Source organism: Thamnophis elegans, chromosome 11, assembly GCF_009769535.1.
Source record: "Thamnophis elegans isolate rThaEle1 chromosome 11, rThaEle1.pri, whole genome shotgun sequence".
Classification (NCBI taxonomy): domain Eukaryota; kingdom Metazoa; phylum Chordata; class Lepidosauria; order Squamata; family Colubridae; genus Thamnophis; species Thamnophis elegans.
Window position 1 is genome coordinate 8,403,829 of NC_045551.1, and position 224,923 is coordinate 8,628,751.

Sequence of the window (224,923 nt, forward strand, 5' to 3'; positions counted from 1 at the left end):
TGGTTCAAAATTTGGAACCTCTTCTGTAGGTGTGGCCTGCTTTCCGGGTCCACTGGTGGAACCTCTTCTAACGGTTCAGTAGATTGACGAACCGGTTCTACCGAATAGGTGCGAACTGGTAGGAACCCACCTCTGTGCTGAAACTAAAAAATAAAGATTAAGGATCCCAGGGAGGAGTATAAAGAGTGAACTAAAAGGGTAGGGCAAAGCTTATCGCAAGGAATGCCAGGGGTAACAGAATCGAAGGAGAAGTGTAGCTATTTCAATCCATTTCAATCAGTGTGACCAAAAATACAGTTGAAATCAGAAAGTGCTGTGTAAGGAAACTAAAGTGCTAGTTTAGAAACTAAAACTAACAAAACTTGTTGGTCCAAGGTCTCGAGGGTTACCAAAAGACAGAAGAACAACCACAGATGTCAGGTGGTCGGCCTTGAGTGCTCACATATTTAAAATATGAGTCATTGTAATTTAAAGTTTCATGCAGAAATCCTGAGGAAAGGGTCCCTGCCTTCTTATTGTCAGGAAACAAGGCGGAGGGGAGAGATGGCAATCCTCTCAAGGTTTGGAAAGAAAAAATGGAAGCAGGAACGCTGGGGAAAAAGCGTAGTAGAAGGGAAGTCTGCTAAATTGTCTGTGGACAACTTACCAGCCAGGTGAAAAAGGATAAGAAAAATGGGGCGGGGAGGGAAGGAAAGTAGGAAAGCCACAGGAAATATATGAAACTGACAGTAAGACGAGGCCCAGAAAATTAAGGGACTCAGACTTCGGGATTGGGAGAAGCGGCTTTACCTGGCCAGCAAGCGGGGCAGGTGAAGACCAGGATGCAAGGAGAACTTGGGTCATTGTGGCCGCAGGCAAGCAGGTGGTGGGACGGGGTTCACCGACAAATGCATGCTCGATAAAAGCACACACGACGAAACAGCGGTGAGAAAACTGCGAGGTCAAAATCGCGAGGGAATGAGCGCAGAAGCGCGCCGACAACAGCACGCCGACAAAAGCGCACCTTCAACAAACAAGTAATAGCAACCTAATAACCCTTTCCCTAACCCGAAACCTAACCCGAAACCTAACCCGAAACCTAAGCCTGAACCTAACCCTAACCCTAAACCTGAACCTAACCCTAAACCTGAACCTAACCCTGAACCTAACCCTGAACCTAACCCTGAACCTAACCTTGAACCTAACCCTGAACCTAACCCTGAACCTAACCCTGAACCTAACCCTAACCCTAACCCTGAACCTAACCCTAAACCTAACCCTGAATCTAACCCTAACCCTAACCCTAACCCTAATCCTAAACCTAACCCGAACCTAACCCGAACCTAACCCTGAACTTAACCCCGAACCTAACCCTGAACCTAACCCTGAAGCTAACCCCGGACCTAACCCTGAACCTAACCCTGAACCTAACCCTAAACCTAACCTGAACCTAACCCTAAACCTAACCCTGAACCTAACCCTGAACCTAACCCTGAACCTAACCCTGAACCTAACCCTGAACCTAACCCTAAACCTAACCCTGAACCTAACCCTGACCCTTACCTTAACTTAAATCATGCTTTTGTGGGCGCGGTTTTGTCGGTGCGTTGTTGTGGGCATGTTTATGATGTCGCAGTTTCTCACCGCGGTTTTGTCGGCACGCTTTTGTCGTGCGCGCATTTGTTGGGTCACGGTGGGACGGAGAGGGTGGGGCTGGTGGGCTTGCTGCTTCCTGCACCTGAAAAATAATAAGACCTCCCCGAAAATAAGGCCAACCCCTTATTTGGAGGGTCAAAAGAAAATAAGACTCTGTCTTATTTTTGGGGAAACATGGTACAAGAACAGGAAATGTTAAAAGCCAAAACCCCAAGTTCAGCTACAGTTCACACATATAAGTCAAGAGTACAAGCTAGCCACAAGAAGTGGATTTTGTCTCTTATCCTGCTCTCAGTCTGTGCTGATCTTCAGAACAGGGTGAGAGGCAGGAATATCCTCCTCCCATTTTCAAGCCGTTTGCAAAAACGCCCCATTTCGAGCCTTCAATTTGAATATGCAGGTGAGAAGCGACCTCCTGTAGGCATGGAAATCCATACACTTGGGACATCGGAGGAAGCCCTGTGAGGAGCTGCTGCCGAAGTGCAGGAGATCCCCCACCCACACCTGCAGATTGTCCTTTCAAAGAGGAGTTTCACCAGGACGAAGAGGTGGCTGAAGGCGGCGTTTGTGTCTCCTTCATCCTGGTGAAACTCCTCTTTGAAAGGACGATCTGCCGGTGTGGCGGGAGATTTCCTGCACATCAGCAGAGGTGTCTCCTCGCAGGGTTTCTTCCAATGTCCCAAGTGTATTAATTTCCATGCCTTCCTTTCCTGTTCCGTGGACGGAATTGCGAGCGGTGACTGTCACCAGGGCCGGATTTAGATGAAAAGAGGCCCTAGGCTATTTCACTTATGAGGCCCTTTCACCTCCCATTTTTAAGTTTGTAAATTACATGAGAGACAATAAAATACATCATTACTGTGATATATATCAATATATATCAATATATATAGCTGGCCTCCCGACGGAGGGTGGCTCTGCTCTGCGGCAAAGACAGCGAGGCCAGCCGCCTCCCCTGCTGCGCTCAGCTGCCCGGCTCGGCCCCCTCGCCTCACCTGCCTGGCTGCTGGTGGGTTCTGCGTCGACGGGGCGGCTACTGGGAGCGGCCGCGCCTCTCACCCGACCGCCGGTGCCGGGAACGTGGGCGGGCTCCCCAACTGCCGCGGCGCTGGAACAATCTTAACCAATACATTTTTATGTTTGTTTATTAGTCATATGCGTAGAATTTCTCCTTATTTTCGGTTCAGTGTTTTAGTGTTCACTGTTTTTAGAAGAGTGTAATTTTAATTTTGCTAACAATTTGAATGTAGGCCCCTCTTGATCTTGAGGCCCTAGGCTGAAGCCTAGTTAGCCTATAGGAAAATCCGGCCCTGATTGTCACCATTATGTAAGGAGGGCATGAGGCATTTGGGTTGTGTTACTTGGCCTCTGGCGTCTTTTGCAGCCACAATTGGCTGCAAAAGCGACCGGTGTTTGCTGGAGGCAGAGACCTGAGTGGCACCCGTGAATCAGCTGTTTTGTGAATGGAGCGGCTCAGCTGATCCGATGAAGGGACCGAGAAGCCCTAAGGGGGAAGGGAAGGGCTGCCCCTGTTCTGGCTAAACCCACCTCTTCACTAGGGCTTATTTTGGGGGAGGGCTTATATTTTTGCCCGCCACAAAAATCTGGCATGGCCTTAGTTTCAGGACATGTTGTATTTTCAGGGGAACACGGGACATGTCTCAAAAGCAAGTCTTTATTCCTTCTTTCTGTCACGTCTTACTTTTTTATTCTGATTCACTTTATGTCCTGCCTCAAAACGGCTTTGCAACAATTCCAGCACCTTTAAATTTTTACAATCTTAGAAGTAAAGACATTGCCAAAAATCATCTACAGCGTGGAAAGGAATCGTCTCACTGCCATTTAGGGAGGATGGTGATTCGTCTTCTGATACCAAGTTTATTCCTCAAAAACCGGCCTAAGAATTTCCAATAAGGAGCATTAACTGACTGAGGCTCAGAAAATTTACACAGGGGTATAGTTTTTAGCTTGCATTTACTGGTAGAAAGGGAACATTCAGTTCCTGCTTCCTTTCTTCATCATGCAATTCTTCCACCTTTTCTTATTGATTTTAGTTATTTATTGAAAGCATTTATATGGCCACCTGTTCTGACCCACCTCGTCCTACACCAAAGCACGCCAAGGATTTATTAACACAGACTAGCTTTGGCAGCAATCCGGCCTGCCAAGCTAGCCACGAGAGTTCTCCAGCTCTAGTGAATACGTTGACTCCTGCAACGGGCGTGTGCACAATCACTCCTTTTATAGTCTTGAGAGGAGCCTAATTACCACCAGCTGAGTGCAATTATTTCCTGTAACTGCATAACTGTTCCTTATGCCTATTAGCTCTCCGTTGCCGGGCATCCAGGACCAACTCTCCCCACTGCTCCAATGCATGACATCAGGATCACACTCCCTTGTCTCCTCCCCATTGGTCCAAGGCTCAGGGGCCTCCTGGCAGCCAACCAGCCTCTCTGTGCCCTGCTCGGAGTCGGAACTCTGTCCATGGTCCTCCACATCCTCCAGAGCTGACTCATAGGGCCCCTCGGTGTCTGGTGGCAGCTCCAACGGCTCCTGCTGGGCCACAACAGTGAAGTATAATTAAATAACCTCTCGGTAAGCCATTCTTTTGCAGCACATCCCATTCTGAGATCCCCTTTAACTGATGGTACAAGAATAAGTTGTTCAGACCAGATTATGCCCATCAACACAATGCATTTTTGAGGAGAGGGGACTTGTTTACACTAGCTGCCAGTTTCACATGGCTCTTCTGGTAAACCCAATGCAAAATGAGAATGCTTTGCTTTCCAGATTCAGGTCTGGAATTGTGAATAGTCAGTTCACATTAGGGATAAAGTTAGAACTACCTGGAAGGAATTGGTTGGGTTTGCATGATACTCTTACTTATGATGACCTTAACCACTGTTTTCTTAATTTATCTAATTTCCTGGGTTCACACAACATACTAGAATATAATCTAACACACAAGATATACACACAGGCGCCCTTTATCCTTGCGAGGGCAGGCAGTGAACAGCAGCTCATTAAAGTGGATGTGTGGCATTTATATAGAGACACATTGCTTTTAAGGAGAAATATTTTTTTTAAAATTGATACCTAAAGTGTCATCTGGATCAATGGCTCTTTCTTTTTCTTTCTTTCTTTCTTCTTTCTTTCTTCTTTCTTTCTTTCTTTCTTTCTTTCTTTCTTTCTTCTTTCTTTCTCTCTCTTTCCTTCCTTCCTTCCTTCCTTCCTTCCTTCCTTCCTTTTGTTGAAAGAAATGTCCTTCTGGGTTCAGCTCCAAGTGGGGGAAAAGACACTGGAGACATGGAGGCTGCTTGGAAAGATGGTTTATTGTTGGACAGGATCACATGGCTTGAGCCCTGAACAGAAAAGCTGATCACATGCTTCAATGTTGGTGGGGAAAAGAGAAGGAAGGACTGAGATGCTGAGTCCTGGTTTTATGCCCTCTCTGGCCTTTGATCTTGAGCTTGTATTCTGATTGGTTGTCAGACTCCCATGGGGCCATGCAGGGGCAACTCTCTAGGCTGCGTTTTGCATCCAGGTTGGTTGAGTTCTCAGATGCCATGTGGTGTGGTTGGGTAAAGTGCCAATGTTATCATGCTTTAATCCCATCTCCCTGGAGCTGAAATGGAGAAGTCTTTATTATGTAAAGGGACTAGCTTGGCCTTCTAACGGCCCATTGACAAAGTGGGGATGGGCAGGAAGCTACAGGCAGCTATTCTGTCTTTTAAAACATGTTTCCTCCTTTTCACATCCAGAGAAATATTCTGCCTTTTCAATATTTCCTAGGATATTTCATTTTTCTGGGAGAGGGCTGGGTGATAACTTCCTACACTCATTCACTTTCTTTTTTCTTTCTTTCTTCTTTCTTTCTTTCTTTCTTCTTTTTTCTTTCTTTCTTTCTTTCTTCTTTCTGCGGGTGTATGAAAAAGAAATCCAATGAAGCAACAGCGGTGGAAGTTTGAGTTCCAAATTCAAATCCAGGATGCACAGAAACGTTGCAATTGCCAAGGCCTATGCAAGTGAGCAAAATGGCTCCTTCCTTAGCAAGTTTCCCATGTGCGCAACTCAAACAAAGCGGTTCTTAGAACTCAAGTCCAGCTGGCCTCAGCCCTGGAAATGGACACCTGATCAGAGATTCAAAATTCACGCAACATAAACCAGCCTTGCTCGCTGCTGGATTATGAAGCCAAAGAAGCATCCAAGAGAAGGATTTGGCTTTCCTACTTTGAAGGAAAGCTCAGACTGGAAATGACAGCTGGATTCCCTCCCAGGTGGAAGAAGGGGGGAGGAGGGGAATGTAGGAGAAGGTGGTTTTGCTCTTGAAATCACTGTCACAACGCTTCTTAAGTCTTCAAGGGAGGAGACCCAAAATGAAAAAAAAAAACGAACTGATATGTGAGTTAACTCCTTCCTTTTCTTCTTTAGTGTAGCCCAGAGGTGGGTTCCTACCAGTTCGCACCTATTCGGTAGAACCGGTTCGTCAAATCTACCGAACCGGTTAGAAGAGGTTCCACCAGTGGACCCGGAAAGCAGGCCACACCTACAGAAGAGGTTCCAGAATTTTTGAAACCCACCACTGGTCCTTGGATATGATTATTCTACACTATCATGCTCCTATTTATAAAACTCAGTGCCTCTGTGAAAGGTAAGGATGGCTACTGCGTTTGTGGTGCAATCAGAACATTGCGTGTGTTGAAGTGTTTTAACGCAAACCAAAGATGCCTTTTAAAAAACAAGTTGACATCATATTCTTATGCATGCCAGTGCTGTGTGAGAGGTAATTTAAGGTGGTTCTGACAAGTGTGTCGGCATCTTCATATCCGGTCATGGGCGGCAAGCCACTATCCGGTCACATGGGCGGCAAGCCACTCTACAAAGGAGGCCACACCCACAGAGTAGGTTCGAACAATTGTTGAAACCCATCACTGGTATAGCCATTTGCAAGATTTAGGCTTTGTGAGGAGGGGAGCAGAGTGAGGACCCCAGCTGAGTCCCATCCATATTGTGTTGTGTTATATTTTTTCTTCGTCTTTGTGTATGCAAGGTATGTAGGTAAAATCTGTCTAAATAGTCAGTGCCTAGTCTATTACCAAGTTTTCAATATGTTTTACTTGGAGGAGCCGAGGTGGTGCAGTGGTTAGGGTGCAGTACTGCAGGCCACTTTAGCTGACTGTGATCTGCAGTTCAGCGGTTCAAATCTCACCGGCTCAAGGTCGACTCAGCCTTCCATCCTTCGGAGGTGGGTGAAATGAGGACCCGGACTGTGGGGGCAAGTTGCTGCTCAATTTGCTAAAAATCTGTAAACCGCTTAGAGAGGGCTGAAAGCCCTATGAAGCGGTATATAAGTCTAATAAATATATAGCCCGCTTACCCACCTGGTCATTAGGACAGAGAACCGGTTGGTAAATTATTTGAATCCTGATTACAACACAATGGTGATTCAGCCTGAAGACCAGAAAAATAAACTTCCTTTTTTTATTAATGCAGTCCTGCAGCCACTGTGGTAAATTATGCACAATTAAAAGGTTTAAAAAAAAAAAAAAACCCAAGATTACCAACATAGGTGGTACTTTCTTGGTCTAATGTATCAGGAATGTGGAATCATTGTTAAAGCATTGTGTGGGAGAACAGAAATGATAGCTGTTTCTTCAGAGCTGAATTTGTGCACCAGGCCATCAAGTCCTTCCCTTGTAACAGCATGAAATTCAGTGCCTACAATTTTCGGCCCCGCTGAGCTTCATGTTTCTGCAGGTGCTTCCATTCCAGGGGTGGGTTTCAACCGGTTCGCGGCAGTCCCCGCGAACCGGTTGGTCGGCGAACCCGGAAGTAAGTAACTTCCGGGAACGGCGAAGGGCCCAACCGCCGCCCGCGCTCCTTACCGGTCTTTGAAGGCTTCTGCGCTTCCACGCAGGCGCACATACAGCGCCTGCGCGATTCTCCGCGAGCAGATGGATGGCACATACAGCGCCTGAGTGAGTCTCCGCGAGCAGCTGGAGCATCGCGCAGGTGCTAAGACGCATGCGTGAACTGCGCGCATGCACGAGGACGCCGCCGGCCCCATTCCAACCGAACCGGTTGGAACGGGATTAGCAACCCCCCCTGTTCCATTCCCTTGTGTAGCTCCTGTTTCTTTTAGGGGGCTGGCCTAATTAAAAAGGCTGCCAACCCAGAGTCACTGTATCAATGAGATGGGCAGCATTAATGAATAAATAAATAAGATGTTGGAAGTTTGGGAAGTGATAGTTTAGCTTTTCAGATCAAGTTTTGTGATTCCACTACACATTCCAAATTCCCCCAGGTTTGTAAAACTTCTGCAAAGGAGAAAGAGGCCACAGAACTCCTGGTGGAATACACTCAATTTGTGGAATTTCCCCCTCCTCTCCAGAGCAGTCTTTATCGGCCAGTGCTATCCAGATGTGCCTGAGAAAATTTATGAGCTATAACTCAACACATCTGGACATATCAGGTTGAGGAAACTGCCCGGCTCATGTCCTTTGCCTCACTGTTATGTATTTATCTGCTGCTTCTTGCTAGTGGTGATGTGGAACAGAGATTTGGCAAAATACATGCCATTATAATGGCCAGGCTTGAGTAAATTGCTTTGCTTTGCGTGTTATGGAAAGAGTAGAGGAAATTAAATGCGCACTTACCAATTTTAATGGCAACCATGTTTTTAAATAACACATCATTCCATCCTTATAAATGTTTTTTTTCCCTTTAATGATTTGCAGAGAATGAGTAGCAGTTGAATATTTCTCCTCATTTCTCTTGCAGCTAATACAACTTTCTACACTACAGCATGGTTCCCCCAGGGATGATGGGACAGCCACTTCCCTGCTAACCTGGTTTAGCACAATGCTGGCCAAGTGCCTCCAAATTGATGCATCTCAATGTTATTCAAGGAGGTTGAGGTTGGTTTTGCCCTCTTTATGTTCATGCAGAGATTCTAGACTAATTTCGTGTTTGACTCTTCCCTCACTCAGACAGTCTCTCACAATACAACAACAGTGGTGACGAAGAATCTCCCATACTAAAAGAGTATATTTTGAGAAGCAGAACTTTTGTTGCTGTTATTGTTACAAGATCTTGTTTGAGAGAAGGCATGCAAAAAGGACTTAGGGAAGCGAAGAAGAACTACAGAAAGATCTAAAGAATAAAACTAAAAAGGAAAAAATAGAGGTGATAACATAAGATCAATTTAATAACTCAAAAGGAATTAGCACAGAAAATTAAAGCAGTGACAGAATTACTTTGAACAAGCCAACAAGCCAGGCGATGGCTGGCCTATAGACTGAAGAACGAAAGAGAAAAAAGGACGATATATCAATTAAAGGATGATGAGGGAAGAATCCATTACAAAGCGGGAAAAAAGAAGCATATCATTCATAAATACTTCACAAAACTATACGCACAAGATAGTATGGAGGAAACAAAATAAAACAATATTTAAATATAGAAAAGATAACACCAATCTCAAAAGAACAAAGGGCCAATAACGTTAGCCGAAGTGGAAGGTTCCACCACAAAACCGCGGTCAACTAAAGCGCGCTCGACGAAACCGCATACCTGACGTCATCACAGCGCGACGAAAAAAGCACGCTGTGAGCGGTAAAGCTAAAATTAACGCGTAAACCTAAACCTAACCCCCTGAAACCTAACCCTAAACCTAACCCTAAACCCAACCCTTAACCTAACCCTAAACCTAACCCTAACCCTTAACCTAACGCTAAACCTAATGCTAACCCTTAACCTACCCTAACCCTAACCCTAACCTTAACCTAACCCTAAACTAAACCTAACCCTTAACCTAACCCTAACCCTTACCTTAACGTGAATCGGCTTGCTTTAAAAGCGCTTTTTAAAGCACCCTTTTTTCTCCGCGGTCGTATTTGTTGCGCTGCTGATGACGTCAGGTACGCGCTTTAACGGGCGCGCTTTAGTGGACCGCGGTTTTGTCGTGCCACGGAAGTGGAATTAGTCCTGAAAAATCAGAAAAATAATAAAACCCCAGGACCAGATGGAATACTGGTGGAACTATACAAATATAACAAAATGATATTGGAAGAGCTAGGAGTGGAAATGTTTAATGAGGTTTTAGGAAAAGCCAAGATACCTAAATCGTGGACTGAAGCAATAATATCCCTAATCCCAAAAGAAGAAACCAATCCACAAGAAATTCAAAATTGCAGACCAATTTCATTATTAAACTCCGATGATAAAATATTTGCAGCAATTACGGCAGAGAGTTCCATGGCTGGTTCTTTATGCATCTTTTTTCTCAAGTAGATTGTTTTCTGATAAGCATTTTTGGAGAAGTAAATTGATCCATAGGCCATTTAAGCTGCTTCTCTGCTGTTATGCAATGCTCATAACAGCTTGACTCTACCTTCGTTTAAGAAAATCTGGATTAAAACATTTCAGCCACAATGTGCAAAGCATTTGGTTCAGACTGCAAGATATCCTGCCTTCCCATTGGACATTTCCATTTCCAGAGCCGAGGTGGCACAGTGGTTAGGGTGCAGTACTGCAGGCCACTTCAGCTGACTGTTATCCGAAGTTCGGTGGTTCAAATCTCACTGGCTCAAGGTTGACTCAGCCTTCCATCCTTCCGAGGTGGGTAGAATGAGGACCCGGATTGTTGTTGTGGGCAATATGCTGACTCTGTAAACCGCTTAGAGAGGGCTGAGAGCCGAGGTGGCGCAGTGGTTAGGGTGCAGTACTGCAGGCCACTTCAGCTGACTGTTATCTGAAGTTCGGCGGTTCAAATCTCACCGGCTCAAGGTTGACTTAGCCTTCCATCCTTCTAAGGTGGGTAAAATGAGGATCCGGATTGTTGTTGGGGACAATATGCTGACTCTGTAAACCGCTTAGAGAGGGCTGAAAGCCCCATGAAGTGGTATATAAGTCTAATTGCTATTGCTATTTCCTGCTGCAGTGCCCTTCCTTTGCACACATACATGCACACATTTACTCTCTTACACAAACACAGGCATTATAAACAGTTTTTTTAGCCTTTGACATAATATTATCCCGCTCTTACGGCTATCCACTTCTTTCTCTTTACCTTATTTCAACAACTTTAGAGGCTTGGTTTGAAACTCTTAGCTTCAGGAATGGTGAATCAGCTCAGCATATTTCCTATTTTACACTAAAAATTTAATGTACTAATTAATAATGTATCAGATGCAGGAGGAAGTATGCCAGGAGGAAGAATAAGAATTCTATATATGGGAAACCTGGAATAAGAATCCCATAAGTATATGGAAAACTCCCCGGCCCCCATTTTCTGAAATATGTTTTCAGTATAAACAAAAAGAAAGGCACCACGGGACATCTTGATATGATGGTCTGACCATCAGAAAGGATTCAAGGAACCGGGCAACTCCTTAAAATCAGACGCAATCCCACTTCTCCCAACTTTCAAGGACAAGCAGCTATCTTACTAACCTACTGACTAAAAATAGATTTTAATGAATGGGTAGCAGGGATGTGCAAAAGATAGAATTCTATTCTCAACTTGGGAGTGCACAGATCCTTATTTTCCAGGAATAACACTTCTGAAACATACTACTTCCAAAGGATTTACTTCTTATGATCAACCATCCCAAGAGTCACAGAATCAATGCATTTGGAAGAAAACCAAAAACACACACAATTATGAGGTAGAAAACAGTTGTACATTAATGGTTTCTTCGCACAGTATTTGCCTGGTGCATGAAAGGCTTTTTGTAATTCCTGAATAGGGTATCTCTATATTTTATTTTCTCTGTGCAATTATCTCTTGCTTTATCTTATGTCTATCCTGGTTTATTTTTTCTTCGGTTCTCATGCCATCATCCCTCCCACAACTCCACTGTTAACTCCATTACTCCAAAACTGGGAGAAATGATATTTCACATAGTATTGCCTCTAAAATGAAGTTCAAAACCAAACTCTTAATCAGCTGAATAAAACATTTAAATATATAACATTCACAGTCCTATAAATCCATGTCTTAAATTTTCTTACAATGTGAGGTATACGTAGCCATAATCTGAAGTCAAGATTTGAGATAGTTAGGAACTATAAGCAAAATTGATGTGGTTATGTATAATGCACTTTCTGATGGTTTAGAGAAGCTGAATCAGACAGGCTAAGCACCAGGCACATGCACTGGGCCAGTGGTGGGTTTCAAAAATTGTTGGAACATACTCTGTGGGTGTGGCCTCCTTTGTGGGAGTGGCTTGCCACCCATGTGACCTGATGGGGAGTGGCTTGCTGCCGTGTGACCGGATGGGAGTGGCTTGCCGCCCATGTGACCGGATATGAAATTATAAATTAGTACTTAGGTCGGTCCAAGTAGCTATTCAGAAGTTAGTGGTTAGAAGCAATCGTAAAGCAAGATATGGAATTAAAACCAGAAATTTTGTTGGCTATTTGAAAGGGAGTAATATAATATATTTAATTTTACACATGTTAGCAGCTGCTGGAATTGTGTTTTCACAACAGTGGAAAAACAGAGATATGTAAATGAATAAATATTACAACGTGCAGGAATAAATAAATTGACAATTAAAATCAAGAAGGCTTTGAAGGCTTTTTCACGTGAGATTGGTTTTAGCAATTGCCAACTAACGGAAACAGAAATTAGAAATCCAAAAGTATGAAAGAAAACACCAATTATGTAAGGAAAGGTCCCTAAAATGTATAAGGAAATATTACTGGATCCTTATTAATGCGTAGATAACTGTGGGACATTACACCCACCAGTGGTGGGTTTCATAAAATTTTGGAACCTCTTCTGTAGGTGTGGCCTGCTTTCCGGGTCCACTGGTGGAACCTCTTCTAACCGGTTCGGTAGATTTGACGAACCGGTTCTACCGAATAGGGGTGAACTGGTAGGAACCCACCTCTGCACTGGACCATTGTCAGCAAATGCTGACCAGAAGGGAAAGGTCAGTACTTGGTAACAGCAAAAAGGGTTCTGCTAAATCACATAATCACAGCAATAAAATGAAGCCAGCCTGTTACTAATTTCCTATTTACATAAATCATTGCTGGAATATAAAGGAGGCCAGACAGAGTAATGCACTCAGGGAGCAAAGATGAAAAGAGACATGGAAGCGGAAAGGACCAGCAAGACAGTTCTTGTATTGTTTCACTCTAATTAGGATCTACCTCTAGGAATTAGCCTTGAATGCTCATTATGCACAGGCAAATAGGTTTACCGTTGAACTGTCAAATCCCTCTTGTTTATCTGTCAGCCTGATTCACCACCGATCTGTCAGTGAGCAAACGAAGAGGGTAGAGTTCGTTGGCAGTGTAGTGGAAGCGTATGGGTGCCAACTGACCTGCAGCTGTGCAATCCTCTCAGGGATATGGAGGTAGCCCTTAAGTTCTTAAGAAAAGATGAGCAGATCAAGGGTGGGGGGTTCAGTGTTATGCTGAAAGCCCCACCAGCTCCTGCTGTAACTTTCATGTAACTTCCACACAGTGGTGGGTTTCAAATTTTTTCGAACTACTCTGTGGGTGTGGCCTTTGTGGGGTGGCTTGCTGGCCATGTGACCTGGTGGGAGTGGTTGCCGTCCATGTGTCTCTCTCTCTCTCTCTCTCCTTCCTTTTATCTCTGTCCCTTTTTCGTATTTCCTTTCATCTCTCTCTCACTCTTTCTTTCTTCTTTCTTCTTTTCTTTCTCTTTCTCTCTCTCTGTGAGTGTGTGTGTGTGTGTCTGTCAGTGGGGGTTTCAAAAATTTTTGGAACCTCTTCTGTAGGTGTGGCCTGCTTTCGGGTCCACTGGGGAACCTCTTCTAACCGGTTCAGTAGATTTGACGAACCGGTTCTACGAACTGGTGCGAACCGGTTCTACCGAACTGGTGCGAACCGGTTCTACCGAACTGGTGCGAACCGGTTCTACCGAACTGGTGCGAACCGATAGGAACCCACCTCTGCTTCCACACATCTTAAAGTGCTGAGATTGAGAAACATGGCCATAGGCAAACACATCTCAAAAGGTCTCCCCTCTTCTCTGGACCACAAACATCTCTCCCTTCTAATTTACTCAAACCTCACTTCCTGTAGTAGCTGCTTCATTCTGCCTAGTGGCAGGAAGGGCCCTGCATGACACCCCTAAGAACACAGAGGGAGGCAAAAAAAGGGAGAAAAGAGTATGTATTTTTGGCCTCTTTACCAAGCAATACTGCTAGTAGTACGGCTATGGACTCTTTCTCAAGTAGAAACAGAGTACATTCACTTGTATTTTGTATTGTCTCATGGAATGGAAGAAGAGCATATTAAAGTAGCTTTCTGGGTGTACCCTGAGGGAGAGAAGGCAAGCTGAGGTTTATCACATCTGGGCTGCAAAAACCCAGTTGACCACTAGGTAGAAGCAAGTGGTAAAGAGGTACACAAGCAGTGTGAAAGTTTCTAGCGACCGGTGAAAGCTTCTAACTGCCGTTCACTAGAATTAGGGTTGCAACTGGAGGAGTGGTCAAATGCATCTGGAGAACTGTTCGCTTCCTCAGAATGTCCTTTCGCCCTTGCTGATATATTTTTTTTAATTGAAAAATTTTGAAAAAAAAAGGCTTTTATAAATATTTACCTCCCCCCCCGACCCTCCCCAACCTTCCCGCCCCACCCGACTTCCCAGAACAAATACAGGGCATAAATCTTTAACAAAGATGTTCTAAAATAAACTTTTAAAAAAGTTAGTATCATCTTTCATTTGAGCTTTAACTCTCTTTTGTTAGGCTAACTCTAAACAGATTATATCATTCCTTGCTTCTTCAGTCATAAAACTATCTGGAATTTCTTAGTCTCATATTTAATTTGAATATAGTCAATCCATCTTCTCCACTCCAGTTTATATCTCTCATTTGAGTGGTCCTTGAGATATGCTGATATTTTAGCCATCTCTGCTAGGTTTGTGACTTTTAACGTCCATTCTTGAATAGTAGGCAATTCTTCCTTCTTCCAGTATTGCGCCACCAACAGCCTTGCTGCCGTTATTAAATGCAAAATCAAGTTAGTCTCTATAACAGTACCCTTGTTGATATTTTATATGCATATTTATAGAAAGCAAACACAACAAATGAAAGCTTTTTTCTACCATCTCAACTAAGAATAGGTGATACTTCCCCTAAAGCAGTGTTTCTCAACCTTGGCAACTTGAAGATGTCTGGACTTCAACTCCCAGAATATCCCAGCCAGCTGGCTGGGGAATTCTGGGAGTTGAAGTCCGGACGTCTTCAAGTTGCCAAGGTTGAAAAACACTGCCCTAAAGCCTTATCCTGATTGAGCAGATGTGAGGTGCACAACATTGTCAAGGAGTGAGCTGGAGATTTTAGAATGGACCTGTATACCGATGGCGCTGTTTGAACACAGTCCATTTGGCTGAAGGGGCTGCAGTGCCTGGAAGAAAACTGGATCTGCCAGCCTAAGCCGAAGTGGCTTCATGTCTTTAGGTAAGTCAGTTAAGATTCAGCACAGGACACTGGAATGTGCTTGTGGAATATAAATCAAGCAGCAGGGAAAGCTTGGAAACATGACAAATCTTTGGCTGGAGAATCTCCTAATTTTAAAGACCCAGGGAAGAAAAGGCCAGGTTTTGACATGGGGGTGGTGCGGGAAGGAAACTAAGCAGGCTTTGAAAGGAAAAAGGCAGATGGAATTTAATGTTCTTGGAAGCTAGCCCTGGATCAGGGACTCTCCAGTGTGGGCATTGGTCCCCTGCCTTGAAAGAGTATTGAGAAAAATACTGGAATCAGTTGAGCACGTTGTTCAACCATTTCGTGGAGCAGAAATTCAACACAAAACAAACCAAACCATACAGTATTTTTTCTTGGCTTGGACCAAGAGGATCAAGGGTGATTTCATGCTTGAGTGTAGCCTCAGTGGATATAATGTTGGGCCCAACAAGCAGGGCCGGATTTAGATGAAAAGAGGCCCTAGGCTATTCCACTCATGAGGCCCTTTCACCTCCCATTTTTAAGTTTGTAAATTACATGAGAGACAATAAAATACATCATTACTGTGATATATCAATATATATAGCTGGCCTCCCGACGGAGGGCGGCTCTGCTCTGCGGCAAAGGCAGCGAGGCCACCCGCCTCCCCTGCTGCGCTCAGCTGCCCAGCTCGGCCCACTTGCCCTCACCTGCCTGGCCGATGGGGGCTCCGCGTCGACAGGGCGGCTACTGGGAGCGGCCGCGCCTCTCGCCTGACCGCCGGTGCCGGGAACGTGGGCGGGCTCCCCAACTCCCGCGGCGCTGGAACGATCTTAACCAATACATTTTATGTTTGTTTATTAGTCTATAGCGTAGAATTTCTCCTTATTTTCGGTTCAGTGTTTTAGTGTTCACTGTTTTTAGAATAGTGTAATTTTAATTTTGCTAACAATTTGAAGGTAGGCCCCTCTTGATCTTGAGGCCCTAGGCTGAAGCCTAGTTAGCCTATAGGAAAATCCGGCACTGCCAACAAGGGGACGGGGGCTTGGAAATGGTTCCAGCTTTGGTGAGGTTTCGGACTCCTTGGTCTTATGGGAACCATATACAAAAGACCACAAAGGTTACTAACTTGCTACAAGGAGAGTAGCATTTGTGCATCTGTGTTTACTTTATGAAAAGAGAGGACTTCTCCTCTATGGCCAGGAGGGAAATGAAAGCAGTTTTGGCTGCTAGTAGAACTGTTAACTAACACCTTCATACTGGAACAGGCTGGTACATTAACATTAATACTCCATAGCAGTGGTGGGTTTCAAAAATTTTTGGAACCTCTTCTGTAGGTGTGGCCTGCTTTCCGGGTCCACTGGTGGAACCTCTTCTAACCGGTTCGGTAGATTTGACGAACGGTTCTACCGAATAGGTGCGAATGGTAGGAACCACCTCTGCTCCATAGCCTACAGACCTAAAAGATTGTCTCCATCACTCACACAAGAATGGACAACATGTGGCAGCAAAAGAAAATTGATGCTAGAAATGCTTTATACTGGAGGTGGGCAGACTTTTTGTGGCTAAAGTGAGGAGAAACATGTTATATGGGAAACTTTATGTGGGGAAAAAAATCTGTTAAGGTTATTTAGGCTTATCGTATAATTTCTATACACTAACCTCTTAAAAATGTCAGAGGCACATAGGATTTGGGGACTGAACATTTGTCACTCTTGAAGATTCTCAGTCATCCAGGTCACAGTTGTCCCAAAGGTGCTTTTTCAAGAGGCAACTGGACTTTCTGGTTTTTCTCTGAAGACATTTCGCTTCTCATCCAAGAACCTGTCACTCTTGTTGCATTAAAAAGCACCATTATGTCAAACTCACGATGACACATCATGTGATGCAGAGGTGGGTTCCTACCAGTTCCCACCTATTCGGTATTCGGTCAAATCTACCGAACCGGTTAGAAGAGGTTCCACCAGTGGACCCGGAAAGCAGGCCACACTTACAGAAGAGGTTCCAAAATGTTTTGAAACCCACCACTGGTCCTTGGATAGGATTATTCTACACTATCATGCTCATATTTATAAAACTCAGTGCCTCTGTGAAAGGTAAGGGTGACGACTGCGTTTGTGGTGCAATCAGAACATTGCGTGTGTTGAAGTTGTTTTAACGCAAACCAAAGAGGCCTTTTAAAAAACAAGTTTACATATATTCTTATGCATGCCAGTGCTGTGTGTGGGGTAATTTAAGGTGGTTCTGACAAGTGTCGTCGGCATCTTCATATCCGGTCACATGGGCGGCAAGCCACCCCCATCCGGTCACATGGGTGGCAAACCACTCCCACAAAGGAGGCCACACCCTAGAGTAGGTTCGAACAATTTTTGAAACCCACCACTGATGTGATGTATCACTTCCACCCCCCTTCACTAAACCAGGGATGAACCTGGCCAGCGCATGACACATCCGGGCCATGGGCTGCAAGTTTGACACCCCTAGTCTAGATCAACTAATGGACAACTGTAGATAAATTCCGATAACCATATAAGACTTGAACTCCTTGAGGTAAAACTATAACTGGGGGGGGGGATTCCACATCACGTTGATCTTTATGGTCTGACTGGACTTGATCCCACCTAGCTTAATGCACTTAATGAGTAACATTTGAAAAACTGCATTGCTTTCTCTTCTCACAAATAGATCTCTCTGATGCGTTCATATATCAAGTGTCCTTTTAAATTAAATCTGGAGGATTAAAGTTGACAAGTGACATTATTATTGTTAAAGCAAAGTTATTTTCATAAAAAAATAAGGCGTGACAGCTGAAGAGCTTCAGACATTTTAAAAATCAGCTGGCGCTATTGATTTCTTCTAAGCCAGAAGAGAATCTGGGGATTAGTTCAAGAGATCTCATGCTTCTGAATAAGCCTCACACTAAATTCAACCCAAAGAGTCTCCAGAATTAGTTCCAGCCTGATTTTAAATTGCTGAGCTCCAGGACTTTAATGACTAGCTATTGGCAAACAGTAGAGTTTATTGAAGGTGAGTTTGTAAAATAACAATTAAATCTAGGGGGCACATTTTTTGTCTTTTAATCCTTTAATGAAATGAGGAAGCTGACCTTCCACATTTATCAGCCGAAAGACTCAAATTCAGGAAGCCCCCATTGGCACTTGCACAGCACTTGATCTGGGTACTTGAGAGACGCCTGCTGCCAATTACCTCCCACAGACCCATTAGATCTCACAGGGTTGGCCTCCTCCGGGTGCCATCTACCAGCCAATGCCACCTGGCTATTACCGGGGAAGGGCCTTCTCTGTGGCAGCTCCTCTGGAATGAACTCCCTGCAGGGATTCGGACCCTCACCTCTCTCCAGGCCTTCCGAAAAGCCGTCAAAATCTGGCTTTGCCGGCAGGCCTGGGGGTGATGAGTTCCCTCCCCTCTCGACATGTATAGTTGTGCGACTGTTGTTTACTTTTATTATTTGTATTTTGTTTTTTATGTCCCCCTTTTCCCCTTGAATTGTTTGCCGCCCTGAGTCCTCCCGGAGAAGGGCGGCATACAAATAATAAATTCTATTCTATTCTATTCTAACATCTGCCCAAGAACTTTAACAATGATTTTCCTATAGGTAACTAAATGGATTGCTCCAAAGAAAAAAGGCTGTCACACTGTCACACCAGCAATGGACATCCTGAAGAGAATTTGCACTTTCAGACGGCATCTGCCAGGAATCTCTTATAAATGGGGAATAACAACTTCCCCTAAGTGTGACTATGATCAGCTGTAACCTAAGGGCATACACCTGTCCAATATCTTATTTTTTTTCTTCATATAAATCATGCTGTGCTTCAGTGGTTAGATGGTATTTGAACACAGATCTTTTTAGCGTTTATATTTTACTGTGTGTTTATTAATCTATAGGGATGCAGTGGGCTCAGTGGCTAAGACTTTGAGCTTGGCGATCAGAAAGGTTGGCAGTTCAGCGGTTCCAAATCCCTAGAGCCACGTAACGGAGTGATCTCCCGTTACTTTTCCCAGCTTCTGCCAACCTAGCAGTTCGAAAGCAGTGTAACAATGCGAGTAGAAAAATAGGGACCACCTTTGGTGGGAAGGGAGCAGCGTTCTGTGCGCCTTCAGCCTTGAGTCATGCCGGCCACATGACCATGGAGACGTCTTCGGACAGCACTGGCTCTTCGGCTTTGAAACGGAGGTGAGCACCGCCCCCTAGAGTCAGGAATGACTAGCACATACATGGGAGGGAAAGCTTTACCTTTACTATTAATTTAGATGAAATATTAATATATATAGCTGGTCCATGTAAGATATAGCATACGCTAAATAAATAAATAGCGGAAAAGGGAAAACCTGACAAATAAGCAGAGATTTCAAATCCAGGGTGCTCTTAAGCACCACGTGAGTTCTGTTTTGTGGCACAGCCATCACATGACTTACACTAGAATATGATCAATGAAACATATTGTATATAAAAATTAAAAATAATGTTTGCTTAGAAGTCTGTTGTGGCCCAGCAGGAGCCGTTGGAGCTGCCACCAGACTTCGACAGTGAAGGGCCCTATGAGTCGGCCCTGGAGGATATGGAGGACCCTGGACAGGGCACAGAGAGACTGGTTGGCCACCAGGTGGCGCCTGAGCCTTGGACCAGTGGGAGGAGACAAGGGAGAGTAATCCAGAAACCAGCAGTGAGTTGTTCCCGGATGCACGTCATCGAAGAGCTACTCTGCATCAAGAACAATTACACAATTACAGGAGGTAATTGCAGCGCAACTGGTGTCATTAGGCTCCTCTCCAGACTATAAAAAAGACTGCTTGTGACACGCCCCTTTTGCAGAAGTCAACGCATTGACTAAAGAGAACATAACTAACTTGGCAGGACTGGATTGCTGCCAAGGTTTGTCTGAATTGCTGCCAAGGTTCGTCAGGACTTGCTGCCAAGGTCCTTATCTGTTTGCTTACTTGGCTTTCAGCCACCGAGATTCTGGTCTTGTTATTAAAGGACATTCCATTTAAGCTTGTCTCTGCATTCATTACTGGATGGAGGAGGGGATCAGAACATGTATGTATGTATGTATGTATGTATGTATGTATTTCATTCTTGGTTAAAGTATTGGACTGTTCCAAAAGCTGTTGTAAAATGTTGGACTGGAAAGATAAGAGAGTTGATGGGTATAATATAGGAAACAAAGCCAATTTTAATACCATCTTCAACTTTCCTAATAGTTATTCTTTGACAATTAGTTGAATGCAGATACTATAATCTAATGGACATTCACATACGCTTATATCCTGCATTTATTATTTTTGTAAATAACAGAAGTATCAAACTTTCCTAATGCTTCCTCCTCCTTTTCTTATTGTCCCCACAATAACTACACTGTGAGGTGAGTTGGCTAAGAGAGAGTGACTGGCCCAAAGTCTCCCAGCTGGCTTATGCGCTTAAGGAGGGCCTAGAACTCATGGTATTCCGGTTTCTAGCCTAGGGCTTTAACCACTAGATCCAACTGGCTCTGATACTGATGCTAAACTGGAGGCCAGGAAATTGTCGGGTTATGACTATCCTTCTGCATCTTTGGCAGATGAAAAAATAACAGCACAAGCAGCTTGATTTAAGCGAAGCATTGTTTAGGAAATGTTTACTGACTACCATGGCAGCAAATTTGCTTTAATAGGTACCAGACTTCCATGGCTCATCCAGTAATTAATGCATTTCTTCTTCCCAAAGTGTTAATGTTAATCCCCAACCCGGGAGCTAAAACTTCAGTTATGAATATTAATCTTTCTCAGGCTGCGTGGCATCCAAAAGGTACATTGACTGAGCCAAGCATCAGTGCTTTGATTTAAGCCCCTACTTTTAATGGCATGTCATTGATTGGCAGTGTAATTAGATGACTAAGTCTTTGGAAACGGCACCGTGTTTTGTTTTAATCAGTAGCTCATGTGTGCTCCTGGCCAAACTACTGTTCCTTTTGCCTTTGCTCTGTCATATGTAATATGTGGATAATGCAATAAACAAACATTGCTAGCCAGTCTTGTCAGGACGCATTCATTCTGCTGCCTGACAAATACATCTTTCCCCCCTGAAATATTTCAGGGCATGCTACCCTGCCTAGATGGAAAGCCAAATGACTTAATCTACTGTTCTGACCCCCCTCGTCCCACACCGACACTCTCCGAGCCAAAGATAAGTTACGGCATTTAATTAACAGACATACAGGTCCTTGGCAACAAACCTGCACAGACAAGCTTGGGCAGCAATCCAGCACAGATAAGGCGTGGCAGCAATCCAGCCTGCCAAGCTCACAATCATGTTCTCCAACATTCGTTCCTGCGTTGACTTCTGCAAGAGGGGTGTGTGCACAAGCAGTCCTTTTATAGTCTGGAGAGGAGCCTAATGACCACCAGCTGAGTGCAATTACCTCCTGTAACTGCGCAACTGTTCCTGATGCCTATTCGCTCTTCGGTGCGGGCATCCAGGAACAACTCACTGCTGGCGTCCGGATGACTCTACCTTGTCTCCTCCCCACTGGTCCAAGGCTCAGGTGCCTCCTGGTGGCCAACCAGCCTCTCTGCACCCTCCTCGGAGTCGGAACCCTGCCCAAGGTCTTCCACATCCTCCAGAGCCAACTCATAGGGCCCCTCGCTGTCGGGAGTCTGGTGGCAGCTCCAATGGCTCCTGCTGGGCCACAACATTATCTACTAACAGCTCTTCCTTCCTTGTGTCAGTTATCAGCCCTTTAAACACTTTTATTTTCTATGAAATAGACTGCAGAAGGACTACTGTGAAATGGAATGATGGTGATCTGTGAGATGTTTTTAATCAGTACTTTTCTAACAAGATGTTTACACTGCTTTTCATCAAGAGCCATTGAATAGCTCCCCCCTCCCCGCCTTTTCAAAACTTGAAAAAGGCACACTGCTCAATTTCAGGAAAGTTCTGTAGGTAAGTAGGATTTTCAAAGAAGTCACAATAAGTTATTTATACTGGTTGTCAAGCAACTGGACTTTCTGTTTTTTTTTGGGGGGGGGAAGATGTTTCGCTTCTCATCAAAGAAAAACAAGAAAGTTTTGGACTATATATAAAGGTTCTTAATAACAATAACAATAAAAAAGAATAAAATTAGACACAGCTAAGTTTTAACTAATAGGAGGAAAATGTTATGATATAGGACATTGTTAAATAAAGGATAATGATAATAAATTATATACATGGAGGATTAGAAAATTTTGGTATTAAATATAATGGATGTTTAGCTAGAACAGGATATGAGGATTTAACGTTAATGGAGGATTTCATAAATGAGTAAATGAAATGCCAGTATGTGGTTATGTATTAAATCTTGGTATATTTTATGATTAAGGACGTTTAAATAATCATAGTCAAATAAAAGTGGAGGTATGATGATGGTAATATAATAAATATCCGAGTTAAGATATTAGAATTAATATGAATTATATTTGATGACGGTGGAAGAGATGCACGAAAGCCTTTTGTAACCAACTGATACACTTTCTACAGTATGTAAAGAAGGAGGATTCGTATGTTTGTTTTGAAAATAAAAAATTATAAAAAAAGAAACCCCAAGGAAGTCCAGTTGCCTCTTGAAAAACCATTGATATTGACATACCTATAGTAAATACAGAAATACTTCTAACAATATTTCTTTATTGAAATTTGGCATGAAATTATAATAAATATTAGATGCGAATACAAATATGACATATATGATTCATCCTTGAAACTTCCATTTGGATGGATGGACGGAGGGAGGGGGGGAGAGTGTGTTTTCAAAGCCTGTGGACAAAATTAGGGAATGGCAGTGCTTAAGCAAATTATCCTTAATATAAAATTGTAATCAGAATTGCACAAGCATGAGAGAAAATTCTCACTTATGACAATAGCAACGTGACCCGTCAAAACTGCGCTTGACTAAGCCGCGCCCGATTAAACCGCGTCGCTGACATCATCAACAGGACGACAACAGCCAGCGTGGAGAAAGAAGGGCGCTTTAAATAGCGCTTTGAAAGCAAGCCGATTCAACTTAAGGTAAGGGTTAGGTTTAGGTTTAGGGGTTAATTTTAGGTTTAGCATTTACAGCGTGCTTCTGTCTCCGCGCTGTTGTTGCCCTGTTGATGACGTCAGCTACGCGGTTTCGTCAAGCGCGGTTTAGTCAAGCGCGGTTTTGTGGTGGAACCCAATAGCAATGCAGATTTCAGTGCAACGTTGTTCAGCTTAACAAATAATAAATTTTGGTGAGCAATTATATAATTATGGTTCAATATTATACTATCAGCACAGCTGAATGGAAAATTTTGTAAAATTCTGCATGTAGAAAAATAGTAATACTAAAAACGACCTTATAATCTCTTGTAAAGAACTATTAAATATATCTTCTGCCCTCATTTCCGGGATGAGAATTTTATATTCAATTTTTCTTGGAGATAAGGATGTCAAGATAACTCACCGTTGCAAAGTTTGTTTTCTGCAGCTTGTAAAACTTGCACATGGTTGATAGCAAACAGTGAAAGCATGAATGTCTGTGGGTTTTGTTTATTTATTATTTATTAGACTTATATACCGCTTCATAGGGCTTTCAGCCCTCTCTAAGCGGTTTACAAATTTTTTTTTAGGAAATTGAGTCAGCAACTTGCCCCCACAGTCTGGGTCCTCATTTCACCCACCTCAGAAGGATGGAAGGCTGAGTCGACCTTGAGCCGGTGAGATTTGAACCGCTGAACTGCAGATCACAGTCAGCTAAAGTGGCCTGCAGTACTGCACCCTAACCACTGCGCCACCTTGGCTCTGTGCTTATGTGTATCTGTGCTTAGACTATTCTGTAGGTTTTATTTAGTAAGTCTAATTTTGTTCATTTTACTGACCTGCACTGAAAAAATTGTTTTGTATAGTAAATAAAAACCAGCCACTAGTAGTGAGATTCTTTGAGAGGAGACCAACAGGCCATTTCAAAAGTGCTTAGAACAGAAGCGGCAGCAGTGAAGATGAAAAATGAAATTGCTGTTTCAAGCTTAGGAAACCACAGAGCGTTCCCCCTCTCCCTGCTAATCATCGGAGCAAGCATGTTAAATGTCTTTGAGTATTTCTTATTTTCCCTAGTAGTGTGGCAGTGGTCTGGGGATTTCTTGAGTGAGTAAAAGAAAGGTGAGAGGTTTGGGACATGCTAAGAGCTTTGGAAGAAAATAAAGAAGCTACAGCACATAAATTCAGAATCTACCAGTTTAAAAATCTTCTTCCTGGGTGATTCATAAATGTGGCAAGATATTGTGATCAATCTGTTCAATATACGCTGCAAAGTGTTTACGAAACACTATCTTACAAAAGGCAGAAAAGGAGAGATTTTCCCTTTGAGGGGAGAAGTTTGGTTCTGCAATGCTGGCCGAAAATAGGGTTTTAAAGGTTATAATCCAAAGCCAGATTTGCAAAAGAGGACAAAAATGTTCCACCCAACAATTGTTTAGTGGAGGAAAAAGCAGACTGGAAAAATAATCATAAGAAAATTGAAAAGTATTCTACGAGAGAATGAATATGCTGTCATTGTAGTGATTGAAATGAATGATTATTTATTTACTGTGTGAATAGAGGACAGGGATACCAGAAATAACACAATCTCTACTATGTAGAATACATAAACCATGTGCATTTGCAAAATCTGGCCAAACATTTTGTTTGATTTATTCATGTGTATTGTGAATATTCCTGAGTTACACTAGTATTTACCATTTCTATTATCTTACATGCAGGTAGCCCTTGACTTACAACAATTTGTTTCGTGATTGTTCAAGCTTATAATGGAACCAGGGGTGGGTTCCTGCCAGTTCTAACCTCTTCTATAGAAGAGGTTCCACAAATCTACAGTGCCGTTTAGAACCGGTTCCAGTTCCCTCCACCCCCCCCATCCGCACATCATCAAGATGAAGAGCGAGAGGAGGAATTCTGGGAGTTGAAGTCCACAAGTCTTAAAACTGTCAACTTTGAACACCACTGGGTTTTTTTTTTCTAAAGGGTTAGGGGTGCAAGGGTCTTGTAACTTGACAGCTTTAAGACTTGCACACTTCAATGCCAGAGTTCCTGAGCCAATATTTTGGTTGCTAAGCAAGAACGTTGTTAAATGAGTTTCACCACATTTTACAAGTTGGTCACGCCCACCCAGTCACATGGCTGGCAAGCCACTCCCACCCAGGCACATGGCCAGCAAGCCACTCCCACAAAGCAGGCCACACCTACAGAAGAGGTTCTAAAATTTTTTGAAACCCACCACTGAATAGAACTGGAAAAAAATGACTTATGACCTTTTTCATACTTACGTTGTAGCATTCCCACACACATAGTCATGTGATCAACATTCGGATGCTTGATAACTGTTTCATAATTAGGACAGTTGCAGTGTCCCAGGGTCATGTGATCACCTTTTGCAACCTTCTGACAAGCAGTCAGTGAGGAAGCCAGATTCACTTAACAAACATGTTATTAACTTAACTGCAGCGATTTATTTAACAATTGTGCCAAGACAGGTCACTAAATGGGGCAAAACTCACTTAATAACTGTCTTGCTTAGCAACAGAAATTTGGGGCTCAATTGGGGTTGTAAATCAAGGACTACCTGTATATGAAGCTCTTCCAATTGCTTTAAGAGCCGAGGTGGTGCAGTGGTTAGGGTGCAGTACTGCAGGCCACTTCAGCTGACTGTTATCTGCAGTTCAGCGGTTCTAATCTCACCGGCTCAAGGTTGACTCAGCCTTCCATCCTTCCGAGGTGGGTGAAATGAGGACCCAGATAGTGGGGGCGATATGCTGACTCTGTAAACAGCTTAGAGAGGGCTGAAAGCCCTATGAAGCGGTATATAAGTCTAACTGCTATTGCTATATTGCTATTATAGATATTTTTTTCTCCTTTTCCTCCTTGTCCTTCAGCTTTAACTTATATGTAGGCAGCATGTTTTTCCCCATTTATTTCCCTTCCTTCAATGGGCCAGCATCATGTATTGGCTTTGATCTTAATGTTCAATATCTTATAGATAGGAATAACTGCATAAATATTTTATTTTAAATTGGTGCTAATTCACAGGTGAAAAGTTCACTATGTAAAATGTTCCCCCAGAATCTGAACAGAATGGTAATTTTTCCATGTCTTCCACATACTCTATACTCTCATAATTTATAGCAAATATGGTCCTTCAAATTCCACCTCTGTAATTACACCCGAGGTAGTAATGCACCTCAGAGCATTATCACAGTTGATATTCTTATTCTGCACCAACAATGCAAACAATCAGGGATGGAATCCACTTACCTTCCCTACCGGCTCGCAAATGTGACCACGCATGATCCCTGCATGTGCTCTGTGCAAAAAAAATTGACCTAAATGGGATGCCGTATAGTTGCAGAGCCACCCACGATTTCCGCTACTGGTTCAGGCGATCCGGTCTCAACTGATAGAATACCACCTCTGCAAACAATGTGTAAAATGTGAACACACCAGCGGCTCAGAAACCAGAGACTTTACTTAATAAACCATCTACCTTGCAAATTAAAAACATGAAACTCTGATAGGATTCCATCAACCCTTTAGTAATAAGAGTTGTGTTAAGTCAACTGGGGAGTGGATTTCTGCAAGGCACTCTACATAGTCTGCCTTTGAAGACCATCTGGAAGCTGTAGTTGTTGTAGAATGTGGCAGTGCAGGTAGTTATGGGTGCACCTTGATACTTCCATGTTAACCTTACTCAGGGACCAGTTGAGTTGAGTTGAGTTGAGTTTATTGGTCTTGTATGCCGCCCACTCCCGAAGGACTCCGGGCGGCTTACAATAAACAAGAGAAGGGGATAAATAAACAAAACAACACTTTAAAATACTCAACATTCACAGTTACCGTGGTGCTGGATATTTCACAAGCCCCCCGGCCTGCTGGAGCAGCCAGGACTTGGTAGCTTTGCGGAAGGCCAGGAGGGTAGTAAGGGTCCGGATCTCAACGGGGAGGTCGTTCCAAAGGACCGGAGCTGCAACAGAGAAGGCTCTCCCCCGGGGAGTCGCCAGCCAACATTGGCTGGCAGATGGAATCCGGAGGAGACCTAACCTGTGAGATCTAATCGGTCTATGGGAGATAATCGGCAGGAGGCGGTCTCTCAGGTACCCAGGTCCGATGCCATGTAGGGCTTTATAGGTGACGACCAGCACCTTGAAGCGGGTCCGGAGACTAATGGGTAGCCAGTGCAGCTCGTGGAGGATAGGTGTGACGTGGGTGTACCTGGGTGCACCCACAATCGCTCGTGCGGCTGCGTTCTGGACTAACTGAAGTCTTCGAACACTCTTCAAGGGCAGCCCCATGTAGAGCGCATTACAGACCAGATGGAATTCAAGATGCTGGTCATTATCTAGAAATCCTTCCCTGGCACAGGGCCAAGTTATTTACAAACTGCCTCTCCCTGGCTGTTTCTACATGTCCCACTAGGTCCAACAAAAGATGCATGCTGTGAGTCCTTTCAATTGAAAATGTCAGTTTATGGGATTTTGGAAGTGTGCCTGCCCTCTGGACCACTGGCTCTGACCCTGCTGGCCTTCTGTAAAGGACTAAATACCCGGGTTGGGGGTTTAGAAGGCCTATTAATTGGTGTCTATTTATTGTCTTGCTGAGCTTATCCTTGGGCTCACTGTTATTTTTAAATTTTTGCTCATGTTTTTATTGTTTTAGTGTGCTATTATCTGCCCAGACTCACATTTTTGAGGTTAACTATCACATAAATTGTTTAAATATATTATTAAACAGCTAGTAGTGGAGGGGCCCTTGGTGTTTTCTGAATTTGGTTGTTTTCTTAAAGATGTTTCATTACCCAAAACTAAGTAACGTCATCAGTGCTGATATTATCAGTTTGGGTAATGAAAACGATCAAACTCAATGAGCATCAAGAATTCCTCCTTTCAACCCTGTGCTACAAACATTCTCCCTTATTGGCAGCTAGTAGATCTTCAACAACCTATTTCACAAATTCCAACAAACTCTTTGAAACACCATTGAAACCTGTACAGTTGTTACTCTGTTATAACTCATAGAAACATACACGTTTTGTCAAGATGTCGTATATATGAAAGAAAATGTTACTTGGCAATGGTATAAACCGATAATTGGATCCAGGGCACGAACACATACATCCTCTCCCCCTCCATTTAGAATAGTACAATGGTAATTTCTTGGGGCTGTTCTCGATGACTATTTGGAACTAAAAGAATACGTCTTTTGTTCTGTAGGAAGAGTTCTTAGGGGATAACCATATTATATTAAGATTCTATGTAGAGTACTTTTAAATACAATCTTTTTTTAAAAAAAAATCCTTTTGTTGGTGGACTCCTTTCTGTTGCAGAGTCCTTTCAAGCTGGGTACACAGAGTATAAACATGCTGAATAAATACAGTCTGCGATTAATACAGTGGGTTGCTATGATCACTGAAACCCCTTCTCGGAAGAATGCTTTGTTAAAAAGACTCTTGTAGCTTCTCTGAACTCTATCCTTTTGGAAACACTACTCTGCCATTGTTCAAATATCCCAAAATCTTAAAATGTTGCTTCCAGGTTTTCAGATTTTATGCTTGCAATACTTTCAGTAGGATTTTATAGACTTTTTCAACCACACTACTATACATGCCAAATTTTAAAGTGCACTGTTATAAATCAGAATACTCTCTTTTTTCAACAATTGGCAATATTATATTTTCATATTACTTTCCACTGCGCTGGGAACCACCACATGAAATTGATCAGATATGTCATGCCATTTGAGGAAACATAGCTCCATCTTTAAGATCTGCTGCAACACTGTATGATTATGCAAAAGACAATGCACAGAAGCCAAATTTTAAGTAATTTATTTCAGTAGGAAAAAAATCCATTTTAAGTTCATACATTAAGCTATCTTGAAACAGCTTATGCAAACACACAGTTCAAACATACACACGTGGTAAAGTATTTTTAAAAACTCAGAAAAAAGGACAAGGAACAGCTAAACTGCACATCACTCGTAGAGGTCATAGTGCATTTTACCTCCATCAAAATAGTGCTTGAGGTCAAATGGAGGAAAATATACTAAAATGGCTTGTGTAGCAGTGTGTAGCATAATGTAGACTTTGCATGTTTTTACATATGTGAAGTTCTTAAGGTATGTGAATAACTATAAATTATGTTATTGTTAAGGGATACAAAAAGACAAGATTTCACTAAAATCCCCCTTTTCCACATATCTTCTAATACGTTTATGGTAAAGTAAGCCCATTAATTAGTAATAAAAATAAATATTTTTTTCAGGGAAAGAAGGTGCCGATTTGTCCACTGCAAAGAAGGGGCTTTGCACACATTTTATTTTAGATTTTCAATGACACCCGAACGCAAGAAACATGTTGATATGTCTGCAGCTTTGTTTCAGAAAGTTGTGAAAAACCTTAGACTGTAATATACTTTCACACTCTTCACTCTAGTCTCTGCATGGTCCAGTATCTTTGCAAAAGACTTAACTCTTGCTATTTAAGTTGCATTCAATTATAAATCCTGTTGTTCAGTTCTCCTCTTATCATATATGTGGAAAAATTAACTTAGAGAGCTAATAGTTATGGCCTTCAGAATTTAAGTTTTCTTATTCTTGCTGAAGTTTTATTTCTCAAAATTCAGATATTGTACAGTTTAGAAAGAAATATACGTATTAACTCCTCATGTGTAACTGGTTCTTAAAAAACTGGTTTCTATCTTGCAGTTTCAAAATGGATTTATACAAAATTAATTTAAATGATTCAGTGAAACTTGCACTTCTAGGGCAAGATCTTGCATTGGTGATGATGGTGAAAGAGGAGGGTCTGAAGGAATACTTGAGGCATCTATTGCCTAGTCCTGGTGTGAACTGGCTCACAAAAATTCCTTGTATAAAACCAATGAACTGAAACGTATTCAAATTAAGAGGTTTTTTTTTTACTGGGTCTACTAAACATAAAGCTTGACTTTCAAAACAGAAATAAGCTGAGAAAAAGTAAGCTTTTCTACTGGCTGAACAATTCCAGTTATTCAATTGGAGTTTCTGCAAAGCCCAATTTACATGAGTAGTGGAATGCATAGAAATAATACTTGGTGGATTGCCACCTTGGTCTTTCAAACTGGTAAGTAAGGCACTGGCAAAAATCTTATACAGATATAAAATGCTCATCTCATGATGAGCAGGAAATGTTACACTCCTCTGAATGAATATTCTGTTTCTGTCTTATTTCTAAATGTAAATTTTAAGGTTGAATACAGGCCATTTTAAATGGGAAAAGAGAGTGACTCAAAACTCCCCAAATCTAGGCAGATAGACTTTTCAGAGAAAGTAAAAAAATGATTCAAATTTTAGTGTCTTCAAGTTTTCATAAAATATAAGATTCCAAATTAGAACATTAAGATTTAAGAATGCTAACAACTGAAAAAAGCAATACGCACAAAAATATGAGGAAGAAAGATGCAACTTGAGCCACTTGATGCTTGCATTACAAGGACATCTAATTTGCAACATATTTGGTTGATCTGACACAAAGGTACAGCAATATGCCACAAAAGAAATCCAAAAATCTCACTTAACATTATTTGAAAATAGTATGTCTAAAACAATATCTAGAGTCAATGTTCTATGATTCAAATACAATCTAGATAAATAGCTGAAACAAAGCTTTTCATTTCATCTAATGTGTTCTGAAAAGCAGCTTCATCCATGTCTTCAATGTATATAGAAAAGTGTGTGTGGATCATTTGTGCATGAAGCAGTGCAAGTTACAATTTCATTACAAGGAAAATCTTCTCGGCTGAGATTTGACAAAGTAGTCCGACAGTATTATTCAACCAGCTTCATGTGGGCTAAATGAAATCTGGGAAACGGCTATCAACTTTTCAGAATAACGAGTACTGAGATACTCGGAACCCATGACCCCTGCATTTTATAAAAATGAGAGGAAATTAGAAAGTTGATTAACTGAGGCTCAGTTGGGCATATGTAATATGGATTCTTCATTTACAGTATGCAAGATGAAGAAGCACTCTCTCTGTGTGTGCATACGTGCATGTATGAAATGAAGACATATAAGGCATTCTACATTTGTACCAACCAGATTAGTGTTTCTTGTAACAGATCTTACCTTTTAGAATTAAACATTTCTTGCAACTTGATTTGTTTTTAGATGAAATATTAAAATATATTTTAGTGAAATGTGTCCTTTTATACCAAAAATCCAGTGTTTTTTGTTATAGTAAAAATGGAACTCGTTCTATTTTCTATTAATTATTATAAAAACAATCCCTGATAGTATTAGCATCTATGTATTTAGCTCAATTATTTAGAAGAAACTTGTACTATCAAGCAAAATGCTTCATTCATATTCAAACAGCATTTAGATTTTCTGATGCATATTTTAAATTATTATTAAAGGATATTATTAATAGTATTAACTGTAAAATTTTACATTACTGAGATTTAACTGATGAATGAAGCAAATTGTTAGAAATTAAATAGATCTTTTTACAAGTGCAACCTTTAAAACTACTATGAAATCTGGAATGGTTCAAGGTTTGAAATATTTTTTCAAATAGATTAAATCAGAACAAATAAATACAAAAACTGCAAAATGTTTATGAGAAAGCCAAAAGCTGTAAAAGTATAATATCCCTATTTGCTATTTATAGGTAAGTAAAGTTTATTTGTAAGTAAATTGCTAAGTAAAGTTTTTAAACAGAAGTTGAAATTTTTACTACTTTTGCTGTTTTGGGTAATCTATTGGGCAAAAACAAGTTTCCAACCTGGTTTTGAACTGATCCATGTGATCCCTTTTGTGTGTGCTCCTTCTCCAGACCATCCATTTTCTTTTGAGAAACATTTTGATGTAATGAAATAATTGTGAAAATGTTACATAAGCTTCAAAAATGATGCATCTCAGAAAATATGGATGATGTCCTATGATCTGAATCAAATATTGTAAATGTTCAAAAGTATTCACTGAACATGCCAAAACTAACTATATCAGACATCATGAGAAAAACTGGCACGAGTCGACCTTTTATCTTTCAAAACTTTGTGCCTAATTAAGCTGTAGTCTGCAGTTGCATCTTTCTACATCATAAGGGAGGTGATCAATTCGATAAATCTATCCACACATTTCTTTTTCTTCCGCACTTTTTTATAACAAAACAAATTCCACAGGATTCCACTCCCCAACATTAAAAAAATGGGATGCTTTTTTTAAACTCTGAAAAGTGGAAATTAAATTGTGCAAACTCTATATAGTAATACTGCTGGCTAGAAAGATGTTCTCATGAAACATCCTATCTCATTTATTGGCAGATGTGTAAACTAAGCAAGTAAGAACATGCAGGTCTCCTTTTATAACAAATACCACCAGAAGGTCAGAACTGAGTATTAATTCCCAAAAAATCCAAAATTTAAGTATATTGTGAACTTTATGGCAGGAACAACAGAAACACATTTTAAAAGTGGAAAATTTTAATGTCCCCATTTTTTTTTCATTGTACTTTGCATGAAAATATTATGTCAGCCTTATTATTTCCTTCTGTGGACAGCTATATATATATTCATATTCTTAACTGGACTATAGCACTGACTGAGTTGATTTCAACTGACCTTGTTTCCTTGTGATCAAATTTATTACCATGTGAAGGCTATGAAATTGTCTAGTTCAAAGTATCCTGGTATCATAGTTACACAGACAAATTTTCAGAGCGTGAGTTTCTTTACAAATTATCTCACGTGTGGACAGGCTGTTTTTTAAAGGAAATATGTGAAACGGCAACCTATCTTTTCTTACACTAAACCTACTTGTAATTAATCCCACCAGTGGCTTATCTTTTTACTTGCAGATTTTTCTGATTATGTAAGAGCTGATTTTTGCAAATTATACACAAATAAATGTATGCTTCAGAGATATGGTTTCCAGCTCTGACATAAAAGAAATAGAAAAACCTCTAATCCCAATCATGTGCTTCGACAAAAAGGAAAATATAAGGTTTTCATCTGTAAAACAATATTTAGTAGGCAGTAATAAAGATTTTCAGGGGTAAATGTGCTTGTGAAAAAGCATACAATGTGTAAGTAAAAAATATATGTAAAGAAGAAATGAGGGTGTTTTGTCTGAAAATATGTTGAGATTAAATTCTCAGTTCTGATCTTCTGATGTTTCCCAGAGCTTCCTTGAAACTGACAACCAAGATCTTTCTCTCTCTCTCAAAAAAAAAGAATGAATATATTGGCTGTTGTATCACTTGCAGAAAGGAAAAACCTCATGTAGTATCAAATTCTGCAAAGTCAGTGCTTTATAAAAAGAAGATAAATTTGCATATATTACAGTTGTTACATTCTAAGCTAAACTAATTATACCCTGTCCCCAATTAGCTGAGCACAAGAGCTAATACAGAGGGACACAGATATAAGCTGCATATTTTTTCAAGAAAACACAGGCTATGCCCTTGCACAAACACCCCTTGAAACACCCTTAAGTTTCAGATGTACTCCTTTTTACAACGAGAAAAGCTGCAAAAAGCAGGGCTTTAAAAGTAAAATGTAACAAAGTAAACACAAACACAAACTAGCTACAACCTACTTAACCTAAGCACAGCACCGTCAGAGGTTTTACACACGTATACGTACACACACACACACACAAACACACACGCACACAAATTTGGTGTTTCATGTTGGATAACCTTTCATTCTTTAAGGCAGTGGTTTCCACAAGTCAGTTCAGAGAATATTGAGTAGCAGCAAGCCTTATGGTAGTTCATGTCACATTCCATTCCCTGAAATCTTTAGTGCTTTCATTCAGAACTTTCGTTTACTTCCTAGTCGGAAGTATAGCTGGCATGCCTTCAGCAGGACTTCTCAAACCGTGAAATAGCAATTCAAAAGTGGATGGATCAAATTCTGCAGTAGCTGGTCACTCAAAAGTCATTAAATTGGCAGGAACCTATTAACAGAAGAAATAATTTTGTAAAGAAAATTAGAGATATAACTTAGGTTCAAGTTTAGAAATCAAGTCCTAGTTTCCTGTTACGCAATCAAATAGACAAGGTTGAGATTTATAAGCTGCTTCCAAATGCGCTAAACTTATAGAAATACACTTTTTTTTTTCAAGAATAGCTTGAGAATTAGGCAAGATCAATAACTAACCTTTGGTTTTTGCTTAGTTTCAAACTGCTCTTTTAAAAACAAATTATAGTTCTCCTAATTAAAACCAAAATCAGATGCTTCCAAAGGCTCCTTAGCCAGGCTATGGAAGAAATCAAGCCACAGAATTCAATCCTGGACTTGATATTCAGGAACATTTTTTTTTTATTTTGATTTGGAAGATCATTAAGCTGGAGGGAATAGTTCAGGTGTACGTTTGGGAGACTAAGGAGTCAAACTGAAAATAGATGGAATTTTCTTTCAAAAATAAAATGTACATATATGTATAAGATAGAGAATAATTGGCAAAGTATGATGCAAAAAGGGAATTTTGTGAATTAAGGAGATCACAAGTTGAATGGTGAGAAATGATGTGGTTGCAAAAAAGGAAATGTAATTTTTAGGCTGCATCAATATAGTAAGGTGATTTCCAAATAGTAGAATATTATAGTTCTACTCTATTCCATTTTAATCAGACCATTATACTCAATGTTTAGTTATGGACTCTCTCTTTAAATAAGGAAAGCTTTCAGAGAAAGGCAGCAAGGATCACTAACTAGAAACTATGTTGAGGAGAGGCTTGATAGTTTTACTATTAAGAGAACAATAGGAGGATATGATAAAGTCAGATATTTTAGGATATTTCACATAGAATAAAGCCATAGCCTGTTATCCATCATCCCATTATTCAGGTCACAAGACAGCTAATTTAAATTAGAGGAAGGTAGACTCTAGTTGAACATTAGGAAAATATTCGTGATTATAACGACAATTCAAAAGTGGAAACAGTTATCCATGGAGATAATGGATTACTCTTTACTGGATGTATTTAGGCAAAAGCTGGATATTTCTAATGGAAAATTATTTTGTTTGGAGGCCTACAATTATGCTTCTTTTAATTAAGACAGAGAAAGTGGCAATCAGATCAATATGATTTCAGAAACTGCTCCAGCTGCATCATCCTATCCATCCTGCATATAACCATTATTACCAAATACTCTGTGGAAGAGATCTCCAAAAAGAGAGTCCAAAGCTTGCTCCATTTGGACTATTCTATTCCCCACAGAGCCATTTGTCATAATGGAAATTATTCTTATTTATTTATTAGGTATCGGAATCTTCTTAGGCTTTAGGTGGCTTACAACAATTAAAAATTAAAACACTGATAATGAAATAATAAATAATATATTCGCCTCACACAAACATTCACCTCATCAGATACAATGAACATACAAAATAAATGTAAATGGAGATAACCTATTAAAAGGCTGATTTTAATCAACTTTTGGAAGTCATCAACAAAATAGTCAACTGGACTAAAAAGCACCTTTGGGACAACCATGATCTGGACCAGGAGTATCAAACTGGTAGCCTGGATGTATCATGCGCAAGCCACACCTACTCCGGCTCCACAAAGGCAAAAAGTCACGATGCATCACATGATGTCACGTGATGCGATTGAGTTTGACACCTGTGATCTGAATGATTGAGAATCTCCATAGACAACAAAATAGTCAGTTTTGTTTCCAGGGGAAGGCTGTCATGTCTAAAAAAAAATATGGACTCATTTTGTGGGGAGGAAGAGGAAAGATTTATCTACTCTCACTTAAGAGAGGTCCATTTCAGATTGAAGATGGTCCTGAAGGTACCTACGTGCAAGTTTGTAAGTTAAAGCACACAATTTGAATTGCACTTGGAAACTTATTGTAGCCAACCCAAGGCTTGCAATGTAGATGTAATTTGCTGTAGCACTGAGTGCCAACAATTGCAGTTTCTGGGTCCTCTTTAAAGGCAGCCCAAATAGAACATTTGTAAAGCTCCAAATGAATGTTCATAAGAGCATGTTATTTTAGCTAGATTCGACTGCTTCAGCACATAACCAAAAGTGGGCCCACAGCCTCCATCTATAAATCTAGCAGTAGCCAAGAGGAACTCAAAGTCGAGTGCATCTCCTTCTAGAGGCAACTCTAGAGCAAAAAGAGAAATGCAATGAACAAACTTTGTCTTGTCAACTATAATCTATTTCCATCCAATCCCAAACATGTCCCAGGAGTTAGATGAAGACATTAGTGGGATTCCTTGATGAGCCCAGGGTGGCAATATAAATATCAGTATCATCAGCATACAGATGTTACTGCACCACAAACTAATGAATGATCTCTTCCAGGAGTTTCATATAGATGTTGAAAGGGAGAGCCCAATGAACTTTGCTATATCGCATGAGAGCAATCACTGGATTGACCTTTTTTCCTCCCCAATCATTGATTAGAACTATCAGTGCAGGAAAGATAAGAATTTGAAACAATGCTTCCAATCCCACCCCCACCCCGCCTACAAGTAGTCTAGAATACTATAGGTTGATGGTATCAAAGCCTGCTAAGAGACTAAAGGACCAAGAGGTGAGAGGTCATTCACCTAGTTCCCAACAAAGGTAATAAATTAGAATGACTAATGGTATCTTGATCCCATGCCTGGGTTTAAACTGAAACTGAAAGAGTCCCTAGAAGCCACTTCTAAGGCATTTAGCAGCTGAATTCCCACCATTCAACAGTCTTCCTTCAACAGTAAGGATGGGGACAGGACGGTAGCTGTCAAACAGCTGAATCCAAACAGGGATTCTTAAGGAAGCAGTGTGCAACCGCTTCCTAATCCAAAAGAACCCTCCACCCAACCCCACTGAGTTGGGACAGACCAATACAAAAATACACAAGCTTTTTGTATCTTGTGAGGAACCACTTTATATTCAGGCCTTAATGGTCACTAAAGCATCACTTCATAATTCTTGTTCTCTCACCTGTTGTCTGTTGCTCTGGCAGGCAGCACTTAGATGCTTGAACCACAGCATTGCATTCATTCTATTACCAGCTTGAAACTTGTATGAATTCCCTGAATGACAAAATGAGGAATTTTCCATTAAAAACGAAAACCATCTTGTACTTAAACATTAAAAAAAAAAGCCTAGTGGGTGGAATTAAATCATATGCTTCCACTGACGGAATTTATTGATTATTTTCACTTGAATACTGTCAAAATCCCCTAACTTTCTGGAGCAAATCTTGTAGCCATTTCTTTGACCTATCATACAAATATATAGATTTAGCAATGAACACTACAAGTATTTTTAATATATGATAAAATATCTACTCATACAGCCAATCAAGAATTTTCTCTGAGAGAAAAGTACAGAATTTTAAACAAAGGTCCAATGTTTCTTTCATGGAATGAGCCTAGAAGACTTATTTTATTTGTACAATTTTATTTGCAATATAAAGTCATCTCCATCACAAATTATTCACTTATAAGGTAACTTCTCACTTATCTTCCTGGCATATAAAGTTTCTGAGGTGCTATAATAATATTCCAGGCCAGAAGCTCCAGCATTTTTCCATTTTTACCATTTAGGTCACATGACTTATTAAACGAAAAACTAACCTCACATTGCTTGCATTCTGAATTCCTTTCACCACTCTTTTCTATGGGGGACTTAAGATAAATTTTAGTTTTCAAAGGAGGCAATTTGATTAAAACATTGAAATGACTTTCCAGCAAGAGATGAATAAATATCTATTAATGGTTAATGTAATTCTTTTTAGTCCTGTCTTATTCATTAATTAGGGCCTCATTCACAGCTCACTACTACAATTAAACCCTGAAGGGTTTTGTTTTACCCTAATATAACTACAGGAATCCTCGATTTCCAATAAAAAACGGGGCTGAAATTTCCACTGCAATTCATGACAGTTGTAATGGAACGATTTTATGACGATTTTTATGATAGACATTAAGCAAATGAATCACATGGGCATATTTTGCTGAAAAATGGCAACAAAGGACACAAATAATGATCATGTATTTGCACGGTGTTGCAACCGGTTGTACACGTGAGCAGAATGTGAGCTGGATGCCAAGGGTCTGAATTGCAATCATGTGACAGTGGGGGTCAGTTATAAGTGCAAATACATAAGTCATTTTTTTCATAAGCTGTGATAACTTTGAACTATCTAAAAATGAAAATTGAAGACTATAATTGATTTAACAACTAATTTCAGGGAGGCGGTATATTTTGAATGTAACATGACTGTTAAATTTAATTTTCTTTTAACAGTTAATAACAACCACTCATGTCCAATAACAGGGAAGAGGTATACTTTAAATGCCAAATGATTGTTCAAGCTACAAATGAAAAGTCCAGACAATATTCACTGTTCCTCTTCAAAATGGAATTTAGTATTATTAATAAAATGGGTTAATATTGAATTTCAATTTGGAGAAGAGCATTGAATACTTTCTGGACTGATTGGCTGAACGGACTTTGACCATTTGGGGGCAAAATCTGCTAATGTCCAATTTGGACGAAGGAGGAATACTGCAGTGTTTGTTATTTCTAAAGACGATTAAATCTAGAATTTACTACTAGTAACTAATGTTACTGACCTTTTTCAGAATCTGTGAGTAGGAAAAGATCCGGATGATCGGGATCATCAGCCATCATAACCATCCAACCCACTACTGACACACTCTTACTTGGTGTAGATTTGAACTAAGAGTAGGAGTGAGGGGAACATCAATGAAAGGGAAATAAGAACAAAAAGGCTACAGCAATATTTGCATTAAAAATAATGGCTGCAACAAAAAGAACAGAATTGACCTGCTGGCTTTTGTAATGCAAGACACAGATTAAGTAAAATCCCAGAGTTAATGTGGGACTGGACCTTGATCCACAAACAGGGGTGTCACAGAAGCAAGTTTTATGTAAACTATGGAAAACCTTTTTCTCTTTGAATTTCCTTGTGTGGACTGGAAGTTGCTATTTTTCCATGCACAGAAAAACTGAACTGAATTTATAAAACTCCTTCTAGATTCTAGATACGGACCTTTCTGCAACAATTACAGCAGGAGTTTGGAATTAGTTTTAAAAATTGCTACAACTTGCTTGCAGCAAAGCTAAAGGTTAAAACAGAAGAAGCAAATGAACAACATATTTTGAAAATATGAAGTTTATAGAATGGTGGTAGCTCAGTGCTGCAGAAAAGGCAACATTCACACGGAAAGGCTGGAAAAAACCCTTCTGCCCCAAACTATCCCTTTCAGCTAAAAGCAGGAATACAGTACACACATGTTTTCTCTCTGTAGCCTTCAAAGACTTTGCAGCGTAGTAGAAAAGCTGTGTTCCAGATAAAGCCACCCAGTATTTGGTCCAAGAAGCTACCTATATGATTAGAAAATCACAAGATCAATCAATTCAAAATGTATCTTCCATTGTATCTTAATTTTGTATGTATTTAACTCCTATTCATTTTACACATTAACTAAGCACAATGAGACTTTTAGGATATTGTTAGTTGTAATCCACATTATATACTGTCATATAACATTTTGTGCTGTGGTGATGCGGAAGGTTCCCCAACAAATGTAAATCTAACATCCAAGACCCCCAAATTAAAAGATATTTCCTGGACATGAACTACTGTCAGTCTCAGGTATTTTTTAACACCATCCACAGGAAGTACATTGGAGGGGTAGCCACACAGATTATTTGAGTAAATCACGAGATATTTTGCCAGAGTTTGTATTTTATATGCTGTATATCCTGTTTTCCTATCAATTGACTTCTAAATACTTTACAACCTACTGAGGTGTACCTAATTCAAATAGTTGAGCAATCATTGGTGATCTAAACAAAATGAATAATTTAAAATATTTTTGAAACAGGAAAAGCCAATTTTGAATTTTTTTTAAATGATTTATTTAATAACTTACTGTTGGTTTCTTCCCTTCTTTCAACAAAGTTTTTCTTCTAAGAACCCCTTGAATAGTAACAGCTCCTGGATACAAATGAACAGCTAAATCTTCAGATTCTGCAGAACTAAAAAAAAAAGCAAGTGTAAAGTATGGGAAGGTACTGTATTTCAACAGAAATTCTTGAAGCATCACTAATATTATCTGTGGTTTCTGAAACAAAATACTGTACTAACACATTACTTGTTGAATTTAATTATGGAAAGATATCAACCTTTGGAAAGATTATATATTTTACTTGCACAGCACTAATTAACATGCTAAGAAAGACTTTCACTTTAACAATTAATTTATGACTAACTATAACTTTCACTATTATATATGACGACAAAGAGCTACAAATAATTTTAATTGGCAAAAAAACTGGAATTGGCTCCACTTTAAAAATTCCTTTCCTTTAATTTTTAAATGATTCTTTCCAGACTTTTCCAGATCTGCTAAAAATATTGGTGCGTAGTAGTCACTTGAGTTAATGAAAACAAAGTATAAAAAGAAAACAAAGAAAAACAGCAAGAGCTTAATACATGCACAATGCCATACCAAGATATTTGAAAGCAATAACAGAAGCAGCAGGAAAGCAGGGGAGCTGGCCCAGAGCTGTTAAATAAAGCTGTTGTAACATAGGTTGTGTTCTAACAAGTGAGTAGCTGACCAACGTTTAATGACAGGAAATATTTGACTGCACAAGTGTTTGTGTAACTGCATACCAAGCAACTTATGTGCCATAGCCATCACTCTCTAGAGACAGACTAAGAAAGTAAAAAAATTCTGAAACATCTTGGAGAATTTCTTCCATACATCTTTTAACTATTTAGCCCAGGGGTAGTCAACCTTTTTATACCTACCGCCCACTTTTGTATCTCTGTTAGTAGTAAAATTTTCTAACCGCCCACCGGTTCCATATTAATGGTGATTTATAAAGTAGGGAAGTAACTTTACTTTATAAAATTTATAAAGCAGAGTTATAGCAAAACCCTACCGCCCCCCATTAAAGCTGGAACGCCCACTACTGGGAGGTAGGGACCAGGTTGACTACCACTGGTTTAGCCTATAAACTAAGAAAGATGACAAACTGAGCTTTCTCGACTTTCAAAAGTTAACAAATGCTTGTCCACATTACATCAGATTGTAACAGTTATTTGAAGCTAAATTATGGATAGGTGCTGAAGAATGTAAAAAGGCCTTGATGTGAATGTAAGTGCTTCTCATAAAATGGTATTCAAAGAAACTTTAAGGCAAGGAATCTCTATTCTTGCATATCATTGCTAAGAAACCAAAATGAAGGAACCCCCTTTTTATTTTATGATATTATAAGACAGCTCTTTTTTTGTTGCTGAAAGGCAGTTTGGCACAGAGACTCATCTTCAGTGAGACTCATCTTCAGTTTTTGTCTTCTAATACAAACTGCCAAATATATTTTGGAGAGGTATGAGAATAAGCAAGGATGGGGAATGAGAACTGATATTGGGGCACCTGGCCATACCTGTTAGTCCACTTCTTTCTGCCTCTCTGGAAATAATGGGCATCCGATTTATAATTTATATGGCTCAGGATAAAAAGAAAAAGCAACTTCTTAACTCTCACTCAATCTTCAAAGTTCCAATATTACTCTTGCCACCCAATTACTTTCAGTACCATCCAGTATCATAAATGATGCTTTAAAGGTTTTTATTTTTTTTAAAGTAGAGAGTCAAGTGAAACATTTTGGGATTTTTTAAAAAATAACATTACAAAATTAGATATGCAGATTAAAATGAGCAGCCATAGACTGTGAAGATGAGATTAAATTTTAAGATAGAAATCCTGTTTCGATAGAGAATGTTCATTGATGTGGTACGTCAAGAGAGTATCAAGATAGTTAGAAAGAACAGGAGTGTCAGATTAGATCCACTTCACAAATCAGTCACCAACACCAGAGGAAAGTGTCTGGCCCTTGAACACAAGGGACTAGTACCTGCTGCCCTTCATGTGGCTCCAATAGCCATTTCGTGCTAGTCTTGTCACCGGACCAAGAGAATGGTATAATCTGTTCCTGTTGGATTCCATTATAAATGGTATGGGTTACATTTTTCAAATTCATAGTCATCATTTGTTAGAACACTATAATAAGCTTTCCTTTCTGCTACATTGCTACGTCTTGTTCATGTATTTCATGTTTTCAAAATATCTCTTTATTTGAGCAGCACATGTTCTTGGTGTGAACATATGTAACGATAGAATATTCTTCCTGGCATCCTAATGAACGATTAGACAATCAACACCAGCAGTTAAAACAAGACGCTGCTAAAATCCAAGTGATCAGGGCAATGCAATCACCTTAGAATATGAGAACATTCCCTCTTATAGTGGTTTAGCAGTGCATCTTGGCTTTTTCTTCTGAACAAATGTAGGGATTATATGGTTCATACAGGGATGTGTGAATCGCTGATGTGGCATGAGTGCAGAAGGGCTGGATGTGAGAATGGATGCGTGGGGGACTTATTCCAGTGATTTCAACATTCTCTGCTGACTTCCCCATTAACTTTCTGGGGAAGTCAGCAGGGAAGGCTGCAAATGGTAATTATATATGACAGTGGGGTGTTTGGCTATTGTAAGTGCAAATGAGTTGCCATGCACCCAGATTGTGATGATGTGACCACAGGAGTGCTGGGACACCCAGAACTCTGAGGATCGATTGTAACTCCATTCATTCAGAACCGTCATAACTTGGATTTGTCACTGACCAAATGATTGTAAGTCAACAACTACCTCTATTTATGTGCTTTTCTGGTGAGACTGGTGTATCAGGGCAACCTGGTGTACCCAAATATGGGACGGAGCATATTCTTCCTGGCATCCTAATGAATGATTAGACGGCTTTCGCCTTTCAGTCCCAATCCAGGAACCTTCGCAGGCACAGTCTATTTTGTGTTAAATTTAAATTTACCTTTATTTCTTTGTCGGTAAATTTATACCTCTATTTATATTGATGGAACTATTGTTCTATTCATATTACTGAGCAAAATGCATTAAGTTAGTGGCCTGAAAACACATAATATAAGACAGGGAAGAAAAAGAATATGCAGTTCATCCTGCAGAAAGAAAACTTTTAGTGTTATAAAATCAACTATGATTTTACTAGCTTGTTATGTCTACTAGTACTTCACTTGTACTGAACTGGGAACTGCATAAGCACCTCAGAACATTAGTGGTGCTTTATCAAATGATCAATGCATTTCACCTGAAAGCTGCTGCAATGATATACTGCACAAAATAAAAGTAATTTTACAAAAACAGTAGTAAATTTAGAGCATGTTTTTATATAAGTCAAACATATATGTTCACTAAGACAGAAATAGCAATAGCAATAGCAGTAGACTTATATACCGCTTCATAGGCCTTTCAGGCCTCTCTAAGCGGTTTACAGAGAGTCAGCATATTGCCCCCAACAATCTGGGTCCTCATTTTACCCACCTCGGAAGGATGGAAGGCTGAGTCAACCCTGAGCCGGTGAGATTTGAACCGCTGACCTGCTGATCTAGCAGTAGCCTGCAGTGCTGCATTTAACCACTGCGCCACCTTGGCTCTTGAAAAAAAAAAATGGTCTACTGTTCTAAATTGGTCAGCCTTGCTGTTCTAGGAGTAACTCAGGACAACTGTCAATTGGGTTTTACTCCAAGCCTATACTGTAAATAGGAGCTTTAGCTTTGGGAAGCTTATTTCAACATTCTTCAAACTAATTGTAAGTCAATGATGAACCACTTATATAAGGTGCATATGTTCCAGTGGTGGGTTTCAAAATTTTTAGAACCTATTCTGTAGGTGTGGCCTGTTTTGTGGGAGTGGCTTGGTGGTCATGTGACTGGGTGGGTGTGGCTTGGTGGGCGTGTGTCCGGGTGGATGTGGCTAACTTGGAAAATGTGGTGAAACTCACTTAACAATGCTCTTGCTTAGCAACTAAAATTTTGGGCTCAATTGTGGTCATAGGTTCTCTTTCTTTTTCTTTCTTTCTTTCTTTCTTTCTTTCTTTCTTTCTTTCTTTCTTTCTTTCTTTCTTTCCTCTCTTTCCTTCCTTTCTTCCTTTTGTCTCTCTCCCTCTTTCTTTCTTTCTTTCTTTCTTTCTTCTCTCTTTCCCATTTCCTGTTTCTTTATTTTTTCTTTCTCTTTCTATCTTTGTCTCTCTCTTTTTTCTCTCCCTCTCCCTCCCTCCATTCCTTCCTTCCTTCCTTCCTTCCTTCCTTCCTTCCTTCCTTCCTTCCTTCCTTCCGTGTATCTCTTCCTTTCCTGTGTGTATCTCTCCCCCTTCCTTCCTTCCTTCCTTCCTTCCTTCCTTCCTTCCTTTCTTTGGAACAGGTTCCAAAAGGTACGCTAAATTTCACGAACCGATTCTGGCGTACCAGTGCAAACCAGGAGAAACCCACCCCTGATATGTTCCCTCTGAGCAAATGTTTGAGCAAAATAGGATTCTGGGACCACTGCTAAAATATTAGTGATAATACACTCTCCAGAAAACTTGCATGATTGAACTATTTTAGCAATTACTTTTTCTTACATTTATAATCCATGTGTAGGAAAAGCAGAGCCTTGATTAAAAAGCACTATACCAGGAATATTTAGCACGCTTTCCTATGTAGAAATGTAAAACTGTCATATGTTAAATACACATTTGAACAAATATAAAATATATTGACTTCTCTTACCTTTCAAATGCTGGCCAAGAAGTTTCTTCACTAAGCTCTGAACCATCACTGCTACCTAAAATTGGAATAAGTGAATCATTTTAAAAACACTGTAATTCTATGATTTGCCAGGTCTGAAAATGTTTCAAAAAAACCTTGTATAAATTACCCATAATAAAACTGACTCAATTGGAATGACATTAGTTTAAAAAGAAAACACCTTATTTCTGGGAGTTTTGTTTATGAGATTATTTTAACTATAGATACTAGTTTTTATGTTCAATTTCTCTTTCCCTGCTTAATTGTTAGAACTTGCTTAAATTTGAATAGTTTAATTGCAGAATATAATTTAATTGCATTATATTAAATGAATACATATATAGCACTTGTTCTTCGTTTAATACATTTGTGCCTCTTCTTTCATTATGTTTCTGTGTCTGTATGCATAAAAGAAATGAAGTAGAACAATAACAATTTAGCACCATCTTCTGGAATTAGCCAACCAAACACAGGAAAAACCTCTAAAAAAAACAGTGCCACCATCTCCCTTTTCTGAGAGGATGGCCCAGAAGGATAGCATGAAATTCCTCGCAGTGGAATGAGTGAGATGATATTGGTGAACATCCTGTTCTGAAAGGGAGCAGGTTGTCTTAAAAAATGCTGCTGGGTTACATTCAGCATGTAGATAAGGGAGACAAAAGACTTCAACTTTGCCACCTGAATCACCTGAATGTGTGAATTAACTTAGGTTTGTACTAGGATTCAGTCACTCAATATTGTTCTTTCTCCAGCTGCGTCTTTTCTACTGGTTCATCACCCTAAGTTCTTCAGTGTTTTAAAAAGCAGCACCAAATCTACATGTAAGGGCAGACAGCTATGATGCAATCTATCTATGGCATTGAATGTCCTATTAAACAAATGTGTAACCAGTGACTTAGATGAACTGTTTACCAGATCCCTGTGAAATTTCCCAGGAGCCTCTGAATACCCATAGGTAGATGCTGGGGTAAACCAAGTTAATGAGTCCTTCCCAGTGCAGGAAGAAAAAGCTATACGTAACTGTTGTGGCCCGGCAGGAGCCGTTGGAGCTGCCGCCAGACTCCGACAGTGAGCGGTCTTATGAGTCGGCCCTGGAAGAGGTGGAGGACCCTGGACAGAGTTCCGACTCCGAGCAGGGCGAGGAGAGACTGGTTGGCCACCAGGTAGCGCCTGAGCCTTGGATCAGTGTGGAGGAGACAAGAGTGAGTGATCCAGAAAACACCTGTGAGTTGTTCCGGGATGCACGCCGTTGAAGGGATATTCGGCGTCAAGAACAACGGTGTAATTACAAGAGGTGATTACGCTCAGCTGATGCTCATTAAGATCCTCTCCTGATTATAAAAGAGACTGCTTGTGCCACGCCTTTCTGCAGAAGTCAACGTTAAGGACTAGCAAGAAACAAACTTGGCAGGCTGGATTGCTGCCAAGTTTTGTAAGACTTGCTGCCAGAGTGCTTATCTCTTTGTTTATGTGGCTTGCAGCCAACGAGAGTCTGGACTGATTAAAAGAAACCTTCTCATTTACGTTGGTTTCGGCTTTCGTTCCTGGATGGAGGAGGGGGGTCAGAACAGATAACTCTGTAGCAATCAGAAAGTGATCAGTCCTTGACATAAGATGAGTTCAACATCTTCACCCTTTCATATCACATTGAATTTGTGTTGAAACAAAAACTAGATCTAATGTGTGTCCTTTCATGTCCTTGAAAATGTTGCTTTGTTCACGTTTGTAACAAAGATCTCTACAAGTATCTGAAAGACCCTGGCCAAATGAAAATTAGCAGCCTAGCTAAGCCATGCTAAGTCAATTTGTAAGTAAGTAAGTCAATGGACTGATATTTATGCCAAGTTATGATCAATGGACCTGTCAGTTGATGGCCATATTTTAGTTAACTTTCACTGCAAAGGATGCTGGGAATTCCTTTCCCACTTGCTTTTTCTAATCATTTTTATTCCCTTTCCATGCTCTTTATGTGGGTGTGGAAAATGTAGACCTAACCCAGAGGCTGTTTTTGCATGAGACTTTTACAGAACTTTATACTAGATATTAAAAAGGTAGTACATCTTGAGTAATTTTACAACATGGGAGGTTTGAATCCCAAAATCATCAGGTCACTAACTCAGTTTGTAATGTGCACATCTGTGGATAAGGCCTATGCATGACCCTTAAATAATATGGAGGAGAGGTTGCATATAAATATAATGAAAAAAAATACAAGTTTGAATTTCAAGACACTTTTTTTTACTGATTGAAATAAAATCTCACCTATTGAAATTCCGCTAGAAAGGGTGGAGCTCTCTGCCTGTCCCCGTAATGGAGCATGCGGTTCCATGACACTATCATCTAAAAGATGCCTTGGTCCTGCATTTGGGAATGTTGCACTTTTAAATTCTGCTGTGTTCATTTTATGAATGAAACTAGAAAAATAGTGAAATACATAATAAGATTGATCACATGTTTAAAGCATTAAATATAACATAGCACCAAAAGTGTATTTAATAATAGATCAGACCTCAATAACCAAATCCAAAAGAAAAGACAAAATAAATAAAGGCAAAAAGAGTTTAAAATGTTAAATGTTAACAAGAATATGTAATTTTATATAGATATGAAAAATAGGCATAGACGAGTTACATTTAATATTTTTGTACTAAAATTCTGCAATGCCTACTGATTTTGTCTTTCTATGTATATGTACATTATACTTTTATAAAGAATGGGCAAATATTTATGAACATGGACAATTAAAGAATGGATTCCAACATTACACTTAGAAGTGGACATGGAAGAATGAAAATGTTATTAGGAAATTATATATGATACCAATGTTTAAGTATTGATTTTTCTTTACCACAAACAGTCTAAATAGAGATTGCCAACCACATTCACAATCATAAAATGATTTGCAAGCAAGAAGCTTTGTACTTTGCAATTTAATTCCTAAATTTTTGGAACAAATGATTAAATATGAAGATTAACTGTATTCCCCCCCCCCTTTTTTTTTCTTTTGCACAAGGCAAGAGGATGATCAGTAGTAAGGTGGAGGGATTTAGTGACTGCTGCACCATTGGAAGACCTGAAGGACCAAATTAGAGACAGATCATTTTGGAGAAAATCTATCCCTGTGTTTGCTAACTGACATTGACTTGATGGGCCATAATTAATCAATGTATGAACAATTGGGTTCAGGATATAAATCAATCGGAAACTATGGCTCGTCAGTTCAATGATTATAACTATGGTTTAACAAAACATTATGAACAGATATGAGCATTTTGTTGCCTTATACCTAATTAGTTTTGTTTCCTAAAAACAGAAAGGAGCTGTTTAGACCATTGAGTTAACTTGCTAATCAAAATTTCGTATTCAAAATTCTAACGATATACAGAAGTATAAAGCAAAGGAAATTAAAACAAAACAGAAAAATATTCTAACCAAATAAGTAATATTACTTTATGATGGTAGTAATTATGTATAGCTCAAGTTGGCATATTGCATTGTTAGACTTTTCTCTGTTCTTGTCGGTTTCTCTGTTGGGGTTCCAACAATGCCATGATTGCATTGCCTGTCTGCAAATCTGAGTTTGGCTTGTTTAATAAATTATTTAATAATCCTGAATTATCATGATGTACAAATTCAGCCACTACTTTATCTATAAGATAAAGAAGTATATACATATACTATGTATATGTATATGTATATATGTGTGTCTGTGTGTGTGTCTGTGTGTGTGTCTGTGTGTGTCTGTGTGTGTGTCTGTGTGTGTGTCTGTGTGTTGTATTTGTGCTGATAAATAAATAAAGGGAGACTAGTATAGATCTATTTCAAGCTATTTAGCTCTCATCAGCTAGCCATACCCTTACTGGGATTCGAACCTGGGCTGAATAATTGGGGCATACCAGGGGTTGTGACACTATCTCTCTCTCTCTCTCTCTCTCTCTCTCTGCATACATACATACATACATACATACATACATGTTGTATTTGTGCTGATAAATAAATAAAGGGAGACTAGTAAAAATCTAATAGATCTATATCTATATCTATCTATCTATCTATCTATCTATCTATCTATCTATCTATCTATCTATCTATCTATCTAATCTTTACTTATATTTATCTTGTATTTACCTATTAAAGAAGGTATCCATATAGTAAGCTATATACAACCTAGTACATGCAATGCATGAAAAGTCAATTGTTTAAAGAAGATACTTAGTTCATATACATGGATTTTTAAACAACAATAATTCAGAGTATCATGGATTTAAATAACAGAAGAAACTGAATCTCAAATAAAATGCTAACTTGTATCCCAAACTGTGACATTTTCTATGCCCATGAGGCATCAGGTTTCTAGGCGATGGAGGAGTTGGTGGTAGCAATGCTCCTTCCCCAGTAGCATTCTTTCGCACTGTTTGGGGAGAAACACCCACTTCAGGGCCTGGAAAAAAATAAATAAAAAGAGTAGAGCAAAGAACAAGTTCATTATTATAATTCTTCAAAATCTTCAAAATAGTTTTGGAAGTGCATATACAGATTTTACCTATTTCCCTCTCTTTTTAGTTTATTTAAAAGTTTGCTTAAATTAGGTTTTCTATTTAACAGATTTTATGGTTATTAAAAGTCCAGAAAATAGGAATACTGGGGAGTAGAATCAGAACATTTTATTGTTGAATACTTACCAACTAAATCTTCACGAGATGCAGTGGCACGTGGGGTACTGGTCCCAGGTTCTATTTTTAATGAAAGTCTGTGTTAAGGGAAAAAAAAACATTTTGCTAATAGCAAATCCAGACTTCTACAACTTACTTTCATTTTCTAGGATTTCCTACTAGGAATCCATCAATAAATCATTTGAACCAGATTGGTTGGGGCTAAGGTGTTGACTAGAAACAAGGAGAGTGACTTCTAGACCTCCCTTAATCATGAAAGCTTCTGGATGACCTTCGGCAGTCTCTCTATCTCAGCCCCATACATATCTTAGGGTTGTTATTGTGGGGAAAGTAGAGGGTAGGAGTGTTAGGTATGTTATCCACCTTGAGTTACACACATACATACAAGAAAAGGTAAGATAAAAATATAATAATTAGCTTCTCAGACTGGCACCAAATCATGAGTTTGGTGGAGTATAAAAGAGTAACCAATATAATTTGATAGATTTAAATTTTAAAAACTCATTTTTTAAAAATAGGTAAAATACAAAATGCCTATTTTTCATTTTAAAAAAATACACGTGAAGTGCCATTTAAAAACACTGTGATTTCCTGGAAACTTTCTCCCACACTGAATAATAATTTAAAGAAAAGAACAAAACAATTGGACGTATAACTGCCACATGACAATTAGTCTTAGTTTTTAAAAAATCCAGTATGGATTTATATGATGTATACCAAATACCGTAGTTAATAACAGAATAATTGCGAGGGAAGATGATTAAGAATAGGGGTATATAACAAACAATTCATAATAGTTTAAGATTGTCTTCGATCCTGAACAACTATTGATTCTTATTCATCTGTTATATTTATATCCCACTTTCTTGTAGGAACTCAAAGGACTTAAATGGAAATCTCCTCAAAAATCCTATATTGCAGATTGGGTGGAGAGAATTACTGCTCACCCAGTGAATTTCAATTGATGAGTTTCCTCCTTCCTAGTTCAATGACTAAACTACTACAGGGGTTTATGTTTGTTATTTTTTTCATTGATTCACTTTTAATTTTAATTTTCAATTCATTTAATATCTACAGCCAAGTGTTACGTTCTAGGAAAGAAAAAGAAAGGAAAAAAAGAAAGAGAAAGAAAGTATTCATGAAAAGTGAAAGCCTATAAATAGAAATGCACTAAAACTTTGAAACGTTTATAAAACAAGACAAGTACTTTTTTGTTCTTTATGAAAAATTGCTCTAAAACCAAAAATTTAATAATGAATACATTCCAATTGACCAGTTTTTATGCTTACTTATAATTATCATCTTCCACAAACTTCTGAAGTTCCTCTATATACTGAACAGAATTCAGGTACTTTTGAACATGAGGCAACACAGGAATATCTAAATAGTAATTAATATACATGAAGAGCAGTTATTTTATTGGCAACCACTAAGATCTATGTATTTTTATATGGCATGATTTCATATCAATGTTAACTATTATTATTATTACCATGTTTTTCGGATTATAAGACACACTTCGCCTCCCCCCCCCCCCAAGAGGGTGAACATTTGGGTGCTTCTTATACACCGAATGTAGCCCCGCCCACCCACTGGCACCCAACCTTTGGCTTCTGCCTCCCAGCAATTTGCCTTCTTGTTTTATCTCCCCAAAAGCTAGGTGCGTCTTATACTTCGGAGCGTCTTATACTACGAAAAATACAGTATATTACCCTCCCTCCCCCCCAAATCAGGCATTTAGATGATAAATTAATAAAAAGGAAGTTTCTTACTGAGAGACTACTTTATTTGAAATAGGCTTGGTCAAAATTAAGGGGGTGGCTTCCAAGATCTTTTTGAATAATAGGAAACTTACTGTATCAAAGACTGTTAATTATTTTTTTTTAAAGTGAATGCTATGTTGAGAAAAGTTCTCTCTTTGAAAGAATTTAGTAAACAAATATTATCATTTACATTTGTTGAAAGAGATATATTTTAAGATATAGTCTTCATATCTTGAATGTTTTTAAAATATCTCACCACCACCTTTAATCAAAAGTGAAATTTGAGCAAGCCTCAATTAATATTCAAGCAATTTCATTCACTGCTTGCACATAATGCTGTAATATAAATACACGGTGTAACTTACCATATTCACAAGATTGCTGTAAGTCTGAAATTATTCTAAGAATATTATTCATTAAATTTGATCTCTGCTCATTTTCCAGAATACTTCCTGTTGATGGATATGCTGAGTCAATATATGTCAAGTCTGAGAGATAAATACCTGAAGATGAATTAAATATTTTTATTATATAGATCATTGAAATAGTTACAGGTATATCTTTCTTACTGTCTGCCTCATTTAGCGACTGTTACACTTGTGAAGGAAACCCCCAGCTTTGTGATCAATCCTCTCTTTTATGATCATTGCAGTATTTTGCAATCACGTGATTACCATTTGGGAGTTTAGCAAATGGCATAGAGTTATGACTGTTGCAGTGTCCCAAGGTCATGCCATTTGTGTGTTTTGCAACTGGCTTGTGTCAAAGCAGAGATAATTGAGAATATGGAATGTTTTACTTAACAGCTGTGATGATTTGCTTAACAACTGAAACAGAAGTGAGGCTGTAAGTCTTTGCAGTCACATGATTTTTTATTTAGCAATCATGGCACTTAGTAATGGTATTGCTGATCCCAACTGGGGTTCTAAGAGAAAACTACCTGTAGTTCAAATCAAATAACATCACAGCCTTCAGATCCTGCTTCAGATAGTGTTTGGACTTTGTGGTGAGAACCGGTAGCGGAAATTTTGAGTAGTTCGGAGAACTAGTAAATATCACCTCTGACTGGCACCGCCTCCATCTATTCTCTGCCTCCCGAGTCCCAGTTGATTGGGAGGAAATGGGGATTTTGCAGTAACCTTCCCCTGGGTTGGGGAGGGAATGGAGATTTTACAATATCCTTTCCCTGCCATGCCCCTCAAGCCACGCCCACAGAAACAGTAGTAAATTTTTTGAATCCCACCACTGATGTCATGAACCTGAAACATTCAACTCTGGCTGTCCATATAAAAGTTTTATATTTCAATCTGTATCTAAACTATATTTGCAATTCAACAAGGTATTTCATTAATGCACCAATTCTATTTTAAAATTCAACTGCTATATATCTAAATAATTATCATTTGTTCTTTGTATTCAATTATATAAACTTTGTATTTGTAATAATAGCATGCAAGATTGAAATAGTAATTGGTTCTCTTAAAAATATTTTTAGCAAAGGTTTAACTAGCTGTGTTCCCACATTGTTGATAAGATATGCTACCAGATCAATCCCAGGTGTTGTCTGAGACAAAAAAGCTAACTGGCAGAGCATTAAATTGTTTGAAGTTGTGAGTAAGAAATCATTAGTTATTATTTATTCTCTCTGTCCCTTAAGAAAAGTATAAAAATAAGACAAAAGACCCAGTCACCAAGCATCAAGTTGACCTAAAGTCATAAGAATAAAAAGTGGCATGAAATGGGCAACTTTAGTGGGTCTATTTACTGTCATTCCTGGAGATTCTGGTCAGTCTAGGAGAAATGGGTTGGTGCTGTTCTTTCTCTGTAACTCTCTTAGTATTTATTCAATAATTTTTTTAAAAAATTTCAGCCTGGTTTGAGCTAACTAAATCCTAAAGAATCTATTGGCTTCTAGATGGCCACTGAGTGACAACAGAATATATAATCAGGAAAATACTGGCTAGTATTTGTGTTTGCCTGATTGTTGATAACTGGTGTTATTGAACTGGGATGGGAATAATAAAATAAAATGCCCAATTTCTCATTCTACTATTAAAAGCGTCTGGGTTTCTGACTAAATAAATATTTAAGAAACAGTTAGAAATCCATTAATACATTATTCACCTACATAAAAAAATGATTTGATTATTTTTTTCTTGAACCAATCACAAAGTCTTTTCTCCTCTTCCCATTTATTATGTAACTTAAGAGTTAATAGCTTTAAAGTCTTATTCTGTCAATGTTTTTTTAAACATGATTACTATAACAACTGCTTCTCATTAAATAAAGTTAAAAAAGAATCCAATAGGACATTCTGGTTTACATTCTTCAGAATAATAATTGAACACACATATATCCGCAAATCTCCTGTTCCTTTCCTTCGTGGAAACAGAAAATTGGATATATCAGTCTGAAAGAATCTCTCTTCTAAAGTAAGCTCACTATGGTAACAGTTAAAGGCAACTTTGAGCAACGAAGTAACAATGCTTTGCAATTATAGTACAGCGCCTAAACTCTATAGTTTCCCCATCTGCAACAGCTTTCCATTCAACTAGCAAACAGTATCTCCTTGTTCATATTGTGATTTCAACTCTTTTTCCTCTCCCAATTCCAATTCTACTCCAAAGGGCTTGGATAGGAAGTCCTTTGGTTTCCCCTCTCTCTTTCTTCCCTCCTCCCTTTCTCCAATTACCTCATACATGGGCTGGCAGTTTCTACGTCTAGGCATGCATTTGTTTAAGAAACACACCCAAGTGTAGTGTGCTCGGCTGTATATGGAAGCAAGTTCAGCTGTTGCTGGTTAGTGCAGCTCAGTTCAGAATGCAAACGAAAGGAAAAGGCACAGCAGCTCGAAGACCATCTTTTCTGTTGCAGAAGGAAATTATTTAGATAGGTAGGTCTTTTGTTAAGCTAAAAGTGAGGGATATGTATTTGGATGTAAATATAAGAAAACAAAATAACACAGAACTGTTCTAGACAACTGTACTGGCACCAGGACAGGGAAAAGCCACTGACGTTTTACTCTTTCAGAAAAGAGTCATCAGAAGGTTAGTATCTATACATTTTCTTTGCTGTCAATATCATGCATTTCCCCCCATACTGGATAAGGATGAGTTCGCTGTCACTATAGACACATAGTTTAGAATTTATTGTACTGCATTGATTTTTATGATAGTCCATTACAGAAAGTCATCAAAATACTATTAGTTGCATGCTGAGGGAAGGTGTGGGTTTAGGATCTTCTCTTACACATTCACTCCCCACTGTTACAAGCTTCCATGGTAAAACTATTTTTAATGTTTTTGTATTAGTTTAATGTTTTAAATTTTTTCTTAATAAAAAAACTAGCAAGTAACTCACTCTCAGACTATTTCAGGCATATCAATTATTAGCAGGAAAATCTGTAATTTAAATCTTCATTTAATTTTGTTCTATTCGTGTACTAATATTGAGCCCCAAATTTTTGATCAAAATCATTCCATTTGTACTTGGAATAAACATGTATCCACTGTGCATAATAGATTTAGATAAATGTAAGATTCAGTTATCTCTTTGCTGCTATAGGAACTCAAAAATGGCTAAATTAACTTCCAAAAGAAAGTTAACCCAATATAATGTACTAATTATCTTGGCTCAAAGTTAGAGCCCATGATTACTGGATACAATAATTTCTGTTGTATCCAATAAAGAACAATACAAATACTGGAGTTTTCTTTGGCACAAAAGCATTACATTCTATGTTCCACTGAGATATATTGCTTATACATGTTTAGTTCTAAAAGCATTTTTTGCTCTTTTAGAAAGAACCATGTGATATTACTATATGCACTGAAGAGTTATTCTCAAGTTCTAATTAAAATCGTTTGTTAAGCAAAAAGCAACAAAGTTCAGGATCTTATTAGAATACCTAGCTGTGGAATCTAAGTTGTTGGAATCTGTGGCATTCTTCTGCAACCTGGTGCGCTCTGGATTTTTTAAACTTTTGTCAGACCCAGCCAAGATAGAAAACGACCAAATTAGAAGGTGGCAAAATATCCAGAGGACATCATTTGAAGCAGCTGGTGTAAAATCACTGATATTCATGTATTGTAGTTACCAGTATAGGTAAAAACCAAGGCAATAGTATTTCATTTTAGCAAAGAATGTATCAAAATAATTTCAGAGCTTTAAGCAGAGCTTTAATTTTATCAGTTTTTATTGATTAAAGTTAATACTGCCCTTTTCAAACTATTTGTATTTAGTTGTAATAGATGTTTACCTACTCATTATGCTTCAGAAACTGTTTCTATTAATCTGATAAGACAATGTAAGTATTGTGCACTTCAAAATGGAAAATAGAAGACTTATGTTTGCATGTGTGAACTTACTGCTGAATAGCTGCCATTAAGTAGGAAATAATTCCAGATTGTAGATTGTAGAACTCAATGGTAAAAATTATAATTTAAGTATTCTGGATTTTCCCTGGATTTTCTGAAAAGTATGATTCTGCAAATCAAGATGTCCATAGAGTTAGGATCAAAGTATTCTAGAATGTTGATCCAATAAATGCTATTTTGCCGGAATTTGCTTAAAAACCTGCAAATATAGTGTACCTGTAAAAGATAATTGAACGCCACAACAAATTCTTCATGCTGCAAGAATGGTATTCAGTTAAAATTGTAGTATTCAAGAGAAAGTATTTGAAGTAGTAAGCTATCTTTAGCTTTATTGTAAGTCAAGTACACACTATTTCCTTTTCTGAGTGATTTTCAGAAAGTGTGTAAGACATTAATATCACTGAATACTATTATCAGTTCATAGAAATTCTATAGTTACAGTACAAATTTTATTTATTCAGTTCCGTATTCTATGTGATTGTTTTCAAGACAATCAAGAGATGCATCATTTTTATATAAAAAATAATGAGAAATGTACATATGAAATCAAATTGAGTGTTGTTCATCCTTTTGTTTAACATCTTATCCACACCTAAGGTTCTTGTATTTCCAAAGAAAATCAAATAATACATAGCTTTTTGTGCTAAAGTTAAAATATGTTAATATGTCTTTCATATTTTTTTCATTACCTCGCCAACCTATTTTTCTTAGGATCAACTTAAACAGAACAATTGTACTATATAAATACATTTTGAACAAGTGCCATTTTGCCAACTATTTTAATCAGATTGGCGTTGCATGTTACTAACTCAATATTAGCAATGAATGGCATTTTTTAAAAAAATGGGAAAGTAAAACCAATCCAATAAAGTAATTAAAGATACAAAATATTTATGGTATTCTAATCAAAGAGGTGTTCAAAATAGCAAAGCATCTGTTTATGTTACTAAATTACGAAAGTAATACATGTACGTATAAGCAATTGCTTGTTTTGTTTTTACATTGTGTTTTAATTAAGAGGGTCTCAGGACATAAAGGATGGAAACTTGAGAAACTATTACACATAAATTTCCTCACAAACAAAAAGAATATCAAAATATCTACAAGAAGTAGATTACAAACATTTTAAAAAAAAATTCTGGAAATTTTTATTCACAAATTGAGAAAATTTGCAATTTTTCTCAAGATGGAGTGTTTAAGAAAGACTTTGCTTATGGGCAAAATCACTTTATGTTTAAGGCCATATGAAAAAGAGAACACAATACCTTTCTTGGGAAAAACTTGTCCCAGATACGGATACTATGCCCAACAAAAACAGCAATGGTCTGATAGCTTCTACTTGCAGAGAGATACGGATTGAAGCCAGGGGTGAAATTCAACAGGTTCTGACGGATTCTGGAGAACTGGTAGTGGAAATTTTCAGTATTTCAGAGAACCGGCAAATACCACCCCTGGCTGGTCCCAGAGTGGGAATGGAGATTTTGCAGTATCCTTCCCCTGCTACGCCCACCGAGTAGAACAGAACTGGTAGTAAAAAAAATTGAATTTCACCACTGGTTGAAGCCAATGCTGATTTATGCTAATTAAAAAGAATCAAAAGATCACACAAACATACATTATTCTGGGTACCAATGAGAGCACAACTTAAATCTGTGGCATCTATGGTAGCTGAATCTCAGAAATTTAATTCAATCTTCAAAATATTTCTTATCTAAAAACAAAACTATAAGCATACATTATTTTGTATAACTTGTCTGGAAGCTGGAAATCAGTTTAAAATGTTTCATGCTCAGATGGGTTCGATTTTTAATTTCTCAGATAAAAATACTCAAACTAAGCTTGGAAATTTTTAAAAAAGCGCATTCTTAAATCATTTTTTGTTTATTGATTGCTGATTACTAATCTTCATTCACATCTATAGAGTAACTACATTCATTTCAAAGATTTCACCTTGCCATCACTTTAAAAAATAAGGAAGACACAATGGACTCCAGTAAGATATAGAAACAAATAGATAACCAATAATGTGGAACATTACGTTAAGGTTCGCTTGCAAAGTTAGAAATGTGTATCACTCCTTTCCATATCGAATTATTTTAATCATACAAAACCTGAAGGCTAAACAGACTATACAGTTTAAATTACTGCTTTTAATAGCTGACCTTTTTAATGTACAGAACAACATGTTTGCATATTATGCACATGAATTCAATATTTGGAAAAGCAGACTATTCAATATGAACATTTCCTCTGCATATGCAGAAAAATGTAATTTTATTGCTTTTAGTACATTGTTCCATGAAAAACTAAACTGTCACTCACAAATAATATTCAGCTGTAATAATATGTTTCCTCTTTATCCATTTATTCCCCTCTCCCAACAATGCAGCCCAGATGTTTAAACCAGGCTGTTCTAAGCAGAATTAATAATTACAATAAGGAGGAGATAAAGCAGATATCCCTGGGAAGAAAGTTCAAAAATCATTTTATTGGCAACAAGAAAGTTTTTAAAAAAAATTAGGGTCATATGAAATGAGGTTTCACATGAACCTGAAACAATTATTTCTGAAACAAATAGATTTTTTAAAAATAAAAGCCAACGAACAATAGCCATAGGATTTGAATTAGTCAATGCAGTTGTTTCAGTTGCATAATCTCGTATCTGGTTCCAGGAAGCTGCACTATTATTTGATATGAATAAAATTTCTATTTTCACATGAAGTGCATTACAATACCATAATTCATATGTAATGAAACTATAGCACAAATCATTCTGCCAAAGTCTGCTAGAAAAAGAAATACACAAAGCTTAGGTGAGCAGAGTCTTAATGGATACTAAAGACTAAAGTACAATCATTGATATTAGTGGGCTATTATCCTGGTTCACAATAATGGAAGGAGAAAGCAGCAGCCTAAGACAATCACAGAGAATTATCAAATTTAAATGAACTTAAATGCTCCAGGGTAGGTGAGTTATATTCCAAGGTATTAACTTCACCCCCTGCAAAAGTAATTGCAGAACTGCTAACTGCAAAACAGATAGTCCTCGACTTATGACTGGTAGTTAAATGACCACAGCCACGACAGCCACAGAATAGGCATAAAACAACACACTGTCCTCCCCCTAGAGTGGTGCATTTTGGGTACTTGGCAATCCGTATTTATGACTGATTACCAATTACCCTGTGATTATATGATTGCCATTTGCAAGCCTCTCTGGTTTGCAAGCCTTTCTGGTTTTCCCAGAAAGTCAATGGGGAAGCTAACAGAGAAAGTTGCAAATAGGGGTAGAAGATTTGAAGTGCATTCTCACAACATGCTGAGGGATTTCCCCTTCCATCTGTAAAAATCTGGAGCTCAAAAATACTAGCAAAATCAGCATTCTGAAAGGCCCTTACGTTTAGTATTTCCGAAGTGGAGAAGAAAATGCTAACAAATACCATAACTCTCACAATGGTTTGGAAGACCCTTCTCCATACAATTTGAATAATGTGCCTTCTGAACCATAACGAGAATGGGGCCCATATGCAGAATAGATCAAGTTGACTGTAAGGTAAGTAGATCTAAGTATATTGGGGTTGGGAAAAGGTCTATGTGCTGCTGAGCCTAGCTACCTGACACCTCCTAAGCCATGGCAACTTAATGTGCCAGTGGGCTATGGACCTCCTAGGACAAGGGTGTCAAACTCAAGGCCTTCGGGACGGATCCAGACTGCAGTGAGGTCGGATCCGTTCTGCGTGGCCATCCTGGAAACTGTAAGGGGCTGGCCCGTGTCACTTTGGCCTGGCCCATGCCATCCTGGTGTGCATGAACACAGGAGGAGGCGGCCGCACAGGCCCAGTTCTCTGCTGCCATGTGCAGGGCAACAAAACTATTCTGTGGGACTATGGTAAAATATAGTTTAGACCTTCCAACTTCGCAATGATTTTTTCCCCATAAGAAGTTGGAAGATCTGAAATATTTTTTTTACTGTAGTCCAACAGACTACTTTTGAACGGAGCTGGAAAGCAGCTTAGTGAAGGGATGTAGCTACCCTGGGGAGGGGGGGGGTTTGACGGTTTGGCATGGGTGGCCTGAAGGGCCCTTAGGTAAGCCGGTGTGGGGTGGGTGGGCAGCTCTGCACCCCCTGCCTAGCTTTATCCTCCGCCACCATCCCGCCTCGCTTTGTTCTTCGCCACTTCTTCTCCTTGTTTGCTGCCACAACACAGCAGGAGGCTGAGCAATGAACTGGTGTGGCGGCCACAAAGCGAGCTGGTGGGGGGTGGATGATAAAGCAAGGCAGAGGGTGCTGAGCTGTCCCCCATGCCCTGCATCTGCTTACCTGCATGCCCTGCAGCCAGGCCATGAACATCAATACCTCATCTTGCGGCAGCTCTAGGAGCCCCGTCCAGGATCCCATGTGCATCGCTCAGCCCTTTGCTGTTTCAGCGGTGAACAATGAGAAGTGGCAACGAATGAAAAAAGGCGGGGATGGTGGAGAACGAAGCAGTGCAGGCCACCATGGAGAGCATGACTGGTGCTGCCATGAGGTGGGTGAGATGGTTCCACCACAAAACCGCGGTAGAATAAAGCGCGCTTGACGAAAGCGCGTACGTGACGTCATCACAGCGCGACGAAAACATCGCGCTGTGAGCGGTAAATTTAAAATTAAAGCGAAAACCTTACCCTAACCCCCCCAAACCTAACCCTAAACCTAACCCTTAACCTAACGCTAACCCTTAACCTAACCCTAAACCTAACCCTAACGCTTAACATAGCCCTAAACCTAACCCTAACCCTTAACCTAACCCTAACCCTAACCCTTACCTTTATGTGAATCGGCTTGCTTTAATTTTATTTTAATTTTAATTTAATTTATTTTTAATTTTTTTCATCGCGCTGCTGATGTCACATACGTGCTTTAATTGGGCGCGCTTTAGTGGACCGCGGTTTTGACGGGTCACGGGTGAGATAACAATCTGAACCATCCTCTGCCTTTGTGTGAAAGAGAGACCGCTACTTTTGGCGCCACTCAGTTTCCCATCCCATCCCCACTAGGCTGGTCTGGTGGGGGGAGATTGCCTTCAGCTTTCTCCGCCGCACTGCAAACAGGGATTGACCATTTCCCAAGCCGCACCACTAAAGGCAAGCCCCCTCCGTCAGACCAGACCAGCTTGGGGTAGGAAACCAAGTTGCACCAAAAGCAGCTGAAGCACACCGGTTGTAGCTGCCCCGCACCCCACCCACTGGAGACCCCTGGATTCCCTCTCCAACCCCACCCGGCCCCCACAGGCACCACCCACATGAGCAACGTTAAGCTGGCCATGCCCCAGGCCACCCCCAATCGGCCATGCCCACCCCACCCATGCCCTCTCCCCAAAGGACAAACACAATGCTGATCTGGCCCACAATGAAATAGTGTTTGACACCCCTAATCTATGTGATTGAGTTGCAGTATGACTCCAGTGAACTGAATATAGATACCTGCCTTTTACACATTTTCTTTGCTGTGGTTAGCATTACTGATAATATCAGTCCAAGAAAATATATTATGATTGTGCATGTTCTGTTTCCTTCTCCAATACTGTTAAAGCTTGGGACGCCTAAAGGTATGCATGTATTGGGTAAATATGCATAATGCAGCTGCTCTATAAGACCTGATTCTGTCTTGGACTAAAATAACAAGGGCAACAATAAATACTAATATGCAACTCTCTTGTCTTTTCTCATATAAGAGTAATAGGCAGGGCCGGATTTTCCTATAGGCTAACTAGGCTTCAGCCTAGGGCCTCAAGATCAAGAGGGGCCTACATTCAAATTGTTAGCAAAATTATTCTAAAAACAGTGAACACTAAAACACTGAACCGAAAATAAGGAGAAATTCTACGCATATGACTAATAAACAAACATAAAAATGTATTGGTTAAGATCTTTCCAGCGCCGCGGCAGTTGGGGAGCCCGCCCACGTTCCCGGCAGCAGCGGTTGGGCGAGAGGCGTGGCCGCTCCCAGTAGCTGCCCCGTCGATGCGGAGCCCACCAGCGGCCAGGCAGGTGAGGGCGAGGGGGCCGAGCCGGGCAGCTGAGCACAGCAGGGGAGGCGGCTGGCCTCGCTGCCTTTGCCGCAGAGCAGAGCTGCCCTCCGTCGGGAGGCCAGCTATATATATTGATATATATATTGATATATATCACAGTAATGATGTATTTTATTGTCTCTCATGTAATTTACAAACTTAAAAATGGGAGGTGAAAGGGTCTCATAAGTGGAATAGCCTAGGGCCTCTTTTCATCTAAATCCGGCCCTGGTAATAGGTAAGATCTCTGGCGCTGAAAAAAGACCAACACTATCTATAGCAAAAAGGAAGGATGAAATGGCATAAGAGAAAGGATTTAATTATGGCAAATTTGTTTTTTTTCTTGCTAAAATACTAGTTTTATGCATCAGTATAGGATAATGCTAGGAGTAGGGTGATGAGTATACTCTTACACCGAATAGACAGTTAAAATACAACTGAATACTAGGAAGAATTTTACTTATGCTGACAGAGATGGAACATTTCATTTAATGTTGTTTGAAGGCTATTTCAAAGAACAGCACTTTCACTGGAAAGCAAATCTCCAGTATATCTTAGAAGGGAGCTAAATTATATCTTGGGTTCAAATGCAAACAAGCGATTTTCGTTTGGCATTACTTTTTGTATAGAGAAAAAAAAACTTTCAAGAACATAGTCTATTTGCAGTGAAATGTTACTATTTGAAATGTTCATCTGAAGAAGGCAAAATAATGCTTAATACTATTTGAAACTATTTTTACAGTTAAAAAAACACACAACTGTTGCCAGATAAAAATACATTAAGGAACTTGAACAATTTATACACCACATGACAGAATCTAATCTAATTGCAATATCTGAGGTTTAATAATTTTAACAATGATATAAATACTGTATAACACAATTTTTAGAAGACATTTTGGCATTCATTTTTTGAAATGCACTGCCCTTTAAATACATAATGTAAAATATAAAAGATTAATTCTTTGAATTCAAATAACTATCTAGATGAAAATAATTTTAAAAAACTTACTATACAAATACCTGTCCATCTCCATATTCCTAAGATCTTCAAATATGAAGCCTGTAGTACAATAACCATTTATTTGGTAATATCCTATTATGCACAGCAATAGTAAAGTTCCTGTACCAAATTCAGCAGGTTAGCGAAATATTTTCCCACTGACGTCCCTATTGTGTTTGTTCATGTCACTCAAGAGTTTTCATACTATAATATAGAATCACCTCATACTAATGACAGACAAATAGGAGAATGAATGGAGGAAGGAGCTTATTTATAACCTGAAAATATTCAGGGTCTTTAATATGGAAACTAAACTTATTGTTTACAAGGTTACAGTTTGTCATTCAAGATGAGTATTGCAAAATGTAAGATGATAAATCAAGAGAGTTGTTACTATGGTCAATTCAACCTATCCAACTGTTGTGACTTTGATTTCTAATACTAAGATATAAAATGTTTCTGCTTTCTGTACTCTTGTTAATAATTATTACAGAATATATAATGAATAGGAGAGAATAGAAGCCTGACGGACTGACAAACCCTTAATCTTTCTATCATTTTTGATATGGATTATTTTTATACTGATGAAGTCTTGGCAAGACTTAAAATTGCCCCATTATATCAGCCCATTCTATCTGGACAGGTAGGGAAGGCATGTCCTGGACCTTGTCAGTTAAAGAATTATGATTCTGATTGGCAAGGTCCTGGATTCAGCATTTCCTTTTTGCTATTGCCCCTGACCTTGGGAACATTCTCCTCTGAGAGGAGAGACAGGCTCCCACTGCCCAGGCCTTTCGGAAATATCTAAAGACCAGATTCTGCTGTCTTGCATGGGGCTCACAAAGGGCCATGCAGCTGTGGGGCTAATTAATACTCTGAAGGTCTTCTCTTTGCCATTCAATTAATTTTTAATGCTGAATTTTAATTATCCTTATTTAATTTTTACACACAGTATTTTGTTTTTAGTATTTTATTTCTATACCACTCAGAGTCCCTCTGCAAGGCAGATGGGCAGTGTCCAAATGTGATAAATAAAATATATTTTTCTCCATTTAGTTCACTTGAAAATGAGGACAGTCCCATGGATTTGGAGTTTCTTAATAATGGTATTATCAGATGGATATTATACAGTAGAGAGTACACTTAAAAAATCCTTTCCTAAACGAAATCCACGTTCTACAGAAGAAGGTGAGGGAGGGAAAAAGTGTGGCTACACATTTATTGTTCCGGAACAAAAAATAACTGGACCAATTTGTGTCAACACTAAAGGCCCAAGTCCAGGAAACAAAAAAGATGAAATTACTAGGATGGATATTGAGAATTTGAAAGAAGTATTATTCAAGCAAAAGCGAGAGATTGATCTCTTGCAATTAGTGGTGGATGTGGATGGAAATATAGTAAATGAAGTAAAATTGTTGAGAAAAGAGAGTCGTAACATGAATTCACGTGTTACTCAGCTGTATATGCAGCTCTTGCATGAGATAATTCGCAAACGAGACAATTCACTGGAACTTTCCCAGCTGGAAAACAAAATCCTCAATGTTACGACTGAAATGTTGAAGATGACATCAAGGTACAGAGAGCTTGAAATAAAATACGCAGCGCTAACTGATCTTGTAAATAATCAATCGGTCATCATCACACTTTTGGAAGAACAATGTCTGAGAATATTCTCACGTCAGGATGCACATGGTTCACCGCCACTAGTTCCAGTGGTGCCTCATCACATTCCTAATAATCCACATTATAACCCTACGCTGCTTGGAAGTAATGAAATTCAGAGAGATCCAGGTTATCCTAGAGAGAGAGATGTAAGGCCTCCCCCTGATCCAGCTACTTCTCCTACAAAAAGTCCTTTCAAGATTCCACCATTAACTTTAATAAATGAAGGTAAGCCTTTTCTTTTTAATTTGAACATTTCTAACAGATAAATGTTTCAAACCTTTGTGATTTTTAGCTACTATATCAAAAATTTTAAAAGCACCATCTACATTGAAACTATATAAGTAGCATTCTGAGCAATGAATCTAACATATTTATAATGTTAAGGGAGACTAAGGAAAGCTCTCATCTCCTTAATTTCCTTAATCTTGTCTAGCAATTTCAAGCAGTTACTTTGTTGTTGCTCTTAGGTAATATTATTAATAAAGCTGTAAAGCTCTGACAATTAATAGATTGTAGCAAGTTTATATATATTTTACTGTCATCTAATGGTTCTCTGGATTTTTATTAGAACAGCCCTATCCCAGTCTAGTATTTAAGCATTTCCACAAAAATAGAAGGGCTGTGTTTGATATAGTAATGTGTGCAGGGAATGCCCTCTTGTGGCTACAAGTTTTTATAACAATTAAATCTTCATTTTGGTATCAGACTGACATAAAGTAATAATATAGAAACTGTGAAAACAATTACAACATAAAACATATATCTAATACTTGTAAGGACAATAACTATAAAGCTAAAAGATGTAGTAGTAAAAGCTATTAGACTTGTACAAATCAAACTCTTAGCCTTCTAGAAAGTCAAAGTAGATTTTACTTCATAAGTTAGAATGGGTTTTGAGAAATAGGTAAATACAGAAGTATATACTGTATCTGAAATTAAAAATGGGCAGAATCCCTCTTATCTGTTTGAAACAGATGCAAAATCCTAACACAAAGCAGTTATTTTGAGCTAGCCAAGGTAATAAATAATGATTTAATCTTGGATATATTTTCTTATCATTTAAAATAATCAATGCAATAAGAATGAGTACAGATATAATTACATTAATTTACTAAGTGTGAAATACTGCATATAAATTGATTGTTAATTTTTAAAACAGATTTAAGATTATATTTAATTAACATAATTAGTTATTTCACTTCTAAATTCTCCTGAATGAATATATATATATATATATATATATATAGTAATAGCAATCATGTCAATATTAGTAATCAAGAAGTTTGAAAATGTTAATTATATAAGTTGTCAAGGAACAGTATGAAGAAAAGAAACAATGTCAGTTACTAAAGAAAACATAATGGTATTTAATGTCTCTTTTATACATATCAGTATACTAGTGAAAAACAATGGATATTTTTAAAGTGCTAAATTATTTTCCAAAGGCCCATTCAAAGACTGTCATCAAGCCAAACAAACCGGCTATTCCAGCAGTGGGATTTATATGATCAAGACTGAAAATAGTCATGGACCAGTGCAGTTATGGTGTGAGAACAGCCTTGATCCTGGGGGCTGGACAGTTATTCAAAAAAGAACAGATGGTTCTGTCAACTTCTTCACAAACTGGGACAATTATAAGGTAATCATAAAAAAAAATATCATAGGCTCACTCTTGAACTTAAAAATAAAGGGGAATCAGAATATTTTGAAGTCTGGAACAGATTTTATGATTGGTATAAGACAAGGTGACAAGACTGGAACAAACTGTATATATTGTGATTGGGCAGAAGGATAGACAATGTACTAAGTAGGTTAATAGTTAATGGTCGAGACTAGTTGTATATAATGTGAATGTATGGTCACTTTGACTTCGCGGTACTGCATTGTTTTAAATGTAAAAATAATAAAAATATATTTTTAAAAAAGTAGTCTGGAACTACAGTAAAAAAAAAATCAGTTCAGACCTTCCAACCTCACAAGATTTTTTTTTTTTTGGTGAGAAGTTGGAAGACAGCGGCAGGGTTTGGGGGATGGTCAATCCCCGTTCATGCCACAGTGGAGACGGTTGGCAGGCAATCCTCTCCACCAGACCAGACCAGCCTGGCGGGGGTGGGGTTGGAAATTGAGCAGCACCGAAAGCAGCTGAAGGCACACCAGTTGTAGCTGCCCTGCCCCATCTCACCTCACCTCATCCCACGGAATGGGCCTCCACCACACTCACCAGAGATCCCTGGATTTCCTCCCCGGCCCCCACAAGCACCACCAACATGAGTGACATCAAACTGGCCATTTCCCAGGCCACACCCACCCCAGCCACACTCCTCCCCCCTGGTCCCCAGAGGACAACCACAATGCTAATCCAGCCCTCAATGAAATCGAGTTCGACACCCCTGGTCTACATCTAATTGTTTAAATGACATTGTGAAAACGTTGCAAGCATCTTAATGAGGCGTTGCCTCTTCTCCCTAGAATGAAAAAAATATTCTTCTAAGAAGGACTTTGTAGTTTGCTATCAAAAGGTAATGTAAAAAATGTTGATAGCATATACACATTAGCCATGGGAGGACAAAGGGTAAGTTGTGAAGATACTACAAAAGATAATCAATTTATTTGGAACATAGTGTGCTAAGAAATGCTTCTAAGAAATGGATTGGCTGCAAGAAAAAGAAAGAGCAAAGTAAAAATACTGGCTGGATCATCTTTCATATTCAAATTTATCTTCATTAATTAATAATTTATCACTATTTCCCATTCATAAATCAAACACAGTGAATTATCTTCATGCATGACTTCCCAATGCTTAATTACAAAAATCATATATACTATTTACTATAATTTTCCACCCATTTACCGGATTTTAATCTATTTTTATTAAAAATAATTATAATCAAATCAGTTTTTCACGACTGATATAATACAAATATTTTTACTAGTACTAATTCTAACAATATTAACAATACTAAGAATTCTCCCTCAACCAGTATATAGGACAGGCTATAGTTTCTCATTATCAGTGGTTACTGAGTGGATCCATAACACTTAATTAGCTTGAGGTATCTGTTAGTAAATTGGGAGCAAACTGCTTCAATGTCAGAATCCAGTGGCAAACAAAATTCTAGAAACCACACTTAAGTCTCGCACTTGCATCATGCTTCATGCCCTCTCTATCTTCATGCCCTCTCTATCAAAGAGATGGAGAGAAGATGATAATCAATGTGTCTATCTGTGAACTTTCCACAAATCAGTATTTATGGTCAAAGGTGAATTAATTATTGGATTTATCCAATACTTTTAGAGCATCAAAGATATAATCATCATGTATTGATTATATATTAAAACCTTCTATATGACAAAAGGAAAGCAATTTAATCAACTTTCTGCTTTGTTTACAGAAAGGGTTTGGCAATGTTGCTGGGGAATACTGGCTAGGACTGGAAAATATTTACTTGCTCTCCAATCAGGATAATTACAGACTTCTGATTGAATTAGAAGATTGGAGTAATAAGAAAGTCTATGCAGAATACAGCAGTTTTCGATTGGAGCCAGAGAGTGAATATTATCGACTACGTTTAGGCACATATCAAGGGAATGCTGGTGATTCCATGATATGGCACAATGGAAAACAATTTACAACACTGGACAGAGACAGAGATATGCACACAGGTAAGAATTAGTACTATTTAGATCTACATGCTTCTTATTTTTGCTAAGCTGAGGAAATAATTTGATGAAACACTGGGAAGATAGAAGACTTTGCAAAATAGTACTCTAACATAAAAATATCTTCAATTAGAATGATCCATATGTTCAAGTAACTTGCATCTTACTTTTGGCAATGACAAAACCATATGCTTAGAGTTAGGATTTACACTGAAGAAGGTAAATACTGAGTGGAAAAGCTTTTTTCTCATGGGAAAGTATCTGTTCTGACTATGTGAAAAAGGCAAAAGATTCATATGATCTGTAAATATGATCCATTTTTTTTGGATCTCAAAAAAAAATTCTACTTAATGTTTCTACTTCTACTTAATGTTATTTCTTTCAGAAAGAGATTCAAAAATATATTCCAAGTCTCCCAGTTCCATGTTTTGTGCTACTAATTGTACAATGCACATTAAGTTTGGAATTTCTTATAACATTTTTATTTATTTTTATTACATCTGTCCTTTATTTTTTAGATCTCATTTTATTTACTATCTTTCTGTTTTATATGTATGCGTAAGCAACAATTCTGCCATTGGTTATTTTATTGCATCTAGCTGTAGTAAACTGATTGACTTGTGAAAGTATATCACACTCAACACAATATATAAAACTATACAGAAAATCAGCTTTGTGGTAATCTGATTTTCCCGAAGATTTGGTCTAATTCTTTGAACTTATAAAGAACTGCACATGCTTATACAGAAATGTGCCTTGTAATATTGAGTTTAATTCAATTATCAAAAGTAACTTTGGAACTGTTAATAGCCAAAGAATATATTATATGGTTTTAATTTTACCTACATGCTGAAGATATTTTATGGATCATTTATTAGTTGATCATAAAACTTGCTTTACTTTTAAAGAATTATGAAAAAAATAATTCTATTATTTTCTATCTTTATCTAATAACTGTCCTCTATAAGTAGGCAAAATAACTTATAGAGGCCGATAGAACAAATATACATGTATTTGTTAGGACCATTCCTTTCTTTTCTCAAAATATAATTACCAGATATAATAAATTCCTCCCTATTTGAAAATGACAATAAGCTTCTATAAAATAAATGGAACATAGGAACCATTATCCCCTAGTACCTATACAATGCATTGGAGAATTCTATTTCAGCACATTCACTAGCTCTTAAGTTCTATTCCAATTCTTGTTTGTGATACCTCACTAAGCTATTTTACTTAATTGACACAACTGATTTTTTTCTCTTGCTACTTTTTTTCATTTTAATGGCTCATTCTCCTTTCCTCTATGCTAAATACTATGAGAATGATGGAGACAAATATTTGAAGAGGGAATTACTTGAAGGTTGTAATTGTTTTCCTCATTAAGATAGAAATTACTTCATCTGAACCAATGGGTATTCATTATAAGAAGGATTTTATAAGTACAGTTGGATGATTCAGTAACACCATCCTTCTCTAAAATAGTAACAATAGTGTCCATGGCCAAACACTAGAGATAAATCTGTTAACAAGCTGACTTTTGTAAATTACAAAGAATATGTTTTGTGATGTATCTTAATGTTTTGCTTCTCCCTGCAGGAAATTGTGCCCACTTTCATAAAGGAGGTTGGTGGTACAATGCTTGTGCCCATTCTAATCTCAATGGAGTATGGTATAGAGGAGGACACTACAGAAGCAAACATCAGGATGGGATTTTTTGGGCCGAATACAGAGGAGGTTCATATTCACTGAAAGCAGTTCAGATGATGATTAGACCCATTGATTAAGGCTATCAAAATGTTTTTTTTAAAAAAATAATCCTTGAGTTTGGTGCAGATGTCATTTTTCTTTGGAGAACTCTACCAAGTATATTTTTCAATCCTCACTATATTATATATGTTACCGTAATTATATACGTTTTAATTACAGAGCAAAACTGAAGGCTGCACTTAAAATAATTCTGTATTCATATAAGATATGAATACGAAATGCAGCTATTACCAGTTTACCAGATCTTGAAAAACTTTTGCAAGATCAGGAGGAGAAATTAATAGATGTAAAATGACTACATTTTAAAGCTCAAGTATGAAACATTTTTCTTATGTGTTAAATAGCCAAATCAATTCATTCTCATAAGATTAAAACTATTTCAGTTTTTATTTCAGAAACCTGAATGTTAGGGGAAAAATCCCTGCTTTAGAGATCCTTATAGGCAATGAGACAAAAGAATTGGAGTGAAACTCTAGTTTTGTAAGTGTATGTTGCATCGAATAAAGTACTATCATTTCATTATGGCAATTGTTACTAGATAGTCCTCGAGTTACAATGGCAATTGGTTCACTAGGCGATGTGATAATGAAATATAATGTCATATGATGGCAGTTCACGCTGCCATCATTAAGTGAGGATCATAGGTCCTTACGTGACCAGCTCCTTGTAACTCCCTGCTGGCTTACAACAACCAAAGTCAGTGAGAAGTGCTATTAGCCACAATTCAGAGTCAGAGTCTGACTCTGAATCTGATAATATTGCTCCATCTGGCCTGTGCTTCAGAACTGCCAGACTCAGGAATCTTAAGCCAAGATTCAATTATGGCTGTTCAGTCACAGGTATCTCCTGTTCCTAAGTCCCAGATCTAGGCTCATACAGAAGTGAGCAAAGCAACCATCCTCTATGAGGCTTCTAATGAAACAAAGGGCAAACCATGAGTAATTGCAGTTAGCCGGTTGCAGAGAGGTTTGATTAGTTGCTGAGCTTGCAGATTCTTGTTGGAAACCACCATTTGACTATCCAGCTCTTGAATCATGTTTCTGCTTCTTCCTTGTGACTCCTGGCCTTTCGACTGGCTGATTGCCCAATTTGGCATCCTGGATCTTTTGGAACATCTCTGGATGTTCTATGCTGATATTTCTTTGACTATATTTGGCTCCCTTCAGACAAGCATTATTTACTGGGCATTTGAATTTCATTCTTGTCTGCTACTATCTGCCTAAACTGCAGTAAATATTCCTGCTTCTACAGTAGTTGGTTTTTGTCTGTGTGTCAGCAACCTTAAAAAAGAACAGAAAGCTGACTAGAGATTGCAAGTTCCAGGCAGCTTGCAAGCAGACAGGCAGGTAAGTGGCTGCTGCTGGATGGAAGGAGATGTGTGCATAGTGCATAGTGGTAAGGGAGGCATAGTGAAAGTATGGTGGGGCTTGGGATGGCTGCTACTGGAAGAGGTTGCATGAATGGTAAGGGAGCCACAACAAGGGTGGGGAAGGCCTTGGGGTGGCTACTGCTACTTGGGAGAAGGGTGCACAAGTGGCAGGGACACACCATGAGAGTCCCAGGGTGGGTGTGTCAGAGTGTGCAGGTCGCTGGTGAGGTGCAAGTACAGAGAGGCAAGTTGTGACCTTTTCTGCCAACTTCTCTATGTTGCTTGATGTTGCTTATGGGAAACAGGCAGGGAAGGTCACATATAAAGATCATGTGACCTCAGGGTGCTGCAACTTAACCTTGTTAAGAGCCAACTGGATCCCTTAAATCATGGTCCCATGATCAGGAGGGTGCTGGGATGGCCAGACATTCAAGGACTAGTTGTAGCTATCAAGTGCTATCATAGCTTTGAATAATCGCTAAACAAATGGTCATCATTAATTGTGGACTACCTGTATTTTACAGCACAATTTTCTTAAGACATGGGACTCCTACTTCCTCCAGATAAGAAACTCTACATTATTTTGAAAGTCAAATCCAAAATTGGTAGCATTGCTACAACACTGTACATTAGACCAAAGTTATTAATCCTATATTACAAATTGGAATTAAGATTTAATAAACAAAGTTGTGTACTCATTAAAGAATGAACTGTTTCAGGAGTTACAAACTATTTAATTTATGTTTTTAATAAAGTTCAATGTACTAGACATGTTCTATGAAATTGATTTCAGTAGTATTTAACGACTGAATAATGTGTTAAAATATGTTATAGTTAGAATTAAGGTATAATCAAGTGGTTGTAAATTGAGACACCATGTGAATGGATTACCAACTGTTTTTATGATAGTTGTAAAGAATATATCATCTATTAGTATAAAAATATTCAAAATATTCCAGTACTACGTTCCACGCGATGGGGGAATACCTCCAAAATATATTTCCAATCACTTAAAAGCTATTTAATTCATAAAATTACATAGCCAAATACAGTTTTTGTAAAACAAAAATGGACTCAACCTTCTTAAATATTAAATACCATCTGTAATGGTAAAATGTATTACATTAGATGTGTTTTATATTCATTTTAGTGTATAGGTACCATATTTTTTGTAGTATAAGATGCACTGGAGTATAAGACACAGCAAGGTTTTGAAGAGGCAAATTAAAAAAAAAAGTTTTTGCACTGTGCAAACCTCTTCAAAACGGCCCATTTTTTGCAAAAATGGGCCCACCTCCCCCCAAAAAGGGCATGAATAGCCCTTAGGAGGCTTGTAGAGTGTCCCTGCCCCCCCCCAAATGAGCAAAAAAAGCCCATTTTTCACGACAGCGGGTCCATTTTTGGTCAAAAAAAGGTCATTAGGAAGCTTATCGCTCCTGGGGGCTCGGGGGGGGGGGAAACTGAGCAAAAAATGGTCTGGTTTTTTGCTCATTTCTGCCCTCCCCAGCCCCTAGGAGCTCTGTAAAAGCCTCCTACAAGCTATGCATGGCCATTTTGGTGAAGGGGCGGGGTTTCAGGAGGCAAAAAATGCTGCATTCAGTGTATATGACTCACCCACATTTTCAGCCTCTTTTTTGAGGTGCGTCTTACACTCTGAAAAATGCGGTAATTCTTTTACAATCACAACTGGAACCAGAATTTTAATCATAAGTTATTGTGGTTGTAAATTAAGACACAATGTGACCGGACTCAATTTTATGACTGTTTTTATAGTATGGTGGGGTTAGAGACCCCACATACCCACTTAATAGTCTGTTTCTGTTGCTCCCCTCTGGAAGGAGATTTCCAAGTATTTATAGCAGGACTACCAGATTCTGTAACAGCTTTGCTCCTTATGCCATCTGCCTTGTGAATTCGCAGGATTCTTTTTTTCGCCATGTCTATGTATACATTCAAACTAGACTGTGGCATTTCTCTGTGTCATATATATGGGTGTGTGAGTATATGCCTAATGGTTATATTTTGAGAGCTGAACGCAATGAAATTTCATTTTAATGTATTCTAATTAGTGTACATTTAAAGTGGCAATAAAGATTCTATTCCATTCCTCTCCACTCTATTCCTAATCTGGGTCCCATCCATGAAGGAAAATTATCTTACCTGGCAGGACCCAAGAGGAAAGTCTTTTCAGCCCTGGCACCCACCCTTTGGAACATCATTTTCCTTGAGGGCAGGCTGGCCTCAATCTGCTGGTCTTCCTAAAGAGCCTGAAAACATGCTTTTGTCTTCTGGCCTGGGAATTCAGTAATGTGAATATGGAGCCTGCAAAGTCATCCTGATTGTATAATGGTATACTACTTAGGAAACATTCAGATAAGACAGAACAAAAAGCTAAGAAGAGACCCTCTCCAAGTTCTCAGGTCATAAAAGTAACAGTGGGAGATTTTTATGTTTAGAGCAGCTATATAAATAAATACCCTCACTCACTAATACTCTATGATCGCTTTTCTTCCTTCTGTCCTCTATCTTTTCTAGTTCATGGCCAACAAATTCTATTTTTTTCTAGCAATTCCCATTGAAGTTGCTTTGGAAATCATGTCAAAATGTTACTTGTTTAGGGATTTTGTGTGGATACCTTTCATTGTATGGTCATCTCTCTGGCAGTCTGCAGACTACATGGCTTACCAAGTTTCATTTAAATCTTAAAGAAAGGCGTAAATGAGGGTGTTAGTAGCAATCTTACTATTAGTGCTAAGGGCATATCTTTCATTTGAGAATTACTGGAAAATGTCTCCTTAGTAAAAAATTCAGAAGAATTCATCCAATTTTTATATACACAATTTGATAATGTATTTCTGAATGCCATTTAAACTTATCTCTAATCTTTTTTTGCTGTCCTTTTTTGGTATCTATTGAAAAGTTTTCCAGATCTATCCCTAGATGAACTATCCCTAGATTGAATAAAGCAATGTATCTACTTGAATGAAGCAACTGAGGCCAATATGTGATTGAATGGTCTTTACACAATACTATAATAAATCTATAGATTAATTACTATGTTATATTCAACTACCTAAAATACACAATAGTAATATAGTAATACTTTTGTATCTTTATTTTCATGTTTGACAAATCCATTTACTTGTTCATCAATAGCGTAAATATATGCTCAGCACTGTAGAAAAACATTGCTATTGGAGGCAAGAACTGCCTCCAATAGCAATATTTTGAATTTGAAACACTGTGTACATCCCAAATACGTTTTGCATTTTCCATATTTACTGAAAATTTTCTCAAGATGTGCCAATGTATTCCTTGACTTGTAGTGCCCTGCTAAAGTCCAATTGTAGCAAAACACACCTTTCAAGGGCAAAGATCAATAGATTTCATGGCTATTGGCTATTACTCCAATTAATTTGTGGCTATCCTTGTAGCTAGGAAGGAAGAACTATTCAAAAATGTAACTCCATATGCCCAGACTTTTGCAGAGGACAAAAACGGTATTTTTGTACAGTTGTTGGATAGGAACTGTGAAAACAAGGACTGGATATTTTTATTTATTTTGAGAGTGACTGTTGCTTAGCGCTCTCTCTCTCTCTCTCTCATATGGAAGCAACATGAAATTTCTAAAATGAAGTAATAAACTGGGCTCTTTTAAAATAATCAATGACTCTTAAGATAATAGCAGGAATGATGATGACAACAAGAGGGAAGAGGTGAATTGACCTCTTTTTTTTTCTTTTTCAAGTGCTGAAATTCAATAAAAATTCAAATATTACTCCTGAATACTTAGCATGCCCATTGTAATGTCCAATTCTTCAAAATAAAAAGTATTTTGCACATAATTTATATTTTAAAACAGATGATATATACAAATTTGATAGTTATGAAATCTAGACGTTGTTTGCAATCACAACTCAAAGCACTATGTTTGAGAACACAGATTCTGTAAATAACCAAGAAAACCTCAGCTGGCAAGGCTGCCTTAGCCCTCAAGCAGATAGTAGAGTGTGATCATCATCAGCCTTTGTAGGCTGGTCAAGGGTCAAATGTCTGACTAAAGCAGCTTTGCAACACAAGCTTTATTATGTTACCTTATATTGGAAAGAGAATGATTTAAATTTAAACTTAAGTCACAAGATACTCTCTTCAAACAGAAACAGCTATTAAGTTCACAGACTGCAGCCAATATCAGTATTTTAACAATTAACTAAAAAAATTAAAGTATTTATCTTACCGAAATAAGGAATACAAGGAGTCATCTTCAAGCTACTAATATAGTCTCGAAGTCTTTTATAATTGTCTTCTTTGCTCATTATGTATTCCAGCTTGTCAAAAGAAGCTTTGTCTTTTCGGCTCAGTAACTTTTGGGAAAATAAAGAACAGAAAACTATTACTGTAAAAGCTATCCTTTTATATTTACGTATTTAATAGTTATTTTATATGACAAAATGAGATGCTGAAAAGCCTACAATTGACCAACAAGAAAACATTTAAAACAGACATTGAAGCTATTAAAAAAACAAAACATCAAGGCCAAATTACCCTTCATATTAAATCCCTAGTATTTTGATGGTGATTTTTAAAATAAGTTTAAAAAGTAGCAATAGATATAAAAATTTGTCCATGTTTCTTTTCTGCCATTCTCTCTGAACAAAGTAGTCAAAATACAGCGCATACTTCAAAGTCAAAAATCATAAACTGCCATTAGATAATGCATCAAAGTTCAGGGAGGAAAAATTACTGCCCTAGATACTGAATATATCAGAACCTAATGAAGACTCCTAACTGAAGAAAAGGTAGAAGGAAGCCATGTGAATTATCTAATAAACAATTATCTAACAATTATCTCTTCTTTTTATAGTTCTCTGCGCTGCTTTTCATATATTTCAGAAAATCTTCTAATCTTCCTATTTTCAGAAGGATAGCCTTGTTTTTCTCCGGATAGAAATAGCAATAGTACTTAGACTTATATACTGCTTCATAATTCTTTACAGCACTCCCTAAGTGGATTTACGGAGTCTGTATATTGCCCCCAACAATTTGGGTCCTCATTTTATCAACCTCGGCTGAATCAACCTTCAGGACTGAACTGCTGGAAGTCAGCAGAATTAGTCTGCAGTACTGCAGACTAACAACTGCACCACCATTGTTATTGGTATCATCTAAGTGCTAGAGGCCTTTGAAAGAATGGAATATTTATTTGAGGCTGAAATCATGCCTCAGATAAGCAGCAGAACCATTCACTAAGCACCACTACCTTCAAGCTTTAGCTCCTGACCATGTCAGGAAACAAGTACCACTTGTAATTTTCCTGTAGGATTTTTGGGGAAGAAATGGCTGCTTCAAGATGACTTTGTGAAGAATGGAACCAACAACCTTAGTTGTATGAAAAACCAGCAAGCAGACTGGCTCTTAGATAGCTTATCTCTGGACAAGGAAAGGACTTAAGATCACCTATAAGTGCTCCAGAGAGTTGCTCCTCTCAAGCAAACTGCAAGCCAGCAGTTTCTGGCAAGTTTAGAGCTCAGGGAGACAAGAGAATAGCACTCTTCCTCTAACCACAGTTGGTGCCTTTCAAAGAATCTTGAATTTACATACTTCTTTTTCTAATCACTTTTGCAAACTGCTTGGTAACTCTGTTCAGACACTAGAAACCAAACCAGGTTTTCCAATACCTGATGAGTTTCTTCAGTCCTCAGCAAAAAAACTTTAAATACAAGCTTAAGGACTTTAAAATTTATTATTATGTTTAATATACGGTGATTAAAATTTTGACTTTAGAAAGTTACAAATGTATTTAGATTAGAAGGTTTATTTATATGCCGCCCTTTTCCCTGGGGGGACTCAGGGCGGCTCACAATCCAAAGGAAGGGGGGAAAACAGACTTTTACATATAAGACAATACATGATTAAAACACAACATTCATACCATTCGGGAGGGTTACAATATTTAGCCCCAGGCCTGACGGGATAGCCAGATTCTAAGGGCTGTGCGGAAGGTCTGGAGGGTGGTGAGGGTACGAATCTCCACGGGGGAGATCGTTCCATTGGGTCGGAGCTACCACCGAGAAGGCTCTCCTCCGCGTGGTTGCCAGTCGGCATTGGCCAGCGGATGGAACTCGGAGGAGGCCTAATCGATGAGATCTAATAGGTCGTGTGGAGGTGATCGGCAGTAGGCGGTCTCTCAAGTACCCAGATCCACTACCATGGAGGGCTTTATGGGTGACAAGTAGCACCTTGAAGCGTATCCGGAGATCGACAGGTAGCCAGTGCAGCTCGCGGAGGATAGGTGTTACGTGGGTGAAGCGAGGTGCACCCACAATCGCTCGCGCGGCTGCATTCTGGACTAGCTGAAGTCGCCGAATACTCCTCAAGGGCAGCCCCATGTAGAGCACATTGCAGTACTCCAGCCTAGAGGTCACAAGGGCACGAGTGACTGTTGTGAGAGCCTCCCGGTTCAGGGTCCAGATTAATTTGAAATAAATTATAAAGAATTTTTCCCATGGAAAAATATTTTTGTTTTGAATCCTAAAAAAATGTGTATGGTAACTTAAGAATTGGACACTACATATAACAAAATATTTCAATTGAAGGAAAACACTGAAACTGGATTTGGGATATAGCAAAATATTCTAATATACTGAAGGTTATTTTTGAACACTAAACCTAGTTAACTTTAAAAGTGTTTGCCTCTATAGAATGACTATCTAGATGTTATGGAAGAGGAATAAGTTTTACCTGACAAAATGGAGACTGATTTGAAATTGTAATTAAAAATAACAGGCTACAAGAATAATATGAAAAAAAGATGCTACAGTGGATATAAAAAAGAAACTGGTTAATGTTGCAATAATTAAAAGGGTTAAACAAATAGCAAATCAAGAAAGTGTCCTGGATAATTTTCTTATATTGAATAAACAAAAAAGGCTTGTTAAAGCTTTGAAGAATTTTATAAGAACAGACAATGTTTCTTTATACTGAAGATGCCTGTAGAATTCATTGGCTAGGCCTGCTCCTTTTATAATTAATGTTTTGTTATTTATTAATAAAAAAGCAATTATTTAATGCAATTTACTCACCGCCCATGTTTTAGTCAACCTGAAGATGGGGGCACTTTGCAATCCAGAAATCACAGCCATAAGAGCATGTAAATTATTTAGTTCATAAAGTTTCTGAAGACAAGAATAGAAATGGAAGCTCAATATCAGGTAATTATTTACTAGTATTAAATCATAAACCTCTGAACAATTTTCTAAGAATGCAGCGCAATAAATAATGGATACAACCAAATGATAACCGATAATTCAGCCAAAATAAAACAGCCAAAGAATTATAAAACTGAACTGAATTATAAAGCTTCACAACTATTCCATTCTATACAACCTAGATTAGGTTGAATCCAAGCAGAAACTTTCAAATGCTTTCTCTTTTTGCCTGACCTTAGGTTCTATAAATAATATTCTTTTGAGGATTGAGAGAATCTGCTGATATATTTTTCTGATAGAGGGGAGAAAGAAGTACAAAAGAAACATTGAGTGGAACAGAAAGCAACTCTATTTATTCAACAATCACTTCCTCTCCCCTCATCCTTTTGCCGCAACCCATTCTATCACAAGGATTCCCAAAACATTTGAGGGTCTTAGGTCTGGAGAAGTCCAGATTCTGTTTATGCCCCTCTAGCTATCTAAATGTGATTTTTGTATGTAACCTGGCTTGCCCTGGGGTAAAACGAACAGCTACCATTTCTTTAACTAGGTTAAATGATCAGCAGCACACTTTTATACTTCTTAAGTATAAAATTGAGGTTAGTAGAACAGAGAAACTGGGGGGGGGGATTAACACAGAAATATAGTATAGAGCAGAAGCATGTGCCTGTCATAGTCCATCTGTTGACTTATCTATGGTTCAGAGTTTAACATCTCCACCAAATTGTGTCTATTGATAAAATATACATATTACTACAATTAAAATTACATATTTCTATTAGAACTCTGATAAAAATATCTAAATCTGAAACTATTGTAAATAGAAAATAATTTTAAAATTCCAGCAAATGAAAGTATAAAACCAAGTAAAATAAAATAATTTTGGTGACTGATATGAGCAAATGTTATATTGTTCATGACTTTATCAATAATGTGCTACAACTATGTGCTCAAGAGAAACAGGCAACCAGTAAATCAAAACTTTTAATACATTTAATTTGTGATTGATTCAACGTACCATATTTTTTGGAGTATAAGGCGCACCCTTTTCCCTCAAAAAAGAGGGTGAAAATCTGGGTGCATCTGAATACAGCATTTTTTTTTGCTTCCTGAAACTCCGCCCCTTTCACCCAAATGGCTGTGCATAGCCTTTAGGAGGCTTTCAGAGTGCTCCTGGGGGATGGGGAGGGCAGAAATGAGCGAAAAACGGGCTGTTTTTTTTTTAAAAAAAGGGCCCGTTTTTGTGAAAAACAGGCCATTTTTGGGAGGTCTGCAGGGTGCAAAAACTTTTTTTTTTAATTGCCTCTTCAAAATCTTGGTGCGTCTTATACTCCGAAAAATATGGTACACGTTGCCAGGTTCAGAAGAACAGTTTCACTAGCAATATCATAATCTACTTCTGCAACTTTCAAACATTAATGAAGAATCATTTCCATATGTTGTAATTTCTATAACTGATCAACAATAATAAGTTTCTCATATCATAAGTAAATGGAACCAAAATTGTAATAGGTTTTTGAAATGGAGTTTTAAAGTTAAAACTGTTTTCAAAAACATTTTCTTACCTTAGCAGTTTTGATATAGTGGCTTAGGACTTCAGCTCTTATTTTCAATGTCTGTGCATGAAGAATCTCTCTAACTACCCAAAAGCTTACCTGAAAACAAAAGGTCTACTTTAAAATATACACAAAAAGGAAGTGTAAATACTGAAATAATCAATCAAAATTTTTCACATTATAAAATCACTTAGTCACTTTAAAAGATGCAAATTACTCCATTAGAGTGAATACTTCACTTGTTTGAATTCAATTAGCATAGATTCATTGCATTTATTCAGATAAATGGAGATGTTTATTCTTATTTTTGCTCATTGAGGGCTGGGGCAGAGGTGGGAGAGGAGAGTATAGAGACATCCCTGCCTTTAACAGAAATTAAGATTTTAACAACAAAAAAGATCATACGATTTTTTTAATTATGCCATTTAATTATGGTGTATACAGTTAGTCTCAAAACTTACATGGTTGAATCTTCTTGTAAAAGCAACGGCGTTTGGTGCTGAACTATATTTTTCCTTTTTATTCCAACCACAACTTGACAGTTCCTAGATGAACAATGAAAGATAATTTAACATCAGCGTTCAGACTGCAAAACAAAACAAGATTTTTCCTTTTATTAATAAAAATTCTATTTATATTTCTCCTTATACACATCCTGGTAAGGCTGATGTGCTTGGTATAATTATTAATTCTGAGTATGGTTTTATAAAAGTACTATGAATTCTAACATAATTTGGACAATGCATGTCTTGAGCAATGTGTGAATCTCTGAATCTTTAGAAGCATTTCATTTGCAATTTCAGTTGAATAGTATTCTAAACTGAGATAAGTATATAAACGAAAGCGTGAAATCTGAATTATCTTGTATATCCTTTTAAATGTTTTGTCTAATTGTATACATTTCCATTCAAGTTACAAAACCAGAAATAAGTACTATTCTCTAATATATTCAGGCAAACTATGTTAGTAAATATGCAATATTATTAGCTTGATTCCTTTATAACAAGCCACAAATTGCTGCATTCTGTATGAACCTTGTCTTCTCATTCTCATGACTTTCTGACTTTTTTAAAAAGGGAGTTTTCAGTAACATACTAATTGTGTAAAGATAGCCCCATTCAGACATTATGTAAACTGGAGTATTTACCTGTAGGGGACTCCATTGCAGAATCATCCCTTATCAATGTCATTGAAATGATGTTGGCTTTCCTGCAGCATTCATGAATTTAGCACAGATTATTGCACAGAACGGTCTGTACTCTAGCTCAGGTGAAACATAATGAAACTGCTCTCCTTTGTGCTGAACACATGAATAACTTCAAAGGACTTCAAACATCACTGGAGCAACACTGAGTCGGGAGTTATCCAGTGTGCTCACCTGATCAGTGCTCCAGATTCATAATGCCTGAATGATTTAGAGTTTGTCTGCAATCCAGAACTGGAAACACTCTTCAAATTAGGAAGGACAAGTTAAAATAAGGAGAGAATGGAGGGGAAATCTTGAAGAACTGCAAGAAGAGAGTAAGATCACTGAAAGAAGACAGAAGCTTGTTGAAGAACTGTTTATCTGCCAATACTTAAATACTGAAGTACATTACAGGTAGTCTTCAACTTATAACCATTCGTTTAGTGATTGTTGGAAGTAATGGAACTGGAAAAAAAATGACCTTTGACCATTTTTCACACTTATGACTACTGCAACATCCCCACTGTCATGTGATCAAAATTCAGATGCTTGACAACTGACATTTATGACGGTTGCAGTATCCCAAGGTCCTGTGTTCACCTGTTGCACCTTTCTGACAAGTAAAGTCAAGCTCACTTAACAACTATGTTGCTAATCATTTCAATGATTCACTGAACAACTGTGGTAACAAGGGTTGTAAAATGAGATAAAACTCACCTTAACAATTGTCTTGGTTAGCAATGGAAATTTTGGGCTCAATTGCGATCACAAGTTGAAGATTACCTGTATTCTTTTAAGCAACCTATATTTTTATTATCTCCTGAAGGGCAGAGCATGTAAAAAGACTTATCTTATGTGAGAAAGTTATCAGATCAGATGTATCCATGAAAAGTTTGAATGTCAAATTGAATTGTGCTGGTATAGCATCTAAAAGTTACAATTCCATTACACAAAATAATCTGTTTTTATTGTGGTAAAAGGCAATTGTGTGCAGTACTAGATTTGAGAATCGAAGACTGGATCCCAAAATCAGCAAGAATTCAAAATATGGTAACATGTTTATGTTTTAGCAAAAACTTTTTTTTTAATATTTGTCATGTCAAGAAATTTTGATATCCGATTTTATAATAACTTTAAGTATCTGCAAATCTGAAAGATACTGTTCTTTCTGCTCTCAAATAATTGATAGTGAGTTTCTATAGGCGAGATTTTATATTAGATGTACAGCAAGGATAAATTCATTTTTTTAACATACTAATCTCAAGATGAATAGCTGTATAAATCAATTGAATAAACAAGCAACATTCTAAAGAAATAATTTTAATTATTTGCATTGTTTACCAGTAGCTTTCAATGGGGAACTACATTATTTGCTTATAGTCTGAATTAATTTTGGAAAATGGCTCAATTCAATACCTTGAACTTCTTAAAAATCAGGAGAATTGCAGAAAGCAAGCTACCAAGTTATGTTCATGCATATCAGATAATGGCATTACCAAATGATATTATTTAAAAACCCCAATACAAATATTTTGGAACAATAATCTTCACTTCAGGAGATCTTTGAATGAAGAAAAGAAGCAGGGAAAGTAAGAATCAATTTGTGTTCTCTCTTCAACTGACCAATAGGAAAAAAGACATTCAATGGGGTTCATAGACAAGCTGGTCCTACTGCAAGAACAAACGCCTTCACCGCCATCATTCCCAATTCACTTTTCTAGAATATACTATATCAATTCGTCTGGAGTTTCTAAAAATGGTAAGCAATTGATATAAATGGACAGCATTTTTCCAAACCACCATTGCTTGGTTGGTTTAAAAATACTAATGTTAATTGTGATTGTGAAAAGACAGCATGCCAGCTATTTTATAATCACTTTTTCCAGGAGCTAAAACCACAATTGCATATTGCTATAATGGTTTAAGTGGAGGACACGGCAAAATGTCATATTGGGTATCAGGAATAGGAAGCTGAAAACTGTCTCACTCTATGTTAGAGAGAAAATCTTGGAGCAGTGAAAAATTACCTAATCCTCCAACGCCACAGAAAAAGAAAAGAAACTACTTGGAGCTCCCCCCAATCCCGTTTTCACCTGGGTTGCGACAAGAAACATGTCAGAAACAAGAACAGCTCAGATCAACTCTGGGTGTCTTGAAAAGTGATCAGCATCATTAAGGTGGTATATATTTTCTTGCCATATGCAGAAAACAAAATAAGTGATTGCTATGAAGAAGGTCCTTTGAAGTTGTAAGTCACCTTGTAATTTAAATAGCTATGGATAAAATGCCACATTGGTAAACAATTTCTCATCTTTTGTTTTTATATTAAGACACTCAGTGTTTCTCACCTTACATTAAAAAAAGAAACTTCTTCTCAATGTTAACTTTTCTAGTTTGACTTATTTCTCCCAAATATATAAAGATAAACATGCTAGACTGCAAACTTTGTTGCAGATAAATCCTAAAAGAATTGTGTTCTTTAGTTTACATCACATCATTTTATATGAAACGATTCTGAAGAAGATTGGATTAATATTTTTGGGATAAATTATGAGATTTGCTTTTTACATAATATCGACTTTCAGTCTAAAATCACTCCCTAAGATCAACTCTTAGGAAAACTGGCATAAAAGTCTTATCAGTGATCTTGCCTTTTTTTTTAACATCACTAGAGAAATGGGATTAATAAAACATAGGAAAGGATGTGATTTTAGTGATAGATGTTTCTGCATGAATCAAGGAATGGGTGTTATCAAGGTATGTTGGTTTGGTTTATTGGTTGGTTGGTTTTATTGGTTTTATTCAACTTGTATGCCGCCCTATTCCCGAGGGACTCAGGGCGGCTAACAAAACCGGAAGGGAAGGGAAACAATACAAAAGGAACAGAAAACAAAGACAAACAACAATACGTATGTAACGGTATGATGAGTGGTATTGATTTAAATTAAGTCTAGATTCTCCTTTTCTTTCTGTTGTATAATTTCTTTTTCTAACTATATCTTATTCTTTTGGAGTTCTGCGTGCTTTTTATGCTGCAAGAGAACATCATTATGTATATGCATCAGTGGTGGGTTTCAAAAAATTTTCGAACCTACTCTGTGGGTGTGGCCTCCTTTGTGGGAGTGGCTTGCTGGCCGTGTGTTCTCTCTCTCTCTCTCTCTCTCCTTCCTTTTGTCTCTCTGTCCCTTTTTCCTTTTTTTCTTTCATCTCTCTCACTTTTTCTTTCTTTCTTTTTTCTTTCATTCTTTCTTCCTTTCTTTCTCTTTCTCTCTCTGTGTGAGTCTGTCTGTCTGTCTGTGTCTGTGTGTGTGTTTGTGTGTGTGTGTCAGTGGTGGGTTTGAAAAAAATTTGGAACCTCTTCTGTAGGTGTGGCCTGCTTTCCGGGTCCACTGGTGGAACCTCTTCTAACCAGTTTGGTAGATTTGACGAACGGGTTCTACCGAACTGGTGCAAACTGGTAGGAACCCACCTCTGATATGCATGTATTTATATTGTAAAGAATAGCAAATGTTGTTTACTTGAAAAATTATTTACTCTTACCCACAATTATGTGTCAACTTTTTTATATTGCCTGACCTCCAGCAACTTTGGGCAGTTCACAAAACAAAAAAATAATACTATGAGAAACTGCCCATCTTGTACCAAACTCTGGGAGGCTCACAACCAAAAAAGAAAACATCTGTGTCCAATAAACAATCAAACAAAAAATCAAAAGACCCGACACCATAGTTAAACTAAGGACTTGGCATGCTAGATGTCACTAAAGGAATGAGGAATGGCATTACAGCTGAAATTGGTAGTAGTAGAACAGCTTTTTAAATATTAAGACCCTTGGGAATAACACGTTTGATGGCATTCTCTGGCTAAGTTTCCTTCTATACTTCAAGTATGACTTTGAGGATTTTGCAGCTTTGGGAATAAATGGCAAAAGGGCGATTAGGCTGGATATAGATGTTATTTCTTATAACCTTTAGTGGACTTTTGCTAATCAGAAGTGAATGATGACGTTTGAAGAATTTGTCTATAGTTAAGCGATGGGATATGGGATAAACAATTGTTGTATTTTAAGAGAAAGTGATCAGTTATTTAAACTTATATTTATTGAGTCCAAGGAGATTATTACGTTTTTATACATGTAGTCCTCAACTTACAATAGTTTAATTTAGTGACTGCTTGAAGTTACAACACTGAAAAAAGTGATTTATGACCATTTTTCAGATTTATGACTGTTGCAGCATCCTCATGGTCATGTGTTTACATTTGGATGCTTGACAACTGACTTACATTTATGGCTGTTGCAGGGTCCATGGGTCATATGATCACTATTTGCAACATTCTGAAAAGCAAAGTCAATGGGGAAACCAGATTCACTTAACAACCGGGTTACTAATTTAACAACTGCACTGATTCACTTAACAAGTGGGGCAAGAAAAGTCATAAAATGTGGCAAAACTCACCAAACCTCTCACTTAGCAACATAAATATTGGGCTCAATTGTGATTGTAAGTTGAGGAATATCTCTATTTCTTTTTTCTTTTTATATCCTTATTTTCATTCTTTATTCTTTTTTTAATTATTGCTATAATCAGTGCGTATTTAAAATTAATTTCTGGAGTATGTCATACTAGTATTTTCTATACTATATTACCTCCAACCTAATGGAATCTATAAGAATATTTAAACAGCAAACATACATTTAATTATTACATTATATGTTTTACTTATCTAGCCATTCAGATGTCAATCATTAAAGCTATTAAAGCAAAAGGAAAGTACATTCTATAGGAATCTACTGTATATTAAAAGTAAATGAAATATGGAAATTATCATAATAAAACGAACTTGTTTTCTATCAAATTATTTTAAGTTTTCTATGAAAAACTCACCTCTGGTTGAATAGCTTTAAATACAGGAATATCCATGAGTGTAATCTGGCCCTTAAATCAAAGTTATAAGAAAATTAAAATTATGTTCCTTATTTTACAACTCAGTTCATTTGATTATTTAATGCCAGAACAATTCCTAGCAAAATGATGTTTCTTTACCTATATCAGTGATAACAATTATTCTAGGGCAGTGATGGCGAACCTTTTTCACCTCGTGTGTTTGCGTACACGTGTGTGCCCACCCCCATAACAAAGCCCCCCGCCCCATGCCCCCATGCATGTGCACGTGACGGCTTTCTAGGAGCCTGGGGAGGGTGAAAACAGCCTCCCCCCCGGAGGCTGGAAACGGCCCATTTTCTGACTTCCGGTTTGTGTGTCTGAAACTTCATGAGGAATTAGTTTTGCCGAATAAACACTCTGGGAATGGAATTGTGATGGGTTTCACCCCAAGTAAATGAATCTGATCATGAATAGTTCCTTTTGGTACATATTCTTTTATTTGTAGGTAACTACCATAAGAGGTCAAGCTAAGCTCCAGTTTATGACACTTATCTTGTGTTCTGAATGCTTTAGACATTGCTCAGTAATAAATATGTTCATAAATAAATGGAAGCAATTATGAATGTATTCATTATTTTGAAGCATAGCTGATTTCAGCCACAAAATTAAATTCTCACATGCATAAGAGAGAATTCTTAGTCATTTTCCTGCAATATTTTAAATTTTAAGAGCCCTTAAAAATAAGGATTCTCTGTGGTAAAAGACTAAAAAAGGAAGCTTGACTTGTAGTTCAAAAAACAAACTCTAAAGGCCACACATTCTTTATTTTTCTTTTCACCAAGGTAAAAATATAACATTATTTAAATAAAATGCTACAAATAATGCACAAGACCAATTAAAATGGTAGAGATTGAGAATTAGGAATTTATTTTTACCCAATTCTCAACACAGCAAAATCTGTACAAGAATTGCTAGCACTCAGGCTAATGTAAAAGGATTTCCATTCTTTCCATTCCATTCAGAATGCTCTTTGAATCTCAAAAATACTTTTGGAGAAGAATGGTGAACATTCTGCTTATGTAAGTCTGGATACAAGTAATTTTCTTTTAAAAAGAGGGGGGGGTATATAGTAATGCTGATATCCTTAAAGTAGTTAATAACAATAGTTTTAGTTTTGATTTGAAAGTCTGTATTAATTTTAATTCTAGCTAATAGTCAATTGTGAGAGAGGACAGCACTGATAAAGAGATAAAATGTTCTTCCCATACATATAAAGTATTTCTAACAGTGTCTCTTAATGGAGTGTATAGGAGACCTCTGTAAGACTCTTCATTCCTCTGAAGTATCTGAAACCCTCTTTTAACTCTCTTGAAAAAAACTATACGTTACAATTTGCTAAAAGTAGGGCAAAAGGATTATTAGATTAGGAACTTTAGTTAATTACTTACTGCATATTCCTCAGGTGTAACTTTCAGAACATCAAAAACTACTGCATCAAAACTTTTCTTCAATTCAGTAGAACCTTTGTCACTCAATGATTCTGAGCTGCTACTCTTCTGTCAAGAAGAAATAAGTTATTTCAGTACAAAAATGTTTTTAAAGGAGTTCCTAAGTGGTTTTTAATAAAGATACTTGCATATTATTGTATCTATTCAGTGGCAAATAAAACATCGTCTAGCAATTTGTTAACTTTTGTCCCCGAAAGAAATATTAAGAACCAGTACATGAATAGACTAAAGTGCTAGGCAGAGACCTAGATTCAAGTTCACATTAAGCTAGATAAGCTAACTTTTGATCAGTCACTAGTTTTTAAACCATTCTATTTCACACCATTTTTGATATGAACGTAACACTGGAAAAATAAATGATACCCAATTAAATCTTTGATCTCAGGCCAGCCATCCGAGACTGTCACAGTTTGGTCCAAAGTGCATGGAAGCTGTGTAAATTTGGATGGGGAGGAACAGCTCTTGCTTAAAGAGCATGCAGAAATCAGCTGTGGTCATGAAGGACTCCAAACAATTCAATCTGGTGCACCAACTGTGCACTAAATCCAGGGATCCTTCTGATAGTCACTTGTTGTGGCCCAGTAGGAGCCGTTGGTGCTGCCACCAGACTCCGACAGCGAGGGGCCCTATAAGTCTGCTCTGGAGGATGTGGAGGATCCTGGACAGGGTTCCGACTCCGAGCAGCGCGCATAGAGGCTGGTTGGCCACCAGGAGGCGCCTGAGCCTTGGACCAGTGGAGAGGAGACAAGGCAGTGTGATCCTGACGTCATGCATTGGAGCAGTGGGGAGGAGACAAGGGAGTTGGTCCTGGATGCCCGGCAACTGAGGGCTACACAGTTGCGCAGTTACAGGAGATAAATGAACTCAGCTGGTGGTAATTAGGCTCCTCTCAAGACTATAAAAGGAATGGCTTTGCACACGCTCGTCACAGGAATCAATGTGTTTACTAGAGCTGGAGAACTCTCATGGCTAGCTTGGCAGGCTGGATTGCTGCCAAGGTTAGTCTGTGCTGGATTGCTGCCAACGTCTAGTCTGTGCTGGATTGCTGCCAAGGTCTAGTCTGTGTGTTAATAAATCCTTGAAGTATCTTTGTCTCGGTGTGCTTTGGTGTAGGACAAGGGGGGTCAGAACAGTCACTCATGCCCCTGTTACATTATGGCTTGACTCTGTGATGTATTATGTAAGGGAGAAATCCTTGAAGACCACCTGGAAGCTTTAACTAGTCCAGAATGTGGCAATATTAGTGATAGGCATGCCTTGGTATGCTTGTATAACAGCTCTGTTTCATGAGCTGCATTGGTTGCAAGTTTCTTTCAAGTTGTGATTCAAGACGTTGGTCATCACCTATAAACTCCTACATGGCATAGAACTTAGTTACAGGTAATCCCCAAGAAACGATATACCATTTAAGTAGGCATTCAAAGTTACGCACCCCAAAACTACATACGTCCTGTTTCGAAGTTATGACAGCTGCAGTCCCCCTGCAGTCATTCATGACAAGCCACTTGCTGCAACACATCACCTCACTTCCCCCATCCCACCCAGAAGGGACTCATGGTGCTCAGGGCTGCTTCCCATGCCCTCCTGGAAGCAGCTGCCATTTTCAGAACCTTGAGGATTCGAACTGGCAGCTTCTTTTAGAGTTTCCTGCACCAATCAGCTGACCATTGGGAAGCTGAAAAGCTCTCCTGCCTCTTGTTAGTCTTTGGGAAGCCAGTCTCTGAATAAAAAAGGGGCAGCTTTAGCATGAGCTTCCCCAAAGATTTCTCTTACTTAAACACCTCCCTCCTCAGAAAGCCACATTTTTTTTCAATAAACAAAACAAAACAAGCTGGGAGGGACAGATTTTTTGATCTTCCCTTCCCATTTAGGTGCTAAAAATAAAGTCTCTGCCTCTGTTTCCCAATCTATAAACCCTTTAAAAAAATTGACCTCAACTCCAACTGAAGAGGAACAAAGCAAGCAAGAAAAGAATTTTTTTCTGAAGCTTTTTCTCTTGAACTGAAATCATCTCCAAAAGTAAGCTAACTAATACAACAAAATAGAGAATACTGGGTTTTTGCAAACTTTAGCTTTCTGTCTAACTGCCTCTAGAGCAGAGGTTGATTTTTAATGGGGGCAATTTGAACCTTGTTTAAACCAAATTAATGGCCTTTTAGGCTTTCTCCCCGTGAGTAGAGTTCACTTTTTGAGTAAAGTAAGAATTATATGTAGGGGGGATCAGGATTTTAGAGACGCTTAGGTGGGCCATGGCCAAAAAAAGGTTGGGAACCACTGCTCTAGAGGCAATCTACAGTCTAGGCTTTAAGTCCTCTCAGGATCTCCCCATCCCTGAGCTCCACTTAATGATCTGTGCATTCATTTAACAAATCCACTGGAGAGAGCAGGGATGGCTGGTTGTTACGGTACTTGAGGCAGTTCATTTAATGCTGTCCCAACTTCCAACCTGAATGGGCAGACTCCATTATGCTTGTAACTTGAGAACTACCTATACTTGAGGAACTGCCCCTCTCCCATATCAGCTCAGCTGATTTGATCTTGTAGAATTTATATGTTCTGGGTTTGTTTATTTATTTATTAAATATTTATTTATTAAATATATTTATATGCCGCCCAATCCCTAAGGACTCCTTCGAATTATCTATTGGGACTCTGGAAGTGCATCATCTCTATAGAAGCACCTGTATTATTCTAGAATAAGGTTTCCCCCCAAAGTTTGGATGGCCCTACTCTGCTGTGAAGACCTCGCTCTCCGCCCAGGCCACAGGCAAAGGAGAGTGAGACTTCTTGCTTTATTCTATCTGGTTTGTTATTTTTGCCATTTTTTTAAACCTTTTATTGGAATTATAACTTGTGTGAGCTTCCCAGAGTAATTAAGAGTTGGGCAGCATATAAATTTAATAGATTATTAAATTAAAGAAATGCTATAGATGCCATCTTGAAGGTAAGAACTGAATTCCACCGAATGTACAGAAATATAAAATGCATCACTAAAAACCAAGTCAGTGGAATTAAACAAGTGAAAACCATTTGAAATCTCTAATTCTTGTGTCAAGCTAATCAAAATATATTATACAAGTCTTATTAAACAGCAGTCCCAACCTTTCCAGCTTTGCGGACCGGCAGGGTGGGGGTGGGGTTAAGAGGATGGTTCTGCACAAGTGGTGGGTAAGTACGTGTGTGCAGTTCTATCCATTTGCGGTAGTGGCAGGCATGCACACTTGCCACTTGTGCAAATGGAGCTGCGTGCATGCTTGCCTGCATGTTCGCCTAGGGCATGGCCTGGTAGTAAGCTGTGGCCTGAGGGCTGGAGATTTCTGTTATAAAAGAGCTATGTTCTTCTCTCCATTCTTTCCCTTCACATAAATGGCAAATTCAACTTGCATAAATAATCAATCAATAACAATACTCCTTTTCGGTAAAATCCATTAACATGCAGATTTATTATTGATACAATCACTGTCTCTTGATTGTTGAGATTGTTTTCCTATTAGTGACTATTGTGCAGAGGTGAGTTCCTACCAGTTCGCACCTATTCGGTAGAACCGGTTCATCAAATCTACCGAACCGGTTAGAAGAAATTCCACTAGTGGACCCGGAAAGCAGACCACACCTACAGAAGAGGTTCCAAAAATTTTTGAAACCCACCACTGGTCCTTGGATATGATTATTCTACATTATCATGCTCATGTTTATAAAACCCAGTGCCTCTGTGAAAGGTAAGGATGACTACTGCATTTGTGGTGCAATCAGAACATTGCCTGTGTTGAAGTTGTTTTAACGCAAACCAAAGATGCCTTTTAAAAAAACAGGTGTACATCATATTCTTATGCATGCCAGTGCTGTGTGTGAGGTAATTTAAGGTGGTTCTGACAAGTGTCGTCGGCATCTTCATATCCGGTCACATGGGTGGCAAGCCACTCCCACAAAGGAGGCCACACCCACAGAGTAGGTTCGAACAATTTTTGAAACCCACCACTGCTATTGTGTTACATTTTTACTACTTTTAATTATCAATGGGCAAATTATTCACCTAAATTGTCAAATACTATCTGACAACTCCTAATAGGTAACTCTGAATATTTCAAATTAAAATAATGCTTGAAATGGGATCAAACTATATTTTCAATTATGTAATTTTCATTTTGTTATGTACACCCACCCAAATCTAATCAGTGAAATAACAAGAGGTACAGTCAAAAGACATAACTCCCTTAGTTGCAAAGAACAGTACTATATAATCATCTTAAGAACAAAACAAAGATGTCCATATAGGTAATCCTTGGTTAACAACTGGCTACCTAGCAACTATTTCAAGTTACAACGGATCTGTCAAAGCACACTTATGATCTGGTTCCGGAGTCCTGGTTACTGTGCTTCTCCTATGGTCACATGAATGCATTTTTGGCGCTTGGCAAAACCAGTTCACATTTATGGCTGTTTGCAGCGCCCCATGTCATTTGTCCATGATTTTTGGCATTTTTTGCCACTTTATGGTGTTTATTAAAAACACCCATTGGATAAAATTGATTTAACAACTGCAGATTTCACTTAATGACCACTGCAAAAAAAGGTATAAAACTGGGCATAGTTACATGGCTTAACTGTTGAACCACTGTCACGACCATAATTTTAGGTTCAATTGCGGTCATATTCAAAGACTACCTGGATTGTTTTTTGCTTACATATTTTATACTGTAAATATGCCTTATAGTTTTACAGCACAGAGGAATTATCTGCATATCATAATATTTAAACTTACCCTTCCTTCTGTACTGTATTATATATGATTATTATGGACTGATTCTGTTATTATTTGACTGCATAAGACATTCTTTATTTCTTCCTTACCTCTGAAGCAGTAGCTACAATATTAATATTACTGGTCTGTCCGTTCATTAGGGCCATACTGTTTGCACCATTGACCTTCTGCCCTACATTTGCAGAAATGGCTTTATTCGTTCACGTTCACGCAAGTTATCATTCCTTAAAAAAGAAAAGTAATGTTAAGGATATGCCTCGTAATACAGCTCAACATACTTTTGCTAATAGCCAAATTACCAAAAAAAAAATCTAATTTAATGCAAAATACAGTGGAATAAAAAATTTACATTGTGCAAAATCACCATTATATCAACTATAATTCAGTTAAATCTTGGGAACTTTAATCAGAACAGCAGCAAATTCAAACTAACAGTACATTACTTTCGTGACCCGACAAAAGGGCGAATGACAAAACTGCGCCCGACTAAACCGCGTCGCTAAAACCGCGACGTCATCAACGCGCCGACAACAGCGCGTCGACAACAGCATGTTGACAGAAGGGCAATTTACAACAGCGTGTCGGCAGAAGGGCGATTTAAGTTAAGGTAAGGGTTAGGTTTTGGGTTAGGTTTAGTGTTAGGTTTAGCGTTACATTTAGGGTTAGGTTTAGGGTTAGGTTTAGTTTTACAGCACACTTCTGTCGCCGCGTTGTTGTCGGCGCGATTCAGCGCTCATTCATCGGAGCGCTTTAGAACATGCGGTTTTGTCACCGCGGTTTGGTCGAGCGCGGTTTTGTCATTCGCCCTTTTGTCGGTGAACCCATTACTTTAATGACCATCTGAGTCCAGTAAACAGGAAAAATATTAAGATATCTAGTTGGTGCTATCATTACAAATGCTAATATATTTTATTTATCTACATTTGATGTTTATACTGTTTAAAGAGACTTATATATCTACAGCATTGGTGCTTCTGAGAATGTAATCAATTTATTTTAAAATAGTTCTTCAGCACTACGTTATTCAAACACATTCTTTGTCTTGTCTTGAACATTTTCTCCATCTTTTCTACAGTGGAATTTCTAACAGCAAGTGGCTATCAAAAAGGATAAATACGGAAAATGCCTCTCTGTATTACAAAGTTTATTAGCATTTTTCATTATATTGGACACAGTAGATTTGATCAGGTTAAAATTCACTTTAGAGCTGAGGATTTTTCACAGTTTTGGAGCAATGCCTAAGTAGAGTATGTCCAACTGTTTCTAGTGTTAGACAGATCTAGTTTCTTTCCATTTTGGATAAGATATTGAAGGATATCTAGACTCTACAGGAGCGTAGTAGGCATTGAAGATATGGAAGTAAATAGAAGACAGGACATGATACTAGAAGTGTACAATATGAGAGTAAATGCAGTGGTCCTTATAAGTCCGTAAACTGATTTTTCAATATTTCTACATGCATTTAGTCATCTACTTACAACTATAATGGAACCTATCAATCATAGTCATAAGTCGTGACAGTCGAAAGTTGGGTCACCCATGTAACCTGATTTTTTGCAGTGGTCATTAAATGAATGTCATGGTTATTAAGTGAATCAATGGTCCACAGTGTAGGTTTTGCTGAAAAACAGAATTAATGTTGCTTTTTGAAAAAAAAAAAACACTGTTATAAAACACTACCATGTAACTGTGGGACGCTCCTAACTGTTATAAACGCAGGCCGGGGGAGGGAGCTGACACAACTATGCCTTAAGTACCCCTAGAGAGGTTTGTGGTAACTTTGAACAGTCGTTAAGCAACCAGCCATAAGTCAGGGACTACCTGTAAATGTGACTGAAAAATGTGATTTGTTCTTTACACAAGACTTAAAATTAGATAGAGAGAGCCCATTCAAACAAATCAATAAAAACTTATTCATTTATTTATTGACAAAAATGAACCAAACAACATACTTAAAACAATATAATATAATGAGAAACTTACAATTTAAAATAACTTAATATAAACAGAAATTTAAAATTCAATAAATGTTGGTGCAGAAATAACTTTGTGCCAAAGCAACGGCCTAAGCAATGAAGCACATTAAAAAAAGTTTGAAAGGTGCAGGGTGGACATTTGCCATTTTTTCCCCCTAGAGCAGTTTTTCCGTTATATAGTAGCTGCAAGGGAAGACAACTACGGGTAATCAGAATTGCTAGCTTCCAGATGTATGAAGTTTAAAGACTATTAAGGATATAAAGGAATGAAAGTTAAGGATCTGTTTTGCCCTCTCTTGATTTTACAGTATTGTACAGGTAGTCCTCGACTTACAACCATTTGTTCAGTGACTGTTCAGAGATACAGCAGCAGTAAAACAGGGACATGACCAATTCTCACACTTTTAATCATTGCAGCATCTCCATGGTCACATGATCAAAATCTGGGTGCTTGGCAAACAGCATATAGTTACAGCATCCGGGTGTCATGTGATCAACATTTGCAGCCTTCCCAGCTGGTTTCTGACAAGCAAAGTTAATGGGGGGGGGGAACAAATTTGCTTAACCACAATATTCACTTAACAACTGCAGTGATTCACTTAACAATCCTGGCATGATTCATTTAACAACTGCTTTGTTTAGCAATGAATATGTTGGGCTCAATTGTGGTTGTAAGTCGAGGACTATGTGTATTGTTATCAACTTTCAAAAATGTTTTTACATACACACACACACACACACTGCACACTAATCACTATTCTGAAGGAAAAATAATTCCAAAATATTCAACATAAATATACTATTAAACTAAAAGCAAATAGCATTTAAGACTGGGAAAGTCTGACTACATGCAAAGTTCAAAACAAAATTATCTCCCATTAATGATGTCTAATGAATCTTGAACTCTTGACAGTTCAGGGAGCTTAATTTAGCAGACTTTTCTTAAGTTTAAAAAAAAAATCTGTAATGTTTGATACAAGGGAGGAAGCTATGTTTCCAACACCTCCAAAAGTGTTGAAAGTTACAAGGTATGTGTTTGGTGAAAGAATGACGCTAGTGAGGATAAGATAAAAATTTATTTTTGCTTTCTGAGACATAGTTCTAAGGCATAAAATAGTTTTGCAATTGTTTATTGAAAAAAGATAAAAGAAATTGGCAGGAACATTGATAACTTGCTAACAATATAGCCTGAGCATTATGGGTTGCCCACTCTTACATCTTGAAATGTTGCGAACAAACATGAAGCTAATTTTAATAAGGGAAAGAATATGGAGCATATCTAAATAATATGTAAATCCTATATCCAAGCTCTCCGGTTCAAGAATAAAAGAATTTAATCAATCAGCACTAATAAAAGATTAAATTAATATACAAAATGTTAGTTATACAGATAATCCTTGGTTAACTACAGTAACTGGGACTGGTTTTTCTCATTACTGAGTTATGCTTGCAATGTGTATAAAGCATGCAGTTGTAAATCAGCCCAAGAAGGGGGCACAAAAGGCCCCAGCTGGTACACTACAGGCATGTAGGGCCAGGTGGTGGGGGCAGCTAGCATCAGCTGGTAATGGGCAGCCAAATGGTGAAATATTGGGGAAAGATAGGCAGAGGATGGGATTCAACAAGAGGAACTTCTTTATTTTATCATGGCTTGGGACTGGGAGGTACCAAGCTAGGATTTACTTGAACTGGGATGGGTCCTTACCTAATGGCCAGTAGGTTTTGGTTAGTGACAGCAATGGGGACTGCCGAGATTATCGGCACTAAGCGATGGGGAATAAGAATCTGTTAATGTCGCCTTAAAATAAAATAGAATTAGTTCATCTAGTAGTGTTTCCTATCTGGTTCATCTGGGAGGGCTGATGTCAGTATTGCAAGTCTGAAAGTACAAACTTCCCGCAGCTACTTTTAGCAATAGCAATAGCAGTTAGACTTATATACCGCTTCATAGAGCTTTCAGCCCTCTCTAGGCGGTTTACAGAGTTAGCATATCGCCCCCACAGTCTGGGTCCTCATTTCACCCACCTCGGAAGGATGGAAGACTGAGTCAACCTTGAGCCGGTGAGATTAGAACCGCTGAACTGCAGATAACAGTCAGCTGAAGTGGCCTGCAGTACTGCACCCTAACCACTGCGCCACCTCGGCTCTTTTAATTATTTGATCCACTAAGTCAGGTTACCTTCTTAGTTTCTTTCTCTGGGGGCTCCTACCTCTTGTTTGTTTGTTTCATGGGGAGCCTTTCTTCCCCTTGTTTCTCAACATCATCACACATTCCGTTACATCTGGTGTGTGAACAGTGGTCCTGAGCGGGATTTAAGAGAAGCTCTGGCAGCACTGGTGCAGAAGAAGACCTTGGGTGGGACACAAATGGAGGGTCTGGGTGGGGTGTGAGAGAAATGTGATGGCAGCAGGCAGGGCTAGGTGGTAAAGGCAGCTGGCGGCATCAGATTTGGCCAAAAGAGGTGGGCCCAAATGTTGTTCATGTGACCATGGGGGCATTGCATTCAGTGCAGTGGTGGGATTCAAATAATTTAACAACCGGTTCTCTGCCCTAATGACCATCTGGGTAGGTGGGGCTCGGTGGTCATATGACTGGGTGGGTGTGGCCAACTCAAGGTCACTCAGGGCGATGGACGCTTTGCTTTAGCTGTTACAATGTAATAAGGGTTAACCGGAGAGGAAGTTTCTGTAAGCAGGTCAATAAAGATTAGGCTAGAAACAACACTAGAATGTTTCCTTCCTGCCTTCCTTACAGGATTAGCCCTGCAAAGTGGAAAAAAACAAAAGGAGATTTCTTCCAACAACCGATTCTCTGAACTACTTAGAAAGTTACCAACCGGTTCTCCCGAATAGGTGCGAACTGGCTGAATCCCACCACTGATTCAGTCTCATCATAACTTTGAATGGTCAATGAACATATGAAAATTAAATGAGAATGACTCAAAAGGTTTTATTCTTTACAATCAGCATAAAGCACATTCTTGTGATTTACATATCAACGTATTAATTCAACATGTTTTTTGTAAATAATTACAGAAAAAAAGGCTGCTTTGCATCTAACTGGTGATTCACAGAAGCCATCTATTTCCAAGTTATGAATTTATGCTGAAGCAAGATTATTTCAAAATTGTACTAAAGGACCACTCTTAAATGTAAAACTCACTAATATAACTCAAGGTTCATAATTCAAAAATAAGATAACACTGTGTATCGAAAATGAAATTAAGTGTTCTATGACCTTTGGAATGTATTTGATTATTATGGCCTTGAAAACCAAACTTAAATTAATTAATCCCTTTAAAATGAGGTCAACACAACAACAAAAAGGATAACCTAGATAAGATTTAATGGCATTCGTGGGCAATTGGACTTAGCTCTTCTGGCTGTGTAGGGAATAATCCCTTCTTTAACTCCACCCTCTGGTTCTGCTTGCCTCTGTCCTACAAATTGGGACTGGAATCTTGGTCACCGATGAAGCAATTGTTAAGAACAAATCCCCACATGACTTCTTCACTCAACAACTGCAATCCTAACACTCTTGATTGTAGTCATTAAGTGACCTCACACATTGTTAACTGAAGAGACCCCACAGGAGGATATTTCAGGGAAGGTCGGGGAGACTCTGGCAGGCTCCACTCAGGAGCTGAAAATCCTCCACGCCAAAATACCAGCAGGAATTTTGGCACGGAGGAGCAGTTCAGACTCTGAGCAGAGAGACATTTGCATGTGGCATGTTCTGGGCCTCTCCTAATCCCCTGAGGCATCCTGCACTTCTACTTGAAAGAGCTACTTGTTAAAGTGGAATTCCTCTGACGAGATGCAGAAACAGAGTTCAAATCTTCAAGATTTCAGCTGTTTTTGCACCCTGACAAAGAAGTTCACCTACCCTCCATGTGCAAAAAGACTCTTTCAGTGGAATGCAGAAACAGTGCTCAAATCTTCAGTATTCGAGCCAGTGGTGAAATTCAAAAATTTTCCCTACCAGTTCTGTGGATGTGGCTTTGGGGTGGGTGGGTGGGTCCTGTGACTGAGTGGATATGGCCAACTCAGTGTCACTCATGGCTATGCTCAATCACATGATCTCTCACCACCAAACCCACAGAACCCAGTAGGAAAAAATGAATTTCTATTCTATCTATTTTCTGCCCAGGCCTGGCCTAATCTGTCAAAGGCCTCCCGCTCTCCCTTCGCCATGCAACATATCTTTATCTTCCTCCTGCAGTTGACTGCCAGGGAAGGCCAGCCAGGGCTGAGCCATTGCCGCTGGGCTCCCCGCCAGCCCACTTCTCGCCCCCCCCCCCCCCGGTCACGAATGCCTGCAGCCATAGCCTCTTTTTTTGGTGCACCTGGAGGCACTTCTTGTGTTGAAAGGTACGCTAACTGCAGGCTTCTTGCAGCGAAAATTACCGGAGTTGCTCCACTTCTTGAACACACTGCTGCTGCCGCCCTGTTCCATGCACCAGCCACACATGCGCACACTGTTAGCTGCTGCACCGCTCCGCTTGGACTTGCCTGGGCAACGGCCGGAAGGAGTGGGCAGTGAGCAGCCCGAAGGGGCAAGCGAGCGACCGGGTGGGTGTGGGTGGGGCCAAACTGGGATGATATTTACCGGTTCAAATTGTCCCTACCGGTTCACCAGAACCGGCCAGAACTGGTTGAATTTCACCCCAGATTTGAGCCCCATTTCAGTACCCACTAAAGGAATTCAGATCCCCTTAGCAGGTAGCTCTTTCAATCAGCTACCAGATATGAGAGGGACTCCTTAAACCTTCACTGCTGGCTTCCCCATTGACTTTCTCGGAAAGCCAGCAGCAAATAGCAATCACATGGTTGCAGGGCATTTGGTCATAAGCCCGAACAGGTTGCCAGACAAATAGATCGCAATCACGTGACAGCAGGAGTGATAGTACAACATGTTATAACAACCAAACAAATGATTGTTGAGTCAAGTCCTGCAGGTAGTTCTCGATTTACAACAGTTCATTCAGTGACTGTTCAAAGTTACATCGGCACTGAAAAATGTGACTTATGGCCATTTTTCAGTTACAACCTTTGCAGCATTCCCATGATCATATGAACAAAATTCAGATGATTGGCCACTGGTTCATATTTATGACTGTTGCTGTGTCCTAATGTCATGTGGCCAACTGCCTAAGAGAAGACAAAAGGAAGATAATGCAGCAAGATGGGTGGCAAACCAATTTAATGAATAAATAATAAAATAATGGGAATAAATACAGTGAAAGACTCTGCTGCTCTTATGGACATGGTTACTCCAGGGTCTACAAACTTTCCTTCTTTCTAGTTACTTCAAGAGTGCATTAAGGATAGGATATAAAGGAACAAAAGCATGCAGTAAGAAAAAAAATAGAAAAAGCATGCAGAGCAGAGTTTCGGGAATTCTTTGCAATTATTTTCTTGCAGTGGTCATAGGAAATGACTTTTCTTTCTGTGTAGCAAGGTAACATTTTGGACCAGCGTGTTTTCTGTTCTCCCCTCATTTTACAGACTGCATTCTCTAGATCACAAGATAGATCAGATACAAGACAGACAGAGTATTCCAATATTGTTTCAAACGGTTGTGTCCTGCAAATGACCCCTCCCAACTTCTTCACTTATATACTCTCTTGGGAGGGGCCAAGCCACAACCACCTGGACTTAATTATCGTCTCTGAGTCTGCCTTCTGAGCTGCTGTTTCCATTTCTTCTTCTTAGTCTTGCATCAGGAACAAATTGCCTTGAATCCTCCCCACTGCTCCATGCCTCAGGCGCTTCTTGGTGGCCAACCAGCCGCTCTGGTCCCTGCTCTGAGTCTGAACCCTGCCCAGGGTCCTCCACATCTTCCCTGGCAGATTCATTTGGTTCCTCGCTATCCAAGTCCATCAGCAGCTCAATCGGATCCTGCTGGGCCACAACACATACCTAATAACTCTTTCCTCCTCCTAGTTTTCCCAGAACAACTCTGTAAGATGAGTTGGACTGAGAGAGGGTAACTGGCCCCAAATCATCCATCTGGCTTTCATTGCTAAGGCAGGATTAGAACTCACGAGTTCCTGCTTTCTAGCCTGGTGCCTTAATCACTAGATCAAACTTTGCCCTCCATTAAGATTATTTGGGACCACAAACATTGAAATTTATCCAACAAAATGGGTGAAATGTGTCCCAATAGAAAATAGTGGAATTCTTACCCATTGGTCAAATTCTTAACTTGATCTTCTTTTGGCTAAACTCAAGCCATAAAATCATATTGGATACAATTCTTGGGCATATACAGTGCTCTGATAAATTTACTTTGCATCACTTCCATTGACCTACAGGTAGGGACCTAACCAGGAATCATAAAGTAGCTGAGATGGAGATTTCTCTGTGAATACTTTGAAAATTGCAGGGATATATTCTCCATCTTTAACATGAAAAGAAAAAAACATTTGAGCTGTTACCAAAGAATCACTTCCTGAGAGTGGTGGGGTTCAAATTTTTTTAGAACCTATTCTGTAGGTATGGCCTGTTTTGTGGGAGTGGCTCAGCGGTCATGTGACCAGGTGGGCATGGCCAACTTGGAAAATGTGGTGAAACTCACTTAACGCTTTTGCTTAGCAACCAAAATGTTGGACTCAATTGAAGTCATAAGTTCTTTCTTTCTTTCTTTCTTTCTTTCTTTCTTTCTTTCTTTCTTTCTTTCTTTCCTTCCTTCCTTCCTTCCTCTCCTTCCTTCCTTCATCTCTCTCTCCATTTATCTCTTTCTTTCATTTCTCTCTCCCACTTTCTTTTTGTTTTTTCTTCCTTCCTTCCTTTCTTTCTCTTTCAATCTCTCTCTCTCTGTGTCTGTCTGTCTGTCTCTCTCTCTCTGTGTGGCTCTTTGTCTCTATCTCCCTCCGTCCCTCCCTCTGTGTCTCTCTCTGTCATTCTCTGTGTGTGTCTGTGTGTGTGTCTCTCTCTATATATGTATCTCCTCCCTCCCTCTGTGTGTGTGTCTATCTGTTTCTCACTCTGTGTGTGTGTGTGCTGCAAGAGGGAGTGAAGACCTTTTCCAGCCGGCGCAAAGGACTTCCCCGGACTTGCTTTGATGAGCTCGGGGTGATGGGCCCGCACCTCCACCACCAGCAATCCAGAAAAGGTCTTCACTCCCTCCCTCTTGCAGCACGCCGCAATGCGAAAAATGCCGAGATCGGCACGCTTGGGGCTGCTGCTGCGGTGTCCAGGGAGGCTAAACCAAGCCATCCGCCACTCCCAGCTGCTTTCGCGGTTTCCCAGAGTGCCAAGAACCTTCACGCTCTTCTCCACTCTCTCCTCGGCTCCTCGCATCTGCAATAGACCCAGAAGCGGCGGGGGCTTTCAGGTTGGAAACCCAAGCCCCATTAGCCCCAAAAGCCGCTACGCCAGCAAAGAGCTTACTTACCTCCTCGGCAGGCAGCAATAGAGAGCCAAGGGCTCTCTATAGGGCTCTTAGAGGCATAGAATAGAATAGAATAGAATAGAATTTTATTATTTGTATGCCGCCCTTCTCCGGGAGGACTCAGGGCGGCGAACAATTCAAGGGGGAAAAAGGGGAACATAAAAAACAAAATACAAATAATAAAAGTAAACAACAGTCGCACAACCATACATGTCGAGTGCAGATAGTGCAGATGGGCAAGGGGAGCGAGCAGATGAGCGGCGACTGGATGGGCGGGGCCCGGGGGTGAGCAAGCGAGAGGGCATTCCACCAGTGGAACCTGTTCTAAACAGCACGCTAGACTTGTGGAACCTCTTCTAGCGAACCGGTTAGAACCAGCAGGAACCCACCCCTGCTTCCTGACCGCATTACATCTAGATGATCAAAATGGATAGGCCCATATTAAAACCATGTTCGTTAGATCATTAAACTTTAGATAAACCCATTAAGCAAAGAATCTGTTCTTGTCTCATTCATTTTTGGGGTATAACAGCGGAATGTAATTAATTCATAACACATAATTCAGGGACTAAATATAGAAGGTTCACAAAACATCAATGTTTTGATACTGCACATCAAGTTGTTCCCCTTCATTCTACTTTACTTTAAATATCCTGCTTTGTACTTTAGTTTTATAATGTTTATAATGTTTTAACATAACAATCTATTTTTTATTCTAAGTTGTGAGAAAAATATGACTACATTCAATTAGTGAAAGGAGAATGACTTGGCTCAAAAAATGCATCTCAAATACATTTTGAAAAAGGTTGAGCTAAATAACCTTGCTGTATTGGAGGCATCAAACTTTGGAGAAAAAAAGCATGTGCTTAAGTATTCCTAAAAGGAAGATGTAAAAGTTTGCTTTTAGCATTAATATAAACTTTGACAGGGAAAAAATGTACTGCAAATATTAAGCCTGATCAATATGGCAATGATACTTTAAATTATGTGTAGAAGGCCTGGACCCCTAAAGGCTTCAAAAAGTACATTGTCCATTGTTAATTCTGCTTTTCATATTTACAATCTAATACATAAAGAAGAAAATCTATTAAGCCCTTTTCAGTTAAGATTCTTCTTTATGTTATTTTTATCTCACCAGAAACGTTGATCAGTCCTTTGAACTTAATTACTTAAATGCAAAAACAAGATTGCTTTCCAAAGGCTTTTTGGTATTTTTTAAAGGATTTCACTTAGAGCTTCTATGCATAGGATATTGGGCAAGTTGTACAAGTTCAGTTGAGTTCTTATTTTATGCTATAATTTTATCTCACTTATTTTGCAATTACAAATTTTTATTCAAATGTTTTGTGCTCATGCTTTGAAATGTCATTTATTTATTAATTTTGAAGATATCAACTGTGCTTTCAAGAGTAGGAAACAAGTTTCAGTATTAAATAAAAACACTAAATCTAGTGTGAAGTAATGTAGAGCTAATTTTGAGAATGCAGAATAATGAGTGGGACTTTGTGAAAAGAATCCTGAGAAGAGTGTGAGAATAAACTAATATAACCCTGTGGATTGACAATATGGAAAACCATTGTATTCTGAGGATTATAGGGCCATATTTTGCTTTCTCCTTCATATTAAGAAAATTCTAGAAGTTTAGACCTCATTCTCAGCTAACCTGTTTGCTTTTCTCTCTTGCTTGCTGAATAAAGAGAAAGGGGGAGGAGGAATGTTCACAGCTGCAAAGCTTTCCTTATCTGGAAAGTTCTCAGGATTTTGTTCCCATCCCAGATTAGTCAAGGTCAGATCTTGCAGCCTTGTCATCACAGAAGGAGAGCCTTCTGGAGTCTTTTTAATATAAACCCTGAAATTGTCTTCCAACTTCTGCACAGGCTTGAATGTTCATTGCTGTGTACCCAGGGCCTAAAAGTGGACTCCAAGCAGCTGAAGAGAGATCATCCTGCCTGAAGTGTTAGGTTTTTATATTTCTGATAATATCTACCTGCTAAAGTTATTAATAAAGTTTAAAATCTCCTTACTTTTGTTCATTATCTCTGGATCCTCAAAGAACCAATTGTGTGGCCACTGCCTAACACTTGGCAAAACACCCTACTTTGATTTTGGTTAGATTCTGTTACCTCTGCTGTACCTCTGTCATCATCTTGCTTACCTCAAATGGCTAACATCTTCTAGTAAATACTATATACCCTTTATATACTCATTCTTCAGATAAATAGTATCCAACATTAAACAACATTTAATGGTCATATTCAATGGGAACCGTCTATTTCATAATGTAACCTCTCTCACGCTTACATGGTGATTTGCAACCAGGAAATTCAAGTAACAAATTTAAGCGTATGCACCCAGAGCTTAAAAAGTATTGTTAGACAACAATTACTATTAAAAGACATTAATGGAAAGGAGATCATATCAGCAATAATATGCACTGCTGTACAGGTGGCCCTTAGCTAACAACTTATGCAGGGACTGTTCTAACTAATGACAACATTGAATGAGTAATACTTGTGACCATTGTGCAAAGGTTCCAGCTATTGCAGCACACTTGCAGTCACATAATTGTGATCTGGCACTCGGGCAACTGATCGTTACAGTATCCTGCAATCACTGATTGAGATTTGTGACCTTCCCTGCAGTTTTCCCAAAAAAACAAAGTCAATGGGGAAATTGGCAGGAAGTCAGAAGTCCCAGTAATGTAAGGTCCTCACTTAATGACCAATGGTAATTTGCTTAACAATGGCAAGCTGCTATTGGAACTGCTGTGGTTAAGCAGCATGGTCCCATATCATCACATTTTACACTTGTATTGCTTAGCCACAGAAATTCTGATCCGTATTACCATGTTATGCGAGGGCAAAAACAATTTAGATATGCTCAATATATAAATCTATTTCATGGAAGTTTTTTTTAACCAAAAAAAAAAAACCTAGATTTGGGCTGTTTTCTATTTGAAGCTTATAATGTCTAATACTGGAATTGAGATAAAATAGGAAACCCCTGTTTCACTTCATATACATATACATCACTCATTCTGGCTATAGATTAGCAAGGTTAAACAATACATTGCAATTTATTAATTTATTTCCTTCCTTCCCCCTTCCTTCCTTCCTTCCTTCCTTCCCTCCCTCTTTCCTTTCTTTCTTCTTTGTCGCCATTTCTTACTAAAGACTTGCCTTTTTTAATAAATGATATTATCTCCATGAAATCTGAGGAAACAAACCTCTCTGAGAAGATGAAGGTCTAATAAAACTAAGGTTACACAGGAATAGAGATTTGGAAATTATACTGGACTGGGCCAATGTGATAACTAAGATAGAACTAGAGGAAAAGAAAGCTATCTAAGAAGAAAAAACCTAGAGCATTAAAGAATTCTTTTAGATTTCAAGCAAGCCTAAGTACTAAGATCTATTGCATCTTACTTTCAACTAGCAATGAATGTAGTCACTTATCAAAATTCATGATTTGCTTGTTATACTAAGGATTGAAAGTTATAAACTTTGATAAAAATGTTATGTTTCAAAATAGATCACAATTTTTGCAATGAATATCACGTGCATCATGTTAATACTGAAGGCTTAATACAATGTTCTTTCCAAGTCTATGAAATTATGGCAGCATAAAGCACATTATTTTGTCATCTGCTCTTATCATAAGCGTTTTATGAAATTGGTAAGCTGAGGAAGCAATGGAGAAATCAAAAGAAGCACAAAACAAAGTAAACTTGTTTATTACATAAGTTGTCATAACATTGCCACAGAATAGGAAAAATCAATAAAATCTGAATGCTTAGTAATCCTGACAGGCTGTCTCAGGAGATATATATTAACTAAGAACTAGTTCGGGATGGTGAAAATAATAGGTTTGTTGAATCAAAACCAGGACCTATTAAACATTTCAGAAATACAAATGATTATCATAACAAATTTGATATATCAAAATGATTATCTAATTTTGAATTTCATTATCTTTATCTCTAACCAGTATTAAAAGTGGATAATAAAGAATATTTTTTCCATTTTACAGTAACCTAAAGCAGCAAATCAATTATTCTAGTCTGCCTTGATATATGACTAAAAGCCAGCTAGATAGCTATCCTACTCTTTAAGTTTGTTTATTTTATCACACTTACATACTGGCTAACCAAACTCTAGTGTCTAGACAGTGTATAACAATACAAATATATTCATATTGTGAGAAGTTCCTTGTTAAAATATTAATACTACTGGTATATGAAAAACAGGGCTCAAATTAAAATGATTAAGCAATGAAGAACAACCTTGGACTTACATAATAATTATACTGCTCAAAAAATTTGATGGAAAAGCTATGCTTTTACTTTTTCTGAATATTATTAATAAATGGGCCATCATATGTCAATGAGAAGCTTGTTCCTGATAACCTGACCTATGATGATCTTATTCTAGGCTCCCATCGCCACTGACTTAAGGTGAAAGCAGCAAAATTGTAACCTAAGCTATTTAAACAGGATGGCCAGATTCCATTTCCTGAGCTCAAATCCTGTAAGACTTTATATCAATCTCAATTCTTTGAACTGTACTCAGAAGCATACAGACAACTATTGCTATGGCCATAAGGTAAATTCATATATTTTTAAATAAAACTGGTTAGGTACAAACAGACTCTATTTTTTTATTAGATTAATTTAGTTCTTCTTCTTACATAATTAAATATACTTTATTTTAAATAAGATTACAAAACAAAACAAAACAATCACTTCCGAAGTTACCTAGGACCTTAAAGATCAAAGACTACAAATAAGAAAATGCTACACAAATGCTAATATAAAGCTAGTGAGAAAAATTTGCTATTCGGTCATGGTTTGTACACAGCATTACATCTAAAAAGATTCTGAGCAATTTACAGTATAATCAATAAGATCAATGAAAGTGATACAGAACACTAAAAACCGTTTTTTTCTCTATGAGAAAAAGATGCCTATAAATGCCTATAGAAAAAATGTTACAAAAACGAGAAAAAAAAATACTGCACAAATGTATTTAAAGTAAAATATAACTTCTATGAATGTAGCCAAAGAATGCAAGAAATAATTAAACTTCAAAGAGGCAGAAGAAATGTGATTTTGATGAAAAGTAAAAAAAAAAAAAGGTAATGAGTTACTAAGTAAGGAGCCTACAATAGAATGGAACAGATGTGATGAAAAGATCTGGAATGAAAATGAATCGATGGAATGCTGGAAGAAATTTCAGAGCTTTCTATTTTATCAATTGTTAACATGTTTAATACTAGTTTCAAAGAAAAAAAAAATGAAAAGACCTAAATGCTGTGAAAATGTTTGTTAAATTATCAAAGACCAAAGAACAGCAAAACTGCAATTTAAACCAGGAAAAATTAACACATTAGGAAAATATAACTGACAAACAATAAACACCAGTAACATTATACATAGTAAAAATGTTAAAAATGGAACAGTGACAAACATAGATAGTAAAACTGGAGATATGCTAATACAGTGTTTCTCAACCTTGGCCACTTGAAGATGTCTGGATTTCAACTCCCAGAATTCCCCAGCCAGCATTCGCTGGCTGGGGAATTCTGGGAATTGAAGTCCAGACATCTTCAAGTAGTCAAGGTTGAGAAACACTGTGCTAATATGTGAACATGATTTGCTCAGGGAGCAGCTGAGTGATTGTTTAATATGTGCTTGAAGACTGCATGCAATTCTTTTTGAAATCTGAAAAATATTACTTTTCTCCTACACTAAGGGAAAGTTAGGAAAAGTGAAAGTAAAAAAAAAAAAACTATAGGGAAATTAAAATGTGCCTGAAAAATATTTGGCAGAAATTTGAAAGAGAATAGAAAATAATGAGCAGAAATTGAGAAGACAATTAGTATGTTATATCCAAGATAGGTTGCTCTCCAAATACTTTAGAATTTTTATAATCCCTTCCTTATTGCTGACTCGTTTGGGTTGAATTTACAAAAAAATACAATTACAATGTCTAGAAAAGTCAGGTGTTGATTATCCACTAAGTACAACTGTTCAATGAAGGAATACAAATTAAAGAAAAAAAACTGAATTCTAGTGAAGAGGAGCTCACCATTATTTTGCATTAATATAAATGTGAAATTCTTGGTGCTCTCCAAGTTTGGTTGTTTGCTGGTAGATGTTTTCATTATCCACTGGTGACATCATCAATGTAAGCAAAGAATCAAGCTTAGAGAGTATAAAGGACTTTATAGGGCAATCATGGAATGGAATGCATATAAAATGGCATTTGTATATAAATTGCTTCTTTAAGGCTGGAGAATTCTTTCCCTTTGGTGATAAAATGCTGATATTTTATTGAAAGAGTATTTTGTGGACAAATAGCATTACATCCATTCAGGGCAACTGATATCAAGTATCAATAAAGGAGACTATTTGTATCTCAGGGCTGAACTAGGGATCCTTGGTGTTCTGACCTCTAACATCAAATATGTCATAACTTTCCTTCCCAAATCCTATTGCACAGTGGTGGGTTTCAATTAATAGTTTCAACTACTGGATCGTTCATGCGTGTGCTCGTGCGCCACTTTTGCGCATGCACAGAAGTGTCTGAGCAGTGGGTGGAGCCTCCTGCCGCCGCCACTACTGGTTTGCCCAATCTGGGGTGAACCAGCAGAAATCCACCTCTGCTATTGCAGGAGATGACCAGGCTGAATCTGAGGGAGGGGGTCAAACGCTTCGTAAGTAACAAGTCCCTGCGCTCCTGCAAGAAATCTAAGCCTACCTACCTTGAATGCTTTTTTAAATCTTCTGCTCATTTCCCTTGACCATTAGTTGGTCAGATTTTTATAGAGAGTTTAAGCTTGCAATAAATCTTTGTACTCGTTTGAACTGCCTGAATTTCCTGATTTCCCTGGCATTTGACACCTACCTGATTTATTCTGCAGAAATTAACAGAATCACTTTGCCCCCTTTAAGGAAAATTCTGGCAAATTACAACAGATTAATTTTTTTTCAAGTTCCTTCCTGCACGCTAAAATAAAACAAGATCAGGGGAAGGTTTAAATTTTTCTATTGTTTTGTTTCTCATCTTATTTTTCTAAATAATTCAGACAACAAACATACCTAACACTCTTTGCTTCTATTTTCCCCACAACAACCCTCTATACAAATTACTATATACAGTGCCCTGGAATTATACCCGTATTTTTCAGAGTATAAGACGCACTGGAGTATAAAACACACCAAGGTTTTGAAGATGCAAATTAAAAAAAAGTAGGTAGGTAGATAGAGGGATAGAGAGGGAGATAGAGAAATACAGTAGGTAGGTAGGGAGAGGGAGAGAATGTGTAGGTAGGTAGATAGAGGGAGAGAGGGAGAGAAATAGAAAGAGATAGAGAAATACAGTAGATAGGTAGGAAGAGAGAATGTGCGTAGGTAGGTAGGTAGATAGAGGGAGGGAGAGAGAGAGATAGTAGGTAGGTAGGGAGAGTGTGTGTGTAGGTAGAGGGATAGAGAGAGAGAGAGAGAAATACAGTATGTAGGTAAGGAGAGAGAGAGAGTAGGTGGGTAGGTAGATGTTTCTAGGTGTATTTATCCATGTGCTGGAGTAGGTAACCGCTGACAATCTACAGCACCTAAGACTTTGTTTCTGCTTCAGGAGGCAAATAATGCTGTATTCGATGTATAAGACGCACCCAGATTTTCAGCCTCTTTTCTGAGGCAAAAAGGTGCGTCTTATCCACCAAAAAATATGGTAGTAAAAAGCAACTCAAAAATTACACTAAAGGAATCTAGGCAGACTAAACATTCTCTTGTTTCATATAACTCTTTGGGATCATCAAGATTGTTAAAAAAGATAAACCACAATTCCTAGTAATATTATGGCCTATGCACCGCCTTCTTCCACAATGTTTTTTGACTTCCCAATCTTGCCACAACATTCTCTGGAAGTCTACCTCTTGCATCTGCTAAGGTATCAATGAATTACAACTGACTATAAAACCTCAGCAACTACCGACATTTACAATACACTATGTCTTCGGAGTGGGAGAACATTTGGCTCTCATTTAAAAGGCAAAAGAAGCACTGAGAAATACTGGCAGTTTCCATGACCTTGGACTTTGGTTAAATTTAAAAAAAAAAAAAACAAAACACAAAACTAACCATGATTTGATCTAAACATTTTAGTAACATTAACCACTAGATAGAACAATAAATACTTTACAATACTGGTATGAATAAACACAATAGTTACTTTATAATTGGGTTCTCATAGCATACTAGGCCAAAATAAGCCTCTAGCTATACCCAGACTGTTATACCACTGTGTTTCCCCAAAAGCCTTCCTCTAAATATATACCTCTCCTCTGCCTGCTGCTTTACTCTTTCTTTGGTTTTCAGAGTATTTTCCTTCAGGAATCCTAATTTCCTCTCCCATCTGCAGTTCTTATTTTTTTCATTGCCTACCTAGTACTTTGATGTTTCTTGCGGAATTTTCCACTCTTGTATCTTTGCGTATTTCTTCCCTTTTCCTGACTTTTCATATTTTTCATTCTCTGAATTTTCAGTCGGTTCTTACTTTTTCACTATATCCAAAATGAGATTTTCTCTCCTTCCTATCCATTCTGGATTTCTTCTCACTATAGATTCAAATTGCTTTACCTCTCCCCATTTTCTTGTTTTAAACCATTCCACATATTTTCTCCTATTACAAGAGTTATCCTTGTCCCCCTTTTCCCCATCTTTTTTCTCTTGTCTCTTTTCTCAGCATTGAGGAGCTCTTGCTTCCTCAACGTATAATCTCAATCTCAGGTCACCATCTACTGGAGGCCAAACAAACTACAGTATTTCATTTTTTTCCACTTTGCAAAACGGTTGAAGATGGAGAGAGGTGTAAGAGGATGTGTGGAAAACAAAACAATTATATACAGCACATTAAAAAATGATAAATGTCTCTTCTCACTTTGGAAGTGCAACTCTCAATACGCCATGAAGCATTTAATGTGCTATTTAAACCAAGACAAACTGCAAACTCTTGAAGTAGGACAAACAGGGGGTTAGTTTGTTCTGTTTATTGCATTAAGGCAACAAGGGTGGCTAGTTTATGGAACAACAAGTTGTGTATATTTATGAAATTAGAATATCTCAATAAGATTAAATACACAATAGTCTGTGGGACAAAAACAAACCTCTGATTGGAAGATTGGAAGTAAAATTAAAGCTTCCCTTCTTCTCTGGACATAATAGATGAGCATTTAATGTGCTATTTGAACCAAGACAAACTGCATACTCTTGAAGTAGGACAAACAGGGGGTTAGTTTGTTCTGTTTATTGCATTAAGGCAACAAGGGTGGCTAGTTTATGGAACAACAAGTTGTGTATATTTATGAAATTAGAATATCTCAATAATATCCCAATTAAGATTAAATACACAATAGTCTGTGGGACAAAAACAAACCTCTGATTGGAAGATTGGAAGTAAAATTAAAGCTTCCCTTCTTCTCTGGACATAATAGATGAGGTTTCTAGCCCTAATAGAAATTTTGGCTCATAATATGATGAAACTAGAGGAAGGTGGAAAATCAAAACATCGGCAGGACCGCCTGAAATACCTGGTGATGTAAGACCCAGACTAATTAAAAGGTTGCAAGTTATCTCAAGCTTACAAAACCAAGATCCTAGGTTAACCCATCAAGGTGTATTACTATGTAAAGGGATTCTAAACACGTGAATTAATATCATTTACATTTTACCCGTAAATAGCAGACTTAATCCACTTCTGTGGCAACCTCTAACGGGGGTAGTTCTAGCAATAAAGAGGGAGGGAGAAAAAAAAGCCGGTGAAGTTATGTGGACAGGCTGTATCCGAGAAAAATCACGGAGCAGAAATTGTGCTTTAAAACAGTGTTTTTCAACCTTTTTGTGCAAAGGCACACTTTTTTCATGAAAAAAAAATCATGAGGCACACCACCATTAGAAAATGTTAAAAAAATTTAACTCTGTGCCTATATTGACTGTATATAAAGTGTTTTTCCCACGGCACACCTTACACTATGTCACGGCACACTAGTGTGCCGCGGCACAGTGGTTGAAAAACACTGATGTAAAGGATTCTAAACACGTGAATTAATATCATTTACATTTTACACGTAAATAGCAGACTTAATCCACTTCTGTGGCAACCTCTAATGGGGGCAGTTCTAGCAATAAAGAGGGAGGGGGAAAAAAAAAAAGCCGGTGAAGTTATGTGGACAGGCTGTGTCCGAGAAAAAGCCGAAATTGTGCTTTAAAACACAACACACGTCCCAAACAGTCACACAGGTGCAAGAGACAGAAGAAATAGGTGTAAATTGTGCTTTAAACCACACAAGTCCCAAACAGTCACACAGGTGCAAGAGGCAGAAGAAATAGGTGTGTCACGCAGAAGAGAGCAGGAATTAGGAATGCAATGTAATATCGCTGGTAACCTTAAGTGAAAAATATATCAGAGAAGCGTCTGGGCTTTTTGTTTTTTTAAACACACTATCAGCATAAAGAAAGGCTTGTTGCATGCATGCCTGGAGGGGTGGTAAAAGAGAGGCTTTCCGTTGCGGTCTGGACCCGAGGTCTCTCATCTTCTACACCAGTGTTTCTCAACCTTGGCCACTTGAAGACGTCCGGACTTCAACTCCCAGAATTCCCCAGCCAGCGAATGCTGGCTGGGGAATTCTGGGAGTTAAAGTCCGGACATCTTCAAGTGGCCAAGGTTGAGAAACACTGTTCTATACAACTCAACGGAGTTCACCTCAAGCTTGAAAACTCAACGGCCCCCTAAAAGCGTCTCTGAAGATTATCCCCCCCCCACCTCCCGCCCAACGGTATGAAAGCTGGTCTGCAAGGCGTCAAACTGGGCTGCCGGGGGAGGCCGAGAGAGGCGCCCTCTTTCCTACCGACCCCCCGCCTAAGCCCGGCAAGGCGAGCCGAAAGACGCCGGCTGGAGAAGTGTAAAGTCCGGGCCAGGCGGAGAAGAAAGAGGAGCACCTCAGCGGCGCCTCAGCCTCCCTCGGGCAGCGCCGAGGGCCTTGCGGAGCCTCTCGCCCAGCCGGCAAAAGCGGACTCTCGACCACCCGAGCCCCCCCCACCTCTTTGCCCGCGGCTCCTTCGCTCACCTGCCGAGGAAGGAAAGGGCGAGCGGGCGCCGGAGAAGAAGGCAGCAACGGGCTGGGCCAATCGCCGTCCGGCTCCCGGCTTTCCTCCTCCGCCGCCGCCGCTTCGGCTGCTCTCATTCAGCACCGGGAGCCGCTTTAGCGGAGGGAGGAGAAGGAATCTCTCCCTCCACACACGCTCGCCGCTCAGGACGGCAGGGGAGGGGAGGCGAGAAGGGCGCATGCGCCCACCATTCCCCTCTCCTGGAATTCGGCTTGCTGGGAAAAAACGAAAGAGCGCAGGCGCCGGCCGATCGGGCGCCAATGTGAGTCTAGGTAGGCCTAATATCTGAGGAGAAAGCGAAGGGGAGCCTTTGACCGCATTGCGGGGGGGGGGGGGAGGGCTCGGTTGGCCGTCTTTGAGACCTCCGCGTTATTTTACTTAATCCCCCCCCCCGATGATCTGAACGGGGGTAACGGTAACGGGGGTAAAGTCAGGTGGTTCTGCTAAGAGTCGGTCCCGTTCGAAGGGAAAAATCCCCCCCCCACTTCCCATTGGCAGGGGGGAATAGCCGCGTGGAAGCGGCCGTTGTTTCCCCCGGCAACGCTCTCTGACTGGCTTGCCTAGCGTTATCTTCACATGACAGAGAACGGCTTTTTTTTTATTGTCTCTCTCTCTCTCCCTCACTCCTCCCAAGTACCATTTTGTCTCTCTTCGAGGGATTCCCTTGGAATCGGCTCCCCCATCGCTTCTTGCCATTTGGTCTCTTCGGGTGGCGCGGTGCGGGGGGGGGGGGAGGCGAGAGGAGGTGGCAAACGGACGCGCGCGTGCTGGGTGAAAAGCCTCCCAAAGGGGCCGCGGCCAATGTAAAAAAAGCCTCTTCACAGAAGGGGCATATTTCCCAGATAACGGGGAGGCACACTTTTAAGCTAAAAAAGCACTCGCTTCGCGGACCTTCGCCCAGGGGTGGGGTTCCTACCAGTTCTAACCTCTTCTATAGCAGTGTCTCTCAACCTTGGCAACTTGAAGTCCTGTGGACTTCAACTTCCAGAATTCCCCAGCCAGCTATGCTGGCTGGGGGATTCTGGGAGTTGAAGTCCACAGGACTTCAAGTTGCCAAGGTTGAGAAACACTGTTATAGAAGAGGTTCCACAAATCTACAGTTCCAGTTCCCCTCCCTTCTGCACATCATCAAGATGAAGAGGGAGAGGAGGAATTCTGGGAGTTGAAGTCCACAAGTCTTAAAGCTGTCAAGTTTGAACACCCCTGGTGTTTTTTTTCCTAAAGGGTTAGGAGTGCAAGGGTCTTGTAACTTGGCAGCTTTTAAATCTTGCACACTTCAGTGCCAGAGTTCCTGAGCCAACATGACTGGAGGAGGAATTCTGGGAGTTGAAGTCCACAAGTCTTAAAGCTGTCAAGTTTGAACACCCCTGGGTTTTTTTTTCCGAAAGGGTTAGGGGTGCAAGGGTCTTGTAACTTGACAGCTTTAAGACTTGCACACTTCAATGTCAGAGTTCCTGAGCCAACATGACTGGAGGAGGAATTCTGGGAGTTGAAGTCCACAAGTCTTAAAGCTATCAAGTTTGAACACCCCTGGTGTTTTTTTCCCCTAAAGGGTTAGGGGTGCAAGGGTCTTGTAACTTGACAGCTTTAAGACTTGCACACTTCAGTGTCAGAGTTCCTGAGCCAACATGACTGGAGGAGGAATTCTGGGAGTTGAAGTCCACAAGTCTTAAAGCTATCAAGTTTGAACACCCCTGGTGTTTTTTTCCCCTAAAGGGTTAGGGGTGCAAGGGTCTTGTAACTTGACAGCTTTAAGACTTGCACACTTCAATGTCAGAGTTCCTGAGCCAACATGACTGAAGGAGGAATTCTGGGAGTTGAAGTCCACAAGTCTTAAAGCTGTCAAGTTTGAACACCCCTGGGTTTTTTTTTCTAAAGGGTTAGGGGTGCAAGGGTCTTGTAACTTGACAGCTTTAAGACTTGCATGCTTCAAATGCCAGAGTTTCTGAGCCAACATTTTGGTTGCTAAGCAAGAGCGTGGTTAAGTGAGTTTCACCACATTTTACAAGTTGGGCCTGCCCTCCCAGTCACATGGCCAGCAAGCCACTCCCACCCAGTCACATGGCCGGCAAGCCACTCCCACAAAGCAGGCCACACCTACAGAAGAGGTTCTAAAAATTTTTGAAACCCACCACTGCCTTCGCCGTATGTCAAATGTACTTTAAATGGAGAGGAAGGTTAAAAAAAACGTCCCATTGCATTGAATGTCGGGAGTATTTTGCGCTGTATTTTATTCAAGTACACGGAGTTTCTGAACGCTGAAAGCCAGGGGCTGAAGTGCTTGACTTGCTTACCCAGTACCACAACGCTACAAAGTCCCGCGTAGTGTGGCCTTCCTTCACCTGGCCCTGGAGAACCTGGGAACCCCCCCTCTCCCAAATCCACACTGTGCCTTGGAAGCTAAACTGGGTGACTTTTGAGACTATATTCTTTCTCAGCCTTAAGTACCTTGCAGGTCAGTTGTTAGGGGATGAGAAATCAATAAAATGCATTCCTAAATGAAAGTTGGGATATAAACCTCTCAAACTACATTGCTGTCTAAAATACTTGATTTACCGTGTCAATTTTTTTTCTAGAAATATGGGACATGCAAATTGTTGCTATCTTGCAGAAGAAAATAGCTGAGTTGCCAGATATGTTGTAAAAAATATATTAGACTTAACTTTTAAATAATGGCTGTAGTTAAAGGGCAAATAGTACTGCATATAATAATTTATTATGTAATTATAAAGTTATAAGTCCTTGCCAATTGCACTGGATCACCATTCAAATAGAGTAATTATTCTGCCTACTCCCTAAATTCTAGAGGTTTATCTAAGTTCCTGATACAAATACATCTGTCCTCTTGTTTAAATCCTTACCATATGTTTTCCTATACACTTTAATCCTTGATAGTAATTAATCAGCTACTGTGGAAAACACCTGTTCTTTTTCATTTCCTTTTAACTATGGTTGGTGGTTAAAAGTCCTGCTTTAGTAAGTTCAAAAAATTAATCAATACATCTTATATAACCTAAGTCATTCTGCAATAACCATATAAAGATTAATTTTAGATGGCTTAAGCCTTATGCAAATGACAGAATTAGAAGTATATTGGATAGCTGAAGGACATAATTAGAACCAGAGAGTATGTTTATCCTCAGCTTTTGTCTATTTTGTGTCTTTTCTACATATTCTATGTTGTTCTTTAATCTGTTTTCTTCCAACTTTCTTTTGTTTTTAATCTCTCCTCCCAGAAGCTGAATTAATTCAACTTTAGCATAAAATTCAGATATAATGTATAGCTATGTTTGATACCGCTTGACTTCGACTTAGCTTTCAGGGTTTGCAAAATACTGAATGTAAACTCACATAAAGAACATGAAATATAGTTGCTTGGTTTGCAATTCTCATGTCATTTATATTGGATTTGATCACAATTAAATTTGTAAAATGCAATGAATAGCAGAAAACACCAGTAGGAAAATACATTTTAGATTTTATATGTCTTTAAGAGAATGGATACAGTGTTTATCTTTTTTCAGAGAATGGAAAATCTTCCTTGGTATAAAGTTATAAATGACTGAATTATTTTAAGCAATAAGTTCTTACAAACAATGTGATTGATAAGGCTAACCTTACTAATTGAGTTAATTTACATGCATATTAAAATAAATGTTTCATTCACTGATCACATAAACAACCAATCTTTACCTTTAAACAACATCCCTATGATTCGGCAGTTAAACTGATACCTAAAAACCTTGAATTCCCAGAGCTAGTGTGAACAGCTCCCAGATGCTTATTGTTAATCCTCTGTAGCTACTTAGCTTCCACTCTTGCAGTTAATACTTATCACCTGATTACTCTTGGAATGACTAAAGATTCCAGACATCTCACAGCTTGTAGCTGAGTTTGCAGTGGGGCTTATTTAAAAACAAAAACAGGAATTAGGATCTAAAATTGAAACCTTAAAAATTCTCCTACAATTTCCCTCTCTGAGCATAAAATAATTGTATTATTATTGAAAGTTAATATTAAAAGTTCTATAGTGATTTTAAATAGTTTTAATTCTTGTATTGCCTAATATGGTTCCTTCCTCATACTATTAATTGTTAGCTATTAATTGTTTTAGGAATTTGTTGCAGTGTAAAAAAAATATTGTGCTAGTTTTTAATTGTATTGGATCTTGGACTATAAATTTTTGATTTGAAGGTTATATAAAACCAAAAAAACTTTGGTTGAAAGGGATAAACAAAAATTACGACTTATTTTCCCCAAGGACCTACTGTAATCTTTTTTTATGTTAACCATGAAAAACTTTAAAACACAGCTTTTGTGGTGTTAGAGGTTACATGAAAAAACATATTTTAAAAAACGTGGCCATTTTGTTCAGTTTTGCCATCTTTATAAGCATTGAAACAACATGCTGCAATTAAGATATACATTTGGGGCTATGGTTAATAAATATTTTCTCTTTGCTTGTGAAATAGTCTTTTGGTAGGTAAATCGTTTTCATCATGCAGAATTTTAAATCTAAGGTGTTGGTTAAAAAGAAATCCCAACTTTGTCATGTAAAATGATGTAAAATCTTTTCAATTTCTGCAATTCCCAGGATGGGGATTAAGAGTCTTAAAAAAATATAGAAACCCAATGTTCTGATTGTGGGAAGTTATTATCCAGCCCTCTCCCAGAAAAAATGAAATATCCTAGGAAATATTGAAAAGGCAGAATGTTTCTCTGAATGTGAAAAGAAGCATGTTTTAAAAGACAGAATAGTTGCCTGTAGCTTCCTGCCTACCCCCACTTTGTCAATAGGCCCATTAAGACTAACCAGGCTAGCCCACTTTACATAATAAAGACTTCACCAGCAGTTACAGAAAGGCATGATAATATACTCAACTGACCACAAGGCATCTGAGAACTCATCACAGTCTAGAGAGTAGCCCCCTGCATGGCACCATGGGAGTCTGACAACCAATCAGAATACATTTCTTTCACAGGAACAGGAAACAGAGAGGTGGGACTAAACAGGGTATAAAAAGCCTAGCAAGCCCCTTCCTCAGCCCTTCTCTTCTTCTCCACCTACATTGAAACATGTGATCACCTTTTCTGTACAGGGCTCAAGCCATGTGGCCCTGTCCAACAATAAACCATCTTTCCAAGCAGCCTCCATATTTCCAGTGTCGTCTTCCCCACTTGGAGCTGAACCCAGAAGGACATTTCTTTCAACATGAAAACCTTCATGTTGACATTTCTAAAACAGAAAACCTTCCAGAAAGAGTTTTCCAAGTCCTACAGGTGGAAAGTCCCCAGATTCAACCTGCAATTACATCTTAGTCTATAGAAAGGTACAGAGGCTTCCCTTTTTATATGGAAGACTAACTGCCCAGGACTTATCCAATACGTTCTAGATCCATATCCAATAGAAGAGAATATATGGAGCCCAGAGTTGAGCTGTGGATTCCTTGATGCTATCTGAGCTTGGTTGTTAGCTTGCAGATTCTTTGTTACCAGACTAGGTAAGATCTTCAGTGCTAGGCAAAAAGATCTTAGCAAAGATCTTGGCATTGGGAAGGATATCAGTAACGAAGAAGGAGAAACTTGATATAGCTGAATCATTAAATTGAAACCAAAATGGATAACACCAATCACATTAAATGTAAATGGGCCCAATCTGCCTAATGAAAGATTTTAACAACTCCAAATACATAAATCTGATGCTTTCTTACAACAAATATATGTAAAACAATACTACGTTGATTTGTTAAATGGGGGGGTGGGTGGATCGGGAATATATGGCATCAGGAAAAGCAAAGAAAAATAGAATAGTGGTTATTACCTGGAAAGTAATGAAACAATTAAACAATAAAGAAGAATTTTATTACTGATACTAAGAAATAAAGGTAAAGTTAGCATCCTGTTATTTTCCAAATAAAGATGATGATAAAGCCAGTTTGAGAATTCAAAGAAATTGGGAAAACTTGGTGCATTAAATCTGAAAAGAACAGAAAAGAGAACAAGAGAAGGATGATAAGATTGATAAATGAAATAAATTGTTATACAGAAGATGGAAATAATAGAAAAATAGATTTTCCCCAAAAATTCTAAGCATAAAATGAACAAGAAAAAATTGAAAGCATGCATTAAAGAGTTATAGAATTCACTAGAAAACACTATTACAATTCAAGCAATTAAAGAAGTGATAAAGAGACTTAAAGCAGAAAGGTGCCAGATGCAGATGGACTTACAGCTAAATGTTAGAAGAAATTTAGAAAATGCATATATAACTTTATGCTTTAAAAAAAGGGAATGAAATGAAGAAATCTCAATCATATAGATTGCTTCTTTGTTGAAATTTGATTATATTTGCTGTAGCTGTACATGTAATAAAATACATTCCCAAATTATACCTAGAGAGCAGATATATTCAAAAAAATAAAAATGCTGGATAATAGCATCTCATACATTTAACATTAGCAATAGCAATAGCATTTAGACTTCTACACCACTTTGCAGTCCTTTAACTTGGTCCTTAACACCAATAAGACCAAGGAGCTTACAGTGGACTACAGAAGCAATAGCTCAGACATCCAGCCCTTGCTTGTCAATGGAGACCGAGTGGAGCAAGTGGCCAGATTTAAGTTTCTGGATGTTATCATAAGTGAGGACCCGACCTGGAGCACTCACATTGCAGCATTGGTCAAAAGGGCCCAGCAGAGATACTTCTTAGGAAACAACAATTGAATGAAAAACTGCTGGTGACCTTCTATCGCTGCACCATAGAGCAGTGTTTCTCAACCTTGGCAACTTTAAGTCCTGTGGACTTCAACTCCCAGAATCCCCCAGCCAACTGGCTGGGGGATTCTGGGAGTTGAAGTCCACGGGACTTAAAGTCGCCAAGGTTGAGAAACACTGCCATAGAGAGTATTTTAACTTACTGCATCTGTGTATGGTTTGCCAATTGCACAGGGGCAGAAAGGACAGCACTCCAGAGGGTCAACATCATTGCCCAGAGGATCATTGGTTTCCCCCCTCCCCTCTTTGGAAGAGCTTTAGAGCTCCCACTGTCTTAAGAAAGTTCAAAACATTCTTAAAGATCCATCTCATCCTGGGCACCCTTTTTTTTGAACTATTACCATCTGGCAGACGGTACAGGATAATAAAAACAAGGACAAATAGGCTGAAAAACAGTTTCTATTCCAGGGCAGTAGCCATATTGAATTCTATGATATAGTGCAATATCGGGTTTTCAATTTCAATTATATAGAAAATAAAGGATGTATGTTTGTGTTTTTATTTTTATAGTTATAATGTACACCAGTGGTAGTCAACCTGTGGTACCACCCACTAGTGGGAGTTCCAGCTTTCATGGTGAGCGGTAGGGGTTTGCTGTAACTCTGCTTTATAAATTTTAGAAAGTAAAGTTACTTCCCTACTTTATAAGTCACCATTACTGTGGGGCCGGTGGGCGGTTAGAAAATTTTACTACTAACAGAGATACAAAAGTGGGCGGTAGGTATAAAAAGGTTGACTGCCCCTGATGTACACGGAAGATGGCATTTAATTTCGTTATACCATGTGCACTGACAATAAACTAAACTAAACTTTACAGCCCTCCCTAAGCAGTTTACAGAGTCAGTATATTGCCCCCAACAATCTGTGTCCTCATATTACTGACTTCAGGAGGATGGCAGGCTGAGTCAACCCTGAGCCTAGTGAGATTTGAACTGCCAAGTTGCAGGCAGCCGGCAGTCAGCAGAAGTAACCTGCAGTATTGCATTCTAACCACTGCGCCACTGTGGCTCTATTAGAATTTATGAATGAGAAGATAAATAGGACATTTTCAAAAGCTGCCTACAATTCAGAACCGAATATAAGAACTTATAAATGCAACTTGCATATGACACATTAGCTCAAAGCCAACAATGCAGATTTAAAACTAGTATACTAATCGGCAAAGTGAGAACTCCAGAGTTATGGTAACACAAATGAGGAAAACCTATAGCAATAAAGCCTGGGGAATATTTTCTGAGAAAGATCTTATTCAGTCTTAATCCATGGGGCAAATGACTCATAAAACAGGTGCATCTAAGTTATTTACAGCTTTAAAAATCAATGCCAATGCTTAAACTTCCTGTATTAACTTTTGAATAATTGAACTCCACTCTTGGAGTTGCAATTGTAATCCTTAGAGCATCTTTTAATTATGCTTGGAAATGGACCAGAAACCAACATAGCTTTTTAAAGAAACAAATATAATTGCAATTTCAGCTAAACTCACTGTTTCTCATTCTTGGGAACTTTGAGAAGTATGAATTAGGAATTGAAGTTCACACATCTTAAAATTGCTGGGGTAACAAAGACTGTGCTAACTGAAATTCCACGTGGTGTTCAGAAAAGCCATTAGAATAATTTCCCCAGCTGCTCTCAAAGTATTGTTATCCTGTCCCTGGATTTTCTGTTCTGGAGGGAAGAGAGCTGGTATACCACTAATAACTGGTTTCATGCCATAGGAACCACCTAAAAAAGTTCAAGGATATTTGTGGAATTTCAAGGAAATGTGCAAATCTCAAAGTTCATACAGGCTATGAAAGTGAACTTTTATGGAGAATGCATCCATGCCCAGAGTAAGTAAACTCTTTAAGCCAATACCAACTTTTTTGGAGTGAATTTTTTTTTTACTTCTTCCACTGCCATTCCATGGCATTATCTGGGTTGAGCTTCATGTACAGTCCTTGGGAAAGTTTTGCATGCAAACTAGGTAGTTCTACCCTCATCCTTACAACAGGTAGTCCTCAACCTACGACCAAAATTGAGTTCAAAATTTCTGTGCCGAGGTGGCGCAGTGGTTAAATGCAGCACTGCAGGCTACTTCAGCTGACTGCAGTTCAGCAGTTCGTCTGTTCAAATCTCACTGGCTCAAGGTTGACTCAGCCTTCCATCCTTCCGAGGTGGGTAAAATGAGGACCCGGATTGTTGTTGGGGGCAATATGCTGACTCTGTAAACCGCTTAGAGAGGGCTGAAAGCCCTATGAAGCGGTATATAAGTCTAACTATTGCTATTGCTATTGCTGTTCACTAAATGTTTAGGTGAAACATTTGTTAAGCGAATTTTGCCCAATTTATGATCTTTCTCGCCACAGTTGTTACTGTGTTAAGTTAGTAATACAGTTGTTGTGAATCTGCCTTCCCCATTGACTTTGCTCTTCAGAAGGTCACAAAATAGGACTCCCGGACACTACAACTGTCATAAATATGAGTCAGTTGGCAAGCATCTGAATTTTGATCACATGACCAGGGAGATGCTGGAGGTCATAAGTGTAAAAAATGGTCATAAGTCACTTTTTTCCAGTGCTGTTGTAACTTTGAACAGTCACTAAATGAAGTGTTGTAAACTGAGGACTACAAAGCACTGCTGTGTAATGTGTGGTCCATGGAATATTTCAAGAAAAACAAGTTTTCTTCTCTTAACCATTCTACTGCTTGGGATTTATTTTGCTGCTCTCACAATTGTACTATCTTGAAGTCATTACTGGCTTCATTGTTACAGAAGACATGTTCAGGCCTGACTGTTATTCATTCAGATAAAAAAAAATCTAAAATGACCAGAGTTGAAAAGTTGAATGTCTTTCTATTTGATTTATCAGTCCCACAGCAGTAAAACTGCAGGCAAATCTTATCTGATTAAAAATGCTGTGTTTTTTTGTTATTCAAGGATTAGAAATATTGCTTCAATATGGTCTAGGCCAGCATTCCCCAACCTTTTCTGCTGGTGGACTCCGGGAGGGATAGTTCTGTGCGAGCAGTGGGTGCAACTCTATTTGCACAAATGTAGCTTCCTGCATACTCACCCGCTGCTAGCACAAGTGTCAGCATTCCAAATAATATCCAAAATTAAATCAGACTCCAAAGCAAAGTATTGTTCAAAGTTCCAATTTATTAAGAGAGTCATGTTGGCACACCTGTGAAAACCCGAATCTGAAAGCTTCAAAGTTCAAGATCTTGCCCCCACATCCACAAGTCCATCACATGGTCCAATCTTCCACTGCCATGCTGGCAGCTTCCACCCATCCAGTTCCGGTCAGGTGCAGAGGTGGAAAGACAAAGGACGACCTTGGCTTCTAGAAAGGAATTTTATTTTGACAACATCACATTCTACTCTTTACTATTTCCCCCTCCCATTTCCCCACTAATAAAACAGCATAGTAAAATAAGAGAGACAAATAGTTAAGGATCTTGGCAGCAACTCAGACAAATAAACACAGATAAGGCTTGGCAGCAATCCAGCCTGTCAAGCTCACAGTAATGTCCTCCGACATTCAATCCTGCGTTGACTTCTGCAAAGAGGGGCGTGTGCACCAGTAGCTTTTTATAGTCTGGAGAGGAGCCTAATGACGACCAGCTGAGTGCAATCACCTCTTGTAATTGCATAATTGTTCCTGACACCTAGTAGATCTTTCATGGCGTGCATCCAGGAACAACTCACTACTGGCCTCCAGCTCACTCTCCCTTGTCTCCTCCCCAGTAGTCCAAGGCTCAGGTGCCTCCTGGTGGCCAACCAGCCTCTCTGCGCCCTGCTCGGAGTCGGAACCCTGTCCAGGGTCCTCCACATCCTCCAGAGCTGACTTATAGGCCCCCTCACTGTCGGAGTCTGGTGGCAGCTCCAACGGCTCCTGCTGGGCCACAACACATTTGTATGTAATCCTTTTTGCGCCTGCCTTGTACACTTGAAAAGTGTAATGTCTGAATTCAGCCTCATTTCCCTCTCGGTTTCCTCCTCCTCAGCATGGAACAAAGCTGTTATCTGTCAGGCTCATCTTATAAAACACAACCCTCTTAGCTTTGTTCTTTAAGAGCTGCAACTCTTGCCCTTTTGAGTAAGACAACATCTCGAAAAAAGCATTGAAGGAGCAGCAGGCTGGGATTGCTTTGCTGAATAAATCTCCAGTGATGTCACTGGCATTATCCCCAAATGCTCATAATTCTGAGAATCATGCTCCATTTTCTCCCCACTCCACACTAGTGCAATGGAGTGCTATTTACTTACAGTGCTATTTACTTACAGGTACCTGATACCTGAAGCAGAGCCGAGGTGGCGCAGTGGTTAAATGCAGCACTGCAGGCTACTACAGCTGACTGCAGTTCTGCAGTTCGGCTGTTCAAATCTCACCGGCTCAGGGTTGACTCAGCCTTCCATCCTTCCAAGGTGGGTAAAGTGAGGACCCGGATTGTTGTTGGGGGCAATATGCTGACTCTGTAAACCGCTTAGAGAGGGCTGAAAGCCCTATGAAGCGGTATATAAGTCTAATTGCTATAATTGCTATAGTTTTCCTGCCCCATAATTTGTCTGAATGCTGGGGAGATGAGCATCCCTACACCAAAAACACTCAGCTATAAAAAGTTCTCTGGATTCACTAAAAAGCAATGAATAAATAACACAATTTGAAAAAAAAAAAAGAAGAGGGAAAAAAAATCAGGTTTACCACACTGCGTAGTATTGTAGGTAGTAGGAAATGCTCTAGGTCCCTCTAGTGGAAGGAGAAGAAAAAATTGAGTTTCAGCTTTGCAGAATGATGCCTGAGGAGGAAAAAAAAAGCTTTCCTTCTAAAGGACAAATGAATTTAAGTGAAGCTTATTGTAAATGTCAAGGCACTAAGACAAGCCACGCATTCATAGGCAACCTGTGGGCCCATCCGTGAGAATCTCTTGAGTTCTAGGAATCCTGAGCTAATATTTTCAAGCAGCAGGCTTTGAAGGGTACTGCTTGTTCTTCTCTAAAATGTCAACCGTGAATTATCATGATTTTGCAGTGCTTCCACCCATGAACTATAATAGCATCCTAGCTTTCATCTCTCAAAACAGCTCTTCCTGGGAGCAGAGAAAGCTGATTGAATACAGAGTGATGAGTATGGGAGCAACTCTCGGGACCTCGAAGGTGCCCACATAGACATGAAACAATTCAGTACTGTAAAATGCATTTATTCATGCTATCTCTGGTGTGCCAGGCATTCACTTCTTTTCCGAGTACTCAATCGCTTTAAAATTACTTTCCCTGTATCTTTTTAGTACATTGATGACAGATTAACAAGAGTGCTTAGAATTCTCTTTCCTATTCCCACCCAAAGTAATCATCATATTGCTTATGTCCCAGAAAAAAGTGTGAGTTGTTATTAACACATATAACCTGCCTTTCTTCTGTGAGTCAAGATTGTGCATTGGGAGCGGATGGAGTCGGGGAGGGGACCTTCCACCATATTATCTTTACAATAACTCTGAAAATTAGATTGGGCTGAAAGAGAGTCATTGGACCTAAACCAGGCATTTCTAGCTCTATTATTACCCCAGAACTATTCCTATAATGCAGTGTTTCTCAACCTTGGCAACTTGAAGATGTCTGGACTTCAACTCCCAGAATTCCCCAGCCAGCGAACGCTGGCTGGGGAATTCTGGGAGTTGAAGTCCAGACATCTTCAAGTTGCCAAGGTTGAGAAACACTGCTATAATGTCTCACAATTATCTTGATCTGAGCTCTGAGGGAACAGCAAGAAGAGACTCCTTTGATCGAACTCCGAGATCTACTCTTGACCAGAGATCCTCTGCCTTCATTCTTGCCTCCCTCTGTTTTCTTACAATAGAGGGGTAGAAGATCCAAACCAGTTTGTCTTACTGGGAAGAGCAGCCTCAGAATTTGGAGGTTGGAAATGACAGAATTTTAGACTTTATTTATTTATTTATTAGACTTATATACTGCTTCATAGGGCTTTCAGCCCTCTCTAAGCGGTTTACAATTTTTTTTTTTAGCAAATTGAGTCAGCAACTTGCCCCCACAGTCCGGGTCCTCATTTCACCCACCTCAGAAGGATGGAAGGCTGAGTCGACCTTGAGCCGGTGAGATTTGAACCGCTGAACTGCAGATAAACTTACTCACATAAGTTCATTATTCAATATACATAGTAGGGCATTGTTGTCAGTTTCTTGTTGTTCATCATTTGGTGCTAATGATGCCAGCCCTTGTCTCCCAGGGGAAAGGAAAATATGTGTTGAAAGCTGTCATGTAGCAATAGCAATAGCAGTTAGACTTATATACCGCTTCATAGGGCTTTCAGCCCTCTCTAAGCGGTTTACAGAGTCAGCATATCGCCCCCACAGTCTGGGTCCTCATTTCACCCACCTCGGAAGGATGGAAGGCTGAGTCAACCTTGAGCCGGTGAGATTAGAACCGCTGAACTGCAGATAACAGTCAGCTGAAGTGGCTGCAGTACAGCACTCTAACCACTGCGCCACCTCGGTGGGAGTCTGAAATTATTTGCAAAACACCTTCTCTTCTTTCCATATAATGTTCCAGGATCTTGCTTCAGATTCATTGTTGTTTGATATAATGAACAAACTTCAATATTAGTCAGTATTTACTTACCGTATTTTTTGGACTATAAGACACATCGGAATAAAAGACACACTCAAGATTTTGAAGAGGTAAATTTAAAAAAAAAGTTTTTGCACTCTGCAAGCCTCCCAAACCCTCTGCATGTCTCGTTTTTTTGTGAAAAATCGGGCATGCAGAGAGTTTGAGAGCCCTGAGAAGTGCTCCTGGGGGGCAAAAATGATGAAAAAACAGCCTGTTTTTCACGAAAACGGGTCATTTTTTAAAAAAAAAGCGGGGGCATGCATAGGCTTTGGGAGGTTTGTAGAGTGCTCCTGGGGGCTGGGGGGCAGAAACAAGAAGCAAACAATCCGTTTTTCACTCATTTCTACCCTCCCCAGTCCCCAGGACCTCCCAAAGCCTATGCACGTCCATTTTTGCAAAGGGGGTGGGGGTTCGGGAGGCCAAAAATGCTGTGTTCAGTGTATAAGATGCACCCAGATTTTCACCCTCTTTTTTTGGGGGGGGGAAAGGTGCATCTTATACTCCAAAAATACGGTATCTAAACAAAGAAACAGAATGACCAGGGACAGGCAAAAAAGCAGTGGGAGTGGGAGCAACTTCCAACTTCCTGCTGGCTTCCCCATTGACTTTGCTTGTGGAAAACATATCGTGAGTTGAGGGATTGGATCCAGACGTAATCCACTATTCTACACATTGAGAAAATCCCCTGTGTTTTGTTCCTAGTAAATGATACAAAATCCCATCCTTAGCTACAATACATTTTTCTTGATGGGAAAGAAACAGCTGCCAACCTAATTTTAGTCTAGATCTAAAACAAGGGGAAGGAACAGCAAGAGCAAAAAAATATCAGGAGAGGAATGGAAAATGCAGTCACTGGTGACAGTTGTCCGAACAGTTGTTGAGCATGACTCCGTAAGTCAAATGAGAACTTATCATGGAGTGCTGTCTCCTTGTTTCCTCTCGCCTCCTTATGGCTCATGCAGATAAAAGACTATTGTGATGCTGTGTAGGGAACTGCTGACTATTTCTCTAAGTCTAGCCAAATATGACAGAGCAGAGTTTTGTAGGAAATATAATTTGTGAATTGGAATGGCCAGAGTTTTGAGTTTCACTTTATGTTGGCTAATGCTGGGAAAGTAAGGAATGGGAAATATGGCTTTTTTGGGAAGGACTGAAGTCCCTGCATTTTGGTTTAGACATGCCCTCCTGGTGAAATTTGATATTTAATGCAATGGATTTATATCTTCTCCAATCATATCAGTTTCACAGTATTTAAGCACAACCATATTTTGTTCAGCTAGATCCTGTAAACAATGGTAATCAAGACCAATGTGCTTGGTTTTGACATTTATCTTTTGGTTCACTGACAAATGCGCGCATGACAAAAGCACGCCGACAAAACCGTAGCAAGAAAACAGCGAGGTCAAAATCGCGCCCACAACAGCGCGCTGACAAAAGCGTGACATCAACAAACAACGTGAAAACAAGGTAATAACCCCAACCCTAACCCTAACCCTAATTGCGCTTTTGTCGGCGCACTGTTCTGGGCGCGCTGTTTGACCTCGCTGTTTTCTCGCCGCGGTTTTGTTGGCGCGCTTTTGTTGTGCGCGCATTTCTCGGGTCATGTTATCTTTTCACTGTTTGTTGTATAATTCTTGATTGTCCTCATGTAAAATGGTTGACTGTGATTCTGGTGCTCCAAGGTCTTCTTGACTCAACTAAATGGCTTCTTGGCTTGCATGATATGTATTCTGTTTCTGTAGAAAGCAATCCCAATGAGCTTTGCTTTTGGCTAGAACAGGAAACTGGGATGTTTCCTAACTGGAACAAGTAGCCACTTGTAGATCATCAGCCCAATCCATGTATCTTGTGAATATTTTAAGCTCATGTCTATTGTTTGAGGTATTGCATGTCTCTTAACTGCATTCCAGTCTCTTTGACAAGGTTTACTTATATACATATAGGCAGCACCTATATCTGGATATGAAGGGAACTAGCAGCGTACTCCCTCCCCCACAGCCCTGCCATGCTTGCCTGCCTTCCACAACTCTTGGGCTAGCTTGGCAGGCTGGATTGCTGCCAACGTATTGTCTGTGCTGGCTTGCTGCCAAGGTCTGGTCTGTGCTGGCTTGCTGCCAAGGTCCTGTCTGTGTGTCAATAAATCCTTGCAGTATCTTTGTCTCAGTGTGCTTTGGTGTAGGACGAGGGGCGTGAGAACAGATATCTTATTTGAAATTATCAGAAATGAGTGAACGTGGCACATAATAGAGCCCGGGCTCTGTGTGAGTGTGTGGGGGGGATTTAAACCAATCTTGCTGATGTTCCTCCCAATAACTATTTGAGGTAACAGAAAAGCTGGTGCACATATGTTTATTTGGCAGGATGAAGAGGTGACTACACAAAGCAAGAGACTATTCTTTGAAAAAAAGAGGCACCTCTAATCCAGTGTTTTTCAACCACTGTGCCGCGGCACTCTAGTGTGCCGTGACATAGTGTAAGGTGTGCCGTGGGAAAAACACTTTATATATAGTCAATATAGGCACAGAATTAATTTTTTTTAACATTTTCTAATGGTGGTGTGCCTCGTGATTTTTTTCATGAAAAAAGTGTGCCTTTGCACAAAAAAGGTTGAAAAACACTGCTCTAATCTATTAACAGTAGCAAACAACCTGTAGTTGTGAGAAATAGAGATATTGATAGAAAAACACAAGTGTCACACCCTTGAATGTTGCAAGTAGGCTATGCCAGCTGAAGATACACCAAACCTGTGCATTTTGCTTGAAATTGATTGTACAACTACCTACTTGGCAGAATCTATCTCCTGTAATGTGGGAAAATAAGAATTTTGTCCCTTTTGTTTTCACTGTTCATCTCTGCTAATGAATATCAAATATAAATTCATATGCACTATGTTCCTAATTTTCACTATTTTAACATTTCTTTTAATTGAATGATCATTTCATCTATCATAACATCAATGAATGCAATGCAAATTTTGTCACATATGGGCTCATAGGCTGCCTCATCTGAGAATGTGTATTTTTTTCTCTCTGAGAAACCTTCACATGAGGAGAGTCCACAAATGTCTTGGGAATGCTTTCAGCAGCTTGAAAATTAAAAAAAATCCCGATCTCTACACTCAACTCACATCTTCTTCCAAGATTCCGTTTTTCAGTTATTCCAGTGCAATATCCAATTTCCTATCTATCTTCCTTCCTCCCTGACAGCATGTCACACTAGACAGTTGTGCTAAGAAACCACATGGATGGGTGAAGCTCAACCACAAGAGAGTGAGCCCTGTTACAACTTCATTGTTAAGGTTGGGAATAATTCAACAGTTCTGTATTAGTGCAGAGAAAGACAAAGTCAAAACTGTTTTAAAGTTAAACTTTATTTTGTAATTCTTTATAGGAATATCATTAAAAGACCTCAAATGTATCTCTATCTGTACATATACAAGAACCTGTTCAAAAATATTCACAGAACAAAAATAAATCTTCTTTAGAACAAACCCAGACAATGAAATGCAGGAGTAGATCCCGGGGACCTGAGGAATCCAGCACTATGAGCAGAAAAATACAGGACTGTGGCTTGGAGGATGGGTGGGGTGTGGAGTCATAAAATAAAGATCCAGATAGAAATAAATTATTGAAAACTAACACTGAAAACAAATGTCTGGTAAGATAATTTTCATTAAGGCCCTGAAGAAAGTGTATTGTTGTACTTACAAAATTCATAAAAGCTCTCACCAGCATACCCCTCTCGCCCCCATCACTATCCTCTTAGGGGGATAGTCTAATCAAAGGCCGTAGATATTATTTTACCAACACCAAACTAAATTTGAGAAGGAGGTGTTACAGTCGCAACCCAGTTTATTACAAAGCTGCCTACAAGCTTGCATTTGTGAAATGGCACCATTGGATGACTAAGAGACAGCCAAGTGGAACTCATCTCCCTAACCCAACTTTTTCTCATTTCAACGGCAGGTTGATACCTAGACCGAACCATCAGTTGTTCCAGAATGATACTACTTCTTTCAGAGGACTATGAAAATTCAGCCATCCTGGGACTTGGGTGTCTCTTTCAGCCTGCTACCACCATGCACTTAAACAGACCAACTTGGGCTTCCTTGAAAAAATATAGCTGATTTCCCACAGAAAGAGCTGAATGTTGATCTCGGGCTGTTCTCAGAGACATCCCAGTTTAAGAAATGTATCTGAGGCTATTTAGGAATGTGATATTGAAATTATTTTATTGCCAGCATGTCTTTTCCATCTTTTTTTTTTTAAAGCATGAATATAGAACTATAAGAGGAGCAATTAAGGATTTCATTAAACCTTTAGCAAATTGCTTTATCTGGGGGGAAAAAGGTTCTAGTGTGACCAAAAACATTATGGAAAGGCTGACAGACTCAAATTCTAGCATGTAGTATCATGATGCCATGTAGTTTTGACTCAGCTTTATGCACATCTGGAGTAGAAAATGATGGCCTTCATCTTAGCTGAAATACAAATCTCTTAAAGGAGCCATCCACACCAATTCCTCTTTCAAGTTGAATTTTAATGTTTTTAAAAACACTTTAAAATTAAAAATTGGTAACTCTAAAGGAGTTTGTTTCCTCACTGCATAATTTTTAATCCATCGCAAGCATTTTCTTTTACTTAAGAAAATGATTTGATTTTTTGTGAGTGGAAAAATAGCAATAGCAATAGCAGTTAGACTTATATACCGCTTCATAGGGCTTTCAGCCCTCTCTAAGCGGTTTACAGAGTCAGCATATTGCCCCCAACAACAATCCGGGTCCTCATTTTACCCACCTCGGAAGGATGGAAGGCTGAGTCAACCCTGAGCCGGTGAGATTTGAACAGCCGAACTGCAGAACTGCAGTCAGCTGAAGTAGCCTGCAGTGCTGCATTTAACCACTGCGCCACCTCGGCTCCTACTCTGATAAATGTGTTGATTTTTATAATGGTAATAAGAGACACAAAATGCATTGTGGCCAAAGGAGTTGCTTGGAGAAAGTAGGGATTGGTACAGAGTTAAGGAAGTACCAATTACTTCTCTGTTCAAAACTGGCAATTCACTCCTCTTATTTAGACTGTAAACAATTGTAATGGTAATGCTGCCTAGGGAATGCTGAGATAAGAGAGGGCACAGCCCGCAGCTGCATAATGGGTAGAAAGATATAGAAGGAACTATCTCTAGCTTCTAAAGGAGATGGCTGGAGATTTGTACTTTCAGACCTGCAGTGTAGCTTTACGATAAGGTAGAATTAACTCATTTGGCTGTGTTTCCTATCTGGTTTACCTGGGAAAGGCTGACAGCTATTCCCATTTTTTTAAAAAAACAATCACAATTCCAGAATCTAAAGGAATCTATGTCAGGCTCTGGTTATAAGAAGGCAAAATTGTAAGGGGAAAAAAACTATAAACAGTTTAAGAAAAAATGGCAAAGAAATGTTTCTTAAAATGCAAGCTTTCTGCAAAAACAGAAGCAAGAATAAAGAAAACTTTGATGAATATATTTCTGGAAAACTGACAGGTATTCATGGATGTTTTTTAAAAAAAAAATAAAACAAATCTGAGGAAATTATATAATAATAAATACTGTTTTCTTCTTGGTCAGGAGCCGGCAAACCATGGTTGAGGGCAAGCATCCTGGGCAAGGACAGCCTATCAGTAGCCTCCACAGAGACAGAGGAGGGGATGAGATCAGAAAAGGTTTTGCCCACTAGTGTATTTGACAAGAGAAGGTTTGTTATCATTTCAATTCATATTAAAATATATTTACAAGAATGAATAAAGGACAATAAATAAAAAAATGTCTTTAAATAAGGAATGCCTTGTAGTGGTAAAGGAGAATGCCTCTTAAAGTCCAAATATGGCAGGATAAAGTGGTTCTGGTGCTAAGATAAGGTGGACCCTTGCTAAATAGGATTTCAGAATTTTACTGGAAAATTTGGGGATTGTCTTTTTTCAACCTTCGGCTAGGTAGCTGAAACAGTTAAGGGAGAAGTTGAAAAACACAAAGACAGAAAAAAGCAAGGGGAAATAAGTTCCAGCCCAGAGACAATCGTACACAGAGGTGCAGTTTGCTTGGAGCTTAACGGAGGAGTAAGCAAATACAGTCAGTGATGGGCAGGGCATGAGCAAAAGCTGACACTTAGTACAAAATAACTCTCAAACTCTTGGTGAGCTTGCTTCAGAGGTGGGTTCCTACTGGTTCGCATTGGTTCGGTAGAACCGGTTCGTCAAATCTACCCAACCGGTTAGTAGAGGTTCCACCAGTGGACCCGGAAAGCAGGCCACACCTACAGGTTCCCAAAAATTTTGAAACCCAGCACTGGCTTGCTTGCAATAACTTTCTAGCAGGGAGAGCTCAAATGAGTTGATAGAAGATTAGTTAGATCATGTTCCAAAAGTCTAGCCATTGTGGATGGGTTGGCCAGAAGTTGAATTCAAAGAATTAGTGTTTTGGGATGTCGGGATTATGAGTTTAACCGCATGGCATTTAAGGGGATTTGTTGGTTTCTTCTAACAACAGAAATCAGGCTAACAAAGTTGGAGCCTATGCTGGTAAAGCGTGATATGACTCCCCTGGATGCTTCCCCATAAACCTCTCCAGATGTCAGTTTGGAGGAGGATGAACCAATTCCAGGCACATCTGGAGGGGAGTTGACCAATGGCTCCAAGCAGCCATCTGAGAGGGATTTGATGTAAGCACAGCTGCAGCAGGACAGCCCTGAGGTGGGGAAAACTCGTAGCTTCAGCCAATCAGTGATGAGGAAGAGGAACTGCCTTCTACACCTGATCCAAGAACGGTTCACCGACAAAAGCGCGCCGACAAAACCGCGGGGAGAAATCGCACCGACGAATGAGTGCAGAAGCGTGCTGACAACAGTGCGCCGACAGAAGCGCGCTCTAAACCTAACCCCAACCCTTACCTTAACCGTAATCACGCTTCTGTCAGCGCGCCTTTGTGGGTGCGCTGTCGACGTCGCGGTTTTATCGCTGCGGTTTTGTTGGGCGCGCATTTGTCGGGTCACGCCCAGAGAGAATGTCCCTCTCTGGACTGTCATTTGTTTCAACTCACTAACAGAAGGAACAGGATTTCCTTTCATTTATATGACTCTCCTGGAATCATCCCTCAAGATCCTCCCAATACAGCAACGGTCTGCAAGTAGTTTTGGAATTTATTTTTTAAACGGACGATAAGGCATGCCTTTCATTTATTAATTTATGAGATTATTAGCTAAAAGACACTCTCTTTAGTCACAGCCTGTTACTCCTTTTTGAAGCTCTGTGTCATTTTAAATACTTCTTTATTGTTAAAGGACAAGGGGGAGGGTTGCCGCTGGCCACAAGCTAAAAGAAGGATAAAGTGTATGAAGTATATTATAATTTTGATGGAAAAGTGTAAGGATATAAAGTTGTGGTTTTATTACACTACTTTTGAAATAATCTGTGGCTCTGGATTGTTTTTTTGTGGGTTCTTGAAAGTCCCCGATTTTTATGAACTCTGGCTAGAAAAAGCAAAAAGCAAATAAAAAATAAACTTTTTGAGCACTAGAGGGAGCTTCGAATCTTTCATAAGTCTTTACAGAGAATAACATACTTTGCAAATCAAATCAGTATTAAATATTAAAGTATTAAAGAGGTGCAATTAGGTGTTGAAAATTATCAACCCAATCACTTCTGGTGAAAAAATGGCCAACTGAATACATGTCTTTTTCTTTCCTTTTCCCTCTTTATGCCATATATTTTTTCTTTGCCCTCTCCTGTCTTCCTAGTTTTTCCTTACTTTTTTGAATTTTTCTTCGTATTTTATATTTTGATAAACCAATAAAAAAAGTTTCAAAAGAAGGTATGGTAAATTTTCTACAAGCTGTTTACAATAACAGTTTGTTAACAGAGGGTTTTGGAATTTTAATCTTGTCTCGTTTTCATTGTTAATGATAATATTTATTATTTTTATATATTATCCTTATCACTTTTGTTTTTCCTGTTAACTATTTTGTTACTTTGTTCAGTTTGGCGATTAAATGAGAACACTGAAGTCTAATCCCTTGAATGCCGTGCTACTGGGGAAGGTCCAATATACATTTTCCTGCTTAACACTCTCTGGATCACCACAAAATATTCTGTATCTCGAGGCTGTCCTCCCCTGACCACAAGTAAAGTGTTTGCCTTCTGTCTTTATCAAGAGGAAAAGTGAAATACTAGCCATTGAGAGGGAAACAATTGGCTTTAAGGGTAGTTTATGGTCCATTGTGCAAGAAAAGAGTAAGGTAGTTGCAGATAAGGAGAGCGACAGCTGAACAGTGGTGTCAAACCTGACTCTACTACATAGTTGCGTGCACTTGCTTTCACTCGCAGTGTGACATACAGTGATAGGAGGGTGGTGGTGAATTCCTAAGGGGGGGTGGGTTTCTACAGAATGCAAGAGTTCCTTCTGTTGCCAGCAAGACGTTATCCATCAAGGACAAGTTATGAAGATTATGTGAGCAGCAAAGACAGTCTTTCCCAAAACAAAAGAACTGAACTCAATTGGTAAACTATGAACTGTGGGTGGCCCGGAGAGGAAATTGTGGTTTTAACTACAGGGGTTTTTGTAGGAAAATCCCAGAACTGACTTTGTTTCTGCTATACCTAGATGGAGTTTTTTTTTTAATAAAGCTACTCTCTTGGTAATTATAAAGAGCTGAAAGTTTCTTTTGTTAAATGTGCCAAATGGGACGGTCCGGTGGGATCACAGTAGTGAGCCGAGGTGGCGCAGTGGTTAGGGTGCAGTACTGCAGGCCACTTCAGCTGACTGTTATTTGCAGTTCAGCGGTTCTAATCTTACTGGCTCAAGGTTGACTCAGTCTTCCATCCTTCCGAGGTGGGTGAAATGAGGACCCAGACTGTGGGGGTGTGTGTGATATGCTGACTCTGTAAACCGCATAGAGAGGGCTGAAGGCCCTATGAAGCGGTATATAAGTCTAACTGCTAGTAGTGCCCACCTGGATCCCACCGGAAGACCAACGTTGTGGACAACAAGCAAAGAATCGGAGAAGAAGAAGAAGAAGAAGCTGGAGGAGTCTCTGGCTCATGAAGCCCCCGCAACCTTGCGGACCAGGGCAGGGGCGCAGCTGAAGTCTCTTTAAATGGCCCAATGGGACGGCTGACAAGTGGCTTGGTGAAAAGGGTTCACCGACAAATGCGTGCTTGACAAAAACGCCGCAAGAAAACAACGAAGACAAAATCTTCGCTGCCTTCGCCCACAGAAGCGCGCCGATAAATGCGCGCTGACGAAAGCGCGCCATCAACAAACAACATAATACAAGGTAATAACCCTAACCCTTACCCTTACCCCAACCTTAACCCTAATCGTGCTTTCGTCGGCGCGCATTGATTGGCGCGCTTCTGTGGGCGCGATTTTGTCTTTGCTGTTTTGTTGCGGCGTTTTTGTCGGCGCGCTTTTGACGAGCGCGCATTTGACGGGTCATGGGTGAACGGGGCTGTATGCCACACAGGGATTAACATTTTAAATTTCCTTCTGTTAAGTGAGCTTTATTTTTGTTCTGTTAGGACATAATTTCTGTACAGTTACTTTTTCTGTGTTAAAGCAATATCTAAATACCTGTGAACTGTTCAGGACAGGCTTACAGTCCTTTTTAAAATCATCACAAAGACTCTTTACAGTGAGAAAGGAAGTAGAACTTCCGATTTTGCTCTGAGGAAGATGAAAAAGGAGTAAATTGCCTCTCCATGTAAGAAGGTTGCCTACCAATAGGCACCCAGGTTAATATGGGACTGGAAAGCCAAATCACCAAGAGGAAAGTGTGGGCTGGGAGAAGGAATGGACAGGGTTCATTCTCCACTGCAAGATGTCAACAGGTGCCGACATAATTACAAATGCAGGAGACAAAGAAAACGGCCCTCGATAAGAAATGTGTACACCAGTGGTGGGATTCAGCCGGTTCGCACCTATTCGGGAGAACCGGTTGGTAACTTTCTAAGCAGTTCAGCGAACCGATTGTTGGAAGAAATCTCATTTTGTTTTTTCCCCACTTTACAGGGCTAATCCTGTAAGGAAGGCAGGAAGGAAACATTCTGGTGTTGTTTCTAGCCTAATCTTTATTCCCCTGCTTACAGAAACTGCCTCTCCGGTTAACCCTTATTGCATTGTAACACCTAAGGCAAAGCGCCCATCGACCTGAGTGACCGTGAGTTGGCCATGCCCACCCAGTCACATGACCACCGAGCCCCACCTACCCAGATGGTCATTAGGGCAGAGAACCGGTTGTTAAATTATTTGAATCCCACCACTAGTGTACACTGTCATTTCTGACAGCTAGGAAATGCCAGGGAGATAATGGATGCGTTGCGTGATGCAGTTGTCTTGCCCCACAGGAGTGAAATGTTTTTGGTAAAGACTCTTGAATAATATTTCTTTTCTCACCTGCTCCGGTCTCATTGCTGGAATGGAAGGCAGGGGGAGGTAGTGCATTTCAGATAAAACTCCTTGTTCTTGGTCTATGTAAACAGCTGACTAATAACATCTAAATCTAAAAACAATCTAAATGGTCAAAAAAACTGTTTATAGAAGGAATTAGGAAAAACCAACCAACTAACAAAAAAACCCTAAATAGCAGCGATCAGGTCAGCAACATGCCTATCATCCCCCCAAATAACATATTTTTAAAAAAAATGTTCAGAATTTGTTTATCTTTTAAAACTTTTCATTAGATTTTTACGCATTTCTTGTTTTTTTTCAAACCTTTGATTTAAAAAACAAATCAATATCTGTTTTTCAATTCACTTTTTAAAAACTTTTTTGATCCCTGACTTACATTAAACAGTCTTTTCTGTGTGCTTACCGAGTCAGGAAACTATTGATGCCTGCTCTGCCCTGTGTTACCATGACATGTTGCTGCCGTGGCCGAGAGTTAGTGCAAAGAGGCAGGTTGAAAAACTAGCAAACTGAAATGTGGAAATGTAAATTAACCAGCTGCGATGTTGCAAGGAAGCCCAGGTAGGTTGTTAGCGCATGTCATTTATATGGCTGTGGCAAGCAGTCCAGTTTTCCCTGAAATTTTCTGCTTTTTAAAAGCAGGGATTTTTGAAGATTTCGAAGAACACCAGGCTAGGAGTGAGCAAGGGGAATGAAAGATGTCAATTCGTTTGGTGGGACGATGTGTAGTTAGCAGCTGCTGTTCCTAAATTCTCCATTCTCTGTGATGGGAAGGATTAACTAGGCTTGGAGTGGGCAAGGGAAATGGAAGATGGCAATTCGTTTGGTGGGGCAACTTGAAATTAGCAGCTGCTGTTCCTAAATTCCCCATTCTCTGTGATGGAAAGCCTAGGGGGATTAGTAGGAGAGACGCTGCTCCGGGCCTGCATGCCGTAGTGTTCCTTCACTTGAGTTAGGGCACTCATCAATCTTGTATTGGCTGAATCCAGAGAGAGGATCCTTTTCTCCTGCAGGAACAACAGAAAACAACACCAAACGAGATCACATTTGTCTATGTTCACCACAACCGACAGGACTTCACTGGATTTGAAGCAGTGAAGGTAAAATCAAATTACTTCTTCTTCTAAGAGTTTTTCCTAGCCCACCAGCCAAATGCAACACGCTTGCCTCTTTCAGGTGGGAGTTGCCAATTTATACATGTACACATGGATCACACAGAAATACTGTGACAGAACCCGGAAGACCACAGAACAGAGGTGGTTTCCTACCAGTTTGCACCAGTTCGGTAGAACCGGTATCCGAAGGAGGCCCACCCTGTGGGATCTTATCGGCCATTTGGAGGTGTGTGGCAGTAGGTGGTCTCGCAGATAGGCTGGTCCTAAGCCATGAAGGGCTTTAAAGGTAATAACCAACACCTTGAATTGCGTCCGGAGACCAACTGGCAGTCAATGCAGCTCGCGGAGGACAGGTGTAATATGGGTGTATCTCGGTACACCCAATATCGCTCGCGCGGCTGCATTCTCGACTAGCTGTAGTCTCTGAACGCTTTTCATATAACCTATACTATTTTAGATAGGTGACTGTCTAATCTCTTCTCAAAAACATCCAGTGATGGAGCGCTCATGATTTTTGGAGGCAATCTGTTCCACTGGTTAACTGTCCTCATTGTTAGGAAGTTTTTCCCCTTAATTCCATGTTGCTTCTCTCTGATTAATTTCCAACCATAGTTTCTTATCCTGCCCTCTGGTGCTTTGGAGAATAATTTGACCCCCTATTCTTTGTGGCAGCCCCTCAAATACGGGGAATTTTGTCTGGGGTTTTTGTTTTTCACTCATGTTGAAATAGTCTTATCACAAAGCCTTCCGCCAGATTCTACCCTGCTCTGAATGAATGGAACAGCTTGAAGATAACCCACGTGGGCCTAGTTCTCAGCAACCATATGGAACATCATTCATAAATAACTAAGGAACAGAAATTATGCTTCTATCAATTCAGTGAGCTGGGGAAATTTGCTTTCAATTTAGCCACTGTCTTTATTCAATCTCCAGCAGTCCCTATTGTAAATCCTGTGGCATTATTCCCCACTTAAAACCAGCTTTTTAAACAAAATCTAAAGATTTGTTTTTCTTCTCTTGATAAAATTGGGCTGAAAGGGGAAAAAAAAATCCTGCTCCTGAATAACTCACCAGGAGAACATTTATATTCATCAATGAACACTAAGCAAATACTTATAAATATGAATTATAACCAAAGTAATATGAGTACATTTTAGTGGATGGAATGCCATGGAGTGAGATAGTTTGGTATAAAAGTTAAGGCACCAGGCTAGAAACTGGGCATCTGTGAGTTCTAGTCCTACTTTAGGCACAAAGCTGGGTGACTTGGGACAATCCCTCTCTCATCCCTACAAAGCAATCAATGGCAAACAACTTCTGAAATCTTGCCAAGAAAACTGCAGGAAGCTGTTCAGAGAGTCATCAGGAATCAACATTGACTCGAAGGAACAGTAATAACAACAACAAATCTATGGAAATTTTACAAAAGTAGCTTAGAGCATTTTCTAGCTCTTTCATCTTGGTATATTTAGGAAAATGTGACTGACCCTAATATCGATCAGTGTTACAAATAGGAGATGATTCCATAGGCAAAGGGTATTTTCCACGTGCAGGTCTCATAAGAGTAGCATAAAGGAAACATCAAATTTATTTTGTGTTTTAAGTCCTATTTTGTCCTGTTTTGTTTTATTTTACGACGGGCAATTAAAAACTGCAATTCAAAGCATTATGCGTTGGTCAGCGTGACCCGTCAAAACCGCGCTCGACTAAACCGCGCCCGACTAAACCGCGTCGCTGACGTCATCAACAGGGCGACAACAGCCAGCGCGGAGAAAGAAGGGCGCTTTAAATAGCGCTTTGAAAGCAAGCCGATTCAACTTAAGGTAAGGGTTAGGTTTAGGGTTAGGTTAAGGGTTAGGTTAAGGGTTAGAATTAAATTTAGGGTTAGGTTAAGGGTTAGGTTTAGGGTTAGGTTAAGGGTTAGGTTTAGGGTTAGAATTAGGTTTAGGGTTAGGTTAAGGGTTAGGTTTAGGGTTAGGTTAAGGGGGGTTAGGTTTAGGTTTAGGGGTTAATTTTAGGTTTAGGGTTTACAGCGTGCTTCTGTCTCTGCGCTGTTGTCGCCCTGTTGATGACGTCAGCGGCGTGGTTTAGTCGGGCGCGGTTTTGTTGGTGAACCGTTGGTCAGAATTCTGGAACCGTGGCTTTCAACACATGAAACTTTCAGTATCTGGGTGATAAGACACTTTGATCCATCATGTACTGGGCTAAGAGAAAAGCCATCTTGAACCACAAAGATGCTTCCTCTGAAAACATGACTCAGAGCCTTAATTTCCGAATAGAGAACAACAAAAAGATAAGGAATGGAAAAAGGGGTAATAACAATACAAATATGAAAAAAACATGGTTCCTTACCTGTGCCTCGATTATTTTCTGCTTAGCATCGATGGTGGCTTGCATTTCTGCGTGGTCTTTCTTTAGCTCCTCTTCCACAGCCATTAATCTACAAGAAAGGAAAGAAAGAATTTGGAGACTAATCTTTCTAGATATCTGGAGCGTCACAAAAGAAAGCAAGACAAAACATTGGCTTAGTAAAGATGCTAAAGATGAAAAGATTCCATCTGCTGTTTTATTCCTTGAGCAAGCATTTCAGTGAATAAGCTCCAAATTGTTTGAGTGGGTGCTACAAGGAAATTGGGACGCCTACACCAGCCCAAATATCATCGTCTACACGAATTGGCATTTCAATTTCCAGAATTCCCAGTTTATATGTCTAAAATAAGGGTAGTCAACCTTTTTATACCTACCGCCCACTTTTGTTAGTAGTAAAATTTTCTAACCGCCCACCGGTTCCACAGTAATGGTGATTTATAGAGTAGGGAAGTCAATTAAATTTTAAAAAAGAAAGGGCTTCATGTTGTGGCCCAGCAGGAGCCGTTGGAGCTGCCACCAGACTCCGACAGCGAGGGGCCCTATGAGTCGGCCCAGGAGGACCCTGGACGGGGTTCCGACTCTGAGCAGGGCGCAGAGAGACTGGTTGGCCACCAGGTGGTGCCTGAGCCTTGGATCAGTGGGGAGGAGACAAGGGAGAGTGATCCAGAAACCAACAGTGAGTTGTTCTGGGATGCACGCCGTCGAAGAGCTACTCGGCGTCAAGAACAACTACGTAATTACAGAAGGCAATTACGCTCAGCTGATGGTCATTAGGCTCCTCTCCAGACTATAAAAAAGACTGCTGGTGCCACACCCTTCTTGCAGAAGTCAATGCTTGGACTAAAGAGAAACTAACTTGGCAGGCTGGATTGCTGCCAGAGTTTGTCTGAATTGCTGCCAAGATTTGTCGGCCTCGCTGCCAAGGTCCTTATCTGTTTGTTTACTTGGCTTTCAGCCACCGAGATTCTGGTCTTGTTATTAAAGGACATTCTCATTTAAGCTTGTCTCGGCTTTCGTTACTGGACGGAGGACGGCGTCAGAACACTTCAGTATCGGACAAAACCCGTACCGCCCACCATGAAAGCTGGAACGCCCACTAGTGGGTGGTAGGGACCAGGTTGACTACCACTGGTCTAAAATAACTTGGCCTAAATCGTATTGCAGTGAAATGGAATATAAATGACCCAGACTTTGAACTCAGGCTGCCTATTCATGTGATGCATTCTAACAATCGTGGCACGACATAACCACGAACATCAAAAGCGCGCCGACAAAACCGCGATGTCAAAAGCGTGCCGACAACAGTGCGCCGACAACAGCGCGCCGACAGAAGCGCGATTTAAGTTAAGGTAAGGTTTAGGGTTAGGTTTAGGGTTAGGTTTAGGGTTATTTTTAGGGTTATGTTACAGCGCGCTTCTGTCGGCACGCTGTTGTCGGCACGCTTCAGTGCTCATTCGTCTCCGCGGTTTTGACGGCGCGGTTTTGTCACCGCGGTTTAGTCACACACGCTTTTGTCATACGCGCATTTGTGGTGGAACCTCTAACAATATCAAATAACAGTATGAATTTGGACTTAAGAGCAACCTGCTATTGGAAATAGAGAGGATTTCCTTTCTATCTTCAGCCCCTCCCTCCCTAACCTGCTGATGATGCTCTTCATCTGGCTGTCCTTCTCCTCCTGCTGCTTTCGCAGACGCTCCTTGCTGTCTTCCATCAGTGATCTATGCTCTAAAATGAGTTTCTGCATTTGTTGTTCCTGCACGAGGAGACGCTGCTCGTACTCCTCCAACCGGCGACTTGATGCCTTCAGGCGATCCTTGAGCTTGACAATCTCTTGCTGATACTGAAGAACGGGAGGAAGGGAGATAATGTTTTTTCATTATTGATTCATTCATGAGCCAGTTTCCAGGGCTCAAGGCAGCACAACAGAACTAATATAAAGCCATTCCTAGAACCTTTGAATTTCTTCCATTTCTCTCTAAATAAGAAAACGTCAACAAAAACAAAACAATTGAAGCCAGCACCGCGAAAAAGAGACAATTGAAAGCCCTAAATAAATTATTTAAAAATAATTTCATTTCAGAAACACGTAACTTTTTTTCATATATGGAACTGGCATTTCAAACAGGTCCTACACTGATATAGGTATATTACCAGCTTCCCCCTAAGCATGTTGGACTCAAGTTGTAAGGAGCCGAGGTGGTGCAGTGGTTAAATGCAGCATTGCAGGCTACTTCAGCTGACTGCAGTTCTGCAGTTCGGCTGTTCAAATCTTACCGGCTCAAAGGTTGACTCAGCCTTCCATCCTTCCCAGGTGGGTGATATGAGGACCCGGATTGTGGGGGCAATATGCCGACTCTGTAAACCGCTTAGAGAGGGCTGAAAGCCCCATGAAGCGGTATATAAGTCTAACTGCTATTGCTATTGTGAAGGACTTTATTAACATGTGAAAACACTGAAATGAATTTAGAAACATACAGGCAAACATGGCCGGTATGAAGAAATGAGTTCAGACAGATTGACTCATTGTCACTAAACTATGCAGCCCCTTATTTTTTAGCTGGAGCTTCTGAGTTGACTTCCAAGAACAATACAGGAGGAAATCTTGAAGGATGTGACAGCATGGATTAGTTTTTTTTAGTAGCCTGAGTAACCAAGAGCGGGTCCAGCAAGAAAAGCAAGAGAAGCAGCCACATACTGCTTTTACAAGAGCTCGAATTAAAAAATAAACTCTTTTACAAACTTTTTAAAAAGGAAACCGAATTCCAAAGAATAGGAAAATTAGTTCAATGGTTTTGAAAGTAGCCGTCTTAAAGATTCCTGATTTACCTGGACGCAACTTCTAGACCCCCAATTATCTGACCTAGCTTCCAAGCCCTGACAAAAAGAGAATAGCAACATCCAGATGTTTGATAACCGAAAAAGAGAGCTGTGCAACTTTATACCGATGACCTCTGCATGTTATCTTTTTTCAGTGACTTCTGATAGATGTGGCTAGAACCTAGAACCTCGATAACTGTTACCTTTTCTGTGTGATTGGCTTCATCTGGGTTCTGCTCTGCCTCTTCCTCCACTTGCTCATACTGTCCATTGTTTAGGACCCAAGCAGCAGTCCTTTCCACAGGTGACATAGTGGCAGAATCTACAGGCGACTGGATCTGCAGGTAGAATGATATGGATTCTCAAATGCATTTAAATTCCAGAATTGGTTTTTTTATTATCTTTATGTTTGTTCCAGGTATTGTCAATTTTCAAAATGACTCTGACAGAGGCATTTTTTGTTTTGTTTCTCAGCTGCCACACAGATGTGCGGGAGGATAGGAATGCTATTCTATGGGGTGCTAGACATAACACAGGAAGAGGCTGGTAGAGTTCCAAGGTCATCTCAACAAGTGCTGGGCAAGAAAGAGGGGAGTGCTGAAGAGACTGCCATTTAGCCAGTTGGACTATGTGATTTGGGACACTTGGGGGGGGGGGAGAGAACTCTTTACTCTTTTAATTATACTGAACCACGGGAAATATTTAGAGTTGACTTCACACTTGAATGTGCCAATATGATGCACCCAATATAGAATCTTTGAGAAGAGTTCCGGTTTCAGAGTTCTGACTTGGTTGGGATCATTACTCGGAACCATGACATCAAGTCAACTCTACTAAACCAACCCTCTGTGTCCTGAGCACCAGCCGCCTGCCCGGGAAGATGGGTAAGACTCAGGGAAGATGGTGGAAAGGGTGAAGGACAGATGCCAGCTGGAGCCATTGGTGGAGACTATGACCCCTGCGATCCAACCATCCCTCATCTGTTGGAGCCCATGTTTACTTGCAGTAGCCCGACTTGTTAGTCTGCCTTCTCAGCTGGCTGAAGTGGAAAGACTGGAGGGGTGGCCATGGCAAACCCCTGGGGGTCTTCGACTGTACCAATGGGCTTACCCCCCGAGCCCTGGTTGCTACTCTGGCTATTGGGCGCCTCTACCTCTGCTGGTGGACCGCTCTCCAATTGGAGTCAGACAAGATGGCCTTCTTCAACAACACAGACAAGCTGGCCTCCTTCCTGAACTAGGTACTGGCTCACTTAGATTGCTATGTCTTAGCCTACCTAACCGGGAGGGTGATGGTGAATGCTGTAGCTGCTAACCTTGACGTGTACGCTGTGGAGTGGGTGGAAAGCCTCTATGATGAGTTATCACCTGCACTCTATGACAGTGACAATGAGGTAGAAATCCGCCCCTTCACTATTCCCATTAGAATTGTAGTGCCCAAGTTGGCGTGACCCGACAAATGCGTGCATGACAAAAGCGTGCCGACAAAAGTGCGCCGACAAAACCGCGATGTCGAAATCGCGCCTACAACAGCACGCCGACAAAAGGTTAAGGTAAGGGTTAGGTTAAGGGTTAAGGTTATTACGTTGTTTTCGCGTCGTTTGTTGAAGGCGCGCTGTTGTCGGTGCGCTGTTGTGGGCGCGATTTCGATGTCATGGTTTTCTCGCCGCGGTTTTGTCAGTGCGCTTTTGTCATGCGCGCATTTGTCGGTGAACCCCATGTTGGAAGTTCAGGGGAGGTTCAATGCCCTAATGGACTCAGGGTGCACTTGGTGTTTAATGAGCCTGCCGACTGTGTTGAAACTGGGAATCTAAGCAAAGTGGCTGTTCAGGGCCTCGAGATTCGAGCAGATCAATGGCTCGCTAATGGGGGGGGGACCCCATTTACCCACCTGACCAAATCAGTGCAGCTAGAAATGGGCCAGCACTGGGAAATGAATCAGTTTGTAATAGTCCCACAAATGACTGAAGCGGTGATCCTGGGACTGGCCTAGTTGGACAAGTGGGGCCCAAAGATATGGTGGGAAGGGGGAAACAGGAAGATACGCTAGGGAGAGGCCTTCTTTCTCCTCCATATGACCAGGACATGCCATCCCTGCAGCAAAATGCAGGTGATAGCCTGAGTACTCAAATGCAACATCAGAACAACCACCCAGATCATCTCCAGAGAGTACCAGGATCTGGTGGAGGTATTCAGGGAGAAGGAGTGTGATGAACTGCCTCCACACTGTCCTACAGACTGCACAATCAAAATCATACCAGGGGCAAAATTACCTAAGCCCGAAATATACTCCATGACCCCTAGGAAGTTGAGGGAGTATATCGACAAGAACCTTGCCAGAGGCTTCATCCAACCAGCAAAATCCTGCATGGACTTTAGAGGGATTAATAAAGTATGTGTGGAAAACGCGTAACCCTCCCTCTGATGAAAAACATTCCGGCACACCTGGCTAAGGGAAAGATATTCACCAAACTAGACTCGAGAAAGGCATGTTATTGTGTCAGTATGAAAGAGGGGAATGAGTGGGAAACGGTATTCAACTGCCCGCTCGGAAGCTTCCAGTTCAAAGTGATGCCGCTTCGGCTACAGGGAGCCCCTGCAATGTTTATGCAGTTGATTAATGAAGTGCTACACAAGCACCTATATAAGCGGGTTCTAGTTACAGCCTGATCTTCACTGAGACAATGGAAGAACACATCAAGCTAGTCTGCCAGGTCCTTAAGAGACTACTGGCAGTGAACCTATATGCTAAATTGTCCAAGTGCAAGTTCCACCAGACCCACCTGGACTACCTGGTTCACTGAGTATCAAGTGAGGGGATAGAAATGGACCCCACACAAGTGAAAGCCATCTTGAGGTGGCAACTCCCTTGTACCCGCAAGCAGCTACAGAGCTTTCTGGGGTTCACGAATTTCTATCGGCAGTTCATCCCTTCATTCGCAAAAGTAGCCCTGCTGATCACAGACCTATTGAAGACAGGAAGTAGAATGGCTAAGCCCCAACAAGCCAGCCCTTCCAGTGGACTATGGAATGCCAGGACGTCCCCCACATTGTCAATAACAGTTCCACCACAAAACCGCGTTCGACTAAAGCGCGCTCGACAAAACTGCGTAGCTGACATCATCGCAGCGCGACGAAAAAAGCACGCTGCGAACGCTAAAGCTAAAATTAACCCCTAAACCTAAACCTAACCCCCCTAAACCTAATCCTAACCCTAACCCTAACCCTTAACCTAACCCTAACCCTAAACCTAACCCTTAACCTAATGCTAAACCTAACGCTAACCCTTAACCTAACCCTAACGCTTAACCTAACCCTAAACCTAACCCTAAACCTAACCCTTACCTTAACGTGAATTGGCTTGCTTTCAAAGCGCTATTTAAAGCGCCCTTTTTTCTCCACGGTCGCTGTTGTCGCCCTGCTGATGACGTCAGCGACGCGGTTTAATCGGGCGCGCTTTAGTGGAGCGCGGTTTTGTCGTGCCACGTTCAATAACGCATACAGAGTTCAGTCTTCCAAGTGCATGCACCTCATCCAGCAGGTAAGGTGAGCACCCCACCACGGAAGGCGGGGGGAGGACAAGGGAGCCAGTAGAAATGACGAAATGGACTGTTTCAATGGGGAAGAGTAGATATCCAGCTTTGCTTCTACTTGGAAACCAGTTCTGGGCTTTGTGCTCGAGGCAGGAAAAAAAAAAGAACTCCTAACGTTGGGTTTCCCTGATTAATATACGGTCTGTCCTCAACTTACAAGTGTTCATTTAGTGTTGCAACGGCATGGACAAAAGTGGCTTATGACCGTTTTTCACACTTACGACCGTTGCAGCATACCCATAGTCATGGGATCAAAATCCAGACACTTGGCAACTAACTCACATTTATGACGGTCACATTGTCCCAGGGTCATGTGATCCCATTTGGCGACCTTCTGAGGAGCAAACTCAACAGGGAAGCCCGATTCACTTAACAACCAGGTTACAACTGCAGCGATTCACTTAACAACAGTGAGCCCAAAATTTATGTTGCTAAGTGAGACGAACACTAAAGAGGTTGTTCGTAAAAGAGTCAGTCCTAAAGCACCCTGACCCGGAGGAGCCTTTCATTATCCAAGCCAATGCCAGTGATGTGGGCATAGGGGCCATCCTTCTTAAGAAGAATGAGGAGGGCGAGACTTACAGCTGTGTGCCTACATGGTAACTCACTGTTACTGAGAGGTGGTGGGCCGTAAGGGAAAAGAAGACCTTTGCCATTTGATGGGCGCTGCTGATCTGGCAACATTTCCTAGAGGGCAGCAAAGTGGCTTTTGAAGTATGGACTAATCACAAAAATCTGGAGCCCCCTCGCAAGCTCTCACTCAAACAGGTCTGATGGGGACAGTACTTCAACCGGTTCAACTTCACCTTAAAGCATATCTCAGAGGGAAGAAACTTCCTGGGGACGCTCTTTCATGAATGCTCCAGTACAAGAGCAGCAAGGGGGAAGTGGCCAATGCAATAAGGTTCCACCACAAAACCGCGTTCGACTAAAGCGCGCTCGATGAAACTGCGTAGCTGACGTCATCACAGGGCGACAACAGTGCGGAAACAGAAGCACGCTGTAAACGCTAAACCTAAAATTAACCCCTAAACCTAAACCTAACCCCCCTAAACCTAATCCTAAACCTAACCCTAAACCTAACCTAACCCTAAACCTAACCCTTAACATAACTCTAAACCTAATCCTAACCCTTAACCTAACCCTAAACCTAACCCTAAACCTTAACCTAACCCTAAACCTAACCCTAAACCTAACCCTTACCTTAACTTGAATCGGCTTGCTTTCAAAGCGCTATTTAAAGCGCCCTTCTTTCTCCCCGCTCGCTGTTGTCGCCCTGTTGATGACGTCAGCGACGCGGTTTAATCGGGCGTGCTTTAGTCGAGCGCGGTTTTGTCGTGCCACGATGCAATAATCCCCCTCTCTCAGTAAGCAGCCCAGGTGATCATGAGGCGACGAGCCAGAAAACAGTAAGCCAAGCCTAGTAATAAGTTGACCCAGAAGCTCAAAGCTGAGCTACATTCTGACCCCTGGTTCAAAGACCACCAGCAACTCCCAACCACCAGGAACAGGTTAGCATGGAAGGGGACCAAACTGTACGTCCCAAGTACTATACAAGTCCAAGTTCTGCAGAGAAGCCAGGATGCCAAACAAACTGGACACTTTGGGTTTTTGAAAACTCTACACCTGGCCAGGAGGCAGTTTTAGTGGCCAAAGATGAAAAAGGACATAGAGGGTTATGTTAAAATCTGTGTGACTTGCACAATGATGAAGAAGAGAACAGGTTGCTGCAACAAGTAGCTAAGCCAATCCGACCCTGGGAGGAAATCGTGATGGACTTCATAGTGGAACTCCCTGAGAGTGGCGGAAATATGATTATTTGGACAGTAATTGATCTATTTTCAAAACAGGCTCACTTTATAGTCTGTCCCAGATGACCCTCAGCTCCAGAGATGGGTTCCTACCAGTTCGCACCTATTCGGTAGAACCGGTTGGTCAAATCTACCGAACCGCTTAGAAGGGGTTCCACCAGTGGACCCAGAAAGCAGGCCACACCTACAGAAGAGGTTTTTTTTTGAAACCCACCACTGCTCAGCTCCCACAAGCTTGTGAAGCTGCTTTTGAAGCACATCTACCACATGTAAGGGGAATAATCTCAGATCAGGGGGTTCAATTTATGGTGAAAATTTGGAAGGAAATTCGTACAGTTGATTGGTTCTATCCAAGGTCTTAGCTTGGATTTTCATCTGAGCACCAATGATACAGCAGAACGAGCTAACACAATGGTGAAACAATACTTGAGATGTTTAGAAAACCGAAAGTGTCGCGGTGAGACCAGTTGGAAAATAGCGAGCTCTGCCAAGCATCACAAAAATCCAGCCGGACAAACTGCTGTCGGGAGGTCTTCAGAGCAGAACTGTCCTAGAGGGACGGGGAAGAAGAAGAGACGTCTCAGACGACCAAGAGGAACCAGCAGTTCCTCGGTAGATTGGAGAAAAGCTCTTAAAACTGGTAGCGGGGTGGCGGCCATTACTAAATGACCACTACAAAGCTGGGGCATCCAGACTATTTGTGCTGGAGCGATGTTGGAACGGATTGTTGAAACCGGGCGAATGATTGGCCAATTCACAGGTAAAAAGAAAATCTGATTTAGATCTTTAAAAAGGTCTCGGATGGGAATTAGCGGCTAACTGGCTTTCGGGGAATTTTTTTGAAGAAAAAGGAGGCAGTGGAAGTTGAAACACCAAAGCCTCGGAGGATTTTGTCTTCTGCAGTTTGGAAGTGAAGAAATTAATTAACAGAAAGAAAGAACCCAGGGAGGGGGGGGAGTCCCTTTTCTCCTTATTTTATTTTATTTTTTGTGGATTTAAAGTGCTTTTGACAGCTATTGACAGTCAGTTGTTGGATTAATTTGCAGTTTGGAAAGAGCCATGTGCCGGCGAGTAGAAAGTATTACACCAGCTAGTGAAAGAAAGAAAATAAAAGTGCAGCTGTGAAGTGTGACCTTGGCTACAGGAAAATATACTTTGAAACCATGAGCATTGCTATGGAATATCTGTTTTTGTAACATTGCTTGGCTGCAATTGTTTATAGCTGTGGAAGGGGAAAAAAACCTTCAACCTGGACTGGACTAATGCTAAAATTGAGCAATAGAATTTGGAATACCCTAAATTTGTAATTAAATGTGGTATAATCCAAAAAATTTAAAAATGTATTAAAATAGTTAAATTTGCATTATGGAGATTTGGATGTATGAGGAATTATTTGGGATGCTGAAAAGTGCGCGTGAAATGTTAATTGGTAAAAAAAAAGATAGAAAATCTAAGACCGCACATAGAGCAAGAAATAGCAGAAGAGGGAGAGGGGACAAATGAGAAATAGGAAGATAATATGGAAGAAAGAAGAATTGAAAATAAAATGCAGATAGATGATTTCACTGGGATTTACAGCCACAAAGAAAAAGCAGACAAAGGGGAAAATCCCCCCCCAAAAAGAAACCACAAAACAGTAAGGAAGGGAAAAATTACTAAAATAATAAAATTAAATACTCTGAAGAAAAGATACAAACACCATAAAAATACGATCACAAGTGTAGACTCAGTCCAACTGGTTACTGGACAGAGCAATCCAGTCTAGCTGCTGTCTCCACGATCATAGGAGAAAGGAGAAGAAGAAAAAATGATTAAAAGTGGAATTCTTGAGAGCCCAAGAGAAAATGGTTAAAAAAGGGAAAAAGAGTTACAATAGTAGTAAAATTGTTATTGTTATGTAACTAATTAAGAAATGAAGAAATTATAGCATATTGTCAATTGTGGTTAAAAATTGAAATTTGAAATTTTTTTGAAAAATTAGAAAGAAATGTTAAAATTGAATTATATGTATGTATGTATGTATGTATGTATGTATGTATGTATGTATGTATGTTTTTTTTTTATTACATTAACAGTAAAAATATTGGGTTTCTGTCTGGATGGTCTCTTGTGACGAGCCGAAGGACAGAGAATGGAAGTAGTGATCTTCCTCCCATATTTGGGCATACCGGGGGTTGTAAAAATTTTATATATATATATATATGTATGTATATATATATATATATATATATATATATATATATATATATATAGATAGATAGATAGATAGATAGATAGATAGATAGATAGATAGATAGATAATAGTAAAATAGACCAATGGAGAAAATATGAAATGATAATTTGGTGTAACTTTGAAGGGGCAAATGAAGATATTGTTTATGTATTAAGTGAAAATGAGTATAAAGATGAAAAATAATGGAAGAGAATAATTTGGCTGAAAGTCAAAACAGAACTATGATGTAAAATGGATTATGTAAATGAGAGGATTTAAAAGAAAAGACCCGGACAATACTTTGTTTAGACAATATGTGTAAGTTTGTAGTAAAAATAAAATAAAAACCTTGAAATAAAAAAAAGAAAAAAGAAAAAAATGCTTGAGCTATAACATTAACTACCAGCAAACCAACTGGGCAGAGTTCCTGCTGTTTGCTGGAAGTTGCATATAATAATGCGTAGTAACATGGGACTTACTTCCTTTAAGGTAGTGAATGGAGTGGAATTTGTCCCAATGCCTGAGTACCCTCAGGAACCCCCACCCCCTCAGTCAGTCTGACAGAGTGGGTCGATTAGTTGCAAAATGCTTGGAGAAATGTAAAGCAGCAGAGGTTCAAAAGGAGCAAGCAGATAAGAGGTGGTCCCCTCAGAGACAGTTTCACACCGGGGAAAACGTTTACCTCTCCACCAAATACTTAAAATTAAAACTGCCTTGCAACAAAAACTATGCCTGAAGTTTCTGGGCCCATTCCCAATAGTAAAAGTCATCAACCTGGTCAGGGTGGAGCTAAAACTTCTCTGCCTCCTGGGGAAAGAGCATCCTGTCTTCCACAGCAGCTTAATTGAAGCTAGTAATAGGTTTGGAGCTAAGACCAGTAGCTCAGGTAGGTCCTGGTCCCATAGTAGTCGAAGGGGAAACTCATTATGAAGTAAAACGAATCCTAGACTCAATGCTATAGAAGGAGAAGCTACAGCATCCAGTTCAATGGAAGGGCTACCCCCTGATAGAGCCTACTCATTACCCCAAGGATGTAAAGGCAGAGAGGCTGGTTAGGGAATTTCATGACAAGAATCCTCTTGAGGGAAGAGAATTAATGATATCTTTCAGGTGCTTTTACTCTGTAGGGTGGAGGGGGGACGACTGTCAACTTTCAAAACGACTCTGGCTGACGCAATTTTTTCTTGTTTCTAAGTTGCCACACAGATGCGGGGAGGATCAGAGGTTTGAAATGCTATTCTACGATGTGCTAGACCAGTGGTGGGATTCAAATAATTTATCAACCGGTTCTCTGCCCTAATGGTTTCTTCCAACAACCAGTTCGCCGAACTGCTCAGAAAGTTAACCACTGATTCTCCCGAAGTAGTGCAAACGGATTGAACCCCACCTCTGTGCTAGACATAACACAGGAAGAGGCTGTAGAGCCAAGGTCATCTCGCGCTCTACATGGGGCTGCCCCTGAAGAGTGTTCGAAGACTACAATTGGTCCAGAATGCAGCCGCGCGAGCGATACTGGGTGTACCGAGATACACCCATGTTACACCCATCCTCCGCGAGCTACACTGGCTCCCCATCGGTCTCCGAACGCACTTCAAGGTGCTGGTTATCACCTTTAAAGCCCTACATGGCTTAGGACCCGGATATCTACAAGACCGTCTTCTGCCACATACCTCCCAGCGTCCGATAAGATCACACAGGATGGGCCTTCTCCGGGTGCCGTCGACTAGACAATGTTGTCTGGCGGCTCCTCGGGGGAGGGCCTTCTCTGTAACTGCCCCGGCCCTATGGAACGATCTACCCCCAGAGATCCGGACCCTCCCCACTCTCTCGGCCTTCCGAAAGTCTACTAAGACCTGGCTGTTCCGGCAGGCCTGGGGCTGTTGACCTCATGAACGAGGTCCAGCCCCACTAAGGTTTAGTGCATGATGTGTCTTTTTAATTTGCTTTCTCTCTATTTTAAATTTTTTAGTATTATTTTTAGAATTGTTTTATGTAAGCCGCCCGGAGTCCTTCGGGATTGGGCGGCATATAAATTTATTAAACTTTAAATTTAACTTTAACAAGTGCTGAGCAAGAAAGGAGGGAAGTGCTGAAGAGACTGCCATTTACCCAGTGGATTTGTGACACTTGGGGGAGGGAATCATTTACTCTTTTAATTTTACTGAACCATGGGAAATATTTAGAGTTGGCTTCACATTGGAACGTGCCAATATGATGTACTCAATAAGGAGAATCTTTGAGAAGAGTTTCAATCTCAGAGTTCTGACTTGGTTGGCATCATTATTTGGAACCATGACAGGTTGCTTGCAACTATTTTGATAAATTACAACTCGGAGCATTGGCACTCTTAAGTTTTAGTACAAGCTTAGAATTTTGTGGCTGCGGAAGATTTTGGCAGGTCCTGCTCCATACACCGTATTTTTCGGAGTATAAGACACACCTTTTTTCCTCAAAAAAGAGGCTGAAAATCGGGGTGCATTTTATACAGCATTTTTTGCCTCCCGAAGCCCTGCTCCGTTCACCAAAATGGCCGTGCATACCCTTATGGAGGCTTTCAGAGAGCTCCTGGGGACTGGGGAGGGCAGAAATGAGTTAAAAACGGGCCGCTTTTTGCCCCCCCCCCCAGACCCCAGTAGCACTCTATAAGCCTCCATAAGGCTATGCATGGAATTTTTTTTGACAAAAAATGGACCCATTTTCGCAAAAAAACCCACTGTTGTTTGCTCGTTTTTGTCCCCCCCCCGGAGTACTCTGCAAGCGCCCCCAAGGCTATTCACACCTTAAAAAAAAACACAGGCCCATTTTTGTGAAAAACGGGTCGTTTTTGGGAGGTTTGCAGAGTGCAAACACCTTTTTTTCCTTTTAGAAAGCTCTTTAACTGATTGATGAGAATTACATTAACTGATTGATGATCAGGTGCTGTGCCAGCATAAACAAAGTCTTAGGTGCTGCAGATTGTCAGCGATTTCCTTCTCCAGCACATGGATAAATGCACCTGGAAACATCTACCCACCTACCTACTCTCTCTCTCTCTCCCTACCTACCTACTCTCTCTCTCTCCCCCTCCCTACATACATACATACATATCCCTCTATCTACCTACTCTCTCTCCCTACCTACCTATCTACTATATTTCTCTCTATCTCTCTACCTACCTACCAACCTACCTACTCCCTCTCTCCCTATCTACTGTATTTCTCTCTCTATTTCTCTCTCTCTATCCCTCTACCTAGCAACCTACCTACTCTCTCTCTCCCTACCTATCTACTGTATTTCTCTCTCTCTCTTTATTTCTCTCTCTATTTCTCTTTCTCTCCCTTTATCTACCTACCTACCCACTCTCTCTCTCTCTCCCTACCTACCTACTGTATTTCTCTCTCTTTCTCTCCCTCTCTCCCTCTCTCAATCTACCTACCTACTTTTTTAAAAAAATTGCCTCTTCAAAACCTTGGTGCATCTTATACTCTGGTGCATCTTATACTCCGAAAAATACAGTATTCACTCTGTCTTGAACCAATTTCACTAGCTTGGATGTAGCTGCCTCTAAACATATTCTTCTGTTGCTGAAATGCACATCTATATCAATTTATAGCAACTTCAGCATCTTTGAAGAAGAAAGTTTTAGAATATCCAAACATGAAAAGAGAGAAAGTTGTGTAAATATTATTTCCATATCTGGTCATACTTAAGATGCTCACGAGCACACAAAGGAATAAGGAATTGTAGCTTCACTATAGTTGGAATGTTGCTTTAATTTTGACAGTGATAGCCAAGCTATTTTTGGCTGACCAAGTAGGTCTCTCTGTGCTTTAGGCAAATACTGGTTCTCTGCAATAGGACCATCATATAGAGGAAGCAAGGAAAGAGAGTTATATTTGGCCGAGATGTACATAGAAGAACACAGCTCCTAGACAGCATCACCACTGATGGTATGCTATTAACTGGAATCCTACATAAGTGAATATAACCAGCGACTGTATTCTTATCTCCTGCTGAAAGAACAGAAAATATGCATTATCAGCTTCCTTGCTATCCAGGGAAGAGAACAGCTGATACTGCAGTCTATATGGATCACTTAGGAAGGCCATTTCTTAGGAATATGAGACTGCAGAGGGAACCATTTGCTACACTTTTGCAAATTTGGCTATTTCTGTTCACAATATAGGGTTAGACAATCTTGTTCTGTCTAGATATTGGACTACAGCTCTCATGAATACATTACTATATTCCATGCATAGAAATATATATATATATATATATATATATATATATATGTATGTATGTATGTATGTATGTATGTATGTATGTATGTATGTATGTATGTATGGGATAGACATTTGCCTAAGATGCAATACAGCACAGGTTCGAATCCCAGTAAGGGTATGGCTAGCTGATGAGAGCTAAATAGCTTGAAATAGATCTATACTAGTCTCCCTTTATTTATTTATCAGCACAAATAAAACACACAAACACACACACACACACACACACACATATATATGGATGGATCAATACATTTTGTAGATGCCTGTGAAGCATCAAAAATATTCAGACACAGCTATAGTCAGTTTGAAGGGCATCCTATTTTGTCCCAGAACCACAGAATTGATTTGGGATTCAGCCAAAACTGAAATGTCCTTTTTTTCTTTCCCAAGGTGACTTTCAAAAACAAATTCTAAGGATTCAGTCTGCACTGGGGGAAAATAGACCAATTGATGTCCATTGTCTATTGTTTACGTATCATTACTTTATTAATTTACTCTTCAATCCCTAGGATAGTTTTGCATATTTATTATTATTATGGTTGGACTCAGAGTCAGCCAGATATTTAGACTGGAATCTGACATTTTTATCCACCTATTGAGTTCTTCCCAAAGAGCTGGGATAGGCAGATGTTGTTCGATAATGCTACAAGTATCATTGCAGGATGTAACTGTTCCAATTAAAGTTGCCATTTGCATTGACTGATAGTGAGCGTGTTCAAATGTTTTGCAATTGTTTTGGTTGCACTATTATTATTGATACAATCTTTGATTTCTTTTGCCATAGTTATTCTATTGGATAGTCTTTGTATTTTGACATTTTCTACAGTTCTTTTTCTGCTATTCTGCTGTCTCCCGGTTCTGCAATGTTCGTCATCCAGATACTTTTGTCTTATCAACAATTGTTACATCCGGCGTGTTATGGGACATATAGTTTTATTGTTATTTTTGAGGTTAGAAATAGGAACACATGCAGTACGGATACTGAACATATGCTACTTTCACACACTTCTACAAAAGCACTGTGATCACTGAAATGAGTAAATTGACATTTGAAATTAGAGAACAAGAAGACGAGCAATTTTATAAGATATGGGACTTGTTTTATCAGTGGCTGGGGGAAAAAACTTGGAAATGAAAAATGTTTTACTTATGTTTTAACTGAAGGAGTTAAATGACAACACAATTATGCTGTGAAATAGATTAACAACGATACAATGAAAAACTGATACATCGATGAATTGAATACTTTAGAATTTTTTGTTTTAAAATGGATAAGGATAACAATGATTTTATGTATACTTGATAGAGGATTGGTGATATAATGTATAATCCTAAGAATATATTACAAGGATATCTTGTTGTTGATAAATAATTTTAATAAGGGAATAACTAAAAATTGGTATATATATGTAGTGACTATTTAGAATATTTTGTTGAAAAATGAAGGAATAAGATTCCTGTTTGAATGTATGATGTACAGGGACAATAATGAACATAAGCATACCCGATAGTTGATTGGTGGAATTATGTATAATTGAAAATAGTGACATACAAATATAAATGGTTGGTAATTTTTTTTTCATATTGAGATTTGTGATTATATAAAGGTATACTGTTATCCAATAGACAATTAAGAATGTAGGGGAATTAGGTTTACTGGAAAAAAACCAATAATACTAATTGTAATTGAACATATACTGTACAATGAAAGTGAGATATTTAGTTATACTAGATGAAAAATCTGTGATGGTAAATGTTATTCGAGAACATGGATGCAACAACACTTGAAACGACATGCTGTATGTGATGATGGGGTTTTTCTGTGTGTTTTTTGTTTTTCTTTTGTTGTGTGTGTGTGTTGTTTGTTTAATAAAAATAAAAATTTATATTAAAAAAAAGCACTGTGATCTCTGACCACAGTGCTTGGTCATATTTTGCTCATGAATAGACATTTTTATGTGAGACAAGTGTTCTTTAAAAATGAAAGATATTTTCACAACATCCTTCAAAAGGAAAAGCAAATGCAAATGAATCAAGGACAATGTTTAAGCTCGACGGAAAATCATACGTTCATGATTTTCTCACCTACGGAAATATATTGTTTCCATCTCTGTAATTCTAATTAGAAATTTTAATTGTAATTTAAAAATGTGGTGCCAGTATTCATGGAAACATCCCTTGTCCTTGCAACATACCAAAGAGTTTTTGCAAGAATGGAATGAGCAAGTAGATTCAACCCACTGAAGTCAAGGGAGGGAAAATTGGCACCCTCGGAATCCCCAGGCTTTGACCGAGAGAACAATTAAACTAACTCCAGGCAAAGGAACAGCATCGAGGGATGCCAAAGGATCTAATAACATCACAAACACCACCACAGCTGTTTGACGCAAGACTGCTCCGTTTTCAATAAGGAAACAGAAGGCAGCCCCATCAATTGAGATGAGGGGTCAAATTGCAAAAGGAGAACTCCTCTGGATTTACATGGGGCCACCCAAAGGCATCAATCACAGCTAGAAGCTATTTTGCCTCTTTCCACCTAGCAACCAAGAACTCAGCTGCAGAAGTCTCTACTTTCTTCAAGTAAGATCTTGTTTATTTGCCAGCATTTCCAGGAATATACCCTGAAGGCACAAATACTTCTCCCTGGAGGGTAATCATCTGAAAATGCCCTTTTAACCAACAAGGACTATGTAAGCATAGTAGCACACATGCATCTATGCACAGATGTACATTATACCAGTAGCTGTTTCTAGATTTATGGATTAAAAGAAGAGTTGCCTGGATTTCTTGGTATGTTATGCAAAATCCGTCAGCGCTGGTTTTCATGGTCAATTTCTTGGCCAAAATCATCCTGGTTGGTTGGTTTATTCGACTTGTATGCCGCCCTATTCCCGGAGGGACTCAGGGCGGCTGACAAATCAGAAGGGAAGGGTCACAATACAAAAAAGTAAAAAGACAAAAAACAAACAACAATACAAAACAATTTAAAAAGTCACAACACGCACAACAATTCGAGTAGGGGTGGAACTCAGGAGCCCCAGGCCTGCTGGGACAGCCAAGTCTTAACGGCGTTTCGGAAAGCCTGAAGGGTGGTGAGGGTCTGAATCTCCACGGGGAGATCGTTCCAGAGGGCCGGAGCAGCCACAGAGAAGGCCCTCCTCCGGGTGGTCGACAACCGGCATTGGCTTGCAGATGGAATTCGAATCCTAAGATACCCAGTGACTTACCAATAACCAATATCTTTTAGTTAGGATTCAGGCCTGATAAGGGACAGAAATAGCACTGGCTGCACTTTTAGATGATTTCTGGACTTAAGACTAATTTTATTGTCACTTTGAATGTACACTAATCGGCATACATTAAAATGCATGTTGTATACAGCTCTCAAAGGGTCTCCACCTCTAATATAAACATAAACACGACAAGATAAATAAATAAATAAGTACGAAATTACTTATGTATCCATATATATTATATGACATGGAGAAACAACACAGTCTAGTTCGGATGTATACATGTATGTTGTGGCCCAGCAGGAGCCGTTGGAGCTGCCACCAGACTCCGACAGCGAGGGGCCCTATGAGTCGGCCTTGGAGGATGTGGAGGACCCTGGACAGGGTTCCGACTCCAAGCAGGGCACAGAAAGACTGGTTGGCCACCAGGTGGCGCCTGACTCTTGGATCAGTGGGGAGGAGATAAGGGAGAGTGATCCAGAAACCAACAATGAGTTGTTCCTGGATGCACGCCGTCGAAGAGCTACTCGGCGTCAAGAACAACTACGTAATTACAGGAGGTAATTACGCTCAGCTGATGGTCATTAGGCTCCTCTCCAGACTATAAAAAAGACTGCTTGTGCCACGCCCTTCTTCCAGAAGTCAATGCTTGGACTAAAGAGAAACAAACTTGGCAGGCTGGATTGCTGCCAGTGTTTCTTTGAATTGCTGCCAAGGTTTGTCGGCCTTGCTGCCAAGGTCCTTATCTGTTTGTTTATTTGGCTTTCAGCCACCGAGAGTCTGGACTTGCTATTAAAAAACATTCTCATTAAGCGTGTCTCGGCTTTTGTTACTGGATGGAGGAGGGGGTCAGAACACATGTACATGGCGAGAGAAACAAATCTTGCAAGTTTACCATTCAGATGGCATAAGGAACAAAGTGTTACAGAATCTGGAAGTCCTGCTAGAAATACTTCTAAACCTCCTCCCAGAGGGGAGCAACAGAAACAGACCATGAAGTGGGTTTGTGGGGTCTCTAACAATGCTTTCAGCTCTAAGCACATAGCTTATAAGCAGTATCCTGAATAACAGAAACGAGCTTCCTATAATCTTCTCGGCTGTCTTTACCACTCTCTGAGTGGACTTTCTATCCGAGGCACTGCTGCCACAAAACCAAACAGTGATGCAATTTGTTAAAAGGCTCTCAATTTGTACTTCTGTAAAAAGTGGTCAGGACAGAAGGAGAAAGATGTGCTCTCCTCATCCGACACAGGAAATGGAGACGCTGGTTTGCAAACTTCACTAAGTATGACGTGTAGAGAGACAAGTTCAGATTGTTAGTCATCTACACCCCCCAGATAGTTAATACTGTTGACCACCTGTATCCTTGATACTGAGTGGAGTAGGACTATGACAGCTCTTCCTAAAATGTACGATTATCTCCTTTGTTTTATTAACATTTAGAACATTGAGAACCAGTTACTTTTCTTGCACCAGTTCACCTCTTCCCTATTGGCATCTTCATTGTCGTCCTAGATAAAACCCACCACTGCCATGTCATCTGCACACTTCACCATGGGATTCGTAGCAGATTTGACCCAGCAGTCATGGATCACCAAGGTGAACTGTAGTGGACTCAAGACCAAGCCTTGTGGGAAACCTGCATTCATCGAGATGATGGAGTTGGAGACTTTTCTCCCAACTCCATCATCCAAACTCCCAGTACAAACTGGGGTCTATCAATAAGGAAATCCAGCATCCAAATACATAAAGAAGTATTAAGAAATCTAACAGGTCCAGTTTGTTCACCAAATCCTGAGGAATGATGGTGGAGGGAGTGGAATAGGGGTTTTGCAACCATCCTTGTTCTACTTGACCTCTCAGCAGCCTTCAATAAAACCCACCATGGTATCTTTTGGGGCTGGCTCTGGGGAGTGAGGTGGGCAGAACTGTATTGTGCTGGTTCGTCTCCTTCTCCAGGATAGATGCCAGTCAGCAGGGATGGGGGAGGGTAAGAGATCCCCGTGACCCGACAAACGCGCGGCGCCAAAACCGCGATGTCAAAAGCGCGCCCACAAAAGCGCGATTAGGGTTAGGGTTATAACATTGTTTTTGCGTCGCACTATGTTGTTTGTTGATGCTTTTGTCGGCGCGCTTCTGTGGGCATGATTTTGTCGTCGCGGTTTTGTCGTCCCGCATTTGTCTAGCGTGCATTTATCGGTGAACCAGAGATCCCACTCCTGTTTCCTACTATGTGGGCTGGGATGCCACAGGATCTGGTGCTTTCTCCTCATTGGTTCGACCTCTATCTGAAGCTGCTGGGTGAGCTCATCCACCGCCATTGGCTGAAGTGTCATCAATATGCTAATGATACCAATTATACATCTCTGCCCCTGGTGAATTAAGTGTGATGCCTTGTTGTGGTGCCTGGAGGCTGTGAAGGTCAGGATGGGGAACAACGAGCTTCAACTGAACCTTTGTTAATTTTTCACAAGTCCCTCAGGACTTGGCTATGTCATCAGGCTTGCCCCTCCCCAAGGGAATGGTAAGTTGTTGAGGTGGCTCCATTATTGTTAATATCTGTTGTTCTCGTCTTGCCTTTTAAACATTGTACAAGTAGCCCTTGACTTATGACTGGTCCTCAAAGTAACAACTACTGCACCCTCCCTGTAATAACATTTCAAGTGGGAGTAATTGGTTTACAACTGATTGTAGCATTACAGGGTCACATTATCACATTTTGTGACTTTTTGTTGTTATTTTGTGCCCAGTGGATAAGCTGGATTTGGACTTACAACCAGATGTTTCACTTAATGACCACACGATTTATTTAACAACACGGGTGACTCATTTACAGATGTAAAATCGGGTCTAGTCTCATGACTTATGACCCAACAAGTTACAACTAAAATTTGGGGCTCAAATGTGGTTGTAAATAAAGGACTACCTGTAATAAGTTATTTTAAACTATGGATTTTTACATTATTAACCTTTTTTAGTAATGTCACCCAGAGTGACACTGTAATATAAAGATTATAAATGAAGCCGTTTTAATAGTTGAGAATGACTATTTGATCATCATATAATCTCATAATCAGTAATTATGGTGGTAAATTAGTAAATAGATGATATTATTATCTCCCCCCCCCCTTTTCTCTATTTCTGAATCCTGTTTTTATCATATCAAAAACATTTCTCTATTCATATATGCTGTATTTTCTATTTGGTGAAGTTATTTTTCCCCGTCTTATATAAACACAATATATGCGTATACACAAGTGTAAATAAAACAGGCACACCAAATATTATATGCCTTCTATCTTTTTTTAAAAAAACGTGCCAAATATCAAGCTCAAGAATGAGATTGTATGATTATTTTGCTTGTTGCTGGAGACACAACTCCATTCACGTGCCACTGAACAGCTGTTGTCCAAGGAACAGAAAGTGTGGAGGCTGAAGAGGCATACCAAACTACCAATGGCCTTTGTTACTCCCTGGGGCACCATTCCAACATTAGTGCCACAAATACCAAGGCTATGAAAAAAGTTCTTTTATGATTATGAAAGGCTGCCTGCCCATTTCATGCAAAGAATATAATACAGAAATGAGAAAGATTCTACCTTGGGTAGCAAAATCATGGCTAACGTCACCATGTATGAAGACGTTTGTCTCTCTACATACACAAACTCTTCTTGTTCGTGATCCTAAAGGAGCTAGTTGCAGTTTCCTATTTCTCCTATCCAACATACCACAAAAATGCAAGTAATTCCCAGGTTACAAGCATTCCCTTAGCGAATGTTCGAAGTTACGTGATATGCACCCCAGTGGTGGGATTCAAATAATTTAATGACCAGTTCTCTGCCCTAATGACCATCTGGGTAGGTGGGGGCTCGGTGGTCATGTGACTGGGTGGGCGTGGCCAACTCAAGGTCACTCAGGTCGATGGACGCTTCGCCTTAGCTGTTACAATGTAATAAGGGTTAACCGGAGAGGCAGTTTCTGTAAGCAGGTTAGGCTAGAAACAACACTAGAATGTTTCCTTCCTGCCTTCCTTACAGGATTAGCCCTGTAAAGTGGGGAAAAAACAAAAGGAGATTTCTTCCAACAATCGGTTCTCTCAACTACTTAGAAAGTTACCAACTGGTTCTCCCAAATAGGTGCGAACCGGCTGAATCCCACCACTGATGCACCCCCTAGTGTTTACAAACAATTCCCAAAACAATATTTGCAAAAAGCCTTTGCAGCCCAAAACAAAGCTCTACAGCTCCATTTTGGTGCCCGCAGGCCTCATCCGGCACATCGCAGCCCAAAATGGAGCTTCAGAGGGACTCCGCTGGGGCTATGCTTTGGGCTGCAAAGGGCCAGATGAGGCCTGCGCATACCAAAATGAAGCTTCGGGGTGGGTGGGCCTGCCTCCGCCTTTCCTGAGCTTCCGTTTCAGGCTGCAAAGTGCTGGATGAGGCCTGCCCATATGCCAAAACAGAGTTTTGGAGGGCCGCGCACAGCTGAGAAGCTGGAGACAAGACAGCTTGCTAGATCTTTGCGCAGTAAGTGACCTGGCACAGGTGTGTGTGGGGGACAATTTGGGGAGCATGAAGTATTTACAGGCTGGGGAGGCCTTGAGTGGTCTTAAGCAGGTGGCCTATTCCATCAATAGCCCCCCCCCCCCCCCCAATGCCCTTCCCCACCCTGAAATACCTCATATGCACTTAAAAAACTGTGCATTCGATTAGCAACTGTGTGGGCAAAAGGAGGGAGTGATTCTGTTCAAGGGATGAGATTCACTCCAGAGGTGGGTTCCTACCAGTTCGCACCTGTTCGGTAGAACCGGTTCGTCAAATCTACCGAACCGGTTAGAAGAGGTTCCACCAGTGGACCCGGAAAGCAGGCCACACCTACAGAAGAGGTTCCAAACTTTTTTGAAACCCACCACTGGTCCTTGGATATGATTATTCTACACTATCATGCTCCTATTTATAAAACTCAGTGCCTCTGTGAAAGGTAAGGATGACTACTGCGTTTGTGGTGCAATCAGAACATTGCGTGTGTTGAAGTTGTTTTAACGCAAACCAAAGATGCCTTTTAAAAAACAAGTTTACATCCTATTCTTATGCATGCCAGTGCTGTGTGTGAGGTAATTTAAGGTGGTTCTGACAAGTGTCGTCGGCATCTTCATATCTGGTCACATGGGCGGCAAGCCACTCCCATCCGGTCACATGGGCGGCAAGCCACTCCCACAAAGGAGGCCACACCCACAGAGTAGGTTCGAACAATTTTTGAAACCCACCACTGCTTCTCATGTTAAATCTAAAGCAACAAAATTTGTTACTGTTACAAAATTGAAAGAATAAAAGGACCCAGCAGATCAAACACTATATATCACTCTTCCTCTATATTTTGAAACCCACCACTGTTTCACTCCCACGAATCCTCAGGTTACGAATGGAATGGGCAGGCTCCATTACATTCGTAACTTGAGGACTAACTGTACCGCAGATCATAGGTCTCACAAAATATGTATCCTAAAAAAAAGAAAAAGAAAACGTAGCCTCCTATTTAAATTTGTTTAACACCCCCCCCACCCCGACGGTCCTACCTGCTGTGTTTGCTGCCGCTGAATGGCTCGCACTTTGGGAACTGGGCTCTCTCGGGAGGAGGAAGACTGTTGCCGGGATTGATTTCCCTCCTGAAGAGGCTCCATTGCCATGGTGGCAGATGCCACAGACATGCTGCCTGTGCTTCGAAGGGAAGCACTGTGGGGAAGTGAGTGGGGCGATCTGACCCTTGAGCCGGAACTCGCTTGGTCCGCTTTGTGGATTTGGACCTGCACAGTGTAATTCTGATGAACTGGCATAGCTCGCTTGTCCAACAGGGTGCCCTGACCAGAGAAATCTTCGTTCTGGGTGCTGCGCTTGGCATAATCCTCCATGCTGCTATTGCTGGGTACGCTAAGTTTAAGGTCTTCACTATTCTGGCTTCGGGAACTGGTGACACTCAGGTTATCGAGGCTGGATTCCATGGACACTTTAGGAATCGGCTGAGGACAATTGTTGAGATGATAAACTGGATTCTGGAAAAAAAGGGCCTGAAGGATGCCTTGCTGGTTTAATGCCGAATGAAGAGGCCTCCTGACTTGGGGTGCAGTCTGTGGTGTTCTGAGCTGCTTGATATTTGCCACCTGGATGACCGAAATCTGACTGCCGGATAAACGTACCGGGGCCTCGTGCACCATGGATCCAGATTCACCCTGGGTAACGTTGGGATCCTGGAGATTCATCAGCGATATGCTCCGGACGTTGGGCAGATTGGTCTCGTCGCCTTGATCTGAATAAGTCACACTCCGGGATGACGTTTGCTGCATCAAGAGCAATTTGCCTTTGAAATATTCCTCGTTTGCTGGAGGGGCTGACTTCAACTTGCGCTCACTGAGAAACAATCAAAACAATCACCGTCTTAACATTATGCCTGCTTATTTGCACGCACACAAACTTATTTCTGCTTAAACAATTTCTCTGGCTCCATATTAATCTCCATATTTGAGCCAGAGGTGGGTTCCTACCAGTTCGCACCTATTCGGTAGAACCCGTTCGTCAAATCTACCGAACCGGTTAGAAGAGGTTCCACCAGTGGGCCCGGAAAGCAGACCACACCTACAGAAGAGGTTCCAAAATTTTTTGAAACCCACCACTGGTCCTTGGATATGATTATTCTACACTCTCATGCTCATATTTATAAAACTCAGTGCCTCTGTGGAAGGTAAGGATGACTACTGCGTTTGTGGTGGAATCAGAACATTGCGTGTGTTGAAGTTGTTTTAATGCCTTTTAAAAAACAAGTTTACATCGTATTCCTATGCATGCCAGTGCTGTGTGTGAGGTAATTTAAGGTGGTTCTGACAAGTGTCGTCAGCATCTTCATATCCGGTCACATGGGCGGCAAGCCACTCCCACAAAGGAGGCCACACCCACAGAGTAGGTTCGAACAATTTTTGAAACTCACCACTGATTTGAGCCATCCAAGTGGAATAGCCTAGGTGGGCAGGGGTGTTATTTTTGAATGGGAATGGAACCAAAAGTCATCTTGGCTCCTAGTTGCTTTAAGTAAGAAACGTTGTTCTGAAAAGGAACATTTGGCTCTACTCTGGTAGCTATCTTAAATAATGCAATGCCCAATCTTTACATTTGTTTCAGCATTCTAATCGTAATATTTTTATCCTGCCTCAGTCTATCCGCAAGGCTCCAGGTTGCTGCAGGAGAACCATATAAACTACATTCTACTGCTCTCATTTTGTTTTGTATTTCCATTAATGGCTTTACCCGTAAGCATTAGTACAAAGGCCACAATGGGGAGAAATTACTCCTTTCAGATGCATATGGACAAAAAGTATAAAGCACATAAAAGATAAAGCCGTAATTATTCAAAAGGAGATCTGTCTGCCTAACAAGCCTGCCTTACTCATTCATGACATAAAGCCTTATTTGTCATAGCAATAATTATTAATAATTGACAAAAATCTAGAGAAAATGAGGCAGTATCTTTGCTCTGAAATAAGAACTCCAATACTCCAATAAGCCTAATAGTATGAAATCCAATCCACGAAAGAAGATATAATCAGCCTACTTTTGTTGTTAAGGTTTACTGTGATGAAGTAGCAAGAATATTCTTATCCATTATACCATGTTAAATACTTTTAATGTAAGTAAATAAATTCTTCACTTGTCAGCAGAGCATGGTCTTTGCATACAAGTTAACTGCTCCTAGTTCTCCTCTTATTACATTATCAGTACAGCATCTGATTAAAAAAGTGTCAACTGTGACTAAAACTTATTGGCAGGTTGCAGGAACTCTTCAATTGTGGTAGTAGAATTTTGGATTCTTCCTCTTCAGACTGTAGGTCATTGCTAGGGTTCACCGACAAACGCGCGCCGACAAAACCGCGACGTCAAAAGCGTGCCCACAACAGCGCATCGACAAATACGCACTGGCAAAAGCGCGCCATCCACAACATATTGGGACGCAAAAACATTATAACCCTAGCCCTAACGTAAAAACCCTAATTGCCCTTTTGACGTCGCGGTGTTGTCGCCGCGGTTTTGTCGGCGCGCATTTGTTGGGTGCGCATTTGTCGGGTCACGCATTGGTAGCATATTTTTGAATGTTATTCCACTTTACACACAGAGAGATACACATAGACACTCTCTCTTATACGGTTTCCGAGTTTAAAGGATAGGCTGTGGTTCACATTGATACGTGTACATGTTTGTACATAGAAGAACTCATCCTATTATTGCCAGGTAACAGGTAGCAAATTTGGACAAAGCTTGCGACTTGGAGAAGCACACGTAGAGTTAAAAATACTGGGCTGAACAAAGCAATTATCCAGAGTTAGGCGGATAAAGCACTATCATAACTAATTGCTAATTGCTTTCAGCAAAGCCCCACTCTTGTAATTATGGCATTACTCTGAATTTTAGTTCTTACTTTTCCCATCAAGCTGAACAAAATTATGTATCTCTCTTTCTTCCAAATAATTTCAACACTAGGCAGACAACGCATACCTGTCAGCTGGGTCTTCAAATATCTTTTGCAGCCCAGAAGAGACATTGGGGCTTGAATTATGATCTGGATAACGCCTCAACTGTTGCTGGATTGGCAGAGGGTGAGTTGTGTCCTTTGCGATGTCATCGAGAATGCGCGGCAAAGGACCCAGTTTTTCTACGGTTGCCTGTAGGAAGGAATTTTCACCCTGATTTGACAATAAGCAACGTGGCATTCATCATTTCGGTGTTTTGTTTTGTGTTTGAAAATTAAATAATGAATGTGGATGGATGAGTGGTGAGAAAAGATGGGCATTTGTATGCGGGTGTGAAAAAACCACAAGGGTTGTAATGGAGCAGCAGGCCACAGTGATCCGGTGACCCATGGATGGAAGAGACGAAAGAGGGTGCAGGAGACATTGAGGAAAGAAAAGGAAATGGAAATTAAAAATTGAGCCTCCAAAATAAAAAAAAGGTAATGCTCCTTAAACTAATGCATGTCAACCCTGCAAAACAACCTTGAGAGACCGCCTCCTGCCGATCACCTCCCATAGACCGATTAGATCTCACAGGTTAGGTCTTCTCCGGATCCCATCTGCCAGCCAATGTCGGCTGGCGACTCCCGGGGGGGAGGAGCCTTCTCTGTCGCAGCTCCAGCCCTTTGGAACGACCTCCCCGTGGAGATCTGGACCCTTACTACCCTCCCGGCCTTCTGCAAACCCGTTAAGTCCTGGCTGCTCCAGCAGGCCGGGGGGCTCTCGAAATATCCAGCCCCACGGAAACTGTGACTGTTGTGTATTTTAAAGTGTTGTTTTGTGTATTTATCCCCTTCCCTTGTTTATTGTAAGCCGCCCGGAGTCCTTCAGGAGTGGGCGGCATACAAGACCAATAAACAACAACAAACAATAAACATCAAATTGCAATCAAAGCCCAGGGTAGAGGAGACAGGTTAGGGAGGAATAATACTAAAATCACTATTAAATTAAAGTCTAATCCAGAAAACTAAAAAGGGATTTTTATTGGAAGCAAATGTTTGCTTGTGGGAAGGAGAGAGATTGTGGTCAATTGAATGCATTCTGCTATAGTTTGAGAGCAGCAATTCGGCAACAGCATTGAAAGACACCATAAAGAGCCACAAAAACAAAGGTATTTAAATCATATTTTCCCTTATAACTACTGACAGGAATGAACATTAAGCATAGAATTTGTTTATAAACACAAACAGTATTCCATAACTTCCTGCATTGGGTCTCAAGTGATCCCTTCAAAGATGATAGTAACTCACTGGAAAAAAATGGATTGACTATATACAAAATAAATACGGGACCAAGAAATTCCAGTTAGCCTATGCTTAAGATCAGGAATGATTTAAATTGTTTAAAGTTAGCTTAGCTTTTCTCAATAGATTTTAGACTGTGTTTGTTAAAAATCTATACCATGTACGGGTTCTGGGAAGTCGGGGGGGGGAAGGAGATGGGGGGTTGGGGGGTCGGGAGGGGGGAGGGAGGGATATATATTAGGCTAGACACGATGTGTTAGATCTCAATGCAATGTGACTTCACATGTATACTGTTTTTCTTTAATTTTTCTTTAAAAATAGGATAAGCCAAGTACATTAACATATAGTGGAAATACACCAAGGGGAGGAGGAGTAGGAAAGAAAGATGGGTAGAGAGGGAAGGGAGAGAGGGTGGGGGGGAAGGCGAAAAGGAAGGAGGGGAGCGGTTCTGGAGAGAGGAGTGGTAGAGGGCGAGGGGAAGTAGGGTAGAGGGGGATGATGGAGGGAAGATAGAATAGCAATAGCAATAGCAGTTAGACTTATATACCGCTTCATAGGGCTTTCAGCCCTCTCTAAGCGGTTTACAGAGTCAGCATATCGCCCCCACAGTCTGGGGCCTCATTTCACCCACCTCGGAAGGATGGAAGGCTGAGTCAACCTTGAGCCGGTGAGATTTGAACCGCTGAACTGCAGATAGCAGTCAGCTGAAATGGCCTGCAGTTCTGCACCCTAACCACTGCGGGTGGTGGAAGAAAGAGGTGTATGGAGAATGGAAGAGGTATATTGGGCTTTTATTTTCTGGGGCATTGTTGACAAGAGGAATTGATGCAATTATTGTTTAATACTGTATGGTGTACACATGTGAGTGTATGAAAATGAAAATGAAATATACTAAAAAAAAAAGATGATAGTAACTCCTTGCCTGATCACCACTGAAGAGCCAAGGTGGCGCAGTGGTTAGGCTGCAGTACTGCAGGCCACTTCAGCTGACTTTTATCTGCAGTTCAGCGGTTCTAATCTCACCGGCTCAAGGTTGACTCAGCCTTCCATCCTTCCGGGGTGGGTGAAATGAGGACCCAGACTGTGGGGGGCGATATGCTGACTCTGTAAATCGCTTAGAGAGGGCTGAAAGCCCTATAAAGCGGTATATAAGTCTAACTGCTATTGCTATTGCTATGATTCTCAAGAAAGGAAGCATATGGTTGACTCTTGGCAGCTGCCTAGACTACCTCCTGCAATTTTCTTGGCAAGATTTCAGAGCTGGTTTGCCACTGCCTCCTTCCTAGGATTGAGAGGATGTGTTTGGCCCAAGGTCATCCAGTTGGGTTTGTGTGTCTAAGACAGCATTAGATTAGACTAGATTAGGACTAGAACTCACCATCTCCCAGTTTGTAGCCTGATGCCTTAACCACTACACCAAACTGGCTCTCTCCAAACTATTAGAATATAGCTTTATTTTAGGAGACGATAATGAATCAAACATAATTTTCTTTAAAACAAAATTGTTCTAAAGCAATATAAATGATGGATATGATGGGACAAAATGAGTTCATTTGCTTTAGAATGTACTGCAACTTAACCCAAGCCCAAAGAGATGGAAGTTCAGTGCCAATTAAATTTCACCACTATCTTTCTACTGATTCTCAATGCTTAGTCTATACCAGTGTTTCTCAACCTTGGCAACTTGAAGATGTCCGGACTTCAACTCCCAGAATTCCCCAGCCAGCGAATGCTGGCTGGGGAATTCTGGGAGGTGAAGTCCGGACATCTTCAAGTTGCCAACGTTGAGAAACACTGGTCTATACTCTTTTCAGAAATGGATGACGTTATAACACCTTCCTTTTTTTTAAAAAAAAGTTAAAGTTAACTTTAATCATTACCCAGGAAGCAGCTTGTAAGACACTCCTTGGACAAATGTGTGTCCAGCCAGCCCTTCCCAGCCTTCAAACTAATTTACCTTGTCCACCTCCCAGACAACTTCCCACAGCAAAGAATGCAAGACCGCAAACTCCTTTCCCAGATCTATGTATCCTCCAAATCCCGGCTTGTTAGAAATGGTGTCCTCGTTAGAGATTTCGGCCAAGAAGCATTTCATATGGGTCCATTCATGCTCTAGAAAGGCATTCATAAAGGTAATATATTCTTCTTTGTTCCCAAATCTGAGTTGGGGGTGGGGGAGAGAAAAACATGGAGAAGGTTAGCAGTTTGGCAGGAAGTTTCCAAGGGAAACAGTGGGATCTTACAATGTTGCTTAAGACAGTGGTCCCCAACCTTTTTATCGCCGCGGACCAGTCAGCCTTTGATAATTTTACCGTGGCCCGCTGAGCGCGCGCAGGGGTGGGGGGGCGTTGTTCGCGACGGCCCAGGAGCCTTTGCGCTGCAGCGATCATGTCCCCCGGCCGCTGCAGCGATCATGGCCCCCGGCCGCTGCACGGCCCGGTGCCAGGTACTCCACGGCCCGGCACCGGTCCGCGGACCGGGGGTTGGGGACCACTGGCTTAAGATATTCCAAGACGCAAAACGGTATTTCTGTGACTGAATGGCAATTTCTACATGTGATACTTTGTTATCTTTTTATTCCTGATTTTTAACTTTTTTATCTTGTCTCTGTAAGCCGCCCAGAGTCCTGCGGGATTGGGTGGCATACAAATTTATTAAATTTCAATTTCAATTTAAATAATGTTGCAGGTAGTCATTATAGAGACACCCCCACTCCCCACTCCCCACTATTGTTAGACATTTTCTTGGCTTAATAAAATTTATTTCTCAAGAATTAGGAGGAATAAAAAGGGAAAGCTGCACCTGAGTCCACCTGTTAATAATAATAGCATTATCTTAATTATCTTCATTGGCCCCAATCTGAAATAGCGGCAAACGAAGTTCAAATTACACATAAAGTCTAATTTAAGTATTGAAATTATAAACTTCTTCAGCTGGAGGCAGTAAAGGCCATAGACAATAGCAAGGACAAAGGAATGAATTTAGTATACTGTATCGCCTTTTACTGCTGGCCCCAGGAAAATATTTTTTTATAAACCTTTGGAGTAAAAAGATCTCCCCATGGGGGCAGTGTTAGCAGGGGTGCGTTCCTGCCAGTTCTAACCTCTTCTACAGAAGAGGTTCCACAAATCTACAGTGCCGTTTAGAACTGGTTCCAGCTCCCTCCCTCCACCCGTCCGCACATCATCAAGATGAAGAGCGAGAGGAGGAATTCTGGGAGTTGAAGTCCACAAGTCTTAAAGCTGTCAAGTTTGAACACCCTGGGTTTTTTTTTCCTAAAGGGTTAGGGGGTGCAAGGGTCTTGTAACTTGACATCTTTAACACTTGCGTGCTTCAAATGCCAGAGATTCTGAGCCAACATTTTAGTTGCTAAGCAAGAGCGTTGTTAAGTGAGTTTCACCACATTTAACAAGTTGGTCAAGCCCACCCAGTCACATGACTGCCAAGCCACTCCCACAAAGCAGGCCATACCTACAGAAGAGGTTCTAAAAATTTTTGAAACCCACCACTGAGTGTTAGTTGCATCCAGATGGAAGGTCATACTGCAATTATTTTTGCAATATCACTAACACACAATACCAAATAAAAATACATGTGGTCTGCTTCTAATTGGAGAAATCGATGTAGTAGGATTGGGAATATCACTAGTGAAAGCTAACTAGTATCTGGGGCAGGGACGTGCAGTCAGGGGAGGCAGGGGAGGCAGAGCCTTACTACTGTCATCATGAAAAGAAAAAAATGTAAAAGGAAAACGGCAAGAGCTGAGGTCAGGCTGAGCTAGTTGCTGCCAGAGTCACCGTGGATGACTCTGCTTAGCGCTTAACTGTTTAAAAAAACCTCTAAAAAAGCACCCTCTACAGGAGGAGGCAAGATAATGACGTGCTTCATCTATGTCAGGAATTTTTCGGCTTTTAACCCTTGCTTAACTCTGCTCGAGTGTTCATAAAGTCAGACTAGATTAAATCGGAACTGAGCATGCCTGGCTGTGGAATTCTGGGAGTTGAAGTCCACAAGTCTAAAAAAATTGCTGCCTCACCAGCCATAAACCTCACCGCACGTCACTGATCTGGGGCTAAGGACAGGCTGCTTCCTCTTCTGTAAACACTGGCCCAGGATACAACTGATACACTAATCTACATCCTATTATTCAAGTGGGGACTTCTGTTTCTAAAGTTTTTATAGCTTTTTGATCTGAAACAGAGAAATGTAGCTTTCAAATGTACATTTTTGAACGGAATTTCAGCAAATATAAACTTCTCCATACACTATGAACAGAGATATGGCAATACAGCTGTATGTTATTCCTAAGAAATAACACACGTCATACTGATAAAATAGCAGCAAATCCCTTCATGATCATTACAAATAATGAAATATCACTTGCCTTGTGAAGTTTGCTAAGTTTTGGATAACCTTTGCAATTAGTGTGAGTGCACGAGAGGTACTGTCATCTGGATATTCCTGCATGAGGTTGAAGAGACTTGGAGACATGATAGCCGGACAAAGGAATCGGAGGAAAAGTGAGGCACTGATCAGGCGTTCACTGATATCCTGCTTTCCCCGTTTGAGGCACTGCTGCTTCCATGATGCAAATACCTCCTTCAACTCCCGAGGAAAGACACTGAAAAGATAACAACATTTGGCACATTCCCATTGGTATTAACAAGTGAAGTTGCTTCTCTTGCTAGGAAAGTCCAGTATTTTATTTATCAACACGCTGATAAAGGTATTTTTTGTCTTCACTTGGGGAAAAAAAACTATCTAAGGTAGAATTATCAATAAATACGGTTCCCCAACAAATGCACGCTCGACAAAAGCGCGCCCGACGAAACCGCGGTGACAAAACCGTGAGTTCTAAATCACGCCGATGAATGAGCGCAGAAGCGCGCCGACAACAGCGCGCCAACAGAAGCGCGCTCTAAACCTAACCCTGAACCTAACCCTGAACCTAACCCTGAACCTAACCCTAACCCTCACCCTAACACTAAACCTAACCCTTACCTTAACTTAAAGCGCGCTTCTGTCTGTGTGCTGTTGTGGGCGCGCTGTTGTGGGCGCGTTGATGACGTTGCGGTTTTCGTGCCGCGGTTTCATCGGCACGCTTTTGTCGGGTCACGAATAAATACTAATAATCACTTTCATAAGCTTGGGAACTAATGCTTCCAGTGTCAAGAATTTCATTCCTAGTAAGTTGATATAATATGGATGGGACTGAGTGATCAGGCTAGGTCCAACTCCAGTTCATCAGTATCGTCATAGTCTAATGGCAAATGTTTCATAGTTGTGGCCTAGTTTTGCCTACGCAAACTCTTTATTATTTCTACAGGAGAATGAGAAGCATTAAATACTTCTAGATACATCGACTGATTTGCCTTAGATTCTGCATTTTGTTCTAGAAGGAGCCAGCGCAGATAAAATATGAACAGATGCATATTTCTTTGTATGTATAAAATCAATTGCATAGACTCCTTTTCTCTTGAGTGTACAGCATTGTGTAAAAATGACGTAAGAAACACATTGCCACTCCTTGTCTAATTCCTATTAAATGGGTTTGAAGAAGCACAGCTGCTGGCTGAGTTTCACCTTTTACAATTAAAATATTTCATTCCTAGTGAAAGGGAAGATCAAAGGTAGCATCATGAATTTTAACTGCCTTCAGATAGGCAATGTGGTGTCTGGGGATGCCTCCATTGATGCCTCTGAGATTCGTTGAACCACCTGATTCATTTTGCTAAATATCTCTTCATATTTAAAACATTCCAAAACTAAATTGGTTTTTCTAGCATTTGCTTCGGCAAGTGATCCCTGTAAATGACAAGAAATAACACTTTATCCACTCACCAGTAGGTATTGACAATTTTGCAGAAGGCTAGCTCACAGCACATTTTGAGATTTGCCTGGTGATCAGCTAATTCATTAGGTGGACTTTTGCTGGGATCCACTTCACAGTTCTCATCCGACTCATATAACGCCTTGATAAATTCACCTAACAATCAGGTAATAAGAACAAGGCAGAAGAAAAAAAAATATTAAAAAGGTTCCTGGACAATCTTGTTAGAACAAACAATTATGTTGCCTACAACCCACAACAACAAATTCTCCTAAATGTGTCAGGACATTAATATTCCATAAGTCTCCACAAACATTTTTCTTCCCTTCTCTGATTTGAAGTGAAGTCAAATAACTCTACCTGAATGTAGGATAGTGTTGTGGCCCAGCAGGAGCCGTTGGAGATGCCACCTGACTCCGATAGCAAGGGGCCCTATGAGTCGGTTCTGGAGGATGTGGAGGACCCTGGACAGGGTTCCGACTCCGAGCAGGTCGCAAAGAGGCTGGTTGGCCACCAGGATATGCCTGAGCCTTGGTCCAGTGGGGAGGAGACAAGGGAGAGTGAGCCTGAGGTCAGCAGTTAGTTGTTCCTGGATGCCCGGCACCGAAGAGCTAATAGGCGTCAGGAACAGTTGTGCAAGTACAGGAGGTAATTGCACTCAGCTGGTGGTCATTAGGCTCCTCTCTAGACTATAAAAGGACTGCTTTTGCACACGCCCCTCTTGCAGAAGTCAACACAGGAACTAATGTCGGAGAACATTATGGTGAGCTTGGCAGGCTGGATTGCTGCCAAGCCTTATCTGTGCTGGATTGCTGCCCAAGCTTGTCTGTGCCGGTTTGCTGCCAAGGACCTGTCTGTCTGTTAATTAAATGCCATAACTTATCTTTGGCTCGGAGTGTGTGTTGGTGTGGGACGAAGGGGGTCAGAACAGATAGCACACCTGTCCCTAGTATTGACAATGTTCAAATAACGGGGAATGGGTCTGCTGCCAGAAGGTCTGGTAATAGCAGAAGACAGAGATCCTCATCTCCGATTTTGCTTCTTTCTTCTCCCTATGTGGGAGAACTGATAAAAGGAGGGAATGGCCTCCTAAGGCATGTAAAGGAGCCGAGGTGGCGCAGTGGTTAGGGTGCAGTACTGCAGGCCACTTCAGCTGACTGTTATCTGCAGTTCAGCGGTTCTAATCTCACCGGCTCAAGGTTGACTCAGCCTTCCATCCTTCCGAGGTGGGTGAAATGAGGACCCAGACTGTGGGGGCGATATGCTGACTCTGTAAACCGCTTAGAGAGGGCTGAAAAGCCCTATGAAGCGGTATATAAGTCTAACTGCTATTGCTATTGCTATTACTAAAGAAATGGTTAGGGAGCACCTAGCTAAACAAATTACGGATATCAATTTGGAGCCTTTGTTTAATTTTTGGGAAATCCGGTACAAGTACAAGTACAAGTGTCATATCAGAGGACTGGAGAGGTAGAAACATTATTCATAATTACAAATAAATCTCCCTAGAAAAAAAGTAAAAGCTCCTTCTCCCAACAGATTGTCTCATCTCTTTCACATATTATTTTCCCGCTATTTTTAAAATCTTAAGTTTCTATTATAGGCTGACAAAATATGAGAGAAAAAAATGGACATTTTTAAAAAAAAAATCAATCAAAAGACATCAATTATATATTCAGCAGTGTGGAATTTTACCCGAACCATTCAGATTCAGACACTCTAATACAGTGTTACTCAACCTTGACAACTTGAAGATGTCTGGACTTTAAGTCCCAGAATTCCCCAGCCAGCGAATGCATTTGCTGGCTGGGGAATTCTGGGACTTGAATTCCAGACATCTTCAAGTTGCCAAGGTTGAGAAACACTGCTCTAATATAAAATTCCAATTCTTTTAGAAAATGAAAATGAAATGGTGAACCATTGTTTACCAGTAACAACTGAGGTTTCATTATTTTAATTTTATTTTTAATTTTCAACTTGTGAGTTCTTAGCCACTTTCAAATGAAAGGTAGCTTAGGGCCACGAACAATCCTAAATTTCTTGCGGCTTTCTAGCTAGGTATTAATGTATATTAGAATGGGAAGGAGCACGGTGGCTCACATGGTTGGGGCGCTGGGTTGACAACGTGCACGCCTGCATTTGTAGCCCGAGTGCTGCTGTGTGGTGAGCTCCCATCATTTGCTCCCGCTGCTGCCCACCTACCAGTTCAAAAGTGTGCAAACGCAAGTAGATAAACAGGTACTACTTCAATGGGCTCATTAATGGAGACATGAAAGGCGCCCCCCCCCCCCCCCAAACTGGGCATTCCTGGGGCAACCATGATGTTGCTGGCTAATCCTTTCACCACGGAAGTATAATATAGTATTAGAACAGGAAACTAGGTGATTGGAAAGAAGCACAGAAATCTTCAAAATAGGGTCAGTTACTTAATACATCCAATATACCACTTTTAAGGGAATTTTGATTTATTAACGTTTCCTCTGCAGATACCAAGAATGGAAAGAAAATGTGTCATCCGTGGGGCTTCATCTCTCAAAACGACTTCCAAGAAGAGTTACTGTATTTTTCGGAGTATAAGGCGCACCAAGGTTTGGAAGAGGCAATTTTTTTTAACAAGTAGGTAGGTAGATAGAGGGATAGAGAGGGAGAGAAAGAGAGAGAAATACAGTAGGTAGGTAAGGAGAGAGAGAGAGAGTAGTTAGGTAGGTAGATAGAATATGGGATAGAGAGAGAAATAGAGAGAGAGTGTGTGTTGGTAGGTAGGTGGATAGAGAGAGAAATAGAAAGAGAGAGAGAAAGAAATACAGTAGATAGGCAGAGAGAGAGTGTAGATAGGTTGGTAGGTAGAGAGATAGAGAGAGAGAAATAGAGAGAGAGAGAGAGAAATACAGTAGATAGGCAGAGAGAGAGAGAAAGAGAGTAGATAGGTTGGTAGGTAGAGAGATAGAGAGAGAGAAAGAGAGAGAGAGAGAGAGAAATACAGTAGATAGGCAGAGAGAGAGAGAGAGTGTAGATAGGTTGGTAGGTAGAGAGATAGAGAGAGAGAAAGAGAGAGAGAGAGAGAGAAATACAGTAGATAGGCAGAGAGAGAGAGAGAGTGTAGATAGGTTGGTAGGTAGAGAGATAGAGAGAGAGAAAGAGAGAGAGAGAGAGAGAAATACAGTAGATAGGCAGAGAGAGAGAGAAAGAGAGTAGATAGGTTGGTAGGTAGAGAGATAGAGAGAGAGAAAGAGAGAGAGAGAGAGAAATACAGTAGATAGGTAGGGAAAGAGAGTGTGTGTAGGTAGGCAGGTAGGTAGAGGGATAGAGAGAGAGAAATATATAGAGAAATACAGTAGGTAGGTAGGTGTTTCTGCTGGCACAGCACTTGATCAACGTAATTCTCGTCAATCAATTAAAAAGCTTTCCAAAAGAGGAAAAAAAGTTTTTGCACTTTGCAAACCTCCCCAAAATGGCCCGTTTTTCACAAAAACGGGCCCGTTTTTTTTCAAAACAAAGGCATGAACAACCTTGGTGGGGCTTGCAGAGTACTCCTGGGGGCTGGGCAAAAAATAGCCCATTTTGTGCTCATTTCTGCTCTCTCCAGCACCCAGGAGCTCTCTGAAAGCCTACATAAGGGTACGGACGGCCATTTTGATGAAGGGGTGGGGCTTCTGGAGGCAAAAAATGCTGTATTCGGTGTATAAGACGCACCCAGATTTTCAGCCTCTTTTTTGAGGAAAAAGGTGCATCTTATACTCCGAAAAATACGGTAACTAGTTCTTGAAAGAATACAGTACTAAGCAGTTCTGAGATGTCAAAAGCATTTCATTGCCAGCAGCTTAGAGGAGCATTTTGAGCACATGAAATAGAACAACTGCACCCTTATGGGTGATCTGTGTCCTCCTCAATCTTGGGTCCTCTAAACATCTGGGTTGGATCTCACTGCCCGATTCTGGACAGAGAGCTCTGATGTTCCTCCTGGTCTCTTGTGGAGCCACTCCCCCAGCTTAATAATCTATTATTATGTAAACCAGTGATGGGATTCAATTTTTTTTACTACCGGTTCCGTGGGCGTGGCTTGGTGGGCGTGGCATGGCTTGTGGGCGTGGCAGGGTAAGGTTACTGAAAAATCCCCATTCCCCCCTGATCAGCTGGGGAGGCAGAGAATAGATGGGGACAGGGCCAGTCAGAGGTGGTATTTGCCGGTTCTCCGAACTACTCAGAGCTGAGGTGGCGCAGTGGGTAGAGTGCAGGCCACTTCAGCTGACTGCTAGTTCAGCAGTTCAGTGGTTCAAATCTCACTGGCTCAGGGTTGACTCAGCCTTCCTTCCTTCCGAGGTGGGTAAAATGCGGTCCCAGACTGTGGGGGCGATATGCTGACTCTGTAAACCGCTTAGAGAGGGCTGAAAGCCCCATGAAGCGGTATATAAGTCTAACTGCTATTGCTATTGCTACTCAAAATTTCCACTACTGGTTCTCCAGAACTAGTCAGAACCTGCTGAATACCACCTCTGATGTAAATCCTCCTTGGGTAATTTTAATAAGCTATAGTTCTCCAAAAGTGAGCACCAGTGCAATATGGAAGTATTTGTCCACAATTTTGGACAAAATGGAGAATTACTTATTTAGAAGTGCTATGGGATATCAGGATGTAGAAGTTACAGATGAGCGTTAAGCAGGAGAGCACTAAGTATCAAATTAAGAGAGGGGCAAGGAAAGCTTATAATGCTTACATTAATTACCATTAATCTATTCTCTATAGATTAGACTTCACCCAAGTTATTTCCCATGAGTTTAGCTTAAAGGGATGTATTATAGTTTTTAACGGTACTAAAAAGGAATAATAATGGTAGAATTAAAATGGTAGAACAGAAAGACACATTAGGAAAAGAATACAGATTAAGGTATTCTTATATACATTGAAAGCCACAAATATTGCATGACTGAGTAATGTGAACAATGAAAATGTTCTGCTTTTTAAAGGAATTTAACATTCTCAAGATTGTTAGAATCTAAAAAAGATACATTATTTCACCCCACCTCCAAATATTTGGATTCAACTACTTTTTCTGACCCAATGATGATTCAACAACTTGGACCACCTCTTCTCCCTTAATGGCTTCACAATAAACTTTTAAAATAAGAAATGCCATATATAATCATACAGAAATGTTTCTATACCGAGTGCATCTTGCAGATACTTCTGTCCCACCAACTTGAGATATTCCTCAATGGACTTGGTGGCAAGTGTATTTTCTCTGAAGATCAACTCATCATGGTCCCCACAGCGATCCACTTCGGACATCACCAAATCAGTCAAGAAGTCCTGAAATGGGGGGGAAAAAAAGGTTAGAAAAAAAAGATGATACATTTAATGGCATGGATACTCTACGGACAGAGGTTGGATAGAATATGCCAGATGGATAAAGCAACTGACTCAGCAAAAAACTGAAAATGCTAAAAGAGTACCTCCAATTAAGGAAACCAAAGTATTTAGAGACTGTTAGATGAATTCAATCCAACTATTTGCTTCAAATATTCTTTTTTTGATAAGATGCAGATCAGAGGTGGGTTCCTACCAGTTCGCACCTATTCGGTAGAACTGGTTCGTCAAATCTTCCGAACCGGTTAGAAGAGGTTCCACCAGTGGACCCGGAAAGCAGGCCACACCTACAGAAGAGGTTCCAAAATTTTTTGAAACCCACCACTGCCACACACACACACACACACACACAGAGAGAGAGAGAGAGAGAGAGAAAGAGAAAGAAAGGAAGAAATAAATAAATAAAAAAAAGAAAAAAGAAAGAAAAAGAGTGAGAGAGATGAAAGAAAAAAGAAAAAAGGGACAGAGAAAAAAGGAAGGAGAGAGAGAGAGAGAGAGAGAGAGAGAGAGAGAGAGAGAGAGAAAGAAAACACATGGCCGACAAGCCACTCCCACCAGGTCACATGGCCAGCAAGCCACTCCCACAAAGGAGGCCACACCCACAGAGAAGGTTCCAAACATTTTTGAAACCCACTACTGATGCAGATATAGTTCACTTAGGCCTCATACATTAAGTCCACTCACTCCAGCTGAGCCACTATTCATGAAGAACATATCCTTCAATGAAGCCTCCAGCTTGGGACCATCCTGTTGGTGAGGCAGGCTAACACCACATCAAAAAAATCCAACAGAGAAAGAGTGCTTTCTGGTGAAAAACAGAATAAGCCTAAGAAATATTCTAGGAAGAACCTGACGGGAGATTGGTGGCCTACAGGGCTCCAATTAGCCAGCTGTAGGATTGTCCCCCTCCCATCCAGCACAATGCTCTATGCCTTGGCTGGCATTTCTGCTAGAGGGGATACAGCCTTGGCCAACAGCCATGAGAGATTAAGATCTAACTAAACACCTCTTCTTAGTCCTACTTTGAAACGCCTTCTGAGAAGAAGGGCATTCCATGCATAAGTCACACAGCAGACAATATGCTACAGGGTAGAATTTGACTGCAGAAACTGATGAGCTTTGCTTGCTATTGGCTGCAGCAATAATTAAGGTGCTGTAGAGGAAAGGTCATGAGATAAATTTCATTGGAGAACAGAAAAAAGTTTACTTTTTTAATTAGTGAGAACACACCAACAACAAACTTAAAAGAATTTAAAATAAGGAAATAATGTGCAACATAGCAATTAGCAAACCTTGATCCCATGTACCAATTTACACTTTCTAAACTTTAATTTAAATAACGGGGCATTTTTGCAGTTGTTTCCCTTACACACACACACACACACAAACACACAAATGTGTATGTGTGTGTGTGTGTTTAAGGGAAACAACTGCAAGAGTGCCCCCTGTTATATCTGCACGGAGAAACAACTTTTAAAAACATCCTTATGTTACAACAGAGGATCTGCGCATACTTTTTTCATCTTTGTAAACTCAAGAGTGACTCAAATTAGTGCCTCTTGTCTGAATTTGCTATTTGTGTTTTGTGCCTACTTTGCTCTTTAACAGTTTGTTGACAAGGAATTGTGAGTAATTAGCAAAGACAATCTACATCCAGCCTTTTCTATTCTAGAAAAATAGCCTCCAGGACCGGACGTTGAATAACAAAATAATCGCTGAATTGTCCATTTGAACTTGATCAACTGACAGCCAGTTTTGTTTGTTCCTGGAGGAAACAGCAACCTCACTATTCCTACCTGTGGTGGCCCAGCAGGAGCTGTTGGAGCTGCCACCGGACTCTGACAGCGAGGGGCCCTATGAGTTGGCTGTGGAGGACCCTGGACAGGGTTCCGACTCCGAGCAGGGCGCGGAGAGGCTGGTTGGCCACCAGGAGGCGCCTGAGCCTTGGACCAGTGGGGAGGAGACAAGGGAGTGTGAGCCAGACGCCAGCAGTGAGTTGTTCCTGGATGCCTGGTACCAAAGAGCTAATAGGCGTCAGGAACAGTTGCGCAAGTACAGGAGGTAATTGCACTCAGCTGGTGGTCATTAGGCTCCTCTCCAGACTATAAAAAGACTGCTTGTGCACACGCCCCTCTTGCAGAAGTCAATGCATTGACTGAAAGTTGGAGAACTTTTGTAACTAGCTTGGCAGGCTGGATTGCTGCCAAGGCTAGTCTGAGTTGCTGCCAAGGTCCTTATCTGTTTGTTGTGCTTGGCTTTCAGCCACCAAGGTTTTGGTTTCTTGCTATTAAAGTACATTCCAATTAAGCTTGTCTCGGCATTCATTACTGGACGGAGGAGGGGGTCAGAACACCTACCTACACTTCTCACGCCTACGCTATGGCACTCTAGATTTTGCCATAATGGTGTACAAAGCCGGTGTACAAATCCAGTGTACAGAAGGTGTAGAATATAATTTTCTGGAGACTATGGGCATAGAGAAAGCTGGCACAAGGGAGTGCCTTGGCGAACAAAGGGGAGAAGTGCTTGACAGAATGCTTGAGGAAGTGGGGAGAAGGCAAGACAGAACTCCCTTCCTTGGTCCTTACTCCCACTACAGCAGCAGCAGGAGGACTCAGTAGTGTCAGCAGTTTCTCAAGATTTGAGAGTTGGGTGGCTATATAAAGATTTTAAACCAATAAATAGAATTACTAAGAGTCCTCTTGAAGATGGAAGGAAGGCACATTGTGGGAGTATGGGAAACAGCCCTTTGTCTAGAATAATCTTTATGCACTAATCTTAATAGTTTTCTCTTTTAAAGTAAAAGTTGGTTTACTTTTCAAATGTGTTGTCTAGTTTTCAGCTTTCTCCAAGCGGAATCCCTGAAGCTTAAGGTACAACGATACAAAGGCAAACATATAAGCCTTGAATATATAACTTGTATATAAGCAGAAAACATTAAGCATTAATTCAAGAAACACATTTTCCACTATCTTTTTCTTCTTCTCTTTTGCTTCTTGGGCTAAAGATGGCCATATCGATCTATCCTGAAAGCACCAACTGCAATCTAGAAGATGTATTTGAACAGGGTACTCTCGAGATAGTGTAGCATAATTGAACTGCCTACACTTGAGAGAGTTTAGAACAATAGGACATTGGTTTTACACCAAGGAGATTAAAACTAAACCCTCCCTTAGCTTCACCATAAACATTGGGGCATCTTTCTGTCAACTCATCCCTTCTCCCAAAGCTGTTGGGAGAATAAACATTCTACCACAGGATCTCCGGAAGAAGAAGTATATCTATTCCACTGCAAATTCTGTGGAAGAACATTTTTTTTAAGGAATCAAATGGTCAGTGGTATAAAAAGACAAAGTTGGTTTCACATTGCAAATAGTAAAATGTAGTAAAATATTACTCTGTATATTCTGCTCTTTGAGGATAATTTTTAAGAACTATGTCCTGCTTAAGACTGTCTTTCAGAAGTTTGTCCATACAACCTGTTGTGACTCAGCAGCAGTCTTCTGTGAGTCTTTTCGGGATGCAAGTTTCACAATGCAGCTGGGGCTCGTGAGTGGGTCTTTGGGTGATAAACGAACGGATGGTGCCACGCCCTGGTTGCAGGAGTCAACGTTCCTTGGTTCGTTCAACATTGATTGATCATCGGTCGTGGTTTATGTAAGATACACTTGGAGAAGAGCTTTGTTTTCCTGTAACCCTGATTCAAGGCTACACTTGGAGAAGTGCATTGTTTGTAAGAGTTTTTGTTTGGTATTTTGTTATCTCGTTAGAGACTTTATTTATGTTATTTTTGGGCTCGCAGCCAGTCGGAGCCGAGAACTGATAAAGAGAGTTCCTTTTAAGTTGCTTGCCTGTCGTCTGTTATCGAGCCGAGAAGGGGGGACAGAACACAACCCAAACCTGAGAGTAAATTTGAAACAATGGGCTCTATTTTACCTACCAGAAGAGGAATAGTCTCTCATTTCCAAATAAAGTGCAGCATCTCTAAAGAAGTAAAAGACACATGCATAATCTAAATTCGTAACTGGTCCAAAAAGAGGCTGTGGCACCAGGGGGAAAAGGGACATTGAGGAGTGGAGCTGGAATCTGAAGAGCTCTGCATCTCACTGCAAATGGTTAAAAATTACTTTGGCTCAACCCACAATTCAAAATAGGGAACTGAATCAAAATAAATACTAATCTTTTAGCAGGAGTCTGTTCTCCGAGTTTGCTAATCTGTGGGCTATAAATTAATCTATAAGGTATGAGAAGACAATTAGAAAAAAAGGCTAGAAATACAGGTAGCCCTTGAATGATGACCATAATTGAACCTGTCATTATGGTCATCAGTTGTTACAGTCATAAGTTGAGGCACTATGTGACTGGACCAGAAAAAAGTGTTATTAAGTGAACACCGTGGTAATTAAACAATTTTCTCTAATAGTTTTTTTTTTTTTTTGCCCAAAACTGGAAGTAAACAACTGGCAAAACACACACACACACCCTCAAATCACAGTCATGTGACCATGGGATGTTGCAAATGGCCATAAAGGTGAGCCAGTTGCCAAATGTGATCATGTGATGATCACAAGGGAGGTGGTGGCGAGACCATTGTACAGAGGTGGGTTCCTACCAGTTCGCACCTATTCGGTAGAACCGGTTCATCAAATCTACCGGACCGGTTAGAAGGGGTTCCACCAGTGGACCCGGAAAGCAGGCCACACCTACAGAAGAGGTTCCAAATTTTTTTGAAACCCACCACTGCTAAAGGGTTAGAGGTGCGAGGATCTTGTAACTTGAACAGCTTTAAGACTTGCATGCTTCAATGCCAGAGTTCCTGAGCCAACGTGACTGGAGGAGGAATTCTGGGAGTTGAAGTCCACAAGTCTTAAAGCTGTCAGGTTGGAAGACCCCTAGTTTTTTTTTTCTAAAGGGTTAGGGTCTTGTAACTTAACAGCTTTAAGACTTGCATGCTTCAATGCCAGAGTTTCTGAATAGCTACTTGGACCGACCTAAGTACTAATTCATAATTTCATATCCGGTCACATGGGCGGCAAGCCACTCCCAACCAGTCACATGGGTGGCAAGCCACTCCCACAAAGGAGGCCACACCCACAGAGTAGGTTCGAACAATTTTTGAAACCCACCACTGCCATTGTAACTTTGGAAAACGGTTATAAGTAGGTTTTGGGATTGTCTGTTGTATACACCAACAAAGTAAGCAGTAGTTGTGCATATTCCTACCTTTGCTTTGCCAGTGCTCTGAAGAATGTGCACCATAGCACAAGCCATCTCCTCTTTGTTTCGGACACTGATGACTGGTTCCAAAACGGAGCATAATTCAGTATAGTTGTTGGTTACAAATTCAGCAAACTCTTTATATTTTTCCATAGGAAGGACGACGATGGTCTGGTACCGCGACTTGATCCGGATGGATGGCACACCCGACTTCCCCTTATTGACTGTGGGAGTACTGATGGTGTACCATTTTTCCACAAATTGTCGACCGGTGACAGTAGCTATGGGAATGCTGACTAGACCAATGTAATTATTCTTATAGTTTTTCTTTTTCTTTTCAGTGTCCTTGTAGATGTGGACTGTAATGTGATAAGTGGGCGGAAGGCCAGAAAACTCAAACTGTTCACCCCAGAAAATATTGTCAGCTTTTGATTTACTGGTAGTTCGGGCAACTAATATTTCATCCAGGCATATTTCACAGAAATACTTCTTCTTGGGGGCCAAACCTTTGGCTTCAATGATCCAAAGACGTAACACATTCTCATCTCGACGGCAATTATCCTGGAGACAAGAACAGTTAGTTTATTTATCACAAATAATGTTTATTCTATATAGTTCTTATCTTTCATAGCTACAATTATATTTTTAAGTCCTGACTTTCTATTTATCTTCTTTTTAAGATGGCTTATGAAATAATAAATACATTCCTGAATTTTTCTGAAGGAAAACTCCAAATTCAACACGTCACTGCATGTCTGATCATAAATAGACTCCTAGCCTCTTGAAAAAGAAATAGCTGAATCTAAGAGGATGACAGTCAACTGAATGATTAAAACTAAACCAGGAGTACACATTTGTTGTGAACCTTCTTCTCAAAATGAAACACACTTCCATACCCAAAAGTATAGATCCACAGTCTTAATATCATCAGCATCTATGGCCTAGCAGAATTAAGTTTATTTTTTCAGGCGGCAATTACTCATAAAAGGATTATGCTGCTACTCATAAAGAAGAAAAGGAAATAATATAATCGAGAATTTAGAAAGTTCACTTGGGTTGGTGGAGAATATCTTGGAGTCTTGTTGCGAAATTGGGAAGCCATCATCCCTTCTTGGCAACCTGGTGCTCTTCCAGAATGACCCCACCTAGCCCATGTATATTAGGAGGGTAATCTTCTAGAGCCGAGGTGGCACAGTGGTTAAATGCAGCACTGCAGGCTACTTCAGCTGACTGCAGTTCCGCTGTTTGGCTGTTCAAATCTCACCGGCTCAGGGTTGACTCAGCCTTCCATCCTTCCGAGGTGGGTAAAATGAGGACCCGGATTGTTGTTGGGGGCAATATGCTGACTCTGTAAACCGCTTAGAGAGCGCTGAAAGCCCTATGAAGCGGTATATAAGTCTAACTGCTATTGCTATTGCTAATCTTCCAGGTTTTTTTCTTTTAAACTAAAATCTCCTAATGGTCAGAAATGGCAGGATGGTAATCAAAATCATTTGGAGAGCTAATGGTTGTTTGACAAACACTTCAGGCAAAATAGAACCGTCCTGAGGCAAAACAGGACAAAATAGTATGCTCCCCCCACCCAATTTATAAAGAAACAAGTTCTGAAGCATATTATAACTATTCACATTAACAAATATGGGGAAATTCCAGGAAGTCAAACAAGATCACCACTCCTCTGTGTCTCTCCTATTATCAATCAGGCATAAGAGTAATGAAAGTGGAGTGCTCCCAAGTCCACTTGGAAGAAAGTAGATGGTCATGTTTGGCATTAATATATTAAATATTCAAATTGGCAACGATGGCCAGGAATTAAGAAGAGTTTCATAATGTGATAGATTCTAAATTTGTACCTACTCACACACCAGTATTCAGCATTGATCCCACTTCTCAATCATTTCCCCAAAGTATTTCAAACAGTAAAATTAGTGATGAACAATGTGACATGTTTACAGGTTAAAGACGTAATCTATCATACATTTTGATCAACGAAGTCTAAGTGGGGTTTATTAAGCAGTCTTCTTTCTGAGGCAGCTAATTTGACGCCACAAATCTACTTAGCAGGCTTTACTTGTTTGGGGAAGCAACTTGATATCCCCGGCTATTAATCGGCATGCATTTTCCAATGGATGCTTTCCTGAGGTTGCATTTTACACTATACCTTGTTAGGCTGGAGAGCCCTCCGTATGTTCTCCATCCAGATGTCTCTTTCAGCAGCAGATGTGCAACTGAAGCATTTACTACAAGTGGAACAAGATATCTAGAACATATTACAGAAAGTCAAGTTAAGCTTAGATTGTTAATTGCATGAAAGGAAACAGCAGAGGCACCTTAATACTTTAAAACATAGTAGCTTAATGAGGAAATTTAACCAGAATATGAATACATTTATTATATTAACCCACTGGGGTATTACAAAGCTCCAAGTGTCAGAAACATTATGATCTAGTTTGAAGTCTATTAATTCTCGCTGAAATGTTCACCAAATCCTCCCAACTTGAACAGTTTTCAAATTGGAAATTTAGCCTATAAGGATGATTGTTGTGACTCAGCAGTTCTGCTGAGAGTTTTTTCGGGATACAAAATTCAGTATGCAGCTGGGGCTTGTGGGAGGAAGTTTGGGAGATAAAAGGAAGGAGCTGCCACGCCCCAGTTGCTGGAGTCAACGTCGTTGCTTCGTGCGTGCCTTGGTTTGTACAACATTGTTTGATGATCAGTCGCGGTTTATGTAAGATTCACTTGGATAAGTGCTCTGTATGTCTGTAACCCTGATTCATAGAAGACTTTGGAAGAAATGTTTTGCTTTCGTTTTGTTCAAATTGAGTTGCCGTAAGAAAGATTTGTGTTCATTACGTTATCTGGTCAAAGACTGTGTTTATGTTATTTCTGGGCTCGAAGCCAGTTTGAACTGAAAACTGATAAAGAAAAGTCCTTTTAAGTTCGCCTGCCTGCGTTTGTTAACGAGCCGTGAAGGAGGGGACAGAACAGATGATTAAATTAATAAATTTACCTATACAATAATAAACAGTATTGAAGGATATTTTAAATAACTGATTTTTATAGTTTATAGTAACATTAATCATAAACCAAAAGTTTTCTAAGCAATAGTTTAACATTATTGCAAATCCATTCTTCATTTTTGTTTTCCAATTTGAAGCTGTTTCTAACAAGGCTGCAAAGTGCTTTTAGATTTAAAGAGGAAAAAAGTACTTTGACTCCACATGAGCCTGCATGTAACAATGACTTCTTAAATCAATTACTATGAGTCTCTCCAGGGAGCCTGTAGATATAACAGGAAGGATAGATTGAAGAATTACCGAAAGAGGTTAGGCGTGTGCCCACATATGCTCTCAAGCACTTTTTTGTCTTTTGAATCCAAAGTGCTAGACAGCCTATAAACATTTGCTTATAAAAAGGTTGTGTGCTATTTTGCAGAAAAAAAAGACATGGTATGAATTTGATACTAAAGGAGATGGAAAGCAATGAAAATAAGAATAATGAACAAGTTTGAAAATAAAATCTACATAACATAGGATCGCATTAAATATTATGCTTGATATTTTGCATTAATTGGCACTCCCCCTAATAAGGTTTAGGTCTAGGGCTAGGCTATTTCTTAGCAAGACTGTGATCTGGTTACTATGGAATTTGAAACATCACAGTGGAGAACTGCTAAAATACGGCTGTTTAAATTATTAATTAATTATATTGAAATGCTTTTTGCTCTTTTTGAGAGAGCCACTTCCCATGAAAGATAAATCTAAGGTTGTCATCTAACTCACTGTATTTAAATTAGAAAAAATTAAAGTTTTTACGGTATTGAACTGAATGAAATATAAAATAAAACTGTATTTTTTCTTGCTTCTTCAAAAGGGTCACACTTGCTAGGTAGTTTCCATGACAACCAGGAAAAAATATCTTTGATTTTCCATCAATGTGTACAGGCAGTCCTCAACTTACAACTGTTCATTAGTGAGCATTTACAAGTTACAACAGCAATGAAAAAAGTGAACGTTTTTCACAGCTATGATTGATGCAGCATCCCCATGATCATGGGATAAAATTTCAGATGCTTGGCCACTGGTTCTGTGTCAAGAAAAGTCGTAAAATGGGGTCAAAACTCACTTAACAAATGTCTCTCCTAACAACGGAAATTTTTGGACTCAATTGTGGTCGTAAGTTGAGGACTACCTGTATTTGTGCATATGTATGTAGTGTTCATATTAAATCAATCACACCGGGCTTTTGAGATGTATATTTCAATACACCCCAAATTTAGTTCAGTAATCTTAATGGAAAAGTTATTAATTCAATTTCCCATTAAGAATACCAAAGGAAGAAAAAAAACCTTTTGAAAAAATGTATTAAGGAAATTAGTTGAAAAGTTTTTGAATGCATTAAATATCAATGCCAATTATTCCCAATTTGTGGTCCAGAAAAACTGTGATTTTGAAAGATACTGGAAGCAGTCCTTGATGCATAAATCAAAATAATCATTTCTCCCCATTTTTTTTTTAATGGCAAACATCTCAGGGAATCGTTGGATTGCCCAAGATGCCCTTTCTACCTAAAACGTTTCAATATTTCAGTTGGAAAAATAGCTGCCCATTTAGGAGATCATCTCCTAAAATGTTAGCCATTTATTCTTAGTTATTGGGTTTTTGAATCTGGGATGGTGATGTTGCAGCATAAAAGGCATTAAGGAAAGGAAACAAATATCTGGGCAGGGGAAACAAATATTAAGTTGTGCTTTAGCTATCTCCAATAAATTTGGGGGAAGGAAAAGGGACAGTAAATGCACAAGATTAGCTGTTGTATGTTGCAAATGCTGCTGGACAAACACTTGTTAAATTTTGAAAACATGCACCAGTAAAGCAATCATAAATCAAGGCAAGCTAATTAGATGACCCCTAATCATCACTGATATAGGGTAAGCAAAAAATGCAAATTAATTCCTTATCTGGTGCTGCATTACTAATATGGTCATTAGAGATACAAATGATGCCCAACTGTGGCACAACTTTCCATCAATTGACAATGGCCCAATAAGAAATTTCCTAGTTCTTTGCTGTTTCTCTTAGTCATTCACTGCCATGTTTTCTTAAGACTGAAAAGAAAGTTCATTTCTGTTCAATAACTGATATCAGTTATCTCATGTACATGAAGATCATCTGATCATCAAATATAACACAACCTTCTCATCAGAGGTGGGTTCCTACCAGTTCGCACCTATTTGGTAGAACCGGTTCGTCAAATCTACCGAACCGGTTAGAAGAGGTTCCACCAGTGGACCCGGAAAGCAGGCCACACCTACAGAAGAGGTTCCAAAATTTTTTGAAACCCAACACTGGTCCTTGGATATGATTATTCTACACTATCATGCTCATATTTATAAAACTCAGAGCCTCTGTGAAAGGTAAGGATGACTACTGGGTTTGTGGTGCAATCAGAACATTGCGTGTGTTGAAGTTGTTTTAACGCAAACCAAAGATGCCTTTTTAAAAAGAAGTTTACATCCTATTCTTATGCATGCCAGTGCTGTGTGTGAGGTAATTTAAGGTGGTTCTGACAAGTGTCGTCGGCATCTTCATATCCAGTCACATGGGCGGCAAGCCACTCCCATCCGGTCACATGGGCGGCAAGCCACTCCCACAAAGGAGGCCACACCCACAGAGTAGGTTCGAACAATTTTTGAAACCCACCACTGTTTCTCATGTTAAATCTAAAGCAACAAAATTTGTTACTGTTACAAAATTGAAAGAATAAAAGGACCCAGCAGATCAAACACTATATATCACTCTTCCACTATATTTTTCTTTCTTGGAATAAAATGAATACCTTTGTTATGTATTTACCTCAAAGCAGAAGTCTCGTCCAATTATACTGCTATGGAGTGGCATGACAAAGACTTTGTCATCAGTCCCAAGATCCAAAGTCTCAATAGGACCTCCTGGACTCAGCAGAGATTCATGGGAAAATGATTGTTTCAGCTTTGACAAGCCAAGGGACCTGTATAAAGACAGTATAAAGATGGAGATCAGACACCCAGAAAGAAGTAGGTGATTGAATAAAATTAAATTTTAAAAGCATCTTTTAAGATTTGCCTCATTCCAAAAATTGGTTGGGAATCCCTACCAAATGCCTATCAATATTCAGCAAACTCAGAAACACAAAACAATTCTGCTTTTAGAATTTCGTATTCTGAATTATTGCTGAATGGTTTAAATGTTTTTCTATATGTTTCATAGAATCCAAAATCCTACTAGTAACCTCCGAAGGCTGCATATTTTTTTTTTATTCACTACAAATGAAAACATTACATTTATAGAGCTGTGCAGTTTCTCTTCCTTCCCCTTCGTATCCAGTACATTCCTCTAAAAATAATGCAAAGGGTGCTCTGAAAATGAAGGGGAGAGCCAAAACCTGAGAGAGAACTTCTACAAGACGTTTTATAGATGGCACTTAGATCCTAAAAAAATTGGCTTGTATGTATCTGAATTTACAACCTAAATGCTGGAGGTGTGATTGTGTTGATGCTACGTATTACCATATATGGTGGACTTGTTAAAAAGGTTAAAGCATTTTGGATAAAAATATGGTGGATTATGCAAAATATTCTTAAAAAGAGGATAAAGTTTGCTGCTCAGTTATTCCTGTTAGGAAAAGGATAACTGTACAGTTATAGAGACTAATATGATTTTGAACCTCACAACGGCAGCAAGACTATTGGTGGCGCAGTACTGGAAGAAGGAAGAATTACCTACTATTCCAGAATGGACACTAAAAGTAACAAACTTAGCAGAGATGGCTAAAATATCAGCATATCTTAAGGACCATTCAGATGAGAAATATAAACGGAATGGAGAAGATGGATTGACTATATTCAGAATAAATATGTCATAAATATGGAAAGTTAAAAATTCCAGAAAGCTTATGAGTGAATGAGCAAGGAAGGATGCAATTTGCTTAAAGTTAGCTTTACAAAAGGGGAGTTAAAAGTACAAGTGAGGGATGATGCTAAAGTCTGTTAGCTTATTTTAGAATATGGATGTTAATGTTTATACCCTGTATTTGCTGTGGGAGGTTGGGGTGGAGTGGGGGGGGGAGTTGGGTTTGGGGGGGAGGCATATATTTGTAAAAAAAAAATCTTTAAAATTTTCAATAAAAAAAATGAAGGGGAGATTTGTGAGTGTGTTGTTTGTATCAATCTTGCTTATTTTTCAAAGGAGCTTGGAGTAACAGACGTATTTTTTTGTATTTCATCTTAGAAACAATCCCCCAAAGCAGGATTGGTGGAAAGATAATGGGGTCAAAATAACGCAAATAAGTCAGTCAAAGATCTGAGCTAGCTTCCAAGCACAATATTATCCTCTACGCTCACTATTAATATTCCCTTTTCAAAAATTACAAATGGGATGCAAACAATGACAGATCTATTACTCTTATAGTAAAATGTTTCACAATCTATAACGGTGGAATAGGGTTTTTTGTTTTGGAGGGAAATAGCACAGGAAGATAGATAATCTTACGAATCGTATTCAGGCATTATATTAATTTTGCATGCTCTACTTGGGGGCATTCCTGATCAGTCATCTTCCTACCGAAGGGATTTCAATGACACTGGTTTCCAGGAGACAAGCTGAGAGAAAAAGCTTTTTACAGCACTTGAGCTCTGAATTGCATCTAAGAGGACATCCTTTAAAAAAAACACAACCTAAAAGTTGGGATGACACAAAAACAAAACAGGACCGTATTTCCTTCTTTTCCTGTCACATTAAGAATTTAGGAGCGCCAGTGGCAAACCACTTCCAAAATATTGTCACGGAAACTGCAAGGACTTGTCCATGTAGTTGCCAGGGATCTAGGCTGACTCCAAAGCACCACCACTACCACAAGCACAAGTTTTGTGATTGTTGGGAGCCATATCCATGGCTTTCCTGACTTCAGGCTATGATCCCTTTTCTTAATAGAGTAGTTCATTTGTAGTTTTGATTGTGCTTTACTATAATAAACTAAATGCGCACTCGACAACAGCGTGCTGACGAAACCGCGGCGAGAAAACCGTGAGTTCGAAATCGTGCCGACGAATGACAACAGCGCGCCGATAAAAGCGTGCTCTAAACCTAACCCTAACCCTGAACCTAACCCTGTACCTAACCCTAACCCTTACCTTAACCGTAATTGCGCTTCTGTCGGTGCTCTTTTGTCGGCACGCCTTTGTGGGCACACTGTCAATGTCGCGGTTTTATCGCCGCGGTTTTGTCGCCACGCTGTTGTCGGGCGCGCATTTGTCGGGCCACGATTCCTTATGCCCTGTTATTGCTAGAATGCAATTCCTTTTACTGGCATTGGGCACAGTGAAGCACTAGCTGCTATTTCAGTAAGGTTACGTCAAAAGGTTTCCATTTAGCTTGAATTCATTAAGATTAATCATAATAATAGGAATTTGTAGATTCATGCCGTTTGCTTGTCTTTGCAATGCTTGTCCTGATTCTGGGATAATTATCAGGGAGGGAATTAAATGTTTGTATTTCGAGTCATCATAGAGAAAGGATTGCAACAGAATAAGCAGGCACATAATAGGGAATACCCATTGAAAGTAATGTGCTAGCACTGTTTGCCTCATGTCCTTTAGCTCACAGCGCTGAGTGTGCTAGCCCAACAACTGGCATAGAACATTCATTTCAATGTATATTTGCCATTGTGTGCCTTCTTACTCTCTTGCAATCCGTTCCTCTTCAATTTCTCCACTCTCTGTGGAATGATCTACCCGCAGAGATCCGGACCCTTCCCACTCTCTGGGCCTTCCGTAAAGCCACTAAAACCTGGCTGTTCCGGCAGGTCTGGGGCTGTCGACCCCAAAATATGGTCCAGCCCCACTTAGAACGGAGTGCATGGTGTGTTTTTTAAATCTATCTTTTCTTTCCTTCTCTTCTTTTTGATTTATTTGTATTGTTAGCCGCCCGGAGTCGTACGGGATTGGGCGGCATATAAATGTTATTAAACTTTAAACTCTATAAGGGAAAAGAAAAATGAATCAGCACAGGACAGATTGCCTAAAATGATTGATTGTTTACACAATATCTCCGGTTTTTGAGAGAGAGAAAAGGGCCAGGCACAGAACAAAATGTACTAACTGATGTAATGATGAGCACGGGATTGAGAGAAAGATGATGTGAAGGTTGTAAAAGCATGACTGAAGTCGCTAAGTTGTTTTTCCAGCAATTTTACATGGTAACTTTCGAACGATTCATTGCACAAGACAGTCGTCAAGTGAGGTCTACCTGTTTTGAGAATAGATAATACAAGTAATCCTTGTACCGCCACTGGGACCAGAATTTATATTGTGACTGTTGTTAAGCCCAATTTTGTTATCTTCTTTTTTTTGTCATGGTTAAGTGAATCAGTGCAGTTGCAAAGTAAATCATGTTAAAATATCCCCCCCCCCCGCTGACAGGCTGCAAGAGGTTTCCACCAAGGTCCTCTGTTCCGGCGGGAACAGAGGTTGAATCTCATTGGCTAAGAGGTCTGACAGATCCCTTTAAAAGGGGGATGCTGCCCGACCATTCCTCAGCCGGATGTTTACTTGACTTGCAATAAAGAGCTGTTGTTTATTGAAGCCTATTAATTTATTTATTTATTTATTTATTTATTTATTTATTAGACTTATATACCGCTTCATAGGGCTTTCAGCCCTCTCTAAGCGGTTTACAAATTTTTTAGCAAATTGAGTCAGCAACTTGCCCCCACAGTCCGGGTCCTCATTTCACCCACCTCGGAAGGATGGAAGGCTGAGTCGACCTTGAGCCGGTGAGATTTGAACCGCTGAACTGCGGATCACAGTCAGCTAAAGTGGCCTGCAGTACTGCACCCTAACCACTGCGCCACCTCGGCTCTTGATATTGTGCCTCCTTTACCCGATCTAACAAATCACAAAAGTTGTTTAGCAAAATCAACTTCCCACATTGACCTTGCTCAGTGGAAGGCAGCTGGGAAAATCACAAATAGCGATCACACGATCCTGAAATGCTGCAACCACTGTAAATATATAGCAGTTGCCGAGCGCCCACATTTTGATCATTTGACCACAGGGATGCTGCAAAGGTTGTAAATATGAGGGGCCGGTGGTAAGTCAGTTTTTTCAGTGCCACTGTAACTTTAAGTAGTTGTTATACCAATGGTTGTAAATTGAAGACTATCTGTACTGGATTAGATACACAGTCCTGGTTATAAAGGAAATAAAGATTTGCACACTGCAAATAGACCATTTTTATGCATTGAAGCAGTTATCTGATTGGGGGGGGGGCATAAAAAAGGATGTGAATGATTTAATGAACTGATTAGGTCCAAAATGCTTCTTCTAAATCATGGGTGTAGTGCTATTATCAAATAGATTCCTATAAAGAAAGTCTTACAAAATACTCCATTTTGCATAGCCAAAAGAATATTCAAAAGTCTCAAAGTTCCTAACTGTATATCCCAATTCTTAGTAAACGTTGAAAAGTACAGGGAAAGCTACTCTCCTCTGTGGAGTAGACCTCACAGTGAGAATTTCATTTCATTTCATTTCATTTATTAAATTTATAGGCAGTGAGGTATGGTTGGGTTAATAGAGATAAACATTCGAGCAGTGGCTGGATCTGCTGGATCAGGCAAGCTCACTAGAAACTGTTTTTTTTTAAAACCAAAACAAAAGCTTGTAGATGTTTGAAGTAGAAATTAAAAAGGATATTTTCCATCCAGTGATATTGAAAACCAGAGTATTAACTACATTATTATTTAAAAATGGAAACTGCAAATATTAGGTCTCCTTTTTGTATATTCTCCCTTTCTGGCTGTTAATAACCCAACAACTACAAAAGCTTTTTGACACAACTTGACGTCCATTTTTAAAAAACTTAAACGCACTGCATTTAACTTTATGAAAAATGTAGTCATGCAATTTTCTGCCCCCATATTTAAAAATAAGCAGTTATTTCTTAATCATTTCCCCTTTATTCCGGAGTTAAAATTCTTCTCAAATTAAATCTCTACAGTTTGGATTAGAAGGAATCTGGTACCCCCTTTTCTGACTAATCAATCTTAGGTTACGAAAGAGAAGAAAGACAGATTGTGCGTTGTCAACCTATTTCTCCCTCTCTTCTATTCCAACCACTCCTTACCCCACTCCAATTTAAATCCTACATCAGCCTGGTACCTGCATGAATCCAGTGAAGGGAATTACGGCTCATGAAAGCTTGTGATAAAATTGGTTAGTCAGAAAGGCGCTACCAGGCTCCTCCGCCATAGACTAACGCAGCTCTTCTCTTAACGATGTCTAAAGTTTGGATAGCTTGCAGGTTTTAGTATGCAATAGCAGACAACATGTTTCAACTTACAGGCGAGCATAGAAAAGATAATAACAACGAAACATGTTTGAAAAGAAGGGACAAAAACGGTGCAATGCAATGTGAAAAGCATGGGCGAGCATTTTCTGTAAAATCTGTTTCATTCAAGTGGCTGCTAGTACCACTACAAACCTAACATGCTTGTCTTGCACAGTCACCAATATGAACAAGCAAAGTATATCTTACATGTGTGTGGCAAAAGCCAATCTTTAAAAAAAAATGGGGGGGGGGAGTTCCCGTCTAAGCACTGTTATAACAAGCTCTTTTCGAAACCCTCCGGAAGTCCAAAAAATAAAAAAAGTGAAGGCCAGAAAGAGACATATTTTCCCAACTTTCTCTTTACACCAAGGGAACATCCAAAGAAAAGGCAAATCATCGCAAGCATAACTTTTTTAGCGCAACGTGCACCGCTAGATCCTTGCAGACAAAAATTAGCCAGCACACCTACATGAAACAATTGTTCAGCCACCTGACTGTGCATCCCCAAATCATAGCGGTGCCATGTGTCCTGATACCCACACACCTCTTTGGCTACATTGCAGAAGAGGAATCCCGCATTCAGTGGCAGGCCAACGCTTCCGCTTCAGAGCTCGACAGAGGTACTTCCAAGAAGAGCCAGGGCCAACAGTTTGCGGGAGCAAAGTCGCGTTCTTTACCCGAGCTCGGTTCCCTTACCGCTCAACCCTCTGCCTCCCGTCCCTCAGGTGACAAAAACAAGGTTGCTGGTACGTGCCCTGGGTCTGTTGCCATGGCGCTGCATCCATAAGGAGATTAGGCGAGGTAGACAGCAGGGAGAAGAAGCAGTGACAGAGCTCAGGGAACACTCTTGGCAAACACCGCAAAGGTGTGATCTTTCAAAGGAGGAGGAGTTACTCAAGTTTCCTTCAAGACACAGACACAAGATCTCTGAGCAAGAGAAACGGAGTAAGGGAGATGAAGAGCACAACAAACAGCTTTATGCATCTTTCCCACTTAGAGGCCTTTAGTGCCAAGCAGGCTGTATCCTCTGCTGATCTCTGTTTAGCTTCCTAAGGAGATATCCTCTATTAGAAAGGAAATTATTGGAAAAACAAGAGGTGTTTAGTGTATCTGCAAAGGTGGAAGTTAATCAAAGGAGGCACTATTGTTGTAAACAGGAACATCACGAAGATCAGCAGAGTGGCAGGAAGACATTTCAGTTTATGTATGAATGTATTTTTGTTTCTTTCTTAGAGTTTCATTGGCTCTCAAATATTTACTTCATTTCCACTTAACCTGGATTATTAACTCCCCCACCCACCCAAATTCTACAACCAAGAACTATTAAAAAACCCCTTTCACATAAGATAAAAAGTGAGACAGATAATAGGTAACTGCAATTTTTTTCTGCAGAAGTTAATGATGAAATAATCATATTATTAAATTAAATACTTCTTAAATGAGGATTAAATCACATTTTATTTTGGCCTTGTCCTACTACCATTGTGGAAAATGATTATTAGTTCACAGCTGAAAAGGTTATAAGTGACTCCTAATTTGCAAAGTCATAGACTCCTGCCTTAACTAACAGCATTCAGTCTGTTCTAGTTAACACTCGGTGAACTTCACTGTGAAATATCTATATTTAGATTCAAAACAGAACGTTTTATAGCTTGAATCACTTCCATAATGGTTGGAGAAATCTGCTTCAACTTCCAAAACAACGTTTTCAACTTAAAAAAGCAGAGTTTGAGCTTGAAAATTGTTCAGACTCAAAATGTTTTATATATCCTTACTTGCCATTGCATATAGCAATAGCAGTTAGACTTATAGACCCCTTCATAGGGCTTTCAGCCCTCTCTAAGCGGTTTACAGAGTCAGCATATTGCCCCCAACAACAATCCGGGTCCTCATTTTACCCACCTCGGAAGGATGGAAGGCTGGGTCAACCTTGAGCCGGTGAGATTTGAACCGCAGAACTGCAGATAGCAGTCAGCTGAAGTGGCCTGCAGTACTGCATCCTAACCACTGCGCCACCTCGGCTCTTTATATATAGCTCACAAATTATACCGCTAATTCTGTAGCTCACTAGTTTCCTCCTAGTAGGTCACGTGTTAAAAAAAAAAGTCTGGATGCACATAAATAAATAAACAAGTAATAGTGGCCACTGATGTGATTTGTTAAAGTAACTGTCACTGACTATGTCAAAAACTTTCCTGCCCTTTTTGTTCAACACCAGGATAAAACAGTGCCATGTAACTGCATCCTTACTGGTTGAATGACTGCTCTAATCATGTTGATGCAAGATGCTATTATAAGCAGAAGCTACCATCCATTAGCAACTAGGCACTTGTGCTGGCTATAGCAACTATTCTATTAGAGCCGAGCTGGCGCAGTGGTTAAATGCAGCACTGCAGGCGGTTCCACCACAAAACCGCGGTCGACTAAAGCGCACTCGACGAAACCACGTACCTGATGTCATCACAGCGCGACGAAAAAAGCACGCTGTGAGCGCTAAAGCGAAAATTAACCCCTAAACCTAAACCTAACCCCCCGAAACCTAACCCTAAACCTAACCCTAAACCTAACGCTAACCCTTAACCTAACCCTAACCCTAACGCTTAACCTAACCCTAAACCTAACCCTAACCCTTAACCTAACCCTAACCCTTACCTTAACGTGAATCGGCTTGCTTTCAAAGCACTTTTTAAAGCGCCCTTTTTTCTCCGCGGTCGCTGTTGTCGCGCTGCTGATGACGTCAGCGACGCGCTTTAATCGGGCGTGCTTTAGTGGACCGCAGTTTTGTCGTGCCACGCTGCAGGCTACTTCAGCTGATTGCAATTCTGCAGTTCGGCTGTTCAAATCTCACCGGCTCAAGGTTGACTCAGCCTTCCATCCTTCCGAGGTGGGTAAAATGAGGACCCGGATTGTTGGGGGCAATATGCTGACTCTGTAAACCGCTTAGAGAGGGCTGAAAGCCCTATGAAGCGGTATATAAGTCTAACTGCTATTGCTATTGCTATTACTATCCAAGATTAAGAAAGAAACAATCCGTTCCTCTGTTTATTATGTGGCAACCAAGAATTTCACTAACCTTTTCGGGTTAGTGACTCTTTCATTCTCATATTGGTTCAGATAATACACATGACGGGAATTGTGATCGTGCCATTCTCGCACCCAACCTGACAACCAACAAGTTTTTAAAGAAGAGGGCCGAGAAGAGTTTATTGCTCTCTGCATATGAAGCCCATGTGCTGCTTCTGACCTATTTAAAGTCTGAGATCTAAATTGCAGGTTTCAATTATGATTACTATGAGTCAGAGTGGCAAGGCATTAAAATAATTCCAAAGGATTGCAAATCTTTCAGGAGCAAACTTAAGGCTGGTGCTAACACAATGCCAACATCACCCACAATCTAATTCATTTGCCATATGAACACATCAAGGAAGTTTAATTATAGGTAGCATTCATTCACCAAAATGAGATTAGACTCTTCATAGACTTAATATAGCTGATTTAAAATGCCACATACAGTTCCCTAAATTACCCTTCCTAGTGAAATGCTTCATAAACCTTACACTGCATGACATATTCAAGCAAATAGGAAGTAAGCCATATCTAAGTCCTTATTGCAGCTTGCTTCGTAGACTCACTGAAGAGCCTCGGGGCAACTTTCTTCCTCAGGCTTACTTGGCAGAATGATAAATTATAAAAACCAATTTTCAAGTCTGAAGTTTAATAACCAGAGGCTGCACTACATTTGCTACTTAAAGGTATATATGCGCATGAGCAAGTTGCAAACATAGAATGGGGTGGAAAACCAAAATTACCATTTTTCTTTTCACAGGATTCTGGGTCCCTTTGCAATCATTAACTATCTGCTACTGTTTGTCGCTTTCAAAAAACTTTGAAAAGACTCTTTTCACTGAACGATTCCAGCTAACTTGGAATCCTACGGCACGGTTCCACCACAAATCCGCGAAGCCCTTATCCGCGGAGACATAAGCGCGAAGACTAATTCGCGCCGTTCTAAGCGCTAAGGAAAAACGCGACCCTACCGCGATGACATAATCGCGGAGGGCAAATTTGCGCATTCCCAAGCACTCAGTACCCTAAACCTAACCCTAACCCTAACCCTAAACTTAACACTAAACCTAACCCTAAACCTAACCCTAAAACAAACCCCTAAACCTAATCCTAACCCTTACCTTAATTGAAGTCGGCTTTCTGCCGTGGTGCCGTTTTAAAGCGCCCTTCTGTTGCCGCGCTGTTGTCGCGGCGGTGATGACGCGCGGTGATGACGTCGCGGCTTTAGCGCCGCGATTTTATCACCGTGATTTTGACGAGTGCGGTTTTGTCGTGCCACGCTACGGCACTACTTAACAAAGTCTACAATGGGATGAAATAACAGATGGCAAACAAACAAACAAACAAACAAACAAATAAACAAACAAACAAAAGTCTCTTGCTACATTACTTTTGACAGGAGGAAATAAGACATCCTCTGACTTCAGGCTGGCAAGCTGAGGTACCCTGCTGGCGTTACACTCAAGGTTTCACTGCTAGCTACTGTGCAACAGACTTATCAACTCTGATTCGTTGAAGCATAACAGAATCGTAGGACCACTCAAACACACGATATTCACAGAAATATTATAGACAGATTACGAAGCAGCAACGAGGCAAAGTGGCTAGCAGATTCTTACTCCTCCAGATCAAACAGAAGGCAAATCAATCCACCCCCCCCCCCCCATTATTGGTGCCTTCTTATAAATTAGGGTTAGAAGCCAGGCAAGAAAGTCGTGAAAAATATAACATGAAAGCCTGCATTATATGACACTGTTTAAGCTGATCTGCCAGGATTCTTTGTACTTTCTTTTTCTTTTTTTTAAAAGACCCACCTAGAATACAAAGAGTACCGTTTCACCAAGAACCCCAAAGCCATGGCTATTGGATATTGCAGAGCCCAGGAGATGCCATTCTTCTGGAAAGTATGGAGAGGATCCTCTGACAATCTGCAGCTGTCCGATAATACCATAAAATGACTTTTACTAAATCGGGCCGATTCTCACATGGCAATAAATCCCAAGACGGTAAAACCTCTCCCAGCTGTTCACCGAGCTTTAACTGCAGCCATTGACATATGTAATCTATCCCAGCCATCATTCTGCCCCCCCCCCCCCCTCCTGCATTATAAGCAAAACTAACAGGAAGGATTTCCAGGGCCAGTAAGAAAGATCTTCAGTCCCTTACAATTTACCTAACAGGTAATAATCAACTGCCTGTATACTGAATATAAAAACCTGGTGATTTGTTTTTCTTTTTTAAAACAGAATTTCACAAGTGAAACGCAGGGATTAGTTTAATCCCTTCTTAATCACCTGCATAAGGAGCAAAACAAAGCAGCAGACAAGAATCATATGTCCAATTCATTCTACTTTCTTGCATCTCCAAAAAAATAAATAAATCCTTTATGGAGTAAGTAGGAGACCAAAATATGCCTGAAGTGCAAGCTGAAGCATGTTAGACAGTATCAGAAATGAGATTGTACTGGAAGGATAATTTGCTTCAGACTCTGCTAAGGGAGAGACCGGCAATGGCAGGGGGATTTCTAAGAAATTGGAAAGTGCGTGTGATACACAAATAGCTGGGAACAGCTGTTCATGTCAAGTCGAAAACAAAAACAAAGCTTTCAGAAAGGAGAGAACACTAGTTTACATCAAAGGAGAATTATACACATTTAGAGATCCGATTCCTTCTGATCGAGGCGTCACAACGTTTTCTACAATTTCAGTTAAAATGTTTGTTTTTTTTAGTTGGCTTCAGTCTTCTTCTGAGTTTCTATGGTATAAATCTGAAAGAGACACCTATAACAATAGAAAAAGAAAGGAAGGGAAGAAGGAAGGAAAGGAGGGGAGGAAGGGAGAATGGAGGGACGAAGGAAAGGAAAGGAGTGGAGGGTAAAAGAGAGAGGAAGAGAAGGAGAGAAAGTAGGAGAAGAAGAAGTGTGGTGGAGACAGGGGTGGGTTTCAACCGGTTCGCGGCGGTCCCTGCGAACCAGTTGGTCGCCGAACCCGGAAGTAAGTAACTTCCGGGAATGGCGAAGGGCGCGCCCGCCCACGGTCCTTACCCGGTTTTGACAAGTTCTGCGCTTCCACGCATGCGCAGGACGCATACAGCGCCTGCGCGATCGTCCAGGAGCAGCTGGAGCGTTGCGCAAACGCTAGTACGCATGCATGCACCACGCGCGTGCACGAGGACATCACCGGCCCCGTTCCAACCAAACCGGTTGGAACGGGGCGAGAAACCCACCCCTGGGTGGAGAGGTAAGGGAAAAAGAATGAGGTAAGGGAAGGTGGGTAGAGGGGAGAGAAAAAGAAGAAGAGGAGGGAAGAAGAGAAAGAAAGAGGAGAGAAGGTAGGAAGGAGAAGAAAAAGGGTAGGAGTAGGGAAGAGATAAGGGAAAGAAGAAGGGGATGGAGACTAGGAAGGAAGTAGAGAAGGAAGGGAGGGAGAAAGGAAAAGAAAGAGAAAACAAGGTGGTGTCTTAGCAGGTGCAAAGGATGGTAAACAAAGCATTCTAAACTATACCTTATAACCTTCCAAATGGGATAATAATAATATACGAATGGCAAAGAAAAAGAATAATTATGTGAATGTATATCTATAATCTGTAGGTAAGAGAACAAATGATAGTAAAAATATTTAGCATAATATAGGTAAATAATATCTGGTCATAAGTAGCTAAGTTTAAATAAATAAAGAAATGTACATACAAAAGGATAACGAATAAGGAGATTATGAATGAAAGATAGAAATGTATAGTAGAGAAAACACTAACTGCAAAGAAACCGATTCGGAACTGCGGTATGATATACGATGGAACTTATTGTTCCTATGTTGTTTTTAATGTTATGTGTTTGTTTTTGTTGATGTGTTTATGTGTTTAAAATAAAAAAATTATCCGGAAAAAAAAAATCTGATGAAATACCAATGATACACAGCTATTTTTCATATGAAAATAATCCAATTCTGTCTTTCTCATAATTGAAAGATTCCATGATAGAAATAAGAGACTTGGTTAAGACACACTTCCCCCCACTCTGCCAAAAAAGAGGGTAAAAATCTGGGTGTGTCATACTCCAAACGCAGCCCTGCTGGCCCCCACCCTTCAGACATTTTCGGCCTCCGCGCGTCACATTTTTGGCTGTTCCAGGCTGTGCCACGATCCCTACAGCCTGGAACCCGCCTGCTGCCTGAAACGCTCTTTTTCCTTCCCGATTGCAACCGCCACCCACTCTCTGCCTGGGTCGTTTGGAGAAGGGGCAGGTGACGGTGGCTCTGCGTGAGAGGTGTAAGGCAAGGCAGCTTGCTGCTCATCCTGCCTCTTCTCCAGACGACCCAGGCAGAGGATGGTCAGCTTCTGCTCCTGTCCCAGGAGACAGATCTGGCCAGGAAGAACACACGCCCCATTTTTGCAATCTGGGAGGGAAAAGAGTGTTTCAGGCGGCGGGCGGTTCCAGGCTGTGGGGATCGCAGATCCGTCTCCTGGGCCAGGAGCAGAAGCCTCCGCCTGGGTCATCTGGAGAAGGGTCAGGCCGAGCAGCGAGCCACCTTGCCTTACTTACACCCCTCACACAGAGCCCACTTCATCTGCCCCCTCTCCAGACAACCCTGACAGAGGGCGGTCGGTTTCTGCTCCTGGCCCAGGAGACGGATCTGCGATCCCCACAGCCTGGAACCGCCCGCCGCCTGAAACACTCTTTTCCCTCCCAGATTGCAAAAACGGGGCGTGTGTTCTTCCTGGCCAGATCTGTCTCCTGGGACAGGAGCAGAAGCTGACTGCCCGCCACCTGGATCATCTAAAGAAGAGGCAGGTGAAGCAGGCGCTGTGTGAGGTGTAAGGCAAGGCGGCTCGTTGCTTGGCCTCCCCCTTCTCTAGAAGATCCAGGTGGAGGGGTGGTTGGCTTCTGCCTGGCCTGGGAGACGGATCTGGCCAGGAGGAAAGAGAAGGCAGAGAAGGAGGAGGAGAGCGTGCTCTTTTTCCTCCCTATTCCAAAAACGGGGTTTGCAGAATAAGCCTCTGACCGAGGCAGCAAAGGTGCAGCGGCTTGCTGGGAACAGGAGGCGGATCTGACCAGGAGGAATGCATGCCCCCTTTTTGCAGTGGGGGGGGGTAAAAAAGCATGCGGAGGCCAAAAAATTGCATTGCGTTTCTGGCAGTGGATCTGGCCAGAAGGAAAGAGAAAGTGAATCTGCGGAGAAGGAGGGCGCATGCTGCACAGCTCTGTGATGTGCATTGGGGAATGGGGAGGAAAGCATTTTCGGGTGGCAGCACCGGCCACACGCCCCGTTTTTGGAATCGAGGAGGAAAGCGTTTTCGGGACAGCAGTGCTGTGATCCCCTCCCGGATTAAAAAAATGGGGCACATGGCCAAAATTTCCGCCCCATTCCCCAATGCACATCGCAGAGCCGTGCGTCATGCGCCCTCCTCCTCCTTCTCCGAGCGTTGTTTGGATCCTGCGATCTTCTATGAGCTGCCTTCCTTCTCAAGGCAGAATAACGTTCTGCTATCTTTGCAGAGAACTTCTCTTTTCTATTTTAAGGGGTTGAAAATCATCCCCCACCCCACCCCATCCCACCTCACCCCATGCACTCCAGTTAAATGTGCATAGGGTGATAGGGTTTGTTTTAAATGGAGAAAAAGATCTGTGCTGCTCGTTATCAAAATCCAAGTGGAAATGAGGATCCCCCGCTGCCTGGAACCGCCCAAAAATGTGAGGCACAGAGGTGGCGATGGCCTGTGGCAATCCCTGCAGCCTGGAACAGCTGATTGGGGGTATTACGCCGGCGAATCAGCTGCTCCTGCTGAATCAGGCTGCTGAAGCTTCCCAGGCCATTCGCTATTTGCTGCAAGTATGCTAGCCAGATTAATACTGATTGGATGCCGGTAGGCAGAGGCAGAATTTTCCCCCCCAGTTTTCCTTCCCAAAAACTAGGGTGCGTCTTAAACCCGGTACGTCTTATACTCCGAAAAATACAGTATTTTTATTTTCATAATAAATTGAACATGAAACTGATCCAATTCAGTTAAGTATAGTTTCTCTAACTGGTAAATACAGTAAGTCCATTGCCAGGATAAAAAAAAAAAGTAAAGGCAAGTCCATTAATTAATCCAATTTTAGACTACCCATCTCTCTATCTCACACACACCCACACAAAATTAAACTCTGCAAGTTTTTAAAAAATGCAAAGTCTTCTTAAAGGCTAAGGTGGGCAGCTGCCCCCATGTTTTATTGTGAAATCAGTTCCACAGATAGGCAATAATCATACAAAAAGCTCAGTCTAAGGTGTAGTTAGGGAACTTTCACATCTGTTATACGGTGGCAGTGGGAAACCTATACGTAAATTCCACAAATAAAAATTATTTCTGTTTGGTAGAGACTGCACAGAAAATAGTCCAATGAAAGTTAAAATTGTATTTTAATGACTGTAGACCAGTTGTGGGTTGCTAACCGGTTTACTACTGGTTTGCTTGTGCACGCGTGCGCATGTGCGCACGCAACGCTTCTGCGTATAAGCGTCCAGGCGGGTGTGTGTGTGTGGCGGTGCCTCCGCCACCGCCACTACCAGTTCGGCTGAACTGGGCTGAACTGGCAGCAACCCACCTCTGCTGTAGACTGACTGTAAACAAATTTAATCAGAAAATTAATAAAGGGTTTAATGTATTTTAATTGTATGCAATAAAAAAATCATTTTAATATTTGTATTCTGTTTTCATTCTTCTTTTTCAGTTAAGACGCAAAAAATAAAACACTATTATTAATACTAGCACACTGGCAATAAGATCATTTTAATCCATGTAATCTATTTAAAGTCGGCAGAGAATGGATCTATAATAATTTCTATTTGACAGTATTTATAGACCAGTTCGGTCTCAGTAACTGTGGGCATTGTACAAAAACAATCCAAACTATGAATATATACATTAAAATATATCCATATAAACATTTTTATTAAAAAAACCACAAAACCCAGATGAGTGCCAGAATCACTTTAGAATATAAAGGCACTCTGAAATTTTTAAAAAATGTTTTATGCAAACAGAATAGAGGCTAATCCCAAGGAATTATGTAATAGAGAGAGATGTTACTTAGAAGGCTGGCTTCCTGGTCCAGTCCCCTTAATCTCCTGGTCCAATCAAAATTTCCCATCAATTTTAACATGAAGGAAGGTCATTCCGTTTCCTTTCCCCCTAACCCGAGATGATTCTATGCCTTGAGTACAACCTGAAAAATGATGATTGTAACAAGTGTTTGTTGCTACATGATTGGCGGTACTAAACTGACCTTAAGGTTAAGATATGAACAGTAGTAACTGCAAAGAGATCTGGTTTGGGCACTCTACATCTTCTGTCACAGTTTTCCCAAGATACTTTCCCAAGATCAGGCACAGCAATTTACACCCAGGAAGCAAATGATTATTATTTCTGCAAGAGTTAGCAATAGCAATAGCAATAGCAGTAGACTTATATACCGCTTCATAGGCCTTTCAGGCCTCTCTAAGCGGTTTACAGAGAGTCAGCATATTGCCCCCAACAACAATCCGGGTCCTCATTTTACCCACCTCGGAAGGATGGAAGGCTGAGTCAACCCTGAGCCGGTGAGATTTGAACTGCTGACCTGCTGATCTAGCAGTAGCCTGCAGTGCTGCATTTAACCACTGCGCCACCTTGGCTCTAGTTAGGACTCTTGCTCATCTATTTCTATTTGCACTGAGTTAAATAACACTTTCGAAATTCTGCTCTTGACTTGGTGATGTTCAACCGGTTCACCGACAAATACGCGCTCGACAAAAGCGCGCCGACGAAACTGCGGGGAGAAAACCGCAAGTCCGAAATCGCACCGACGAATGAGTGCAGAAGCGCGCCAACAACAGTGCGCCAACAACAGCGCGCCGACAGAAGCACGCTCTAAACCTAACCCTAAACCTAACCCTAAACCTAATCCTGAACCTAACCCTAACCCTAAACCTAACCCTTACCCTAACCCTTACCTTAACCGTAATCGCGCTTCTGTTGGGGCTCTTTTGTCGGCGCGCCTTTGTGGGCGCGCTGTCGATGTCGCGGTTTTATTGCCGCGGTTTTGTCAGTGCGCTGTTGTCGGGCGCGCATTTGTCAGGTCACGTGTCCAACCATGTTAATATTTGAGAATAGATTAACTGTATTAAATCCAAGAGAAGTAAGCCTTTGAGAAATCATCACAAAGGTATTGCTTTCTTCTAATTAAGGCAATATTTTTAAAAAAAGATAAAGAGAGAGAAATGTTTCAAAAACTGAGGAAATGGCAAGCTATTTTAAACATTAGAATGGAAACTTAAAAGACTACCAGAGATAAATGCATTAATATTATGAACACAATCATTAAACTAAAACAAGCCATTTGAGGAAGAAATGGGTGTTCTCTGAACTAATGACTTCCATCAATACTGCCAATGGTATCACATTACTCACATCTACAATCTCAACCTTCACATTAGCTGTGTGTCTGTGTGTGTGGGGGGGCTCAGTTCACTCAACCACCAGCTGTTAGAATGTAATGAAGTAGAATTGGAAGCCAAAATGCCTCTAACAATACTAAACAATTTACATATTTGTCCTAGGACTTCTTGAATCAGTCTGGTTTTTCAATTACTGCAACGCTTCCCCATTTCTCCTTTTTATCATAATCCTCCCTTTTCAAACATCCATTAATGCAAAACGGAATAATTTTGGAATAATGATTGAAAATTGTCCAGTTTTCAAACTAAAGTAAATTATGTTTTTGATACATTCTCTGTCAAGTTGAATTCAACTCCTGGACATGACCATATTGTCTTCTTGTCAATAACACAAAATGATTTGCCAGTGCCTTTTTCTAGGATTTACTGAGTACTAAGTTTAGCCTCGTATTTCATAATGAAGTTAAGAATGCCCAAGGACGGCCATTTAACTAGCTATGCACTGTTACTGTACTGTGGTGGCCCAGCAGAAGCCATTGGAGCTGCCACCAGACTCCAACAGTGAGGGGCCCTCTGAGTCGGCTCTGGAGGAGGTGGAGGACCCTGGACAGGGTTCCGACTCCAAGCAGGGCGCAGAGAGACTGGTTGGCCACCAGGAGGCACCTGAGCCTTGAACCAGTGGGGAGGAGACAAGGGAGAGTGAGCCGGAGGCCAGTAGTGAGTTGTTCCTGGATGCATGCCATCAAAGAGCTACTCGGTGTCAGGAGCAATTATGCAATTACAGGAGGTAATTGCGCTCAGCTGATGGTCATTAGGCTCCTCTCCAGACTATAAAAAGGCTGCTTGTGACACGCCCTTCTTGCAGAAGTCAACACATTGACTAAAGAGAACGTAACTAACTTGGCAGGCTGCCAAGGTTTGTCTGAATTGCTGCCAAGGTTTGTCGGACTTGCTGCCAAGGTCCTTATCTGTTTGTTTGCTTGGCTTTCAGGCACTGGGATTCTAGTCTTGTTATTAAAGGACATTCTAATTAAGCTTGTCTCGGCTTTCGTTACTGGATGGAGGAGGGGGTCAGAACACTGTACTGTAGGAGATGATAAGGCTGAGCCCAAAGGAGGGGTGTAATGCATCATAAGCCATGAGTTCCTGTACGCCCACAAGAGATACGTACGCACAAGAGATACGTACATCATAAGCCATGAGTTCCTGTACGCCCACAAGAGATCTAAGTCCAAATCACCTTGAATGTCTTATTCCCGCTCATTTCCCTTGACCATTAATAGATCAGATTTTGAACTGCCTGAATCTCCTGACTTCCCTGGCACTTGATAGTTACCCATGAAATAGAAGACTTTTCTACTTTGGAAAAGACCAGGAGAAGTCACAGATTTAGGTTTCTCATAGTTATAAAGACAATTTAAAACGTATTCTTGATGCATACAGATATATTAGAAAGATAACAATATTAATTTATCTTTAAAAGAAGCTTTATGTCAGTGGTAGTCAACCTGGTCCCTACCACCCACTAGTGGGTGTTCCAGCTTTCATTTCAGGGGTTTTGTATAACTCTGCTTTATAAATTTTATAAAGTCAAGTTACTTCCCTACTTTATAAATCACCATTACTGTGGAACCGGTGGGCGGTCAGAAAATGTTACTACTAACAGAGATACAAAAGTGGGCGGTAGGTATAAAAAGGTTGACTACCCCTGCGATGGATGGATGGATGGATGGATAGATAAGAGAGAAAGATGATAGAGAGAAAGTGAGAGAAGATGATAGATAGATAGATAGATAGATAGATAGATAGATAGATAGATAGATAGATAGATAGATAGATAGATAGATGATAGAGTAGATCAGTGGTAGTCAACCTGGTCCCTACCACCCACTAATGGGCATTCCAGCTTTCAAGGTGGGCGGTAGGGGTTTGCTGTAACTCTGCTTTATAAATTTTATAAAGTAAAGTTACTTCCCTACTTTATAAATCACCATTACTGTGGAACCGGTGGGCGGTCAGGAAATTTTACTACTAACAGAGATACAAAAGTGGGCGGTAGGTATAAAAAGGTTGACTACCCTGCTTTATATAGTCAGGGTTCCCTGTCAACTAATGTCCAGGAGACAACTAATATATTCTTTAGCATTTCGTAACTCTTTTGTCAAGTGCAACACTTAACTCAGTGATACCATTTCCCGTAAAAGCAATTACTATGCCGTGGTCAAGACTTTTGTGAAGTAAAATGCACTTCATCAGGGGAAAGCTTGTACTATGACAAAGAATGTCAACCTTTAAGGTGTCACAAAACTTTTCATTGCATATGAAGAGCCGAAGTGGCGCAGTGGTTAAATGCAGCACTGCAGGCTACTTCAGCTGACTGCAGTTCTGCAGTTCGGCCGTTCAAATCTCACCGGCTCAGGGTTGACTCAGCCTTCCATCCTTCCGAGGTGGGTAAAATGAGGACCCGGATTGTTGTTGGGGGCAATATGTGCTGACTCTGTAAACCGCTTAGAGAGGGCTGAAAGCCCTATGAAGCGGTATACAAGTCTAACTGCTATTGCTATTGCTAAGTAAACTCCAAGTACAACTGCCCTTTGGGAAACTATTCTGGTAAGTTAACCCATTGATCAGTTTGCATCAGGCTTCGGTGGGTCAGTGAGTGAGACATCATACCCCACAATGGCAAAGGTTTCCTTGAGTTTTAAATTGTAGATTGTAAAACCTAAGTGGAACATTTCTGGTAGAAAAAAATTGTCAGTTGTAGGCAACTTGCCTACAACTCAAGAATAGACATTGAAAGTTACAAACCTAGCCGAGATGGCTAAAATATCGGCATATCTTAAAGACCATTCAAATGAGAGATATAAACGAGACTGGAAAAAATGGATTGACTATATACAAAACAAATATGGGACTAAGAAATTACAGATAGCCTATGCTTAAGATTAGGAACAATCTAAGCTGCTCAAAGTTAGTGTAACAGGAAGAAGCTGAGTTCAATGCAGAGATGTTATTAATTTCCCTTTTTTTATTATTTCCTTTGTCTTAATATATTTTAGACTGTGTTTGTTAAAAATCTATACCGTGTACGGGCTCTGGGAAGTCGGGGGGGGGAAGGGAGGTGGGGTGTTAGGGGGGAGGGGGGATATATAGTATGTGTTAGATTTTAAAGTAACGTGACTGCACTTGTATACTGTTGCTCTATAATTCCACTGTAAAAATAGAATAAGCTGAATATATTAATAGATAGTAGAAATACACCGAAGGGAGGAGTAGAGGGATAGAAGAAAGAGGGGTAGAGAGGGTGGGAGAGAGGACTGGAGGGAGGGTGAGAAGGAAAGGAGGGAGTGTACCGGGAGAGGGGAGTCGTAGAGGGGGAGGGGAAGTAGGGTAGAGGGGAAGGATGGAGGGAAGATGGAAAGTTGGAGGGGGGCGAAAGAAAGGGTGTATGGAGGGTCGAAGAGGTACATTAGGTCTTTATTTTGGGGGGGTTTGTTGACAAGAGGAATGGCTGTGTTTATTGTTTAATGTTATATGACCCCGGTTATGCACAGTATATATGTGACTGTACGAAAATGAAAATGGAAAATAAAAACACATTTACAGAGAAAAATTGTCAGTTTATTTTAAGTGAAACTTCTTAGTGGTTTTTGTATGTACTAATGCAGATTAATATACCTCGCCAAATTCTTGGAAAACAAATAATCCTTTTGCCCTTACCTTTCTTCAATGGTCTGACGCCGAAAGCTGGTATTCCTATCTAGCTTAGATTGGCTCTTTGTTCTCTTGATTGAGCCTCTAAGCCGTCTACTAAAGAATCCCTAAAAAAGACACAAGAAAGGAAGTTATACAAACCAGTATTAGTATTTTAAAATAACTTCTCTTCAAAAAACTGGCTTCAGCAATACTCATTTTATGCAACTCAAACAAAGATAATGGTAATTGTGATAATACGACTTATATCTGCCCCAGGTAGGAATTCAAAAAAATCAGTAACAGGGGAAGAAATTGTATTACATCTTAAAACTCTCTAGGAATAATAAAGACACAGGTTTACGTCAGCAAAAAATAAATTGAATAACACTATAGATTTGTTGAGAATTGCCAAACAAGGTCAGAGAGAGGGAGAGGGAGTGAAGAGGGAATGCTTATGTGGTGTTGACTGGAATGAGAAGCAAGATGGTGGGCCACGTCTGACATTTGCTTTAATTTAATAATTACACTTAAGGGAGTTAATATCTCATCAGATCTTAGCACAGATGATCTGAGATAATGAAGAAATTAATGAAGGTATCCTCTCCCTCACTGTCAGTATCTTCAATCTTTTCTTTCTCAGTCCTTATAACGTACCTATCCTTGAATCAAAAGGAAAAAAAATGTTTTAAACTTCTGGGTTAAACCTCTGACCCATTAAAATCTAGGACAATTATTGTTTAGCATGTCCGAGAAAGTTTTAACACCATTCTATAGCCTCCATTTTGCAATATATGTAGGTAAAACAAAAAACAAACAAACATGTGTCTCTGTGGTAGTTCTACAGGCTATCAGACTAACTTACACGCCAGAATGTTCCATTAAAAAAATCAAGACATGGCTATTAATAACAGAAAATTCTCTTCATTTTTTTTCCATAAAAGTAAAGTACTGCTTGTAATGATCTAGAGCAGGGCTGGCAAACTCCTGGCCCACGGGCCGGATGGATCACATGCTGGGCACAGCCATGCCCGGTTTAGCAAAGGCGGGAAAAATCCCGATACGTCATGTGACACCGCCATGACAATGTGAGTTTGACACCCATGATCTAGAGCAGTGGTAGTCAACCTGGTCCCTACCGCCCACTGGTGGGCGTTCCAGCTTTCATGGTGGGCGGTAGGGGTTTTGTCCAATACTGAAGCACTTTCCTTTTTTAAATTTAATTGACTTCCCTACTTTATAAATCACCATTACTGTGGAACCGGTGGGTGGTTAGAAAGTTTTACTACTAACAAGAGATACAAAAGTGGGCGGTAGGTATAAAAAGGTTGACTACCCCTGATCTAGAGATATCTTTGGGTGTTAAGTACAGTAGTTCCATTTTGTATTTAATTACTGTATAGCTTGAAACATATAATATTAAAGTATTTTTTTGGTATCTTTGAAGTAGAAAACTAAGAAATTAAAGAAAAAAGAATTTCAGTTACCATGCAAATTTAGCATTTAAAAAGCAATTGTTAAACTGAGCCAGGTTCAGATAATTGTAACTCAACCGAGGCAAAATTTTAATCAACACAATAAAGGACAGAATTACAGAAGTAATGATTGAGGAAACAAAGGGGAGGCATAGAGACAATAAAAGCAAGATCTATAAAAATAAAGGGCCAATGTCATTAAGAAAGCTATCTATACTTGTCCATGGTATTGAAAACAAACCTAATTAAAGGGTTATTTGAAAGAGAAGTTTTGAAATATGCTTTATAGAAGAAAGTAATCAATATATGCTTTAGGCTTTCTCCCAGAGTCACAGTAAGAACATAAGCATAATAATTTATTGCAGGGATTGTTCAGAAAAGCTAGCCTCAAACACAATCCTCAATGGAGTATGACATAAACTTGCGAGGTAAATGTAGTCCTCAATTTACAGCCCAGTGGTGGGTTTCAAAAATTGTTTGAACCTACTCTGTGGGTGTGGCCTCTTTTGTGGGAGTGGCTTGCCACCCATGTGACCGGATGGGAGTGGCTTGCCGCCCATGTGACCAGATATGAAATTATGAATTAGTACTTAGGTCGGTCCAAGTAGCTATTCAGAAACTCTGGCATTGAAGCATGCAAGTCTTAAAGCTGTCAAGTTACAAGTTTCTTGCACCCCTAAAGCTTTAGAAAAAAAAAAAACTAGGGGTCTTCAAACCTGACAGCTTTAAGACTTGTGGACTTCAACTCCCAGAATTCCTCCAGTCACATTGGCTCAGGAACTCTGGCATTGAAGCATGCAAGTCTTAAAGCTGTCAAGTTACAAGATCCTTGCACAGCTAACCCTTTAGCAGTGGTGGGTTTCAAAAATTTTTGGAACCTCTTCTGTAGGTGTGGCCTGCTTTCCGGGTCCACTGGTGGAACCTCTTCTAACCGGTCCGGTAGATTTGATGAACCGGTTCTACCGAATAGGTGCGAACTGGTAGGAACTCACCTCTGTTACAGCCATTCCTTTAGCAAAATTTGGGCAATCAAGTATAATACATCCAATTGTTAATAACTCTTCTTGCCATTGTGATCAGGAGGCTGTTATCCTACTCTTGGTTGATCACTCTTCAGGGAACTTCTAAGGTGGATTCAAAAATTCATATTAATAGCTATAGCTATTAGAAACCATCTGGTTCCTCCGCTCATGCTATCAATATTAGCTAATTATTCTAGAATTTTCTCACTATATAAAATTGTTAAATAGTTGTATTGTACACTGGTGTTTTACTGGACAAATAAAGTCTATATATTTCTGAAGTATTTTTAGAATTTCTTCAGGAATAGTTGATGACTTGGGACAATGGCACATTTCTCATGGATTGGTTTCCATAAGGAATATAAAACAGGCTGTGTAGAAGAATCCTGTACATGTTGCTTATTGTCATAGCTTCATATTATATGAGTACACCTATCTTAATTTAAATTAAAGCAATTTTAAAGACTGAGTTACATCTGCCCCTTTGACAGAAAGAGTATGGACAGAATGCAATTGTCTATCTTTTTAAATTCTTGGATATTATTACCGTAGTTACTAAAACTGTATATATCACTTCCAGGGCCGGATTTTCCTATAGGCTAACTAGGCTTCAGCCTAGGGCCTCAAGATCAAGAGGGGCCTACATTCAAATTGTTAGCAAAATTAAAATTACACTATTCTAAAAGCAGTGAACACTAAAACACTGAACCGAAAATAAGGAGAAATTCTACGCATATGACTAATAAACAAACATAAAAATGTATTGGTTAAGTTCGTTCCAGCGCTGCGGCAGTTGGAGAGCCCGCCCACGTTCCCGGCACCGGCGGTCGGGCGAAAGGCGCGGCCGCTCCCAGTAGCTGCCCCGTCGACGCGGAGCCCACCAGCGGCCAGGCAGGTGAGGGCGAGGGGGCCGGGCCGAGCCAGGCAGCTGAGCGCAGCAGGGGAGGCGGCTGGCCTCGCTGCCTTTGCCGCAGAGCAGAGCCGCCCTCCGTCGGGAGGCCAGCTATATATAATGATATATATTGATATATCACAGTAATGATGTATTTTATTGTCTCTCATGTAATTTACAAACTTAAAAATGGGAGGTGAAAGGGCCTCATAAGTGGAATAGCCTAGGGCCTCTTTTCATCTGATCACTTCCCTTAAAATTTATCATAGCAGTTTGCCCATTCTGCTTTAAAAATTATGGTCATAGAATTGTTTAAAACCAGTTAACACAAAACATACAGTTGGTTTCATAAAATAGCCAGAAAAGAGGGCAAAATCTTGTAAAGTAAGTATTACATTTTTCTTGTTCTTTTAGGGACTTTTTCCAGACATCCAATACTTTTTTCTGAAGAAGAATAAAAACTGTACAATAGCTAGCAAGGTGAAAAGAACTAAGCAAATTCCCCAGCAGATCTGATTCAGTCAGAATCAAAGACCACAATTATATTTTATATGATTTTCAATATTTTCCTCATATTTTACAGAGAAATATGGAATAAATATTACATGTATCTTGTAATAATCAGATGTTGCCAATTAATAACTGTGTCACAGATCATCAGTTACTACATTTTAGGAATCACGCTACACCTATAGGTTATTAATAATATTGATTAAATATTATTTATATGGCGCAGTGGTTAGGGTGCAGTTCTGCAGGCCACTTCAGCTGACTGTTATCTGCAGTTCAGCGGTTCTAATCTCACCGGCTCAAGGTTGAATCAGCCTTCCATCCTTCCGAGGTGGGTGAAATGAGGACCCAGATTGTGGGGGCGATATGCTGACTCTGTAAACCGCTTAGAGAGGGCTGAAAGCCCTATGAAGCGGTATATAAGTCTAACTGCTATTGCTATTGCTAAATGATTTTTTTTACATTTGCCTGTTTTGTTATTCAAAATCATGAAAACAAATATTTATTAAAAGAAAAAAGCTTCTGGTTGTTCATAAAACTTACAAATTTATTTTAATGATACTTGCTTGGCGTGCTATGTACCACAGGGATTCCTGAACCCCAACTTGAATGTCTGTATGTAATTTTTAATTTTATGAGTATTTTTATTATTGTGAATACACCCTTCTGTTGACTTTTACCACTTTAAAAATATTCTTTTCACAAGGAATAAATAAACCCCTTTTAATTTTTGCTACCTGTATAAAATAGCATCAGTTGAAATAGTCATTTAGGGAGTACTATCATTTTTTATTGTTGCTATATGGGCAATGAGCGACGCTTTAATTTTTCCCAATTTCTTATAAGCTTGTTAATGTTTTTAATTAGAAGATTATAAATGCTTCCTCATATATAATTCAGATCTTTAGTGAAATAGTATTTCTAAACACTTAAGATTACAGTGCCTAAGGGTGCAACAAGCTGCAAGTTTTTCTGGGGAACATTTAAAAAGCATCCTCTCTCTTTGAAACGTGAACTTGCTACTGCCCGAAAGGTATATTTAGCAAACTGAAGTAAACTTTAAGGTAACTTTAGCTAAAACTGGACAGCTTTCTAACGTCTTAAGACTTACAAAGCAAAATATTACCTGCAAAAGACTGTATTCTTGGTTACGTATCTTTTATGCCCCAGCTTCAACTTCTGAATTAGCCAATAGCTCTAAACTAGTGAACTGCAATGGCAAATAATAAAAATGGGGACACCTGTGCCATAAACAGATCTCATCTGTTAATTAATGGAACTTAGCAGAAAGGTCAGTATGCTAAATAAACTGTAATGGTTTATACTGTTGTTTCATCTGTATAAACTTGGTTTAAAATCTCCCCCAGCGTTATTATTATACAATTGTATCACAGCGGCCAGTTGTTTCGCCGGATTTGGCATTGGTTACTAGTCGGGCCCCACCCAGGGGCCTAGGACGTCGTAACGTATTTTCGTAATATGCGTGTAGATCCAAGCAGTGCAGCTTTTTGCATTTGACTGATGGTGATTTTGTCAATTTTTAACTGTTTTAAATGTAATTCCAGTGCTTTTGAAATAGCACCCAGTGTGCCGATTACCACTGGAATTACCACTGCTGGTTTGTGCCATAGTCATTGAATTTTGATTTTTAAGTCCTGGTATTTTGCGATTTTTTCATGTTCCTTCTCGGCGACTCTGCTATCACCTGGTATTGCAATGTCTATGATTGTGACCTTATTTTTCTCAACCAGTGTGATGTCTGGTGTATTATGCACCAGTATTTTGTCCGTTAGTATACGGAAGCATTATTATTATTATTATCATTATTATTCCATTTTCTTGAAATGAGTGCAATTTGGCCAAATAAAGCTTTTATTTATTCATACTGTTCTTTACTGCAGGAATAGAACAAAACTCAGCTGTTTTCTTTTCCCAACAGACCGTTAAGGAAGATATACATTTACTCTCAGGATATAGTAGTTACCACATAAAAATGGTTATTCCCTTGTTTTTTGATGATCCAATAGATTAAAATTGCTCTTTAACTACAAGTCCTTGCAACAGTTCATTCAGTGACCGTTTGAATTTACAACGGCGCTGAAAAAAGTTACTTATGACAATTTTTAACGCTTACGACCTTTGCAGCATCCCGATGGTCACATGATTTACATTCGGATGCTTAACAAGGGGTTCATATTTATAATGGCTGCAGGGTCCCTGGGTTATGTGACCATCTTTTGCAACCTTCTGATAAGCAAAGTCAATGGGGAAGCCAGATTCACTTAACAATTGTGGTACTAATTTAACAACTGCAGTGATTCACTTAACAAATGTGGCAAGAAAAGTTGTAAAATGGGGCAAAACTTAACACATTTCTCACTCAGCATCATAAAACTCTGGGCTCAATTGTGGACATAAGTTGACCACATAAGCGTAAGTTACCTGTACACTATTTAGACAAAATAATATTTCTATATATGCCCATTGTCAGGCCTGTAGTCATATTCCTTTTGAATCTTTGGCCTGCGACACTTTCTATTATTCCACTATGCCTTTTCTATTGTGGGAAAATGGGAGGGGAGATGGTATGGAGTTAAACGCTATGTAGCCAAAATAAAATTCCTTTCTAGAAAGCCAAGGACATCCTTTGTCTCTGCACCTGACCGGAACTGGATGGGTGGAACTGCCAGCATGGCAGTGGAAGACTGGACCATGTGATGGACTTGTGGGTGTGGGGCAAGGTCGTGAACTTTCAACTAGGTGGGGAAAACCGGGAAGCTTTCAGATTTGGGTTTTTCCCGATATGTCAACATGGCTCTCTTAATAAATTGGAACTTTGAGCAATACTTTGCCTTGGACTCTGATTTAATTTTGGATGCTATTTGGAACCCTGACACGCATATCCTTTCAAGAGTTGAAAAACCCATTTACATTTTGTGAGAGTATCTTATTACTACTGCCCAATTTGATAAGTATTGCCTCATATTGTGTATTTTCTGATGGCATAAACTGAAAGTGACTCTTAAACAGTCCCCACAACCAACTATGCAGCAAAATAAAACTTACAAGAGCAAATCTTTTCTATATTACTGTAATAAAAAAGTATTATAGCAAAAACATCCATATGCATAATTGGCACAAAGTAAACTTTGCAAGCACGCTACTAAAAAGCGGGATGCATGAAATTAATTCTGAAGGGAGCTGGGTATTTTGGAAAGATTTGTCCTATAACTTTTCGCTTACAGCCCCAAAACTAGTAACATTCAAAGTAAGTCTCAGCCTTCTAAAATAGGAAATTAAGAAACAGCCCAACAGAAATTCTATTGTTTGTTATAGGACAGCATAACAATCTTGAAAGCCTATCTAACTGTCTACTCCATGGTATGCTAAGTAAATTCTACTTGGGATTTTCTTTTTCTTTCTCAGGATTGAGTAACTTTTTCCCATAGTCCCTCCTTAATGGTTTGCTCATTCCTTCCTCATTCTCAAGGGCAAGTTCATATTCCTTCACACTGCTAACTAGAAAGCAACTCATTAACAGTTCCTGAACAAGTTAAAGAAACAATTTCAAAGTTGTTTAAGGACCCTGCATATAAGCCTCAACACTGTTTAAGCTTATTTAGGAAAACCCAAAAGGGTCTGTCTCCATTTACCAAGCGTTATTTTCCTTTACAATATCAGTTCTTTGATTTTCTGTCTATCATGTGTTATCATGTTGGCTTTTGGATATTACTTTGTTTACTTCTAGGTGTTTGCTAATTCATTGCTTGATTATCTTTTCCAGAATCTTTCCTGGTTATGAGGTCAGGTTGATAGGTCTAGAGTTTCCTGGATCTATTTTTTTCCCTTTTTTGAAGATGGGAACCACATCAGCTCTTTTTCCAGTCCTCTGGCAGTTCCCCGGTGCTCCAGGATCTCTGAAAGATATAGTTCAGTGCTTCTGAGATCTCATCTCCAGTTCCTTCAGAACCCTGGTGATTTGAACTCGTCTAGGGTAGACAGGTGCTCACTTACCATTTTCTTCCCTATTTCAACTTGTGTTCCTAATCTGATTTTTGTGGTGCTGTTTTTGATAGGTTAGACTGTTTTATCCCTTTGTGTAAAGACAGATGCAAAAAAATGAGTTAAATAGTTCTTCTTTCTCCCTGCTGCTTGTCACCTCCTTGCCACTTTCTCCCAGCAATGGACCAATTGTTTCCTTAACTTTTTTCTTGTTTTTAACATGTTGGAAGAAGCTTTTTTGTTATTTTTTTTTACTTTTGTGGCAAGCCTTTCTTCATTGTGAGCCTTAGCTTTCCTTACTTCATCTTTATAGGCTCGGGCTATTTGCTGATATTCTGCCTTAGTTATGTCCCCCTCTTTCCACTTTTTATACTTAACTTCTTCGTCTTTCAATTTGTCAGAGTTCTTTATGCAGCCATGCTGGTTTCTTTTGGGAGCTGTTATTTTTCTTCTTCATTGGTATTGTGCTAGACTGAGCTTTTGTAATCTCATTTTTCAAAATTTCCCAAGCTTCTTGAGTTGTTTTCCCCTTGAGGATTCTCATCCATGGAATTTTTCCCAAGCTTTCTCTAAGTTTATTGAAATTAGCTCTCTTAAAATCTAAGACTCTAGTTTGACTTTGTTCTACTACTTGTGTTTGCATAATGTTGAATTCCAATATTGCATAGTCACTTGCCCCTAGGGTTCCTATGGCTTCAACACCTTCTATAATTTCCTCTCTGTTAGTGAGAATTAAGTCTAATATGGCCGATCCCCTTGTTCCCTTCTCTACTTTTTGGGAAACAAACTTGTCTGCTAGGTTCGTTAGGAACCTGTTGGATCTTCCACTTGGTGCAGAGTTTGTTTCCCAGTTGATGTCAGGGTAGTTAAAATCCCCCATTACTATTGTGGCGTGCTTCCTACATACCTTAGTTAGCTGACTAGCAAAAAGTTCATCTACTTCCTCTGCTTGATTGGGTGGCCTCTAGTATAGACCTATGGCAATGTTGTCCCCCCCCCCAACCTTTAATATTGACCCAAATGCATTCAAGATAGTTCTCATCATTGTTGTGCTCTATTTCTGTAGAGATGTACTTATTTCTTATATATAGTGCAACTCCACCTCCTCTTTTATTTTGTATATTATTTTAAATAATTTAAATCCTTCTAGCTTTATGTTCCATTTGTGGGTTTCATCCCACCAAGTTTCTGTAATGGCAGCAATATCGTATCTGGTCTCATTTATTTGAATTTCTAATTCACCCTGTTTATTCCTCATACTCTGTGCATTGGTGTATAGACATTTGAGTCCATTTTGATTGATCCTGTGTTTACTGTATACATAACCTGTGTTAATGACTGACTGCTCCTATTTTCTTGCCACTTGTATGATTCGTGCACATGGTATGGCACTCACTATTAAATGCTTGGTTTTGCTTGATAGCAGGAGTGATAATCTTACCCACACAAAGATCTATGTTACATGCACTGATAACCCTATGAGTTTTAGATTGCTGGGGACAGAAATGTTCTGTATCAACTAATTCTCTGTCCCCACTGTTCAGTTTAAATGTTTATCCAGAAAATCTGTGAATTTAATGCCATTTCTTGGATGGGTGCAAACCATCTCTTTTGTACAGTTTTTCATTGGACCAGCTGTAGGCATCATGACTAATAAAACCAAAGCCTTCCCTTTTACACCACTCCTTTAGCCACACATTAAACTCTGCTACACGCTGGCCCTTCCCTTTTTGTTCCTTATATACTGGTAAAACTTCTGAAAAGATAAGCCTACAACCTACACTACTAAGTTCATACCCCAAGCTCTGGAAATCACTCTTCACAGAAAGTACATCTTTATGGGACAGATCATTTGTGCCAAGATGTATAATAGCATCAACGTCACAGTCCTTACTTGCATTCTTGACTATCTTAAGAATACGCCTCTTGTCTCTGCTGGCAGTAGCACCTGGCAGACACCTGGCCTCTTTTAAAACCTCCATATCCTTTCCTAAATTTACATCCCTTACGATTGAATCACCAACCAGAAGGTGACTTCTCTTTTTACATACCTTGATCTTCTTGTGTGACTGATGTGTGATACCTGAGTTCCCATTTTGCCTTTCCAATGAAAGTTCTTCATTTTGGACCACGATCCCCTGCTTATTTGAGTCATCATTATCACAACTACCTTGACCTGTCTCTTTAGTGTCCCCATTAAGGAGAGCAAGGACGCTATATGCTGGGTCACAGCAAAAGCTTTGTGTTTATGGTTCACAGCTCTCGCCCTGCCAGATCCCACAGTTGTCCAGACTGCTCTTCTCCTGCAGGATTTTTGCGGTAGAGGGGGCTGATAGCGTGGCATCTCCACAGTGTGGAATGGCCGAATTGGGCACCTAATTTCTACTTGGAGAGCACAGATTAGAGATTCTAGGTAGGTAATCTGTCTATGTAGACTAGTAATTTGTTTACAAAGGGGACAGTATCCAAATTTGAAAAGAGTACTGCGAAAGACAGGTGCAAAACAGATATTACATTTCACTAAGCTGGTCATTTTGAAATAAAACAAAATCACAATCTCAAGCGCACTAATCGAGAATGTATTATTGCTATTTTGGTTTATAGATATATGATTCTACCTAGTCCTCTTTGTCTCTCTGACTCCGCCCTTGTAGCCTATAAAAAAACTATATTTTTCTCTGATTCTTGATTTTCTTTTACCAACACCCCCACCCCACACACACATATACACAATTTCTGTAACCAAGATACATAAAATGACTGACTCAACAAGCAGAATGTGGCCGTTTTTCAATTCTGATTTTACTGGTTTTGGGGGGAACAATTTCAACTGCTGATGCATTGGGCCATAACATTTATAATTCCCAGTGATGATCAGGATATCACATGCTGTTAAAAAGCTGCTCCAGGTTCTCAAACTAGGTGTGAGCTTACTAGATCACTGGTGGGCAGGGAGTTGATTCTTAAATCCTTGAATTGGTGATAGAACTGACTCACAAACATATTTATTTTTCTCACCTATCCCAAAGATATGTTTTTGAGGTAAATTCTTAACTACATAACACATCAATGAAACAACTTAAAAAATATGGGAATAATAGCAACGCACTTAGAAGGAAAAACATGGTTAAAACATTAAGCTCTAAAGCATGCTGACAGAGGGAAATAATATAACAACTTTTTCAGAAGATGCCACTGAGAGAAGAAAAACATGAAATTGTACAGGTAGGAATGAGGGTAAAGAACCACATATTTTGAGGGAATGCAAGGAAATAAAACTAAGGAGGTGAACTAAGTGGGATGCTAATCCATCTGCCGGTCAATGCCGACTGGCAACTACGCGGAGGAGAGCCTTCTCGGTGGCAGCTCCGACCCTATGGAACGATCTCCCCGTGGAGATTCGTACCCTCACCACCCTCCAGACCTTCCGCACAGCCCTCAGAATCTGGCTATCCCGTCAGGCCTGGGGCTAAAGACTGTAACCTGCCCGAATGGTATGAATGTTGTGTTTTTAATTATGTATTGTCTTATATGTTAAAAGTTTGTCTCCCCCTCCCCTTTGGGTTGTGAGCCGCCCTGAGTCCCCCCAGGGAAAAGGGCGGCATATAAATAAACTTCTACAACTTCTACAATCTACAATCTAATTCCAAGGATGGAAGTTCTTCACAGCACTTCCTGGCATTAATTAGAAAGTGAAGAAATCTGCTCAGTGACAACTTTTTGGGGATTTACAAAATTGCAGGACGAAAAAAAGGGGAGGTATGCAGCAAGATTGACAGATCAGGTAAAATAGAAATAATTGAAACTCACCAAGTATACCTGTATGATAGCATATTTAAACAAAATGATATCCATTATGAATATATACTGTGTACAATACGATAACATTAATTATACAAATTAGTACAATGTAATGTATTCCATTAAAGTTAAAATGGAAAGAAACAGCATAATGTGGCGGCTAGCCAGGCGTCCTACTGAAAGTGATCGCAATTCATAATAATCAGGAATTTCTGAATTTAATGAGAACAAGCAAGTATGCTGGTAAACACTATTGATTGTTCTTCTTGTTCAATGGGAATGGCTGAAAAGATGTCCAGAAATATTTCAATGGCTATCTTGATCTGTGAGCCACAATTTTTGACTGTTTCCTCGGATGGAATTCATTATTATTTGTTCTTGGCTTTTAATTCCTGATTAATCTGGGAGAACAAGCCAGATTTCAAGTTTATATATCAAGCAGACTAAGCATAGAAGAAGTCTGCTCAGCTGGTTCCCTTAGCAAAATAAGCCAGGGGAGCAACACAGCAACGAGTTTGTTCAGACATAATTTTCAGAAATGTGGCATATGAGTATAGCAATTCATTTTAAAATGGAGTAAAAGTGTAGTTGTGGTTTATTATGCTTATTTCATTTGGTATGCTTTTTTACAATAAATTATTAACATTTTAAAACAAAATAAAAAAACTAGAAAAACTAAAAGAGGAGATAAAAAAGTGCAAAGTGAACAAACCAGAAATGTAAAAGTCACAAGTTCAGGTAAATCAAGCACAAATCCCCAGAATACTATTAGTTTAGTTATATACATCTAAACACCTTATTCTGAAAATACAGATCAGGATTGCAATCAAGTTAATTTATGATTATGGTTAATATATTGAGTAAAATCTCAATATATTAAAAAAAATATGTATCATTATCAACAATAGCAATCAACACACCATGAAACAGAACCTATAAAATTATAGTCTTGTTAATAAGAAATCTAAAGGATTAAAAAAAGGCTAAAAGAGGTTACCGGGGCAAACATGGAATGGAGACCCGAGAACCTTCTACTAAGCATTAAACCAGAAAACATGAGCAATTCAATATGGCATTTGAGCCTACATATAATTGTGGCCGCAAGAATAACTTATGCACAATTTTGGAAATCCACTACCATACCGTCGGAAGATGCTATAATTAAAAAGATCTATGAATGTGCAGAAATGGACAGAATGACGGGTTGGCTGAGGGACAAAGGAGAAACGGAACATTATCTTAGCTGGAACTTATGGTATATGTGGGCGACAAGGAGAACAGCAGGGACTTAAAACAGGGAAAGTTAAAAGTGAACATGGGTATTGTAATAGATCCCTGAATTTTGTAATGAGAAGATGTGGCTTAGAGACCTAACAATGAGGAAGGAAAGAAAAAAGTTGGGCTGTGAATGACTGTCACCGCGGGGGGGTGGGAGGGGAGGGGGGTTTGTATGTTTAAAATTGTATTTGTATTTGTATGTTTTACTCTTAAAAAATGTATAACTAATAAAGAAATCTATCTTTAAAGATTAATTTAAGAGAAAATCAAATTTTAGATTACATCCATACTCTATGATGTGTTTTCCAATATGAAGTTATTTTAACTATCAAGGTATGCTCCTACAACTTAATTTACCATTCTTCTACTGAAGCAATTATACGCATTTTCTAATGCAAATTGTAGAGTTTCCTAACAGTTGTTAGGACAAGCAAAGCTACTTCATTATGCTTTGAAAGAAATATAACATTCAATACGGTAATATTTCGTAGAACGATGACATGTTAGAAAGGGAATCAACCTTTTAGAATTTGGTTATAACTCAAATTTTTGGGATTTTTAACATTGCACCAAATAATGATGAATGATCTTACCTAATTGTCCAGGTTTTTTTTTACAAACAAATTATCAATTTTAGCAATCAATTCTTGAGTGATACCCCGTCAGTAAAATATTTTACAATAATTTCCCCTAAGTTTGTGGCGGTAAATTTAACATTGTTCTTCCCTTGAAATTCTAATTGCTACATATCATTGTTCTGTCTAAAGCCTTTATCCATTTATTTATATAGTATTTAACTTGCTCACTTTCTGAATCATATTTCAAAGTCCAACTTGTAAATAAGGCTACACTAAAAAAAATTCTTGAGGCTATTTTAACTGGGAATTAATCTCAGAAACAAAATTCCATGTGAAGATGAGAGAAGGCTGGTTTCTTTGCTTCTGGAATTTCTAGAACTATTCTAACCAGATCTATCTGCTGCTCTTCTGAGGGATGGGAAGACTTTCAGGGGATTTCTTAAGGCCATATCATAAAAAGAAAGATTTGAGTTACAGACTCTTTGGTTCACAGCCCAGACATAGCTTTTATGCCACACCAATATTTTCTTTTATAAATGAGCAGATGTAATATTCCAGAAACTTGCTGGCAATTACAGACATTTAAAATTGATCCTTGCTGAAAGGGATGTACCATCAAAGTAGTGTTTTATTTTATTAAAGGAAGTTATCAGTATTCTTTC

The 224,923-nt window shown here is 40.0% G+C and overlaps 3 protein-coding genes and 1 long non-coding RNA gene across 7 annotated transcripts; 2 read left to right on the forward strand and 2 right to left on the reverse strand.

The window, feature by feature from the left end:
• Positions 1-28,923: 28,923 nt before the first annotated feature.
• On the reverse strand, positions 28,924-112,887 carry LOC116514685 (ras-specific guanine nucleotide-releasing factor RalGPS2). 4 transcript variants are annotated; one of them, XM_032226332.1, is made up of 20 exons: positions 112,682-112,796; positions 92,275-92,409; positions 87,364-87,471; positions 85,916-85,966; positions 80,305-80,388; positions 79,853-79,942; positions 78,162-78,254; positions 75,317-75,443; positions 51,552-51,689; positions 50,713-50,803; positions 49,433-49,500; positions 49,056-49,191; positions 47,013-47,164; positions 44,733-44,787; positions 42,008-42,085; positions 40,015-40,120; positions 39,371-39,463; positions 38,689-38,794; positions 37,049-37,140; positions 28,924-34,054 (listed from the first exon to the last, which is right to left on the reverse strand). In XM_032226332.1, the coding sequence occupies exons 2-20, from the start codon at positions 92,329-92,331 to the stop codon at positions 34,025-34,027; spliced, it is 1,755 nt and encodes a 584-aa protein (XP_032082223.1). In that variant the 5' UTR covers positions 92,332-92,409; positions 112,682-112,796; the 3' UTR covers positions 28,924-34,024. The 4 variants fall into 4 exon arrangements, with proteins under 4 accessions (XP_032082223.1, XP_032082221.1, XP_032082225.1 ...); XM_032226330.1 differs by lacking the exon at positions 92,275-92,409 and having other exon boundaries at positions 112,682-112,887; XM_032226334.1 differs by lacking the exon at positions 42,008-42,085.
• ANGPTL1 (angiopoietin like 1) lies at positions 63,683-69,727 on the forward strand. The gene is made up of 4 exons (XM_032226335.1): positions 63,683-64,505; positions 65,726-65,919; positions 67,673-67,943; positions 69,540-69,727. The coding sequence occupies exons 1-4, from the start codon at positions 63,683-63,685 to the stop codon at positions 69,725-69,727; spliced, it is 1,476 nt and encodes a 491-aa protein (XP_032082226.1).
• Positions 112,888-112,921: 34 nt separating the features above from the next.
• LOC116514687 lies at positions 112,922-130,789 on the forward strand. Its single transcript, XR_004256152.1, has 2 exons — positions 112,922-112,993; positions 130,074-130,789. It is a non-coding gene; the product is annotated as an uncharacterized LOC116514687 (long non-coding RNA).
• A 6,048-nt stretch (positions 130,790-136,837) lies between these two features.
• RASAL2 (RAS protein activator like 2) lies at positions 136,838-210,825 on the reverse strand. Its single transcript, XM_032226804.1, has 14 exons — positions 210,731-210,825; positions 190,023-190,176; positions 186,329-186,427; positions 184,174-184,728; positions 178,749-178,893; positions 173,597-173,741; positions 172,140-172,376; positions 169,713-169,914; positions 166,498-166,664; positions 163,536-164,364; positions 143,051-143,185; positions 141,668-141,870; positions 140,010-140,097; positions 136,838-137,549 (listed from the first exon to the last, which is right to left on the reverse strand). Exons 2-14 carry the CDS (start codon positions 190,065-190,067, stop codon positions 137,385-137,387), a joined length of 3,015 nt encoding a protein of 1,004 aa, XP_032082695.1. The 5' UTR covers positions 190,068-190,176; positions 210,731-210,825; the 3' UTR covers positions 136,838-137,384.
• Between the last annotated feature and the right edge of the window lie 14,098 nt (positions 210,826-224,923).

Bases quoted from the DNA above. Each gene is read 5' to 3' on its own strand.
- ANGPTL1 (XM_032226335.1), top strand. From the start codon at position 63,683: ATGAGGACAGTCCCATGGATTTGGAGTTTCTTAATAATGGTATTATCA. The intron at 64,506-65,725 runs GTAAGCCTTTTC...TATTTTCCAAAG, and splicing joins ATTAACTTTAATAAATGAAG to GCCCATTCAAAGACTGTCAT. The intron at 65,920-67,672 runs GTAATCATAAAA...CTTTGTTTACAG, and splicing joins CAAACTGGGACAATTATAAG to AAAGGGTTTGGCAATGTTGC.
- LOC116514685 (XM_032226330.1), bottom strand. From the start codon at position 112,798: ATGAGAGCAGCCGAAGCGGCGGCGGCGGAGGAGGAAAGCCGGGAGCCG. The intron at 51,690-75,316 runs GTAAGATAAATA...ATTCATCTTCAG, and splicing joins TCCTTGTATTCCTTATTTCG to GTATTTATCTCTCAGACTTG. The intron at 34,055-37,048 runs GTGAGAGAACAA...TTCTGTTAATAG, and splicing joins GCCAGAGCAACAGACAACAG to GTTCCTGCCAATTTAATGAC.
- RASAL2 (XM_032226804.1), bottom strand. From the start codon at position 190,067: ATGCCACTCCATAGCAGTATAATTGGACGAGACTTCTGCTTTGAG. The intron at 184,729-186,328 runs GTATAGTGTAAA...TCTTGTCTCCAG, and splicing joins GGGCTCTCCAGCCTAACAAG to GATAATTGCCGTCGAGATGA. The intron at 140,098-141,667 runs GTTAGGGAGGGA...CCTTTCTTGTAG, and splicing joins ATGAAGAGCATCATCAGCAG to ATTAATGGCTGTGGAAGAGG.